Source organism: Scyliorhinus canicula, chromosome 13 (assembly GCF_902713615.1).
Source record: "Scyliorhinus canicula chromosome 13, sScyCan1.1, whole genome shotgun sequence".
NCBI classification, from domain to species: Eukaryota; Metazoa; Chordata; class Chondrichthyes; order Carcharhiniformes; family Scyliorhinidae; genus Scyliorhinus; species Scyliorhinus canicula.
The window spans coordinates 101,027,385-101,297,636 of record NC_052158.1 but is presented as its reverse complement, the minus strand read 5'-3'; the positions used below and the strand labels follow the sequence as shown (position 1 = coordinate 101,297,636).

At 45.1% G+C, this 270,252-nt stretch overlaps 2 protein-coding genes across 16 annotated transcripts in view; one reads left to right on the top strand and one right to left on the bottom strand.

The window, feature by feature from the left end:
- Positions 1-28,202: 28,202 nt before the first annotated feature.
- On the top strand, positions 28,203-205,385 carry LOC119976272 (transient receptor potential cation channel subfamily V member 6-like). 14 transcript variants are annotated; one of them, XM_038816683.1, is made up of 16 exons: positions 28,203-28,362; positions 41,153-41,269; positions 100,428-100,522; positions 123,291-123,413; positions 129,391-129,546; positions 132,957-133,055; positions 141,299-141,471; positions 151,383-151,529; positions 153,995-154,198; positions 160,192-160,278; positions 164,051-164,127; positions 182,513-182,678; positions 183,617-183,683; positions 184,808-185,076; positions 191,052-191,161; positions 204,421-205,385. In XM_038816683.1, the coding sequence occupies exons 4-16, from the start codon at positions 123,404-123,406 to the stop codon at positions 204,593-204,595; spliced, it is 1,740 nt and encodes a 579-aa protein (XP_038672611.1). In that variant the 5' UTR covers positions 28,203-28,362; positions 41,153-41,269; positions 100,428-100,522; positions 123,291-123,403; the 3' UTR covers positions 204,596-205,385. The 14 variants fall into 14 exon arrangements, 10 of the variants coding, with proteins under 10 accessions (XP_038672611.1, XP_038672604.1, XP_038672602.1 ...); XM_038816676.1 differs by lacking the exon at positions 28,203-28,362 and adding an exon at positions 40,987-41,029; XM_038816674.1 differs by lacking the exon at positions 28,203-28,362 and having other exon boundaries at positions 41,018-41,269.
- Positions 205,386-232,350: 26,965 nt separating this feature from the next.
- serpini1 (serpin peptidase inhibitor, clade I (neuroserpin), member 1) overlaps positions 232,351-270,252 on the bottom strand; it is a 63,049-nt gene continuing 25,147 nt past the window's right edge. For both annotated transcript variants that reach the window (XM_038815233.1, XM_038815234.1), the window contains exons 2-9: positions 268,262-268,534; positions 266,269-266,499; positions 262,631-262,825; positions 261,714-261,918; positions 250,275-250,372; positions 237,033-237,119; positions 233,674-233,763; positions 232,351-232,667 (exon numbers count right to left, since the gene is read on the bottom strand). In XM_038815233.1, coding sequence (XP_038671161.1) covers positions 232,591-232,667; positions 233,674-233,763; positions 237,033-237,119; positions 250,275-250,372; positions 261,714-261,918; positions 262,631-262,825; positions 266,269-266,499; positions 268,262-268,514 — 1,236 coding nt within the window. In that variant the 5' untranslated portion in view covers positions 268,515-268,534 and the 3' untranslated portion in view covers positions 232,351-232,590. The remainder of the gene's footprint in view (positions 232,668-233,673; positions 233,764-237,032; positions 237,120-250,274; positions 250,373-261,713; positions 261,919-262,630; positions 262,826-266,268; positions 266,500-268,261; positions 268,535-270,252) is intronic.

Sequence of the window (270,252 nt, the reverse complement as noted above, 5' to 3'; positions counted from 1 at the left end):
CAAAGGATAGGGTAAGTTTGGAATCACATTGCGGGAGGACAGTGGAAAGATGCTCTTAAGGCCAGAGGTATCATTTTGCCAGTCAGTTGTTGGCCAAATCGTCAACATCAGAAATAGACCAAAAATAGAGGTAGAAGCACAATGACTGCTGCAGATAGAAGTTCAACTCACTGCGAATTCTAGGTGAGTTCATATCGTCAGTGGAAAATATCCCCCTCCCCCCTCTGATTCTAGCTTGTGAAGGGTTATTAAGATCTGTTTGTTGCATTACTGGTTGCAGCATTGCCTGAGGCTGCTTCAGCCATTATTTGTCTTATTTAAAGTTGCAGTAAAAATGAGAGAGAGAAAGATGCATCCTCACGGACATTTGGGCCTGTTCAGGACATTTTGCAGCTCCACAAACCAGATCCAAGGTAATGCATTCCAAAAGGTTGGATTTTCGTTCTAAGATAGCAGGGTTCTTGGAGTTGGGCTGGATAACTCCTTAACAAATGTGGAGTGTTCTGGGTGTGGCAGCGGGCTGGATGGTAGGCCTACCTCAGTGCACCAACACTGTATCAAAGTGATTTTTTTGAAAAGAATAGGATAAACAGCCCTCACCTCTTACAGCCCTTCACCACACACACCCTCCCCATGTCCCATCCATTCGTCCTCCTCGGTCCTCATACCCTCCATGCACACTTATGGCCTTACCCATCCATTGATGATCCCATATACCCTCCCTGAAAGCCTATTTGCTTTTGTCCAACCCCCATGGCCTCTCATAGCCTGAATGCCAACCTATGCCCCTACCCATAGTCCTTTATAACCCTGTGTCAACTTAGTGCCAATTCATGCCAATCCATGGCCTCCACCTTTTGTCCTTTCATCTACCATACCAACTCACCGCGTAACCACCATGGGCAGACTTCAGGACACATGCTGAGATTAAATAAAATCAAGCTCCAAGTAACCATTGGGAACAGGGGTTATGCGGAGAGGTCAGGAGAATGGGGATGGGAAACATATCAGCCATGATTGAATGGCAGAGCAGACTCGATGGGATGAATGGACAAATTCTGCTCCTCTGCTTTACGGTCTTACTGCAGACTTTATTTTTTTGAAACACTGTCGTTCTTAAAACACATTTACTACATTTCCATTCCTTTAACTGCATAACCCCTTACAAGAACAAACATTTAATTCAATTGCACAATCCCTTATAAAAGCAAACATTGGGATTCATATTCCCACTCAAAAGAGTCCAGAATCACTTGGTGCTGTAAATCATACAGTGAAATGGCAGTCACCCTGCTTTGATAATGGGTGGTTGTGAAATCAATCAAGCGGTGTTAATCTATTAATTATTACCCTGAAGCTTATGTTCACAATTTGAAATAGCAATAAATCTTTGTTTAACGCTCCAGATATTCTTTTTTCAAAAGAGTTAAAAGGAAGTGACTTTAAATGCCTTGTCAGCACGACAGTACCCTTGAACAGACACTTTTGAATTGATTTTGACAGCATATTTTGACATTTCAAACTGACATCCCTGACAGTTATTTTTGGCAGCTTCTCAGGACACTTCATCTTGACACTTTTGACAGTTGTTTTGATAATTCCAATGAACTTCACAGTTCTAATGAGTTTATGCACTTTTTACACACATTCATGCCTAGTTTTAGTATTCCCAAAGGGCACCTGACCTCACCGAACTTTCCTTGGGATCATCTTCAAATGATACCCTAGCTATCTAAATGAATCTAAAATGTTCAGACCTGCTCCTACCAGGACGAGCTTGTCAGATATTTATCACACCAAATCACACATGAGTGGAGACAGCTGCTGATTTAATAGATGGCTGTTTCCATGAAAATGCACATGTCCAAATTCTGACACGGGCCCATTCCTGCACCAGCAAAAAAGGTCAGTGCGATTTGCAGAGTGGGACATCCAGATTTGGGCTTCTTCTACTGTTTTTGCCATGAAAGAGAGGCTCTGCATCATTGTGAAAATCCCAACCTTAAGTTTGTATTTGTTCTTCCTGCAGATGGTTAGTCATTGATAGTCTAAGAGCTGAAGATCAAATTGCCTCTAATTTCTCATTAACAAATTTAAAATAAAAAATAGCTGCCCTCTTTAACCTGAGACAAACTCACTGAGGCTATTTTTGGCTTTCTATGACAGTATAAGGTAGCAATTGACAGCCATTTTATCCAGAGAGATGTAAAAGGGCTGAGAATATAATTTATTACCTTTTCTGATTGAGGGAAGGTTGACAGGGTGGTATTATAGCCCAGGTTAGATCTAGGCTGCACGTTTCAGTCAGGCATACTCGGGCAAAATTCATCATTGTCAGATAAATGTCAGTGCCATAGCTGTGTGGGTTGTTTCATTCAAAGCAGTGAATTCACCTCCTTGGCTCCCCACAGAAGCCCTTCAGGCAGGTTCACATTTTTCAAAAGGAGTAATAATAATAACCTTTATTAGTTTCACAAGTAGGCTTACATTATCACTGCAATGAAGTTACTGTGAAAATCCCCTAGTCGCCACACCCCGGCACCTGTTCGGGTACACTGAGGGAGAATTCAGAATGTCCAACTCACCTAATTTCAGGACTTGTGGGAGGAAACCGGAGCACCTGGAAGAACCCCACGCAGACACGGGGACAACGTACAAACTCCGCACAGACATTGACTCAAGCTGGGAATCGAACCGGGGTCCCTGATGCTGTGAAGTTGCACAGTGTTGCACAGTGCTAACCACGGTGCTACCGTGCCGCTGTAATTACTATTTTGTTTTAATTGCATTTTCTTCCAAAATAAAATGTTGTGTAATCTTCTTTTACTGTTAAGAGCAAACCATTGGTTGATGCTATATTGTATAAATGTTGGTAGTGCTTTACAGTTAGAGATGTTTGTTTTGTCAAATAAGTGAAGTTAAATTTGGCCTGCTTGGAATGTGGGAATCGGTGTATTTATGTCCTGGAATAAAGCTTTAACGTTGTAAGATTATCTGATTTCATCCGTTTTTATTTTCAATTCATTAGCACTAACTTTCTTTTAAATGGATACACTTCGGTAGAATATTACTCCTTTAAACATACTTTCTAGAAATTTTAAATGTTGAGTTTATTTAATGGAACCTAGCGTGTCGACAAAAAGATTCACAGTCAGGCACAGCACAGCTTGGTGCAAATTCGGATTTCTTTCATTTTGCCTCATCAGATAATCTAAGAAGAAAATACCTTGGCCGGAATTCTCCCTCCATTCATGCTAGCGGGATTCTCCAGTCGTGTTACAGTGAAAGGAGTTTTGGCTGAGCCAAATTCTCCATTCACGCTGGCAGCGGTGCTGGGGGGCGAACACAATCAGAGAAACCAGGCCCTTGTAACCATTTTTACTTTTTCACTGTAACTGTATGATGTGAGATTTAGAGCCAACCAATGTCAAATCAGGCAGTGATCCATATCCATTAGAAATAAGATTGAGGCTACCCAAATACATTTGATGTGAATCCACAAAGTTAGCAGGTGGTCTTCCATTTCATCATTCTAGATGAAGTCAGAAGCCAGAGAGGAACAACCAAAGTACCCACCCAGTTTAATACACTGGGCAGATGCTCTGATTCCATCCGGGGGTGGGGGTTAGAGTTGGTGGCAGGTGGGTGTTGGGAATCTAGTGGGTTGCACTGTCCTTAGATTTCCAGAAGGGTAGTATGCCACATCAAAGATTATTATGGAGAATAAAAGTTTATCGTATCGGGGGTAACATACTTTCAGGATTGAAGCTTAGCTAGCCAACATGATTGGCACAAATGAGTCTTTTTCAGGTTGGCAGGGCCTAACGAGTGGTGTGTCACAAGGATCAATGCTGGGGCCTCAACTGTTTACAATATAGATAAATGATTTGCATGAAGGAACTGAATGTATGCAAAATTTGCTGACGACACAAAGATATGTAGGGAAGTAAACTGTGAAAAGAATGTAAGGAGGCTACAAAGGGACATAGACTGGTTAAGGGAGTTGGCAAAAATCTGGAAAATGGAGCATAATATGGGTAAATGTGAAATTGTCTATTTTGGCAGGAAAGAATGAAAACGAAGCTTATAATCTAAATGGTGAGAGGTTGCTGGGCTCTGAGGTACAGAGGGATCTGGGCCCGAGTACATGAATCACAGAAGGCTAGTATAAAGGTATATTAAGTAATTAGGAAAGCTAATAAAATGTTATTATTTATTGTGAAGGGGATTGATTCCCAAGTAGGGAGGTTATGCATCAGTTGTACAGCTGCTTTTGCAATGCTCCGCCCCCTCAAAAAGGGCATACTCAAAGAGTGCGGGGTGGCTGCAGACTGAGTCCACCACCACCACAGTCGGGGGGAGCCGTTCCGCGGGCAGGGGGGGCTTTGACAGGGGCTGGGGGCACTGGTGGGGGGTTTTCTGGGGTTGGCGAGGCTGATTACAGGGGTGAAATTTTTGGCAAGCCAGGTCCACATGCGGCAGGCACCATGTTCCACAGCGCAGCCGCTGCAGGCCGCCGTGTTTGCATGCGCGGCCATGGACCCAGCATTTCTCCGGCCGTATCCGCAGCCAAAGCCCGGGGCTTTATGCTGCTTGCCTGCTAGCCCCCCGCCAGATGGAGAATCGGTCTAGCTTTTGTGCCGCTTTTCTCGGGCGTACAGCGCCATTGTTCCCACGCCGGCGTCAGCACTTAGTCTTCAAATTGGAGAATCCAGATCAGGATCTTTGAATAATTTTTTAAGAGGGAGCTAGATAGATTACTGATTAACATGGGGTTGAAAGATTATTTTTCAAGGGGTGGACAGGAATGTGGAGTTGAGGTTACAATCAGATCAGCCATGACCTTATTGAATTACGGAGCAGGCACAAGGAACCGAATGTGCTACTCCTGCTGCTAACTTATATGTTTGTATAACTTTCAAGATGGGTTTCAAGGCGACGTTCAATGGCTCGGGGGGAAAGGGTGAAAGACTGTTCGGGGGAAATGTTTAAGAGACAGTCCAGGGAAGGGTGGAAGACTGTCCGGGTGCCATTTAAATATGGAGCCGACGCTTGAACCCATGAGGTAATGGTGGGCTGGGCGACTTCCTGCCTACCCTATCACAAGATTTTCCAAGCTCCTCACAGATGCATAATTAATGAGGTGAACAGCAGATGACCGGGCGTGTTCTGCCGTCCCACCTCCCAATGGGAATCATTCCGATTTTACCGCCTGTCGAGGGAGCTAGTCTCTGGGAAGGAAAATTCTGCCTACGGTTACAAAATTGCTTTATTTTCTGTTCTGAAGAGACATTCCCTTCTACCCTGGGTCACTCTTCACTGTGCCTATGTTTGGTACGGGATTGTGTCCATCCGAAGATCACTTAAAGAAAAGAAGTAACACTGATTGGCTGGGGAGCTCAGAATCTGCCACTTCAAATTGCCAACCAATCATGTGAAACCTGACCATTTCAAATTGACAACCAATGGTGCATGACCTATGTCACAAGCATCTAATAAACCCAATCCAAAGGCAGAATGAAGAAAACCATGAAGGAAACTTTCAGCCGATGGTGTTCCCATGTTTTTTCTGCCCTTGTCCTTCATGGTGGCTGAGGTGTGTCTCGAAGGCCTAAAATTCTGACCAATGTAAAGTAAGGGTAAAAAATCCTTCATAAATATGTATAACTATGCTATTAATATACCTTCTTATAAAAGCTGTGTTGAAAAAACCCCACAAATATATTAAATATGCATGATTGTTCTCTTTAACAAATTATAAAAAGAACATTTTACCAGATTTAATGGTGAACTGGAATTGTAAAGTTATCATACTCTCAGATAGAAGTGCTGGTCATGAAATTAACTGCCATAGATAAATTATCCTTGAGACCCCATCAGACCCCACACCAAGAGAGCCCCATCAGACCCCCATCAGAGACCCCAATTAGACCCTCCATCAGAAACCCCTTTCAGGTTTTCCTGTAGGTTTAAAAGTTCTTACAATTTCTGTAAATACAGAACGATGGGCAGGATTCTCCCAGCCCCACGCCAGGTTGCAGAATCCCCGCAACTGCGCCACGCTGCCCCGATGCCGGCATGTGATTCTCTGCGGACCATTGGCACCGGCGCGTTTGGCACGCAGGGTCGGGGGGGGGGGCGGCCTGCGTCGGGGGGGGGGCTTCCGACCCTGGGGGGAGTGCCTCTGATGGGATCAGGCCCACCGATTAGCGGGCCGGCCTCTTGCTCTCCGCGCCTATTTGCGTACACGCCGGCCCCTGAACCCCTGCGGCATGTTGCATCGGGGCATGCGCGGGTTGACGCGGCGCACAGTTCGCGCCGGAATGGGAGGCTGAAGCGGCATGAACCGCTCCAGCACCGTGCTGGCCCCTCAGTACTCCCAGCGGCACGTTCACGCCGTCGTGAAACGTGACGACTTTTCCGACGACGTGGACACTGCCGCCAAATGGGAGAATCCCACCCAATGTACCTATAAAAATAGGCTTTAAATCTACAAGGAATGTAAAAATATCACAATACATATGGAGCCAAGCCATTTAAACGCGCAAATAAATCAATAGCACTGATATATTTGCAGAGTTCACCTTTGTTTATATTGTAAAAAATTATCATAGAATTTACAGTGCAGAAGGAGGCCATTCGGCCCATCGAGTCTGCACTGGCTCTTGGAAAGTGCACCCTACCCGAGGTCAAGACCTCCACCCTATCCCCATTACCCAGTAACCCCACCCAACACTAGGGGCAATTTTCGACACTATGGGCAATTTATCATGGCCAATCCACCTAACCTGCACATCTTTGGACTGTGGGAGGAAACCGGAGCACCCGGAGGAAACCCACGCACACACGGGGAGGATGTGCAGACTCCACACAGACAGTGACCCATGCCGGAACGAACCTGGGTCCCTGGAGCTGTGAAGCAATTGTGCTATCCATAATACTACCGTGCTGCCCCTAATCTGACACTAATGCATCTAAAACTATATGTCCATAAATCTAACTTCTTGAGCTACATACCCATATCTTATGTGTTCTTTCCAACAGCAAACGTTTCTGCTAGAAACAGGTGGAGGCAGCGAATAATGCAAATTGGGTCAGATGTCCGTCTGGGATCATTATGTTCTCTCGCCAGAGGTGAATTGCACCTGGTTTGCACTGACGCTAGGAGCAGTGCCCAGGGGCAATTTATTCTTCCCAGTCATGCTAATTTATGCATGGCAGGGAGCTGGAGGAATTCTGTCCCACATTCCAATATTGGGCTGCCATTTTTAGACGGCGGCCTGATACCAAGGTCCAGCAGCTGCCCCCCTCACCCACACAATGCAAATCCTCACCGCATCACTCCCTGACAAGTAGGGGCATCCTCCCCGCCCCCACCACGGGCATTTCTGGATCATCCCCCTAAAAGCAGACGTATAAGGGTGATCCGAACCCCTCCATACAACCCCGACCAGACCACCATCAGAGATCCCCCAATCAGACCCTTCATAAGAGACCCCATCAGACTCCCCTGCATCAGACTTCCCAACCAGACCTCCCACAAGGGATCTCCACCAGAACACCTCCTCCTGAGACCCTTACTAGAGACCACCATCAGGCTCCATTATCAGAGACCCCCCATTTCAGAGACCCCTCATTTCAGAGACCCCCCATCAGAGACCCCCAATGTCAGAGATCCAGTTAACCCTGCCTGAAAGCTAAAGAGCAGTCCAGGCAGAAACAATAAACATTGTGGTTAGGTTCAAAGCAGGCTACTTGAGATGCTTTCAAGTGTGAACAAAAATGAAAATAAACAATCCAGGGAATGGACTGTCTGAAAACTATTACCCTGCCAATTACAGCCTCCTAAAAGCTATTCCTCTTTGAAAGTGAATAGTCGCATTGAAGATCAAAGGATCTGAGGGAGTTTAAAGCCTTGTGATGGGTTTTGACTTTCTAACAGCTGCTGCTTTCTAGACATATGTCTGAGGCAGCAGATGTAAAGAATAGGTAAGTGGAAAGCTGTGATTTTTTTTCATTGTTTCTGCCTGGATTGTTCTTTAGCTTCCTGGCAGGAGTGACTGATTGGCAGGATGACTGATCAGAGTGACTCTGATATGGGGGTGTCTCTGATGGTGTCTGATGGGGAGTCTCTGATATGGGGGAATCGCTGATATATGGGGTCTCTGCTTTAGTGGGGCACTGATTGGGGGATATGTGATATGGGGTGTCTCTGGTGGGGGGGCTAATGGAGGAGGTCTGATGAGGGTCTCTAATGGGGTGTCTGATGGGGGTCTCTGATGTGGGGTTTCTGACATGAGGTCTGATTGGGTCTCTGATGGGGTCTAATGGGGGGTCTAATGGGGATTTCTGAGGGGGATCTTGGATGGGGGTCCTGGTGGGGGGGCTGATGGAGGTCTCTGATGGCAGGGTTTAGGGAGGGTCTCTGATGGGGGCTCAGATGGGGAACTGATGGGGGTCTCTGATAGAGGTCTTTGATAGGGGTCTCTGAAAGGGGTTTCTGATGGGGGGTCTAATTGGGGTCTCTGGTGTGGGGTCTGATGGGGTATCTGATGGGGTCTCTGATGGAGGGGGTGGCTGATAGAGGTCTCTGGTGGGGATGTGATGGGGTCTCTGATGGGAGTTACTGATGGCGGTTTCTGATGGGTGGTCTGATGGAGATCTCTGATGGGGGTTTGATGAATGTCTTTGATGGTGGTCTAATAGGGGTCTCTGATGGTGGCCTCTGGTGTGGGGTCTGATGGGAAGTCTGAGGGGGAGGCTGGGTGGGGAGGATTTGCATTGTGGGGGAAGGGGGGGCCCTCCGATGGCCTTTGGGGGCACCTAACTTAAACATTTAGCCCCTTTGCCCATCCTGAGGTCCACCACATCAGGGTCATGCTGGCAAATACTTGCACCAATCCACGCCCTTGTAAATCCCCGCCAAGAGGGAGGTGTTTAGAATCCGGTATCCAGCCTAGTAATAGGATGTAAATGGGATATCTGAATCCTCCTGCTGGTGCAGGGCACAAACCGCAATTCCACCACCAGTGTGGGACTGGACAGGATTGGCACCAGGCGCCGATCCTGTTTTATTACCTAACGCAAGATTCTCCACCGCATCGGGAACTCCACTACCGGCGGAGAATCCTGCCCATCATTTGCATTTTCCTAAACCTAGGGATCTTTTAGGTTTTGACCCTGCTCATGAACTATTGGTAGTTAGTACCTTTTGGGAACTAGCTATTGGCAATGATCTTATGGGATCCTTCACCTGCTCTCAGGTAAAATGCTGGGCCATTATTAAAGATACTTTGCTTGTGTTATCTTGAAACTTTCGGCTATTTAGACAATAACAGGTATTTCTAGTGACTGTTGAATGCTGGAAAAGGGTCTGCAAATGACTTTTTATCCACCTGACTCCCTTCTAGCAATTCCATGCTGATGGGAGGGTGGGCCTAGATTAGATGCTCTTGGTAGTGATTGATGCAGATACAATGGGCTGAATGGCCCTCTTCTGCGCTATAGGCATTCTATGAAATAGGAGGAGGAAGAAAGCAACAGTTTCAAGGAGAGCAAATAGAATATGTGCTGACTTAGATCCTTTACTCCTCACATAGGCCCAGAATAAAATATGTGAAGTTTCCTGGGCAGCAGCATCATAAGGCTACACCTCTCCAGTGAGATTGTTGCCTTCTGCAACAAGACCAGTCACTAACTGCCACGGCCTTTACAGCTTATTTGTCTGTTAGAGTCAAGGTTGTCGCAGCCCTCAACGTCTTTGACTCCAGCTTCTTCCAGGCTGCCTCAGAGGACATCAGTTGTATTAGGCAGTCTGCAGATAATGGCTGTATTAATCAGGTGACTGATGTCATGTTTCCTACTGCAAGCACATTTATCATTTTTCCCATGCATTCAGGGACACTGCAGAATCAAGGTTTGAGATTTGTACAGATTGATATCTTCCCATAAGTCCAACTGTCATTGACCGTCCTCATCATCCTATAAAATAAGACATCATAGTCCCAGATGACCATAGGTTGCTTTTCCCTTTGAGGGGAAGAGTTGACTGGTGGTGATTCGACCTGAGGATCACCACACCCCAGACAAAGCTGAGAAGGCGGGACCTTATGAATAACCTCAGCTGGTACGGGAATTGAACTCATGACTTGGCCTCACTCTGCATCACGTACCAGCCAACTAAACCGACCGCTTCATCATCATCCTGTAGACTCTTCCACATGATCCCATTCTTTGCCCTAGCACAGAAAGTTGCGAGGTTGGCTGTTTTGGGGAATGGGCTGCATTCCCTGCACCCATGGCTCTTGATTTCTCTCAGAAATGCATGTTTAAAGCGCACTGTAATCAGATCCGTATTTTAACTGGAGCCCTATCAGAGCAGACCACTGGAGACTTCGAGCAATGACTCTGATTCCTGCAGTTCAGCCCACAAAGGCTGTCCTATATGAATGATGAAATGAAATGAAAATGAAAATCGCTTATTGTCACAAGTAGGCTTCAAATGAAGTTACTGTGAAAAGCTCCTATTCGCCACATTCCAGCGCCTGTTTGGGGAGGCTGGTACGGGAATTGAACCGTGCTGCTGGCCTGCCTTGGTCTGCTTTCAAAGCCAGCGATTTAGCCCTGTGCTAAACTGCCTGCTGGACTGCTTTACTCTGTATTGGACAATACAGTAGACAGACACCTTCCCTATGATGAGAGAAAGCCTACTTGAGGCAAAGAAGACTAAAATACAGTGGGCGGACTCCAGTATTTGCCTGCATCCAGAAGTCTTCATCAACAGCTTATCGATGAGCTGAAGAATCCCTGCACCTCCCTTAACAGTCACAATCTCCCCATTCTTCCAACCAGCAATTCGTTCCTACTGCTGACCTGATCATTGATCACTTCCACCACCATATCTGAGAATCTGAGAGCCTTGGTTAAAGTCACCCTGTCTGCTGCTCCAGAATCTGGTTGTCTGCAGTCCACCAGTGAAAAATGTACTTCCCCTTTAAGATGTTACAGGATGTCCTGTAACTACAGGATTTCCAGTCTTTCAATCAGGAAGAAGCCTATAGAAATGAAAGTTTACCAGCAGTTAACCAATCCCATTTGAATGCATCCAGCCCCAAAATAGCATGGTCCCGTGCCAATTACATCGAGACAAGCGGAATACATACCCCACTCAGCAACTGCCCAAGTAACACTACACCCACCCCTACTCCACACCCCACCCACAGTATGTATGTGGGTCAGGCATTCAACTGAACAGGTTGTATCACTTGTCAACCTTTCGTTTGGAATAGTTGACAATAGCAGCCTTTCTCCTATCACAGTTAAACTTCCATTAGTCTGGACCCACCGCACAAAAAAGACAGTTTAGTTTTTATTACAAATGTGCCAGGTAAAGAAATTAATCCGGGACCTTTTGTTTGGAATCGTGCATTAAGGAATTCTTTGTAAATTCCTTTACTTCATTTGTTTAATTTATGCATTGATTTAATTCAGCACAGTCACTTTGAATAGAAATCAATGCTTCAACAGCTCGGTTATGATAAATACTGCACAACCTTTTGTGTTTGTGTCATAATAGAAAGTCAGGAGAATAAAACACTACAGTATTTACAGAAGTTCTGTTGATAGTAAAAATGAGGCCAGACAGATATTTGTGCAGGTGCAATGGTTTGAGTTCCTCCCTTCCAGTAACTGCCATCTATTGCTTTCTGTGTGGAATAAACTGTCCCACTTACAGTAAATATTATCTTCATGCCTTCAAAGTTAGTTCAAATATTCTGTGGCGTTTAGATTTCTGTAGAGTCACGGATGAGATAATGTTTAATTCCAAATTTATTTTCAAAATGTTTCCAAATATTACTAATAGCTTTGAAACTTATTTTTTAAGCGATTTCCTACTTTTCCATTGAGTTGAGCTGTGTTTAAGTTTTCTTAAATCTAATTACCCTAAGGTGACAGTACGTTTTGGGGACAACTTTCCTCAGGGTACTGCACATTGGATGCCTATTGTCCGTGTGTAAATTCAGGAAAAAGGGAGCAGAAATTCATGATGATGCAAGTCTGCTCCCTTCAAATTGCTCCAGAATTTCCAGGGTTTCCCAAAGGACAGACCTGAGCCTCTTCATACAATTCACACGATAGTGAATAAGAACTGTTTCAGAAATTTCTGCCTCATTTGAATGTTGTAGTCTTGAATGGATATCCAGTGCAAAGACACCCAAAGAAGTCCTTGGACCCAGATGGATCAGACAAGAAGGGTCTAAATGCAAAGGGCAAATAGTATCTCAAGGTCACCTTGTTGTTTGTGGTTGCTATGTGGGAGACCAGTTCAGACCAGCTTCCTCTCCCTCTTGCCTTGCCACCGAGCCCTATTTTGTTGATTAAGAACCTTCCAAGTCTTTTTGACTGATCTAAGTTAAGTCCCATTCACTATGCTAGGTGGCAGTCTACTCCATAAGAAGAGTGCATTAGTTACAATTTATGTTACATTAACACTAGGTTTCTTTAGTTTTTAATTATGTTCCTTCCTCAAGGGAAATTAATATAAAATGAAATTGATTCATTGTAGTTTTAAAAAACCTGAATGTGGTTGACCTTTTGGGTAGCTTGACAAGAGAAGTTGTGGAGGAAAATCGTTCAAATCTCTGGTCAACTTTGACAAACATCTCGCAGAGGAACTAAGGCTTAAGCACAGAACACATGTGCTAATCTGGGTAACTGAATCCCATGTCATCTGGTGTCTCAGTGCAATATTCTAGTCTGTCTGAACATAGAACACAGAACTTAGAAAATACAGTGCAGAAGGAGACCATTAGGCCCAATCGAGTCTGCACCGACCCATTTAAGCCCTCACTTCCACACTATCCCTGTAACCCAATAACCCCTCCTAACCTTTTTGGTCACTGAGAGCAATTTATCATGGCCACTCCACCTAACGTGCATGTCTTTGGACTGTGGGAGGAAATCGGAGCACCCGGAGGAAATCCACGCAGACACGAGGGGAACATGCAGACTCTGCACAGACAGTGACCTAGCGGGGAATCGAACCTGGGACCATTGTGCTGTGAAGCCACAATGCTATCCACTTGTGCTACCGTGCTGCCCCTGAAGAGGAGGAGAGTAAACATGTCATGCATGCTAACAAGATGAGTAACCCTGAGTGATGCTATTACAGGCTCTATCATAGTGTCATGATCAGGCTCCAACTTTCTGTTTGATTAGATTCAAAATGGTCAAGCATCAGCATCAGACCCCTCCCTCCCCAGCTTTTGCCATAAGAAATAAAGTTATCCTCACTGTTCCATCCAAAAGGTGATGAACCTGCCTTTTACACAAGTAAACACTTTTAGTAGACACTGGGCAGCACGGTAGCACAGTGGGTAGCACTGTTGCTTCACAGCTCCAGGATCCCAGGTTCGATTCCTGGCTTGGGTCACTGTCTGTGCGGAGTCTGCATGTTCACTCAGTGTCTGCTTAGGTTTCCTCCGGGCGCTCAGGTTTCCTCCCACAAGTCCCGAAAGACGTGTTGTTAGGTGAATTGAACATTCTGAATTCTCCCTGCGTACCCGAACAGGCAGAATGTGACGACTAGGGGCTTTTCACAGTAACATCAGTACATTGTTAAAGTAAGCCTTCTTGTGACAATAAAGATTACTTTACCTTTAAAATGTAACCAATACGGTGGCCCTGAATTTTCTTGGTCCACTACATGACCACCAGATGTGGTGGGTAGATTCCCCTTACTAGTTTTTCAATGGTGTAGCAGCAGAACGTTCAAGGTAGTTCAGGCATTCTATATTTCACTTTAAGTGACTAGAATATCAAGGTACTGGAGATCTTTGAGACCAGCAGCAGTAGTGATTTCCTGCTCCTAACCGCACAGCTGTCAATCCGAGACATGATCCACGATATATAAATTAGGATAAACTTATTAACTTAGTGGTTCCGTGTTCATGGTGTCAAACAAGCACCCACCTCCTATCGGTATTGAGACAATAGTGAAGTCTCTATGCATGTGTACTCATGTGTGGTGGTATAATTAGGAGGTTTACGGTAATAATCTGCCATTGGTGCAGAGCACTCGCTGCCCATTGGCTCAGGTCGGTCATGTGCCTCTCTGCTGATTGGTTGAGGCTAGTCATGTGACTGCTCACCCATTGGCCGAGAGGCAAGTAGTCCCGCCTACGAAGCGGGGTATAAGAACCCATAGGAACCGGCAGTCGGCCTTTCTCTGTAAGTCGACTGCTGGGCACACAACTAGTTGATTAAAGCCTGATATATGGAACTTCTTCAAGACTCGAGTCCAATTGATGGTACATCAATTTAATCAACTAGAATTTTGGAAATGGAGCTTCGGATCAAACCAGACTGCCTCCACATCAGCCTGCATGCTACAAATGCGTCAGCAACTTTTAAACATTGGCTGGCATGCTTCAACAGCTACCTATCCACCACAGGCAGCCAACCCACCAAGGAGCAGAAACTCCACATCCTCCATTCGTGCGTGGGCACCGCCGTCTACTCGATGATTGAGGATGTACAAGACTATGGCGCGGCCATGGACCTTCTGAAAGGACATTTTCTCAGGCCTATTCACCAAGTCTACGCACGGCACCTCCTAGCTACAAGGCAGCAGTTCCCCGGTGAGTCCCTTGATGAATTTTATCGGGGCCTCGTTGTCTTGGGGAGAAACTGCGCCTGCCCGCAAATTACTGTGGCAGAACATACGGAACTGTTAATTCAGGATGCCTTCATTGCAGGCATGCAACCTTCTGCAATATGCCAGCTACTATTAGAAAAGGACACTTTACGCCTCGCTGAGGCATGGACCCTCACATCCTCTTTAGAGGTTGCCGACCGAAACACCCGCGCATATGCTCACGGCCGCGCGGCAGCCCCTTGGGCTACGTGGCACGCAACCCCGTTGTCCCCCGCCGACTCCGACCCCCCCCCCCCCCCAGGCCTGCGCTTCCGGGCGCCCCGATAAGCTCACGGGGCCCTGCTACTACTTCTGTGGCCAGGCCAAGCACCGCCGCGCGCGCTGTCCGACCTGCGCCGCAGTCTGTAAGAGCTGCGGTAAGAACAGTCACTATTCAGTGGCCTGTCAATCAAAGTCGGTTGCTGCTGTTCCACGCAGCGACCGCGGATCGCCCCCCCGCGCTCCTCCAGGGCCCCGCGCGGCACACAGGCCTCTCTGCCACCTCTCCCGGCTCCCACAGGCAACCCACGGACCTCCTTGCCCCTGCCCCTAGCCACCACGAGTGACCCACGGGCGCCGCCATTTTGGGTCCCGGGCGCCACGTGTGGGTCCTGGGCGTCGCCATCTTGGGGCCCCGACCCCACGTGCAGGCCATGGGCGCCGCCACCTTGGGGCCCCGACTCCACGTGTGGGTCCTGGGCGCTGCCATCTTGGGGCCCCGACTCCACGTGCGGCCAACGGGCGTCGCCATTTTGGATCAATACAGAGGACCCCACCAGTGACTCCTCCGCAAGCAAAGACGACCCAGACCTCCTGCCACGACTCGCTGCAGTGACTCTCGACCAGCCGCGGCAACGCACGCTCTCCACGGCGGTGACACAGATCCTTCTCAATGGACACGAAACGAGCTGCCTACTAGACTCTGGGAGCACAGAGAGTTTTGTCCACCCCGATACGGAAGTCATCCTCCAGATCCCCACTCCCAACTTGGCTCCCACACCCAGGCCCATCTTGCTCCGGAAGCACAAGTCCGACCCGTTGGTGGAACGAATCCAGTTACTCCACGCTAACCCGCAGTATGCGTACGTGGAGTATCCGGTGGTCGGCAGGACACGGCCTCCCTTCGAGACCTGGCACCTGCCGGCGTGCGGCCCCAACCCCCCACATCAATACACTCTGAACAGTCCCACCCCCCCCCCCCCCGGCGCCACGCAACCCAGCGCACAGGAACCCCCACACCCGGCCAGAGCTTCGCTGGCATCGACCAGTGGTACGGACACAGGATCACGACCACCGCTCCCGGAGTCAAGGACGGCCACCGGCCCAACGTCACCGGCACCGCTGCGACGGTCTAGCAGAACATCGAGGGCGCCCGACAGGCTGATCGCGTCAATCTGATGTTCCACTGGATTTTTATCGGACTCCTTGTGTCATTCAGAGTTCCAATGTACAAGTTGCACATGTTTTTCGTTTTCTTTCTAATTATCTACTGTTCATTGCCGTTCTTGTATCCGCACAGTCGTCGCAAGCCAGTGGGCAGCCGCCATTTACCTCGGTACACCTCGTTCTCTCTAGTCATACCACTAGTCCAACAGCCCCCACCCTCGCCCTTCTTACTCCTGCCCCCACCCCCCCCGGCTTCTTTCTCCACAAGGGGTGAATGTGGTGGTATAACTAGGAGGTTTACGGTACCTATCTGTCATTGGTGCAGAGCACTCGCTGCCTATTGGCTCAGGTCGGTCATGTGCCTCTCTGCTGATTGATTGAGGCTAGTCATGTGACTGCTCACCCATTGGCTGAGAGGCAAGTAGTCCTGCCTACGAGGCGGGGTATAAGAACCCGTAGGACCCGGCAGTCGGCCTTTCTCTGTAAGTCGACTGCCGGGCACACAACTAGTTGATTAAAGCCTGATATATGGAACTTCTTCACGACTCGAGTCCAATTGATGGTACATCACCATGCATGCATAGAATTCCAAAAATGATGATTGAGTTACAGTCAGTTGGGAGCCAAGTAATGCAATTGGAACTCTAATGAGTCTGAGACTCAGACCATCAGTCTATCCATATTAACATAATCCTGCTTTTGGAAAGCTTGAAAAGGAGCTTCATCATAGGAAATAAATACACAAGTGATAAAGGAATAGAAGGATAGACTGATAAAGCCTTCAATTAAGTTCTGGAATTCTTTTCCTAAGCTGCTCTGCCTCTTCATCTCTCTCTCTCTCCTAAACTTACCTCTGCCAGTCCTAATGTCTCCTTATGTGACTCAATACCCGTACCAGCCTCCCCGGACAGGCGCCGGAATGTGGCGACTAGGGGCTTTTCACAGTAACTTCATTGAAGCCTACTCATGACAATAAGCGATTTTCATTTCATAATTGAGTATCCTCCTACGAAGCACCTTGGGATGTTTCACTACATTAAAATTGCTATATAAATGCAAGTTGTTGCGATCGGTATATAAAGTAGGGTGGGAGGAGATTCGTAAACATCAGCAGAGATCAGTTGGCTTGATGTGCCTGTCGCTGTGAGTTCCATGTAATTCTCTGTGATACGCCCTTCACTCTTCTCCTTTTCCCAGGTCTGTGAGTCTATCCTCTTGTATTTTATTCTCTGTGAACAAATCTGCTAATTTACTTCAAGTTTTCAGCTGAAACAACTAACTTACTGGCCGAACGGATCTTCCCATGTTCTTGCCGCTGTTGCTTTGTTTCTGGAATGACCTATTGCCACACTGTGGATGGGAATTCCCGATGTTGTGATAGCTTTATCCCATTGGGGAATGGTTTATTCTGGGTGATGAGGCACAACCTCTGCTGCAACAGATAATGACCCCAATAAGAATTAAACAGCAGCGAAGGGATGCAGTGGACCAGATTAATCTTTGAGAGGATCATCACAGTCTTAAAAAGGTGTTTTCTCTGCTGTGTAAGGTCAGAAGGCAGTCCACAGTTATGCTTCAACCTTAGTTAATCACATCAGGTCAAATGATACATCCAACCTCTGTCAAGATGGAAGCACAGGAACTAGCAGTGTAGTACTCCCCATTCCTGGCCCGAACCCGCTTCCAGAAATCACATAGGAAAATGCAGACAGAGGATCTCTTCTTTACAAGGTTACGTGAAATAAGACTACGATAACTCTACACTGATTCTGAAACAGATATATGGCCTTCCATCACATTCCCACATTCCTGAGAGCAGGAACTCCCGAGATTAGTCAGATGTTTGGCCCCAAGGTGTTTAATCGAGTGGTAAAAATGACAAAGTTGCGTGTATCTTAAGTATGCTTTGTAAAACAAGGATTAAATAGAATTACAAATATTACAACTCTGAGACCTGCATTATTTATGATCAATAATGTGTAATGTTTTTACTTTGAATCTGTCATCTTGTATTTCTGTGGCAAATTTTCTGTACGACAAACTGCGGTGGCATTGGAGTGCAACAGAATCATAATCAACATCAGAAACTACATTCCTGACCCTGGCCTACCCATAAACAATGACAAAGAAGATCTAATTGTACACTTCACAAAGTTTAAACAACACTGAAAATCTATGCCCGGTTTCTAAGCTAAAATGATTTTTAGTGAACTAATCTGTTCTATTCGACAAGGGTACCTAACTCCAATACTAAAACAACGCTACTATTGTAATATATGGAAAATATTACTGTCCAAATGACTTTTTCCATTGAAGACGCACAGTCTTTATTTTGGAAACAGACTATCTGCTGAAGTTTAAAATCTGCTTTCAGAAACAAAGTTGTATTTGGTGATGATACATACATATAAAACCAGCAACATGAGAAGAGAAATAAGTAAATAAGGTCACAGTGAATACGCCTTTAAAACTATTACAGCAGAATTTGATTAATTAGGAAAAATGACCCCGAGCGTCGTTAAATGGCCTTCCTCCACATTGACTCCAGGTCAGCGATAGATGCGATAGTCAGTTGATCATGCCCATCAATGCACCACTGAATCCAGGGTCAGAGTGCTTATAGATAGGATAGTGCAGACACAATCCACTCACCACATCCAAAATGGCAGCTCCATCAAAGTAGTATATGTATTACTCTGCTTGTAACGAACACCCTGATTTTTTTTAATGGCAAATTGTAGGGATGATAATCAATTCATAATACAAAATGCTGAATCCTGAATACCGGGCAATGGTAGTATAATGGTGATGTTACTGTTCTTGTACTCCAGAGGCCTGGATTGATCGTAGAATTATAGAACCGTACAATACAGAAGGAGGCCATTTTGACTCATTGTGCCTGTGCCACCTTTTTGAAGGAGCTATCCAATTAGCCCTCCTCCCTTGCTATTTCCCCAAAACAAGGCACTTTGTTCCCCTTCAAGTGTTTATCCAATTAACATTTGAAGTTATTATTGAATCTACTATCCACTACCCTTTCTGGTGTGTCTTCCAGATCACTAATATGCATGATAAACTCACTGTCACATCTGTTATTCCAGACCATCCTAATGTAGAGGAAAACACTATGTTAAAAAAATCCCTTTCTTTTGCCACTACCTTAAATCTACATCCTTCAGTTATTGATGCTTCTACCACTGAAAACTGAAATAAGTTTATCCTTACTTATTGATCAAAGCCCTAGAGATAGCTCTATAAAGTATCTTCTTAAATTTCTCTAATCTCTTCTCATTCCTGGTCCCTCATTCCTTGTACCATTTTGGTAAATCTCCGCTGCACCCTCTCCAATCCATGAACATTTCTCCTAAAGTGGTGCCCAGAATTGGATACAATATGGCAGCTAAGACCTAAGCAGTGTTTTAAAACAGTTTAGATTCACATCTTGGCATTTCTAATTTTGTTTTCATAATGCTAAGGAACCTGCATGTTCTTTCAACATCCAAATGAACTGTCCTCCTTCAGCGGCACAGTGATTAGCACTGCTGCTTCACAGTACCAGGGACCCGGGTTCAATTCTGGCCTTGGGTGACTGTATGTGTGGATTTAGTATCCTCTGCTCGTGTCTTCATGAGTTTCCTCTGGGTTCTCTAGTTTCCTCCCACAGTCCAAACATGTGCAGGTCGGACGGATTGGCTTTGCTGAATTTTCACTTCCTGTCCAAGGATGTGCAGCTTAGGTTACGGGGATAGGGCAGGGTGGGCTGGGGAGTTGGGGAATGTTGTTTTGGAGGATCGGTGTAGACCTGATGGGCCGAATGGTCTCCTTCTGCACTTTTGTAATTCTATGATTCAAAGATTTGTGTATATTAATTCCCAAATTTCTGTTCCTGTGACAGTTATGGCTGTGTTGGTAGCACTCTTACCTTTCATCAGAAGGTTGTGAGTCCAAGTCCAACTCTAGGACTTGAACACAAAAAACAAGCACTGAAGGTGGTGCTATGTTTTGGGTGAGATGTTAAACCCAAGCCTTGTCTTCCCTCTCAGGTGGGTGTAAAGATCCCAGAGCATTATTGTGAACGCCTGATGTCCAGGCCAATATTTACCCTATATACCCTATATATAAAATCAGATCATCTCGCCATTATCACATTGTTATTTGAGGGAATTGCCGTCCATAGTTGGCTGTCATGATTCCGTCATTAGAACCATGACAACACTTCAAAAATACTTGATCGACTGGAAAATGCTTTAGAACACCTGGCGCTTGTCACAATGTAAACAAAAGTATTTTTTCTTGGGCATCCTTTAAAATTGTATCATTTGATCTATATTGCCTTCTGTATTCTTTGTTCCAAAATGCATCAGTTTACATTTCTCTGCATTAAATTTAATCAACCATGCATCTGCCCTTTTCACCAGTCTGTCTCTGTCCAACGATATTATATTATTGTTATAACTTTATAATATGGTTACAATATTACTCAATATAACTGTCATAACCACCACGAGGACCACGGGGAAACCATTATCGATCTCCCCATGGGACTTGTGGAGTACCAGCTTCCCAGGTAGGGGGTGGAGACCAACCAGCTGGAACTCTTTAGACCTATATATAAAGCAAGCCCAAACAGGGCCCAGAGTAGTTTGTTTTCCCAAGAGGGACTGGATTGGGAGAGAGTTACTGCCGTGGGCAGAGCATTGTACACAGCTCAATAAAGCCTTGTTCCACTGACGCTGGCGTCCTTGGTTACTAATATAACCACATTAATATGCATTTAAAAGATCAGGGGTCTTAATATCAACACCCAGGGAATGTCACAGTATACTTACCTCCAGTCTGAACAGACATTACTCTCTGCTTTCTGCATTTTAGCAGATTTTGTATCTGCATTATCATTGCCTTAAAGGGGATTAAAGGTCCCATTGTTTTTCCTTTTTACTGACAAGTCCATCATGTGGTACTGTTTCAATCTCAGTAGAGGTCAGTTAACTTCAAAAAAATCAATCTGAAATCTTAGAAAGAATGAAGCCGCGAGAGCCTGGTACTCCAGTTTCCTCCCACAGTCCAAAGATGTGCGGGTTAGGTGGATTGACCATGCTAAATTGCCCTTAGTGTCCTAAATAATAAGATTAATGGGGGGGGAGGGGGGTTTACTGGTATAGGGTGGATACGTTGGCTTGAGTAGGGTGATCATTGCTCGGCACAACATCGAGGGCCAAAGGGCCTGTTCTGTGCTGTACTGTTCTATGTTCTATGTTCTATTCCATGGTTTAAAACAGAAAGGGTTTTACTGCACAAGAGAAAAAACAAAGCAAACATTAAACACTATCTTCTGTAATTTATACTCTAAAACACAGAATCAACATAAATTAATCATGAGTTCACAAGCACATTGTGGTTGATTATAAACTATAAATGACATATTAATTGTCAGAGACAACTAATACAAATATTACAAATTGGCCGAGGAGGCGACTCAGCATACTCAATCTCCATCAAAATGTTTTAAAGATCTTTTTTCCTCACAAACAATTTCACCTCCTCTTCTTCCAGGGTGTAGCCTCATTCCCTTGGGACAGATATACACAACCAATCAGAGTTCTATAGGCATTATGTCTTCACCAAAAATGGCAGAAATCTGCAGAGCCTCCTCAACTCTGCCAATGACGGTTTGGATAGTGCAGATCTATTAATGTTCTCATCAAGTAACAGAAGCAGCTGAAACAACAACAGTAGCTCGGTTTATTCTCAGCTCCCTAGTTCTGGCCTGTGTACTCTTCAGCCTATCTGCACTGCACCACTGGCATCATCATCATTTGCCGAGTTTGGATGACTCTGTGCCTCTTTGTACGTTTCAAACATCTTAATTTCCCTTTATGGTTTCCTTTCTCAGTTTTCCTAATCATTTACGCATCTCAAAGAATCGGTAAAAAGCAAGGTAACGTCGCCATAGACCCAGATGACTAGAACTGCTTTCGCTTTAAGGGGGAGAGCTGACCGGTGGTGATTTAACCTGAGGATCACCACATCTCAGGCGAGGGGCAAGGTTGAGAAGAATAACATCAGCTGTTTTGGGAATTCAACCCGCGTTGATGGCCTGGCTCTGCATCGCGAACCACCTGTCAACAAATACAGGCTTTGAAACCACAGATTCCATCACAGCACTTTATCAGTTGCCCTTTCAAGTCCATGTACACAATATTCCCTCTCCCTCGCTGAATGTATCATCCTTGTTTTCCTCTCCCTTTCTTCATGTACCATCCTTGTTATCCAAGGGTTGCTAATCCTGTCTCTGTGATGCTATAATATCACAATGCAGCAAATCGAAAATGCAGGCCCCAAGAACTACCTCAGTCAGTACACGCACTGAACCCGCACCATTGACATCACTAAGCAAACACTCTAACCAACTGATCTAACTGCACTCCACCCACCCACCCACCTCCACACCTACAATATTATGAATTCAAATCTCACGATGGCAATTTGACAATTAATACTCAGTTAGAAAAATCTGAAAATATAAAGCTAGTATCAACGGTCAGGAAGCTGCCAGTTTGTTATAAAATCCTAAAGTTCATTTGAGAAGTTAAACTACGGCCCTTACCCAGTTTGGACTATATGTGACTGCATTCCCACATCAACGAAGCTGACTTTTAACTGCTCTCTGAGGTAACCTAGCAAGCCATTTAGTTATATTACGCAGTTCAATTCAAGAAGATCCACTGCCACTTTCTCAGGTCAATTAGGTTGAAGCAACCTTGCCAGCAATGCCAACATCCTTAGAATGAATTTTTAAAAATATACAATATACACCACATTTACAAATGTGCCTGGAAATTGTGACAAAATGGATGCCAATGTAAACCAGCATGCAAACCCATTCCATGCAGTACCTATGTGCTTTATTTCAGCCAAAAGTGGCAGACAATAAATGAAACACACAGAAAAAGTAGAAATGAGAACTGAGATGACAAAGGAAGGCATTAGTAATTTAACAGAAAAGTGCATTACAGGAGACTAGGAAAGGGCTACAAAATTCTGATTCATAGCGCTGCTGAATGGGCACCTATGAAATTCAGAGGCCTTTCAAGTGGAGTATGCTGTGCTGCCGGACATTTTTGGTGTGGCCCAGCATGACTCTTCCTGTTCAGCCGACTATGACTATGATCTATTTGTGACATAGGACCATAGAGGTTCTTTCAAAATATTTGCATATCATCCAACAAAGGACAAAGGCTGCAACAGGTTAACAGGTTTGGGGGCTATAATTGCAGTGTCTCTGGATTAGCAACATGACAGGTGTGGTATTAATATACATGAAGGTAATGGTTAATGAAATGGATACAGACAGCCTCTAGAGGGAGATAATCCTAGAAGTATATAAGGGATGACACTGAGCCTTGTGACATAGAAGGTTGGAGTAGGTGGTAGGAGCAGAATCAGGTTAGAAGGACTGAAGATAGTGAGAGAGCAAGAGAGGTTTATTAAGTTAGAGAATTAGATGTTAGATGAATATAGTGAGGGTAGTTTATGAGTGATTAATGAACTGTTTAGTTTATTAGGGATAAGTGTCGAATCCAGTTAATTGTGTTCAATAAAATAGTTTTGTTGGTTTACAAGACTGGTTGTTCTCTGATCAACACAACACATCAAAGCCATTTGGATAGAGCAAGGCAGAGAACAATACAGCAGAAAATCAGATCAGAGGCTATGGCGAGGGCAAGCCCAGTGCTGTGCACTCTGCCATGTTGGAGACAGACTTCTCTGTGCTCCCTGACAGTGACAGAAGGCTATTTGACATGTCACCCAGTGAACCCATCGTCACAGTGTGCATGCCTATCAGCATTCTCCAGTAAAATTCTCCATCAAGGTCTTCACCTGAGTTTCAGGTAGCAGACCTTGTTTGCCACTTCATCTGCCATGTGGTGAACCATTTGCCACTGAGCTGGCAAATGGTTCACCGCATGCAGATCCTAGCTCCATACTAGCTTCCACATACAGTGCCAGTATCTGAGCTGGTGGCTCAAGTGCTCTGCCGTTGTTCGCTCCCCTCCTCCTGAGTGTGCTGTGGTAGGAAGGTAGCCATTCTTGAGTTTGAAAGGATGAAATCACAGGGGGATAGATTGGGGTAAGAGAAGGCAGTAAGAGGCCCATGGTCATACCATCACGGCTTCTTCATCGCACCAGGTAACAGTCTGTTGATGATCTTGGAGTTGAGAAGAGGAATGTGGTATGAACATGCTATCATCCATAAGATAAGATATCAGAGAATCATAAATCCCTACAGTGTAAAAGGAGGAAATTTGGCCTATCAGGCCTGCGCTGACCCTTCGAAAGGGCATCCAACCTCATCCAATCTTCCATCCTATCCCCATAACCATGCCTTACCTTTTTGGACACGACGGGACGATTTAGCATAGCCAGTCTACCTAACCGGCACATATTTGGACTATGGGAGGAAACTCCAGCACCCAGAGGAAACCCACGCAGATGTGGGGAGAATGTGTAAACTCCATACAGTCACCTGAGGTCAGAATCGAACCCTGGTTCTGCCACTGTGAGGCAACAATGCTAACCACTGTGCCATTGTGCCGCCCAAGTGGACGCCAAGGACTCTGTCATAGTGGCCCCATAATGTGGTGAACAAAGACCTCTATAGGGCCTTGGCGATGCATGCACCACTGTTCGACCCGGTCTCCAATTCTGCTCTGCTCCCTTTTGCCACCTTGTCCTATTAGGGAGAGAGAAGAATGTCAGCAATCGTGTTGAAATGTGTATGGGGGATGCAGAGGTATATGGAAACAGTGAGAGCTGGATGTATGGCTGGTATCAGCGGGATGTATGTGAAGGTGATGTGGAGTATTAGGATGGTAGGCATGAGTCCTGAGTGTCAGGGAACATTGATGAGTGAGCGGGGGTGTGTGCATTGAGCAACATGAGAGATAGGTGATGTGGTGGGTAGGAATCATGTGAAACCCACTCACTGAATTTGACCATCCATATTAGAGTTTTTGTGGCACTGTTCCAGGTCCTTGAGTCTATGTCCTCTCGGGGATTTGACCTCCCTCACCATATGCTCCCAATCCCTTCTGATGCTTGTCCTCCTGAGCCCCTTGCACACCCAGGGAACCCTGGTATCTTTCCTTCTATAAACTTCCATGCCTAGGGCCTCCACCAGTATCTGGGAACCTGAGAGCCCTCTCTTTCTGCATTGGTATTTTATTTCTGTGTGGAATTTTCACATTCTCCCCGTGTGTGCATGTTTCCTCGAGTGCACTGGTTTCCACCCACAGTCCAAAGACGTGTAGTTTAAGTGGATTGGCCATGATCAATGTTTGGTGTTACATGATAGAGCGGGGGAATGGGCCAACGTTGAGTGCTCTTTCAGAGGGTCAGTGCAGACACTGAGCTGAATGGGGGGTGCACGGTAGCACAGTGGTTAGCACAGTTGTTTCACAGCGCCAGGGTCCCAGTTTCGATTCCCCACTGGGTCACTGTCTATGTGGAGTCTGCACGTTCTCCCCGTGTCTGCATGAGTTTCCTCCGGGTGCTCCGCTTTCCTCCCACAGTCCAAAGATGGACAGGTTAGGTGAATTGGCCATGCTAAATTGCCCTTCATGTCCAAAAAGGCTGGGTGGGGTTACTGGGTTATGAGGGTAGGTTGGGGGTGTGGGCTTAGGTAGGGTGCTCTTTCCAAGGACTGGTGCAGGCTCGATGGGCCGAATGACCTCCTTCTGCACTATAAATGCTATGATTCTATGAATGGCCTCCTTCTGTACTGTAGGGATTCTATGGACTTTCCTTCTACAGAATTGCAGCAATCGTATTTCGCAAGAGTTTCCAGTGATTCCGTGCAGCATTCCTTTAGAACATAGAACATAGAACAGTACAGCACAGAACAGGCCCTTCGGCCCTCGATGTTGTGCCGAGCAATGATCACCCTACTTAAACCCACGTAACCCGTATACCCGTAACCCAACAATCCCCCCCATTAACCTTACACTACGGGCAATTTAGCATGGCCAATCCACCTAACCTGCACATCTTTGGACTGTGGGAGGAAACCGGAGCACCCGGAGGAAACCCACGCACACACGGGGAGGACGTGCAGACTCCACACAGACAGTGACCCAGCCGGGAATCGAACCTGGGACCCTGGAGCTGTGAAGCATTGATGCTAACCACCATGCTACCGTGAGGCCTTTAAGAGGGACAGACTGCCTTTAAGGTAAGTAGAGTGACAGTACTACTTTTAACTGCACACAATGTTTGACCCCGATAATGGTACAATTAACTATCAACGAGGTAGCACCAAATTTGTCTGCTGCCTACCTCCCTGGAAACATGCTTAAGTAAGTCGTAAATCAATACATGCCAAACAAACTGTGTGAACCAATTTCTGACCCCAATATTTGTAAGATAAACACTATATAAAGTAAGGTTAGAAAGTAGTGTTATTTCCATGGTCGACTCATTTACTGAATGTACCTCATCTTTCACACACAGCCTCCAATTGCTTAGTGAGTGAAGGCAGTGCTCAGTGTAAATCATCCCAGATTACAAAGTCACAAATTTGTAACTTGGTCTGTGGTCCATTATCTGATTTCAACTGAAGCAGTATTTGGGGGTATTATAATTGGCTTCAGTGTGTCCTCTCTGGGGAAAAAAAGTATTAGCCAGCACTCCTGTTTCTGATCACCCAGTGATTCTTGTTAGTGGGCGTGATTTAAGTAAATGGGAACAAAGTCCCATAGCGAAAACGTTTAGCTGTGTGTTTCCCGGCACTCGCAACACCGAGAAACACAAGGCTGTAAAAAAGGACTTGCATTTGATAAGGGGCCTCCTGTGTGTTACCCAGCCCTGGGAATTTAACCTGGACAAATGAGAGGTGATGCATTTTGGTAGGTCCAATTCAGGTGGGAGCTACAAAATAAATGGCAGGACCATCAGGAGCATAGAGACACAGAGTGATCTGGGTGCGCATGTCCACAGATCCTTAAAAATGGCAGCACAGGTAGAAATGGTGGTAAAGAAAGCATATGGCATGCTTGCCTTCTTAGGACGGGGTATCGAGTATAAAAGCTCAAAAATTATGTTACAATTTTATAGAAAGTTGGTTAGGCCACATTTGGAATACTGTGTCCAATTCTGGTCACTGCACTACCAGAAGGACGTGAAGGCTTTGGAGAGGGTACAGAAATGGGGTCGGTTTTGTGCGCCCTGACGTGCTTCCTTAGGAGAACTGGGCCTGGCGTCCTCAGCCACGCCGGAACTGTAATGTTCTATAATAGTGTAGGTCAGATAGGCTTCAGATGGTTTCACAGGTCGGCGCAACATCGAGGGCCGAAGGGCCCGTACTGCGCTGTAATGTTCTATGTAATGTTCGATGTTCTAAAAGGTTTACCAGGATGTTGCCTGGTACGGAGAGTGTTAGCTATGAGGAAAGATTGAATAGCTGGGATTGTTCTCCTTAGAGAGACAGAGGCTGAGGGGCGACCTGATAGAAGTTTATAAAATTATTAGGAGTATAGATAGAGTGAACATTTGGAGGCTTTTTCCCAGGGCGGAAATTATAATTACAAGGGGGCACAAGTTCAAGGTGAGGGGGGGAAAGGTTTAGTGGAGATGTACAGGGGAAGGTTTTTACACAGAGGCTGGTGGTGGCCTGGAATGCACTGCCAAGTGAGGTGGTTGAGGCAGATATGTTAGCGACCTTAAGACTTATCTGGATAGGCACATGAGCAGACAGGGTGTAGAAGGATACAGGCAGTTTGTTTCGATAGGACATGTGGTCAGCGCAGGCTTGGAGGGCCAAAGGGCCTGTTCCTGGGCTGTATTGTTCTTTGTTCTCTTTGTTCTTTGTACAACCAGTGGGCACAGCCAGCTGGAGTGATGCCAGAGCACTAGACCCTTACCCCTTTTGAGGTGTGAGTCCTTAAGCTTGTCGGCGAGGAACAGGACCACACCTCTGCTGAGGGCAAAGTGGATTGGTTGGGCAAGAGAAAAAGTGAGAACCCTCAACATATCCAGCCATGGCGCAAGCCTCACATGAGACATTCTTCTATCAGTGTTACCCTGTCCCGCACTAATGCCATCTCGCTTCCCTGCAGGTCAATCAGCAGACCAAGCCAAAAAACCTCGTGGCCCCTGGACACCACAGACCTGAGCAGCTCCAAGGGAGACATCTCTGAGACAAGCATATGTTGTGTTGTGTACTCTGGGATAACACAGGCTGCAACTCAATGCAGCTTTGACCAAAAGATACTCCAGACCTTGAAGTAAGTTCAATGTGATGTATTGAACCATTAGCACAGTTCTCTATGAGTTCGACTCTCCTGCTAATCTTTCTATAATAACTCAGTCTAACTAACCAGTCTTCTCTAAGCCACGTGGTGGGTGTGATGCTTCTGATCTGCCCCTGTCCTACTCTCTCTAAGTGGAAAGAGACAGAGCATGTGTGCCCTATCCTTGCATATGGCTTGTGGTAGTGTCACCTCTGGGTGTCTTGACTGCCCATTGGTCATGTCTTATTCTATGTGTTCATTAGCTGTGTGTCTGCATGTCATGACATCTCTGGTGATCCCTCTAGTGTTTACTTAGTCATAGTGTATTTACATTTACCCCTTGTGTATTTACAGTGATGCATTTCACCACAGCATAGAAGAGGATTCATACCTGTCATATACGCCTTCCACCAGCGTAAATACTCACACCTTGGTGGGATTAATCAGTAGGCAGGCCTCTGGGCACGCGCTGGTGAGCACCTCACAGCTGATGACCCACAGCGGGTTGAGGCAGGAATGTCACAGGGCTCTGGCACTTGGTGGGATGCCGGAGACAAGGACTCTGCTGAGCCCCGGGGTACCCTCATCCCAGAGCTGCTGGAGCTGCAAAGGCAGAGTTGCATCAGGAACGGATGTCAGCATCCCTACTCGGACGGCAAGGTCGACTTGAGGTGTCCCATCGTCTTCTATCTGAATGATAATGCCATCACACCAACAAGGTGAACACTGTAAGGGTGCTGTCTGCAGTGGAGACCTTTGTGCAGGACATGCTCTCCATGGTGGGTGATATCCACTCCACGGTTCAGTTCAAGACCTCAATAGCGGAGAGCATGAGTTCCATGGTGCAGGCCTTCAACCGCATGGTGCAGACAATTGTGAGAATCCATGAGTGTCAGCGCCAGAGGACTGCTGCTACTGTGCGTCGGTCAAGCGGGCTGCTTTTTCCTGGATGGTGTTGAGCTTCTTGAGTGTTGTTGGATCTGCACTCATCCAGGCAAGTGGAGAGTATTCCATTACACTCCTGACCTATGCCTTTTAGGTGGTGGACATACTTTTGGGAGTCAGGAAGTAAGTTACTTACCATAGGATTCCTAGCCTCTGACCTGCTCTTGTAACCATAGTATTTATATTTATATAGGTTTGTGGTCAATGGTAACCCCCAGGATGTTGATAGTGGGGGATTCAGTGATGGTAATGCCACTGAATGTCAAGGGGGTGATTGTTTGATTCTTTCTTATTGGAGATAGTCATTGCCTCGCACTTGTGTGGTACAAATGCTACTTGCCACTTGACAGCCCAAGCCTGAATATTGTACAGGTCTTGCTGCACTTGCACGTGGACTGCTTCAGTGTCTAAGGAGCCGCGAATGGTGCTGGGCTCTTTTCTCTCCCTACAGACACTGCCAGACCTGCTCAGATTTTCCAGCATTTTCTCTTTTGGCAAACTAAAATTTGGCTTTCTGTCATTTCACCCTAATCTTTTTACTCATGCCTGTTACTACTTCTGGGTTCAGTTGCTTTTTTGCCATTGAAAAAGTAGTTTCTATTTGGTGTGACATTAGTCTTTGGACAGAACTACTTTCCATGCCTTCAGTCAAGTGTGTCTCCACTCGAGAATGACCTTGTACATGTCTTTGTTAGATTTGCTTGATTTATGAAAGATTCCTTTGGTTGTTTCCATTTGACTGGAGATGTACGGAGATGGTATATGGCGCTGAATTTCCCAATTGTTTGTGAATTGGCTAAATTCTTCACTCGTGAACAATACCCCTGTACCCCCTTGCCACTTATCACAATGTTTGGAATGTCATATTGACTGAAGTGTGCTTTCAGGCATTCAACTATTTCTCCTATCATCATTGAAGTCAGCTGATCTAACTTTCAGTAATCAGGAAAGTAGTCGATAGTGACAAGGTAATCCATCCCAGCTTCACCCATCATCTGTCTGGGATGTCATGCGCCATCAATAACTTCCGAGCTTGTTTTACCTTGTACTTGACACAGGCATCATGTTGCCTGATGTTGTCTTTAATTTAATTGCTCATATTTGGCCAGTAGAGCATTTCTCCTGTCTTTCAGAGTCGATTCAGCTCTTCAGTTTGAATGAATGCACTTCTGCATCCCTCCATTCATCTCCTTAAGGATGATGACTCTATTCTCTTTGGACAAGGTGCCATCTTGGGCTGTCCCGTCTAGTTTTCTGGGGTGGTGCGTCCCCGTCGGCGGTGGGACTTTCTGTTTCGCCAGCCGGCCAATGGGGTTTACCGTTGTGGGCAACCCCACGCCGTTGAGAATCCTGTTCGGGTACACTGAGGGAGAATTCATAATGTCCAAATTACCTAACAGCACGTCTTTTGGGACTTGTGGGAAGAAACAGGAGCACCCGGAGGAAACCCAAGCAGACACGGGGAGAATGTGCGGACTCCACACAGACAGTGACCCAAGCTAGGAATCGAACCTGGGACCCTGGAGTTGGGAAGCAACAGTGCTACCTACTGTGCTGGTCACTGCATTGTTGAAACAGCTCTCACCTTGTTAGCATCTGGGAAAAGACCTTTTGCTGTCAATATATGACTTACATACTTGACTGCAAATGAGCAATTTTCTTTTGTTCAGCTTCAAGTTCATCTGGTGAGCTCTCTCTAACAGTCCTATTAAATTCTGATGGTCAGCTGTGGCTTCTTCCATTGTGTATCCACATCCAAAGACTAGTAGATCATCCACTGTGGCTTCCATCCCAGAAAGATCACTGACTACCTCATTAATGCACAAGATAAAGGAAACAGATGTAGGCCATTTGGCCCATTGAGTCTGCTCCGCCATTGATCATGGCTGATCTCATCCTGGCCTTAACTCCACCATCCTGCCCATTCTCCAAAACCCTTCAACCCACTGTCAGATAAAAATCTGTCCAACTCCTCCTCAAATTTACTCACTGTCCCAGCATCCACCACACTCTGGGGTAGCAAATTCCACTGATTCACAACCCTTTTCCTCAACTCAGTTTTAAATTTGCTACCTCTTATCCTAAGACCATGACCTCTCATTCTAGAATGCCCCACAAGAGGAAGCATCCACTCCATGTCTTGGTTATCCATACCTTTTATCATCTTGCTGTTGTCTGTGTTGATTCTCTTTGAGCTGTGGAAATGCCAAACAGCTTGTGCATTGATTTGCAGCTTCCAATCGGTATCCAGAATGTCATTAGGAAGTTTTTGCTTCCTTCCAGCTTCTCTCACCATCGTTCACCTCTAGGCTCGTGAATATCTTTACATTGGCAAGTGGCAGAAAAATTCCTTTAGTTGGCATGGGGTAATGAGATCGCTTCAGTGCTTTACTTAGATCCTTTGGGTCCAAGCATACCCACAGCTCTCCAGGTTCTTTTACAGCTATCCTGCTGCTAATCCAGTCTGTAGTCTGTACTTCCCTCTTTTCCAGCTCTTCTAACTTGTCTTCTAAAGCTTTGCTTGAGGGCAGCTGGAAGTCTACTCGGTAGATGCTGAATTGGTCTAACACTCGAATCTACTTTGAGATGATATTCTCCTGGTAGGTGTTCTGACCTGTAAATACATCTTTGTACTTCTCTCTGATCTGTTCTGCCATTGCTGGGTTTGGGTGTGCTGTGACACATTGTAAACCTCCATTGGCACGTTCAGGGTCACCAGCCAAATTTTAAACTGGCTTCAGCTGAAATGAGTGTCAATTGCGTCCCATCTATGATCTGGAACTCGGGATCTTCATTCTTGCCATTGCGTTGGGCTCACAGACTAATTTGTACTCACGATATAAGTATCATGCCATCATATAGTCTCAATATTAATTTTGAGGGCTACATTTCTGGATCATCACATTGAGGCACTTTGCACAGTTCTGTGAAGGTCATTTTGTTGCATGATGCACCTGAGTCTATCGCTTGATACTCTCCTTCTGTGATCATCATTGTAACGGTTACAAACTATTTTTCCCCTATCGACGTGACTGAACCAACCTGTTAGATTATGTGTAGATTTTAGTGTGTAGGTAGGTCAGAGATGTTTAGGCCGACACTCATTGGTGAGACGAGATCTAATTGAGGTACATAAGATGCTAAAGGGGATTGACAGGTAGAATGGATGCTTCCCCTTGTTGGACATTTTAGAACAAGTGGCAATAGTTTTAGGTTAAGGGTTGGCAGATTTGAAACAGAAATGAGGAGGAATTACTTCACTCAAAGGATTATGAATCTGTAGAATACTCTGCTTCAGAGTTCAGTGGAATGTATGTTTCCACATTCCCCATCTTCCCCTGGTAAGCTTTGATTCCCTTTCCGAACAAAAAATCTATCTACAGACATCTATCACTTTCCTCACCATGTTTCTCCTCTTTTAGTCGATTTTCTCTCAACGTGGGGTCTCGTATAACTACGACTACTCCATCTTTAATCAGGTCATCTTTTAGCTGTCTGACTTCACAAGATTTGGCAAGCTGTGTCACAGCAGTTACATATTGTTCAATGGACTTGTTTTACCTTGAGCTCTAGTGTTGAGTACAAAGCATTCATAAGTAATGTTCTCTTGGGGTTCAAAGCATATGTTCAAGGCTTTCAAAATCTCCGTTCTCTGTTTCCTCTGTTCATCAGCTAGATTTAGAGTGGTATACACTTTGTAGCAGTGAAGGTCATTTTGATCCAGCAGTGTAAGAAGTGTGGCTATTTCATTGGGTCTGCCTTATTAATTGACTCTGTTGCTAGCATGTAGTTTTACCATTGCAAGTAGAAAATCTGCCAATTTTTCCACGTATCACCTTTCACTTCTAATGGAACTGGATTTGGAAAGTTAAAAAGTTTGCCACGTTCACTTACCCAGTATTTACTTGCAACCTTTGGTATGTGTTTGCCTTTTCTCGTCCTTTGTCAGCAGCCTTTTCACAGATTGAAACATTTGTGTGTGCTTTCAGAGCCGTGCCTTCTCTGCAACTTTCCAGGGTTCAAAATTACATTATATCTCCACTTTCTGACACCACATATTGACTTTATCATTGTGAGTCTTTATTGCACTGATCTTAAGATGGCAGCTTACAGAAATTGACCTTGTGACTGAGGTCACCTCACTTTGGAAAATCAAACAGAACATGCAGAACTGATTGCATTTCAAACAGTCATCTCTATTCTGATGAACCAACCTTCCATACCTGTGCTTGCCATAGGTTTTCCTTTTTCCCAGCTGAGCATTCCCCTCTGCCATAGTCAACAGGGTCATGTGTGCCTATCCCACTTCTGCACTCACTCCTTCTTCGTCCCAGAGTCACAATCGGATTTCACCTGTCATCATCATTAACATCACCTGCCTCCATGTTGAATGGATTATCCTCTGCCATTTCCTGCATCTTCAACAGGATGCCACCACCAAGCACATCTTCCATTCCCCTCCATTTTTGAAGTAACTGTGTCTCTGTGGTACTCTGGTCCAGTCTTCAGTCACTGCTGGGGGCAGGGACTGTTCCACCTTCCCACGGTACCAGAGGACCCACCCCAGAAACCAGGACCACCTAGTAAAAAAGCCAGCGCCACCATAAAATTAAAGCCCAAGGTGGGCCTATTCCTACTCAGCCAGAACACCAAAACCCAACCATCTATCACGTACTTCAAGGCAAACTTCACCTGAAGTAATTCAGGAGTGCAAACTGAGAGACACAAAGGAAGAATAACCACTGGAGTCTCTCAGAAAAGAGAGAAAAAGAAGAAAGAACTAAAACAATCAAGACGAATTGCACAGATAATAGGAAATCAGCAATCAAACCAGACCTCCAACTTCTTGAGCAACCACCCGAAATATGGTCACTGAAGAGAAAAGCGATTCAACTAAATGGGAACAAAGTCCCATAGCGAGCTTGTTTAGCTGGTATTTCCTGGCACTCACAGCACAAAGAAGCATGGTTATACAATGCCACTCCCATTAAATAAAGGGCCTCAGCGGGAACACCTGGCCGAGGCCGCACATAGCCCCGTTTTCTACACTGAGATACTCCACTCGTCTGAACTCCTTAGTGTAGTGAGAGATCGGGACGCTAACACGCCCACAAGACCCACGCAGGGCACCCCCAGCCTTTTCACCAGCACATAAAAAATGCCAGCCTGACACCTTGGCAATACCACCTTGACACCTTGGCAGTGCTAGGCTGGCACCTACTCCACCCCCCAAAACGCCTGAGCCTCTGAAATAGCCATTGTCGACAACACACTCCCTATTTAAACTTGAATACAACGCCTGAAAAGCAAACACAAATATGCTCGCCCCTCACTGTCTTTAAGTTCACTAAGCCAACCCAATAACAAAAGATAGATTTTTATCCTGGACAAGCCCCCAATTTTGTTATGGGCCGGGGTTTAAAAACTCGAAAATGTATTATGGAGTCCACCTGACCAACAATCTTTATGTAGAATTTGGCTAGGATGAGCACAAGAGCCTTCCCTTCAGGTGTGATTCTCCAGTTTTCCCAGACACTTTAATCAAAAACGCTTTATTCTAAGAACTTAGTTAACATTTATATAAGCATGCAGCAAGAATTTTTATCAATTACAAACATAACGATACCACACAGCTACTGTAATCTATGCATAGCACTTAATGAATTCTCCCTTAACTATTCAATTTAAAAACAAAATCCCATAAACCAAAACCCTTTTTCAAGGGTGTGGCCCAGCACTCTGCATTCTCACTTGAATAAGACTGGCTTTCCCTGAGATTCTGACCTGCCTCACCAGCAGGTTTAAACTCTTCTGGAAAGCAGAGTATATCTTAAAAGCCACCACCAAGGTGATTTTTACTGGGACAGATATTTAAAATGAAACTCGCGAGACAGGAACAAAATACTTATGTTCTCTGTCTAAGTCCACAGCAGCCAAATGTGAAAGCGAAACCAAAAACAGCTCAAAGAGCCACAGCCCAGCTCCACCCACACAGTGACATTGTGAAGCAATGTGATAAGACAAAAACCTTTCTTTTTTTTAAAATTTAGAGTAGCCAATTATTTTTTCCAATTAAGGGGCAATTTAGCGTGGCCAATCCACCTAACCTGCACATCTCTGGATTGTGGGGGTGAAACCCACACAGGCACAGGGAGAACGTGCAAAACTCCACACGTTCGGTGACCCAGGACTGGGATTTAAACCCGGGTCCTCAGCGCCATAGGCAGCAATGCTAACCACTGTGCCACTGTGCTGCCCTGACAAAAACCTTTCTTAAAGGGGCACTCCCATGACAATCTTGCAAGATTTTGTGAGCCGGACAGATCCCAGGAGAGGGGTCTGTCGGCTTTTACAGCCAAGCTGTGCCATGGCAAGCTGCTTTTTGTGTGCAGCATGGGCGTAGCACTCAGCCATAGCACTCAGCCCATCCCAAAATCTCCAGCTACCCAAATGCCAAACACAGCTCGTCTGAGCTTCCCCCTCAGGGGAGGGCGCCATTGAAAAAGGCCAACTACCTCGACTGAGCTGCAAGGTTAAATTACCACCTCTCTCATAGCATCAGTTCCGCCTGCCCCCCTTCAAATTTCCAAACCCCCTCACAAATCACTGGCTGCCACCTCACTCCCTTCCTACACCCCTTCGTGCTTGCTGCTTAGCACCCCGGCACCCACCAGCAAACCCCTTCATGTACAGTTGCTGTGCCCACACATGCCACAGAGCCCCCGATCCATCAAGCATGTGGCTCATAAAGCCCTCTCTTTGTTCCTGCAGGATAGGTTGGCTCATAACCGGTGTGACCAGGGCCAAGGTGGGCGGCAGAGATAAGAATCCTCACCCCCATGGGGAACTGGCCCTGGAAATCCCAGCGTTGACTGGGCATGGATAAGTCACTGACAGTGAGTTTGGCCTGCACTGCAGAGGTGAGGAACTACTGCCCCTTCAACCAGCTGATCTGTTTCAAGTGAGTTGTTCATGTCAGACAGATCGATCCCCTCTCACTGATCTAATTTCATCAGCCAGGATCACAGCGGATACCCCTTACCCACCAAGAGTCAGCCCATCATTCTGGGGGTTCTTGAAGATAATAATAATAATAATTGCTTATTGTCACATAGCGGGGATCTCGGAGTGTCCCAGGATGTAGCTGTCATGCACACACCCTGCGAAGCATGCACACATGCATGATCCGGAGGTGATAGTCACAGATAAGTTGAGCATTCAGGGAGTGCTGTTAATGAAGGGCATTCCTTATGCCCCAGTGTGCGCAAGGCACCATGCGTGCCGTCAATTACCCCTTAGACCTAGAGCAGCAAGAATCTTGCTGCCCGGGCATCTTGATGGGTTTGATCCAGCTGAAAGTTTATATAGTCAGCTGCCTGAGCATACTGGGCATCTGTGACCTCACAAATGCTCCTGTGGGCTGTAGCCTGTGAAATGCTGCTCAAGCCCTGGAAAGATCAGAGGCATAAAAATTCAGGAGTGGAACCGGTTTATGGTAATTAAGGGCACCGGGAGTGGGTGTCCTCCTCCTCCATGTCAAGTCCGTGAGGACATGGCACACGTGCTGCACTCTCTTTATTGAGACGGAGTCTCCTGTGCCACATGCTGTCCGTCATCTCCTCAAAAGATCAACGATGCTTCTACACTTTGGGCCGTCGCCAGAATCTCGCTCTGGGTTCTCCCTTAGCCTGCTAGGTGGCCGGGTTTTCAGGATGTGCGACGGGCCCCTGCACATGGGGTTTCACCTCCCACCTACGATGACGCTGCTGCCTTCTCCAGTGTCTGGCCGCCTGGGCTTCCCCAAGTATCACAAGGGCATCCTCTGCAAGATCGACAACAGGAATCATTCTGGTCTCTTTAAGGAATTGAAGAAGGAGCGAGACCGACAATCAGTTCAGGCTTCGACCCCGGGATCCTTAATTCCCCCAAGCTTCCACCGCCCTTACATGTCCCGTCCTCTCTCAGGGTGCCATCCATCGATAATTGTGCTGGAGAACCTTGCTCTGCACACTCAGCCCCAGCCACAGCAGGAGCCTCTAGACCCCAGACCCTTGCCAGGACCGTGAGTGAGACCATGCTCAGGTGCCCTCCCCTGATCCGCACTCTTACCTTATGGTCGCAAGGATATCCCCAGTGCTGAAGCCCAGCTCTTGAGTGTTTGATTGTTGGCTGCTGCCTCTGTGGTGCTGACACCTCTAGATTCAGGTGAAATGTTCAGCCTTCAAGATTTGATTGAAATGCAATGTAATAATCATCGTCTGAGACATGTCATGTGTACCCATGTGTACCCATGGGAATGCACTTGAACAATTTTGTTTTGGCAAAAATAGTCAACATTAGCAAAGATTTGAAAATCAACTTTGTAACATTCTACAAAGCACACTAAACATTAATCACAAAAGAAACCACCATTTCATATTGGTGTCAATACAAAGCTATATCAGCTCATTTCCACACAAAAGAACAAACACACAGTATCACCTCTCACAGATTCCTAAACAGAAATGTTTTAACATGTCCAGAACTTTGTCTTTGAAATGATCAGTTCATCATTGCGTTATTTGTTGGTTGTTCCATGTATCAGTTCCATTCCTTGTCCTGGAGCCGCAGCTGTGCAGGCCCTCCCACACAACCTAATCTCATTGGAACCAAATCCTGGCATCCACATATTCCACTGGCACTCAAGGTGCAGTTGTACATCATTGACTTGCAGTGTTTAACACATGCGAGTGACATGTAGCACTCACCACACAAGCAACAAACACATTGGCAATCTGCGAAAGCATTTCTTCAACATCTTCATTAGGTTGCCATCTGGAAATGTTACGCACGAGGTCCCGCAGCATCTTCTTGCGTCAAACCTGATTGCCTTCTGAACTCATATGTTGCCCTGAGTCTGGTGTTCCGGTATCTTAGAAAAAAAAATGTCCTTTTTTCAAGCTACAGGAAGAGAAGAAAACAGCAACAGCAGCCTCCAGGCATTTGCAGCTACAAGTAGCAGCAAGTAGCAAACACAACCACTTGAGTGATATTTTGGCAAAAAACGGTCAACATTAACAAAGATTTGAAACTCAACTATGTATCATTTCACATATCACACTAACCATTAATCAACAAGAAAATCAACTGTTCCATATTCGTGTCAATACAAAGCTATATCAGCTCATTTTCACAAAAAATCGAAACATGTCATATAGACAGTCAGCAGTTGTCACTGCATCCACAATATTATGGGCATCCACAATATTTAAAGATGGCTTGATGGCCTTATGGGTGAAACCCCCCCCCCCCCCGCCTCCCCCTAGCCCAACAGTGACCCCGTCTTGGAATGCTTCAGCCCCCTGTTCCATCCACTGCCCCCTCCCCCCCCCTCCCCCCCCCCCGTCTCCCGAGCACAGGGGCAGTATCTCCAGTGCCCTTGAACTGCATGCCTGAAAATGGAAATAACTACTCACCACCTCAGTTCCCCGAAGTAGTCATTGCGCCAGATTCACGTTTGTAAAAAGGAGTACTAAATGGCAACTGCGTGATTTCTCGCTGGGGAGCCAGTTAATTTCCAGGAGACAGTTACATTCAACTTGAAGATGAAAGCAAATTACTGCGGATGCTGGAATCTGAGACAAAAACAGAAATACTGGACAATCTCAACAGGTCTGACAGCATCTGTGGAGAGAGAAGGGAGCAAACGTTTTGAGTCTGGATGACTGTCAAAGCTGAAGAGAACTGGAAATGGGGTCAGATTTATGCAGTTGTGGGGAGGGAGTGCAATGATGAGGGAAAAAACAGATCTAAGGACGAAATGAAAATAAATGGATAGATATAAAAATGGGGTGAGCATGGAGGAGAGAGTTCACAGTCTGAAGCTGTTGAATTCAATATTAAGTCCGGAAAGCTGTAACGTGCCTAACCGGTAGACGAGGTGCTGTTCCTCCAGTTTGCGCTGGGCTTCACTGGAACATTGCAGCAGGCTAATGACGGACATGTGGACGTGAAATCAGGATGGTGAGTTGAAATGGCGAGCGACAGGAAGGTCTGGGTACTGCCTGCAGATGGACTGAAGGTGTTCTGCAAAGCGGTCACACAGTCTGTGTTTAGTCTCTCCAATGCAGAACTGACTACATTGGGAGTAGCAAATGCACCAGATTGAATAGACCAGATTGAAGGAGGTGCACGTGAAGTGCTGCCTCACTTGAAAAGAATGTTTAGGCCCTTGGATGGTAAGCAGTGAAGAGGTAAAGGAGAAGGTATTACACCTTCTGCGATTGCATCATAAGGTACCGTGGAAAGAGGATGAGGTGTTGGGAGTGATGGAGGTGTGAACTAGAGTATCCTGGAGGGAAAGGGACCTACAAAATGCTCACAGTGGTAGTGAAGGGAAGGTGAGCTTGATGGTGGCATCATGCTGGAGTTGGCAGAACTGGTAGAGGATGGTTCTTCAAATTATCCGAATTCAATCTCTATTTTACAAAAGTTTTAAATTAAGGGGCAATTTCAAATGGTCAATTAATCCACCCTGCATATAGAACATAGATCATAGAACAGTACAGCACAGAACAGGCCCTTCGGCCCTCGATGTTGTGCCGAGCAATGATCACCCTACTCAAACCCACATATCCACCCTATACCCGTAACCCAACAACACCCCCCCTTAACCTTACTTTTTAGGACACTACGGGCAATTTAGCATGGCCAATCCACCTAACCCGCACATCTTTGGACTGTGGGAGGAAACTGGAGCACCCGGAGGAAACCCACGCACACACGGGGAGGACGTGCAGACTCCGCACAGACAGTTACCCAGCCGGGAACCGAACCTGGGACCCTGGAGCTGTGAAGCATTTATGCTAACCACCATGCTACCGTGCTGCCCCTAATCTTTGGGTTGTGGAGGTGAGATCCATGCAGACATGGGGAGAATATGCAAATTCCACATGAACAGTGTTCGGGCCCAAGGCTGGGATATAATCCGGGTCCTTGGCGCCATGAGGCAGCAGTGCTAATCACTGCGCCACCATGCCGCCCTCATTCGACGTCAATCTTACTAATTAGATGGAAATTTGTGCTAATTGTGGTTAACAATATGCTCGCCATATTTAGGTGCGATCCGTAATTCACCATTGGAATCAGGCCGGTTAAATGGCAAACTGATTCCCTCTGGGCGGAGGTCTCGATTTAGGCTTTTCCCGCGATTTAACCAGTGTGCCCAGACCCACGCTGGGCGCATTGCGGTAGCTAAATTGTACCCATTCTCTTTCAGCTTGTTGGCTATCTCATATTTATGTCAATTTTGAAAGTGCAGTTAATAAAGTGTAAAGCGCCTTTGTTAGTATTTCTGTCGGGTTTCAGGATAACTTCATTCATCCCATAGAACGGTCACGAGGTTCAGAAGTGTTATATTACTTTTAATCCTGCCTTTTTGTTAGCTCCATCCAGCAGACCAGTAAAAGGGAGGTAACTGAAATTCTCCTCCTTGCGTTAAAAATGAAAGCATTTTTAGTCGTGCTTTTTGTGCAGCGTCAATGCGGAGAGGTTGAGTGAGTTAAGTGAAAGTAAAAGTCCTGCTGTGTTGTCACTCATCGCTGTCTGGTGCCGGCAGGCAGCAGCTTGACGTCAGCCGCCAGGTGTATAATACAGCCTCTGAGAGCCAGTGACCAGAGAGGCGCTGTGATGGAGGAGAGACCTGAGTGATTATGGCAATGGGACTCTGGATGTTTAGGTATTTCCAGATTTCACCGAGGAACATTTGGGATGGCGTTACAGAGAATACGCGATAATGAATATTAAAAAAAACGATTAAGATGGCTGCATTCAGAAAAGCAATTGACTGTTTCCTCAACAGATTGAAAAACCCAACTTCACCCACCCAGTCAGCATCCAAGGACAGTGCTTCTGACAAAGTTGGACTGGGAGGCCGGCAGAAGAACTTTAATAACGTGTTTGAAGTGAAAAATAGAGGGTAAGTGTCAGGTGAAATAAAATACTTGGAGAAAGGAGCTTGTTTTCAAATGCACTTAAACCCGGGTGAGAATATCTTGGACAGCCGTTAAGTGTATGGTTTCAACAATAGTTAGACATACTTTCAGAAATGTAATGTTATGCATTTGTATATTGTTTGGGATTGTTTTTCTATCTTATTTATTTTTCCTGCCATTAATAATAAACCTAGGACCCTGAAAACACTGCTGCATAAGTAATAACTGAGAATAGATATTTATGTTATGCCGTGTGTTTGGATAATTTAATTGAAATGCAAATAATTCAATGTTGTGCATAAGGATTGACAACCGTTGTCTAGGCTTGCATCTGTGAGGGTTTGTTTACTTTGCCATTAACTCTACCTTTGATAAAATTGGGAGGCAGTGCATAGTGGTATTGCCACTGGACCAGCTAACCAGTAATGCTCTGGGAACCCAGGTTCAAATCCCACCACAGCAGATGGTGAAATTTGAATTCAATTTAAAAAAAATCTGGAATTAAAAGTTTGATGATGTCCATGAAACCATTGTTGATTGTTGTACAAATCTGGTTCACTAATGTCCTTTAGGGAAGGAAATCTGCGTTCTTACCTGGTCTGGCCTACATGTGACTCCAGATCCACAGCAATGTGGTTAACTCTTAACTGCCCCCTCAAGGGCACTTAGCGATGGGCAATAAATGCTAGCAGAGCCTCTGGTGCCCATATCCCATGAACAAATAAAAAAAAGTGGAATATTAGGTTTAGAAATTTGATAAACTACTGACAAAGAAAACAATATTTTTCTCATGGTGGGGAGGGGTTGTTGGTAAAAGGTCTTTTATCCTTTTATGATGCATACAAAAACAGAAACTTTGAACAATTTTATGTGTGTCCCACCTTGCTTTCTAAGGAACAATTTTGTGTCTTTATTACTTTTAGTTCGACCACAAAATAGTGGACCAGCTTGTCCACCTACAATTCAGAATTTGACAGCAATGTAACAAGTAATTATATATTCAAAAACATTTACTGTAATCAACATGTTGACCATTTAAAATTACAATTTGAAATGATATATTATAATGATATATACAAAGCAAACCATCCTTTCTTTCTGTGGGACTTCCTCCATTCACAAAATCAAATGCTAGGCAGATGACTTGTTGCAAGCCCCCTAAGTATATTCAATAATTAGCTGCAAAACTATTCCCTAATTTTTCCTCTCCATGGTCCTCAGGTTCCATGTTTTTAGTCTGTACTCTGCATTGTTCTTCTTCTAATTGACTTAGCTGAGATTGGAATGAAGAATTGTAAAAACATTTATTGTTCCAGTTTCTATAGTGCAAAACCTAACATCTTATTGCAATTTATATCCACTTGCATGTCTTAGGATTTTTCACTTAATAAAAATGAATGCAAAGTTATTTGGTCCGTTGGAAATCCGCTTGGATCAAAGGTGTTCGGATTCACCTTCAGCATAAAAAGTCTTGGTAGTGTTGTCATCCACTTGATGACTCTGCTTACATTGTGTGACATAAGTTAAATGTTCCTCAGTCAGGTGAATTTTAAAAAATCTTTCCTTCTTCCAGAAGGAAACTGCAAATATAAAATACAGATTGCTGTGCAAGTTAAGTATAATGTACAAGCTGAGTGGGTGGTTACATTTACCCAATTATATTTGCTACCTGCTTAAATCACGACACATTTGAATTGTCGGTCCTGTAGTAATGAATTTGCACTGTGGTACAGGAGGTACAAGGAACTTAAAATGAAAAATTGCCAAAGTATGCATCAGGGGATAAAGATGTTTGCACATTATACTCTACATTTATTTTGGCTACATGGAATGCTGGTTTTGAGATAATATCACCATGTGACCACAACAGAGAGGTGTATGAAATCCATCAGGGAGCCCACAAAACACAAGTCAATGCCAAACTCTCGTTGTGGATTCTTTGGTTAAATTGTATCAATCCCGGTTAAAGATAAAGATTTCTATTACATGCCTGAGTGTATTTTAGTTTGACGAATGCAACCTCCTACAATAGATGGTTTCACACTTCTTCCTGTTCTCAGCTGTGTAATAGAGGCAGCAAGTTGAGGAACTGAGTCATATTCTGTGAAGCCAAATGAGAAAATTGCATTGTGGAAGAGGTGTTTTCTCCCATAAGGTGCCGAAAACTCTTTTTAGTCACCCAACTTTGGATAAATGTGTTGTGGGTATTAATGTCAATGGGGATGTGCACCACCATGCCAACCATCCAGAATACAGGGCGGGATTCTCCGACCCGGCGGCGTGAATCCCGCTCTGATGGCGGCTGCCGTATTCTCTGGCACCAGTTTACGGGTGGGGGCGGGGATCATGCCGCGCCGATCGGGGGCCATTGGCAGCGACCCCCCCGGCAATTCTCCGGGCCCCGATGGGCCGAGCGGCTGTTCGTTTTCAGCCAGTCCCGCTGGCATGAAATGGACCTGGCTGGTAGGCCAGCTGGTGCGGTCCTCGGGAGCGGAGGGGGGGAGGGCGCGGGGGGATCCCGCATGTGCCTGAACATGCCGGCCCTTCAGCGTCAGTTGGCGCAGCGCCAAACCCTCCGGCGCCGGCCTAGCCCCCGGAAGTGCGGAGGATTCCTCAACTTCTGGGTGGCCCACGCCAGAGTGGTTCACGCCATTCTTGGCGCCGGCGTCGGGCCATCCCGCCGATTGCAGGAGAATCCCGACCACAGTGGCTGAGTTTTGAACATGGCAAATTTAGTTGAATGGCAAAGCAGTGCAACTCTGGTCTGAGTAAGTAATTGGGGGCACCTTGTTCCTCAGGCATGATTTTGAAATGGCAAGCACCTATATCATTACTTTTCAGAGGAAAAGTTTAAATTTGATGTGCCTGACCTTCATTCAGCTGAATATGTAATTTAACTTTTTGACAGGATTTTAAAACCTTGATCTTGGATTCTTGCTTTTCAGCAAAGATGTTGTTCCACAAACATTTCTTTGAAGTGGCATCTTTCTCAGGAAGGAGTGATGTTAGAGCTGATGTTGCTGCTGGGAAAACCTTGGCATCCTCACTAGCCTCACTGTGTGTTTATCAACCTTGCACATAACTGGCGAAAGAATCATAGAAACCCTGGAGAGACTGCAGAGATCGCATTTAGCCAGTTTTCTTGGGGTTGTGCATTATTTTTGCAAAAAATAAGGTGCACAGTTAGGAGACCCTCACCATGTAAATTCCCCCCCAGATTTCTTGCTATATATGGTTGCCCAAGGTCTCAAGGTATCAAAGTATTTCTTGTTTTTGAGCATTGCTGCAGTTATAACATTCATTAAATCAGGGTTGCAAAATAATGCCAATGCTATGGGGCATGAGCTTTGTACTGGATGCAATGAGGTAAATTATTGTGTGACTGCTTCCATTGCTTGGCAGTCAGGTTGGGGTGAGCCTCACGCCCATCTGATGGAAATAATCCAAAGCTTGACCAACTTTCATGTTATGGCTTCACATTGATCAAATTGCTTATCAAAAGGTGTGAAATCTGATGGCTCCACTGAATAGCCCAGCCAGCCCAGTAAAGCTGGGGAGGAATCGAGGGCCATACATGGGAGGTTGGGGAGGTAGGGCATAATTTTTCATATCCCTGGTCCCATGAAATTATTTGCAAACTGTTTTCTCTGTTTTAAGTAGGGCCTGTAGTGGCCCTTTAAGGATTTCTCAGAATCTAAGGGATTGGCCATTTAAGACTGAGATAAGGAAGAATTTCTTCACTCATAGAAGATGATAAATATTTGGAATTCTTCATCCCATAGGGCTGTGGAAGCCCAGTCATTCAGCATGCTCAAGACAGAAATATTTAGATTTCACACTTACAATCAATGTTTGGATTTTGCACTTACAATCTAAGCTTGATCAGGTACCACTAGAAAGGCAACGTCATAAGATAAGAGCGCATGATGTTGGGGATATTATATTTGCATGGGTAGAGGATTGGCTAACTAATACATGGATGGGAAAGACATTAGCGGTGCAAATTTGAAGGTAACGAGACAAATTCTAGGAAAGATTAAATGAAAAACTGAATTAAAAGTGAAACTTCCAAACAGCAATGAAATTCCTTTCAGGGTAAGAAAAGGTATATCATTGAGTGAAAATGGAGAAGTATCAAGACTTAGACCGTAGCAGTTGAACAAGGAGGTCAGGATATCTTGTATGTTGAGAAAGATTAATTTGAAAGATAGTAAAAGTAAATATAGCATAGTGATTCTTGGATTGATTAAAATGTTGATTCAGAATGGCCAGTATGAGTTTTGGAAGAAATAAGAGAACAATAGACAAGCTGGTGTGGGAACACCTAGCCAGCTCTGGGAACAATAGAATTGGGTTCAAACTAATTGGCTGAGCTGAGGCTGCTGCCAATCTCATGTTGGTCCCTGATTTCAAGATGGCTAACTTAACAAAAATGGATGAGGATTTGGCAAATTTGTCTATTGGGTAGGCAACCCAGGAATGTGGATTAAGGGTTTATGTATTTTTAAATCAAACAGAATGATGTCAGTATGTTCCAATGGTTAAAAGAAGGGCATGTGTAAAGCCAAGCTGTTACAGTTGAGGCAAATCAGATTGGAACAGACATTCTGCACACTTCAGGAATTTAACTCACAGGAATCCAGGGATTAGTATATTATACACAACTGAGTGAGATTAAAACAAAAGGTGGTCAAGAAATGTATAGAATAGAAAATTGTATGCAATTATGATAGTAAAAGAATCATTTTTTCAACTCTGTTAGAAGCCAGACAACTATTCCGAATCATGTAAGGCCAATAAAGAATACTGTTGACCGTATTCAGACTGATCATAAATTACTATTTTGCATCAGTCACTTCTATCAATGAAGCAAATTTTCAAAGTGTTTGACCCTCCGAATGGAATCAATTTATTATTAAAATGGCAATGTTAATAGATTATAAAAGCTCAAAACTTATGGGGCTTCAGGGTATGAATAATATCCATCCAAGGATGATTGTGGAGATGGGGCAGGTGCTCTCTGACCCCCCCCCCCCCCCCCCCTTGCCCCATGGCTGTATCTTCAAAGGTTCAGTAGAATCGAGGATAATTCCTGTGAGTGGAAGCTAGTTCATGCAATCTCTACTTTGAAAAAGGGGATAAATCAGAGCCAAGGAGCCTCATGCCTCTCACCCTGGCAACATTCTAGGGAAGGTACAAGGAAGGTTTGAAAGAGATACCCTTTATGATCACATGGAAAGGGACAGAGCCGTTATGATCACACAGCACGACCTCTGCACAAAGAAGGTGCATAGAAGTATAAGAGGGATAATTGAGGATGTCAGTGGGGTCATGATTCATGGAAATTGTTGACCTGGAACTGATGGGAAACTTACACTTGGTTATGTCAACAGAGAATCCTGGGGTGTCAGTGGCAATTTGATTCACTGCATTCGGAATTGGTACAATTGAATAGCCAAGAAGTGTAGTTAACAAATATGGTTGCTGATGGTATGAGACTGCTGGTGCCCCCCAGGCATCAGTCCTAGGCCTGCTATTATTTGTTTTCTTTGTTAATGACATGGGCAGGGGTTGTTAGAGGTGTGGTCAGTAAATTTTCAGATAGCACCACAATTTGTACAATGATAAGACAGTACAATCAAATGCTAAAATATTTTGATTTTTGTTTTTAAAGTGGAAAATTATGTATGAATGACTGACCTTTAAAAACTTTCTTGATGCATCCTATTGACGCTCTATATAGTGGGTGAATGGGCATGGAAGTTCTATAGCTTGCCATGGGAGGCATAGATGGGATGTATTTAAATGATGAGGAGGTGTAAGTGGTGAGTGAGACCTTACTGTTTTTATTATAATTCAGAGGGTGTCTCACAACACTGAAGTGAGCATTTTAAACAGCCCGCCTAGGCACCCAGCAGCTCTCAGAGCTGCTTCTGAACTCATTCTGGGGTCAGCTGGTTCGACTGCAGCCCAAAATTCCATCTTTTCAAGCACTTTCTTCCGAAGTGGATGCACTGAGCTGGCAAACCTCCCAACTCCTGCTACCCACCTAAAAGACGAAAATCCAATCTAAAGTATCCAGTCATGATGCTCTTGTCATTCGGCATTTCAGCTTTGATTTGCCAACTACTTTTTTTCCTGCCCATCAATTTTGTAGATGTGTATAACTTATACTCTGAAGATCCCCAAATTTGTATGGTTAAATTAATTCATTTGAAATATAGAAAGTCTAGGCAAACACAGCAGCACAATTTTATACACCACAAGCTGGTTAGTTACTGCCTGAAAAATTCCAGAAGATGTTTGAAGTCCCGAGCAGTTATTGACGAACAAATGGTAACTGATCGGCATGAGTAATATCCCCGAAAATACACATCACACCAATAGTTGCCCACCTGACCTGTACTTCCCAATTTGCCTTTTTTTCAGTATTGGGAAAGCATTCTCTTTCCCATTGGAGCTATAAATATGGACCAGTCTTTTATCTCTCCTTGCTCATTTTGGGTATCTGTAGGTGTTAGTTTTGTTCAATGTTTTCATAATAGTTGCTTTCTGGATCACAATATATGCTGTTGATTCCTAAGACAAAGAGAATACACCTGCAAATTCTGACCACATGCACACATTTTACTTATAAAGGGTCCTTCTAAGCCACCCATGTGGAAGGCAGAAAGTGCAGATCGATTACAAGCTCACAGTATGCCACCTGCCATGTTGATGAAGGTTGTAAAATTGGCATGTATTTCCCACACCTGAAACAGGTGCTAGACTCTTGTAGATGTAAATAGGTGACCTAACCATTTTATTACTGCTCTCACTGCAAGATTAGTTTCTCCTGTGTTTGGTGGATCCGACCAGAGATCAGGCTATTTTGGATCTGGTAATGTGTAAGACGGTGGTTTTAATGAGCAATCTCAGAGTAAAAGATTCCTGAGGAAACAATGATGATAACATGGTAGAATTTAGCATTCAGTTTGAGAGTGAGAAACTTGGGTCAGAAATAACTGTGCTAAACTTAAATAATTGTAATCATAAAGGAATGAGGGCAGACTTGGCTGAAGTGGCATGGGACAGGAGTTCAGCAGGAAAGATGGTTGATCAGAAATGGCAGTCGTTTATGGAGTTCATGATTCACAACAAAGATATACCCCATTGGGAAAGAAAGGAAGGGGATAAATCAACCATGGTTAATCAAGGAAGTTAAGGATGGTTTTAAACTGAAAGAAAAAAAACATATGGCAAAGATTAGTAATAAGCCAGAGGATTGGGAAAGTTTTAAAAAGCAACAAAATATGAACACAAAATAATGGAATTGGAGAAGATAGACTATGAGGGTAAACTAACAAGTAGTATAAAAACAAACAGCTAGAGCTTCTTTAAATATATGAAAAGAAAGAGAGAGGCCAAAGTGAACATAGGCCCCTTAGCAAATGAGACAGGGAAAATAATAATGGGAGACCAGAAAAATGAGTTAAACAAGTACTTTGCATTAGTTTTCACAGTGGAAGAAGATAATACCATTCCAAAAATACTAAATAATCAAGGGGCAAAAGGGGGGAGGAAATGTGTACAATAATTATCACTAGAGGAAAAAGTACTAGGGAAACAAATGGGGCTAGAGGCTGATAAGCCCCTGGACCTGATGGGTTGCATCCCAGGATATTAAAGGAAGTAACTACAGAGATAGTAGATGCATCTTCCAAGAATCCTTGAATTCTGGAAAAGTCCTAGTGCATTGGAAAACTGTGAACCCAATAGCCTTATTCAAAAAGGGAGGCAACAATCCGGTAACTATAGGCCAGTTAGCTTAACATCTGTCATTGGGAAAATGGTAAGAGTCCAATAGAAGAACATTTAGACTCTGCTTACTCCGAGTAAGCAGACTCAGCATGGCTTCATGAAGGGGAAATCATGCCTGCCAAATCTTCTAGAATTTTTGAGTGGCAATGAGCAGGATAGATAAATGGGAACCAGTAGATGTAATTTACTTTGTTTTCCAAAAAGCATTCGATAAGGTATTGCACAAAAGGCTACTTAATAAGATAAGAGGGCATAGTGTTGGGGATAGGATACTAACATGGACAGAAGATTGACGAACTGATGGAAGATAGAGAGTTGGGATAAGAGGTGCATTTTCAGGATGGCAACCTGTAACTAGTGGAGTGTCACGGGGATCAGTGCTGGGACCATAATTATTCATAGTATATATTGATGATTTGGACAAGGGACGTGAATACATTATTGCCAAGTTTGCGGATGACACAAAAATAGGTTGGGAGGCAAAGGATGAGGATGACACAAAGAGTCTACAGAGGGATATAGACAGGTTGTGAGTGGGCAAAAACATGGCAGACGGAATATAATGTAGGAAAATGTGAAGTTATGCACTTTGGTTGGAAGAATAGAGGAGCTGAATATTATTTCAATGGAGAAAGACTGCAGAAAACTGTAGCACAGAGGGATTTGGTGGGCCTCCTGAATAAATCATAAAAAGCTAGCCCGCAAGTTCAGCATGTAATAGGGAAATGGAATGTTGGCCTTCATTCCAAAGGAAATGGAATATAATAATAATAATAGCTTATTGTCACAAGCAGGCTTCAATGAAGTTACTGTGAAAAGCCCCTAGTCGCCACATTCCGGCGTCTGTTTGGGGAGACCGGTATGGGAATTGAACCTGCGCTGCTGGCATTGTTCTGCATTACAAGCCAGCTGTTTAGCCCTCTGTGCTAAACCAGTCCCTGGCTGTGGAAGTCTTGCCAGAACCATGCAAAAAACAGTAAGAACATAGAACATAGAAAAATACAGCACAGAACAAGCCCTTCGGCCCACGGTGTTGTGCCGAACTTTTGTCCTAGATTAAGAACAAATTAATCTACACCCCATCATTCCACCATAATCCATGTACCTATCCAATTGCCACTTGAAGGTCCCTAATGTTTCCGACTCAACTACTTCCACAGGCAGTGCATTCTATGGCCCCACTACTCTCTGGGTAAAGAACCTACCTCTGACATCCCCCCTATATCTTCCACAATTCACCTTAAATTTATGTCCCCTTGTAATGGTTTGTTCCACCTGAGGAAAAAGTCTCTGACTGTCTACTCTATCTATTCCCCTTATCATCTTATAAACCTCTATCAAGTCGCCCCTCATCCTTCTCCGTTCTAATGAGAAAAGGCCTAACACCCTCAACCTTTCCTCGTAAGACCTACTCTCCATTCCAGGCAACATCCTGGTAAATCTCCTTTACACTTTTTCCAAAGCTTCCACATCCTTCCTAAAATGAGGCGACCAGAACTGCACACAGTACTCCAAATGTGGCCTGACCAAGGTTTTGTAGAACTGCATCACCTCATGGCTCTTAAATTCAATCCCTCTGCTAATGAATGCTAGCACACCACCAGCCTTCTTCACAGCTCTATCCACTTGAGTGGCAACTTTCAAAGATCTATGAACATAGACCCCAAGATCTCTCTGCTCCTCCACATTGCCAAGAACCCTACCGTTATCCCTGTATTCCGCATTTATATTTGTCCTTCCAAAATGGACAACCTCACACTTTTCAGGGTTAAACTCCATCTGCCAATTCTCAGCCCAGCTCTGCATCCTATCTATGTCTCTTTGCAGCCGACAACAGCCCTCCTCACTATCCACAACTCCACCAAGCTTCGTATCATCTGCAAATTTACTGACCCACCCTTCAACTCCCTCATCCAAGTCATTAATGAAAATCACAAACAGCAGAGGACCCAGAACTGATCCCTGTGGTACACCACTGGTAACTGGGCTCCAGGCTGAATATTTGCCATCCACCATCGCTCTCTGACTTCTATTGTTTACCAGTTCGTTATCCAACTGGCCAAATATCCCACTATCCCATGCCTCCTTACTTTCTGCATAAGCCTACCATGGGGAACATTATCAAATGCCTTACTAAAATACATGTACACCACATCCACTGCTTTACCTTCATCCACATGCTTGGTCACCTCCTCAAATAATTCAATAAGACTTATGAGGCAAGATCTACCCCTCACAAATCTGTGCTGACTATCCCTAATCAAGCAGTGTCTTTCCAGATGCTCAGAAATCCTATCCCTCTGTACCCTTTAGTTAGAACATATGGAATACTGTGAACAGTTTTGGTCCGTTTATCTAAAAAAACATATACTGGCATTGGAGTCAGTCCAGAGAAGGTTCAATAGGTTGATCTTGGGTATTGAGCGATTTTCCTCCTGAGGAGAGGTTGAGTAGGGCCTGTATTTGTGGATGTTGAGACAAATGCGTGGCTACCTTATTGAGACATATAGGATTCTCAGGGGGCTTGACAGGGTAGATGCTGAGAGATTGTTCCCTTTGTGTGAGAGTCTAGGACCAGAGGACATAATCACAGAGCAAAGGGTCGCCCATATAAGACAGAGATGCTGAGGAATACCTTCTCTTTAAGGCAGTGAACCTGCGGAATTCTTTATTGTAGAGGCTGGGTTGTTGAATGTGTTCAAGCTGAGATAGGCAGATTTTTAATCAGTCAGGGAATCGAGGGTTATGGGATAAGGTGGGAAGGTGGTGTTGAGGATTAACATATTGGATGAGAGATGATCTGATTGAATGGTGGAGCAGGCATGATGGACCCAATAGCCAACTTCTGCTCCGATGTCTCATGGTCTTATGGTGTTGAGTGTACCGAGGAACCAGAGAAATATGGTGCTCTACAGTTCATCCTAACAGTTAGTCCTTAAATTAACTGCCAGGTTGGTATCTACCAGCAAGATACAATTTTAAAATATACTTACCTGAATGGGAAGCCAGCAGAAGCAAATGCGCTAAAGGGTGAAACCTTTCTTATTGCACTGACAAGTTGGATACCACAGTGGTCTGTTCTGGGTTCCTTATGGTTCCCACTATTCATAAATTGTTTGCAGGAAGATACTTGATATTGGCCAGGTGCTTTTGCATGGTTCAATTCCTATCTGTCTAGTCATAACCAGATAATCACCTGCAGTAGCTGCTTTTCCCCAAGGCTCTATTCTTGGCTCTCCAATTCCTCAAATACATGTTGCCCCTTGTCCAAAAGTCCAATGTTGGATTTCACATGTACTCAAATAACACTCAGCTCTACCTCACCACCACTCTTAACCCCTTCCCTGCCTCTGATATGTCACACTACGTGTCCGACATCCAATCTTGGATAAGCAGAGTATTTGTCAGACAAGTTTTCCCTGCCCGGTGGAGGTGGATACGAGGCAGCAAGTCCCAGAAACTGCCGTTGAGTCAGGATCCCAATGTCTTCATGGTCTCTCTACCTTTCCCAGGACAGATTGGTTTCGTAAGTAATTAGAAAGTGGTTAAGATAGTTAAGAAGTTAAGCAATTAAGGTTTGTTTTAATCCTGAATTCTGGAATTTTGTGCCAGTGACTTATTTCCTGAAATTAAACAAAATCCTGCAGATGTTGGAAATCTGATGGAATAACCAAAAATGCTGGAAAATCTCAGCAGGTATGGCAACATCTGTAGAGAGGGTTAACATTCAGAGTTGAATATGACTCTGAGATTCATATGGAAGAGACAAGCAAGGTGTCTTCTGTAGGCACAAGATCACTTCTTTATTATGTGACTGAGCATCTCGGGACAATCAGGCTGCCTCAGCGGATTATTTCTAACTCTGCATCCTTGCCCTTCCCAATGGAGCAGGTTAGCATGCATTATCAGTAGCTGATAAGGTGCCCTCCCCTCCCCTATCCAGCCCCCATGCACCTACCACCCAGGTCCCTGCTTTTTGTCAAGTTGAGTGCCTTCTTGTCCTGCAAGGACACCTGAAGAAGGAGCCGTGCTCCGAAAGCTCGTGTTTGAAACAAACCTGTTGGACTTTAACCTGGTGTTGTAAGACTTCTTACTGTGCAAGGATGAAAGCAGTGGTGTGAATGTTCAGAATGGCTTGTGTAAAGATGAGGGAAGGTCATGATTTGTGCTGGGTAACTACGAGGCATGGATGTGAGAAGGCAATAGGGTGAATGTTGGTCATTCAGAGATGGGGATGTGGGGTGTCTGGGGAGAGGAGAATGAGTGGCTCTGCAAGGTGTCTTCATCTCCGGTGTGCTGTGCTTTGATTGGGAAGAGAGTGTGGGCTTAGCTCCTGAAAGTTTTACTTGCCTATTATACACCAGGGGGTCCTAGATCCTCTTGGCATATTGTCTCCAGGATGGAGGGACCACACGTCTGGTGCTGATTTTTATTGTTGCCTGTTTCCATCCACACATGCTTGTTTGGAAAGACTATCCTCTTCCTCCTGTCCTTAGGGGAGCTCACCTCATTGCAGCCTCCCCGTACCCTCAGGAAAGAGAGAGGGGTCTGGGAGGCAGCCTTCGGTCTGCTGCACCTTTCCAGCAGGAAGTGTAGGTGAGAATATTTGCCCATGTCTTTGGCCTCTGCCACAAACTCCATTCCTAGGTCCCTGTTACCATCCTTCTCCAGTTTGTAATGTCCTGTTTCAGCAGTTCTTAAACTGTTTTGGTTGAAGACTATACCTTTGCAAATGGATTAGCGACCACAGACTGACTCGTCTCCCATCTAAATTTTACTTGGTATATAAATATGCTGCATGTAAAGAGTGATTTAGTGGGCATGAATCTACCACCGCCCGTGTAGCGCCTGCCGGGAGAATAGAGAGAGAGCCCCTAAGTGGGGTTCGTGCCAGGTGCCAAATGATGCGCTATGCTCTTGGCCTGCAAAATGTGACGCAATCTGGTCCACACCCTTATTCGGTATGAACCAGACTGGCATACTTAAATGAGCCTTTAAACGCCAGAAACGGCATGAACTTGATTACCATGAATTACATATCACTGAACAGCTAAATGCCAATGCTTCCGCGAATGTTAGATATTAACCCCCGCCGGTATTGTGTAACGCAGGCAGGAACTACTATTGGTTCCTGAGAACCAATCATGATGACTGTTCGGGGCGCAGAGGTGAGTATAATCCCTGCGTGGTATGAACATGGCTGACACCCTGGCACTGTGCCTGGGTCAGGTTGGCACTGCTGGAGCAGGGCCTTTATGGAATTTCATGGGCGGAGGGTTCCCATTATGTGAAGGGGGGGGAGTTTAATAGTGGAGGTGGGGTTGTTGTGCCTGAATGGCAGTGGGAGGGGAGGGGGTGGGGGGACGGGAGGTATGTGGACACTCAGAATGGGGGGAATGACCGGAGGTCGAGGAAGATGGTGGGGAGGCCAGGTCAGCCTGGTGCCCGTTTAATGTCGGGGTGGGTAACCAGACCATCAAGTGATGCAGGGGAAGTTGGCCCCCTGTGTTCGAAGGTTGTGGGTGTTCCTCCTGTTCTACCGAGGTTCATGGTGTCTGGGGGGGGGGGGGGGGGGGGGAGAAGTGGGTGGTTAGTGTGGGCCCTTAACTTTGAGAGCAAGGTGCCATTTAAAAATGGCGCCTCCATCAGTGTGGAGGTGGCTCCATCAGGCCCAGCCCTGACAGACTGATGTGTTTTTTGCTTTGACAAACACATGGATTTTCCACCACTAGAAGCGAAGTTCCCGACGCAACAGAGAATTGTGTGTCAGGCAGAAAATGGGATGGTCACCAATCCGGTTCCAATTCTCTGGTCCCCTGCTGGCAATAGCAGCTAGTTACATGCCCTATAAATGGGTCATTTGAACCAGAATGTTTATAAACATCTGGGAGTTAAGTGCTTTCACTTCCTCTTTTTCTTAGCAGAATGCCCTTAACTGCTTTTGATATGGTGACGACCTGTCAATCATAGCTAGATGTTTATAAACATTATGGTTAGGTTCATATTAGAGTACTTCAGTATTCAAGTGTGAAGGGAGATGAAAATGAACAATCCAGGCACCTACCTGTCTGGAAGCTATTATCATGTCAATTACAGCGTATAAAAGCTATTTCTTTTTGAAAGTGAGTAGAAGCCTCACAGATCAAAGGATCTGAGGAAATTTAAAGCCTTGTGACTGCTATGAAGTAACTGCTGCTTTCTACAATTATGTCTGAGGCAGCAGGTGTAAGGGACAGGTAAGTGAAAAAGCAGTGGTTTTCACTGTAGCTGTCTGGACTCCTATTTAGATTTTGAGGGGTGGGTGGTCCCTGATAGGGGGGTCTCTGATATAGGGAGGTTTGATATAGGGGGTCTCCGATGGTGGTTTGGAGATCATGGCGGGGTGTTGTGTCACCCTCATCCATGCAAGCTGTGGTGCGAGTGACACAACAGTTTCCTTGGCATGAGCTTATATTAAGGTGGAATAGGGTTATAAGAGATGATGGGGTGGATTGTGGGTATGGGTTAGCATGAGTTGCCATTAAGGTGGTATATGGGGGTATAAAGGGCCATGGACGTTGGTGGGGACATTAGTTGGCATGGGGGTATGACGGATCTTTTGGGGTGGAGGAGGGGCAATGAGTCGGCATGAATTTGGCATGAATAGGGAATGGGTGAGGAGGTGTAAGGGTTGAGGCTAGAGGGTCTAATGATTAACAAAACAACTGGAAATAGTCCCAGAGACCAAGGCAGGCCTTTTGAACAGTCCCATTTAGCTGCCACTCGGCTACCGCTCTGACCCCCTCTGATCAGGGGCGTTGAGCCAATTTCCAACCCGTTCCCACCCCAGGACTTGATGGCCAAGGAAGGTGCATTCATACCTCAGTCAACAGATTGAGTATCAACTTGCAAAATCCTTCCAACACACCAGTTGGTCAGCCATACTTGATGTGGAGTGGGGCTCCTCAAGGTGTAAGCCTCTGGCAACAGGCAAATTATCTATTCGAGGTTTTTAAAGAAAACATTCCATGGGGGACAGCTAGAAGTCTGTGTTGTGCACCACTAGGTGCAGGAAGAAGAACAACCTATTTAATTATCTTATGAAAACCACGATTTGAAACTACCACCCTTTCAGGTAGTGCATTTGGATCATCACCACTTGTAGCACATAAATCTTTTCCTCATACTACCTTTGATTTTTTTGCTAGTCACCTTAAATCTGTGGTCTTTTTATTCTAGACCCCATCCACCAATGGAACATTTATGTCTGCTTTGTCTCGGTACCTCCCAATTTTGAAAAACTCTATCCAATCCCTTTTGAACCCCCCCTTTCTCTACGGAGAAAATCTCCAGCTTCTTCAATCTATCTATGTAACTGAAGTCCCTCATTTCTACAACGATTATAGTAAACCTTTAAAAAAAAAATTTAGATTACCCAATTATTTTTTCCAATTAAGGGGCAATTTAGCGTGGCCAATCCACCTACTCTGTATATTTTTGGGTTGTGGGGGCGAAACCCACACAAACACGGGGAGAATGTGCAAACTCCACACGGACAGTGACCCAGAGCCGGGATCGAACCTGGGACCTCAGTGCCGTGAGGCGGTTGTGCTAACCACTAGGCCACTGTGCTGCCGTAAACCTTTTTTAACACCCTCTATATGGCTTCATATTGTTCCTAATGTGTGGAATTGGATACCCAATTGCAGTTGTGGCCAGCCCTATGTTCTTGCTTTAGTACTCTATACCTCTATTTATAAAGCCCAGGATCCCGTGTGCCTTTTAGTCTGCCTTGAAATCTTCTGTAATTTGTGCCCATAAAATCCCAGATCTCACTGCTCCTGCACCCCCCTTAAAATCTAACCGATTTGTGCAGTTTATCTCTTACACTTTTGCACGTCTGTGTTAAATGTCACCTACCACGTATTTGCCCCTCCTGCTAACCTGCCTATATCCTCTGCAAGTCTCTCATCATCCTTCCCATCCTTCACTGCACTTCCAGGTTTGTGTTGTTTAAATATTTTGAAATGTTGCCAGGTATCCCCAAGTCCAAGTTATAAATAGATATCATGAAGGAGTGTGGTTCTAGTGCAGTCCCCTGGGAACTGTATTGTATACCTTCCTCCAATCCAAGAAACAACCATTCACCCCTACTCTCTGTTTCCTGTTATTTTATCAAATGAATGTAAAGTCCTTAAGCCAAGCAGTTTCTTCTGGTCCTGCTGTGTTGAGTGTGGATAGGCCGCCACTGTGTCTGTGGATTGGACATTCTTTTATGATGCGGTGCAGAGTTTGCTGTCTCCCTGTGGAGGTTGGCCAGTACTGTGGCTGGCACTGAACCTCTTCAGGGTGGTCTACACTTTCCTAGGAATGTTAAAGTTAGGCAGTTGTTGGGCTGGGTCTGAGACCAGGTACTTGTTTGTCATGTCCAATGATCCCCATTCATTTGTCCAGGAGGAATTTGCAAAGTCCGGTGTGGGAGGGTTTTTCCAGATTGGCCTTCTTGATTGGAGTCGAGCCTTGGGTGGGTGAATAGATCAGCATGGATTAGCATTGTTTCCTGTCACTTAACCAACATTGTATCCATGCTGATATAGTCCCTTTTATTCATTGGGTTTCAAATTAGCAGGCAATCCTATTATATGGCACTGTACACTTTTTAAATAAGGGAGCACTATGGTGGTGAATGAAATTGGGACTTGATGCTTATTAAAATACAAATAGTGCTACTTTGGATGAGCTCAAATTTACAGATGGGGAAAGGCTGACTCGGAGAACAATGGAGGGTGGCATGGTGGCACAGTTCCAGGGACTCGGGTCAAATTTTGTTCTGAATGATTGCCCATGTGGAGCTTGCTTTTTCTCCCTGTGTCTGCGTGGACTTCCTCCGGGTGCTCCAGTTTCCTTCCACAGTCCAAAGGTGTGCAAGGTAGATGGATTGGCTATGCTAAATTGCCCCTTGGTTTCCAAAGGGTAGATGGGGTTATTGGGATAGGGCGGGGCAGTGGTCCTCGGTCGGTGCTCTTTTGGAGGGACAGTGCAGACTCGATGGGCTGAATGGCTTCCTTCTGCACTGTAGTGATTCTATTCTATGAGCAGGTTCGGTAAGGTTATGGGGACCAGGCAGGGGAGTGGGCTTGGGTAAGGTGTTTTTTCGGAGGGTCCTTGCCGACTTGATGGGTCAAATGGACTCCTTCTGCACTATAGGGATTCTATGACTTCAGTAGAGTAGTCAGATCTAGATATAACAAAGGCACTGATGTATATTTGGCTAATAGATGAACTAAGGCAGGGATGATACATAAAGTTGGATACAGAGTTGGATGATGGCGTGTGGCAAGGGAATTTTAATTTATTCAAGGAATGTGGCTGGGCCAGAATTTATTTTCTATCCCAAATTGTCATTGAGAGGGTGGTGGTGAACTACCTTCTTAAACTGCTGTAGTCCGTGTGGTGTCAATACACCACAGTGCTGCTCGGGAGGGAGTTCCTGGATTTTGTCCCAGCAGTAGTAAAGGAACGGTGATAAATTTCTAAGTCAGGATGGCTTGGCGCGAAAATTGCAGGCAATGGTGTTCCCTCGCGCCTGCTGCCCTTGCCCTTCTAGATGATGGCCGTGGGTTTGGAAGGTGCTGTCGAAGGAGCCTTGATGAGTTTCCACAGTGCATCTTATGGTTGATGTTCACTGCTGCCACTATACCTCGGTGGTGGAGGGAGTGAACATTAGTGAATGCGGTACCAATCAAGTCGGCTGATTTGTCCTGGATGGTGTTGAACTCCTTGAGTGTTGTCGGAGCTGCAATCATCCAGGCAAGTGAAGAGGATTCCATCACACTCCTGACTTGTGCCTTGTAGATTGTGGACAAACTTTTGGGAGTCGGGAGGTGAGTTACTCACCATAGGATTCCTAGCCTCTGACCTGCTCTGTAGGAACAGCATTCATCTGGCTAGTCCAGCTCAGTTTCTGGTCAATGGTAACCTGTAAGAAATTGATTGTGGGAAATTCAATGATGGCAGTGCCATTGAATGTCAAAAGGCAATGGTTAGAGTCTCTCTTGTTGGAGATGATCATTGCTTGGCATTTGTGTGGTGCAAATAGTACTTGATACCTGTCAGCCTAAGGATTTGGACAGGGACTGATTCAGTAACTGAGGATTCACAAATGGATCATGAAAGAGTTGCTGAACATTGTACAATCATCAATGAACATCTCCACTTCTGACATTATGGTGGAAGGGAAGTCATTGAAGCAGCTGAAGATAGTTGGACAGAGAACACTACCTTGATGAACTCCTGCAGTGAAGACCTGGAGCTGAGATGACTGACCTCCAAACAACAACCATCCTCCTTTGTGCTAGGTATGACTCCAACCACTGGAGTGTTTACCCCCCCCCCCCCCCCCCCCCCCCCCAATCCCATTGACTGCAGTTTGCTCGGGATCCTTGATGACACACTTTGTCAGGTGCGGCCTTGATGTCAAAGGCAGTCACTCTCGCCTCACCCTGGAGTTAAGGTCTGCTCTCCGTGTTTTAATCAAGGTCAGGAGCTGGCAGAACCTAAACTGAGCATCAGTGAACAGATTATTGCTAAGCAAGTGCTGCTTGATAGAACTATTGGATTTGGATTTGTTTATTGTCATGTGTATCGAGGTACAGTAAAAAGTGTTTTTCTGCGAGCAGCTCAAACAGATCACTGAGTACATGAAAATCAAATAATTTTTTTAAAGTACATAATAGGGCAACACAAGATACACAATGTAAATACATATTTGGTGAAGTATACAGGAATGTCGTATTAATATTACTTTACTGATTAAGAGTAGACCGATAGGGTGTAATTGATAGGGCTTTGTCCTGCTTTTTGTGTACAGGACATAGTGGGCAATTTTCCTTATTGTCCGGTAGATGCCAGTGTTGTAGTTGTAGTACCGGAAAGGCTTGGCTAGGGGTGCTGCAATTCTGGGGCACAAGTGCAATGAATCAGATTGGCTAAAGACTGGCATCTGTGGGGCATCTCCAGAGGAGACTGAGATGGAACATCCACTTGGCACTTTTGGCTGAAGTTTGTAGTAAATGCCTTGGCTATGTCTTTTGTACTGAGGTCCTGGACTCCCCCATGATCGAGAATGGGGATATTTGTGGAGCCTCCTCCTCCAGTGAGCTATTTAGAGTAGACCTCCATCCATGCTGGATGCAGCAATTGGGCCTGATCTGTTTGTTGGGATATGTGGTTTTTTCAGGGTCAAGTAGGGCACCAAGGTTGTAAACTGTCTGGTCCAGGCTCAGCCATTGGCCATGAAGGAGAATAGATTCGGTGCGTGGTGAATGGAATTTGTGGTAGGAAGCCAAGACAATAGCTTCAATCTTACCACTACAGTAAGTATTTGCTTTAAGCCGCCCTGCTAATTGTTGTTTAATTTTAATGTTATTTGTTCTTTAGCACCTGCTTTTCTGATTTGCATCATCATTTTTGCTTTTACATCATTTGCACTCACTGCACTCAGGCCCAGCCATTGCCATGTTTTGATTTTGGAGCTGCCAACGTCACCAGGGGCTGAAGCTGCGGAGAGAGAGGGAATGAGGCCTCAGATCTGGGAGCTGGAATGCAGGCAAGGCTTTGGCCTGTACAGTCACTGCCACTTGCAGAGGTGCCATCGCGGCTCAAAATGAGAAGCTGCTAATGGGCTGGTGAAATGTGAGTAACCGGCCTTGCCAGGCTCAATCTGCAGCACCCAACCCCCCCATCCCCAGCTTTTTCTGCGCGCCCACCATGCCCCACTGCTGCCTCAAAGCACAGACTTCCCAGATCAGTCTGTAGTCCACCACGCACCTCAATCTGTGCCACAAACCTCCCCCCCCCACCCCCCCCACCACCAGCTAAATCTATGCACCCCACCCCCCACAGCTCAATCCATATGTGCCCACCCCCTACAACTCAGTCCGCTGAACTCAATTTGTGGCCTCGGACTAGGCTTCACCCCGCATACTATCCAGAAAGTATCTAGACTCCTGAGAGAGAAAGAGAGACAGAATGGGAAAGGAGCGAGAGGGATAATGGCCGCGATATTGCATCCGTGTTCACTGTGAGCGCAAACGGCGGATGCAAAGTATCCTGAGACTCGGAAACGACAATCTCGCCGGCAAGGGGCGCGATTCTCCGATTGTGGGGTAGAGTGTCCGCGAGTGTTTCACGACAGCGGGAAACGGACACGGGCAGTAGCGATTCAGTCCCCCACAGGGGGGCAGCATGGCGCTGGAGCGGTTCACGCCGCTCCGGCCTTACTTCCTGGCGCGCACTGGGGGCAGCGCCAACCCGCGCATGCGCCATGGCCTTGCTGAACGCTCTGGCTCCGATGCAACATGGTGCAGGGGTTCTGGGGCCGGACGTGCAACAAAGTAGGCCCGCGGGGGAGATGCTGGGCCGCCGATCGGTGGGCCCGATCATGGGCCAGACCCCATCGGAGGCCCCCCACAGGCCGCCCCCCCCGACCATTCACGCAGAGTTCCCACCGACAGCGACCAGCTGTCGACGGCGTCGGCGGGACTCTGCTTCCCCCCCCCCCCACTCACCGAAGACTTTCCCACCAAGAATATCAAGAACCTTATTTAAATAAATTTTAATACAATTAGCAGGTTTCTTTGCCATATCGTCCTCCAACATTTGGAATTCCCCCCTCGCCGATGTGATGTTCTATCGGTGAGGTATACAACTGCTTTTTTTAAAAATGGGAATCAGGCTAAGGGAATCAACTGGGGGTGTACAGGCAAATTTGCATTATCTGGAGAGAAACGCTGGTTGTGTCTTCTGGATGTTTCCCCTCTGCCCCACTCTGTGAAGAGAATGGTAAATTCCACCCACAGACTCGGAAAGGTGAGAGAGAGAGAGAGTCAGGGGGGAAAGGAGAGGGAGTCAGATTGGGGAAGGCGATCGAGAGAGGGAGTGTGACACTGAGTGGGACAAGAAAACAGGCAGCAAGTTGAGCTGAGTTTCAGGCGTGCTGTAGGTGAGACACAGAAGTTGTGCTTCCCATGGTTTGGTTAGGTGCTTTAGTGCTATCAATTTGAACTTGTACAATATTTCTGTTATATTCAGTGATCTATTTCAGTTTGCACATTATTATTGCAGGAATGCAGTGTTGCACTTGTATAGTAGAGCAAGTGCCCCCCCCAAGGCCATCCCCCGCAAGATGAACGGCAAAATCCCGCCGGGCAGTACCACATCTGAACGGCGCCGGCGGGAGTTGGCCTATCTCGGCCCAATGCGTGCAGAGAATTGGCGTGGGGGCCGCTGGTCACCAGAGAATCGGCAGAGCGGCGTCGGAGAGGCGTTGCATGAATCGTCCCCCCACCCCCCCCCGCCGATTCTCCGACCTGGCCCGGGGTCGGAGAATCCTGGGCGGGATCTCATGGAAAGTTACAAAATTCTAACAGGATCAGACAGCGTAGATTCAGAATGTCCCGATGGTGGGGAGTCCAGGACTAGGGATCATAGTTTTGTGTATTCATGGGGTAAACCTTTCAGGACTGAGGTGAGGAGGAATTTCTCCATCAAGTGAGTGGTGAATCTGTGGAATTCACTACCGCAGAAAGCAGTTGAGGCCACAACGTTGTGAAATTTCAAGAAGGAATTGGACATAGCTTTTGGGGCTTAAGGGATCAAGGGATATGTGGGGAAGGCGGGAGCAGGGTATTGAACCTGATGATCAGCCATGATTATAATGAATGACAGAGCAGGCATGAAGGGCCGAATGGCCCCCACCTAAGTTTCTATGATAGAATTGCAACCAGAAGAGGGCTGGTTCAATTTATAGATTGAAATCCAAAAAGTTCAGCAGAGCAGAGGTTTAGGAGACGCAAAGAATGATGTAGTCATTTATGAAGCAAATGTTTTGTTCTACTATCCGATATCTTGAATGCTTAGGGAGAAAGTTACATTAGTAGCCAATCCTTCAGTGTACAAGATATTTTTGTTGTGCTACTTGACAATAAAATCCATGTCACAGCTTCACATACTAAAGATATTCCAGACAGCATGTCTGGAATTGAGAAAACAGCATCAACAAGACCGATTTATGAAAATCATTGAAGCCATTTAATTTCAGAATGAGCAAAATGCTCGATCAATCATTCATTGTTGAGAGTTATTCTTAGTCAACTCCATATCTGAATGGTCATAGTGACATTTCAACAATAAAGTATAAATGAGCAAGTTGATCTTCCTTGTGTTTCTGATGGATAATCTAGAGCACAGTGGTAAAGGTTAGCATGGTCTCCTTGTGAACAAAATACTTTCTAAAATGATTAGTAATGCTGACAATTGACAGAGCAGACTATGATTTTGTGTTTAAATGATCTGCCTTCTTATACGATGATAGATGCGAACTATAACCCATGAATTCTCATTTATCAGAGTAGCATTTACAGTGATGGGAATGAATCCCCATAGTAGTAGAGAGAGCCACAGGGTCCATGATTCCTGGCCTTTCCACCAAGTTGTAATGACTGACCATCAAAGGTCCATTCTGTCAGTTCTGTAAATCCCAAGCTGGCTTTCAGCAGTAAGTGTCACTCTGGTGATTCCTTCTCCCGTTCTCACCAGGGCAAATTTTTCAGTGTCCTTAAATTGCAGTGGGTTCCGTCTCTTCAATCAGGAACAGGCTTTTCCCTGCATTCTTCCTGGAAGTTCACAGAAAAACAACCTTTTCCATCTGCACACTGCAGCAACTGCTGTATCTTCCTTGCTCTGTCTCTCGCGTGCGCATTCTCTCTCTCTCTCATGTGTGCGTGCTCTCTCACACAAGCTCTCTCTAACATTTTCCCAATCACAGATGTCAAACTAACTGGTACCTTTTTTGAATAAGGGTGTTATATTGGCAGATTTCCAATCCTCTGGGACTTTTCCAGAATTTAAGGTGTTTTAAAATGACTTGTGCATCTCAGTAACATCTGACCTGGGCCCAAGTCCCCATGGTAATCAGCCCCACAGGCTTGATATTGGGTAGAATTCATACAGTACCTCTTGACTATCTTCATTGCCCATTTTTACGTTAAGTTAATGAGACAGTTTAAAACATAACCATCTAATAACCATTCATAGCAAATACAATTTTCGTGGTTAGTTTTCTGATGGTCCTTTATTCTTGATTGGTAATTTTCTTAGCTTCCCAAATTTGAATTGGTCGTTATGGTTAATTGTAGTTATTGATTATGGGCATGATCTAACAAAAAAAAAGTCCCAATCTGGGTGGGATTAGCGGGGGCATTCCCGGTGCTTGTAGAGGTGTTATGTTGGCAGATTCCGCTATCAAACAGCACTCTGTTAACCTTTCAGGCCTCCACAGGGAGCACCCTGCCGAGGCTGCACTCGGTCGCGTTTCCTGCACTGAGGAGCTCTGCTCGCCAGTGCAGGAAGAGCAGGAAGAGATCGGAGTGCCATTTTCAAATGGCACCCGATTCTTTTGACCCCTGGACCCATGCAATGCCCCAACTCTCTGTTGGTGGGACCTTAAGCTCCCCACGCACCCCACATTATATGGACAGGGTGGGTCCAATCCCTGGCACTGGCAAAATACCACATGGGCACCCTGGCACAGCCAGCCTGACCAATGGGCACCCCGGAACTGCTATGGTGCCCAGGTGGCATTAGCAATGCTAAGGTGCCACATTGACCACATTTCATCCACCTGGGTGCCTCATCGCCTGGAAGAACCTTCCCGCAAGTACTGTTCCACCTGGTCCCCATTTGAGGCGGCCAGTGCTAAATAGATCCCGGGTGGAGTCTCCTTGCTGAGGCTGATTGATCCTGGGAGCTGGTTAGTCCTGGCATAGGTATGGTTATGTGAGCAGTTAAGCTCACTTAACTATGCAAGTCTGAATTGTGCCCATTGTGGGCGGGATCCAGATTGCAAGATCTCATTGGAGACCAGTCCTGTCCCGGTTCCAGTGGTTCGCGGCTGGTAAATCATGCTGCATATCAGAAAATCATTGTGGATTGCTTTGTATTCCATACATATTTAAAGTCTGGACTATGCAGATTGTTTTTATTATAAATATGGGACATATGGTTGATATGTAGAACATTAGCATTTTTTATGTAAATTAAAATTAAATTATGGATATTATTATTTTATCCTGTATAACTTCATTAAATAACTTGCTGTTTTTAATTGCATCCCCTGTAATATTTGTAGTGCAAGTGTATCGCATGATGAGAGTTGTGTCCAGTTGCGACTGTGCAATTGTGGTGCAGGAACGGCAGATGAATCAATGTGTGAGATGTTCCTCAAACTGTTGATATGGAGGGTTCAATGTCATTGACTGTGAAAGCAAAACATAAGAAAAAGTTACAGATGGCTCCGTGGGGGAGGGGGTTGGAATTTCTTTCTTTTTAAATGATCGTAATGGAGGAGGGTGTCCTTGGTCTGAAGTTATTGAACTCAATTTTAAGTCATGAAGGCTGTGAAGAGCCTAATCCAGTTTGGAGTCGGCTTCATTTGAACATTGTAGCAGGCCAAGGACAGAAATGTGGACATGAGAGCAAAGTTGTCGGGTTTAAATGGCAAGCAACAGGAAGATCAGAATCGTGCTTGTGGACTGAGAGATGTTCCACAAAATTTTTTCCACCACGAGAGAGAACAAAAAATTATTGCCTGAGTTTCTGTAACATCTATCAAATTTTCCCTCTGGTTGAAATATAATTTTCGCCGAAACTGTTCAATCTTGACACCTGTTTCAGTCACCAAGATGCCGTCACGCAGGCTTCCTAAGACCCTCTGGCCTCAAATGTCAAATGCAGAGACTGCTTGAACAGATGAAAGACATGAGGCTGGATTCTCCGACCCCCCCCCGCCGGGTCGGAGAATCACCGGGGGGGGGGGGGAGGGGGGGGGGGGTGTGAATCGCTCCCCCGAAGTCTCCGGCACCGGAGATTCGGCGGGGGCAGTAATCGCGCCCCCCCCCCCCCCCCGGTGATACTCCGGCCCGCGATAGGCCGAAGTCCAGCTGCTGTAATGTCGGTCCCACCGGTGTGAATCAAACCACCTCCCTTACCGGTGGGACTGGCGGCGCGGGCGGGCTCCGGGGTCCTGGGGAAGGGTGCGGGACGATCTGGCCCCCGGGGGGTGGGGGGGTGCCCCCATGGTGGCCGTGCCAGCCCGCGATCGGGCCTGTGCCGTGGGGGCACCCTTTTCCTTCCGCGTCGGCCATAGACTACGCGATGGCCGACGCGGAAGTGACCCCCTCCAGTGCGCATGAGTGGGGATGACGTCAGCAGCCGCTGACGCTCCCATGCATGCGCAGACTGCCGCCGGCCGGCGAAGTCTTTTCGGCCCTGGCTGGCATGGCGCCGAAGGCCTTCCACGCCAGCCGGCGGGACAGGAACCATTCCGGCGTGGGCCAAGCCTCTCAAAGTAAGGGATTAGCCCTTTGCACCTTTGGGGCGGCCCGAGGCCGGAGTGGTTCACGCCACTCCATCCCGCTGGGACCCCCTGCCCTGCTGGGTAGGGGAGAATCCAGCACATGAAGTGGGATTTACCCACCACCCTGCCACTTGTTTTCACCGGTGGAGGTGGTCCGCCAACAGGATCTACCGACCCTGCCGTTGTCAACAGGATCTCCTGGTGACAGCATCCCTCATCACCGGGAAACCAGTGATCTGGCGTGGGACTGGAATTTCCCACTACTGTGAACAGCCAATAAATTCTGCTCATGGGGCGAAATTCTCCGATCCCCAGCAGGGTCGGAGAATCGCCTGGGGCCGCCGAAAATCCCGCCCCCGCCATGGCAGAGATTCTCCACCACCCGGGAAGTGGTGGCGGCGGGAATCACGCCACTCCGATCGGCAAGGCCCCTGCGGCGATTCTCCGGCCCGCGATGGGGCGAAGTCCCGCCGCTGGGAGGCCTCTCCCGTTGCCGAGGTTTGAACCACCTCTGGTGGCGCCAGGATCGGCGGCGCGACCGGGCACGCGGTGTACTGGGGGGGGGGGGGGCGCGGGGCGATCGGACCCCGGGGGGTGCCCCCACGGTGGCCAGGCCCGCGATCAGGGCCCCCCGCTCAGACTCCGGGCCAGTGCCCTGGGTGCACTCTTTCTCCTCCGCCGCCGCCACAGCCTCCGCCATGGCGGAAGCGGAAGAGAAACCCACATCGCACATGCGCCGGTCTTGGCGGCAGCTGGCCGCTGACGTCACCACCCGTCGCATGCGCCGACTGGCGAAAGCCTATCGGCCAGCCCCGCTGCCGGGCGGCGCCGGTTTTTTGCGCCGGTCTTCTGGTGCCAACCGCTCCGGCGCGGGCCTAGCCCCCAAACGTGCGGAGAATTCCCCACCTTTGGGGAGGCCCGACCCCGGAGTGGTTGGCGCCACTCCCCTACGCCGGGACCCCCCTCACGCCGGGTAGGGGAGAATCCCGCCCCGGTAACAGTCATATCTTTGTGGGTTTATATCACATATTCATAACAGTGGTCTCAGCTATGTAAATGTCTCTGGGAAGGAAGCATAGATTTGTAAGAAATAGCACTTTGTGTTTAATAAAGGGTAACCCATGCTACTTAGCTGTACTAATATGAGCCTCATTTTTTTTTTAATAAACAATTTTATTGAGGTAGTTTTTGGCTTTATAGACAGTTACATACATCATCAGAAAGAAAGCAAAAAAGGCAAAAATGTGCAAACATCCACGTACTTTCAATACTTCAATCGTAACATACTGCACAAGCCCGCTCCTCTCCCACCGGTACTACCCGCCATATTTTCCCTCCTACTCTACTCTACCCCCCACCCCCTGCTGACGCTCACTCTACCGCAAAGAAGTCAATAAATGGTTGCCACCTCCGGGCGAACCCCTGCACAGATCCCCTCAAGGCGAACTTAATTTTCTCCATACCCAGGAAACACGACATGTCCGCAAGCCACCACTCAGTCTTTGGGGGCTTTGAGTCCCTCCACGCCAATAATATTCGTCGCCGGGCTATCAGGGAAGCAAAGGCCAAAACGTCGGCCTCTTTCTCCCCCTGGACCCCCGGGTCCTCCGAAACCCCAAACATTGCCACCCCTGGACTCATTATCACCCTTGTTTTTAGCACCCGGGACATGACCCCCGCAAATCCCTCCCAGTACCCCCTCAGTTTAGGGCATGCCCAAAACATGTGCACGTGGTTCGCTGGTCCTCCCGCGCACCTAGCGCATTTGTCCTCTATCCCAAAGAATTTGCTCATCCGAGCCACCGTCATATGGGCCCGGTGAACGACCTTAAATTGAATCAGCCCGAGCCTAGCACATGTCGCGGTCGAATGTACCCTACTCAGGGCCTCTGCCCACAGCCCCTCCTCCATTTCCCCGCCTAGATCCTCCTCCCATTTAAGTTTCAGTTCCTCTGTCTGGGACCCTTCCTCCCTCATCAGCACCTTATATATACCCGAGACTCTACCCTCCCCTTCTTCCCTCCTAGAGACTATTCTGTCGAGGATCCCCATTGGCGGGAGGTGTGGGAAAGATGGGACCTGTCTACGAACAAAGTCCCGCAACTGTAGGTATCTAAAATCATTTCCCCTTACCAACCCAAATTTCTCCTCCAAGCTCCTCAAACTCGCAAAGCTCCCTTCCAGGAACATATCACCCACCCTTCCCGCCCCCGCCCGCCGCCATACTCGGAACCCCCCATCCATACTCCCGGGGGTGAACCGATGGTTGTCGCAGATTGGCGCCCAGACAGACGCCCCCATCTCCCCCACATGCCTCCTCCACTGGCCCCATATCCGCAGGGTCGCCACCACTACCGGGCTGGTGGTGTACATGGCCGGCGGCAGCGGCAGAGGAGCCGTGACCAGGGCTGCCAAGCTGGAGCCCCTGCACGAAGCCGCCTCCACACGCTCCCAAATAGACCCCGTACCCACCATCCACTTCCTTATCATAGTGATGTTGGCCGCCCAGTAATAATTGATCAGACTCGGCAAAGCCAGCCCTCCCTCGCTGCGGTTCCTCTCCAACAGCATCTTCTTCACCCGCGGAGACTTTCCCGCCCAGACAAAGCTCATGATCAGCCCGTTAACTCTTTTGAAGAAGGACTGTGGGATAAAGATCGGGAGGCACTGAAAAATAACCAAAAATCGAGGGAGGATTGTCATCTTTACAGTCTGCCCCCTCCCTGCCAGCGATAGCGGGAGTGCATCCCATCTCCAAAACTCTCCCTTCATTTGCTCCACCACCCTGGCCAAATTTAACTTATGCAGCCTGCCCCAGTCTCGCGCCACCTGGATTCCCAAATACCGGAAATTTTCCTCAACCAGCCTAAATGGTAGCCCTCTCAATCTGTTCTCCTGGCCCCTTGCCTGGACCACAAACATTTCACTCTTGACCATATTTAATTTGTATCCTGAGAACTGGCCGAACTTCCTCAGCATTCCCAGTATAGTTCCCATCCCGGCCACTGGGTCCGACAAATACAGGAGCAGGTCGTCTGCATAAAGAGAAACCCTATGTTCAACCCTGCCCCTCACCATCCCCTTCCAACCCTCTGCGGCTCTCAGCGCAATTGCCAGCGGCTCTATGGCCAGCGCAAACAGCAGCGGGGAGAGCGGGCAGCCCTGTCTGGTCCCTCGGTACAACCTAAAATACTCCGACACTTCTCTGTTGGTCCTGACGCTGGCCCTCGGGGCCTGATATAATAGTTTGATCCAATCCACCAATCCCTCCCTGAACCCAAACCGTCCGAGCACCTCCCATAGATAGTCCCACTCCACCCGGTCAAAGGCCTTCTCGGCGTCCATTGCCACCACTACCTCCACCTCCCTACTCACTGGGGGCATCATTATCACATTAAGTAATCTTCTCAGGTTGGCCGCCAGCTGCCTACCTTTCACAAACCCCGTTTGATCCTCCCCAATCACCTCCGGTACACAGTCCTCCATTCTATCCGCCAGTACCTTTGCCAGGAGCTTGGCGTCTACATTAATCAGGGAGATTGGCCTGTAGGACCCGCACGCCTCCGGGTCTTTACCCTGCTTCAATATCAGTGATATGGTGGCTTGTGACATTGTCGGCGGCAGGGTCCCGCTGTCCCTTGCCTCATTAAAAACCCTCGCCAAGACCGGGCCCACCAGCTCAGAAAACTTCCTATAAAACTCTACTGGGTATCCATCCGGCCCCGGGGACTTCCCCGACTGCATGGCCTTAAGGCCTGAGTAAAACCTCCCCCGGGGACTCCGCGTGCTCTTCATCTATCCGACCCATTTCCCTGACCAATCTATCCATCTCTGCCCGGTCTGCCTTGGCTCTGTGGGCCCCAATTGAAATCAGCTCCCCCCGCACTACTGCCTTTAGCGCCTCCCACAGGGTCGCCGCTGAGACCTCCCCCGTGTCATTCACCTGCAGGTAATTTTGCATACACCTCTGAAGCCTCTCACAGATCCCCTCCTCCGACAGCAGTCCCACGTCTAGCCTCCATTGCGTGCATTGGTAGCTCGCTCCCCCAATCTGCAGGTCCAACCAATGCGGGGCATGGTCTGAAATGGTAATTGCTGAGTATTCCGTGTTCTTTACCTCCCCCATACAGTCCCTGCTTAGTACAAAGAAATCTATCCTGGAATATACTTTATGGGCGTGCGAGTAAGACGAGTAGCCCCTTCCTGTTGGCTGTCTATCTCTCCAGGGGTCCACTGCCCCCATTTGCTCCATAAACCCTTTCAGCTCCCTTGCCATTGCTGAGAGTCTACCCGTTCTGGGACATGACCGATCCAAAGTCGGGTCAAGGACCATGTTAAAGTCCCCTCCCATTATTAGCCTGCGAGAATCCAGGTCCGGGATCTTCCCCAGCACTCTCTTAATGAAGTCCACGTCATCCCAGTTCGGGGCATATATATTCACCAGCACCACTCTTCTCCCCTCCAGTCTGCCCCGTACCATCAGATATCTGCCCCCCCTGTCTGCGGATATGCCCTCTGCCTCAAATTGCAAGCGCTTGTTGATCATGATTGCCACCCCTCTGGACTTCGAGTCCAATTCCGAGTGGAAGACCTGGCTAATCCGGCCCTTCCTTAGCCTGGTCTGGTCCGACACTTTCAGATGTGTCTCCTGCAACATAATTACGTCCGCCCTCAGGGCCCGCAAGTGCGCGAAAACCCGCGCCCTCTTAACCGGCCCATTCAGTCCCTTGACGTTCCAGGTGTAATATGAGCCTCATTAACATAAAGGTCAGTATTCTGGTATTAATCCAGCATGTCTGTTGGCTTTCATGCCAGCCTGCTCCTCCAGTGTCACCTCAATCATGTGATGTTTTGGCTTCAAACAGGCCTGTTGGAGTTTAGTTTGTGTTTTCTACCAAATAAAGAGTATGGGTGCCTATTTTCTCTGTGGATGCGTGTGAGAGCAGTGATTTTTGTTTGTGCGGCTAATGCTGCTATATTTTGGCCCTCTGAATGTGTCTACAGAAGAAATATTTGATTTGTCCTAAACCAGAATACCTGGTAGACTATTTTAGGAATTACTTACATGTGTATCTCTTGAGAATAGTGCAAACTTGTGAAACCTAGTGTCACTGAAAGGCTTTTTTCTTTGCAGTTTAGTTGTGCACCTAATTTGTTGCACATTCCATTTTGCAGTGTACTGTTTGGCGCTGCATAATGGCCACGCTACCAATATGTGGAGTCTCATTTCAGCATTTAAATTCACAATTAACTCTGTGATGTGGGCAGCATGGCGGGACAGTGGTTAGCACTGCTGCCTCACAGCTGCGAGGTCTCAGGTTCGATCTCATCTCTGGGTCATTATCCATGTGGAGTTTGCACATTTATCCCGTGTTTACGTGGGTTCCGCCCCCACAACCCAAAGATGTGCAGGGTAGATGGATTGGCCACGCTAAATTGCCCCTTAATTGGAAAAAATGATTTGGGTACACCAAATTTATTTTAAAAACTTTTGAGTGACACATTATACAAGTTCAGATAAATCTCTGTTCACAGCGAGACGCAATGTGAAACCCCAAATCTTATTGCTGTAGCCGAAGAACCCTCCAGGAGAGAAAGTAGTTTTTGCAGAGATTATGATATTACTTATTTATCATTTCCTGTTTATGCTGCTGAATTTTGCGTTGTGCATTATTAGTTAGGTGTTAATATGTTGGGTATTACTGCTGGATACATCTCAAGTTTTGCACTTGAGTATCTTTCCTTGCCAGTGCTTTTCAGAATCACAGAATTGTTACCAGTCAGAAGAAGGCCATTTAGCCAATCGTGTCTGCAGTGTTTCTCCAAATTAGAATTATGACTTTGTGCCATCTCCCTGCCTTTTTCCTGTATCACTGCACATTGTTTCTATTCAAGTAATAATTTAATGCCCTCTTGAATGCCTCAATTGAATTTGCCTCCACCACACTTAAGGCAGTGCATTCCAGACCTGAACAACCCATGTGTGAAGAAGTTTTTTTTTTTGCAAATCACCTTAAATCTGTGCATCTTACTCTTGATCCTTATATGAGGGAACAGTTTCTCCCTATCTACTCTGTCCAGTCCTCATGATTTTGAACATCTCTATCAAGTCTCCACTCAGCCTTCTTCTTTCCAAGGGAAAAAGTCCTAACCTCTTCAATCTCTTCTCGTCTCTGAAATTATTCTTGTGAACCTCTTCTGATCTCTCTCTCCAATGCACTCACATTCTTCCTATAGTGTGGCACCCAGAACTGTACACATTTCAGCTGAGGTTTAACTAGTGTCTTGTATAAGTTCAGCATAACCTCCTTGCTCTTGTACTCAGTGCCTTGTATACAATATGCATTTTTAGCCGCTCTTTCCATCTGTCCTGCCAACTTCAATAGAACATAGAACATACCGTGCAGAAGGAGGCCATTCGGCCTATCGAGTCTGCACCGACCCACTTAACCCCTCACTACACTCTATCCCTGTAACCCAAAAACCCTTCCTGACCCTTTTGGTCACTAAGGGCAATTTATCATGGCCAAAACACCTTACCCGTACGTCTTTGGACCGTCGGAAGAAATAGGAGCACCCAGAGGAAACCAACACAGACACGGGGAGAACGTGCAGACTCCGCACAGACAGTGACCCAGCGGGGATTCAAACCTGGGACCCTGGCGCTGTGAAGCCACAGTGCTGTCTGCTTGTGCTACTAGACGGAGGCTGCAGAGTATCGCTGGTCGGTACGGGTGGCGGGCTGGAGCAGGATCTCATAGACCTACGTGCACAGGTGTATCCACGCCGTAATGGATGCCTTATATGTCTGGGCGGCACAGAATATCACCTTCAACGTGGACCCAGGTTGCCTGGGCAGTGCGATTCACCATTATTGCAGGCATGCCCAATTCCACAGGGTGATCGATGGGACCCAGGTCCCCTACAAGCAACAGTGCATGAGAGGGTGCCATCAACCGTCAACCGGAAGGGATTCCACTCCCTGAATGTGCTGCACATCGTGCGAGTCTGCGCCCAATACCCAGGCAGATTGCACAATGCCTTGCCCTGGCACACTCAACGGTTCCGGACACCATCGAAGCACTCCCCTAGGTGAGGAGTTGGCTCTTGGACGACAGGGGTTGTCCACTGTGGTCGTGGCTGATGACGCCTATCCGGAGGCCTCAGATCGACGCAGAGAACCACTATAATGATGCCGATGCAGCGACAAGAGGCGTCATTGAGCAGTGCATGGGCGTGCTGTAGGTGCGATTCCGGTGCCTGGACTCCTCTGGAGGGGCCCTCCAATATAGCCCCAGGAGGGTCTCCCACATTCTGGTGGTCTGCTGCGTCCTCCACAATATTGTGTAGCAGACATGCTGGAGGAGGAGGTGGAGAAATGCCATACTTTGCCCGACAAGGAGGATGCAGAGAAGTGCCAGGGTGGACAACGTCTGACTTCCGCCCTTGTGTTGCATACCACTGTCCGCCCGGGTGAGCCCTGCATGCATGCTGGCCATTCCATCATAGGGGCCTACAGGCATTCTGGGTGGAGTTGGGGTTTGGGGCGGACGTGGTAAGTGGTGTGGGTCACTCACCGGTAGGTCCTACCACACGCATCTCTGGCCCAGGTCCTTGCTGTCGCCGAGGGCATCCGCTGGGTGGACCCCTGACTGCTCTGGGGGCCCTGGCCCGTGCTGTCCTCCAACACCCGTATCGACTGGCTTCCCCAGCCCCAAACCAGCACACCCTCTGCACCTAGCCCATCCTTCATACCCTTCACTTAGAAGGCAGAGATATTTCGGAACAGGTGTTTTTTATGTGACAGTACTATGTACAATAACTGTGACCTAGCCCCTAACACTATCCTATGTGCTGCACCCGTGCCAATTTAACTGATGTCAACCTTTCTGCGTGTCCTACTACTCCTTCTAGGTGGTCCCTCAGCCATGGCGGCAGCCTGCTGCGTTTCTCACCGTATGATCTGGGTCCCCTTTTGCAGGGGGGTCCTCTGGAGCGACTGGGCCTGTATGGGTGTCACAGGTGGCGTGTGCCACCCTGTTCTGCCACTGTCCATTGGCTGCACCAGGGTCAGGTGGGGAGATTCAAAGGCACGGCGATGCTCTGGCACCTCCCCTGGGGGTGTCACCAGAACAGGCCCCATCACCACCTCCTCCCTCATGGTGCCCCATGGTCCCAGCGCCTACTCCTTGGGACAGGGGCACAGCAGAAGAGAGCTCTGCTGTCGCCTGGCATTGCCAGTCCTGGAGATCTGCTCTCGTCTCGACCAGCGTCTCCATGCTCGTAGCCACGTCTTTCTAGGACATTGATTGGTCCACCCAATCAGTGTCTCTGGGATGCTGGAGGCTGTTAGTGGCAGCAGTGATGACAGGTTGGTGTCAGCCCTCGACATGTGGTCCGGTGTGTTGCAGGGTTGTGGCTGGGGGTGAGAGACCCAATGGACCAGCTACATCGCCTGGTGAATTGGGGGGGTTGGGGCAGGGGGGAAGGGGGGTGGGGTGCTAGAGACACCAGCCGGTGAGATCACGGGTAGGCATGGTGAGAGGGCATGGGGGACTGGGTGACTCATGTGCCACGGGGACATTGCAACCCATTGGGGGTTCACTTGGTTGTCCCATGCTGACCTCTGCCTCGGCGACTGCTTGCTCTCCCACTGCATCGATCACATCCATTGTCCTCTGCTCCATGGCAGTGAGGACCTGCAGGTCCAGCGGGCCCCTTCCGGTCTTCTCCCACTCCCAGCTGCTGTGAGACACCTTTGCCTGGGTAGACAGATAGTGCACAGAGTGAGGCACTCAGATGGGGGCACCACAGATAGTCCGCTGCTACTGCCCTGTGTGTGTGCCGGGCTATTCGGGCAGTATGGGTGTGGGCGTGTGTTGCGGCGCATTGCAGGCAGGTGGGGTTCGATCACCCAAGTTGGGGGGGGGGAGTGGTGAGCGGGGTGTGAGGCAGGGGTGGTGCCAGGGCACGGAGATAGTGACTCACCCTGGCCTGGGGATTTGCCCATCCTCACGAGGCACTGACTACCCATCCGCCTAATGGAGGCTGGTGGGTTGAGGTGTGAGGGATATGGGATAGAGGTTGTGCCTGGCACACACACACAGGTGGAGACTCACCCTGGCTGTCCTGGGGGTTGCCCATCCTCAAGCAGCACTGCCTGGTGGGAGTAGCATGGGCGTGAGGGGGGGGGGGGGGTGGCATGAGGGGTTTGGGTGGGGCAGCATTGTAATGATAGAGACCACAACATGGTACAATTTAAGCTTGTTATGGACAAAGAAATGAACAAGTTGTTTAAAAAAAAATTTGGATTGGAGGGAGAATGGAATTTAATAAAATAAGGCAAGATTTGGTCAAGGTAGACTGGGAATACTTACTTGTGGGGAAATTACAGAAGAGAAGTGGGGGGCATTCAAAAAGGAAACTGGGTGGGTACAGGCCCAACATGTTCCCTCTGGGATGATGGGAAGGAGTAACAAGCCCAAAGCACCGTGAATGTCCAGAGACCTTTGCAAGGACAAGGGGGGCAAATCGGCGGAGACATTAGTGGAGTTAGATAGTGCAGGGTGAAGCTTAAGAAAGCTTCACAGCTCCAGGGTCCCAGGTTCAATTCCCGGCTTGGGTCACTGTCTGTGCTGAGTTTGCACTTTATCCCAGGGTCTGCGTGGGTTTCCTCTCTGTGCTCCGGTTTCCTCCCACAGTCCAGAGATGTGCAGGTTGTGGTGATAAGCATCACTGTAAATACACAAGGGGTTAATGTAAATACACGTAGACTAGATAGACACTAGAGGGAGCACCAGAGACATGACACACAGACATTGAACCAATAGGTCAGTACGATAGGACACGACCAATGGCCATTCACGATACACACAGAGGTGACACTACCACAGGAGGGCATTGCACCAACCCATATAAAAGGAGACAGCACACATGATCTTCCTCTTTCCAGTGGAGACACTCCATGTGTACACAGGGTTGATTTGAAACACATCACACCCACCACGTGGATTGTAGCAGACTGGTTAGTTAGCCTGAGTAGTTATAGCAGGATTAACAGGAGAGTCGAATCCAAGTAGGAGAATCGTTAACAGTTTAATGAATGTGTTAAAGCTATCTCTAAGTCTGAACCTTCCTTTGTCAGAGTGCACATCAAGGAAGCAGCTTATGCAACGTCAAAAGCATAACAAAACACAGGTTAGGAGGATTGGCCATGCTAAATTGCCCTGAGTGTCAAAAAAGGTTGGGAGGGATTACTGGGTTACAGGAATAGGGTGGAGGTTTGGGCTTAGGTAGGGTGCTCTTTCCAAAAGCCGGTGGAGACGATGGCCTCCTTCTACACTGTAAATTCTATGATCTATGATGATACTATTAGGAGAGCAAAGAACGGATATGAGAAAGCTCTGTCTGGTAAAAGTGGGGGAAATCCCAAGATATTTGAAAGGTATATCAAAGGGATAACCAAGGAAAGAGTAGGGCCCATTGGGGACCAAGGGGGCAATCTATGGGTGCAGCCAGAGGACATTTGTAGAGTGTTGAATGAATACTTCACATCCATCTTCATCCAAGAGAACAAGGATGTAGGTATGGAAGTCGAGGAGAGAGACTGTGAGGTTCTTGTGCAAATTGGCTTCAGGAATGACAAGGCATTGGAGGTGTTGGCAGGCTTAAAAGTGGATAGTCAGAAGCTTTTTCCCAGGGTGAGTTGTGTCCCAGGCTTTTGTGGGAGCAAGGGTCGGGACTGCAGGGGCTCTAACCCAAATTTTTAATTCCTGTTTGGCCACGGGGGAGGTGCCAGAAGACTGGAGAACAGCTAATATGGTCCCACTATTTAAGAACGGTTGTAGAGATAAGCCAGTGAACTAAAGACCAGTGAGTCTTGTGTCAATGGTAGGGAAAATATTGGAGAAAATTCTGAAGACGAAAATCTTTCTCCACTTGAATTTTTTGAGGCGTGACCCGGTATGTAGATGAGGGAAGTGCAGTTGATGTAGCTTTTATGCATTTCAGCAAAGCCATTGACAAGGTCCCACATGGGAGACTTATAAAGAAGGAACATTGGGTGGCACAGTAGGACGGTGGATAGCACTGTTGCTTCACAGCTCCAGGATACCAGACTCGATTCCCGGCTTGGATCACTGTTTGTGTGAAATATGCTCGTTCTCCCCGTGTCTGCGTGGGTTTCCTCTGGGTGCTCCGGTTCCCTCCCACAGTTCAAAGATGTGCAGGTCAGGTGGATTGACCATGCTAAGTTGCCCTTGGTGTCCAAAAAAAGATTAGGTGGGGTTGCGGGGATAGGGTGGAGGTGTGGGCTTAGGTTGCAAGCTGCTTCCAAGGGCCGGTGCAGACTCGATGGACAGAATGGCCTCCTTCTGCACTGTAAATTCTATGATTGATGGTCTATGATCAAATGCATATGGAATACAGGATAATTTGATAAGTTGGATTCAAAATTGGCTTAGTTGGAGGAGACCGAGGGGATGTCAGAAAGTTGCTTTAGTGACTGGAAGCCAGTGTCCAGTGGCGTACCATCGGGATCTGTGCTGGGTCCCCGATTATTTATCATTTATATGCGGCACAATGGTTAGCACTGCCTCTTCACAGCGCCAGGGTCCCAGGTTCAATTTTGGCCTTGAGTCACTGTCATATGGGGCTCTTGCCTTTATCAATCGAGGCATAGATTACAAAAGCAGGGATATCATGTTGGAGTTGTGTAGAACTTTGGTGAGGCCACAGCTGGACTACTGTGTGAAATTCTGGTCAACTCATTATAGGAAGGATGTGATTGCACTGGAGGGGGCGCAGAGGAGATTCACCAGGATGTTGCCTGGGATGGAACATTTAAGTTAGGAAGAGTGGTTGCATAGGCTTAGGTTTTTTATTTGGAGCAGAGAAGACTGAGGGGCAACCTGATCGAGGAGTGCTGGATTCTGAGGGGCATGGACAGTGTGATTGGGAGCAGCTAGCCCCTGAGATGAAGGGTCAATCATGAGAGGACACAGGTTCAAGGTGTGGGGCAGGGGATTTTGGGGGGATGTGAGGAAAAACTTTTTTACCCAGGGGGTGGTGACGGTCTGGAATGCAGTGCCTGGGAGGGTGGTAGGCGCGCGTTGCCTCGCATCCTTTTAAAAAATTACCTGGATGAGCACTCGGCAGGTCATAACATTCAAAGCAATGGGCCAAGTGCTGGCAAATGGGATTAGGTAGGCAGGTCAGATGTTTTGGTGCAGACTCAATGGGCCGAAGGGCCTCTTCTGCACAATCTCACCATAGGCCTCTTGCGAGATTTACGATGTCATTGTGCCTCGCAAGTCTAACAAGGTCTCGCAAGGTGTCGCAATCTGGATCCTGTCTATTTACATATTTAAGTGTGCTGTTAAGCTCACTTAAACATGTTCTCGCTGGAGTTACCCAAGACACGGGACCTAACTGCCTCGCCTCAGAGACTCCAAGCCGGCACTATTTATCAATGGATTCCACCAACGTAAAACAGGCGTACCGGCACTTTGAGGCTGCATTCCAGGCAATTGAGGGCCCCGGGTGGTCGGGCTTTGGGCAGGGTGGTACCCTGGCAGTCCCAGTGCCACCCAGACACCATGGCACTGCCAGCCTGGCAGGGACACTGCCAGAGTGCCAGTCTGAAAGTGCCAAGGTGTCCAGGTGTCATCCTGCCCATGCCAAGGATCAGGCCTGGGGGTGCCCTGCCCTAATGAGTTGGGGTGTGGATGGTTGAGGAGCCCCAAATTGGTAAGTTGGGCTTTGCCCACGAGGGGGGGGGGGCTTCAGGCCGCAGTGTAGGGTTAATTTTAAATGGCGCCCTGATCTCTTCCTGTACTCATGCGCTGAGCTTGTTAATACAGGAAATGAGTCTAAGTGCGGCCTCCGCGGTACGTTCCTCGCCACAACCTAAAAATGAAACAGAGTCCCGTTTGATAGCGGGCTAATTCTTGGTGCCCCAGACGCCGGGCAACACCTGGCTAAATGCATCTAAAAGGAACTCTTTCATTTCCATTACATCGCGCCCATAGCTTCCCACAAAGTTGTTCCATCAGCTACATGACTGTAAACAAATGCATCTAGCTATTACATTCTTCCCAGCCTCTCCAGAAGACATCTGCTACATCCATCACACTTCTGTATAAGGAAGGTGACAAATGCTGTGTTTGAAAGGGCAACTTCTTTATTACTCCTTTGGGCGAAGCAGGTATCAGTTGCAAAAGACATACAGCTTTCACTGGATGGACCGGGCTCTCTTCAGTATGATGAATTGCACATGGTACTAATGTTGCTCCAAGGATTATTCATAACCTCATGATTTTCATGAAGAGAAAGGATTTATATAATCAATGTTCAGGAGGTATCTGAGAATATAAATATGGATAGACTTTCTGCAGCCTATTCTGGTGGGAAGTATAACAGCCAGGCCCATTGAATCGTGGGGGATGCCCTACAGCCGTGTTTTTCAAACTTCAGCTGCTGATTTAAGTTCTCGCTGCATCCTTTGAAAAAAATCAAGAGGTTTGTCCTGTCACTCGTCATGCTTGGCCTCCAAATGTATTTGAAATTTTGAGGATTTTAAACTTCCATTTGCCAGTACTTTCCTGCATATAACATCCACAGATTTTGCATCCTGATTTGCATTGACACAATTAACAAAGCCATGCCTCAATAAATTATCCTTCTGCTGCTTTGTTCCTGATTTCAGTTTATTCTTCATCGGATGTTCACCAGAGGCCCTGGAGCTCTATCTCGCTCACACCAGCACTGCTTTGTCCTGCCGAGGAATCTCCTGAGCGGCTCACTCCAGCAGATTCAGTTGTGAGACCCTGGCCTATTTGTGTCTCTGGCCCTCTCTTCCTGATTAAAAAACGATCCATCTTCAGTTCTTCATAATAGTCCTATTGCTTGCTTGCTGGCAGCTACAAACACGAGGAATCTCGCCTCTGTGATTTCGAGCCAAAGCATGTACTTACAAGGTGCGTATTGTCAGTGTATGTGCTGGCCGCATAACAGGCTCTCTGCCACTGCTTCTGGCGGGAAGACTCCATCGTTCGTATTTAAAGGCCAGACGTGGCCACCAGCAGTGGGATAAGAACATAAGAAATAGGACAGGAGTGGACCACATGGCCTATTGAGCCTACTCTGCCATTCAATACGGTCATGGGTGATCTTGGGCTTCAACTCCATTTTCCTGTTCATTCCCAATATCCCTTAATTCCCTGCGAGACCAAAAACTCATCCCCGCCTTAAATCTATCCACTTATGGAGCATCCACAGCCCTCTGAGGTAGAGAATTCCAAAGATTCACAACCCTTTGAGTGAAGAATTCCTCCTCATCATCTCAATCCTAAATGATCAGTCCCTTATCCTGAGTTTCTGCCCCCATGTTTTAGATACTATGACCAATTGAAACGATCTCTCAGCATCCACCTCCTCAAATCCCTGCGGAATTTTGTAGGTTTCTGTGAGATCTCTTCTCATTTTTCTAAACTCCAAAGAATATAAGCCCAATCTACTCAGCCCTCAGCATAGGACAATCCCCTCATCTCAAGCAGCAACTGAATAAACCTTGGCTGTAATAATTTCTCAAATGTGGAGACCTAAACTGCACACAGTACTCTGAAGGAGTCTCCCGAAAACCTAGTACAACTGTAACAAGACCTTTTTTATTCATGTACTCCAATCCCCTTGCAATGCTGGCCATTAATGAGCCATTGACACCCATAAATGCTGAGCCCATTGCAATTTATGGTCTCTCGGGGATTACATTGAGGTATCATGGATCTACCATACGCTCGAAACACCACCCAGCAAAACCTGTCAGATTTTCCAGCGGCCTCCTTGCGATGGGAGGAGGGGTTCCCTCGCTATCAGGCACTCTGTGCTCTATTGAGGGACCTGGCATCGAACTGGGGTGGCTGGGGGGGGGGGGGGGGTGGCTTCTGAAATCCACCCTGCTACCATCGCCTTAGAAACCTCTCTTGTGACCCTATCATGTGATCCCCATCACACCTTCATAGGGGAAGACAGTGGCGTAGTGGTAATGTCACCGGGTTGGTAACCCAGAGGCCCAGGCCTGGTGGCATGGTTCCAAATCCTACCACTGCAGCTGGTGGAATTTAAATTAAAATAACAAAATGTGGAATTGAAAAATAGTCTCATTAATGATAGCCATAAAACTATCAGCAATTGTCATGAAAATCCATCTTTTAGGGAATGAAATCCTTACCTTATCTGGCCTACAGGTAACTTCAGATCCCAATGCTCTCTGAAACAGCCCAACAAGCCACTTGGTTCAAGGTTCAAGAGTGATGGGTAATAAATACTGACCTTGCCAGTGAAGTCCACAACCCAAGAAAGAAAGAATAAATAAAGAAATGAATAAATAACTCACCTGTGGCCTGTGTTTCCCCCATGATTCTGGACCTTGGGTGGGTGCAATACTGTCAGCAGTCACCCCTCATTAGGGTGGCAATGACCAGCTGATTGACTTTGATTGGCCAACAGGCCTTAGTGGCTGGGCTCTGCAATGCTCAGAATCTCAATCGTGGAGGTGGCCTAATGAGGGCCAATTAAGTGCCTGTGATTGTGTTGGCCCTGCTCCACGGACTTGATGGGTATTCCCTGCCAGTTCTCTGACTAGTGGGCAAGACCCCCGTCGGCCTGACAAAATATATCGGGAGCTGCTATGATGCACATAATGTTACATTTGTTACTGCTCACATTATTTGAAAGAGAAGAAAAAGTTAGCAGATATTCAAAGAATGGATGTTGCATCCATGAGTGCAGATGTCACCAAGGTGTAACTAACTGCAGAAGGAACTTTGGCCCAGATACCTCAGTACCTCAGTACCTGTTTGCTGTTCCTCAGTTGCCATCTTCCTTCATCACAAGTATACCTTATGGACACTTAAATAATATATTTTTTTAAAATCAAGTAAATGTTACCTACCAATCTGGGTGTGAGAAACAAAATTGGTCAAAGGCATACCAGGTCTGCAGCGGAAGCTCCAATATCAGTCTCTTTAACCAGCTTCCACTTTCAAGTTAAATAGGCCAGTAACCATTTTTCCTCTTGTATTGGCATCTTTAATTGTTGGTTTCCTGCTGTAGGTGCTATCCTTGTGTGTTAATTGAATATAATCCTTTCCACTCAAGTTTGTATTTATTATTGTTTCTGCTATGTATCTAATGGCGTTGCAGTAATTTGAGGAAATTGCAATGAGCCACCTTACTGTCTCCTCCAAAGCATTCTTCCTCCTTCAGGAGTTTGTCTTTGGCTTTGAAATACATTTGAAAATCACAATACAGCCTCTGCTGGTTCTGACAAGTGTAGCATGATTGTAACACCTCTATTTGCCCGCTTCAGTATCACTAATCTATTTTTTTTATGACAGTTGGAACTAACAATTATTTTTTTAAAGTACCTCTAAAAGTAAGAATCTCTTAAGTCCTTCATTCAGTTTCGTGTTGCTCTTTCATTCAAATAAAATATGTAAGACTTAAAAAAACACATCAATGAGAAGGAGGTGACATTAGTATAATGGTCTTAAGGAGTATGCTAATAGATACAGTATAGAAACTAATTCTTGCAGTGGTGGACCTGTACCCCAGCTAAAGAGCCAATTAAACCCCACCACGGCTTGTCCATACCCCTCGACCTGATTTAGTGTCACTCGGGCATTCACCCCGAGTCGTCCTCAGGAATTTCCTGCCTCTGAGAGCTGCCAGCCAATCTGAGGCCTGCAGCTCTTCAGTATCGGCAAAGCCAAGGGAATAAAAGGAAATGACTGCGGATGCAGGAATCTGAAAAAAAAACAAAAATGCTGAACAATCCCAGCAGGTCTGACAGCATCTGTGGAGAGAGAGAAGGGAGCTAATGTTTTGAGCCTGGATGTCGCTGTCAAAGCTAATGAGAACTGGAAATGGGGGGGTGGCGAGGAGCAGTGGGGCTGGATAGGGGGCCAGTGATATGTGGAGATTGACAACGATGTCCAGGAGAGAAGACCAAAGGAATATAAATGGGGGTGATTAAGGCTAAGACGGGTGCTGATAGTGGTAAATGAAGAGACTAAAATGTGTGAATGGCAGGCCAAAGGTGAGTGGTGTGCAAGAGGTGAACTTGGAACAGTTGGCCCAAGTAGAGTGGGGGAACAATGGTGAGGGAAAAACAGATCAGTGGAAGAAATGAAAATAAATTGATAGAAATAAAATAGGGTGATGGTGGGGGAGAGAGTTCATAGTCTGAGGTTGTTGAACTCAAATGTTAAGTCCAGAAGACTGTGATGTGCCTAATTGGAAGATGATGTGCTGTTCCTCCAGTTTGCAGAATGAGGCCATTCAGCCTATCAAGTCTGCACCAGCCCTTGGAAATAGCACCTTATTTAAGCCCACACATCCATCCTATCCCCGTAAACCCAGTAAACCCACCTAACCTTTTGGACACGAAGGGGAATTTTACCATGGCCAATCCACCTAACCTGCACATCTCTGGACTGTGGGAGGAAACCAGAGCAACCTAAGGAAACCCACGCAGACGTGGGTATACTTGTGATGAAGGAAGATGGCAACTGAGGAACAGCAAACAGGTACTGAGGTATCTGGGCCAAAGTTCCTTCTGCAGTTAGAAACCCAACCGGACGACACGGGGAGAACTTGCAGACTCCACACAGTCACCCGAGGCCGGAATTGAACCCGGGTCCCTGGAGCTGTGAGGCTGCAGTGCTAATCACTGTGCCACCATGCCACATGTTGGTCACTGCCAGTGCACCAGAAAGTCCGGGCTGCGGGATTGTTTAGCCCAGATGTGAGGTGAATGCGATGGGTCACTGAGAACAACCAGAAAGGCCATGCAATGGGGAGACAGGGGGTTAAAAGTTTAGGCAGATGGGGGACTTCATCCATGGGTGACATATGCCTCCAGTGGGTATCTCCACTGAACATGAACTGTCCAATTATTCTTCTTGTTTAATGGTGATTCTCAAAGTTTGAAGGCAGAAACAGCATGATCAACATTGGCTAAAGTTTATGCAGAAATACAATGATGTTTGATGTACTTTGCATCAATCCAAACAATGAACATGTATTTATTAAAAATATTACACTAAACTTGTCACCTTGGAGGCATGATTAATAACATTTCAAATAGTTGCCAAACCTCATATAATTTAAATTTGTTTGCTTGCCATCATATATATATATATTTATTGTAAAGACTAATAGAATGGTACTATTTAGACAAACATGCTACATTGGTAAGTTATTTTCATTTGTATCTGATTTATGCTAACGTTTAAATCAGATGTACACCTTTAGAAATGTACAAGCACACAACAAAATTTGATTTTATTTTTTGCAGCAGATGTTAGTTTTTGCAGATCTGAACTCTGTTGCTGAGCTCCAGATTTTATAGACAGATATTTTGTGACATATGAGGAAGGTCTTCTGCTCATCGGTATTTTAGACCTTGAGGCTGATACTGCCTGCAATGCAGTGAGAAAATGTCTTTGTTGAAGAAAATATTTCAGATTTTGAAAGGCTCAATGTCAGTGCGATACACTCCTTGCGAATATAAATTACAGAGTAGGTGTGGCTTAATACACTCATTGCCCTTTCAGCTACTGATATGGCATGACCTTTAATTTTCCCATAGAAGTTATCTTCCTTGAGTTACTGCCAATTTGATGCCAAATTGCTGATAGGTTTTTTTTTCTGCAATTAACTGTGAAGGAGCAAAAAGTGATTAGAGTTGGAGAGGCTTAGGAAGGAAATTCCAAAGCTTGGGACAGGGGGAGCAATTAAACTTGGAATGAAGGGACCAGAATTGGAGGAGTACAGAGATCTTGAGGGGAGGGTTTATATGACTGGAGGAGGTTACAGTGATGGGGAGTGGGGAGTTCTTGGCGGGATTTGAAAACAGTTATGAGAATTTTATAACTAAGGTGTTGATTAACCGTACGTCAATAGAGGTCACCCAGCATGGAAGATGGTGAATGAGACCTTATGCAGGTTAGAACATGGCGCAGCAGAGGTTTAGATAACGTCAGTGTTATGGAGAGTAGAAAGTGGGTAAAGGCCAGTCAGCAGTCTGTTGGAATAGCCAACTCTAGAGGTAACTGAGGTGTGGATGAGATTTTTAGCAGATGTGCTGAGGCAGATGAATTTGAGGGTAAGACAGTGGTTAGCACGGTTGCTTCACAGCTCCAGGGTCCCGGGTTCAATTCCCGGCTTGGGTCACTGTCTGTGTGGAGTCTGCACGTTCTCCCCATGTGTGCGTGGGTTTCCTCCGGGTGCTCAGATTTCCTCCCACAGACCAAAAATGTGCAGGTTAGGTGGATTGGCCATAATAAATTGCCCTTAGTGTCCAAAATGGTTGGGTTGAGTGGGGTTGGGTTGGGTGGGGTGATGGGGTTGCGGAGAGGCGTGGGCTTATGTGGAGTGCTCTTTCTAAGAGTTGGTGCAGATCCGATGGGCCGAATGGCCTCCTTCTGCACTGTAAATTCTATGATTCTATGAGTATCAGTCTAATTCACTGCATCACTGGAACCTGCAGGCATTTGCTGAAACATATTGCATTTTATTGAAATCCCAGAACAATATTGTTTTTAATGTCTAATCTGTTTCTCATTTCATTGTTCTGCACAACGTGGACTGGATTTTCCTCTTCCAAATTTAATGTGAAGGAGGCTCAGGGCAGGCCTTCAGCCTGACCCTGGCTTTGTTGTGACACTGACCCTATTTCCTGGGTTGTGAATGTTATAGCCTGCAGGATTCCTGTAAGCAAGAAGGGGTCTTGCACTGCCAAAGGAAGCACAGTGTGCTGCAACAGGGCAGCATTAGAAGGTCAATCAGTGGTACTTAAATGTTCAGAATTACCCAACAATTCATATTTATTTTAAGAACTTCAACTCAGCCCATGTTTAACCAAGGTAAGATTTTGAGGTCACAAGGGCAGAATTTGTGCCCATCTTCTTGCTCCATTCTTTCAAAAAGAGCAGTTGGTTTTCTGACTCCTTCTACTGCCACTGGTTACATGGTGACCCTGAAGGATTGATGATATTGGTAGTGGAAGGGAGATGTATTGGGCCCCAAGTATCTGCAAATTAATATCAAATTATCTTTACAGTTTAACAGAAATAAATTGTTTTCAACTTCTCCTACCTACAAGGAAAGGTTTTGAACAATTCATTCCGGATTCATCTTACTTAATTTCTGAATCTACTTTCTGCACTTTTGCTTTGAACCGCCATTTTGGGGTTTTTTTTCAACTTTTCTGTATCATGTATTCAATTAGAAGGAATTATCAAGAGCTGTAATTTGTATTGAATTCAACTCAGTACTCTGTATTTGCTTGGACAAAACAAACTTTGAAAAACTCTGTATTTGCAAGCAAACCGACCTGATCAAGAGACGCCTGAAACTAACTGAATAAAAGACAATAGTTTACTTCACGCATGAAGCTCAGTTTCAAGATCTGTCGAGTAAAATACAAGTGCGGTGACACATAAGATATATTAACCAAAGTACAGAGCTATCAATGGGACATGACTAAGAAAAAGCAACTCCAATGATCTCTGGTCGGTCCACGTGAAGCCAGCTCTCATTGTGTTAAGTGTAGAACAGAATTCTGTCTTATCCTAGATACTGACCATAGATAGCACTTGATTGATTTCTCAACATGCCGATCTCTGTTTAACGAATCTGTACAAGCTGAAATCAAGATGTCACGTCCTCAGTTGAGTAGATTGGTGTCCATGCTGCTGTGAAGTAGTTTAAGATGGGATGCTTTTTTTTATTGTGAATGATTGCTTTCTTGAATTATTAGCTGCTTGCATTATATTGTTTGCATTTTATTGTCATGGAAATGATTCTTATACATGCATACATAAATATCTGTAGTATTCTCTTTTGGCACTAACTTGAGTAAATAAAAGGTCCCCATAGATTAGGTTAAAGCATGTTTACGTTTTTGGATCTAACCGGGGTCAACATAGATGAATGGTCCAAAGGAAAGATAATTCTGTGTGGTTTGTGTCTTGATATAGGGCAGTGCTATGGTGGCCAAGTGCACTGTGATATGAATGGTAGGCTAAAGACAGCATTCAATTCTTTTTATGGTGAGTTCATGGCCTTAAAAGTGATAATGGGTGGAAAAAATTCAAACTAGAATGGGAATTACAGCCTGATCACGCTGGCAGGGATCCCATGCCAGCACACGGGTTTCCCGGCAGTGAGAGGTGCTATCAATGAGAAATCTGATTGACAGCGGTGGGGCCGGTAGATCCCGCTGGCAGGCTGCTTCTCCCGCTGAAAAACACTCGACCGGTGGCCAGTAATTCCCGCCCTCTATTTCCCTGCACGAGAGGGAGGGAAGGCAGGTAGATAAATTCTCCTCAGACACTTTACTCTTGCGGGTAGGCCAAGGTAATGTTGGTAAGGACAAGGGAGCAAACTCAATTTGTAATTTCCACATTAGAGGATGGTCAGTGAAATAAGCGAACAAAATGCATTGGAGAAAAATACGTTTACAATTGGGTTGAGTGGGAATTCAAAATGCTTACATATATTTGCTATTGTGTGTTTTAAAAAGTATCAAACTTTGAATGTATTATTTATTCATGTTTTGAAACTTCCACAATTGCAGAGTAATAATTTTATTATATTTTGAGTATCTGGGCAAAATCTTAGCCCTAAAAGTAATACTAACCTGTACAACATTTAATTCTTCCCTAACTGTGTATAGTTTTTCAATCTCTGCTCTCATTTTGCTTCAACCTTTTCAGAATCTTCCCTTCGGTTGGCACGACTCATAGAAAGTTTGATGCCATCAATTAAATCTACTTTTTAAAAAAAAATCATCTCCCTCATCTTATTCTGGTTCTTAATGTTGGAGGTGCTTCTTTCATTAACTTAGTTTTTTTAACTACTTACGATATCCCCTTCATCTGATTCTACAAAATCTCATAGTTCATTGTTATCTTTCGATGCAGACTGTGCTGACAAATGGCTTGTCCTTTGCATTAATCTAGATATGGTAAACGTCTACAGAACTTTAGGGTAATTGTTTTTGCCAAAATAAAAGGCTATCAACCTTTTTTTTTACTGACTTATTTGTTTTGGACAGAGCTTTGGTTGGTGAATGATGTTTCCCCATGTAAACAAGACCATCAGACATAGGATCAGAATTAGGCCACTCTCTGTCTTAAAGATGCACAATGATTTGTACTCCATAGCCTTCTGCAACAAAGAGTTCCACAGATTCACTACCCTCTGGCTGAAGAAATTCCTCCTCCTCTCTGTTTTGAAGGATCATTCCTTTAGTCTGAGGTTGTGTCCTCTGGTTCGAGATTTTCTTACTAGTGGAAACATGCTCTCCACGTCCACTCTATCCAGGCCTTGCAGTATCCTGTTAGTTTCAATAAGATCCCCCCGCATCCTTCTAAACTCCAATGAGTACAGACCCAGAGTCCTCAACCACTCCTCATATGACAAGCTCTTTTTTCCGGGGATCATTCTTGTGAACCTCCTCTGGACCCTTTCCAAGGCCAGCACATCCTTCCTTCGATTATGGGGTCCAAAACTGCTCATAATACTCCAAATGGGGTCTGACCAGAACCTTATACAGCCTTAGACGTACGTCCCTGCTCTTGTATTCTCGCCTTCTCGACATGAATGCTTACATTGCATTTACCTTCCTAACTGCCGACTGAACCTGCACGATAACCTTAAGAGAATCATGAACAAGGATTCCCAGAGCCTTTTTGCTTCTGATTTCCTAAGAATTTCCCCATTTAGAAAATAGTCTATGCCTCCATTCCTCCTTCCAAAGTGCATAACTTCACACTTTTCCACATTGTCTTCCATCTTTGCCCACTCTCCTAGCCTGTCCAAGTCCTTCTTCAGCCCCCCTGCTTCCTCAATACTATCTGTCCCTCTGCATATCTTTGTATCATCTGCAAACTTAGCAACAGTGCCTTCAGTTCCTTCTTCCAGATCATTAATGTATATTGTGAAAAGTTGTGGTCCCAGCACTGACCCCTGAGGGACATCAATAGTCAGCGGCTGCCACCCTGAAAAAGACCCCTTTATCCCTACTTCTGCCAGTACTCCAGTCCTCTATCCATGCCAGGATCTTACCCTTAACACCAAGGGCTCTTAACCTATTTAACAGTGTCCTATGCGGCACTTGTCAAAGACCTTCTGGAAATTTTAATAAATCACGTCCACTTTGTCTAACTTCCTTGTTACCTCCTCAAAGAACTCTAACAGATTTATCAGACATGATCTCCCCTTGCCGAAGCCATGCTGACTCAGTCTTATTTTAGCATGCATTTCTAAGTACTCTGCAATCTAATCTTTAATAATGGACTCTAAAGTTTTACCAACGACTGACGTCAAGCTAACCAACCTATAATTTCCCGTCGTCTGCATCACTCTCTTCTTAAACACGGGTGTTCCATTAGCCATTTTCCAGTCCTCTGGGACCCTACCTGCCTCCAGCGATTCCTGAAAGATTATCACCAATGCCTCCAAACTCTCCTCAGCTATCTCCTTTAGAACACTGGGGTGTAATCCATCCAGTCCAGTTGGTTTATTCGCCTTCAGACCTTTCAGTTTCCCAAGAACCTTCTCCTTCATGATGACCATATGCCCCCTGATTCTCCTGGAGCTCTGGTATCCCACTGGTGTCATCCATCCTGATGACTGATGCAAAGTAACTTTTCAGTTCCTCTGCCATTTCTTTGTTTCCTTTTACTGCTTCTCCAGCCTGATTTTGCAGTGGTGCAGTGTTTATTCTTGCCTCTCTCTTACCATTATATATTGAAAATACTTTTCTTTTAAATTACTAGCTAGCTTACACTTATATTTCATCTTCACCCCCTTATTTCTTTTTTAGTTGTCCTCTGCTCACTTTTAAAGGTTTCCCAATCATCTGGATTCCCACTAATCAAAGAACAAAGAACAAAGAAAATTACAGCACAGGAACAGGCCCTTCGGCCCTCCCAGTCTGCGCTGATTCAGATCCTTTATCTAAACCTGTCCCCTATTTTCCAAGGTCTACTTCCCTCTGTTGCCGCCCGCTCATATACCTGTCTAGATGCCTCTTAAATGATGCTATCATGCCCGCCTCTACCACCTCCGCTGGTAAAGCGTTCCAGGCACCCACCACCCTCTGGTTAAAAACTTTCCACGCACATCTCCCTTAAACTTTCCCCCTCTCACCTTGAAATCGTGACCCCTTGTAACTGTCACCCCCACTCTTGGAAAAAGCTTGTTGCTATCCACCCTGTCCATACCTCTCATAATTTTGTATACCTCAATCAGGTCCCTTCTCAACCTCCGTCTTTCCAACAAAAACAATCCTAATCTGCTCAACCTTTCTTCATAGCTAGCACCCTCCATACCAGGCAACATCCTGGTGAACCTCCTCTGCACCCTCTCCAAAGCATCCACATCCTTCTGGTAATGTGGCGGCCAGAACTGCACGCAGTATTCCAAATGTGGCCTAACCAAAGTCCTATACAACTGTAACATGACCTGCCTACTCTTGTACTCAATACCCCGTCCGATGAAGGCAAGCATGCTGTATGCCTTCCTGACCACTCTATCAACCTGCGTTGCCACCTTCAGGGTACAATGGACCTGAACTCCCAGATCTCTCTGTACATCAATTTTCCCCAGAACCCTTCCATTGACCATATAGTCCGCTCTTGAATTTGATCTTCCAAAATGCATCACCTCGCATTTGCCTGGATTGAACTCCATCTGCCATTTCTCTGCCCAACTCTCCAATCTATCTATATTTTGTTGTATTCTCTGACAGTCCTCCTCGCTATCTGCAACTCCACCAATCTTAGTATCATCTGCAAACTTGCTAATCAGACCACCTATACCTTCCTCCAGGTCATTTATGTAGATCACAAACAACAGTGGTCCGAGCACGGATCCCTGTGGAACACCACTAGTCACCATTCTCCATTTTGAGACACTCCCTTCCACCACTACTCTCTGTCTCCTGTTGCCCAGCCAGTTCTTTATCCATCTAGCTAGTACACCCTGAACCCCATACAACTTCACTTTTGCCATCAACCTGCCATGGGAAACCTTATCAAACGCCTTACTAAAGTCCATGTATATGACATCTACAGCCCTTCCTTCATCAATTAACTTTGTCACGTCCTCAAAGAATTCTATTAGGTTTGTAAGACATGACCTTCCTTGCACAAAACCATGCTGCCTATCACTCATAAGTCTATTTTCTTCCAGATGTGAATAGATCCTATCCCTCGGTATCTTCTCCAACAGTTTGCCTACCACTGACGTCAAGCTCACAGGTCTGTAATTCCCTGGATTTTCCCTGCTACCCTTCTTAAACAAAGGGACAACATTAGCAATTCTCCAGTCCTCCGGGACCTCACCCGTGCTCAAGGATGCTGCAAAGATATCTGTTAAGGCCCCAGCTATTTCGACCCTTGCTTCCCTCATCAATCTGTGATAGATCCCATCCGGTCCTGGGGACTTGTCCACCTTAATGTCTTTTAGAATACCCAAAACTTCCCCTTTCCGTATGATAACTTGACCTAGAGTATTTAAACATCCATCCCTAGCCTCAACATCCGTCTTGTCCCTCTCCTTTGTGAATACCGATGCAAAGTACTCATTAAGAATCTCACCCATTTCCTCCGAGTCCACACATAAATTCCCTCTCTTGTCTTTGAGTGGGCCAATCCTTTCTCTAGTTACCCTCTTGCTCCTTACATACGAATAAAAGGCTTTGGGATTTTCCTTAACCCTGTTAGCCAAAGATATTTCATGACCCCTTTTAGCCCTTTTTATTGCGCGTTTGAGATTCGTCCTACTTTCCCGATATTCCGCCAAAGCTTCATCAGTTTTGAATCGCCTCGATCTTACATATGCTACTTTTTTCATCTTAGCTAGTCTCACAATTTCACCCGTCATCCATGGTTCCCTAATCTTGCCATTTCTATCTCCCATTTTCACAGGAACATGTCTGTCCTGCACTCTAATCAACCTTTCCTTAAAAGACTCCCACATTTCAAATGTGGATTTACCCTTAAACAGCTGCTCCCAATCCACATTCCCTAGCTCCTGCCGAATTTTGTTATACTCTGCCTTTCCCCAATTTAGCACTCTTCCTTTCGGACCACTCTTGTCCTTGTCCATGAGTATTCTAAAACTTACGGAATTATGATCGCTATTCCCAAAGTAATCACCGACTGAAACATCAACCACCTGGCCAGGATCATTCCCCAATACCAGGTCCAGTATGGCCCCTTCCCGAGTTGGACTATTTACATACTGCTCTAAAAAACTCTCCTGGATGCTCCTTACAAACTCTGCTCCATCTACGCCTCCAACACTACACAAATCCCATTCGATGTTGGGGAAGTTAAAATCTCCCATCACAACCACCCTATTGCTCCTACATTTTTCTATAATCTGTCTGCATATTTGTACCTCTACTTCATGCTCACTTTTGGGAGGCCTGTAGTAAAGTCCCAACAATGTTACTGCACCCTTCCTATTTCTTAGCTCCACCCATATTGCCTCAGTGCTCGAATCCTCTATCGTGCCCTCCTTAATCACAGCTGTGATATCATCTCTGACGAGTAATGCAACTCCTCCACCCCTTCTACCTCCCTCTCTATCCCTCCTGAAGCATCTATACCCTGGGATATTCAGTTGCCAGTCCTGCCCTTCCTTCAACCAAGTCTCAGTAATACCAATAACATCATATTCCCAGATACTGATCCAAGCCCTAAGTTCATCTGCCTTACCTGCTACACTTCTCGCATTAAAACAAATGCACGACAGGCCACCTGTCCCTTTGCGTTATCATCTCTTCCCTGTCGACTCTGCCCCTTAGTCACATGGAGTTTATTATCTCGTACTTTACCGGCTTTAGTTGCTGCTTCTTTACTGACCTCTAACTTCCTAATCTGGTTCCCATCCCCCTGCCACATTAGTTTAAAACCTCCCCAACAGTGTTAGCAAAAGCACCCCCTAGGACATTGGTTCCAGTCCTGCCCAGGTGTAGACCATCCGGTTTGTAATGGTCCCACCACCCCCAGAACCGGTTCCAATGTCCCAAAAATCAGAATCCCTCCGTCCTGCACCATCTCTCAAGCCACGTTTTCATACAGACTATTCTTGAATTTCTACTCTGACTGTCCCGTGGCACTGGTAGCAATCCTGAGATTACTACCTTTGAGGTCCTACTTTTTAACTTATCTCCTAACTCCCTAAATTCTGATTGTAGGACCTCATCCTTTTTTTTACCTATATCGTTGGTGCTTATATGCACCACGACAACTGGCTGTTCACCCTCCCCCTTTAGTATGTCCTGCAGCCGATCGGAGACATCCCTGACCCGAGCACCCGGGAGGCAACATACCATTCGGGAGTCTCGTTTTCGACCACAGAAACGCCTGTCTACTCCCTTTACAATTGAATCCCCTATGACTATAGCCCTGCCAGTCATTTTTCCCGCCCTTTTGTGCAGCAGAGCCAGCCACGGTGCCATGAGCCTGGCTACTACTGACTCCCGCTGGTGAGTCATCTTCCCCAACAGTATCCAAAATGGTATACCTGTTTTGGAGGGAGATTACCGCAGGGGACACCTGCACTGCCTTCCTGCTCTTTCTCTGCCTTTTGGTCACCCATTCCCTGTCTCCCTCACCAATCCTAATCTGCGGTGTGACCAACTCACTGAATGTGCTATCCACGACCTCCTCAGCATCGCGGATGCTCCAAAGTGAGTCCACCCGCAGCTCCAGAGCCGTCATGCGATCTAACAGGCGTTGCAGCTGGACACACTTCGCGCACATGAAGGAGTCAGGGGCATCGGCCGCGTCCCTAAACTCCCACATTGAGCACGAGGAGCATAACACGGGTCTGGGAATCCTCGTCACTTTGTATGCTTTTCCATTTGCTTTCATGCTGTCCTTGACTTCCCTCATCAGCCATGGCTGCCTTGTTCTCCCCTTTACATATTTCCTCCTCCTTGTGATGAATTTCTGTTATGCCTCCTGAATAACCCCTAAAAACCCCTACCACTGCTGTTCCACTGTCTTTCCTGCTAGGCTCCCCTTCCAATCAACTCTGGCCAGCTCTTCCCTCACGTCTTTGTAGTTACAATTAAATAAGGATAATACAGTTACATCGGGATTCCAGCTTCTCCCTTTCAAACTGCAGGGAATATTTTGTTATATTGTGGTCACTGCTCCCTAAGGGTTCCTTCACTTTAAGTTCCCAAATCAAGTCTGCCTCATTACACATCACCAAATCCAGAATTGCTTATTCCTTAGTAGGCTCTATCACAAGCTGCTCCAAAAAAATATCTTTTAGGCATTCCACAAATTCCTTTTCTTGGGATCCACTACACCTGGGAAGGGATTTCCGACCCCCCGCAGGGTCGGAGAATCGCTGGCGGGCCGCGCGAATTGCACCACGCCGCCCGACGTGATTCTCCGCAGAGCAGAGAATCAGCGCCATTGGGGCTAGCGAGGTCGGTGCGGTGCCGGTCGGGGTATGCGACGACTCTCCGGACCAGGCCGGCATGGGCCGTCGCGCCGATTCTCTAGCCCGGATGGGTCGAGCGGCCGTCATCAAAAAGCTGAGTCCCACTAGCGCCGTTCTAACATCCTCTGAGCCGGTGGGATCTCGGCCTTGAAGGGTCCGGGGGCAGCCTGTGGGGAGTGGAGGGGGTTTCCGCCATGGGGGGGTCTCCGTTGTGGCCTGGCCCGCGATCGGGACCCACCGATCGGCGGGCTGGCCTCTCTGTTCCCCGGCCTCCTTTCTTCTGCGCCGGCTCATGTTGCCCTGCACCATTTGGCGTCGAGGCCGGCACGGGGAAGAAGGCCACTGCGCATGTACTGGTTGGCGCCGGCCCAACTGCGCATGTGCGGACCCCGCGACGCCAGGTTCAGGCCGGGATCGGCAGCTGGAGTGGCATGCGCCACTCCAGCGCCATGCTAGCCCCCTGTGGGCTGAATGGGGTTGCTGAACGGGCGCTGACGCCTGAGTAAAACACTCCCATTTTTACGCCAGCGTCGGCACTTAGCCGCCTGATGGGAGAATCCTGCCCCGATTATCCCAGTCCACCCCCATATTGAATTCCACCATGATTATTGTAATATTGCAGTTTCTATCACCTGATTTATTTTCTGCCCCACAACCTGACTGCTCGGGGGCCTGGACATAACTCCCATCAGGGTCTTTTTATCTTTGCGATTCCACAACTCTACCCATACAGATTCTATGCCTTCTGATTCTATATCGCATCTTGCTGTCGAATTAACTTAATTCCTTACTAACAGTGCAACCCCGCCCATTTGCCTGTCCTTTCTCTAGGACACATACCCATGGATATTTAGATCCCAGCCCTGATCCCCTTGCAGTCACGTCTCTGTGGTGCCCACAACATTGTACCGGCCAATTTCAATGTGTGCAGCATGCTCATTTACCTTGTCCCATATTCTGCGTGCATTTGGGTACAACACCCTCCGCCCTGCATTGACCACCTCCTTACTCATATTTGTCATCTTTTGTGCTCTGCCTGATAGATTTCTGCCATCTTCTAAACTCTCTGTTCTATTACGTTGTCTGGAAACTTTACTAACCTCTCCTGAGCCCTCGGCTCCTTTAACTAGTTTAAAGTCCTCGCCATTAACCTGCGCTTCTACCATCTCCTTTAACTTTGATTTTCTAATTCTCCATATAACTGAACCCACCCACAACTATTTAGTTTAAAGCCCTATCTACAGCTCTAGTTATAAGATTCGGCAGGACTCTGGTCCCAGCAGATTCCGATTAAGACTGCCCCATCAGAACAGGTCCCCTCTTCCCCAATACTGGAGCCAATGTCCCATGAATTCAAACCCATTCCTTCCACACCAATCTTTCAACCACGCATTTATTCCTTAATCATTTTGACTCTGTACCCATTAGCTCATGGCTCAGGTAGTAATGCAGAGATTATTACCTTTTTGGTTCTGCTTTTTAAATTAGCTCCTAACTGTTCATATTCCATTAATAGTACCTATGTCCTTATTCTACCTCTGTCGTTGGTACCAATGTGAATCACGACAATTGGATCATTACCCTCCCACTCCAAGTTCCTCTGCATCCCAAATGAGATATCCTGAACCCGAGCACCAGGCAGGCAACACAGCCTTCGTGATTCTCAATCCTGGTCACAGAGAAGTGTCAATGCCCCTAACTATACTATCCACAATTGCAACTACATTTCTTTTCTCTCCCCCCACTTGAATGGCTCCCTGTACCACAGCGCTGAGGTCAGTTTACTCATCCTTGCTGCAGTCCCCGTTCCCGTCCTCACAGGGAGCAAGAATCTCAAACCTGTTGGACAAGATTTGGGGCTGAGACTCCTGCAAACCTACCTCCTGGATCCCTCTACCTGCCTCACTCGCAGCCACACCCTCCTGTCCCTGAGCACTGGCTGAATTCATGGTATTTAATCTAACGGGGTGTGACTGCCTCCTGGAACACAATGTCCAGGTACCTCTCCCCCTTCCTGATGTGTTGCAGTGTCTGAAGCTCATAATCCAGCTCATCAACTCTGAGCTGGAGTTCCTCGAGCAATCAATACTTACAGGCATGGTCACTGGGAACCACAATGCGGTCTACCAGCTCCCACATCATGCAGGAACAATACATCACGTGGCCCTTCATCCTTATTTTATTTAATTAGTTTTTAATTTGTTTTTTTAATATTTTTAAATTTAAACTTAAAATATTTCTTCTTATTACCTCTTCTGAAAGCAATTTATAACCTGTGATTTAAAATGGATTTTCAAATTTAGCACAGCTTCCCTATTAGTCAATAAAATAAAAGCCCTCCTGTAATGTCACTTTTTAGTTTTGTTTCCCAGTTGGAACTCAATGTCAGTTTCAGTGAATCAAGAGTAGCACTTGCCTTCCCAGACTGCACCCTGATTTCTCCCACTCACAGCTCCCGAAGTAAAGGCCTCAGAATCCCGGAGGTAAGTGTTTTTAGCACTTACCGTTCCACACTGCCCCCTGATTTCTCCCGCTCACAGCTCCCGAAGTGAAGGCCTCAGAATCCCGGAGGTAAGTGTTTTTTTTATAGCTCTCGTCTTCCCCCACACTATACTTTGATTTTTCCCTCTCACAGCTCCCGAAGTAAAGGCCTCAGAATCCCGGAGGTAAGTGTTTTTAGCACTTACCTTTCCACACTGCCCCCTGATTTCTCCCGCTCACAGCTCCCGGAGTGAAGGCCACAGAATCCCGGAGATAAGTGTTCTATAGCACTTACCGTTCCACACTGCCCCCTGATTTCTCCCGCACACAGCTCCCGAAGTGAAGGCCTCAGAATCCCGGAGGTAAGTGTTTTTTTATAGCTCTCGTCTTCCCCCACACTATACTTTGATTTTTCCCTCTCATAGTTCCTGGAGTAAAGGCCTCGGAATTCCGGAGGTAAGTTTTTTTTTATAGCACTTGCCTTCCCCCACGCTGCACCCTGATTTCTCCCGTTCACAGCTACCAAAGTGCAGCTGTTCAACATTCAACATTATCCTAGTACTGCAATTGAATTTTCAACTATTTCGGGGTGTATATAAACCGTTTAATAATGTTTTAATTGGATTCCGTGCAAAACTGTTTGCATGAATTTACAAGCAACAATTGCTAAATCTTACAGGAATTATTCAGGAAGATGAATGGGTTACTAAGGAAGATTTACTTTGACTTTGAGAAGTAATTTGGTAAATTTCTGCATGTGCTAATAAAGAATTAATGGCAGATTCATGAACTTGATGGCAAACAGACTTAGCAACAGAAAGTGGATGATAAAGATATGTGGAGGAAAAGTGACTAGTGGATTTCCCAGAGTTGGTTTTGGGTCACCTATAGATTCAACTGGTATCACATCTGGAATATTTACAAGGGGCTACTCCAAATATGCAGAACCTCTGGTGAAACAGCAAAAATAGCTAACAACACAAGTTTACATCACTATCCAAGAGTTCTGCTAAATTTACTGTTGGTCATTGGAAGAAATTAGCAGAAATTTTCTGCTTATGATTTTTAATGGTGTAAAATTTACTGTTGATATCATGCTGTTTGGAGATGGAAAGAAGAAAAGGATCTAAACAAATTAAATGGATGGCTTAAGATTTGGAATAAGGATTTTCATATGAATCAATATAAGGTTATGTATACAGGGGTGGTACAGTGGTTAGCACTTCTACCTCACAGCTCCAGAGACCCGGGTTCAATTCTGGGTGACTGTGTGGAGTTTGCACTTTCTCCCTGTGTCTGCGTGGGTTTCCTCCAGTTGCTCCAGTTTCCTCCCACAGTTCAAAGAAGTACAGGTTAGTGGATTGGCTATGCTAAAATGCCCCTTAGTGTTAGTGTCCAAACGGTTAGGTGGGGTTATGGAGGTCAGGTGAAGTCACGGGCTTAAGTAAGGTGCTCTTTCCAAGGGCCAGTGCAGACTCGATGGGCTGAATGGCCTCCTTCTGAATTGTAGGGATTCTATTCTATGATTCCATATTGGAAAAGAAACATGCAACATACATCTATGAAAAATAGGGAAGGAAAAGATTTGGGATAGTTATTCACCATGTAATGGGAATATTCAGTCAGTTCAAACCTTTTCAAAGCAAAACCTGAATATATCTCTGGTATGGCACAGTGGTTAGCACTGCTGCCTCAGAGCACCGGGGACCTGGTTTGGATTCTGGCTTTGGGTGACTGTCAGTGTGGAGTTTGCACATTCTCCCCATGTCTACATGGGTTTCTTCTCACAGTCCAAAGACGTGCAAGTTCGGTGAATTAGCCATGCTAAATTGCCCCTTAGGTTGGGGATGCAGGAATAGGAAGTGGTATTAGGCCTATGTAGTTTGGCCGTTCAAAGGGTCGGTGCAAACTTGATGGGCCAAATAGCGTCCTCCTGCACTGTAGGGATTCTATGAGCAGAAGTAGAACAGCGTCATGTGAATAATTGTAAGGCGATGTTTGGAACAATGTGCCACGTTTTGGACACCCTGGCAGGATTTGCCACCATTTTACATTAATGGTTATAAAATCATGGGCGAGGAGCTGTGGTACGTAATGGTAATGTACTGAAATGAAAGATCGAGGAGCCCACTTTAGGAAGAATTTGGCATACACACAGTTGGAGAACAGCGGTAAGAATTATCCTAGAACTCGGGACTTCATTTTATGAAGTGTAACTTCCAAGCTAAACATGTTTCTATTGTAGGAGAAAGGAATTGGGAAAGAGCATGATTGGTCGTCAAGTGCTGATAAGTGACAGTGTAACTTATTTGACTCCGTTTTTGAATGTAAAACTAAAGGGCATGAATAACAAATTGTTTACCTCAAGATCAGAAGGAATTCCAATGAGTACTGATTTCCTTCATTAAACTCCAGAAAAAGTAATTAACCTGTGTCTGTTAATGGCATTAAAAACTAATCGGGTAAAATTCTCCTTTTATGTTGTGTGGAACTGGATGGTTCCTGTGGCAGTTCATAGGATCAGATGACGGATAATAATGGATCAAGCAAATGAATAAAGTGTGATGTAAATTTAGGTATTATTGAATTCTGCTCAGTCTGATTCCTGAGGCAGAAGTGGGTGAATCTCATTGAATTGTTTTTCAGGCGAGGAAATGGTAAAATCCATGTCGGAACGGATATTTCTGCTTTGTAGAAGTAAAGAGTTTGATGGGCCGAAGGACAATTTCTAATTCCATTTTTTTTTTCTTATGTTCCTAGCAACGGTGAAACCAATTTCACCTTTCCATGTGGAATTTGCTACCAGTAGAATGACAACTTGTAACTATTTAGCCATGTGTTGCATTTATACTTTTAATTAACATTTAAAATCAACTTAAACTTTTAACTGTTGGATTACAAAAAGAAATGATTTCACTTTGCAGAACAGAAAGTCCCTTATTCAAAGCTGCAAGAGAAAATGATGTTGAAACCTTGAAGAATTTAATACAGGAAAAAAATGTAGACCCTTATGAGAGAGGTGAGTAAAATGTAGCTGCAGGTAGCAATATATTGCATAAAATACCACATGCCTCAAACCTGGCAAAGCTTTTGCACTGTAGCAAACTAGAAAATCTTTCAAGGGGCCTGAATTACAGCATTATTACACTGTAGCTCATTCAGTAATGCTGTGTATAAGTTTTGATATCTACCCTGAACAAAGATTGTGAATGAAAGGAGCCAGATTTCCACCATTGATCCAGAATACACTACCAAAGAAAACTGCAGACTTTGATCTGTCTCAATGCCCCTGCAAAGTTGGGGGCGAGACTGAATGATGGAATCACTGCAAAAACATGAATAACCATCGGACACTTGTGCAGTGTCAGTATTCCTGTATCTATAAAGACCCAGGGGAGAATATGTGTACTGTATTTCTGTGCCTAAACGCGATTGTGCACGTGTGGAGATAGAGATAGGCCCCTAGAATATCATTAATAGCTGCTGATAAGTTACAAAATTTTAAAACTGTACACCACAGGCAAAATATTAGCCACCCCACAGTGATGGTAACTTGATGGCATCTGGTTGCATGTTTAATATGTTGGGCCCATTGCAGAAGTTGGTATGCTAACTTCAACCATATGTAACAACAGTAACCCGTTACTCTATAAAATTAGAAATTTTCCATATTTTATTCACGTAACTCTGAATTTTGTGGAATAATGGAGAAGTATATGGAAAGTCAAGAGGACATTTTGTAGTCTGTAGCAAAGGTCTGGTCATGGCCTGGGGCATCACAAACCTATAGTCACTAAGTACAGCCTTTTCCATCGAGAAAGCATTCACAACGTTTTGTCCAGGATCCTGGGAAAGGTCGTTGAGTTAATGCACTTTTTTTACTCTTATACTTTGGAAGTACATAGAACATAGAACAGTACAGCACAGAACAGGCCCTTCGGCCCTCGATGTTGTGCCGAGCCATGATCACCCTACTCAAACCCACGTATCCACCCTATACCCGTAACCCAACAACACCCCCCCCCCCCCCCCCCCCCCCCCCCCCCCCCGTGAAGCATTTATGCTAACCACCATGCTACCGTGCTGCCCGTAGATGCAGAAACCTGCATATTGACCACTGGAATTGGAACTGATCACTCCAGAATGTGGGATAAATTGGCTGATACAAAAATAGAGTGAGACAGTGATAAAGAAAATGATGAGTATAATCAAGCTACACTAGAGCTGGCAACAATTATAATGACCGTATCAATCTTATCAAGCCAAGATTGCCTGGTGTGGAATCATTGACTGGACAGGGATATAAGCCCCCTTCTGAGTCAGTTTATTCCCTTAGCCACTCTGCTCCATTGCAATACTTGTTGAAGCCACCTTGATCTATTTGTTATGGTTTTGAGTTGCTCGTCTCCCTTGATTTTTACCTGATTTGATTTCTCTTCTACTAGTGGTATTTATCCCATATTATTTGCACTGACATAAAGAAAGGGGATAGGTAGATCATTTCATAGAATTTACAGTGCAGAAGGAGGCCATTCAGCCCATCGAGTCTGCACCGGCTCTTTGAAAGAGCACCCTACCCCAGCCCACACCTCCACCCTATCCCCATAACCCAGTAACCCCACCCAACACTAAGGGCAATTTTGAACACTAAGGGCAATTTAGCATGGCCAATCCACCTAACCTGCACATCTTTGGACTGTGGGAGGAAACCGGAGCACCCGAAGGAAACCCACGCACACATTGGGAGAATGTGCAGTCTCCACACAGTGACCCAAGCCAGGAATCGAACCTGGGACCCTGGAGCTGTGAAGCAATTGTGCTAACCACTATGTTACTGTGATTCCCATAGGGCACACATAATACCAACTGTTTATATCTGGATGCATTAGTCAGAAAAATCTCATCAGAATGAGATTAGGGAAAAAATGTGCAAGTAAGTCTATGTTTGCTGAAATTGTATCCTTGGACCAAAGTGAGAGCTTCTTTGTGAGATTGTAAACTGCAGCCACGTTAAGCAGCTTTTCAGCCATTTTACTGTCGAGATTGCATAAGTCAGTCACAGCAACAGAAAGAGTGCAGGAAATGGCAGCATTTGGATTAAGTCCTCTAGAAAAAGTTACTTGCAAAAGGTTAAGGGATGCATTAGGTTCATTCAAAGAACTGAAAGATAGGAAACAGCTTCCAGAAAAAGAATGAAGAAAATCAAATTTGCCTTTGCGGTGTGGAAATAAGGAAAATATATTCTCTTCTCAATGTCACTGGCAAAGTGAAACGGATAAACCACAGGATTATCATGAGAAGAGGTGAAAGGCATTCCATGATGTATTAAAATGTAAACTTCAAGAGCACAACATTTAACTGAAGAAAGCAAAAATGTGAAACCTGTCGGAAGTTTCAACACAACCCTTGTTGTGACAGCACTGTGAATATACTATTTCACAGGGTGAAAAAAATAACTGCCTTGCGGTTGAACTGTGAAATGGAAAACTTACTGCAAAATCTAAACTCAACCCTAACTTTGCATTTCAGAAAGTAATGCAGCATGCAAGGTAAGAGCAACTGTAAAAAAGCAACACATGATAATTAGAAATCATTCAGATAGAACAACAGATACAGAGTAAACCTCAGCAACCACAAAGCACGTCAGTTGAAATACACACTGAAGTAAATTCATGAAAGGAAGAAGAAACTTTCTGATAAACTGAAACCTTGCAAGAGATGCAGATCTTTTATGGACTTCCGAAGGACCTCGTATGTCCAAGGAAGAGGTCTTTCCACCCAGTGCACTCGAAAACACAAACCATTCATGCAAGCCAACATGATTATGTATCACAGAGTAAAAACCAGAGAAGTCCCTGGACAATGAGGTTCCCCTGTAAAAATTGATTTCAAAAATTAGTCCTTCTTAAAAAAGAAAGCTGGTAGTTGCCTTGCAGGGAGGTTGACCAAAATCTTGAATGTGTTTAATAATTACCTGAAATGTTGTGGGAAATATACTTTAGTAAAAAAGTTAGTAGACCAAGAAATTTATCATATGCAACATTGCTAAAAATTCAAGTCTTAAGATTAGAGTCTCGTGTAATATAAATTGTTTAGAAATGAGGAAAAGAGATACAAAGAAAAACTCCATCAGCATGTGAGCAACCTCCTGAGCGTACCGGGTCAAAGAGAAGATTAATGCAAATCATTTTTTCCATCTCTGCTCTCCTATCTGCATTTGAATTCTATTGAGCATGAAAGAAGAAATTACCAAGATGGAAATAGTAAGGTGTGGAATCGTCCCTGGACTTGCAAAGTTATTTTTGTTATTTGACCTTATTAACCTGAAACAAAGTGACATAGTATAAATTTGTAATACTTGAACAAGCTAAGTGCAATGAGGAATATCTCTAAACATCAGCAGGCCAGATTCCATCCCTGTTGGGAGACGTAGTAATAGTCTCCAAATAGGATGCTAAATCAGAAATATGACTGATACCAATTTCAAGATTGACTGCTCTATTAACTATGCTTATCACATTGGGTGGTTCTACTTAAAGGCCCTACAATTCATGATTTCTTCAGCATTTTGTTTCCAGCTGCAATTGCCAGAAGGGTTGGAAGGCTTTCTATTCAAATGAAATCTTAGTATATGAGGAGATGAAACCTTGATCAACTTATGATAGCCCTTGGGTTGTTCCACACAAGAGTGCATTGAATGACAAAAGTGACTTCTGAAAGACAAGAATGAATTCTTTGGACATATGCCAAGAATTCAAAAAGATTTTGAGAATATCTGCCCCCACATAATTATTTCATCAGTGATTTATAGGTATGATGGTTCGTTAGGAAACTTCACATCATTATCAAAGAAAGCAAACAAAAACACTCAGTGGTCAAGTGTGTTAAAATCTGGGGTTGAATTCGTACTCAACAGCAAGTATTTTGCAAAATTTCAAAAATTAAATGAGTGGCCACTGTGTTTGCATACGTTTCACCGCAGGGTTTTAATGGCGTAGTGCTGCAAGAGAGAACACTGGGGCTCGTAGATTCAGATCGATTATGACAATATGCTCCACGTGCATCAGAAAGGTTTAACAAATGTATAAGTAGACATTTCTTCAGATTCATATTCTAAAATGAATTGCTGGCATGAATTGAGATTTTGATTATGTTTTCTGAAGTTATGACATCTAACTTGTACTACTGTATAACTAGTTTTATTATTGGAAATGGCCAGGATATTTCAGAGGTTTTAGGAAGATTCATAGTCATTTACAGATAAAAAGGAGGCTATTTGGTTCACCATGTCCGTCTGGTCAACAAAGATGTGACTGCACTAATCGCAGTGCTTGGCCCATAGCCCTGGAGGTTATGGCAACCCAAATGAATATCTCAATCCTTCTTAAATGCTACAAGAACTTTTGACTCAACCACTCTTTCAGGCAGTGAGTTCCAGTCTCCCATTACCCTCTGGGTGAAAAGGTTTCTCCTCCAATGTCCCTCTTAAGCTCCTACCTCTTGCCTTAAATCTACACCCCCTAGTTATTGACCCCTGTACTAATGGAAAAAGTGCATTCCTATCAACCTCCTCTATGCTCCCATAATCTTACACACCTTTATCAGGTCCCCTCTCAACCTTTGCTGCTCCAAGGAAAACAGCCCCAGCCTATCCAATCTTTCACCATAGCTCAGACCCTCTAGTCTAGCAGCATCCTGGCAAATCTCCTCTGCTGTACCTTCCCTGTGCAATCACATACTTCCTGTAAAGTGGTGACCAGGACTGCACGCAGTTCTCCAGTTGTGACCTAACCAGCATTTTATACAGTCCTCCCTGATCTTGTCTTTATTGGCCGAGGCATAGGGCACGATTCAATTGAAAAAAAGTCTATGTCCGAATTTGGGCGTGTATAGCGGGATATTTCTCGACAGCTGCGGCTCCAAGAAACACTGCTCCATTCAATGGCATTTTGCCAGTCTTTTGGCCTCTGGGAATTTCCACCAAGGCCGCACTTGAATCAAAGGCTCCTCGCAGATCGGGGCACCATTTTAAATCTCCAATCTTAACCCCGCCCCCCCCACCGCCCTGCCCAATTTAAGAGTCAACCCCCCCCCCCACTGAACTCGGGGAGGACCCTCGGAACACCTCACCCCACCCTCCCAACCTGATAAGGCCCTCCTGGACCCAATCCATGGTGGTGGCAACCTACCATCTGATAACCCTGGCACTGCCAGTCTCGCACCCTGGCAGTGCTTCTGGGTGGCTCTCCCAGGGTGCCTGCGTAGCACTGCCAGGCTAGAAGCACCAGGGTGCCTAGGTGACAGGGTGTGCCAGAATGCCACCCTGCCATGTCCTCGACCACCTGTGGGTCTCTAATGGCCTGGGAAGCTCCTGGATGCCATTACAACCATCATCTGTGCGGGAGGTGCCTCAGGCTGGAGCAATGAGCTCTGGGTTTGAGCTTGAGCGGCAGCTGAGGGCACTACAGTGCATTCACAAGTCTGAGAGGTCGGTGGATTGCAAATGAAATGAAAATGAAATGAAATAAATCGTTTATTGTCACAAGTAGGCTTCAAATGGAGTTACTGTGGAAAGCCCCTAGTCTGTGGAAGCCAGTAATAAACAATGCCCTGGTGAGGTCACCCAGGCGTGGTTAATGTCTCATTTAAATATGCAGATCTGGATCACGCCCAGTGAGGGTGAGATCCAGATCGCGATGACTCATGAGATTTTGTTAAATCGCGCAAGGTGTTTCGAGCATCTCACGAGATTCAACAGCCTTGTCCCGACATTAGGTCAGGCACAACGAGGCTGCTAAATGGTGCCTGTAGAATTCAAGTATGCCAAATGTCTTTTTTAACCACCTTGTCTACCTGCCCTGCCACTTAGTGCTCTATGTATATGCACTCCAAGATCCCTCTGATCTTCAGTACTTTTCAGGGTCTTACCATTCATAGTGAAATCCTTTGCCTTCTTAGTCCTCCATAAATGCATTACCTCAGACCTTTCTAGGTTGAGTTCCATTTGCCACTGCTTTGCCCATCTGAACTTCCTTAAGCTGCATGTTGACCACATCCTGAAACGTGCAGCCCGTACCAGCCTCCCCGAACAGGCGCCGGAATGCGGCAACTAGGGGCTTTTCACAGTAACTTCATTTGAAGCCGACTTGTGACAATAAGCAATTTTCATTTCATTTCATTTTCATTTCATTTGCAATTCACCGACCTCTCAGACTCGTGAATGCACTGTAGTGCCCTCAGCTGCCACTCAAGCTCAAACCCAGAGCTCGTTGATCCAGCCTGAGGCATCTCCCGGACATGATGATCATCCAGACCACTAGGAATGCCCAGGATTTCCCACATAGTGCAGGCCATGCATAGTGAGTGCCCCAGACATAACTAAATGTAGACAAGAAAAGTCTTGTTTATGTCAGACAAACAACTCGAACCTATTAACTTTATCATGTGAGGACATTTAGTTTTGAAGTTTGTAAATATTAATTATCTAAAGGTTTTAAGCTGCACTTATGCTTCAGGAGAGATAGAGGGGATGTAAAAGGGGTGGTGAGTAGCATTACTGGTTAAGGAGAATATTATAGCCATATTGTGGGAGGACACCTTGGAGGACTCATACAATGAGACAATCTGGGTAGAGCTTAGGAACAGGAAGGGGGCAATCACAATGTTGGGCATTTATTACAGGCCCCCCAACTGCCAGCAAGAGATAAGAGGAGCAGATAGGGAGACAGATTTTGGATAGGTGCAAAAGTAACAGGGTTATTGTGGTAGGAGTTTTAATTTCCCCTCTATTGACTGGGTCACTTAGTGCTAGGGGTTTGGATGAGGCAGAGTTTGTAAGGTGTATCTAGGAAGGCGTCTTGATGCAATATGTAGATAGTCCAACTAGGGAAGGGGCAGTACTGGATCTGGTATTGGGGAATGAGCCTGGACAGGTGGTTGAGGTTTCAGTAGGGGAACATTTTGGGATTAGTGGCCACAATTCCATAAATTATGGGGTACTTTTGGACAGGGATGAGGGTAACCCTCGCGTTAAGGTGCTGAACTGGGGAAAGGCAAATTACGATAACGTTAGACAGGAATTGAAGAATTTGGACTGGGTGCGGCTGTTGGATAATAAATCAACATTGGACATGTGGGAGTCTTTCAAGCGACAGTTGATTAGATTCAGGAAAGTCGTGTTCCTGAGAGAATGATGGATAAATATGGGAAGTTTAGGGAGCCTTGGATAGATACCGAGGGGTATTGTGAACCTTGTCAAAAAGAAAAATGAGACTTTTGTACGGTCTAGAAGGGTGGGAACAGTTGAAACCCTTGAGGAGAATAAAGGAAGTAGGAAGGTACTGAAGTGGGAAACTGAGGAGGGCTAAGAGGAGTCATGAAAAGTCCTTGGCAAGTAGAATTAAGGTGAATCCCAAAGCTTTTTATTCATTTTTAAAAAGCAAGAGGGTGGCCAGGGAAAGGATTGGACAACTTAACGACAATGGGGGGAATCTGTGTTGAGCCAGAGGAAATGGGCGAGGTACTAAATGAAGATTTTGACTGGTGGTGTTCCACAGAGATCGGTATTTGGGCCTCCGTTGTTTATTGTGTACATAAACAATTTGGAGGAAAATGTAGACGGTCTGATTAGTAAGTTTGTGGATGACACCAAGTTTGGTGGAGTGGCAGATAGTGTTGAGGATTGTCAGAGAATACAGCAGGATATAGATAGGTTGGAGACTTGGCAGAGAAATAGCCAATGGAGTTTAATCCGGAAAAATGTGAGGTAATGCATTTTGGCAGATCAAACATAGAGGGGAAATATACCGTAAATGGTAAAACCCTCAGGAGTATAGAAAGTCAGAGCGATCTGGGCGTGCAAGTCCACAGATCTTTTAGGATGGCAACACAAGTTGACAAGGTAGTCATGAAAGCATACGGAATGCTTGCATTCATTGGACGGGGCATAGAATATAAAAACTGGCAAGTCATGCTACTGTTGTATAGAACCTTGGTAAGGCCGCACTTGGAATATTGCACACAATTCAGGTCGCCACACTACCAGAAGGATGTGGAGGCTTTGGAGAGGTGCAGAGCAGGTTTACTAGGATGTTGCAGGATCTGGAGGGTGATAGCTATGTGGAGAGGTTAACTAAACTCAGACTGTTTTCATTAGAAAGATGAATATTGAGGGATGACCTGAAAGAGGTCTATAAAATAATGAGGGACATGGATAGAGTGGATGTGCAGGCACTCTTTCCCACGGTGGCGGGGTCAGCCACCAGGGGGCATAGGTTTAAGGTCCGTGGCGCAAAGGAGATGTGCGAGGCAAGTTTTTTACGCAGAGGGTGGTGAGTGTCTGCAACGCGTTGCCAGGGGAGGTTGTGGAAGCAGATACATTAACGGTGTTCAAAAGGCATCTTGACAAATACATAGATAGGATGGGTATAGAGGGATATGGCACAAGGAAGTGCTGAGGGTTTTGGGAAAGGTTGGTATCATGACTGGTACAGGCTTGGAGGGCCGAAGGGCCTGTTCCTGTGGGTATTGTTCTTTGTTCTTTGTTCTTATGGTCTAAGCTAAAGGTCAGTTTTGTACCTATTGCTTGTGTTTCTTTCTTAAATGATGTCACCCCCCCTTTTTAAAAAAAAAAATTCTAATTCTCAGCTACTTGATTACGCACCCTAACAGCAGTTTCTCACCAATGAATGAACTTGTGTTTCTCCTGTGATAAGACTAGGTGATGCTGGCTACCTGTCCCAGTTCACTCCTCTCGCACTCTCCTTCAGTTATCTTGTTTGTCCTAAATCACACTGTGAAAATTACCTATCTATAATAACATTTGATGCAAGCATATAAAGTATATAGTCAGATTCTAGCATACATTAGGCAAGGCAAGCCAAAAAAGTCAAAATTGCACAGCAGACTGAATACACAATGGTCAGTGGAAAGCCAATAATCAGTGCAAGTGAGTTACTCTTGATACATGCCTGACAATAAGGCCCTGATAGCAATAATGAGCATGCTTGACAGGTCATATGATAGCCCTGCATAAGAAAACAACCTCAAATCTATTCGGAACTGTGTCTTCAAATACTCAAAGGGGCAAAACAAGAGCGACTTCCAGGCAGTCCTGGACAAATTCCAAGAATTCTGTGAGGAACATACAGAGGAAAACAGTAAAAGAGGCGCCAAAACTCACCACGAGGCGAAGGTAGGCTTTCCATTGAAGAAATCTGCAGTTTTGAATTGCAGCCATCTTGGTAAAGATGCTGCACATGCGCAGTTGAGAAAAAGGCCCCAGCTAAAGGAACAGCAATCTGCGCATGCCCAATCGCTTCCTACGACCTATGTCACACGCTTCATGACGTCAGAGGCCCCAGACCTCACTCACTTAAAGGGGAAATGTCCCAAAACACGAAAAAATTTTTTAGAGCCGTAAAACCTGATTCTTTCACCTGGAGCGACAGCACAATGCCTGAAATTCGACTAGTAGCTGAACGTAACCTCCGCAGAACCCTGCAATAAGCATTTAGCACCGCCCAAAGAGATGATACAGTCCTTGAAGACTATGACTCAGATCTTGAATTCTTCTTTGGACATCGCGAGCCCAATGCCAGCTTCGACACAAAACATGATGATATGGTCTTGGAAGACGACTCACACGAAGATATCATCTTGCGAGGTGGCTACCCCCGTATCAAATCCGAATTAGCAGTACAACTAGCAGTGTTGTACATTGCAGACCCCAACGATGCGTTCTTCGGATTGGGGAATCTTCAGCCCAGCATATATGACATCCCGACTTGAGTGCAGGATTATGCTGCGGCCTGACACCAAGAGACAGAGAGCGGTACAAGCGCACAAGGAACGGACTGCTGCCACACAGTGAGTAGTCCACGCATCACAAAGAGTCCCTGACTCAACACAGAGAGTGGTCCACACACCACAAAGGGTCCCAGCCTCCACACAGAAAGTGACTCGAGTGACACAAGCCTCCACAGCGAGTTCGTGGACAGCCTCCATGATAGAAGCAACGCAAGACTCCAAAGCGCAGTCCTTGCATGAACAAGACCATGAGGGTGTGACAACCTCCTCTGAGCAACCAGCAGCAGACAATGTAAGTCTGCCATGCTCAAGTGAACAACAGAAAGGCTATGACAGTCTGCCATGCTCAAGTGAACAACAGAAAGACTATGACAGTCTGCCATGCTCAAGTGCACAGCAAGAAGACTATGACAGTCTACCACACTCCAGTGAACAAGAAGAAGACTCTGACAGTCTACCCAGCTCAAGTGAACAGCAAGAAGACACTGAGGCTCTACCCACTGTATGTGAAACAAGTGACAACTGCACATTTCACATGGGAAGTGGGATGCTATGTGACAGACCTCAGCTAGTGTGTACAGAGGCACTCGACGATCACAGTGAGACTACTGGTGACTCCGGTGACACCACGTTACTTCAAACCTCATTTGCTCGAGCCTCTCCACAAGCAAATGCATTCCTGAATGTTTTGACTCTGGACGTGGAGCATCAAGAAACCTTGGCTGACTCAAGTGAACCTGAAATGACTCTGGACGGGGAGCATCAGGAAACCTCAGCTGACACAGGTGAACCAGAAAGGGCTCCAGACGGGAAGCGGCAAGAAGCCAAAACTGACTCAGGTGACACAGACCAGACTCCAGACGGGGAGAATCGACAAGCCAAAGCTGATTCGCATAAGCCGGACATGACTCCAGACGGGGAGCGCCGCAAACTCAGTGATGGCACACTCAAGGAAACAGCAGATGCCACAAAGCACGATGACACGAGTAACTGTGTGAAGGACTCGTATTATCCACAGAGTGTGGTCCTTGAGCGCAGCAAACACGGCAACAAAACCAACCGACACAACAACACAACCTATGAAAACCATATCAAAGACAATGACACGACGCATACCAAAGGCAAAATCGGCGACAGCAAGCACGACAAAGGCTACACCAATGGAACAATGACTGGTACGACATGGTACAACTCTGCCCATGAGGGACACTGTTACTGCTCAGTTCAGTACAATGACATACCATGTCAGGACGACGTCGCTACCACAAGCATTGGTAGAAAAAAAGACTCCAAATCAGACAATGAAGTGATTTGACCATTATTTGGTTCCTTACACACAGGGACACTGATGGCGTTTACACAGCAATGCCACCATCAACATCACCACCTCACCAACCAAACAAGAAAGACATTCGACCATAATAATTAATTAATTTTGGACTCATGCATATGATTTGGACTTGTTGTTTAATGATCACTGTTATCATAACTTGTACATAGCATCACTTATCTACCTGTTTTTGTTCAATTTTCTTTAATGCTGTACAGAAAATATGTAACATGAAAAAAGGGGATGTGGCGATATGCATCACTGTAAATACACAAGGGGTTAATGTAAATACATTTAGACTAGATAAACACTAGAGGGGGCACCAGAGACACAGACATTCAACCAATAGGCCAATAAGATAGGACACGACCAATGGGCATTCACGATACACACAGAGGTGACACTACCACAGGAGGGCATTACACCAACCCATATAAAAGGACACAGCACACATGATCTTCCTCTTTCCAGTGGAGACACTCAGTGAGTACACAGGGTTGATTTGAAACACATCACACCCACCACCTGGATTGTAGCAGACTGGTTCGTCAGTCTGAGTAGCTACAGCAGGATTAACAGGAGAGTGGAATCCCAGTAGGAGAATTGTTCACAGTTTAAATAAATGTGTTAAAGCTATCTCCAAGTCTGAACCTTCCTTTGTCAGAGTGCACATCAAGGAAGCAGCTGATGCTACGTCAAGAGCATAACAAAACAAGAAGAGGGAATTTCAGATAAAGGAACTTAATTTTGAGTTCTGGACTTGGATACATACAAAGCACTTATCCACGTCGAAGCAACGCCAGCCGAAAGATAATGGGTCAGGTGGAGATAATAGTGCCGACACATCATCGTTCCTTACTGGAAATTTGGAGGAGCCCCGCTAATCTGCTAAAGGACAGGCAGTTCAGAACAATGCTTTCAGAAAACATCTGCCATGATTGGTCATACCTGTCCAGCTTCAGAAAGTGAGGAAAGCCTGAAGCACAAATCAAGTGGAAGATTTCAGTCTGCAACAGAGAATGAGACCATACCGAGAATGAATACTGAATGTGAATGATGCATAAAAAGTGCAAGAAAAAGAACAATAATGTTTGAGGCAACCACACCGTGATCATTTATTGTTGAGAAACCAAAGGTTTCAGCGCCGTTGAACAGACATCAACCTGTGCCAGAACTATTAGCTATTGATATGGCTGGAGAGGTCTACACAACTATTGCAGTATCTAAAACCTGGGGACATCGAGGTCCATTTAGGTTGATAGGATACAGCCAAAGTGACTGGTGAAGATATCCACAGAATTCTCTTAGAATCTGTTAGGAACTGGAATTATTAAATGAATAATTTCCAAACATAAATGTAAATAACGATCAGGTTTTGTATCAGCGGCAAGTGTTAAATATGAGCTGTCTTAGAAATAAGTTTGAAAATGTGCTGAATGTTGAATATTGCAAAGACGTTTCTGGACATCCCACACCTTAAATTCGGGGAAAGATCGTTAGATACTTTTTCAGATAATGAAATTGAACATTAGATTAGCAATGTGACATGGTTATAATAGTACATTATGCTCGTTGAAGGTTAGTCATTATAGTGCTGTTTGTCGTGTTAGGTACACTGGTCTAACTCTGGCTGCAACTGGATGCAGCTTAGATCAGAATGGTGCTCCAGCCCTTGAAGATAGTTCAATCAGGCTTATTGAACTAATAGCACAGTTAGCACAGTTCTCTGTGAGTTCGACTCTCTGCTAACTTAAGTGTGGTTACCCTGTCTGACGGAACCAGACTAGCTTTTAGCCACGTGCTGGAGGTGTGAGATTGAAACAACGCGCTTGACTGACTCTCTAGATGTTCATCATTGGAAAACGGCGGAGTGTGAGTGCGTCGTCTCTTTTATAGTCAGATCCCATCTCTGAGTGTCCTGCCTGCTTATTTGTGTGTGTGTGTGTGTGTGTGTGTGTGTGTGTGTGTGTGATCGATCTTCAAATGTGTCCCTTCCCACTCTGTCGACCACCATTAATATACCATCATGACAACAAGCAACTCAATCATTTCTCCTCATCTTCCACTGTCACTTGAAGCAGACAGTTATGGGGTCTCATGTAGCTGTACTGTTGCTACTTTATAATTCACTCGTTTGTTATGTCCTATTAAAAGAACCGGTAATCTTTTGGGGGCCTGGAAGTGATTTCTCGAGCAGGAAAGACTATGCCAAAGAGACAGCCGTTACCGGAACTTTAACAGCATCAATGTTCTTGGAAATAGAGCAGTAGGGGGAATTTGAAGCATTTTGTATGGGGGTATGGGAGAAGTCTAAAATCTTCTTCTAAGTTTGGGAAAACTCGATGTACATAATTCCATGGCTGCCAAACAGCATACGTGACCACAGTGGTTAGCACTGTTGCTTCACAGCGCCAGAGACCCAGGTTCGATTCCCGGCTTGGTTCACCATCTGTGCGGAATCTGCATGTTCTCCCCATGTCTGCGTGGGTTTCCTCCGGATGTCCCGGTTTCCTCCCATACGTCCCGAAAGATGTGCTTGTTAGGTGAATTGGATATCTGAATTCCCCCTCAGTGTACCCGAACAGACGCCGGAATGTGGCGACGTGGGGATTTTTACAGCAACTTCATTGCAGTGTTAATGTAAGTCTACTTGTGACACTAATAAAGATTATTATTATTATTTATTATTATTGTAGCAACAAGCCAGAACCGCATCAAAGGAACAATCTTATTACATGTTATTGAAACTGCTATTCATTCTCAGATGAATGGCACACTTACTGTTTTGAACCCCATTCGTACTTGAAACTCAGCCAAATATTGATAATTATCACTGCTGTCCAAACAATAAATCACTGTCTGTACTGAGAAGAACATAAGGGGCTCATTTCAATTTCAAAGCAGAGTGCATGTCAATCAGTAAGAAGTCTTACAACACCAGGTTAAAGTCCAACAGGTTTTTTTCGTATCACTAGCTTTCGGAGCACATTTCCTTCCTCAGGTGAATTAAGAGGTGGGTTCCAGAAACACATACATAGACAAAGTCAGTGATGCAAGACGATACTTTGAATGCGAGTCTTTGCAGGTAATTAAGTCTTTACACGTCCAGGCGGAATGACTGGATAGAGGGATAATCACAGGTGTCTCAAGGACAGTTGGTAGGATTTCGCAAGCCCAGGCCAGATGGTGGGGGATGAATGTAATGCGACATGAATCCCAGGTCCCGGTTGAGGCCGTACTCATGTGTGCGGAACTTGGCTATAAATTTCTGCTCGGTGATTCTGTGTCGTCGCGCATCCTGAAGGTCCTGAAGGCCGCCTTGGAGAACACTTACCCGAAGATCAGAGGCTGGATGCCCTTGACTGTTGAAGTGCTAATTGTTCCCCTAATTGCTTGACTGCTCCCCTTTCCACAAACTTTCAAACCCTCCACCACCGACGAACAGTGGCAGTTGTGTGTACCATATACAAGATGCACTGCAGTAACTCGCCAAGCTTCCTTCGACAGCGTCTTTCAAACCCACCATCACTACCATCCAGAAGGACAAGAGCAGCAGATACAAAGAACAAAAAGAACAAAGAAAAGTACAGCACAGGAACAGGCCCTTTGGCCCTCCAAGCCTGCGCCAACCATGATGCCTGCCTAAACTAAAATCTTCTACACTTCCGGGATCCATATCCCTCTATTCCCATCCTGTTCATGAATTTGTCGAGATGCCCCTTAAACGTCACTATCGTCCCTGCTTCCACCACCTCCTCCGGTAGCGAGTTCCAGGCACCCACTACCCTCTTGTGTAAAAAAAACTTGCCACGTACATCTCCTCCTCTAAACCTTGCCCCTCACACCTCAAACCTATGCCCGCAAGTAATTGACCCCTCCACCCTGGGAAAAAGTCTCTGACCATCCACTCTGTCTATGCCCCTCATATTTTTGTAGGTCGCCCCTCAACCTTTGTTGTTCCAGTGAGAACAAGCCGAGTTTATTCAACCTCTCCTCATAGCTTATGCCCTCCATACCATACAATATCCTGGTAAATCTCTTCTGCACCTTCTCTAAAGCCTCCACATCCTTCTGATAGTGTGGTGACCAGAATTGAACACTATACTCCAAGTCTGGCCTAACTAAGGCTCTGTACAGCTGCAACATGACTTGCCAATTTTTATACTCAATGCTCCGGCCAATGAAGGCAAGCATGCCATATGCCTTCTTGACTACATTCTCCACCTGTGTTGCCCCTGGGAACCCCACCTCCCTGGAGCTTCTCCTCCCAAGTCACTTACCACCCTAACTTGGAAATATATCGCTGCTCCTTCACTTTTGTTGGGGCAAAATCCTGGAGCTCCCTCCCTAACAGCACGAAGGGTGTACCTACTCCTCAGGGACTGCAGCGGTTCAAGAAGGCAACTCACCACCACCTTCAGAATGGTAACTGGAGATGGACAATAAACGCTGGCCTAGCCAGCGACGCCCACATCCCATAAATGAATATAAATAAATAAATAATGGTGACATTTGAAGGTATGAAAAACAATTTATACCTCCCTTTCAGAATGTTCCAGACTCCTCAGCTGGCCTCCGCATTTTCTTCACAATCTCCCAAACCTGATTTGCTTTTAAGGGCCTTCCAAATGCCATGTTTCCAGAAGAAAATGTGTCTGGAAGGAAATCCAGTTTTTGTCCACCATCTAAAATGTGAATCCAACCTCAGTGGAGACGCGTATATATTTTGTACAATAGGCTTACTCGACCTGTAAAATGGCATGGGGTCAGGAATGTGGAGGAAAATCTCATCCCCTCCAAGTAAAAATTAAATATAGCTGCCAAAGGGTGCATCCACACGCAAACATTTGGCAGCAGAGAGGGAAAGTAGGATTAATGATGTTTTTGGGTTGGAAAGTGTAGGCTTAGTTGAAATATATAGTGAGACAATACTATCAGAGCAGAAGGGAAAGGAAATGAGAAAAACCTTCTTCTAGAAGGAGCATAGAATGTCAAAAAAATTAAACTAATATGGGTCAATATATAGGTCAGCATTGAGTGGCTATGTGGCAGAATTGAGTGGTATTCATGTGAATGCATAAAAGATACAAAACAAATTTGGAGAATTAGAATGGTAATGAGGAGGAATAATATCTAGGTGCTGTAGTACTCATATTTTCAGGAGAGTTAGGCAGGGTAGAGGTGGATGGGATAACTTTAACAAACCATTGCTATGGATAATGTTGAAAAATATAAAGGGAAATGGTACCATGCTAAGAATTACTGGTCTCGAAATAGTGGAAATCAAACAGCAGGGGAAATCTGAAGCCAGTTCACAGATATGTTAAAAATGGACAATAATGAGACCTTGGTGGCGGCTATGGAGTGAGCGCTTTGGCAGCTACATTTACTTTTTACTTGGAGGGGATGAGATTTTCCTCCACATTCCTGACCTCACGCCATTTTACAGGTCGAGTAAGCCTATTTGGTAGCTCCTGCTTGAGGAGGAGTTGTTTGGTCCTTGTTATCCGTTCACGACGTGATTGCTGGTACAAAGTACAACAACAGATAGAGCTAAGGAGAGGGGTGGCAGGGATGGGTGGCTGACATGGATCGAGTTGGTGTGGCGTAGTTGCTTAAGGGGTGATAATGACGGACATATTGGGGTGGACCTTGGGGCGCGTGGGGTGGGGACCTGGGGAGCTGGTTAGGCAGAGGTATGGCTGACCAGAGGGGGAGGGGGGGGGGGGGCACAAAAGACCTGGCTGATTTCATGGAATGTTCGGGGATTAAATGGACTGGTTAAGTGGTTGTACGTATTTGCACATTTGAGAAGTGTGAAGGCGAAAGTTGTGTTTTTGCAAGAGACTCATTGAAGGTGGTGGATCAGATGAGGCTGAGGAAGGGATGGATGGGACAGGTGTTCCATTCGGGGCTGGATACGTAGATGAGGAGGGTGTCAGTGTTGGTTAATAAGAGGTTGTCCTTTGCAGTGGGGAGCATCGTAGTCCACCCTGGTGTAGATTTGTTGAGCAGGAGGTTGGAGGGGCACCGAGGGTGTTGATGAACATTTATGCCCCAAATTGGGACTGGACCTGTCGTGTCCCAGGCCTGTGTCGGCAATGGCAAAGGGTAGCTGGGATTTGTGGAACGAATGGGGGTGCCGGACCTGTGGTGGTTTGAGAAGCCGAGGGCAAAGGAATTCTCTTTCCTAACGCATGTCCAGAGGGTACTCCTGATTGGTTTTTTTTTACCAGATCAAGGCACTGTTGACAGGGGTGGATGAGACTGAGTATTCAGTGATTGAGGTGCCTGACCATGCGCCACACTGGATGGATAGAGGGGGCGGGCTCCCAGAAGCCACGTGGAGGTTGGATGTGGGGTTATTGGCTGATAAGAAGGTCAGTGAGAAGATAGGGGTGGCTATCCGGAATTATGTGGAGCATAATAAGATGGGGGAGGTCTCGGTGGATCCATTGTGGGAGGCGTTAAAGACAGTGGTTTGGGGGAGTTTATTTCAATTCGGGCACATAAGGTGAGGGTGGAGCAAGCGGAGAGGCTGATGGAGGTCATTCTGGCAGTGGACTGGAGATACTCAGTGGTGCCTGAGGAGGCACTGCTGAAGGAGAAGCAGAAGCTCCAAATGGAGTTTGGGCTAGTTTCGACCCTGGAGACGTTTGGGCTAGTGTCGACCCTGGAGACGTTTGGGCTAGTGTCGACGGGGGAGGCGGTGGGCCAGCTGTGCAGGGTCAGAGGGGCAGTGTATGAGTATGGGGGAAAAGGCAAGCAGGATCCTTGTGCATCAGTTGAGGAGGCAGGCAACAGCGAGGGAGATTAAGTGGAATGGGGGGGGGGGGGGGGGGGGGCGAGGCCGTAAGCTGACCAGAGGAGGTAAATGGTGTGTTTGAGGCATCTTATCGGAGGTTGTACAGTTCGGAGCACCTGGCGGGGGATGAGGGCAGCTGGAGGTTTTTGGATTGGCTGGAGTTCTCAACGATGGATGAGGTAAAGGTATAGGGGCTGGGGCCCCCAATTGGAGATGCTGGAGTGTGTGTGGCGATGCAGTTGGGGAAGGCCCTGGGAACCAGACGGGTTTCCTGCAGAGGATTATATGAAGTCTGGATCAGAGGCGGAGCTCCTGTTAGTGGAGAGATGCACAATAAGTCGGAGGGGAGGGGAAAGCTTCCTCCCACATTGTATCAGATGTCTATCTCGTTCATTTTAAAGAAAGATAAAGAACTGAAGCACTGTGAGTTGTACTGCCGATATCGTTGTTAAATGAAGATGCAAAGCTTTTTTAAAAATAATTTTTATTGGAATTTTTTGAAAAATATATATCAACAAAACAATAATAACAATAATAGTAATAAACACCCCCCGGCACCCGTAACAGTGCATATAAAAAACCCCCCCACCTCCCCAACCCCCAATAAACAACAAAATAAATTAACGATAACACTATCCCCCTAAAACCCCCCCTCCCCTCCCCCCTCCCCACCCTCCTCCTCCATCTGCTCCACCAACCTAGTAAAATTGAGCTAGTGCAGAGTCCCCCAGCTCCTAACCACCTGAACCCCCAGGTACCTAAAACTCCTCACTGCCCTCTTTAGCGGGAGCCTACCAATCCCCTCCTCCTGATCTCCCGGGTGTACGACAAACAGCTCACTCTTGCCCAGGTTCAATTTATATCCCGAGAAACTCCTGAACTCAGCAAGAATCTCCATCACCTCCGGCATTCCCCCCACTGGGTCTGCTACATACAACAGCAAGTCGTCCGCATACAGCGACACTCGGTGCTCCTCCCCACCTCGCACCAAACCCCTCCACCTCCTCGACTCCCTGAGAGCCATGGCAAGAGGCCAGCGCAAAAAGCAAGGGGGGCACCCCTGCCTTGTCCCACGGTGGAGCCTGAAGTACTCGGACCTCCTCCCATTTGTCGCTACACTCGCCATCGGGGCCTCGTACAGCAACCTCACCCATTTAATAAACCCCACCCCAAACCCGAACCTCTCCAACACCTCCCACAAGTACCCCCACTCAACCCTGTTAAAGGCCTTCTCCGCATCCAATGCCACCACAATCTCCACCTCTGCTTCAGCTGCCGGCATCATTATGACATTTAGCAGCCTTCGCACGTTAGTGTTCAGCTGCCTCCCCTTCACAAAACCCGTCTGATCTGAATGTACCACCCCCGGCACCCAGTCCTCTATTCTAGTGGCCAAGATCTTCGCCAGCAACTTGGCGTCTACATTCAGCAGTGAAATCGGCCTGTATGATCCGCACTGCAAGGGGTCCTTATCACGCTTCAGGATCAGGGGGATTAGCGCCCGAGACATCGTCGGGGGCAGAACACCCCCCTCCCTTGCCTCGTTGAAGGTCCTAACCAACAGGGGGCATGAAGATGCAAAGCTATTGGTGAAGGTTCTGGCAGTGCGGATAGAGAATTGTGTTTGGGGAGGACCAGATGGGGTTTGTGAAGAGGCAGCAGCAATCGGCCAATGTTCGTAGATTATTGAATGTGATAATGATTACCTCGATGGGTCGGGAGGTGGAGGTGGTTGTGTCTCTGGACGCGGAGAAGGCATTTGACTGTGTAGAGTGACCGTACTTATTTGAGGTGCTGGGGCGGTTTGGGTTTGGTCAGGGTTTTTCGACTGTCTGAGATTGTTGTAAGGGGTCCTAAGGTGTCAGTTTGAAATATTTTTTGTTGCATTGAGGGACAAGGCAATGGTGTCTACTCTCCCCTTTGCCCTCGTGATTGAACTGTTGGCAAAGGCACTTAGGGCTTTGAAGTGGTGCAAAGTATTGAGGAAGGAATAGAGCATCGAGTCTCTTTATACGCCGATGACATCTTGTTATATGTTGCAAACACGGTTGAAAGTTTTGGCAGGATTATGGTGTTCTTGGAGGAGTTCCGACTTTTGTCGGGGTATAATCTCAATATGGGGAGAAGTGAGGTGTTCCCAATTGACGCTCGTGGGAGGGGTGGGTGGGGGGGGGGGGATGCTGGCGCTACCGAATCTGCAGAATTGTTATTGGGCGGCCAACACAGCTAAGGTTTGGAAGTAGGCGGTGAAGGAGAGGTCAGTATGGGGACGGATGGAGGAGATTTCCTGTAAGGATCCATTCTGAGGGCACTATTGTTGGCACTTCTTCCACTCTTGCCAGCCATGTACTCCACAAGCCGGTGGTGGTATCAGCGTTGAGGGTACGGAATTAATGTCGGCAGCACTGTAGGATGGAAGGCATGTCCCTGTAGATCCCAGTTTGCAGCACCATAGCTTTTTTCTGGCAGGGTTGGATGTGAGGTTTCTAGAGTGGGGGCGGTTGGGGATAGAGTATTTTTGGGACCTATTTGTGGGGGGGGTAACTTTGCGGAATTGGAGGAGCTTGAGGAGGTGTACTTGCTGCCAAATGGGAATGGCTTCAGGTACATGGCTTGAGGAAGGAGTTGAGTTCGTTCCCACAGCTGCTGCCTCAAGCACTCAAGGATAAGCTTTTGTCTAAGGATGAGATAGATGAGAGCAAGGAGTCAGATATATATATGGGGAGGGAGGGTGCTCCAGCGGAGGAGGTCTGGCGCAAGTGGGAGGAGGAGTTGGGAGGAGTAATGCTGGCCAGGGTGTGGAGTGAGGCGCTGCAGAGGATAAACCCGTCTTCATCATGTGCGAGAGCAAGTCTCATACAGTTTGAGGTGGTGCATAGGGCACATATGATGGGGTCTCGAATGAGGCTTTTTTTTCCAGGGGTGGAGGATAGGTATGGACACACCGCGAGAGTCCGGCGAACCATGTCAATGTATCTTAGGCGTCTTCGAAGTTGGAGAGGGCTGAAAAGTGTTTGCAAATGTAATGTGGAAGATTTTGGGAGTGGAGGTCCTGCCGATCCCGTGGGTAATGATATTTGGGAGTGTCGGAGGAGCTGGGAGTGCAGGTGGGGGGAGAAGCTGAAGTGGTAGCCTTTGCCCCCCTGATAGCTTGGAGGTGGATCTTGTTGTGCTGGCGGACCCGGAGCCGCTAAAAGCGGGCGGTACGGGTGAGTTCCTCCACGTAGAAAAAAATCAAGTTCGCCGTAAGAAGGGCGGAGGAGGAGGTGGAGGCTGTTCATTTGACTTCTTTAAGGGACAGTAACACGTCAGTGGCGGCGGTGGGGGGGGGGGGGGGTTGTTTTGTTTGGGTTTATTGTAAGATAACGATTGATAAGTAGCAACCACAACATAGGATTGATACAGGAATAGAAAAGGATAATGAAGAGTCAAAGAAAACCGTATTGATTAGGGAAAAATGCAAGGCTCTGAGATAAAAACTGTCCCTAATTAACTTGAGAGAAATTGAGCAAACAGGTCAACAGATTAACAGCAGGAAGTATTCAAATACGAGATATAGAAAAGTATAATATAAAATCAAGATTTAGAAACATATGGCTAAATAGATTAAAACTATACACAACATAAAATTAGTGAACAAAAATGAAAGATATTCATGAGGAATGTGGTAGAGAGGTGAGATGTAAAAAGAAATATGAAAAAGACAAACTGATAATGCAGGTAATATAAAGAGAAATAGAACTTGTACACGCATATAAAATGTTAAAAGTTAAAAGGAGGGTAGCTCTGAAGGCCGAAGTCTTATTGCGGAGGTTAGAATAATGCCGGAGATGTTAACTAAATACCTTGCACTGATTGTTTTTATTTGAGGAAGCAACATATTGGTCAGATAAGGAAATGCGGTAGATTTAGTCTGAATGGATTTTCAGAATAGGTTCAATAAGGTGGCTCGTGAGAGGCATTTCAGACAAATGTAGGTGTTTGTTATCAGATGAAATCCTATAGATCAAACAGAAAGTAGGTTGACATACAAATAACGATTTATGGTTCAGTGTTTTTTTTTTCATAATTGAAGAATGGTTGAAAGCGATGCACTACAGGGTTCATGTTTGTTCTCCATGTACATATATTCAACTTGGGTAAAGGGAATGTAATCTCAATAATTGTTGACTACACAAATGTGAACGTTTGACAAAGAGTCAGATGGACTAGAGGAATGGAAGGATGGATAAAATTTAACATTCGTAAGTGTAGTCATATATTTTGGGGGAAGTTGAGAATAGACTAAATGGAAAGAAATTATGTGGATGGTCAGAGAGCCTCAGAGGTTCCGCTATATCATTCCCTGAAATTATGAATACAGGTAAATAAAGCCGTAAAAAGGCCAATATAATTTTGAGTGATTAAGGCAGCGCCTATTGCATCTTTTAAGACAAAATCAGATAAATATTTGAAACAGAGGAAGATAGCAGGCTATGGAAAGAGATCAATAAATTGGAACAAATACGATGGACTGAGTGCCCTCCTTCTGTGCTGTAAACATTAAATCAAACACCTGTCCATGTTAGACCTGTTGGTACAGACCTATAAAGGAACAGGCACAAATGACTATTTTTTGTCAATGTTTTTTGTTCATACGTAGTAGAAGAAACTTGCATTTCTCTTCTTCACACTATTTACAGAAAAGTGGCATAACGCAGAACAAACAGTTAAAGCAATGTAATTATCCATGCAACAGAAAGCTGAAATTGGGCTTTTCCAGAGAATGTAATAACTATCTTTTCTGTTTTACACGATGAATGGATATGTATCTATGCTCTTAAATCTTACCTTGTTATGTTATAGGTTCTGTTGGAGAAACTGTGTTGCATGTTGCAGCATTATATAACAGTAAGGAAGCTGCAATTATATTGCTCAATGCCTTTCCATTCTTAATTGATGAACCCATTGACTGTGAGATGTACAAGGGTAAGTGGCTGCAGTCTTTCATTAAAATATCAAAATAATATATATTCATCTTTCAGAAATCACTTTTAAAAAATACATTGTGGTTTTACTTAATTTCCAATATTTTTCTTTGTTACAAGTTCAGCTTTGTCACAGTATGCCCAACTAGTATCAAGTACAGAAATGGAAATAACTGGGATCATATCATGTTTTAGTTGTCAGGGGTATTGATCCAGATCAGCACAATATCATATTATGGATGAAATTTTAAGTGATGATGACCCTGAGAGGAATGCTCTTCAACATGTTGTAAATACAAAGAAAGGTCACTTCCTTTCTTCTTCTTTTGTCCTCATCAATCTCTCAGACTTATTTTCTTCTGCAAGGTTCTGAAACAGGTTAACATTATCCCACTTTGCCCCCCCCCCCCTTCATCTGGGACTGAATTTTATGGCACACTGGGAATGGTGGTGGTGGGTCGATGTCAGGTGGGTAGACCATAATATTGGGTGCATGTCAGGGGCATTGGTCCAACACCTAACCAGACCCCCCCCCCCCACACACACACACACACACTGCAATTTTACCAGTGGTGAGGGAAGCTCCCCTGTCCATGGATCAATTGATGTCCTTAAGTGGGCAATCAATGGTACTGCCACCACTGGGAATTTACTCTATCTAGAAAGGCTGGTGCCAACTATCCAACACACTACCTTTCACTGGCCAGGTTGGTGACTGGGCAAGGAGGGAGGGGTGGTGCCTCCCTTATGGCCCTGTGTACTGGTTGTCCATCCAGGCATTATGCTCCTTCTATATTTCTCCTCCCCTTTGCTCTGTCCCCTCCTGCCCATCCCCCTCCTCCTCATCCCTCTAAGGCCTTGAATCATGGCTCAATCACAGTAGGCCTACATCGGGGATTTCTGCAGTGGCTACCACTCTTGGTGGTGCTGCTGGAACCACTGTGAAGTTGCCGGCAGCTCTGAGGTGGAGCTTCCTCCCTCATTGGGCTAGAAAGCTGCCTCAAGCTAATTAACAACCCTTGCTTAATAGCTGCAGCGTGAACAAGCTAAGCAGGAACGTGCTCACCCATGACAGCTTACACAAAAGAGTGCAAAATTCAGCCCTTGGTTTCCATTTGGTCACAACATAAGGCCAACCTAGTTCTTGTTACAAATTATGTTTAGTCTGATTGTGACCATGGTTCATTTTCTTGATCTCTCTGTGCATCTGATATTATTGACAATACCATCATGTCACCTATGTCAATCCACCCTATTTCTCCCTTTGCATCAGTCACCATAGCATTTGATGTCTTTCTTCTTCCTAGATGAGCACTGAAGCTTTAATTACTGTGAAACTTGGTGTCCTGTTTGACCTCACATTATCTTCGGGAGGGTTTAAACTACTGTGGCCGAGGGGTGGGAACCGGAACAGCAGGCCAGGAAGTGTAGAGACGGGGGAAAAGTGAGACTGAGATAAACATAGAACAGTGTAAGAGCAGGTAGAGGGAAATCGCAGGGCTCAGAGGTACTGCATTTACAGAGGCATGGCAGCTTAACATTTTGGGACATTGTTGTTTTAGACAGAACAGAAGGGGAAACAAAATAGGTAGGGGGAGTTGCATTGCTGATTAGGGAGCAGATCACAGCTGTGTTGAGCAAGGGCGCATTGGAGGGATCTTGTAGTGAGGCACTATGGGTGGAGCTCAGGAATAAGAAGGGTGAAATCAGAGTGTGGGACTGTACTTTAGACCTCCCAACAGCCCGCAGGGGACAGAGGAGCAGTTGTGCAATGAGATACTGATGAGGTGTGAAAAAAGCAGGGTAGTTGTGATGGATGGCTTTAACTTCCCCATATTGACTGGGAATCCCTTACAGCCAGGCGCTTGGATGGAGAGCAATTTGTTAGATGTGTCCAGGAGGGATTGATATAGTATGTTGACAATCCAACCAGGGAGGGGCCATACTAGACTTGGGATTGAGGAATGAGGCAGGCCAGGTGATTGATGTTTCAGTTGGGAGCATTTTGTGCTTGGCGACCAAAATTCCATAAAATTTCAAGTAGTCATGGATACAGGAACTGGGGAATGTGGATTGGGAGCAGCTATTCGAGGGCAAATCCATGTCTGACATGCGGGAGGCTTTTAAAGGGCAGTTGATTGAAGTGCAGGATAGGCATGTCCCCGCAAAAATGAAGGATAGAAATGGCAGGATTCGGGAACCATGGATGATAAAGGGAATTGTAAGCTTAATCAAAAGGAAAAAGGAAGCATACAATAGGTCTCGGCATCTGAAAATGGACAAATCGTTTGAGGAGTACACTGACAGGAGGAAGGAACTTAAACGTGGAATTAGGAGGTCTAAAAACATCTTTAGCAAACATGGTCAAGGAGAATCCCAAGGCTTTTATGCATAAATTGGGAGCAAGAGGGTAGCAAGAGAAAGAGTAGGCCCACTCAAGGACAATGGAGGGAAGTTATGCATAGAACCACAGGATGAGTACTTTGTATCGGTATTCACCAGGGAGAAGGATATGACGGATGTTGAGGTCAGGGTTAGGTGTGTGAACGCTCTGGAGAACGTCAATATATCAAAGGAGGAAGTGCTGAGTATCATAAATGACATTTAGGTAGACAAGTCCCCCGGACCAGGTGGGATCTATCCCAGGTGTGAAAAAAGCAGTTGTGATGGATGGCTTTAACTTCCCCCATATGGCACCCACCACTCTACATGAAAAAGGTTACCCTGCATATCTCCCTTAAACTTTCCCCCTCTCATCTTGTAATTGACACTTGCTGCCTTGGAAAAAGCCTCTGGCTATCCACCTTGTCGGAATGGAGATCTGTAGCCAGTAGTGTTCCGCAGGGATCAATGCTGAGACCTCTGTTGTTTGTAGTGGATATATAAATGATCTGGAAGAAATTGTGGGTGATCTGATTAGTAAGTCTGCGGATGATACGAAGATTGGCGGAGTTGCTGAGAATGTCGAGGATTGTCAGAGGATACAACAGGATATAGATAGATTGGAGACTTGGGCACAGAAATGTCAGGTGGAATTTAATCCGAGCAAATGAGAGGTGATGTATTTTGGAGGATCAAATCTAGGTATGAATTATACTGTAAATGGCAGAACCCTGAGGAACATTAACATACAGAGGGATCTGTGCGTGCAGATCCACAGTTCCCTAAAAGTGACAACACAGGTAGCCAAGATGATTAAGAAGGCATATGGCATACTTGCCTTCATCAACCGGAGCATTGAGTACAAGAGTTGGGAAATCATGTTGCAGCTCTATAAAACCTTGGTTAGGCCGTATTTGGAGTATTGCGGCAATTCTGGTCACCACATTATCAGAAAGACGTGGTAGCTTTGGAGAGAGTGCAAAGACGGTTCACCAGGATGTTGCCTGTCCTCAAGGATGTTGGCTGAGGAGAGGTTGAATAAACTTGGATTGTTTTCACTGGAAAGATGGAGGCTGAGGGGAGACCTAATAGAGGTCTACAAAATTGAGAGGCATAGAAAGGGTGGATAGCCAGAGGCTTTTTCCAAGACAGCAAGTGTCAATTACAAGATGAGAGGGGGAAAGTTTAAGGGAGATGTGCAGGGTAACCTTTTCACGCAGAGAGTGGTGGGTGCCTGGAATGCGCTGCCAGAGTATATGGTGGAAGCAGGCACATTAGCAACATTTACGAGGCATCTGGATGGGTACATGAATAGGGAGGAAATAGAGGAATGGGGACCAGTCAGGGCAGAAGGTTTTTTTTAGATGGGCATCATGATCAGCACAGGCTTGGAGGGCCGAAGGGCCTGTTCATGTGTTGTACTTTTCTTTGTTTTTTTGTTCAAGTCTTATATCTAGTCGATTGGCAAGATCTTCTGGCTAAGATTTGTCTTTTCCCCTCCTGGCCTCGCAAACCTTCTCCTACGTAATAACCAACATATCCAGAATATTACCGTCCTCGTCCTATCCAACACAATATCTTGTCTATCTATCATTTCTACCCTGATTTTCATTGGCTTCTTAACTCATTACGCATTTCAAAATCCTTATCCTCATCCACAAATCCCTCCATCACCTTCCTGCATATGTAAAACCTGTCCTATAACCTTCCATATATTCACTACTCAATCTACTGTGTGTTTTCCCTTTTGCTCTACCATCTCTGGCATTACCTTCCCCAATCTCTTCTCCCCCTCCACTCTCAAACTCTTTTTGAAATCCCTTTGGCTGACTTAATCCATCCTCACCTTCAAAAGTTCCTTACAAGCTACTTCTTTAACTCTACCTTTGGTCATCTCTTATAGTTTCCTCCCTTTCCTCCTGGGTCACAAACTATGAAACATCTTGGGACATTTTACTATACTAAAGTTGCTTCATAACTAACTTTTTGTTAGTATCAGGAAAGAATGTTATACTCAAGAATAAAATGCTTTCTTGCCCAGGTCTGGTGTAGCACAGCCATCTGCACAATGAAGTATCCTAAACTTTATGTCTGAGTTCTAAAGTTAAAAGAGGAGAGTACCAAGGTGATGTTTTGGATTTCCGTAGCAACTATCTTTGTGCCATTTCTGATTGAGTTATTAGCCTATCGGAAGTTTAAACGTCCAACACCATTTCAGTGTGTATTCTAGGACTTCCGCAGGATCTCCCGCATCTCTCAACCTGCAACGGACGATTTGGGTCCTTTAATATTCTGACTAAAAATCAATTGCTTCCCTTTCCAGATGTTTGCATTTTAGTAAGTTTCCATCAGTGGATTGCATACCTCCTACTTCTGGTGACTATTTTAAAACTCTTGCGACAATGAACACATAGAATTACTTTTTGAAAGAGGACAGGATTCTCATTCCTGTTTCCCAAACTCTCCATGCCGATGAAACGCAGGTTGGAAAACTCACAAATGCCAGCAACAGAGGACAATTTTGGACGAGGCAGCCAATTAATTGCCTGCCTTTGTCAGTCCTGTCCAATTATGGACGGAGGGTGGGCTCCAGTCTGCAGGGCCAGCAGGAGGGAATCCAGTAGTTAAAGATAAGCAGCATATCCCTCAGATGGTGATGGCATCTGTTTTTCTTGGGAGACGATGGACTGTGCCTGGAACCTATATCACTTTTAGTTGAACAGCATCTTTTGTGGCTGTAAAGGCTGATTCATGAGGGACAGTCCCTTCTGCAGTGCCACAGGTGAATGGGATAAGCCTGTTTTTTCCTTCCAAACGGTCATTTCTTTTATCCTCTGCCTTTTTCTCACCCTCCCTGACTGTGTGTCCCCAGGAAGTCCGCTCAGCAGCATCAGAGGTAGGTACCAAGGTGAAATGTGTAAGAAGACATAAAGGCACCCCATTCCCAGTCAAAAAAATGGAAATAAGGCGGCCAGAAATGTGAAGGCCATCGGGGAAAAGATCCATCACAAGAACGGGCACAGTCACAGTCGTGGCCGTGTCTTATAGCGACACTTTCCACAATGAACAGAGCCTCCGGCTCCAAAGGCTACCAAGTCTGCCACTGGGAGGCCACCAACATTTCCTGATGAAACAGGTACCCCCGTGGAAAATGCAGTCGACATCGGGAGATTGTTCTTGACTAAACCCTGAAGGGATGCAATTGGTTACCGGGCTAGTTGGGTAACCTTCCCAGCCACCACACCAACTCCTGCAGAATCTGCTGGAAGCAGAAACGTGTCTTGGGACCGGCCTGACAGGATTTCTCTCCTATTTTCAAGCCCCCGCATCTCTAAACCCATGTCCATTGGCCACTGGACCTTCAGCCCATGATATTAGATTAAAATATCTACTGGAGTTGGGACAATCATATAATTTACAAATCGATGAAAATGTCTCAGTTGTTTATTCAAGGGCCACCCCCAGCCCGAACATATTTAATTGTGTATTTACAAATTATTAATTCTTGCAGTAAATATGCCACATCAAGTTGAAGAATGTACTTTATATACACGTTATTACTTGACGAGATTTAATTTACAATAATACTAGAATAGATGATCTGTCTTCAGGTGAAACTGCACTGCACATTGCAGTGGTGAATCAGAATGTGGATCTTATTAAGGAGCTGCTGGCACTAAATGCAGACATAAAACATTCTCGTGCTGTAGGGACGTTTTTCACTCCAGGAAAAGATTGTCGATGTTATTATGGTACGGTAAGATTTCTTAACTGCATTTACAATAAAACCGTAGTTGTGCAGTTTTAAGACATGATGCAATGGTGGTACAGGTTTGATTCCAATCCAGGTGGTAGTAATATGTGCTACAATTGATCTCAGTATCACCAGTTTAAGGGAGGCAATAGATCAAGAGGATCCTAAATGTCATACAGTGAATCCTGCTAGATTTCTGCCTGAGGCATAGTGGTTAGCACTGCTGCCTCACAGCACCAGGGACTTGGGTACAATTCTGGCCTCATTGTGGAGTTGGTGCGTTCTCCCTGTGACTGTGTGGGTTTCCTCCGGGTGTTCCAGTTTCCTCCCACTGTCCAAAGATGTGCATGTTAGGTGGATTGGCCATGCTAAATTGCCCCTTAGTATTCATAGATGTGCAGGTTAGGTGGGGTTATGGGGATGGCGTGGCTGGGTGGGCCTAAATTGGATCAGTGCAAACTTGATGGGTCAAATGGCCTCTTTCTGCACTGTAGAATTCCATGATTCCAGAAAGGGAAAGAGAATATGTTCAGACGGCTGTATTGTTGACAGTAACCGGTCAAATTCATATCCGAAGAATTGCCACATCAGAGGGAGATTGGAGGAACGCTAGTATTTATAAAAATGCATATCCATATATACTGCTTTCGGGACAGGAGGAAATGAAATTGAGACTGAGGGGGAAGAAAAGTTTTTATGTTGTGTCATTCCGTCATGTTCATGTGTTTGTGATAATCCTCCTTCACAGAAGCTATTCTGTCTCCGGAGTTGATATGGTGAAAGTAACCCATTTTACACCTCTACCCGTTGTTTTTATTTCCATTGACTTGAATGAAAATGAAAGAAAAGAGTGAGATGTAAAACAGGCTGCCACTTCGTGGCCACCCATTTAAAAAAAAAATTGCTCATAGGTTTTCTCAGCCTTAATTGTCCTCGAGCGGGTGGTGGTAACTAGCCTTTTTGCACTGCCGCAGTCCATGAGGTGTAGGTGCTCCCACAATGCTGTTACAGGGGAATGGGCTGGGAGTTTCAGGATTTTGCCCAAGTGATAGTGGGATGTCGATTTAGTTCCAAATCACGATGGTGAGGGCACAGTCAAAATCTGCCTCAATGTTGTTGACACCGAAATACTTCCACTAACCTTATTTTAGAGACTTTATATTGATAAAAATATAAAATCAAGGATGGAGAACGACTGTTGAAATGCATCTTTATGGTATTTGAACTTTCTCAATTGAACATCAAATTGGATTTGAATAAGCCAGACGTTTTTATTTCTATAAATGTTTCCTACTGTTCTATGTTAACCTAGGAATCAAAATATCTTTCAGTATCTGTTATAAATCTACTCTTAAATAAGTTACGTTCACGTCCTTATATTGACTGGTTTAGCTTGATATTCTGGATTTACCTTATCTGTACCCTTTAATCCGTAAGCCTCAATGTGTTCTTGCTTTAACCATTTCCTTCATTTTTTTAAATGTTTGTAATGGGGATTTTCTTCCAGGCCTACTGCAAGTCTTAGTGACTTGCTGTGTTTTCATATTCCCAATAACCTCCTCAAATCATGTTTGGATGCTGTTAGATTTTTATGCAAACAGAAGCAGGTTATTAAATTTAATTCACAAAATAATTTCCAAATGCCTCGCACCCATACTTTAAAAAGCAGAAGTCTTTAATTTGTATCTTAGAATGGCACAGAGGACACCATTTGACCCATTATGCCTATCTCTGATCTTTGAAACAGCTGTCCAATCAGTTCCAATCCATAGTCTTTCCTCAAAGGCCAGCAATTGTTTTCTTTTCAAATATTTATCCAGTTCTCGTTTGAAATTTATGATTGAATCTGCTCCTTCTCAGGCAATGCATTCCAGATCATCATAACTTGTTCCATAAAATAATTTCTCCTCATCTCCCCTCTGGTTCATTTGCTAATTAATTTAGATTTACCAACAGTTTCTTCTGATTTACTCTATCAATGCACTTTAGAGTTTGACTGTCTCTGTCCAATCTCCCTGTAACCTCTCTGTTGTAGGGACAACGCAAAGTTTCTCTAGCCTTTTCCTGCAATTGAAGCCTTTCATCCCTGATACAATTCTAGTAAATTACCCCTGTGCTCTTTCAAAGGAATTACATCCTTCCGAAGGTGACCTTTCTACTATAAGTGCTGTCAACCTTTTAAGTACCTCCTCTACACCCTTTTGTATCTATTAACTCCTCCTTCTTTCCTGTGGCATTGACAGCATCCTCTTTATTGTTGACAGAAGCATTGATTTAGTACCTGAGCCATCACAGGATGGTCTCCTTTTTGGTTCTAATCAGCCCGCACTTCCTTTTGATTGCCTTTTTACTATTTATATGTCCCTCCTGCCTTAGAAGTGGTCCCATGGTCCCAGGAATCTGAAATCTTGTCTCTTGCATCTTTTCTTCACTCATACTTATCTTTGGCCCGATGTTCTCTAGCAAGTAGAGATTACTGCATTTCAGATCCATTCTTTAACTTCACGCCTCGCTCCTGAAACACAGCAGGATCTCAACCTGGTTCCTCATTGGTCCGTATATAGACCAATCCTAATGAACTGTCCCCTTTCCTTTGTAAAATGTTTCACCAATTCAGATGGCAGAATACAATGAGAGCTAGAATTAGTTCTTCAAAGGTCATTCAATATCTATTTTAAAAATGTTTTACTGTAACAAGAATCATGTATATTGTGCAAATTTTCTGCCCTATCCAGCATGTCAGCTCTTCAGAAAATTAATATAAAATAACTGTTACTACATATTTTACATAATTTCTCCAAATTAACCATTTTTTCACTCAAATTTTGTTTCGGAATTCGAATGTTACATTTTCGTAACAAGAACCTCGACTAAGTGGAAGCGCCTTCTGATCGGCAGAGCAGGTTTTTTTTGCATATTGTTTTTGTAACCAACTCCTTCCTCAATTCCGCCAAGTTTGGATGGAGTACAGAACATAATTTTGGTACAAACAAAAGCAGTTTATATGAACACAGAAAACAGGTTATCCACCTGCTTTCCGAACAGGTCACATCGTGCTCCAGGGCAGTTACAAGGTGGATTCTACAACACTGGTGGAAACAGATAGACAGCTTCAGATGTGTATACATTCCTTCTTTGAATTTGTTTTAATTATTATTAATTGTTAGAATCTCACTTTGTGCCACATTTAATAGGTTCCTGTGGAAAAATTGCAAAATCCATTCACGTTTATGACTTATGTCGATTTATTTGATGTATTCTCATTCTGCAATGAGCAGTGCTAAAGAAAAATGCTACATGGTGATAATAGTCGGAGACGTTTTTCTGCAAAAACATGAATCTTTGAAGATCGCTTCCATGCTTTCTTAAAATAGTGGTAATTAATTTTTCTTTCTTTTTATATGTCAGGGGAATATGCTTTATCCTTTGCAGCCTGCATAGGAAATGAACAAATAGTTAAAATGATTGTGGCACATGGAGCACCTTTAAATGCACAAGATAAACAAGGTATGAGTATTATTTATGTGTCATTTGATATAATTCTTGTTGAAGCTATTTCCAGATTTTATGCCATTCATTGTTTCTGGATATTACAACAAAACATCTTGGCTCAAATGCAATCACCAGATTTTCAGATATAGCAGTTCAAAGCAACTCTCATCCTTTCTCTCTGAACAAAGAAAATGAGTGTTTATTTGCTAAATTAAACCCAAAACCCATTTATTTAATTCCTACTTTCCAACCTACCTTGAACCTTCTCTTCCCAGATCTGCCGAGTCCAGGTTCATTGATTGTGATTGTTCCACAGCTTTTGCGAATATCTGTTTTGCACTTTGCCATATCCCAGGTCCATTGTTTCAATGCATATTCTCCAGCCCTACATTACTCTTGATTCCTCATCTGGATAGAGCTTGAGAACAAAGGGTTAAGGAGACTAGGGATTCTCCAGCCGTTAGTTGGCGGCAGGATTCCCAGATCCTGCTGGAAGCGCACAACTGCCTGCGGGTTCCCCGGAGGTGTGGGGTATTTTCAATGGGACTTCCAATTGACAAGTGGGTGGGAGGAGAGAATCCTGCCACCAGCGAACAGTGCACAAAATTCTCTGACCTCGCTAGCTGCGGTAGCGGCACAGTGGCACAGTGGTTAGTACTGCTACCTCACCGCACCAAGGACCCGTGTTCAATTCTGGCCTTGGGTGACTGTGTGGAGTTTGCATGTTCTGCTCGTGTCAACGGTGTTTCCTCCGGATGCTCCGGCTTCCTCCCACAATCTAAAGATGTGCAGGTGAAGTGGAGTTATAGGGATAGGGAGAGTGGGCTTGGGTAGGGTGTCCGTTCTGAGGGTTGGTACAGACTCAATGGCCTTAATTCCAGCCCCACTTGATCCGGAGTCACAGGTGAAATTAGATTTTACTTGAAATACCCAAAGACCTTAGTTGAACCCAATAAACTACAGTCATCAGGGGCGAGATTCTCCCCTACCCAGCGGGGCGGGGGTCCCGGCATGATGGAGTGGCGTGAACCACTCCGGCGTCGGGCCGCCCCAAAGGTGCGGAGGTCGTCACACCTTTAGGGGCCAAGCCCTAACATTGAGGGGCTAGACCCGCGTCGGAGTGGTTGGCGCTCCGCCGGCCGGCGGGAACGGCCTTTGGCACCACGCCAGCCGGGGCCGAGGGGACTTCGCCGGCCAGCGGAAGTCCGCACATGCGCCGGAGCGTCAGCGGCTGCTGACGTCATCCCCACGCATGCGCAGGGGAGGGGGTCACTTCTGCCTCCCCCATGGTGAAGACTATGGCGAAGGCGGAAGGAAAAGAGTGCCCCCACGGCACAGGCCCTCCCGCCGATCGGTAGGCCCCGATCGTGCCACCTGGTCCCGCCGGTAAGGTAGGTGGTTTGGTCCACACCGGCGGGAGAGGCATGACAGCGGCGGGACTTCGGCCCATCGCGGGCTGGAGAATCGCCGAAGGGGGCCTGCCGACCGACGTGGTGCGATTCCCACCCCTGCTGAATCTGTGATGCCGGAGACTTCGGGACACGGCGGGGGCGGGATTGACGCCGGCCCCCGGCGATTCTCCGACCCGGCAGGGGGTCGGAGAATCCCACCCCAGGTTTGTAACTTTAAAACACAAGTAACCTTTTGTTATGTACAGTATTATAATTAAACGGTCAGAACATATAATTGGCTATCTACTACCCCTTTCCCAACTCCCCCTTTCTAACTCTGTGGTGCAGGAAAGAAACTACAAATAAAAATAAAAGGATAAGGATCTCTGATGCACTGGGATGACTTCCAGTCAATGTCGTTCTGAAGTTCAGGCTTTATTTTGGTACTTCTGGCAATGCTGTCTACCTACACAGCAGACTGCATAATCTCAGGTTCACAGCACAGCACTCACTGCTTTCAGAACAATATAGAAGTTCTTTCGCTTTGGCAGGTAGGAGAGAGAAAGAGAACATTACTTTCACATCAAAAGTCCAAACACTTCTGCTAAGTTCTCTCAGAAAGCATCATGCAGGAACAAATCACTGTCCCTGGCAAGCCCATCGTTTGCCAGTTAGCCAATCAAACTGATTACCTCCAAAGCTGGTTCCTCAGATCCAGTCGATGCCGAGGAGTCTGACTTAACTCCAAAATACAAAACTTGCGGGTCCTGGCAAGCAGGCTGTTTCAACTTGAGTCTTCTGCTTAAAGTCACATCCTGATTTTGGGTCCACAGACCAAAATAAGAAAATAAATGAGAACAAATGAAATAAATAGGAATGAGTCTTACAACTCCAGGAGGACAAGGGCAGGCCAATGAGGTGAACATAGACGTAGCAAATGAAAGTTAATTCCAAGAAGTGTGCAGAGAAGTGTGAAATTATACATTCTGGTAAGGGAGAGGCAATATAAATTATTCTAAAGGTGGTGCAGGAACAGCGAGACCTGGGGATCTATATTTAAGGTGGCAGGGCGGCAGGTTGAGAATGTGATTCAAAGATAAGTGGGATCCTGTATTTTATAAGTAGATGTATGGGATCCTAGGCTTTATAAATAAGGGAATAGAGTATAAATGTAAGGAAGTTATGGTGAATCTTTATAAAACACTTGGTTTGTCCCGAGCTGGGACATTGGGTCCAACTCTTGGCATCACACTTTCGAAAAAATGTGGAGACTTTAGAGGGGGGGGCGAAGAAATGATTTATGAGAACGGTTCCAGGGATGTGGCACTTCACATGCACGGATAGGTTGAAGAAGTTGGGATTGTTCTCCTTGGAAAAGGTCAGGTTGATAGGAGATTTGATAGAAGTGCTCAATATCATGAGGGGTCCAGACAAATAGATGGTAAGAAACTGTAGAAGGTCTGAGAACCAAAGGAAAATGATTTAAGATGATTAGCAAAGAAAGTGGCATGAAGAAAAACATTTTCACACAGTGAGTGGTTAGGATGTGAAATGCACTGCATGGGGATATGGTGGAGGTGAAAGGTGATTCAATCATGGCTTTCAGAAGGGAATTGTATAAACAACCAAAGAGAAAAACATTTGCTGGGCTATGAAGCAAAGATGAGGAGTGGGACTAGCTGATTTTGTCTTGTAGGTAACTGAGATGGACATGACAAACCAAATGGCCTCTTTTTGGTTTTGTGAAGGATAGGTCATGCCTCACGAACTTGGGCGAGATTTTTCGAGGAGGTGACAAAGATGATTGATAAGGGGAGGGCGGTGGATGTTATTTACATGGACTTCAGTAAAGCCTTTGACAAGGTGCCTCATGGCAGACTGGTACAAAAGATTAAGTCACACGGGATCAGCGTTGAGGTGGCAAGATGGATACGGAACTGGCTCAGTCACAGAAGGCAAAGGGTAGTTGTAGAAGTGTGTTTTTCTGAATGGAAAGTTGTGACTAGTGGTGTTCCACAGTGATCTGTGCTAGGGTCTCTGTTGTTTGTAGTATACTTAAATGATTTGGAGGAAAATGTAGCTGGTCTGATCAGTAAGTTTGAAGGTGACACCAAGGTTGGTGGAGTGGCAGATAATGTTGATACATAGATGCATAGATACATAGAAGAAAAGAGCAGGAGGAGGCCTTTTGGCCTTTCGAGCCTGCTCCGCCATTTATCCCGATCATGGCTGATCATCCAACTCAATAACCTAATCCTGCTTTCTCCGCATAGCCTTTGATCCCATTCTCCCCAAGTCTTGAATTTATTCAATGTTTTAGCATCAACTATTTCCTGTGGATAAAGTAGATGGGCAGGCACTCTTTCCGAGGTGCAGGGTCAGTCACCTGGGGGCATAGGTTTAAGGTCCATGGGGCAAAGTATAGAGGAGATGTGTGAGGCAGATGTTTTATGCAGACAGTGGTGAGTGCCTGGAACGTGTTGCCAGGAGAGGTTGTGGAAACAGATACATAAACAGCGTTCAAAAGGCATCTCAACAAATACATGGATAGGGCGGTTATGGAGGGATATGGCACCAAGAAGTGATGAGGGTTTTGGCCAAGGTTGGTATCATGACTGGTACAGGCTTGGAGGGCCGAAGGGCCTGGTCCTGTGCTGTCTTGTTCTTTATTCTTTGTTTTTGTGCTATAACCATTTCTAGGATTATTTTATGATCGCCATACAGCAATAATTTTGATTAGAATCTTCTCGGCTGTGACATGATACTCTAGTGCCACTGATATTTTTAATCATTGCATCTACTATACAACAGATAATTGCACACCAAATGCCAGAGAGGTTGTGTAATGTGAACTTCTAAGCAGAGCCGATTTTCATGTTTCTACCTGTACTACATTCATTCATTCATTTATTTAACACCCAATACTTTCTCAGGGTATTTGTGAGCCCCAAACTGGAGTACTATCTACAGTCTTGCTCTCCTTACCCAAGGAAGGATGGAATTGGACAGAATGCAACAAAGGTTCACTAGACTAGTTCCTGGCATCTGGAGATTGTCCAATGAGGAATGATTTTTTGTTATTCGTTTATGGGATGTGAGTGTCACTGGCTTGGCGGACATTTATTGTCCATCCTTATTTGCCCTTAGAAGGTGCTGGTGAGCTGCGTTCTTAAAGTCGTCTTAGAGAGGGAGTTCCACGATTTTGACCCTGCAACAGTGAAGGAACGGCAAAATGTTTCCAATTCAGGACGATAAGTGGCTTGGAGGGGAATTTCCAAGTGGTGTCCCATGTGTATTTTGCTCTTGTCCTGCTCGAAGATTGCGGTTGTGGGTTTGGAAGATGCTCTCAAAGAAGCCTTAGTGAGTTCTTCCAGTGTATCTTGTAGATGGTACACACTGTGCCATTGTGCGTTTGTGGTGGAGGGAGTCAATATTTGTAGATTGGGTGCCAATCACGGGGGCTGCTTTATCCTGAATGGTATTAAGCTTCTTGTGTTGTTGGAGCTTCATTCATCCAAGCAAACAGTGTATTTCATCACATTCCCGCCTGTGCCTTATAGACGGATGGATATCTTTTGACGTCTCTCGATCTGATTATTTTCAACTTGCTGTGACCTTACTTAACCTTACGTTAACTCCAGACTTCTTGGAAACTTCGCTTCATTTTTCTAGTTTGCTTAACTAGCTAGACTTTAGGGTCCGGCATGTGTTTTCTTAACCATTCGTCCCGAGTACGGCATTTCTTATAGCAAGGCTGAGAAAGATTTTCCCTCTTTAGCCTTCTAAAACCAACTGCTTCCAGCAGAGCTGCGAGAACTGCCTTTTCTCACTACCTATCTCTAACTGCTATAAAGTTAGCTGAACCATAACTTGATACCATAGATAATTCAGTTTTGGATGAGTTGCTGGCTCAGGGTTTCCTCTCCGTTGGCGGGATTCTCTGGCCGTGCTCGCCCAGCAAACGGAAATTGCTGCTCAAGGTCAATGAACCTTTACATGACCCGCGTCTCGCCCGTGGCGATCTTACGGCGCGGCCGAAGAATCCAGTGTTTTCTCCCTGCCTCTGAGATGTGCTAGTTTTCGATGGATACTGCACCCTCTTTTATTTGATTACAGCAATCCAGGGGATGCTTCTCCCATACTTGAAGTAAATCCTGAAAATCCTAAAGAAAGCCTCCCAAGTGTTTTCCAAGTGCAGGCTTGACCAATCGTTACAAGTGAGGGAGCACGTTTCAATTTTTTTTGTCACTCAGTGAACCAAAAAGCAAATTTCAGAAAGACAAGGCACTTGAAATTAATCCCATTGTTAATCAAAACAACAAAAAAGTGTGTTTTTATGAATCAGCTTCAAATGAGAATAATCTATTCATTAATCTTCTGGTCACTATGTCGAACGCTGATTTTGTGAGCTACCTGGCATTATTTTTGTTTGCACAATTGATCAATAGCTGCCTGCACACTCGATGCAGCCATACAGAGTATTTCAGATAGATGTCCATTTGTCAGGAGTGATCTTAATTTTGTTTTGACATTTTTCTTTCTCGAAAAAAGCCATTCATAGTAATGTGTGCTGCCAAACCAGTGCAATGAATCAAAGGGAATGTTTTGAAAGATTTGGAATTCCCACAACTAAAAGTGCTGAAGGAAAGTTCCACAATTTGCCTATTCTGGGATAGTGTAAGGTTCTGCCTCTGGATGGGAAACAAAATTCTAAGATTCTAGATTTAGATACAGATTGCACAGCGTGAAGCCCAGTTCCAAAGTGGGACTTGTCATCCAAATTAACACTGAGGTCCGTGCCCCCCTCCCACCTCAGTCTGTAGCGAGGGGAACAATTTGTGCCTGTTGTCTTGTTTCTAAAAAAGGGGCTGACTACATCTCGCTTGTGATACTTTTTTTGTAACTTAATGACTTGCTTGTCCATCCCACAGCTGCACACCCAGAAGCCTTTAAATTTCAGGGACCATGCATCTTCTCACTGGTGACATTTGTCTACTGACTCTCCTCAACCCAACGCTTGAAAGATAAACGCCTTCCTCCTTGTCATATTCCAGGATTCTGCTGCCACATGTGCCCTGCCTCACCAGTGCTGTGTAAGGTCCAAAACGGTAGCAGAATGGAATGCAGACTGATGCCTGAGTGAAAATATGGCGGTTGTAGCTCCCGAATCTCACAGAAATGCGCTGGATATTGCTCATATTATTGCCAGCAACACAAAGGTGGAAAAGTAACCGAGTATTGGAACAAGTCCCAGCTACATTACAAGTTGTGCTACCTCTGATCCGCATCCTTCACCCTTGTCTCTGAAAGGTTGGCAGATTGGATAGAAATCTTTGGCGGGACTGCCTCTGGTCCACGGGCCGTATGTTAGACAACCCTGTTGCAGCACCTCTTTTGACCTCCATGTGAGCGCATCCCAGACTCAAGCAGGCCATAGAAGATTTGCATTGGTAAGTGAGTGTCAGGCATTTTGGCTACATGACCAGCCCACCTCAATATGGTGTGGATGATTGGCATACCAACTTGGGGGAGCACGTCTGTCATGCCATCTGATCATCGGGAGCTTCCAAAGGCAGCTTATTTGAAAATGGTCGAGCTTCTTGGTACGATGTGGGTACACAGAGTTTAGTACAATATTACTGAAACGCACCTTTTGCAATAATTGAAATGTAGTTCTAAGAAGGTTTATAATCTGAGCCAGAATATGTTTTACGTTTGATTTGAAGCTCGTCTCTTAAGTTGCTAAATAGATGGTGAACTTCAAAAAAAGGCAGGTATCATATCGTTTACAGAAAATTGCTGCATTTAACATGCTTGTGTGTTGTTTGACACCTTGGTTAGCACCTGAAAATGTCCAATGCGGCATGATGCCATGCTACAGTCAGGTATGCACGATATTACAGAATTGCACGGTCTCATATAGAAAAACGCAAGGAGAACACAGGAAACAGAATAAAGTGGACAGGAACACGCAATTGAACAGGGACTTCCTCAAATCAAGAGTGACAGATTCAGAATTTACCGACTACAGAACCAACAAAGCGCACACTGAGCTATGGTGTTCTTTTAACTTGAGTGTATCTGCCAGAATTTTAAATTTGGACAGCTGGAGAGAACCATTATCTTCGAGGCAGGATGCCCAGTGATGACAGACTGAGATATCAACTGCGTTCAAGCTAGTAAAATACTCAGCCTCACCAAACCATACAAATGACTGGGCACAGAAATCTCAACCACGGTGACCCAACTTCCCCTGTGTTCTGTAAACTTGCCTTCCAAGCTCCAGCCAGGTGAACTACACATTCCTCCTCGCTGAAGTAATAAGGGTGCCCAAATTTGTCGATGAACGAACAAAATAATTTGAAAGCTTATTTGAAATATTATAATTTTTTAAAATAAATTTAGTGTACCCAATCATTTTTCCAATTAAGGGGCAATTTAGCGTGGCCAATCCACCTAGCTTGCACGTTTTTGGGTTGTGGGGGCGAAACCCATGCAGACACGGGGAGAATGTGCAAACTCCACACGGACAGTGACCCAGAGCCGGGATCGAACCTGGGACCTCAGCGCCGTGAGGCGGTTGTGCTAACCACTAGGCCACCGTGCTGCCCTTGAAATATTATAATTGACTAAATCAACACCATACTAAAGGAAGACCAATGTCGAGGAGAAAATGAACCATTGCTCTATTGTGGCAAACATAAATTTGCCTAGTAAGGTTGACTAGAAGGATCAAGTTCTGTATAGTATGGGTCCTTAATGTATACCATCTATTCCTGCAAAAATGGCCTTGATGATATACATTGGCATTCTCAATAAATATTTTATAGCCATATATCTAAGCATCTTTACTACTCTGTTTTGCAGGTAACACTGTTTTCCACATGCTTGTGCTGCACCCGAACAAGAGCATGGCCTGCAGAATGTACAATTTTATTTCATCACTTATATCCAAGGAAAAGATTGAGTACCTAGAAAATATCACCAACAAAGATGGACTCACTCCCATGAAGCTGTCAGCATTTGAAGGGGATGTAGCAGTAAGTTAATACAACTCGACTTCTTTCAATTCCAGACAATGATAGTTTTTGACCAACTGCTGCTATTTAGTGTAATTATAGGTGCTATAAAGTCTTTTGCCATGAATTTCAAACAGGGAAAAATAATGACATTTAGCATGGGAGCTAGTCCTCATAAAAGCTTACTGTAGATGATCACCGTCTTGTAAATGGTACTGATGAGGTAACATGGAAAAGTCCAATAACACTAACACATTAATTGTGGTTTGTACAATATTACCCACATTTGTGTGACCAGCTTGAGAAAGTTCCTCTGTGTGTAGAGTTAAAGAAAACTCATTACCAATCTCTCTCGCTTAGTAAATTTATTTTTCTTCAACTTTACACATGGAGAACCGCATTGTCCAGCCAGTGTCCAAATTGTGACATGCCCTGTATTCTGCAAGTTGCTGTTTGGTTTTATTTGGTGAGTTGCATATTCCATATATTATTTGTTAGCTCTATATCATAGGGATGCTTTTAAAACTGTGTATTTGATAGTGAACAACCTCCCTCGGCTTCCTACAAATACATCAGATATTATACTTGAGAAAGACAGGAACAATATCCCATGTAATGGACCATATATTACTTTATTGCTAAAGTGCATCTGTGTCTTTGTGACTTAGAAAGGTCCAGTTTATCTTAAGCAAAAAGAATGCAAGAACGTAGAAACAGTAGAAGGCCATTCAGCCTCTCAAGCCTGTTCTACCACTCAATCAGATCATGTTTGATCTTTACCTCAAATCCATTTAATCACCTTTGTTCCATATCCCTCGATACTCTGAGCTGACAAAAAAATTTATCAATCTAAATCTTGAAAAATTCAATTGACCCAGAATCCACAGCCTTTTGGCAGAGCAAGTTCCAGATTTCCATTAGTCTTTGTGTGAAAACGGGCTCCCTCATTTCACTTCTGAACAGACTAGCTCTATGTTTAAGATTGAGACCCCTTGTTCTGGATTTCGAAGCAGCCCATCTGAGTGATGTCTGAAAATTGAGTCCGAGTTGCTGTCAGCAAAATAGATCGCAGGTTGGATAGCATTGCGATTGCGGATGGAGGGGTTCCAGCGTGGTAGTGGGCCAGATATTGTTTGCAGGCCCCAGAGGGCACTCCTGTTCCACTAGGGCTGACCAAAATATTTCAATACTTAACTTTAGCTGGCTCCTCCTCTTCCATCACCCATGGTGCCATGCAGGCTTCATTCAATCTGTCCCCTGAGAGCAAAATCCTGAATCAGATATGTTGACATTTGTGTATTGCAATTGGTGAGACAGTCCCTCCAAAAACCGCTGTGGATCAGACGGTCTGCAACATTCAGCAAGGAAGGAATGTAGACACAAAATAGGTTATTCACTTCCTTGTTAAATTCTGCTGGACTTGATTTCTTGCTGATACCTTTTAATTCCAAATCAAGTCCATGCTCATCTGTGTGCATGTGATGTTACAAAGCAGCTGTTTGTTACTTTATAGTGCCATAAGTAAATAAGGCTGATCACATCATTTGTTCTGGTCTCAGTGAGTGCCAGAGTTGGCTCTCATACCCATCCTAACCCTGCGGCCAACTACTCACTGCCACCACACCAGTTGTCAGGAGTTTCTGAATCTAAGTTGGCTGCCGCATCTCAACCATGCCGCATTGCACTAAGAAACCCCACTTCAGTCACTGCATGTAATACTTAAATGTATTATTCACACATCACAGCTGTAAACAGATTGTAAACGATTTACAGTGGAAGTTTCTGGGAGTTCAGAACACTGAGATTGTGAGATCAATATCAAATTTGTTCAATACATGGAAAATCTAAGAGAGTTGGGCAGCTTGGTAGCACTCTACTTAAGCCGACACATCCACCCTGTCCATGTAACCCAGTCTAACCTTTTTTTTTGGACACTAAGGGCAATTTATCATGGCCAATCCACAAGAAGGGGAAGAAACTACCACTCCGTCACAAGGCTTGGCATGTGGTGACATCACATCCCAATCAAATTCAAACCTTAAAACCAAGAGAGAAGTCAGGAGGACTCTGATTAGTTGGGATTTTAGCGCCATGCAATGGGACTGATGGTTTTGAATTTCATTGGAAGGTTAGGTGAGAACAGCGAGCTTTAGTCTGAGTGCGGTGGGTGTGAATGGACATTCAGAGAACATCATTTCACTAAGAACACAGACGGAAAGAAAAAGAGAAAAAATATTCTCTCTTGAATTGCAGCAACTTTTAATATCCCTATTTGAAACTATAGCGTTGATTCTTGCATCAAATCCCTCAAAAGCGAGCAGAGCTCCTTTCCCCTCTAAATCGTAAGCATTATTCACTTTCATCCTCGCAACAAATTCTTTCCATTTGCCTAATTAAAGTTGGTTTGTTTTCCTTTCTCATGCTCCCTTCAAATCCGCATGTGTCACACTGCTGACTTTCCACAACATCGCTTCTGCCCATGATTCTCGGAGTGTTCAGCCAGAGTTGGCAACCCTACCTTGCTCCTGATTTCTTAACCCATCACTTTCTGGTCGGTAGGTTTGTGAGTATGAGTGAGGAGAACTTAACCTCCCTCGTATTTCCTGTTGTTTGCTGTAATTGAATGTTAAACCTGAGAGCTAACTGTTTGATGCTAATGTTCTGAGGACACTGAAGAGTACCAGGAACATAGGGACAGGTGTAAGGCATTCAGCTTACAGTGCAATTCATTGGAAGAGGCTCTGCGCAAGGCTGTTCAGAGTATGCAATGTAACCCTCAGCAGCATTCAGAAAGATTTGGAGCAGAAAACATAATGTTAGTTTTCAGGTAGCTCAGTTGTTGTCTTGCGCCTCCTGCAGCGAGAGGCCTACCACTGTTTGTCTCTAGTCTAGTGTCACTCTCCAGTGGAAACTGGTTAGCTCGTCTAGTGTTCACAAATTATCCTGCAAGCAGCATCCTGTATAGCGTTTCTCGGAGTTGGTCCAGATTTTCTGTTTTGTGCGGTGTAACGAATTCACTGATTTATGGGGCGGGATTCTCCCAGCCCTGAGGCGGGCCAGAGAACCCCCGCGACCGGGCGACGACGCCCCGACGCCGGTCGGCCCGCTGATTCTCCGGCCCGGATGGGCCAAGCGGCCATAAGACGAAAAACGAGTCCCGCTGGCGCCGTTCTGACCTGCTCTGAGCCAGTGGGACCTCGGCATTGAAGGGTCGGGTAGCGGCCTGTCGGAGGGTGTCCGACCCCAGGGGGGACCCCGATGTGGCCTGGCCTGCGATCGGGGCCCACTGATTGGCGGGCTGGCTTTTCTGTCTGGGGGCCTCCTTTCCTACACACCGGCCCCTGTAGCCCTGTGCAATATTGCATCAGGGCTGGCTCTTTGAAAGAGGTCACAGTGCATGCGCGCATTGCCGCCGGTGCCACTGCGCATGCGTGGACCCCGCAGCGCACCGTTCGTGCCAGGATCGGCAGCTGAAGTGGCGGTAACCACTCCAGTGCCATGCTGGCCCCCTGTGGGTGTTTCCTCCGGGAGCTCTGGTTTCCTCCCACAAGTCCTGAAAGATATGCTGTTAGGTGAATTGGACATTGTGAATTCTCGCTCGGTGTACCCGAACAGGCGCCGAAGTGTGGCGACTGGGGGCTTTTCACAGTAACTTCTTTGCAGTGTTAATGTAAGCCTACTTGTGACAATAAAGATTATTGGACGTGATTCTCTGATCCTGAGGCTAAGTATTGACACCGTCATCAACATGGCCTCAGGATCAGCAATTCTGGCCCCTTCAGGAGCCGTGCATGCGCAGTGACACCGGCGCCAACACACATATGCGCAGTGGCTCCTTTCTCCGTGCTGGCCCCGACGCAACATGGTGTAGGGCTACAGGGGCCAGCGCCGAAGAAAGGAGGCCCACAGCCAGAAAGGCTAGCCCGCAGATTGGTGGGCCCCGATCGCGGGTCAGGCCACAACGGAGGCCACCCCTGGGGTCGGACCCCCCCTACCCCCCTAAGTGAGGGCCTAAGTGGGTCGGTGCAGACTCGATGGGTCAAATGGCCTCCTTCTGCACTGTATGTTATATGTTCTATGTACCCCCCCCAACAGGCCCCCCACAGGCCGCCCCCAGACCCTTCCGCGCTGAGGTCCCGCTGGCTAAGAGCAGATTAGAACGCCCGCCGGCGGGACTCTAGATTTTTGTTATGGCCGCTCGGCTCATCCCTGACTGAGAATCACCTGGGGGGGGGGGGGGGGGGGGGGGGGGGGGGGGGACGGTAGAGCGGTCCCTGGCCCACGCTGCGCTGACCGCAGATTATTTTTATAGTTACTTTGCTGCTTATGTTTCGTAAAAGCCCAGGATACAAAGCAACGAAGCCCAGGATGCAAAGGAATGTTGTTGGAGGGAGATTAGAGGAATGATGAGTAAGAAGTGTGCAAAGTAGAAAAAGAGAAAACATGTAACTTGCTGAGATGAGCAAGGTAGTCTTGGGGATTGGGACTTCTGGGAGGCTGTAGCAGCCTTGAAGAACGAGAGGGTTATTGTGTGTGTGGGTAAACATGCAGGTGCAGCAGGCGGTAGGTAAGCAAATGGTATGTTGGCCTTCATAACGAGAGGATTCGAGTTCAGGAGCAGGGATGTCTTACTGCAATTATACTGGGTCTTGGTGAAGCCACACCTGGAATATTGTTTGCAGTTTTGGTCTCCTTATCTGAGGAAGGATGTTATTCCTATAGAGGGAGTGCAGAGATTTACCAGACGGATACGTGAGATGGCAGGACTGAGATATGAGGAGAGACTGAATCGGTTAGAATTGTATTCGCTGGAGTTCAGAAAAATGTTGGGGGAATCTCATAGAAACTTATAAATTCTAACAGGAGTAGACAGGATAGATGTAGGAAGAATGTTCCTGATGGTGGGGGTGTCCAGAAGCAGGGGTTACAGTCTGAGGATATGGGGTAGACCATTTAGGATAGAGATGAGGCAAAATTTATTTCCTGAGAGTGGTCGGCCTCTGGAGTGCGCTGCCACAGAAAGCAGTTGAAGCCAGAACACTGGCCGGGATTATCTGGTTTCTCAGTGTTGCCCTGTTCACTGGCAGGGGTATTCTACACACTCCCCTGCTTGAAAATGGAATTTTCCATTGTAGCCATCCAACATCACCAAATAACCCGTTGGCAGGGGTGCACTACTGGCGGGGAAAGTGAATTCTAACGATCGGAGAATTCCAGCCTATGTTTTCAAGAAATAGTTAGGTATAGCACTTGGGGTAAAGGGGATCAGAGGATATGGGGGAGAATGTGCAATTAGGTTATGGAGTTGGATGATCAGCAATGATCGTAGTGAATAGAGGAGCAGGCTTGGAGGGCGTGATAACCTCCTCATGCTCTTATTTTCTATGTTTCTATGCTTCTATGAACTGTGGTATTCATTACCATTGAGAAAGGAGCTAGATTTTGTAGGAACAACCGTAAGAGATTTTGAGATATAGTAACACTGGAAGGAGCTTGGCAGAGGGCTGGGAGGGTATGGGTAAGGATCAAGTTATTAATATTTAGGGTGGGGAAGGAGGTGGTAGGAGTGCGGTGAGAAGAGGTACAAAGGTGGGGGTGGTCAAAAGCAGAATTAATTCTCTTCAAAGCTCAGAATTATAGAAAGGCTGTTCCTCAGCAGTGATCCAGAGAAATATATGCAATCTAAAATAGGTGAGAATTTTTTCTAATGGCCACTGGGGGAGTCTTTTGACTCCTGTTAAACATAAACTTTAATCAACTAATTGAAATAAATAGACCTTCCTCCAAGACATAAATGTGTTTCAAAGATGCCAAAAATAATCTTAAATTTAAGTTTACTTAGGATACTGCGAAAATGTCATTTTTCATGTATTTATTCTCTTAGAAACTTGTTTTCAACAAAATATATATTAGTGTCAAAGAAAATAAAGATTGTAGACAAGAGAATTTTGGAGAAATATTTGAAAAAATATCCTTTATTTTGTTTCCAACAGGGGCTGGTTGATTTATTACATGTATATCTTCTCAATTGTAGCTCATTGATATTTTCCAGCTACATTGCATAGGTTTAATACATATGTTCAATACTTCATTAGTTCCTACCTGTTGCTCCTTAATATGAAATCTGAGCCACTCAAATGCAAGAAATTTGCATATACTCAGGAATGATGCCGAATTGTGACAATAGGAACTGTAATCTGGTGGACAAAAAGATTTTGGATGCATTGTATACTGCAGGGTCTCTTGTGGAATCGCTCAATGAGTTAGATTCATATTCTCTTTTGTGAAGCCAGCAATGTGTCAACAGGTTGTGCACAATGGTACCAAAGATCATTGGGATTATTCCACATTTGCCCTCACCAAATTTCTCAAGGCCCTAGCAACCTGCTAGGAGGGAGTTACCTCTTTATTAAAAAAAAGAGAGAAATCATGAGCATGTTTTGGGCAATGACTGCCACTCTCTAATAGTTATCACCTCCCCATGTCTAAAATTCAATTGGCCCTCATTGCACCCCACCCCCCACCCCCAGTACACCTGCTGGAGCTTGGGTGTAAATTAGTCTCAGCAGGCTGGGGAGGAGATGGATCCTATTCTAAATAATCCCTCCCTGGCTCACCTGGGCCATGTTTGTGATTGACAATGATTTGGTCTCAAAATGACGGCATCAGAAATTGCTATGTGCAGGTCTAGGTTGATCTTCAGTCCTTCTGCTACGTTCTCAGCAGACCAGCCACAAGGGATGCATATTTTCAAAATAAATGTATTATTCTGATGCTGGGAAATAATGGTTTGATGATGGTACTGTACAGAATAATATTAGTTTAAATACTTTTCATCCTATGTGTCACAACCCAAGATGATATATCTGGGTTTCTTTGTGTGATTGCTGAAGTTGTTTCTTGATTGCTAGGCTACAAACATTATTAGTCTTCCATTTAATACGGTATTTTATATTTACCAAGAATTGTCCAGTGTGTTGTGGATTACTGGATTTCTCTCGTTTTTTTTAAAGATTATTAGAACAAACTTGTATGTGAGCCAATTTGTCGAATACAATTGAACAGCCATGCTGTGTTCGAAAAGCAGTTTGCTGTGCCGCAACATGGCTGACAGAAGCTAGGAGACCTTGCTCCCGCGATCTAATGCGATCTCGTAAGAGGTTGCGATGTAAATCCCACCCATTATGCATGGGATCACGATTTGCAAATCTGCACATTAGAGAGAGACGGTCTCACTCTAATATGCAGTTTCCCAAGGCACCCGAGGCATTGTGATCATTCCCCTTTGCCTCGGAGACCTCAGGTGAGCACCGTTCAGTACTGGTCTCCACAAACTGGGACCAGATGGAAAAGGACTCGGGAGGAGGGGTCTCCTTGGGGATCAAAGGCCCCCATGAGGGCTCTCCCAGGCGTTTGGACGTCCCCATGTGCATGCCCTTTGGGCAGGCTGGTACCCTGGCACTGGTGCCACCCTGGCAATGGCACCCTGACACTGCCAAGGTGCTGAGGTAGCACTGCAAGCTGGAAGGGGGACTGCCAAGGTGGCAAGCTGGCATTTTCCACACAGCGATTGGGTTGGGGGTGCCCTGCACGGGTATTGGGGAGGGTTGCGGGGGATGGGGTTGGGGAGGGTTGCGGGGAAGGGGTGGGGGAAGGCCCTGGGGCCCACTCATAGTGAGTTGGGGCTTGGAGGGGGTTGGAGGTCACGTTGGAGGCTCCAGAGATTGGGATGCCATTTTTAAATGGAACCCGATCTCTCACTACACTGAGGAGTCCCGGCGAGCAGAGCACCTCAGTGCAGATGCACTATGTGCGGCCTCGGCCACGCATTCCCTGCTAAGCCTCATACCTAACCTGAGTGCCGTTTGATAGCATTGTGTTTCTCGGCGCTGTAAGCTAAATGCGTTCACTATGAGACTTTGGCCGTGATTTAACTAAATGTAACAATGTATTTGCCATTAAGTTGGCTAAGGTGGATGTTTGTACAGGAATTAATAGGAAGTGCATGTACATGTATTGATTTGTAGATTACAAGGTTTTGATTTCTTGATGAGGAACAAATCATATTGAGGCATAATTGAACAATATTGCATTGGTTTGCTTTTGGCATTGAATCACCAATGTTGTAGGGGTGGGGTAATAATTTTGAGTCACAATCCCCTGCACCTGACCTTCCCTGGAACTACACTGTCTGCTAAGTTGATAACTTTGAGTAATGCAGATCCCCCAATAAAATGGCCATTCGATACCCTTATATGCAAAGCAATGTTCCAACACCAGTTGTAGAAAACTAGGCAGAACCTGTGCGACACACATTCCATGCAGCTATTCTAAATCTGCCTCTTGGTTACATAGAAACATCATGGGCAGTTGTCAGCTTGTGTCCACAAGCTCCAGAATCTGTCTATGGCCATCTCAGCATCTGAATCAACAAAAAATCTCCTATGGTCCCAGCCGCCTGACCATGTTCAATTTGAGGCTAGATCACACAACCCATTTTGTAGTTGAATCCAAAAAGATAAAATTTCTCCCTCTCCGGTTCTAAACCTGTTTTCGACTGTTTAGTTATGTCTGTGGAATTTGGAAAGTGTAACTTCTAGTCAGAACTATATTTGTTTCAATGTTGCAGATTGCTTTCAGAAAATCACACAACATTGTGGAGGAAGAGTTAACATTTCAAGTCGATGACTTTCCATCAGAAGTTTTGATGAAAGGTCATTAACCTGGAACCTTAACTCTGTTTCTCTCTCCACAGTTGCTGCCTGACCTGAACATTTCCTGCAACATCTGTTTTTATTTCAGATTTCCAGCATCAGCAGTATTTTGGTTTTATTTGAGATGAATCTTTAAATATTAAGTATTTAGCAACAAATGTTCATCCTCTTCATTGCATTGTACTGTTCCTCATTTGTACTTGTATGTAATAGCGATCCATATGCTACAGCTAAGAAGTTTATATATTGAATGGTTGATTGAGTTTCAAAGATGTTGCTTAATCAGATTTATGTATCTTGACATTTTTGTTTATAAATTCTATCTGAATCGTAAAATTAGGTTGCAGATCCCTAGAGGGCTGATTTAACTCCCTAAGAAGATCAGGAATGGGCTGGTCATGCATTTAAAATTGCCTCCAAACACTGCTGCTTTTGCTGAGCACTTTGTTTAGAAGGCCAAGGAGCCCAGCTGGTTCGCCTAGTAGGCACACTAAAAATATAAACCAGGCGCACATGTTGTCATACCCTGTAGACATATTGATGGCCAGCTGTACAGGACACACACCAGCAAAAGCTAGCCCACTCAAAACATCTGCCAGAATAGAACCAGTGTCCCGAAAGGCCTCCTCCCTCTACAAATACGAGACCCTGCCAAATGTTCAAATAGTTCAGCATCAAATTGATGCCATCAGCAGAGTTTGACGCTTTCACAACTCCTCTACCTCCCCAAATCCAACTCCTGATTAAAATTGACATCCTTTTTGGGCAAGTCCAAATATGTGCATGTTCGATGGATTGGCCATGCTAAATTGCCTTATTGCCTTATTGTCCAAAGTGTTAGGTAGGATTACAGGGCTACAGGGATAGGGCGGGATGAGTGGGCCTAGGTTGGGTGCTCGTACAGAAGGTTGGTGGAGACTCGATAAGCCAAATAGCCTCCTTCTGCATTGTCGGGATTCTCTGATTCTATAATTAGACAAAACCCAATTTTTCATTCTATTCATGTTCACAGGTTTCCATTTCAAGAACTATAAATCATAGGACATAAAATAACACTGATGATGTCTGTTAAGGTCAATTTGAGTTGGTAATTTCCAGTTGAAGAATTCTTTTGTTTTTATAAAAGGGTTTTGTTCTTATAAAAGGATTTTGTGTATTAGAATTGTAAAATATTAGCATCATTTGACATTTACCTGACTCTAGATATATTTGTTGCAGATGTTCAGTCATTTCATGAAGAAGAGGAAGCAGATTTATTGGGCTTTTGGACCAGTATCATCCACCTTGTATGATCTCACAGGAATTGATACCTGGGGTGATGAACTCTCCGTGCTTGACATCTTATGCTCTAGCAAGAAGAAGGAGGTCAGTTACGCTGAAATGTTAACTCTATTAGAAATGGCAACATACACAATGAAGCTAAAAAAAACAGATGAGCTTTGCCTGAATCGGACTTATATCATGTGCTAGAGAGCAAATAAACCAAGAGGGAGTGTTAAATGCATTACAGAGGAGGAGGAAATATCTGAGCAGGCCCAGAAAGAGGGGTGGATGTTATTGTATAAGAGTGGTAGTTGATAGTTTGAAAGCAAACACTGATACAACAAGTACCAACTATGCGTATTATAAGGATATGACCATGCAGAGAAATAATGAAGTAAACAAACCTATCACTCGAGGGAATGAGAGATGCAGATCTCTCAAGCCTCTCTGTATATTAGGAATCTTGGAATAAAATATAAGATCTGCTGATCCATGCTAGAGAGGGAGGCTCTGAGAACTGATAATCTACTACTTCAGGCCTGGGAATACTTATTCCCTGAGCAGGATGTAGAGGAAGAGGGGTCAAAACCCACCATTGTGGAATAGTTACCCTAACAATTACCCTGAACTCCAGATCTTCACCTGAGAATGTACCATGTTCCTTGGTGAGAAAAGTTGTAAGGCAGGGGCGATGTCACCAGGCTCTCAAAACAAGGGATATCTGCAAGCAATGTTCCTTCTAAGCTGCACAGCACTTTTAAGTCTGCGCAGTACATATAGATATCTGGAGAAAACATTGCCTACTAGTAGTGGCCCTTCCTAATTATACCCAGCTCAGATGATCAGGATACCGCCTGAGAATTAGAAAGCATTGCCAACCTTTAAAAAGAGGCACAGGGGCCCACTGTCAACTCCCCACCGAGGAGTTGTACCAATTATGAACCAGTAAATACAAAGAGATATGGATATTTTGCGAAGGTGAATTGACAAGTAGCAAAAAGATTCCATGTGGGCAAATACAAGGCAAAGATGTTAAGGAAGGATAATAAATAGGAGCTAAAAATTCAATTGTGTCACATTAACTGGTTTTGAAGTTGTGCAAGAGTAATGTGACACTTGCCATGTTGGGTTGACATGTTTATTTGGTATCCAAGAAGCATGAAATAGTGATGAAAGTATGAAATAGCCTCATTGTGCTAAAATAAGGATCCTGTGTTTGCGCAATACCCTTTTGTGAAATTAGTCTGACTCACAGCATGACAAACTTGTCCTGCAAGTCATAAAACCCAGGCAGCAATGGCCCTGCTGCAGAAACAAACGTTAAAGGGCTGAGCTGCTCCATATATATATAGCTGGTTTGAACTTTTGGACTTTTCTCCATCTCTGTTATCTGCTTTCCATAAGAGAATTCCAAATTTTGGGAACAACTTTGTGCAGATGCTGAATTGCTTTTGGCTCCTTTGGAAAATAATTTGCTTTGAGTCATGTCTGGTCAGGTAGGGCTGCCTTTGGTGATTGGAGGGTGAGGGGAAGCAGTGGAAAGGACTAGAAAGAGTTGAAAAAGTTGGCAGACGGATGGCTCTGTGGGAAAGATGATACCTAAAATAGGTCTTAAAATCCTATCTATCCTATCTATCCGACTTGCCCCTCAGTTCAATCTCTGCTGACCAGCAGTTATGTATCAGTTTCAATATTGTCTTTATCTACAAATCCTCCACTACTTCATCCCACATGGAACTTTTTGACCTCCACATTCTATCCCACTCCGAACTCCACTACTTGCATTTGTTTATTATTTTTCTGTTCTGTGAATCACATTGGAATGTTTTGCTACATTCTCAGTCCTATATAAATGCAAGATTGCTGCTGTATATTTTGATATTTAAGGGGCTGAATTCTCCTCAGCCTGATGCCAAAATCGGGATCGGTGATCAGGCGGAGAATGACTTCTGATGCCGGATTTGGGACAGGTGCTAGTTTGACATCGGTTCGTGATGCTTCGCCCCTTCCAAATTGGCATCACCGGGACTGTGCGCAGTCGCAACACCGATGGCATGTCACCGGGAATCCACCCGCGATTTTCCACCCCCAATGGGCCGAGGTCTCGACGGCGTGGGCCAGTGTGGTCCCAGAGGTCAGAATCTGACGTGCCAGCTGCGCACAGTGTCCAGCTCTGACACACTCATCTAGGATCCATTGGGGGAGTGGTGCGGGGTGGCCAGGGGATGGACTGTCGGGTCGGGGTGGGTGGATTAGGGTTCCAGCATGGCCGCTGCCATGTTTTCCGACACGACCGGTGCAGGCCATCAGCCCTGTACATGTGCGACCTGGGACCCAGTGATCCTCCAGCCGTTCTCTGCTCGATCCGCGGTGTTCCACTCGGTGCCAGTGCTAGCACCGATATTCACGTCGTGAATCACCCACGGATTGTCCATTGGTGCAGGCACTTAGCCGCTGGAATGGAGAATTCCGCCCAAGGTGTCTCATATGAAACTAATCAAGTCATAGCTTCATGAGCTTTGTAAAACTGCATGTCCTAACAGCACTTTTGTTTGCTCCTGTCATAGGCTCGGAAATTATTAAAGATTACTCCAGTGAAAGAAGTGCTTCATCAAAAGTGGACTAATTATGGCTTCAAGTATTTCTTGCTGTGGACTGCACTTTACTTTTTGTATACAATCATATTCACCGTTTGCTGTGTGTACCGTCCTCTTACACCAGCTGGTCCTAATGGGGACAACATCACCATTATGGTTCCAAAACCACTGAACGTAAGGGCAAATATTACAATGTATTATGTTCACACCTCTGTGTAAATGATCAGTTCTCAACCTTCATTATCAATAAGCGTAAAGAGCCCACTGTTGACATGGATGACACGGTTGAGATACCACTTGTAATAGACTACATTATCCAAGCTGAATTAAATACCATGCATTTCAGAGACAGGTGATATCAAAACAGATGAACATGTTAGTAGCCATTGCAGGTCTTGTAAAATTTATATGACTAGGTGATTCATTTCCAAAATTGTGCTTCTGACTTCCTTCTGGGGACACCGTTCGTAAGATTTTTTTATTTTGTAATTAAAATTTCGTAAGATTGCTAAGATTTTTTACCAGTAGAATAGAAAATTTAGAGTCGTCATTTATGTTTAAAGACAGAAAACTGCAGATTCCCAACTTATGTTTCCAAAGTCTATGCTTTATTTTGTAATTGCCCTTTGAATTCCTCCAATGCTGATGCTGTGGAACTTCTGACCCCCCGCAGGGTCGGGGAATCGCCCGGGGCCGGTGTAAATCCCACCCCCGCCGTGGCTGGAATTCTCCGCCACCCGGGAATCGGCGGGAGCGGGAATCACGCTGCGCCGATCGGTGGGCCCCCTGCAGTGATTCTCCGGCCCGCGATGGGCCGAAGTCCCGCCGCTGACAGGCCTCTCCCGCCGGCGGGAATTGGAGCACCTCTGATGCCGGCGGGATTGGCGGTGCGAGCGGGCCCCCAGGGTCCTGCGGGGTGATCGGACCTCGGGGGGTGCCCCCACGGTGGTCTGACCCGCGATCGGGGCCCACCGATCGGTGGGCGGGCCAGTGAGGGCACTCTTTTTCTGCCGTCGCCGCCACGGCCTCCACCATGACGGAGGCGGAAGAGACCCCCCCACCGCGCATGCGCGGTGGTGACGTCAGCGGCCGCTGACGCACAGGCACATGCGCAAACCGGCGAAGGCCTTTCGGCCAGCCCCGACGCCGGGCGGCAAGCGTCAAAGGCCATTGGCGCCGGTTTTGGTGCCAGTCGGCATGGCGGAAACCACTCCGGTGCGGGCCTAGCCCCGGTGCGGAGAATTCCGCTCCTTTTGGAGGCCTGACGCCAGAGTGGTTGGCACCACTCCGCTACGCCGGGACCCCCCGCCCCGCTGGGTAGGGGAGAATCCCATCCAATGTCAACCAGGTGCCCTTCCTCACTCTGTCGTGCAGGTTATTTTTTCCTTTTTCAATTTTAGGTTCAACTGTCTCTCTGGAGATCAATTTGTACTGTGCCATCATGTAAAACAGTTGATATGAGCGACAAGTAGCACAGTGGTTAGCACTGCAGCACCAGGGACCCAGGTTTGATTCCTGCCTTGGGTGACTCTGTGGAGTTTGCACTTTCTCCCCGTGTCTGCATGGGTTTCCTCCGAGTGCTCCGGTTTCCTCCCACGGTCCTAAGATGTGCAGGTTAAGTGGATTGGCCATGGTAAATTGCCTCTTACTGTTCAAGGATGTGTTGGTTAGGTGGTGTTATGGGAAGAGTGGGCCTAGCTAGGACACTCTTTCAGAGGGTCGGTGTAGACTCGTTGGGCCTCCTTCTACACTGTAGGAATTTGCGAGTGAATTGTCAGCCTGTTTTATAACTCTTCTGAGATAGGGATCAGAAATGATTTGCTGTTGCCCATTTTATTCACTATCATCCATCTATCCCTTTATTTCTTGGTGTTCCTTTGCTTTTCTCATTTGCTAATTTTAACTTTGGTTCTTTTCTTACCATTACTTCTGACTTTCTTTACCTCACAGTTAGTTCTTTGCTCCATAATTTTGTTGCTGCTGGAACTTGCTTTCCTCTCCTGTTTATTGCATTTCATCCCTGCATGTTGTGTATCCCTCCATCTAAAATATCTCTAGTATTCTTCGCTGCACTCAACTAGAGTAAAGCTTTGTTTTAAGTTCTGGCGTTCCTGGAATCACAACTTTAAGTGAAAATACTTTTAAGTGTGTTTCACCGCAGAGAAAAGCCAAGTTTTCTCTCCAGATCGTTCAACACCTGACGATAAAAAGCACGGGACATGTTTTGCTGAGGGGCAGGGCCTAAAGATGCCAACTAGCCCGGCTCCACAGAGATCGGGACGTCAAATTTAACCCCGATCTCAAAGTTAAGAGACAGCTGCCCCCATGGATATCGGGAGCACACATGCCCATCCATCATCACTGGCAATTCCTCCCCCCCCCCTCGCCATTAATCATCGCCGGAAATTCAGTACCCCACCTCTCATCATGGCCCTCCTACACTAGCCTCCACACTCCCAGCGTGGTCATCTCGACGGGGGTGGATCATACTGTGCTTCTGGAAGGTAAGGCATTATGCCATGTAGGCATATTTAACTTGATGGTAATCAGGATATGCCCTCGCTGGGCGTGAACCTGATTATGCCGCCGGGAAAGATGTCACTCCATGGCGCAAATCACGTTGTGGTCTTTGCGCGAGAGCTAATAACCATAACGGGATTAACGTCTGCAGCGAACGGGGCCAGAAAATCGCCCCCTTTATATGAATCACTGTTAAAGCTGTAGTTTGGTTCCGCCACACATTTCTCACTTGGGGGGTGGGGGGGGAGAACAATTTTTTATTTGTAATACTGTAACATGCATGTGCAGCTAGTCCTAGCTGCAATAACTTGCAAAATAAAAATAAAATCACTAAACGGCAGCATGGTGGAACAATGATTAGCACTGTTGCTTCACAGCACCAGGGTCCCAGGTTCGATTCCCAGCTTGTGTCACTGTCTGTGCAGAGTCTGCAGATTCCCCCCGTGTGTGTGAGTTTCCTCCGGGTGCTCCAGTTTCCTTCCACAAGTCCCGAAAGAGGTGCTGTTAGGTGAACTATACATTCCGAATTCTCCCTCAAGTGCACCCGAACAGGTGCTGGAATGTGGCAACTAAAGGATTTTCACAGTAATTTAATTGTAGTGTTAATGTAAGTCTACTTGTGACAATAATAAAGATTATTATTAAATATAAAAGCAATCCTGTATAAATTGAAATTAGGTAACACTCACTAACCTCAGGAAGCTTCAAATTTCATTGCGAGGCTGATGGCTTTTCTTGCTGACTACCAACACTCACTGAGCATCTGTGGCTCATGATTAAAAGTAATTTAAAAGCATCACCCACAGCCGGCACTCTAATTTTTTTTTAATAAACTTTGAGTACCCAATTCATTATTTCCAATTAAGGGGCAATTTACCGTGGCCAATCCACCTAGCCTGCACACCTTTGGGTTGTGTGGGGTGAAACCCATCCAAACACGGAGAGAATGTGCAAACTCCACATGGGCAGTGACCCAGAGCCAGGATCGAACCTGGGACCTCTGTGCCGTGAGGCAGCAGTGCTAACCACTGTGCCACCGTGCTGCCCTCACTGGCACTCTAATTTAAATCCAATTGTTGCTTGAAAAAATCAAGTCTGACTTTGGATGCCTCTGGATTTAATTTTAATTGATGTTGCGTCGTATCCAATACAAACATCCTCAACAATGGTGTGATTGGGCAGCAGGACCTGATGTTGCATAAACGGAGCTGATGTGCGATGGCACATGTTGCACAATGACAAGGGGCGGCGTTGACACAAGACTACTCTAATCAGAAACCGCAATTTAAATTAAGGAAACTTGGCCCAAAACAAAAATGACTTCAAAATGAAACAATTTGAAGTAGGACAACTTAAAACTAGGACTTACTGTATTTAATTCTGCATCTCCTGCTTCAGAATATTTGCTGGGATTCTCTTGCAGTTAGTTATATATTATTCTGACATCATTCCATCCACAAGAGATGGTTTCCAGGCATCAAATAATCCATTTCAGGTCATGTTTGCAAGCAAGCTTGTGTCAGGCACATCAGCTTTGAGTTTCCTACTAGTCATCTAGCTCCAGCTATCTCATCATACAGGAAGTCCCAGGTGATGCCAACTTCTTCCATCTTGCTGATGTGCCTGACCCAACAACGCCCACCTCTGTTTGGTTGGCTGCTAACCATCTGGAGCTTTGCCTTTGAGAGGATTGTTGCAGTCGTAATTTTGTCCTGCCAGGGTATACCCATAATGCACCACAGACAGTAAAGATGGCAATTGCTGAGCTTCTTTTCCTGAAAGCTGTAAGTCATCCATGTTTCACAGCCATACAACAAGGTTCGGAGAACACAGACCTCATAAACCATCAGCTTGGTCACAAGGGTCAGGATGTTATTCAATGCACATTTCATTAGTCGGCCAAAGGTGATAGTTGCTTTTCCTGTGCATGTATGAAGTTCTGCATCAAGGGACAACTTCTTTTCTTTCAACATCTTTTCCCAAAGGTGGAGGAGTCTAGAACTAGACGACATAGGTTTAAGGTGAAAGGGGAGAGCTACAAAAGAGACCAGAGGGGAAATTATTTCACACAGAGGTTGATGAGCATCTAGGACGAGCTGCCAGAGGCAGTGGTAGAGGTGGACACAATGTTTCCCTTTATAAAACAGTTAGACAGTTACATGGGCAAGGTGAGTATAAAGGGATATGGGTCAAATGCAGGCAAGTGGGACAAGCTCAGTGATAGAAACTGGGTGGGATGGACAAGCTGGGCCGAAGGGCTTGTTTTCATGCTGTGAACATCTATGATGTGGAGATGCCGGCGTTGGACTGGGGTGAGCACAGTAAGAAGTCTTACAACACCAGGTTAAAGTCCAACAGGTTTGTTTCAAACACGAGCTTTCGGAGCACGGCTGAAGAAGGAGCCGTGCTCCGAAAGCTCGTGTTTGAAACAAACCTGTTGGACTTTAACCTGGTGTTGTAAGACTTCTTACTGTGAACATCTATGACATCTGTGACCATGGACCCGAGTTGCAGAATTTTCTGACCATGGCCAGCTGGGTGTTAGTTATAATGATCGGGGGATAGAGATGAAACATGAATTACTGTATACATATAATGGTGGCAACATGGCATTTTTTGAAAATCTCAGTGATTTCCTTCATAACCTGCCCTGAATTTATAATTCCAATGTAAAACCCCAGCTGTCATTTTTTTTTATTCGTGGGATGTGAGTGGCAGCAGTAGGGCCAGCACAATCTGTCCAACCCTAATTGCCCCATGAGAAGGTGGTGCGTGATCTGCTTTCCTGAATATAACTGAATGGATCGCTAAACCATTTTGGGGGACAATTAGGACTCAATCACAATTGAAAGTAAAATAGTGCAGATGCTGGAAATTTTCCCTGCTACTTTAGAACCATCCTGTACTGTTTCAGAACAAGAAGCCCAGCAATGATCACTCATACCCAGCTGTCAGGCATAAAATTACACTGTACTGCCTATTGGTCATTATTGTGACTAATCTTTCCCTTAAAAACTCACTAACCTTCATCCGGCCTCCATTGTCTACTTACTTTTCTAACAAAATACTGCAAACTCCTTCTTAATGATCGTGACAGACAAAAATGATCTCTTTCCTCTCGTGCTGATTTCAAATTGGGGGGGGGAGGGGGGGGGGGGGGATGGGTGCAGGGTGAGTGGAATTATAGGAATCCAGAAATTATTTTCAGCTATACATGACCAGCCTTTTACTCATTTATTTTTTTATAAGTTCAAGAGCTTCACCCTCTTGCCCCCCCCCCCCCCCCCCCCCCCCCAAAATTCTTTGGTGTTTGACTTGAGTATAGCAATCAGTTCATGAAGCATTAAATTAGCGGACATTATGGGAGAAACGTATGGGTTTTATCACTTTTGATCTCAAATATAGAATTCTAAAATGTTAATTTTAATTACCATTGATTTTCTTCCAGTTTTTGGTTAATTCGTTAATCTTTTAATTAATTGTTTCAAATTTCCTGTAAGGAAACTTTTAATCATGGGCTAGGAAAAGTAATAATGGAATAAATACAACTTATCCTTTGAATATTGCTAGGTTAAATAACCCATAAAAAAGTGGCATTTGGCCAAAATACAGGTTACGATTCTGATTGTGAACTCTTATTATTCCAGGAAGCCTATGCTACTGCTGAAGATTTTGCTCGATTGGCAGGAGAAATTTTGACAGTTGTGGGAGCAATTCTGATCCTAGTTACTGAGGTAAGTAATGCATAATAGAATCACTATGCAGGCACACAGACAAATGTTGATCATTATTCCCACCATTTTATTTCTTTATGGTATATGGACATAGATATACCATGGACCCAAGTTCATTTCTGACCTCGGGTGACTGTGTGGAGTGGGTTCCTCCGGGTGCTCTGGTTTCCTCCCATAGTCCAAAGATGCGCAGGCTAGGTGGACTGGCCACGCTAAATCACCCCTTTGTGTCCAAAGGCTTGGCGGGGTTACTGGAATAGGGCAGGAGATTGGGCCTAGGTGGGGTGCTCGTACGGAGGGTCAGTGTAGACTCGATGGACCAAATGGTCTCCTTCTGCACTGTAGGGAGGTTTCAGTGATTCTATGTGAGGGAAAAAACAGAAAACGGTAGTGTTTAATGTGGAATTGTCAGTACTTTTTGCTTGGACGGGGAGCCTGGTGGCCTGAATTTGATAACGTCTTGACAGCATTAGTACTGAAGTTTTCAGTTTGGAAAACCTACTTTAATAGGAGAACCACATGAAGGTTACTCTTTCCCTCCCAATTGGTATATATCTTTCTTTGTGAAGTCAAGAGGATTACTTCTGGAATGTTGAGATGAACACAATTCTGCTGGCATCCTGCATGAGCACACATTCAATCTCCTGATGTCGAGAGTGAAAAGATCCTCCTCAAAGAACACCATTGGCTGGCTGATAACTCACATAACACTCCCATTGGCACAAGACCTCAAAAAAACCTCAAATACCTCTAACCCAACCGAAAATCGCTCCACTCAGTACAAATTGATGATGGCCCCACCTCTCGATTGTCCACCTCCTGGTTGACTGCAATCATCACCAACCGCAACCTGGTAACTGGCCCATGAGTAGTAAGTCTTGGGTTTCAACTTTCCATGGAAAATCTGGACAATCCTCAACCGCTTGAGGATATGCCAGGGAAGATATGGCTGCTTGCTTCACAATTGGAATATATAGAACAGCTCAAATTGTGACCATTACTCACAAAATAAACATGTGTCCTCAGAGATCCGTTTCTGGTGGCAACATAACCATTCATGGTGGCACAGAGTAGCACTTCTGCTTCACAGCGCCAAGGACCCGGGTTTGATTCCGGTCTTGGGTGGCTGCTTGTGTGGAGTTTGCGCTCCCCCCCCACCCCCGTGTCTGCGCGGGTTTGCATCGGGTGCTCCATTTCCTCTCTCAGTCCAAAGATGTGCAGGTGTAATTGTTGAATGGATAATTAACCTTGACATCAAACTATAACTAATTTCCAGCCATACAAATAAAAAAGTGCTCTTTGCAGAAATGACACTAATCTATCTGTCACTAACTTCACATTATCTGAAGTCTACACTTGATCTTTACTTTTCTGCAACACTTAGTGAAACATCTAGGGCGCGATTTAATGGAAAAAACTATAACTGTCATTTTGGGTGTGATTGGCAGGGTGTTTCTCAATGACTGTGTTGGTGATGTCGTGGCCCATATGTAATGGCACACTGCAGAAATGAGCCTCTGCGACATTCTCGCCATTACTGGCTGTCTTGCTGTCTGATTCGCCGGACCCTCGCCTCAGCAGCTCGCCCCTAACAAGGGGGAACTGCTTTTAAGCGCTCCCTCGCCACTCACTCCCGGTCAACACAGAAGCATGGCAGCGCGCAGACTTGCTCCTTCCTTTGGCGATGCTAACCTGGCCAGGCTTCTAGATGCTGTGGAGGTGAGATTGGATATCCTGTTACCCCCAAGGGGGTCAGAGGAACAACAGCAGGCTCACCAATACTGCCTGGGAAGCAGTGGCAGTGGATGTCAGTATGGGCAGCATGACCAGGAAGAAGACCAACAACCTCACGTCATAGTTGCTTCTTTTACAAATCACCTCCTCATTCTTGATCCTTTTGCGAGGAGGGATAGTTCCTCCCTATCTGCTTTGTTCAACACCCTCATGATTTTGATAATCTCTACCTTCTCTCCAATCTGTCCTCCTAATTGAAGTTTCTTATCCCTGAAGTCATTATTGTAAACCTCTTCTGCACTCTCTCCAATGCGTTCACATCCTTCCTATGAGTGGCTCCCAGAACTGTACACAATATTCCAGCTGTGGTCAACTAGTGTCTTGTCTCAGGACAGATAATCTCCTTGCTCTTGTACTCTCTGCCCCTCTTAGTAATATTAATAAAGCCTAGCATACTGTATGCTTTTCTTAACTGCTCCCTCCTTCCGTCCTGCACCTTCAATGATCTATGCACACGTACACCCAGGTCTCTCTTCTCCTGCACCCCTTTTAGAATTTTACCCCTTATTTTATATTTGTGGCGTTCTAGCGACCCCGTGAGCTGTGGGCGGCAATCTCGTAAAGGCTGCTAAATCTCGCCAAGCGGCCAAAAATGGGTTTGTGCTGACGAGATCTCAGTTTGTGATAACATATCCCTGAACAGGCAATGATGATATCAGCTTAGATCTCATCCACGAGACTACAATATCTGTAAAGATCAACACCAGTTCATGTCCTTTTGTTTTCATATCCTTTTGAAAATACAAACTGGAGGACAGTTCTACACTAAGACACTTTGTCTGAGATTTTTCAGCTCTGCCCCAGCGGGTCCCCCCATGCCAGATGCAGCGAGCCAATCAAATCTCTGTAGACTTCAGCAGGAGCGGAAGATCCTGCGGTGGGGGATGGGGGTGCAATCCCGTCCTTTGTTTTTTAAAAGAATTTTAAAAGAACTACACCAGTCCTGTTGGAGCATGAAGAGAAAAATGTTTCCAGCTGTAATAGCATAATGCTGCTGATGCAACCAGGAATATTGTGATCACTGAATGTGCTTAGACTATTGGATATATCTTTAGCGAACAGAGTCACAGCTCCAAGGAAAGATATCAAGGCCAAGTCCAGGATTTTGTGAAAAAAATGAGGGTTTTAACCAAAAACAATACACATGGGTAAACGTAATCACATTGTTGTGAAATATATATATATCTCCTTTAATTTTGAACTTTACTTTGGATATTACAAAATAAAATGTGGATAGTCCTTTTGTCCATTTTAACTTCGATATTCTCATTTAACTACTGCTGAGTGGCCTTTCTGAGATGACGCTAATCCCAAGGAAATGCTTCCCATGAAATTTAGCCGCTTCCCTTGATTTTGATGTTTACATTACCTATCCGTTCTGTACTGCTTTGCTGCCATTTTGGTGTGAGATGATCAGTTAAGTGTGACAACAAAAAAGGCAACAGAGGTCTGTGCGGAGTCTGCACATCCTCCCCGTGTGTGCGTGGGTTTCCTCCGGGTGCTCCGGTTTCCTCCCACAGTCCAAAGATGTGCGGGTTAGGTGGATTGGCCAGGCTAAATTGCCCTTAGTGTCCTAAAAAAAAATAAGGTTAATGGGGGTTGTTGGGTTACTGGGATAGGTACACGTGGGCTTGAGTCGGGTGATCATTGCTCGGCACAACATCGAGGGCCGAAGGGCCTGTTCTGTGCTGTACCGTTCTAATTCTAATTCTAAATCATGTACGAGATGTTGGGCTTCAATATATTTTGGATAGATACCGGTGTAGGCCTGTTGTTAAATACTTACCTAAAATTGATTAATGCTCATGTTTGTGATTGAAAGTTTTCTCCACACAGGAAGATCTCATTTCATTTATTTTGCCTGAAATGCCTAGAACGCAATAACATACATAAAACAAGTTCTGAAATTTAATCTGAGCTGATGCATCATCTTCTCTACAGCAAATTAACCTGTTAATTCATTCTCTTGTCTTTTCAGATTCCACGACTAATTCACATAGGACCGGCAAAATATTTTGGAAACACAGTAACTGGAGGTCCTTTTCACATTACAATGTGAGACATGTTCAAATTGAATTTTGTTAACACCCTCTGTGATTTATTTCACTATTTATTAAAGTTTATTATGATATTTTATTGAATTATGATTATTTTCATATTGTAGCAATTTATACCATGTTGCAACAGGATCATTAAGTATTTCATATAAGTTAAAAATCTGTACCAAATATCAGAATACTTGGTTTGAACTAATCCAAAGAGTGAAGCAGCTCGAGTGATCCAGGAGGTAGGAATACAGGAGCCTCAGACCTTGTGCTTGTCCGACAGATTCTAGATTCTTGCTCTCTGTGTGGACAAGAGAAGGTACTGTAGGGAAGATGCACAAACTGACCATAGCACCGTGGTACAGGGAGCCATTCAAGTCGGGGGAGAAAAGAGAAATGTAGTAAACAGGGATAGTATATTTAGGGGCATAGACACTGTTCACTGTGGCCAGGATCGAGTGACCCGAAGGTTGTGTTGCCTACCTGGTGCTTGGGTTCAGGATATCTAATCTAGGCTGCAGAGGAACTTGGGAGTGAGAGGGGAAAGGTCCAGTTGTCATGGTCCACGTAGATACCAACCATAAAAGTAGAACAAGGACAGAGATTCTGCTGAGGGAATATGAGCACCGAGGGACTAAATTAAAAAGCGGAACTAAAAAGGTAATAACCTCCATATTACTACCAGAGCCATGAGCTGATTGGCACAGGCACAGTAGCACAGTGTTTAGCACGATTGCTTCACAGCTCCAGGGTTCCAGGTTTGATTCCCGGCTTGGGTCACTGTCTCTGCGGAGTCTGCACATTCTCTCCGTCTCTGCTTGGGTTTCCTCCGGGTGCTCCGGTTTCCTCTGCGTCCAGAGGTGTGCAGGTTAGGGGGATTGGCCATGTTAAGTTGCCCTTATTGTCCAAAATGTTTAGGTGGGTTACGGGGATAGGGTGGAGATGTGGGCTTAACTCGGGTGCTCTTTCCAAGGGCCGGTGCAGGCTCGATGGGCCACATGGCCGCCTTCTGCACTATGTATAATAAGATTAAAGAGGTAAATGCATAATTCAAAGATTGGTGTGGGAGAAATGGCTTCAAATTCTTTGGTCATTGCTACAGGTACTGGGGAAGGATAGAGCTGTTCCTATCGGATGGGCTCTACCTGAATCATGCTGGGGCCAGAGTTCTGGCGAATTGCATAACTAGGGCTGTGGATAGGGCTTTAAACTAAATAGTCGGGGGGGGGGAAGGTTCAGGCTGTATGGAAAATTCGAAAATCAAAACGAAAGGAGATGGTCGGAGTGCAGGTTCGTGATGAGGCTGATTGTTGCCAGAAACTAAAAGGAAGGGACAGAATGTGTGAATGTCATGTTACACCAAAGAATCACACAAGAGTAGGGAAATTTGATAATAGAACAAACCTAAAAGCATTGAGTCTGAATGCACAAAGCATTTGGAATAAAATTGATGAATTAATAGTATAAATCAGGAAATACTGGGGGCTTGTAAGAAAGGTACGGCAATAATCATGGGTGATTTTAATATGCATATAGACTGGATTAATCAAATTGGCAAGTGTACCCTGGAGGGAGAGTTCACTGAATGTATTAGAGATTGTGGCCGGGATTCTCCCTTCCGGGGACTAAGTCCCCATGCCGGCGGGAAAAGCGGCGTCAACGGGACCCAAGGTGAGGAATTCTCAGGGGCCAGGTGGACACTGGAGTGGTTGGCGCCACTCCAGCCGACGCATGCGTAGACCAGCCGGCATATTTTGCCACATGCGCAGGGGGTTCTATTCTCCGCGCCAGCCATGGCAGAGCCCTACAGGGGCCGTCATGGAAGGAAGGAGTTCCCCCACGGCACAGGCCCACCCGAAGATCGGTGGGCCCCGATCGTGGGCTAGACCACCGTGGGCCCCCCGCCCCCAGGGTCGGATCCCCTGCGCCGCCCCCCCCCCCCCCCCCCCCCCCCCCCCCCGAGGATCGCCCCAGCAGACTTACCTGCCAGGTTACGCCAGTACGTTAGCTGAGTGATTCACGACGGCGGGACTGGCCAAAAATGGTTGGCCGCTCGGCCCATCAAGGCCCAGAGAGTTGCCGTGGGTCGGGGGGGGGGGGGCGCTGCGAATGGCTCTTGGCCGGCATGGCGTGAACCCCGCCCCCGCCATAAAAATGACGGTGGAAAATACTGCAGCCGGCGGCGGGGCGGGATTTGCGCCGCGCCCCGGGGATTCTCCGATCTGGCGGGGTTCAGAGAATACCGCCCTGTTTCTTGGATCAATATATTGTGGAACAAACCAGGAAGCAGGCTGTTCTGGATCTGGTATTGTACAATGAGGAGGAATTAATTCATGATCTCATAGTTAAGGATCATCTAAGGACGAGTGATCATAGTATGCTGGTATTTCAAATTCAGTTTGAGGGCAAGAAACTGAAATCTCACACTAGTGTTCTGGAGTTAAACAAAGGTAATTACGTAGGTATGAGGACAGATTTGGCCGTAGTAAACTGATCAGGAAGACTGAAAGGTAGGTTAGTAGATGTGTAATGGCAGATGTTTACAGTGATATCCAATTCCTCCCAACTAAAATAATTTTCAGAGTAGAAGAAAGAGGGGGGAAAGTACATCCATGGCCAAGCAAGGAAAGAGGTGTTGTTAAAGGTAACATCAAGATATAAACTAAGGCATATCACATTGCAAAGTCCAGTGGCAGGCTGGAAGATTGGAAAGCTTTTAAATATCAATAAAGGGTTACTAAAAAGATAATAAAAAGCGCACAGGTAAATTATGAAAGAAAACTGGCACAAAATAAAAAAGGATAGCAAAAGCTTCTATTACTATATGAAAGAAAAGAGAGTAGCTAAAGTGAATAATGGTCCCTTGGAGGATGAGCCAGGGGAGTTAATAGTGTGGGAACAGAAATGGCAGAGACATGAACTCAGTATTTTGCCTCAGTTTTCAGGGTGGAGTAACACTCGTGCCATCCCAAAAGTAACAGGTAATGTAGAGATAATAGAAGGAAGGGACTTTGGATAATCCTAATCAACAGGGAAAATTTACTGAGTGAACTATTGGGTTAAAGGCAGACAAGTCGCCAGGGTCTAGGATCATCCAGGAGTGGCAGTGGCGATAGTGGTTATAATATTCCAAAATTCCCTGGATGCGGGAAGGCTTCCAGTGAATTGGAAAAATGCTGATATCTCCGTAGTAATAATGCCCTTACTCATAAAGGGAGGGAGGAAGAAAGTAGGAAACTATAGACCAGTTTGTTTAACATCTGTCATTGGGAAATTGTTAGAAACCATTATTAAAGAAGTACATTTGGAAAGCCAAAACACAGTCCATTAGAACCAGCGTGGTTATATGAAGGGTAAATTGTGTAGAGTTCTTTTGAAGATATAAGAAGCAAAGTGTTTAACAGGGATTTGTAGACGTAGTATATCTGGGCTTCCAGAAGGCATTTGATAAGGTGCCACACAAAAGGTTAATACAGAAGTTAAGATCACATGGGTTAGGGATAATTTATTAGCTTGGATCAATGAGTGGCTGACCAACAGAAAGCAGAGTCGAGATAAATGGTTCTTTTACTAGTTGGTAAGATGTAACTAGCGGGGTGCCACCGAGTTTGGTCCTCAGGCCCCAACAATTTACAATCTATATTAATGAGTTGGATGTAGAGACAAAAGGTACTATAGTCAAATTTGCAAATTAAACCAAAATAGGTGGGATAATAAATTGCGATGAGGTAATAAGCAATTTACAAAGTGATATGGATAGGTTAGGTGAGTGGGCCAAAATCTGGCAAATGGAGTTTAACATAGATAGAATGGAGAGAAACTTCGCAGTGCTTTGATGCAGAGGGATCTGGCTATCTTTGTGCATGAATCGCAGAAAGTTACTATGCAGCTGCAGCAGGTAATAAGGAAGGCAAATAAAAGTAGGAAAGTGTTGCTGCAACTGTACAAGGCTTTGGTGAGACCAGACCTGGAGTATTTGGTCCCCTTGCCTGAGGAGGCATTTACGGCGGTTCGGTGGAGGTTCACTTGATTGATTTCAGAAATGAGGTGGTCTGTCTTATGAAGAGAGATTGAGAAGTTTTGGCCTATTACTCACTGGAGTTTAGAAGAATAGGAGGAGATTTAATTGAGGTTTATAGGATAATAAAAGGTATTGACAAAGTAGGTGGAGAGCAGATATTTCCTCTTGTGGGGAAATCTAGAACGTGAGGTCATAGTTTTAGGATAAGGGATAGCAGATTTAAAACAGATGAGGAGAAATTACTTCTCTTAAAGGGTCGTGAATCTTTGGAATTCACTACCCCAGAGTGCGGTGGGTGCCGGGACATTGAGTAAATATAAGGAGGCGATAGACAGATTTTTAATTAGTAATAGGTTGAAGGGTTATGAAGAATGGGCTGGAGAGTGGAGTTGAAGCTAAGACAAGATCAGCCATGAATGTATTGAATAGCAGAACAAGCTTGATGGGCTGAATTGCCTACTCCTGCTCCTAGTTCTTATGTTCTGATTTGATTAAGATTTTCATATTGGTGGTATTCTTCCTCGGGTAACAAATGTGGTTGTAAAGCTTTGTATCCATCATGCTATTTTAAAGAATACAGGCTGCACTGTGTAGATGAAAGTAAAGATAGATCTAAGTTTAATCGTTACTAAATTGGACAACGAAGCAGGTGGAAAATATTAATTTATTTAAATAAAAAAATCTACATGTTCTAAAAAAGTTAAACTTCATATATATTATTAACTGACCACATTCTGTGGTTGTGCAATGCATCTGAACTACATAGTGGGGATGGAATTTTAATTCATTTTCAGTTTCTTAAATTCAGTTAAGAATGATTGTAGCATGTGTGGATGAGTAGTTTACCTTTTCAACAGGGAAATCAAAGGGCTGGATTTACCCCTTCGAGGTGGGAAACAGAATTCAGGAGATTATCAACATCGCTATCTCCCCTCCTCCCCAGCATTGCCTCCGAAAGTTTTTTTCATGGTGGGGTGGTTGGGGCGAGGTGGAGTCAGGGTTGCCATTTCTGGAACTAAGCCCGAGGTAGGCGGATGATGAGGTAGGCAGTATAGAAGGCCTGCTTCTGTTCCCTGAAACATGAGCCCAGTTTGTAGATTAATGTGAAACCTCCTAACCTTCGCTCCTCACTTCCCTCACCAAATCATCCATATTCCTTGCCTCTATGGCTCCCATGAGCCCCACATCCCCAGTATCAACCTCCCCCACACTAAATATTTCTTCCATTGCCCTCAACCCACATATTCCCCCCTCAATCTACATGTCCACTCTCCGTGTATCTACTATGTAAAGAACTCATGAACTCTACAATAACATTGGGAAGATTTTGAGATGCTCATAAAACTACCAAACACACAGTCATTCATAAACTATTGTCCTATTAGATCATAAGACTGTCAAAATAAATGAAGAATAATTTTAAAAATTTAAACATTATCCTATTAGAGGGCCATAAAACTGTAAAAAATAACAAAATAATTCAAAAAACATTTTTTAAAAATCCTTGGAAGCTCATAAAACTGTCAACATAAATAAACTAACAGTTTCCTTGACAGCTGTGTCAACAATTCCAATTGAACTGAATCCATTAATGGGGACCAAGAAGTATATGTCAGAGTAAGGTGACGTCCGCTTAAGACAAAGATGAGGAGGAATTTCTTCTCTCGGAGGGTAGTGAATCTGTAGAATTCTTTACCGCAGAGAGATGAGTGGTTAAGTATGTTCAAGACTGAGATAGACAGATTTTTAATCAGTAAGGCAATCAAGGGTTACGGGGATAAGGCGGAAAAGTGGAATTGAAGACTATATCAGATCAGCCATGATCTTGTTGAATGGTGGAGAAGGCTCGATGGGCCAAGTGGCCTACTTCTGCTACTGTATTTTATGGTCTTATGGGTTTTGGGCTCAGCCGACTATTCATAATGTGTCCTATTTGCATAATTGTGTCAACAATACCTCAATAACTGAATCCATTAAAGCCTTCGTAGACATTTAAGAGCTCGTCCATCAGTTCAAGCTTTGATTGACAGTTCGCTAGAGTTCAGCCATCTGTTCAAGTTTTAAAACGGGGAAACAGAATGACGGTTGCAATAATATGATCAGAATTAAGCCAATGTGTTTCACACTAAAATGTGATAGAGATGAACTTTATTTTAAAACATTTTCACTGCCTGTTCCAGAAATGAGGCCACCTGAAAACTTTCAACCTGGCAACAGTCACCAGCTCTTTGATGTATAACATCATGTCAAAATAAATATAAGGGGGGGATTTTCTACTCTGATGTGTCCAACTACACAGGTGTGCACAAGCATTAGAGGTTTTGAGGTAGAGTGGGAACACTGTGTCAGGAGTGCAATGCCTAATATTTGCTGACAGGGCAGTGCTGGGCTGCAGAGGCCTCATTAATGCTCTGAAAGTGTACATGATAAGGTGAGCCTGGTCTCCATTGCATTTTCTAATGACTGCACCCACACCCACTGTCATTGTTGTGTGACTGTATAAGACTGATGTACTTCCATCCAAATTCATCAATTTTCAAATCTCAGATTCTTAAGCATTTTGCAATAAACAAATATATATATATATATATAATATATATATATATTTTGCTCTGTTTTCCAAACCCCAGACCTTTTTAGGTACACTGTTCTTTTTTGTCCTTTTGCACGTTACTACGATTTTTCTTGGTTTTTTTTTCACTATCCTGCCATTTCAGGGATCCTGATCTCTGACTGGTAAAATTCAGTGCCGGATAGGATTGGAAATCCTATGGTAATTCTTGTTCAGGATAAAGAGAAAATGCACAGAAATGATCAAGGGCGAGTCTGTATTCATCTGAGGTAGCTTGCACAGACCCATTGGGTGGAATTTAGTGGAGCTCACTGGACGAGACATGGTGGCAGGCAGGCTGGGGGAAACATGCATGAAACTGAGCATCTGACTCTGGGTAGCAGGAAAATTGTCCCATATAGTGGTGGAAAGGAGCCAACACAGGGAACATGTCTGCTGGCAGAGGCAAGACAATTAGGCTTATCAGTGAGCTAACCAAGACCCATTTTCCATATCTGCACTAGGATTTAATGGTGACCCATAGATTAGACAAGACTCGTGCATCTCGCATCCCTCCAGAAAGTTGACCAATAATCCCTGTTGAGTTTGGCAGTGGCCTACCCGTAGGTGCACCTCATTCACATTCACTCCGTTTCTGATTGGGGGACCTGGCATCATGGCGTCAGGAAAGGGGATGGGGGGGGAGGGGGGGGGAGTGGGATTTGTGATGGCCTTCTGAAACCCAACTCCTTTCCAGCCACAATTAACTTTCTCTAGTGATCCAGCAACAATCCCTGGTGAAGGCTTATGCTCCTGGTGACGCTTCCAATATTAGTGTCAGAGGTGTGCAGTGTAGAAAATGCCCCCCCCCCCATAAATCTGCACCAACAAGAACTACCCCTAATCTCATACTAATCCCATTTACCAGCACTTTTCCCATATCCTTGAATGCGATGGTACTTCAAGTGCTTTATAAAGATGTGAGGTTTCCAGCCTCCACTATCTACCCAGGCAGTGCATTCCACATTCTCACCACCCTGTGAGTAATTATTTTTCCGTAAATCACCTCTGAATCTCCTACCCTCGCCCTAAACTATGCCCCCTTGTGGTTGACACCCTCAACCAGAGGGAACAGCTGCTTCCTATTTATCCTGTCCAAACCTTTCATAATCTTTTACACCTATCATATCACACCCCCCCCCCCCCCCCCACACTCAGCCTTCTCTGCCCTAAAGAAAACAATCCAATCCAGTCTCTCCTCGCTCAGATGCTCCACCTAGGAAACATCCTGGTGAATTTCCTCTGTCCCCCTCCAGTGCAATCACCTCCTTCCTATAGTGAGTTGACCAGAACTGCACACAGCACTCCAGCTGTGACCTAACCATCTTCTGTACAGCTCCGACATAATTATATTCTATGCCAGAACTGATGAAGGCAAGTGTCCCAGATGCCTTCTTAACTACCCTATTCATCTGCTCTGCCGCCTTCAGCGATCTGTGAACAAGTACCTCCAGATCTGTTCCTCTGAACTGAAGCTCAGCCATTCATTCCATCCCTTGTCCCGTTCCTTCCAAAGTGCATCATCTCGCTCTTATCACGGTTAAATACCATCTGCCGCTTCTCTAGCCATCTGACCAACCCATCTATATTTTCCTGTAACCTATGACCCTCTTCTTCACTGTTAACCACCCGACCTGTCTTAGTGTCATCTGCATACTTACTTATCATTTCTCCCCATGTACTCATCTATATCATTTTTATAATACAAACAATAAGGGACCCAGCACTGATCCCTGTGTACGTGCAGTCATGCCGGTGGACATCCAGTTACTCAGACAGCCTTCTACCATCACCTTCTGTGTCCTATTATTAATTAAGCGAGTTTCAGATCTATCTTGACCAGTTTCCTTGAATTCCGTATCTTCAACCTTCTCAATTAATCTCCCATGTGGAACCTTGTCAAAGGCTTTGCTAAAATCCATGTAAACTGGGCGGACACGGTAGCATAGTGGTTAGCACAGTTGCTTCACAGCTCCAGGGTCCCAGGTTTGATTCCAGGCTTGGGTCTCTGTCTGTGCGGAGTCTGCACATTCTCCTTGTGTGTGTGTGGGTTTCCCCCGGGTGCTCCGGTTTCCACCCACAGTCCAAAGATGTGCAGGTTAGATGGATTGGCCATTCTAAATTGCCCTTAGTGTCCACAAAAGATTAAGTTGAGTTATGGGGATAAAGGGGATAGGTGGAGGTGTGGAGCTTGGCTGTGGTATGACCACCTCTCTAAACATGCTTTCCACGTAACACTCAGCCTCATGGATATGCCACAGTGTCTCCAGCCACTGCTCAAGCTCCAAAACCCGGAGCTCCAGTTTCTGCAGCTGTGAGCACTTCCCACACGTGATCACCTAGGACACTGGTCGGGTCCAAGACTCTCCATGTGTCCCAGGTCATGCATTCCACTTGGCCGTGATCACCTGACATGTATTAAATGTAAAATTTATGCCTTAGACTAGAAAACAATCTGGAAGTAATACTTTTCCCAACAAATAATACATTTATTTAGCTTTAAGATTGGAGAACTCCTGGGCAGCATTCCTGCCCCACTTGACAGTACCTGTTAACCTTGCACTTGCCACGAGCATCCCGGAGAAAGTGATGCAGGATTCCAATTTGTTCTCCAACAAGTGTGCAAGTGGCCGTCAACATGAAATTCCAGCATTATCCAGGAATTCATTGTAATAAATCCCACCTGAGCTACATAACCACAAAAGTGAAGTAGTGCTTTCACCAGGGACACCTTTCTGCAGTTTAGGATTGATATTGCTGTCATACTGTGCAGGCAAGAAAATACTAATGAGATGCTGAAATCTGGCGGAACACCTGTACAGTGAGAAATGTATCCCAACCTGGATGTTAGTAAGTCACGATGTAGCCAAGTTATTTTACATTAAAGAGATGTGATGCCCTTGGAAGTCACAACAATGGCAAGGCTTTGCTTTGCATGTTGTGAGGTGAAAGCATACAATACCAAAGTTAGAATTGCAGGAGATACAGTTAGAAACCCTTACATTTATGGTGGAAAGTAATAAATGTACTTTCTGACAAATCTTTGTGGCATACCGTTTCAGCAATATATGTTACCAATGTGTAGTTTGTAATATAACCCGTAATATAAGTGTCTCTGGCATAGCATGGTTTAAAGTGGGACTGGGAAACAGTACTGCCCACAGCGTAATGCAAAAAGGCACATGATTCGAGATGATAATCAGTCGTGGACTGGATAGAGACCCATGTAGAATCACGCATGGTGTTAGCTCGTAGCTTGTGCTTTACACTGTATATATGTGCATAGTTGTGCGTTATCAATAAACAGTAAATGTTCAACCACAGAAGACTCAACCTCTTTGTGAGACCTATTGAACACGCAACATGGTGGCAGCTAATGGAAAAACTTCAGAGAAGCTGGAGCAGGTAGAAATTCGAAAGCTGGAAAATGAAAGGGGCAGCATTCTGACCCAACTGAAAGCACCTGAAGTGAAGACAGAGGGAGATGATCTGAAAAAAGCTCCTTTGCAGAATTGGAAACAGAAAGGCAAAAGAGAAAGCTGCACTGTACAGCTAAGAACAACACAAGATATCGTGGAGGTCCATTGTGAATGGCCACAGAGTGCAGAGTCAAAGGACCTAGCAGGGGTGAGCAAGAACATCAGTTCTAAGCCAGGACTAGTTAGAAAAGCTTCAGTGCTGTAAAAACATCAGAGCAGCCCATTTCTGAAAGCTAGCCACGTTCAGAATCGGTGCCATACCACGTGGTGGCTGAGCTTGCTAGATGAAAAAAAAGACTTAAACCTAAGCCACAGCTGGGAATCGATTGTAGAACACCCCAAAATCCTCTGACATTGGAGGCATAGAATGGTTGATTGAGTAAATCATTGCACAAAGACAAAGCGGTCAGGACCACCATCATGGCGGGTGCCCGCCAAAAGACAACAGCGTGGGAAGGCTCGTAGAAAAGTGGTTACTGCTGTTCCATCTGTAAAACCTGCACAGCATTTAAAGTTGTATTCATCTGAACTTTAAATCCACCATGGACTACAAATCAACATTACTAGACCAATTGGGACTTATCCACATGCCATTCCAAATGGGAACTTTGGCAGAAAAGATTTTTTTTTAAAATAAATTTAGATTACCCAATTATTTTTTCCAATTAAGGGGCAATTTAGTGTGGCCAATCCACCTACTGTGCACATTTTTGGGTTGTGGGGGCGAAACCCACGCAGACACCGGGAGAATGTGCAAACTCCACACGGACAGTGACCCAGAGCCGGGATCGAACCTGGGACCTCAGCGCCGTGAGGCAGCTGTGCTAGGCAGAAAAATTTTGACGATAGCTTCAGGATTCGATAAACAGACAGAGCAGATAGGGGCTGGTTTAGCACAGGGCTAAATCGCTGCCTTTGAAAGCAGACCAAGGCAGGCCAGAAGCACGGTTCAATTCCCGTACCAGCCTCCCCAAACAGGTGCCGGAATGTCATGACTAGGGACTTTTCACAGTAACTTCATTTGAAGCCTACTTGTGACAATAAGCGATTTTCATTTCATTTTCATTTCAGAAGCCTGACAATGACTTCACTACTTGGGTCCAATATTATTGTGATACAAGGAATTAACAAATCCTCAGATAAATTTGATGAAGCTCTCAAATAGTTTGATTCATGTTTTAATCTAAGAAGCAACAATATGTTAAAACAAAGTTCAACAAACTTGTCCTACAGCCTGCAGAATCAGTTGACTCTGTTATAAACAAATTATACAGTTTAGCTGAGACTATGGTGACCGTAAGTCAGAACTCCTAAGGGGTAGGTTTATTGTCAGAGTGGCTGTCGAACTGTCTTTCTTCTTTTGGACATACGACAGGCCAAGGAAGATCTGACTCTAGAATAGTCCAACTAGACAAATGGTCTGAAATCCGCAAACAGCACCAAGCCATTTTGCATGGCAAAAGCAAGTCATGGTACAGAACAACCCCAACTGTGCAGCGAATAAAGCAGAGGCAGAGAGACTCTCGGCTAAGGAAAGCCATACCCAAAAACACCACAAGAGAGAAGGCGTCAATGTCAGCACTGCGGAACAAAACTACCTCACAGGCAAGAAGATTGTCCAGCAATCTCAGTGCTATGTTCCAACTGCACTTGCTTGAGGCACTTTGGAAAACTATGCAGAGCTAAGACACCCAAGTCAGTCACCAAGAAGAGACCCAACCATGCTGCTTGGGAAGAGGTCAGGGATCTTGGATTTACTTTTTGGAATGTGGAAATCTCAGTAAATAGCCACCTCAGCAACCTCGAATGGGACACCGGAGCCAGCGTTACAGTCCTCTCCGACAAGGAGCCACAATGCCTGATGCAGCCCACAAGAGAGATGTATGGAGGAGGTTGCAACAAGCTCCCAGAAAAGGTACACTGCAGTTGACAGTCCAATACAAAGATAAGAAAATACAGGAGACATTGTCTGTACATAACAACATAAGAAATAGGAGTAGGCCATTTAGCCCTTTGAACCAGTTCCGTCATTCAATGGGATCATGGCTGCTCTTCTACTTCAATATCATTTTGTCTCACTATCCCTGTATCCCATGATGTTTTTAATATGTAGAAATCTATTCACCTCAGACCTTAACAGACTCAATAACTGAGCCTTCACAGCTCTCCGGAGTAGAGAATTCCAAAGATTCACCAGCCTCTTGAGTGAAGAAATTCCTCCTCATCTCAATCCTAAATGGTCTGCCCCTTATTCTGAGACTGTTTTACCTAATTCTAGAACATCCCCCAGCCAGGGGAAAGATCCATCTTGAATCTACCCTGTCGAGTCCTCGAAGAATTTTGTATGCTTCAATGAGATTGCCTTTCATTATTCTAAACTCCAGAATATAAAAGCCTAGTGTATTAAATACTTCCTCATAGGACAGTCCCTTCATCCCAACAATTAGTTTGGTGAACACTTGTTGAGCTCCCTCTATGGCAAGTATATCTTTTCTTTGGATAAGGAGACCAACATTAAACACAATACTCCGGTTGTGCTCTCACGAAGGTTCTAAATAACTGAAGTAAGATATCTTTACTCCAATGCTCAAATTCTCTTGTCATAAAGGCCAACATACCATTTTCCTTCTTAATTACTTGCTGTACCTGCATGCTGTCTCTTATTAATTGATGAACTAGGACATCCAAGTCCCTTTGAAGTTCAGTGCTTCCCAGCCCCTCTCCATTTAAGAAGTACTCTATTTCTTACCAAAGGTAATCTCCCATTTCTCCACATTGTGTTCCATCTGCAAAATGTTGTCTATTCACGTGGCCTCTTCAAATTCCCTTGAAGCATCTTTGCATCCCCCTCGCAACTTCGGCTTCCAGCTACTTTTTGTTTAATCTGAAAATTTGGAAATATTACATTTAATCCCCACATTCAAATCATTGATATAGCTTGAGAATAGCTGGGGCCCAAGCACTGATCCTTACCGCACCCCACTACTCACAGCCTGCCAAGCTGTAAATGACCTAATTCTCACCATTCACCAGTTCTCAATCCACTAATTTTGTTCACTAACTCTTCTTCGAAACCTTATCCACTGGTTCCCCCTTTATCTCTTCTGCTAGGTACATCCTTAAAAAAACTCTAACATGTTTGTTAAACATGATTTCCCTTTTATAAATCCATGTTGACGCTACCATTTTCTGAGTTTCCTGTTACAGATTCTAGCATTTTCCCGACTAGTGATGTTAGGTTAACAGGTCTTCAATTCCCTGTCTTCTCTCTCCCTCCTTTCTTACATTGGGGTGGGGTGGGGCCGCGGGGGGGGGGGGGGGGGGGGGGGGGGGGGGGGGGAGTGGGGTTGCATTTTCTACCTACCAATCTGCAGGACCCATTTCGAAGTCTATGGGTGGGATTCTCTGGCCTAGCCACGTGATTCTCAGCAGCGGGAGATGGTGCGGCATTTGCTGGCAGTGGGATTGTCTGTTCCCGCTGCTATAAATGGGAATTCCTATTGAAGCTACCCCACACCACCAGGAAACTCTGGGGAATGGGGTGCACTGCCGGCAGGACCAGAGAATCCTGCCACCAGCAAAAGGCCCAGGAATTCCAGCCTATAGAATTCTGAAAGGAGCCACTTCTTTCAATGCTCTGGGATGCAGATAGTCAGGTCCAGGGGATTTATCAACTTTTAAGTCCCCTTAATTCCTCTAGTACTATTCTTCTACTTATAATAATTTCCAGTTCGTCCTTTACACCAGTCCCTTGATTCACCATTATTTCTGGGAGGTTTTTTGTATTTTCCTCTGTGTGGACAGAAAATGCATTTGTTTATTTTCCCTGCCATTTACCTATTCACCATTATAAATTCTCCTGACTCTGCTTGGAGTGGACCCACATTTCTCTCTGCTAATCTTTTCCTTTTTTACATACCTGTAGAAGCTTTTAGAAGATTTGTAGTCCACAGTCAAGGATGTTACATTTTAAGCTGAGAGGCTCCTAGAAAAAATTGACACGGTCAACCAGCAAGGGTCTGGTTTCCAATTTTAAAAATAATTTTCCAAACTCTTCCAATGAAGATGGGGGTGACTGAAATCCACGTACAGCATGACATTAGGGGAGGATGCCAAGCTTGTGTGCCTGTTCACCCCACAGAAAATACTGCACCACTTATGAAGCAAGTCCAGCAACACTGGATGATCCAAAATGGTCATCTGACTGAATTGTGTTCCAGAATGGTCCCAGATCCGAGGTTAAATTGGCCTGTCCGTATATGTGTCAACTCAATGAGGCAGTGGTGAGAGATAGCCACCCAATGTCCTTGGTAAATGACAGCCTGACCAAGCTCTCCAAAAGAACAATTTTTTTCAAAGCTCAATAATAGCAGTGGCCACTTTCACTCAATGAGGAATCCAGGCTGCTAACTCTATTTATCACCCCTTTTGGCAGAATCTGTTTCATCCGCTTGCCGTTTGGCATTACCTTGGCACCCGAGAGTTTTCTGTGCACAAAGTCCGCTATATTGCAAGGCCTGGAGGGTATCATCTGCCATATGCATAATGTTTTGGTCCATGGTAGGACCATGGAGGAACATGACAGGAGGCTCGCAGCTGTCCTAGAATGCTTTCAGGAACTAGGGTGACACTAAACAAGAAATGATGGTTCTCCATGACCTGTATTTGCTTCTCAGGACACATTGTCAGTAGCAAAAGCAACATGGCAGACCCAGAAAGAAACTAAAGCTTCTAGCAGGTTCCCAATCCCGTCATCTATTCTGGATCTCCAGAGATTCCTGGGCATGATGGACCAGTTAGCAAAATTTCTTCCCAAACTGGCACCGGTCACAAAATCCCCATGACACCTCAAAAAGGACTGGTATGGTGCTGGTATGTGCACAGGTGCAAGTATTTGAGCACATCAAAGCAATTCTGCTCTCATTAGATATCTTGGATCATTATGACCCATCCCCCCCACCAGTACAGCAGCGAATGCCTTGCTATTCACAGGCCTTCGGGCAGTGACGACTGGTTGGATGTCACTGACCAGTATGTTAGGCATCCACAGATATGTAATATTGGCCGTGCGACGCAGCATTGGGCAGAGCTGTGAAGGGGTGGTACTTCCCTGCATGGATGTTTAATTTTCTCCTCGGCCAGAACTACACAGCAGGTCACAACGCAGTATGTTTCCCAGATGGCACCACACGAACAGGAACAGGGCTGGTCAGCAGGGGCGGGCATAAAAGATGGGGACTTGATCTAAAAGATGGGGAAATCATCTGCGGAAGGCCTGTAGAGGCCTATTGGAGAGTCTACAGAGGCCTGTCTGAATGTGTGCAGAGGTAAATGGATATGAGCGTGGCTGGTGGGAAACCTGAGAGAAAATTTGTTGGATTACCTGGCCTTGAATTTTGTTTGGCATGAAATCACGAATTGGAAAACAAACTGGGACTGGCTGAGTCTGAGCCTGATGGAACTTTCTGGACTCTGACTAAGAGACTCCCTTTCTGTTTTTGTTGGATTTCACTGGTAAATAGCTTAGCTTAGTTATTTAGTTAAATATATAGGAGGATAATCAACATAAAATAGAACCCAACAAAGAGCTGTATTTTTTTTGTGGTTTTGTTTTATTTCCTTGTTATTTGAAGCATTTTGAACACTTGAAGCAGACTGAGAGAATAACTATACAGTTGTTGTGCTGTTTATCTGAAATCCCATGTTAAAGTTTGCTTAAATTCCCTGCCTGCAAGATCCCAACACAAGACAACGCCATTGGCCAAGTTGCAGTCATTAACAAAAAAGGAACTCTTGCAGTCATGTGGGTTTGCAGGAAGTTATTCTACTACATTATCAGCCTGAAAGCCACCATCAAAAGACATCATAAACCACTGGTTCCGTTTTTAGATGACGAGGAACTTGCAACAGTGCCCCTTTGAATTCAGAGATTCTGTTTGTGTCTCATGGGATTTGCATATGAGATAGTGCATGTTCAAGGGAATATCAAACGACTATAGACACACCAACCAGGTCACGCTGAAATTCTTGTGACATATGACATCAACCTGGTTGAAGAGCTCAGTTTTACTCCCATTAGTGGGGAGACAACTGCTGGCTACCTCCAGGAAACTTCAGCAAGTCCGTCAGGAGCAGAAGTGAGATGAGGGGTGAATCCCCATCCTGTGTTACTGTCAATAAGGGTGGCCACAGCAGAGGCCAGACAGCAACCTCATTAAAATTTGGTTTGAACAGCAGGAACATTTTCTGTAATAGATAATCTGCTCGCATACAATGAACAACTTGATCATTCTCGTCACCCTTCAGGCAGCGATTCTCAAAAAAATTCACCAAGGCCACCTGGGCTTTTCAAAGTGCAGAGCATGTACCCAATTTTCAGTATGGTGGCCCGACATAATGAGGGCCATTGAAGAAATGATCACAAACTATAAGGTTTGTGCACTGTACAAGCCAGACCAAACATAGCCCCTCATCCCCACGAAGTTCCCTACCGGGCCATGGGACCAGTTGGGAATTGATCTCCTCGTCACAATTGACTGCTTCCCCTGAAGGATTAAGCTGGTGCATTTACACACGACGGCTACTGAGGCGGTTGTGAGATCCTTGAAGGAAATGTTTGTAAGCTATGACGTCCCAAACCAGTTGGTGTCTGATAACAGCCCACAATTCGCAACTGAATACTTCACCCAATTTGCCACCAGTTACAGCTTTTAACACCATACCCTCTTCCCGAGGTATCTATAGTCGAATGGTGAGGCAAAAGGGGCACCTGCACCATTTAAACCCCAATGCGAAAGAACGGTGACTTCCCTGTGGCGTTTTAAATTATAGATCCACCCTGCTGCAATGTGGATAGCCCATGGGTAGAAAACCCAGCATCTAACTCTCAATGCTGCCAAATAAATTAATTCTGGGGTTGGCAATCAAAGACTACAGAAACATTCAAGACCAAGAGTGGTCTGCCTGCAATAGAAGGTGCCACACCAGAACTTGCCACAGTTACACAAAGGGGACAAGGTTTAGATCAGGGACCTTAAAAGAGAGGTTGTCATTGTCTGGATAGATTATGACCACCCAAAGTCGTGTCTCATTCATACATTGCAAGTTATGATCGGGATGAACAGAAGCAGCTTCCTCCCCATCCCTCGTTAAACTTCCTATGACACATTTGAGTGAATTAGAAGACCACCAAATTGCCAGAAACACAGACTACAACTCTGAATCAATAATGATTTCCCAAATCAGCAGAACCTATTGCTGCTTCAAACAAGATCTGGAGGAATTGGCCACCCTCTAGACTTGATAGAGGAGAGGAAGTAGCACAATTATAATGTGTATATATATATTGGGTAAAGATGTGGGGTAGATGCAGTATTGAGGTATCTGGCATAGCCAAGGGTTAATGTTGGACTGGAAAATAGTACAACCCATAGTTTGATGTAAAAAGACACATGACCTGACAGTAGAGTCAGTTGTGGACTGGACAGAGACAAGCGTGAAAAGAAGCATGGATACTTACATAGTAATGCATTATCAATAAACAATATTCAACTGTACAAGACTCTGAATTCTTCATGAACATGTAACATTAACTTATGAAATTCCTTTATGTTCTGTATGTCTGTTTTCATAGCCTGCATGTAGCGTACACAGTACTGAGGTTGATCACCAGCTATGTCAAGAATGATGCAATGCTGTCTTCTGGGGAGGGTTGCTCTAAAGAAATGCAGTGCAACCCACTTCATAATGCTCCATATTCATTTTTTGAACAAAAACAGTGTTGGATGTCATATTGATGCATCACTCGTTTATATATATTTTATGCTTAAGAGTTGGCATTGATTTCAATTACTGTATGTCTATCATCTCTCCCCTCCCCTAGCCTTAGAAATTCTGACAAATATGTAAAAAATCATTTCATAAAGGTTGGGTCAGTGTATATTTCCATATGTATGTAGCCTTGCCTTTAAATTTGAATGTACCTTTAATTTAGAACTGTTGGCCAAATTAACTTGTTGCTCCTCATTCAGCTTTCCCCCTGTCAAAACCCAAAGCCCAAAACAGGCAGAAATAAATAGTTAATTAAATGAACTAACATTGGAAATTTGGGGAAAGGCAGTCAATCCACTACATGACAGCCTCGCTTCATTTAGTAACTGGGCAAAAAATGTCTTAAATCCACCATAGCAAAGAATCTCCCATCAAGTGCCAGCAACTTTATAACATAAGACTTTTTCTCTTTCTCCCACAACTTAGGAAATTGTTTTCTAATTTTGATTTCCAGGATTGTTTATGCTTGCTTTGTTCTAATCACCATGATACTAAGAGTTTTGAACCATGAATGGGAAACAGTTATAATGGCGTATGCTCTGATAAGTGCCTGGTGTAATGTCCTTTACTTTGCACGCGGATTCAAGTTGCTTGGTCCCCTGTGCATCATGATACAAAAGGTTGGTAGTTTATTTTCTTAATATGTCATTCAGCCAAAACTCAACTTGAACATTCTAATTATAAGCATGGTGTCCCTTTTTAAGGGTCCTGTGTTTCTTTTTATTTGAAGATTGCATGAATATTCGTGTGGTTGATCATCTGTCACTCCAGAAGGAAACACTGACTTACTCATTTACAAGTTAGTTTTTTGGCTTTGACATTTGTTCTCTGTGCCCAATACTCTTCTTTTTTTTTCAGCAACTTAGTGATTTACATACCTGTTTTTGTAAATTCAAAATGGACACCAATATTGTTTGGGCGGGCGGTGGGGGTGGGGGAGGGGGGGGGGGGTGAAGTGTAGTCTGGGTAAGAAAGGCCAAACAAAATGTAATGTTTTTCTGAACATTTTTATACCACAACATTCCTACTTTCATCATTGTTCTTATGCTTCCTTAAAACATTGGTGCAAGAAGGAAAAACTGGATTTTAAAGCAAAAGATCATGGCTCTAAGGAGCTAGGCTCAAAAAAGAGACTTGCCTGATGGAATTAATGACTCTTTCTATTGGGTCTAAGGTTCCTGCATGAAATTAATTTGACGAGTCTTAACCTACCATTTAGTTTTTGGGCCCAAACTCGAGTTGTTGAGTCTGTAGTTAATAGCCCTGTAGAACGTGAGTGGCAATCCAGTAGGTTTAACAATGCATGATATTTTAAATGCACATGACAATTAGCCGAAATGAGGAAAATAAGTGGAGTCAAAACCTCTAAAATAGTAAAATCTATAGTAAGATCAGTCTTTCCTTAAAAAAAATGGAGTTGATGTTATCCGAGCTTCTTTGTAATATAATTGATTTTAGTTTTGGACTTCTTTCAAATTTACTGTCAGCAGCTCACTGTTATCAGAATGTATCTGTCCACAATGAAACTTATAAACTATTGTCCCTTTTCTTTTATTAGATGATCTTTGGTGATCTCATGAGGTTTTGTTACGTACTGATAATTGTCATTATAGGATTTGGTGCAGGTGGGTAAAATATACAATGTATTGATATGAATAAAACACTGCAGGTCAGAATTAAAAGAAAATGCTGGGAATACACATCAAGCCCATCAAAATTAGTAAAGAGAAAATAAAAATAAAATTTTGACAACCAGTCCTTCATTAAGATCGTAAACTAGCAAATAACATAAATCTAAACAAAGTAGAGAGTAGGAGACGGGGGGAGGAGCGAATATTGATTTGAGTAGATTTTATTGTAATGCTGAAAACTATTGCGGGAAGTATGAATATTTTAACTAGGAAATGAAAAGACAGCGTAAGAACAAGAAGTGAAGAAGTAATTATTTAGATAATTGTAAATGCTGGTTATCTAAAGTAAAAATCAGAAACTAAAGCTGAAGCATTATTTGGAACCTTTAGCCTGCTCGTAAATCTCGCGATCCATGCTGCTGCACTTGACTGCTTCCAGCTTGACCAGGTTACCGATTCAATTCATTGCCTCTCTTAAGCTCCTTCATTTTTAAAATTTTTGATGCAAGTGCCTGGCAAGCTGATCGAAAAATTGTAATTGCATTTTTCTAAGAAAATGGGAATGTTTACAGGACAACTAAGTCTGACTTGGGTCAGACAAAATGCATGTTAACAAGGCAGAAACAGTGAAACCTGTGAGGAACACTGAGGTAATCTCAATAAGTGTGGATCCAAGACAAGAACTATGGCAGTACAGAGGATAGTAAATGCGTGGCCAGCATACGCTGCCTGTTATTTCCAGTAGATGGTAAAGCCATCTCAAAGAAGCTGACTGAAGTCTCAATCAACTGTCCCATTTTTCTTGGCCTCCTTGCATAGGTGGCTGAGGAAGTCCTGGATAGAGAGTTGAGGAAGAGATGTGCTGGCAGCTTCCAACGATCAGGGGTTTTCTGGCCCAATGGGTCAAGTTTGCACCTGCTACAAGAATACAAATGAGGAAAACTCTCCCTTGCCCTGAAAAAGTCCTGCAGCAAAGGTTCCATGGGGGCGTAGTGACAAATTCATAGGTTTTTCAGCCCCACTGTGTATTTCTAGCATTTTCTCTATTTATTTCATTAATTCTATTGGTTTAATTTTTTTTATCTTTTAATGATTTGTTTCTTTTTGAAACATCATAGGTTTCGATGTACACTTTCAAGCCTTGGATCCAAATACTTATTTGTACTTCAGGGATTTTACCATCACTATTTTCACATTGTTTCAGCTGATGATGGGCCTCACTGAACTTCCAGGTCCACCTGACATCAAGATCCCTGACATTATCATTGTCCTCTATATGGTGTACATGTGTTTTGGCTTTGTTCTTCTCCTGAATCTTTTCATTGCTTTAATGGGTGACACTCATTATCGAGTCGTCAGTGAACGAAAGTCACTGTGGAAAGCTCAGGTAGCGAATGCTTTAATCTTCTTTGTAAATTATTTTATTTTTGGTAAGTTTTTTGGTCTGAGTTAAGAAAATATATGTGGTCCCTTTAATCACGTGCATTGGAAATAAGATTAATGGTGGCAGGTAAATTTTGGACTATTGTCAGAAAATTGTTTTTCACACAAAGAATTGACTTGCTGCAAAGGTCAAAAGGGCAAAAAAAAACTGTTGTTTTTCAAGAAACAAGTAAATACTCTAATGGGAGAACTTTTAGATGAATGCACTGAATGTGTGCTCATCATAATTGTGATGTAAGCTTGTCATTCTAACTATCAAAATTTGACAAATGCATTCAAAATAAATATTGATGGTTTCATATAAATTCTGATCAGGGATGGGACAACCTTCCCTATTAAGACCGCATTGCATTGAGATTCATGATATAGGCTCTCCGGGCAGGACTGTTCTTGCCCCACCATCTGGAGAGTCAACGGGGAACACATCCCTGCCAATCACAGCAACCAAACATACATTAAACATTCTGAGAAGCTTTAATTGGCTGCAGATGAGACTTCCACCACTTAATCAGGCAGAAGGAATGTTTCACCGAGCTGATAACCAATCAAATGACAACAGTGGTCAAGACTGGGACTTCAAGCAGTCCCCAGATTCTCGGTCTCAGAAACCAGAACCAGATATGTAGGGGTCTCACTAACAGGAGGGGCAGCCTTGGAGGGCTGGGTTGGGGGGATTTATGGAGTGGTCAAGGTAGTGAGAGCACTGTGGTGGCCAGACCTTGAGGAGGGGTTCCCGATATGGAATTGGGGGGCATTGAAGGAGGCGGCCGACCCTTCCTCCTAAGGCCTGAACAGGACATCCTGCCAGGCTTCCTACTGCCCTGAACTACTGCCAGCCTCAGAATTGAGGCCGAGTAGAAAGTGTCCCTTAAGTGGCCAATTATTGACCACTTAAAGGGTCTCCGTTGGGGTGAGGGTGGGCAGGCTGTCCGAAGCTTTGTCTGCTCCACTTAAAATTGTGGACAGGGGCAGCACGGTGGCCTAGTGGTTAGGTCCCAGGTTCGATCCCGGCTCTGGGTCACTGTCCGTGTGGAGTTTGCACATTCTCCCCGTGTCTGCGTGGGTTTCGCCCCCACAACCCAAAAAAAAAAATGTGCAGAGTAGGTGGATTGGCCACGCTAAATTGCCCCTTAATTGGAAAAAATAATCGGGTAATCTAAATTTTAAAAAAAATAAATTGTGGACAGGCCAGGAGGAGTGCAGCAGAGGGCATGGAGGCCACCCAGGGAATTTGAAGGGACCTGTCTGTAAATACACCAGGGGGGGTCCATAAAATGTTGCCTTCATTAATATATTCCGTCTCTTTTACTAAAATTATAGCTGGAGACAATGCATTAGGAAATTATTTTTTATTTAACAATTCCTAGCCATAGTACATCAATCCAAATAATGAGATTCTGTTCCCATTGACATTGTCACTTCAGTTTCTAGTTCCTCTGACAACCCAAGGCAAACCATCAACTATTTAAGCTGTTGCCTCTCAACTGAAAGATTTGTTGTTTGTACCACCTTTCATGAATAGATTTGAAATAGCTGCCTGCAGCATTGCTATGGCACACTGTGGACCTGAGATCTGATGAGATGCACAGGGAAATAATTAACTATACATGTCATGACTAAGCAATAGCTCTGCTGCCCTTGCTGCTCACAGTGATTTGTGTGTGCAGCATGGCTCAAAGGCTATCAGGAGTCCTCTGAAATGGGAAAGAGCAGTCTGGCTGCAGTGATGCAAAAATAATTTACTGAGCAAATGTTTGGGGGAGGGAAGAGAGTGAACACCAGCAGTTTTCTGGTGCTGCAATGGAGATATTGGCATGAGCAGTGTGGAGGAAGACAGTTTTGCCCCTGAAGCACCACCATGTGATAGGAAGTTCTCCAGGCTTCTCCTTAGAAGGAAGTGCATAGAAATTGTGGAGTACCTCAATGTCATAAGCATTGCCCCACACGACAAAGCTGCAATGAAGAAAGAAAATAAATCATTTAACCGGAATGCGGAAAGTAATATCTGGTAAAAGTACTTTTGGATCAGATCAGCAGCGACACACCACTTTATTAATTACAAAGCACACGGCACTGCCCTCCCCAGCACTTTCCTGCAATCACTGCACCATACCTCACTAAACATCCTTCTCCTTGAGCTGAATGTTTAAGGTCCTGATGGGGGCACGTAAATTGCCAACCAGCGTGCCAGTTTACTGGCACCATCTCAGGGGCTCATTTTCATGGAAGCAGGTGGAGGGATGGAAAGTAGCGAATTCAGTTTGTTGATGGCCTACAAAGACCTGTTGTCTGGAATTTTCCTGCCGGCCTCCAGGTGCCAGAGCCAGGAGGTGGCCTCCCCTGAGGCTGCGACTGCGGCCCCCTCCCCCCCCGGCTGCGACTGCAGGCTGGCTTGCAGTGGGGTTCCGGTAGCCAAGCTGTGATGGGGATCAAGGCAAAAAGACCTTCCATCTTGGAGAACCATCCATCCAAGCTTTGAGAACCCACCAGCCATCCTTAATTAGACGATAAGCCCATCTCTGGCTAATAATTGGCCAATACAGGGATAATCATAGTTGAATGAACTTTTCCCACAATGTGCCAGTCTCTGATCTCCATTTGACCATGATGGTGGAGCCCCGAAGCTTGTGGGGAAAGTCCTGTCCCTAAGTTCACACACATCACCAGAACAAATCTCACTTACCCTATGCACACAACACACCGGTGCATGCACATACACATAAACTGCCCCCTCTACAGCCCTTTTCCCTCTGGAAGAGAGCGTCCTGATAGTCATGGAGGAAGAAGACAGGAAGCCATGGCAACAGGTCACACTGGAGGTGTCCTTTATACCTAATTCTGTTTGTCTCTTCACATCACACATTGCATGATGGCTGCAGGTCATTTCAGCAACCACTTCTTTCCCTAATCTCTCCCTCATGCTGCAAGCAACATTTTCTTTCATTTCAGCTACTGCGATGGTCAACATCCCTCAGCCAGTAGTGAAAGAGGAACAATGTGTTACCATGAAGATGCATCATTATTTGATCTGACTCTCGCAAGCACCCATTCTGATACTGACATCACACAGATCTGGAGGCTACATTGGAGGAGAGATCTGCAGGTGGTGACTTTCTGGGCATAGACTGCCAGTGATGCCAGCTCACTGAACGCATGGTCATATACCAGTTCTTATGCAGAGGACTCAGCTGCTGTCTTTGGCTCAAGCTACCAAAGAAGATTCATAGACACACACCAGGAAATTCTTGCTGCAAGCGAGCTTGTACATAAGGCATTGCATGCCGCTGTCATTCATAATCCAATTGGGCACCTGTGCCAGAAACAGGTATTGGGTTACAATTTGTAGATAGTTTGGAGCTGATGATCCTGAACATTGACTGAACTACCCAAACCAATGTACCAAGCAGGTCCTTATGGTATAGAAAGACATACCGCCTACCATATTGGATCCTTGTATCTTTTCCCCCCAAGTTCTCAACTTGGGTAAGTGGGATGCATGCCTTTGAGGAACAGATATGCAGGCAACCATTCCTACAGCACCTTGTAAACTGCTGGTGACCTACTCACAGGTAGGATTATCTTTTCAGGGCATATATAAAAACAATCCCTTTGGATGTTTCTAGGTAATCTGATTGAGGAGAAAATGCTAATGTTGAGCATATAATCTTTAGAATGAGAAAACTTGATGGAGAAATAATCAAACTTCCGAAGATTAGGAAGGACACATTAACAAAGTTGACCTGGACAATTTCTTTCAGCATGGCAAAGGATTCACATGCAAAGGACACCATTTTGAAATGTGAATGTTAGCAATAAAAGAGGATATCTGACAATTCTTCTTCATAAGTTACCAAAAATTACCATTAATGCAGGTAGAATAAACAGCGGGGGGGAATTTTCCCAAAATTGCACCGAGTGCTGGATCAGGCGAGAAAGTCAGGTGCAAATCCACTGCTTTGCACGCCCTGCGAGGGCCACACAGCCAGATGAGGGAGCAGAGTCTAAACACGCCGGCAAAGCTGGGATCCTGAGATCGGGGTGCCTCAATCCCAAAACGACATAAATAAGACCGGACCCCTCCCAGAGAGATCTGGAACCCTTTCAGTATCAGGACACACGTCTCAAGCATCGGGGAATTCCTGCCACCCTACCCCCTGCACTGTCATTGGAGTTCTCTCTTTTCACCCACCCCCCCCACCCCTCCCCTCCCCCCGCCCCCTCCACCACACATAAGTGATCCCTCCTGCCAACTGGAGGAGTGTTACCAATTCCCCCTGCCAGAGCCCCTTTGACACTATGTGTCCACTTGGCACTGTCCCTTGGCAGTTGGATACATTGTGAGCGGACAGTGCAGCAAAAAGTCATTTACTTACATTAAAATGGATTCAAATTCATGAAAATCAGGTTCAGGCCCTCACTGGGTTCAGATCATGTCACCGGCTGGGCGGGGGTCGGGAGGAACTTCGCCCAGTCTCATCAGGCAACTAGTGTGCTTGTGGCGAGGGAAGGGATTACCAGAAATGGTAAGAAGGTGAGTGTGTGAAGTTGAAACCAATCAAAAGTGAACTAGCTTGTTGAACAAATGGGTCTCGTGCACCTAAAACAAAAACGTTTTCTTGTTTATGCCTTGGCCTGCGGCCTTCTTCACCGTGAATCTTGCACCAACATCAGATTTAACAGAACAAAGAAAGTGCTTATATTCCAAGCAATTCAGAAGTGGGCATCGACTATCCTGCTCGTTCTTCACATTGTGCTACGCCTCAATGACTAGATGTGTCTTTCTTTTACCAATTTCAGAGCTTTCCTGGTGCAATCTTGGGGCCAGGGGTTGCAAGAGGTGGTTGGCTAATTGTGTGGTACAACAGACCTATTGGACCTTGGTAGCCTTCTTCTCTTTGGTGTTTTGCCCTGTGAGTATGTTGCTGCTGGTTTCATCTCTGAAGCCTGGGGTGATGGTCTCTGGTGTCACCCCCTGCCTTGTTTGGGGTAGAGGTAGAAGGCCAGGTTTCTGACCTGTGTTGCTGTTCTGAGAAATGGTGGCCTCATGGAGATCATCTTCAGCCATCGATATTATACTGGGTCCACTCAATGGTGAGATGGCTCATTTAATGGCTATTATCACCTCCTGTACAGCTTAAAAGACAGTTGGCCTCAAGTAAGGAGCATATGCAATATGCTGTTTAATTTGGCCCCAGCTGTCACCAGATCATCAGTCTGTGTTTAATTTACGGGATTTAGGCATTTCTGGTTAGGCCAGCATTTCCACAAAGAAACGGACTGGTCATGGACACAGTGGAAGAATTCAGCTGAAGATGCCATATGTTCCATTCATGCCTACAGCAAAGAAAAATTCCCATGTTTTTCCTACAAATGAGAGCAATATACATGAACCACAGTTGTGAATGCCCTTGGATACTGATCACAGAGTCTGCATGAAGATATGCTGTTCATTGAACATGGGTGAATACCCATGAAGTCTGCATTTCAAGCCTCTGACCGGGCAACATACACTGCTGCTTATGCCAGGAACCCATCACATCTTCATTCGCTACTTAATTCAAGAAGTTGTCAACCATTTCTTACAATTTAAGGGCTGCACCAATACTTAGACTCATCCTCCCACACTTTATTTGTGTATTACACGAGCTGTGTTACTGAAACATGAGAATATTTTAGTTAGCTGACAAATGTTTCAAGGCAGAGTCAGTGTTGTGTGTAATTGGGGGATACAGTAGGCCCAACTCTGGGGGTAAGTGTAAATTTTCCCATGCATTTTCAAGACCTAAATAGTATCCTGAGTAGTAAATCGGAATGTAACTCAACATCAGAAACTTAAATTTATTCGGATGCTGTTTCTCCTTTATAATCAGAATTTACACTTAAATTAATTAATTACTGAAAAGATTAATGCTGTTTCAGATTGCTGCAACCACTCTTCTACTTGAGAGGAGACTGCCAGCCTGGCTGTGGCCTAGAGCAGGAATACCAGGGGATCTGTTGGGTCTCAACGTGGAAAAGTGGTACTTAAGGTAAAAATGTACAGCTGTGCGAAGAAATGTTTTCTAGAATATTTGCTGCTCGGAAAGAATTATTCACCAAAAGTTATTTAGTATTTGAAATAAGTGTGTCAGCCCTCACATGTGAAAAGAAAGTGAATGGAAGTTGCCATAGTCCCAGAGGACCATAGGCTGCTCTCCCCTTTGAGAAAGGGCTGACTGGTGGTGGTATAATCTGAGGGTCACCACACCTCAGGTGAGAGACAAGGTTGAGAAGTCATGGTAATCTCAGCCATACGGAAATTGACCCCGTGCTGTTGGCGTCGCTCTGCATCACTATCCAGCCGTCCAGCCAACTGAGCACACATATATGCATTTGTTGTTGCAGGTTCTTTGCTTGTTTCTCTTCCCTTCTGTCTACTATTTAATATGTTACCATATTAAACTATCAGTTATTAATCATGAATATATCTGTTATAGTCAGTACTTTTGGTGCCATTGAACAATATTAATATGCAGTGAAATTAGCATCATGTGTGTGATACACTGAGGTACCAATAAGAGGGGTTGTAAAGTAGCACAGATTTCTTTTTTGCAAAAATATTTCAAAATTGATAATATGTCCTTTAGGCCCAAATTATTTTGCAAAATGCTAAGGGAATACAAATTATTATTTCATCATTTACTCCATTACAAAACTCAATCATTTAAAAAATGCTTTTAGAATTTACAGATTACCTACAAAGAATAAACTTGCAGTAACAATAATCAATACCCAAACAGTTTCTAGTTTCTAGTTCCTGGTAATGATTAATCATCTTGTACAGATGTGGAGAGCAGATTTGTCATGCCCACTGAAGCCAGCAGTGGTGTTGCTGCTGATGGCAATCAAGCATTTATGGCTGCTGATATTCAGTTGGTTGCAATTGGATTTGGTTACAACTTTCTGAGATGCCCTCATTTACGTTTTCTTTGTCTTATCTTTCAATTTCAAACTACTTCATGAACTCATGATTTGATATATCTATTCACTCCTTCTACATTCCAACATCTGCTCAGCGAGTCATCTCCTGTTTTATCAGTAGAATATACTCTAGCATTTTAATTTTCCAAGTAGTTCTGTAAAGCAGTGGAGTCCTATGACTAGTCTTGCATATAACATGATAAATTCTGACGGCTAATTTAGTAATACATGGGGCAGCACGGTGGTGCATTGGTTAGCACTGCTGCCTCACGGCACCGAGGTCCCAGGTTTGATCCCGCCTCTGGGCCACTGTGCGTGTGGTGTTTGCACATTTTCCCCATGTCTGTGTGGGTTTCACCCCCGCAACCTAAAGATGTGGATTGGCCGCGCTAAATTGCCCCTTCATTGGAAAAAATGAATTGGCTACTCTAAATGTTTTTTTTTTAAACACTGCATAACCAAACAAGCAAATAACATCTCAATGATGGAAGTAGAGCTTAATCGTGCATCGAATGGGGACATTTGCTCTAATCTATTTTATGGCTTTAGATACAGTCATGCAAATCAAAATTGCCTTTGGATTAGCTTTTATCTTTTGAATTTGTAACTAAGGCTCAGTGGAAAGGAGAATTGGGTGGGAAGTATTAATGCAGCTGATCCAATAATGCCAGTTCCTCTCTCCTGCCAGATCTGCTAGTTTAACTCCTGAGGTCTCTATTTGAAAGCAAGTCGATTGTTTGAGATTACAAGTCAGCCAGGATACAATAGTTTGATTCAAAGAAGAAAAATTGACACTTTGGGTGTGGTTCAACTAAAAGGGAAAGCGTTTAGCCGTGTGTTTCCCAGCACTCTCGGTGCCGAGAAACACACGACTATAAAACACCACCCGGGTTAGGTCAGAGTGGCGAATGGCCTAAGTGGCGGACACGCGGCCGAGGCTACATAGAGCCTCGTTTTGCGCACTAAGGAGTTCCCCTCGCCAGAATACTTCAATGCCACGAGAAACTTTTAAAGTTTTAAAATGGCATCCCGATCACCGAGGCCCCAGGTGCGACCCCCAACACCTCCAAAACCCAGGTAGGGCACCTCCAGTCTGATCACCAGTGCACAATAAATGCCATCTGGGCACCTTGGCAGTGCCAGGCTGGCACCCTGGTGGCATTAGCAGTGCCAGGTCCCACCTACCCCAAGGGCATGCCCCGGGAGACCCACAGGAGCGTCAATTTGTCTGGACCCCCATTTGTGGAGACCAGTGCTGAACTGCACTGGTCTGAGGTCTCCGAGTTGAGGGAGATTGATCCCATGCCTTTGGTAACTCAGGATTCTGTACATTAAAGTGAGACTACCTGTCTCGCTTTAATATGCAGCTTTGCAAAAAAGCGATCCTACCCACAATGGGCAGGATTCACATCGCAATGGCTTTTGAGATCGCATTAGATCTCCCGAGATGTTGCAAGCCAGGAAGATACCGGGAGTCTCTCAGCTTCTATCGGCCAGGCTGTCCATGGTGAGCTTTTCAGGCGCAATTTGGCCGTTGGATCGCACTCTTTATTTGAAAATCAAACATTAATTATGGTGTCTGTCACAGCCAGGAATAAAAAATCTATGACCAAATAGATGTTCACACCTTAGCTACTTACATTTTAAAATAACTAATATATAATCAATTTCTTGAACTTGAAAAGAATGAGTTTGATTTTGAAGTAAGACTACTTTAACTACAGTTTGTGTATGTATTAGCTTGTTATGTAATGTACCGCCAGTTTGTTTTTCAGTATTTATGTTTCTACTAGATTATCTTTCTTGTAAGTGAACTTTGTTATTAGCTTTAGACTAAGTGTAATGACATGAAAATGCAAGTCCAAGGAAGCTCAGGGAAAGGTTATTAGTCTGCTCCTGAATCTGAAGAGAGTGGCTCAACAAATACGAGTCAGGATCCAGCTGATTCAGCCCATAACTGTTCAGAATACATATCGAACCTTCAGTAAAACCAGCAAGTATTAGAGAACACTCCGCAAGTTAAAGAGAGAAAGAGTTAATTTTTTAGGCCAATGATCTTTTCTCAAATCTTGAGCTCAATCCGCTTTTTAAGGAACAGAGCAACATATGATTTATTGAAAATACCTGAATTCTTATCAAGCCATCACAAATTTGTTCGAGCGCAGGAAGAGGCCATATGGCCCATCGTGCCTGCAACTGCTGTCCAAATGAGCAATTCACTCAGTGCCAATCTCCTGCCCTTACCCCGTAATCCTTTTCAGATAACAGTCTAATTCCCCATTGAGTGCTTCAATTGAACCTGCCTCCACCACACGGCCAGGCAGTGCATGTCGAACCTACCCACTCACTGAGTGAAAAAAAAATCTCAATGTTGTTTTTGCTAATTATCTTACACCGGTAGGATTAGATAATGTTTGGCGTAAAAACAGATAGCAACAGCAAAATGATTATTGTATTTTTGATCAATGTAAAATGCAGCTTATAATCTTGTCAAGAATGATACCTGTCATTTGGGTTTGATGCCAGAAGTTTCTCGACATTTACAGAAGGCTGAGAGCTATCCTTAAAACTTGCAAGGCCTTATGATGAAATATGCAAATTAATTTTTAATTATTTTCTGGAAATGGCACTGGATTACTTGGGGGGGAGGTTGTTTGATCAATAGCATGGAACCTCAGGGTAGATGGATGAGTTGGCCATTAATTTTGCACCTTAATGAATGACAGAGGGTGATGAAGAGGTGGGAGAAGAGATGTCAGACAAGCTGAATAGAAGACAACTCGCCGATTCAGATTATCGATCAGCATTACACATGTCTGCTTTGCACAGACCAGCAGATCACAGAGGAATGAAATGTTATAGATGCCATCAATGATAGTTAAAAGGGGAATTCAGGGCATATAGTGCTGCTAAAAGATGAGATTATCAGAGGTTAAGGTGGTAGAAAATCAATTGACTTTGGTGCAGTGCATTTACCCGACCATGATGAAAATGTTGTCATGAGAAGATTATGCAATATATCTGATACAATTTATGGATAGTGATTAAATTCCAGATGGTAGGGATCCATAAAAATTGAATATCATTATACTGGAATGATTTAATATCATTATACTGGAATGATTTAAACTTTAATATAGTCGTAGCTAACCTGATTAACACTACACGCCTGTATGCTTCACCTGATGCCGGTGTTTATGTAGTTACATTTTATACCTTGTGTTGCCCTATTATGTATTTTCTTTTATTTTCTTTTTATGTACTTAATGATCTGTTGAGCTGTTCACAGAAAAATACTTTTCATTGTACCTCGGTACATGTGACAATAAATAAATCCAGTTATCCAATCCCTTACAGATAATAGACATAATATAGAAAAGAGACCCAACACTGGCAACGTCATGAGAAGGGAAGGTTTCACCAATCTTAACGAGTTTGGGGTCAAACTTTCTGGAGGCAGTGAGCTTGTTGCATTAACCCATAGGACAAGGGAGGTAATTGGAGCAGTAGCAAATCACCCAAGGAATATCACTTTGTCCAGAACAGTTGTAGCAGCCAAATAGTAATATTTTTTTTAATTTAATGTATCCCATTATTTATTTATTTTTCCAATTAAGGGGTAATTTAGCATGGCCAATCCACCTAACCTGCACATCTTTGGGTTGTGGGGTCGAAACCCACGCAGACACGGGGAGAATGTGCAAACTCCACACGGACAGTGACCCAGGGCTGGGATTTGAACCCGGGTCCTCAGCACCATAGGCAACAATGCTAACCATTGAGCAACCATGCTGCCCTGCCAAATTGTAATAATGATAGCCCATGGCTATCAACAACTATTGCAATGGTGATACTAGCTTTCTCTTCCACTCCCGCTGATACAGACAGGCAGTTTATTCACATTTTTAAAGGGTTGGAGATTTAAATAACTTGACAGGTTGACATTTCCAACTTTCATGAGCATTTACGTCTATTCCATAAATCTGTGACTCTCACGCTGCGGGTTAAGGCCTATGCTACAGTGAAAGTGGAGAACTATTTAAACTCTGCCATTACTTCAAATTGTACAGCTGAGTTCAGGTTTTCCTCATGTGAGAGTCACACTCCATCCCCTATCCCTGACCGCAAAAATGAGGAGTGGGATTCTCCAACCCCCTCGCTGGGTCAGAGAATCATGGGGCATGAATCCCGCCCCCGCAATCCGTCAAATTCTCCGGCGCCAGAGATTCCGGGGGGGGGGGGGGGGGGGGGAAATCGCACCGCCCGTTAAGGGGCTAGGCCAGCGCCGGAGTGGTTTGCACCCCGCTGGCTGGCATGGAAGGTCTTTGGCGCCAAGCCAGCCAGGACCGAAGGAACTACGCCGGCCAGTGAGAGATCCGCACATGTGCGGTTCGTCAGCGGTTGCTGTCGTCATCCCCGCGTGTGCGCAGGGGGGGTTTACCTACGCATCGGCCATCGCGGAGGCTGACACGGCCGACACGTAGGAAAAGAGTGCCCCCATGGCACAGGACTGCCCGCGGATCGGTGGGCCCCGATCGCAGGCCAGGCCATCGTGGGGGCACCCCCCAGGGCCAGATCGCCCTGCGCACCCCCCCCCCCCAAGGACCCTGGAGCCCGCCCATGCCGCCAGGTCCTGCCGGTAAGGGACCTAGTCTGATCTACGCTGGCGGGACTGGCAAGGAACCAGCGGGACTTCGACCCATCGTGGGTCGGAGAATCGCAGGCCAGGGGGATCGTTGCGAGCGGCCGCCGACAGCGCGGTGCGATTCCCGCCCCCGCTTAATCTCCGGTGCAGGAGAATTCAGTGGACGGAGGGGGCGGGATTCATGCTTCCCCCTGGCAATTCTCCGACCCGGCGATTCCGCACCTTTGGGGCGGGCTGACGCCGGCATGGTTCACGCCACTCTGTCCCGCCGGGACCCCCCGCCCCGCAGGGTACGGAAGAATCCCGCCCCAGATCTATTGGAAATGATGGGCAGGACTTCCAAATTTGGAACAGCCCACAATTTCTAAAGTCTGCAAAGTCTTCCTGACTCTGAGAAAACTCTGCTCTTGGTAACTGAACTGGTAGAAATGAAAATATTAGTAATTCATAAAAATTGAAACACTTGGATATTTCACTCCTCATGTTTTGATGATGGTTGATAGAAAATACTTTCTTTTTTGCAGAGCATCATTCAGAGTGAAATTCCAACAGTTGAGAATACAATCTTTTTTATTTTTCTGTAATCACGGGGAATTTGAAAATGAGCAGCACAGATCAAGATTTTGATTTTTAACTGTTGATGATACTAGAATGTCCTTAGAACATAGAACATAGAACATAGAACAGTACAGCACAGAACAGGCCCTTCGGCCCTCGATGTTGTGCCGAGCAATGATCACCCTACTCAAACCCACGTATCCACCCTATACCCGTAACCCAACAACCCCCCTTAACCTTACTTTTTAGGACACTACGGGCAATTTAGCATGGCCAATCCACCTAACCCGCACATCTTTGGACTGTGGGAGGAAACCGGAGCACCCGGAGGAAACCCACGCACACACGGGGAGGACGTGCAGACTCCGCACAGACAGTGACCCAGCCGGGAATCGAACCTGGGACCCTGGAGCTGTGAAACATTTATGCTAACCACCATGCTACCGTGCTGCCCTTGGGGGATGATTTTCAGCCTGCGTTAGCCATCAACGAGAACAGTGACGTGGGCGGATAATCTCGAGACAATTAGAAAATGTGACTTTGTTGGCAAGATTGCATTTTCCTATTATCTGCGCCCCTTGTCAGTGAAGTAACAATGTTAACATCCAGAAAGGGCGGAGCCTCGTTTAAAAACATTTTAATATACTGAGCCCCCAGGCCACATTTCCTTCCTCACAGAATATTAATACACGTAGGTGAGGTTTTCAACAAGATCTAAAAAATGTCAATCTGTCGAGGGGGTCCTTTGCATGGGCGCAAAGGTAAGTATAGCCCCGGGGGGAGATGTACAAGCTCAGGCAGTGCCATTGCACTGCCCCATGGCACAGGCCGGCCAATGTGTGCCAGGGTGGAGCCTCTGGAGGAGTCCCATTGGGGGCGGGGTCACATTAGGTTTGTTTGGGGGGAAGGGACCCCTGATGCTGATGGTGGTGGCAGGGGGTGGAGGAGTGAGAGCCTTGATGGTGGTGGTAGCACTCAATGCTGATGCTTGTGGGGAATATGGGATGAGAGCCCCAATGTTGATGCTTGTGGTGGGGATGGCATGATCACCTGATGCTTATGGGAGGTCCACAATGTCCCGGCGCTGGGGGGGGTTGGGCTGGGAGGGAGCGGGGATCTGGGGCGGTGGGGACTTTTGTTTGGGGCACCGTTTATAAAGGGCGCCCCTGTCTTTTGGAGCTGGTCTTGCCGGCTCTCTCAGGCCCTGCCCCACCACAGTGTTGGTGTAACCCACAGTGATTTTTTTCCAGAGAGGCTTAAAATATGGGCTTAAAAGCTCAGGAGGATTTCATCGCCATGAAGTGAGCAACTGCTACCTGCGCTTCTACCAGTAGATGGTGCTCCAAAAGCTCCAATTGCCTACGTATCTGCTTAATGATAAAAATTCCTCCTGCTATCCAAATATCTCAAACTACCCCTCGCCCCCTACCCCACCGTCTGCAAAGGTGTCCCACCCTGCAATCTACCCCGCCCCCACCGTCTGCAAAGGTTTCCCACCCTGCAATCTACCCCTCCCCCACCGTCTGCAAAGGTTTCCCACCCTGCACTGCTGGATGTACAAATCTACGTCCATCGATCTCAGTGTTGTTGGCTTCAACTAGAGTACTGGTCCATATCTTTAGCCATTTGACACTCCTTCCCCCATCCTCTGAATGTGGTCTGTAGTCGGGTGACTATTTTTCCTCTGACCCATGTCCAGTATCCCACTGCCTCTATACGTGAATCACTGATACTCCAGAAGAATTTGCACCTCTAAGCAGAAGGAGGTCTAAATTGTTTTGTTTAGGGCGGAATTTTCCACTCGTGCTCCGAGCAGCGTGTTTTGCGGAGGCTGACCGCCATTGGTCAGTGGCAGGATCTTCCAGTCCCATTGCTTTCAGAGGTGTTTCTTGTTCCCACTGGGGAACTGGTGGCATGGGGGTTGCTGGCAGCAGGACCAGACAATCGTGCTGGCAGAAACGGCCGGAAAATCCTGCTCATAGTATTTGATCAAACTTTGAGCACTAATTATAAAAAGCAATGCAGTACCCATTATAGCTATCTGTGCTTTAGTAGAAAATCTTGGGCCTCGACATTCTGCTGTCCGCTTTAAAGGTAGAGGAAGTTCAGCAAAGCTAGATTTTTGTTTGCTGCTTTGTCAGGCATCATCTGGAGCAGGCTTCCCATTCCTGTGGGTATCCAGGGGTAACTCAATGATGCTACTGGGGCAGAAAAAAGAGCCACATCCTCACATTCCAAAGAGGACCTAAGACCCAAACTGCATTTTGGGAAAGCATTCAGGGCGAAATCTTGCCACATTTTATCAAAGTGCCAGGCTGAGACAGAAAACTGGCCTGTAACTCTTTAGTTACATGGACCAGTTTTCCCTCCTCATCTTGAACGTTTGAGGAAATAAAAGAGTGGGCGTGATTTACACTGTCACTCTGATGAGGAGGGCCCTGATAGAGCCGGCACCTGACTCCACAGAGGTCAGGTCGCCATCTTTGCCCGATCAGCACTGAAGTTTAATTATTCTCCCCCCCCCCACCAACCACCGTTGAAGAATGCCCCTCTCCCCATCCGTTAGTGCTTGTTTCCCTCGTGCCTGCAAGTCTCCCCCCCCCCCCCCACCACTGCCCGCTATTACCTTCCCCCAAACACGCATAAATGGAGCATCCTCCCGCCCCCATGGGGCTCCCATGAATGCGCCCCCCACCCCGCCTGCTCCCCTGGCACCAGTTAGCATTGCACGTTTGCCCCCATGCCGACCTGGAAGTGCTGGGCGCAGTTCTAGGTCACGTTGCTCCCCTCCTCCCGCCACCCATCTCTGATGGTAAGCAATCCTTTTATTCTGCAGCATTTATGTTTCTTTCAGGAGAACCAGAACGGAATCCAGAAGTCCAGTGGGTTTAACTGCAGCAAGCTGATTGGAATTCTGGAGGTTGCATCAGGAAACATCAGGCACCTGCTCAAATGACAACCAGGTTGTAAGGGGAACAAGTGGAAGACACCCCAGGCCTCCTCAGATTGAGATTTCTTTGTTGGCAAATAGAAACGTGTCTTCAAGTACCACCCCAGACAGCAACCCATCCTCCGCGTACCCCCCACAATGTCCGGCCATTTACAATTGTCGCAGGGTGAAAATAGGCCACACTCCCTTCACCTGCAAGCTAAAATTGACCTTGACCCCCTTATCTAAGTTGCCAAGGAGATGGACGAGTAAAGTATGATACCTTGTATATTCAGCAGAGAACTGAGCGGGAAACCGGGCCACGAGAATTAAAATGCTCTAGGCTTGTACTCTGGTGCAGCAGTTGTGTTTCAGACCCAGAGTTTGTATTAGTTGTGGTAGCCATGTCCGTTAGTTCTGGCCTCCGTGTCAGAAAGAATTGTATTCAAGTCCTATTCCAAAGACTTGAGCACAAAAGTCAGGTGCAAACTCCAGTGAATTACTGAGGGAGTGCTGCTTTGTCAGAGGTGCTGACTTTCAGGTTGAGTTGTTAGGCTGAGGCCCTATCTGCTACCTCAAGTGGATATAAAAGATCTCCTTGCGTTAATTCAAAGAAGAGCAAGGGGCTTATCCCTGGTGTCCTGGCTAAAATCGATCCTTCAGTTAACATCAGTAAAAAAACAGTTATTTAGTCATTATCATATTGCTGTTTGTGGGAGCTTGCAATGTTCAAATTAGCTTGTGTGTTCCCAGCATTACAATAGTGAGTGCAGAATGATTCGGAACCACTTGGGATGTCCTAAATTCATGAAATGTGCGATATAAAAGCAAATTTTTTCTTCAGAATACAGCTCTGAGTTAAGAGCAGCTTTTCAGTCTGCTTAGAAGTATGTAGTAACATGTCTCACAGTGCCAGAGTTCTGGGTTATTTCCATTCACGTGTATATCAGTGACTTGGAAGAGACCTAGAGGGAACAGTGTTGTAGTTTGCAGGTGATACCAAAATGGAGATTGAAATATATTTTTCGAACACGAAGGGAAACTGCAGATGGAGTCTGATAAAATGGAAGGATTGTGCTTAAAATGTGAAAGATGGAATATAAATGCGTATAAATGTGAAGTGATGCATTTCGATAAACATGACGGCAGTAATTATACTCCGAGTGGCAGTAGGTACAATGGTTTAGAGGAGCAGAGCAACTTGCAATAAAGGATCACAGAATATTAAAGGCTGCACCTCAGGTTGATAAGGCTGCACAAAATTTATCGAAAGGGATACAGAATATAAAAATACAGAATAAACAATAAGCCTTTATGAAACTCGTATAGCTAGAGTGGTGTGTGCTGCATTGCACTTCAGATAACAGAAGGAAGCAGATTCACTGGAATGCTGCCTGGCATGAGGAAATATAAAGGCAAAAAGTCTTTGTGCAATCTGGGGGGTCAGAAGAGAGGAGAAACTCTTGAGTTGTGAGCCTGCGTAAGTTACTTTTGGATCAGCGACTTAGACAGGAATTTTGTTAAACGTTTAAGAATAAGCAAGAAAGGTGTGTGAAGGGGAAGGGATTGTTACACTATACAAATAGGGTGGATAATAGTTACTCGAGCTACTTGCTTATGTGAAGGATAAGCGCCAACATGACCTCATTGGGTCAAATGGCTGTTTTGTTTTGTTGCAACTTTTAATGTAGCATGTTTGTGGCATCATTACCAATTGATCTAAATTTAGCCCTCGTACCTAACAATGTTCAGCATTGGACCTAATGTACAAACTTGGCTTTTAAATAGCTGACCAGTCTAGAAGGTGGCAAAGGAGAAAATGAGCAAGATTCTTTCTTCAGAATACAGTTCAGAGTTGAGAGCAGCTTTTCAATCTTCTTGGACTCTTCCAAGTCATTGATATGCACAGTGAACACCCTAAACACAAGCACAAACTTTCAGAACATTACTAGTTCCTGCAGCTGAAAACAATCCAGGTGAAGTGTACGCTTTGGGTATATGATAAATGAAGCACGAGTGCTGCTAACTGTATGAGACAGTGATTGAGGGAAGCAATCAGAAAGGGAATGGGATAAAGTAAAAGAGATCAGAAAAAGAAAGGGAACGAGATGGCAACGAGAAAAAAATAGGGAAAGAGAAAATGAATTAGAAAGGGGAAAGATAAAGAAATGAGAGAAACAGCATGAGTGAAAAAGGGAATGGCATAAGAGGACAGATGACGAGAGAATGAAAAGGGAATGTGAGGGAAATAGACTGAGGCAATTTTGAGGACGATTCTGAGAAACTAACAGAGAGGAAAGGGGATGAAACCGGAGCACCCGGAGGAAACCCACGCAGACATGGGGAGAACGTGCAGACTCCGCACAGACAGTGACCCAGCGGGGAATTAAACCTAGGACCCTGGCACTGTGAAACCACTGTGCTAGCCATGTGTGCTACCGTGCTGCCCATAAGTAGCGAGATGTTTGTGGTTAGGTTCACAGCAGGGTACTTGAGATGCATTCAGGTGTGAAGGGAAATGAAAATAAACAATCCAGATCGCTAGGTATCTGGAAGATATTACCCTGTCACTTACAGCCTACTAAAAGCTATTTCTCTTTGAAAGTGAACAGAAACCTTGCAGATCAAAAAAATCTGAGGGGTTTAAAGCCCTATGATATGTTTTTACTTTCTAACAGCTGCTGATGATTTCTAGACATCTGTCGGAGGAAACAGGTGTATGGGGCAGGAAGGGAAAAAAGTGATTTTTAATTTTTTCTGGATGGACTGCTCTTTAGTTTCCAGCCAAGGGCAACTGGTGTGTGTGTTTGTGTGTGTGAGAGGGAGAGGGGGGTTCTCATTGGTGGGGGGGGGGGCTTTCTCATAGAAAGGTTCCCATATAGGTGGGGGGATTCTCAGATATATGGGGAGAGGTTCTCTGGTATGGGGGTCACTGATATTGGGGTCTTGTTGGGGGGGGGGCTGGGGGTTGGGATGGGCAGGATTTGCATTATGTGGGGAGGGGGCCTCCAATGGACCTTGGGGGCACCTACCTTAAATACTTACCCTCTTGGTCCACCGTGAGGTTTACCGCATCAAGGCCACGCTGGCAAATACTTGTACCAATCCAGGCCTTGAATCCTCGTCAAGAAGTCCGGGGCATCACTGAGATGTGGCGAATCCGAGATGCAGCCCGTTAATAGAATAAAAATGGGTTCAAACGACACATCTGCATCCACCTGCTGGCATGGGGCATGAGCCTCAATGCGGCCACCGGGGAAGGGGTATGTGGAACATGAACGCCGATCCCTAATAACCCCCCCTCCCCCAAACACGAGATTCTCTGCCGCATCGGGAACTTCGCTACTGACAGCGGGCAGCGGAGAATTCCAACTCTTCCCCCCCTGTTTCCAGAGTGTAACCAGCAGGATAGAAGTGCAATTGTTAGTCTTGTGCTAAGCTGACTCATTAATGACATATATAAAGTTCTAAATTTCAGTTTCCGGCCTGTTGATAGAATCTGTGAAATTGCAATAATTCGTCTGGCATTTTTTAAAAAACTGGTAAACTTTCTAAATGCTGATAGAAGGCCAGAGAGAGGCCTAAGGGGCCAGCCATTTAGGGCAAAGATGAGGAAAGAATTCTTAATTCAAAGGGTTGTGAATCTAAGGTAGACAGATCTTTCTCCCCTCAGGAACTGAGGGAAATGGGCTGCGGGTGGGATGGTGGAATTGAAGCCGTCGATTAACCATGAGATTGAATGGTGGAGGAGGCTCAGTTGGGCCATATAGTATACTCCTGCTCCTATCTCTCGTGTCTAACTTGTGCTACATCCAAACAAGTGTCATGTGTTTATATGTATAGAGAAGGTGGACGTTTAACAAAAATGTGTGAAAGGGTTTTGCCTTTATTGGAGGTAAAGCTAATGGAACTATCACCTCTTCTTCAGGTGTAACGCCATGTCTGAAAAAGCACAATTTCCCTTGACGGGGTCAGAAATAATCAATATTTATTATGAATGGAAAATGTCACATGGGACGTAAGCATTCTAATAAAAATTCTTAATGGCATCTCACAAATTCTGGAGTCCTGAACTCCAACTGGCAGATAGAAAGGATCTGAAAAATGTTGGGTGTTTTCATAACAGTAAAGTTACAGTATACATTCCTCGTTTGTAATCTGTAACTAAATGTAGATTGGTTACTTTTTTGTTAAAGGGTCGAAGAAAGAAGTGACTACCAAAAGGCAAGAAAGAAGTCTGAAAATGAGGAGAAGGAAAATGTAACCCACCCAAGGAAAAATCGGAGCGCCTATCGTTGGAAACTCATCCATAAAAATATTTCAAAAAGTCTTAAAAAGAATGAAGATGCATGTGATATGACTACTTTGTAAATTTTGAGCACTGCATCACGACATGTATTGGTTTTCAGGATCACATAATTACTTTTCTGAACATTACGAAGCCAGGCTTACAAGACCCATATCCCATTAGACAGCGGACAGCTCTTCCTCAGGTGTACACACTCGCATTGAAAGAAGCATTTAAAATTTCAGTGAAGCTGAATTTCAACAGATCAATTAAAATTCTAAATGTTCTTGGAATGTAATATAACCTGTGCTACAACTTAGACAACTCAATATGGATGTTGTTTGATATTATATTGTTTGTACTTTAAGATTGGATAGCCGCTTTATTAGATACAGAATCAATATTAACAAATGTAACTAGAAAATCTATTGTCATTTGCAAAGTGGGACTTAATATTAATTGACTGCAGTAGAAATATTTCAAAGAAATAAGACTACAATAATACAAAGAGTCAAATTTAAGACAAGACTAAGTGGGCCTTTAATGTGCATTTATAAATTATAGCAGTTTTGTTGTCACAGTTTTTAGATAGAATCTTTAAACTGTGATGACAAAACAGCTTTCAGTATGAAGTTACTATGACACAGTTTTTAAATGATCTGTGAAATGTGATACAGGATGTTACTGAACACAGAGCAAGGATGAAAGTTTTTTTTATACATAAAATGTAAGTAAATGAAAAATTATAATCTTATACAGTATTTTAATATAAGGTACAAAATGCTACTGTATTCGAAGGGGTGACACTGCTGCTGACTATTGTAACATTATGTACCAAAATAAACCTCAAACAAGATTTTACTGAAAAACAAATCAAGAAACATACAGTGGCTCTGTATTAATAGCATGTTGCAGAAAGTCCAAACGGAAAATGTGCACAGTTTGAAAGCTGCGTATGATGTTCAACGACTGAAGATGTTTGAATATAGTGAGCATAGACATCATTCGAGAATAAGACAATAATTATTTTACATTGTTGAATTCTAAGTGCTAAAATGTTCTTCAATCTGATTAAACCTACAGTATGACTTGCACAACTGAGCAATGGGAGTAATTCAGGTAGGCTATGACAATTCTAAATATATTGAAATCCTATGGTGGCTTTTCTTGCCAAGGTTGGTAATATGAAGCATTGCAAATTTTGATGTCTTGCAGGAAATGCAAACTCACAATTAAACAAACTTAAGTTGAATTAGTTTGCTTATCTCATCCAGTGACTTGTTTGTTACTTTGGTTTTTAAAGAATGGATATTAAAATATATAGCTCATGAAAATAAATGCCAGGTGGAACTGATCAGTCGAGTTGGGAACTAGTTTGTATCGTTAAGATACTTCTATAACCTCAGTTCTCTTCTTTGTAGTGCCAAAGTTTTTTATTTACATTCAGAAGCAGAAGCTACAAAATCTAACATAAACTAAAACATAAACTAAAATGTTTGCTCAAACTTTATTCCACCAATGCTTTGTCTAATTTCCTTTAAGATATCAGGGGTGTGTTTCTCCGTCCTGCTGCGCCAAATTTCTGGTTCAGCATGCCTTTGGGATCCTCCGTTTTGCCGGCTGGTCAATGGTGTTTCCCATTGTGGGGCAGCCCCATGCCATCGGGAAACCCCTGGGCTGCTGGCAAAATGAGTATCCTGAAAGCGGAGAATTCAGCCCCATGTATCAGTCCCTGGCTAAGTAGACTAGCAGACAGTCCTGAGGACAAGTGTTCTATGATTCAGAGCTTGTGTTATAGAGGTCTAGCAGCGTGGAGACAAAATACATTGGTGTAATAACCTGCCACATCACAAGGTTTCAATCACTAAAATATACGTTGTTGTTTTCTATACAAAATTTTATTTATTTCTCCCAGTTAAAGGTATTGGATAGAGCAGTGTGCAAATACTTCTGAAAAATTAACAACAGTTTTCTCGGTATCACAAGTGATGATTCTAACTGTGATGTTTAACTAATAACCTTGACGTGGGTGTGCAGGGCACAATTTCAAAATTTGCGAATGGTACAACTTTTAAGGAGGATGGTGAAAGGGCAGAATTTTACCAAAATGAGGCAAAGTTTCAAGTTTTGACTGAAAACGGGTATATTACTCCCCAGAAAAACAGGCAGGTTTTAACTCGTTATCTTCTGACGCTGTGTTAAAAAAAGCAAGGTGTGTGTTTTGCTGTGACAGGGTGGGGCCTGATAGAGCCAACAAACCTGGCTCCACATAGGTTGGCGAGCCAATTTTAAAAGGTGCCCTGATTGAAAACTGCTGTTCAGAACCGGCACTCAAAAATCTCACTGGCACAAATCCTGTTATAGCTGCCAAAATGGAATTTGGGCCTGTGACGAACAGGCCCTGAGAATCTCACCCATAGACCTCAACAATACATGGGCAGGCTGGTGGAATGGGTAAACATGTGACCTCAAATTTACTGCCAAGAAATATGAAGTGATACACGTTGGTAAAAAGAATGAGGAGACACAATATAAATTAAAAATAAATAGTACAATTTTAAAGGGAGTGCAACAACAGTAAGGCAAAGGGTTTAATGTTCACACATTTTTGAATGCGACAGGACAGGTTGAGAAAGAAGTTAATAAGGCTTTATAAAGGCTGGATTTTCATCCTTGAGGTGACTAACGGGAGTCAGGAACCCACAAGCCTCAGCAGAAGTGCCCATAAAGATGGGATTCTCATTGGGGGGTGCGAATGCAGGTGGCACCCAGGCCAGCTGACACATGAAAATGTTTGGAGGCAGCCATCGTGCTGCCAGGTGCAGAGGGAATTTGTTTAAAAGGCTTGCCTCGGCTCTGCAGGACTTAATCCTAATTAAATTATTAATAGAAAGACCTGCGTGCCCTCAACCATCACGCCCCCCCACAAACCACCAATGCCCATCTATGCCACCTCATGCCCTCATATCCCCATGCCAAGCTATATCCCTCAAACATCCCTTATGTCTCCTCATGTGCTGAATGCCAAGCCAAGGCACTTCCATGCCCATTTATCCATTGTACACTCAAAAGAAGCAAAGAACCCAATAGTGACATTAGGATATGTAAAGAAAATCTTTTTTTAAATCATTCATCGATAACTTTCCACTTTTGAAAGAATATCTTTTTACTATAGCCCAAAAAAAGTGTCAATTACCCAGAGACCCTTAATATCAATAACAGATGCATCGGGGGCATGAGGACCACCTTATGAATTTACTTTTCAAAAGGTTCCCCTCATCTAGTCTATGGTTGACAACACCTCCTGAGTTACTATGAGCCACAACTCTTTGAAAATCTGGCCCAACTGCATGAACATTGAGGAGGACTAGGTCATGCCTATACCTGCGATGGAGCTGCCCAGGTTGGTTTGACCCAAACCAGCCACTCTTAAGTGTAATTCCTGAAAATCGGAAACTCTGGGATTGGGCTCGGGAATCTCAGAATCAGGTCCTGGCTGCCATTCAAAAGGACTCTTGAGTCATCCTGACTTGGTGAAAATCCAGTCCATAAGAATGCAAAAGCAAGGAAGTTATTGTGAACCTTTAGAAATCACTAGTTCGGGTTCAACTGGAATATTTTGCTGGATTGGAGCAACGTACTTTCGGACGGATGTGAAGGCATTAGAACGACTACAGAAATTATTCGCAAAGATAGTTCCAAGGATGAGGGACTTCAGTTACATTGAATTATTGGAGATGCTGAAGCTGTTCTATGATAGTGATGCTCAAAATCATGAGGGGTCTGGGCAGAGTAAATGGGGAGAAACTGTTCTCCTTGGCAGAAGAACCAGAGGGCACCAATTTAAAATGATTGGAAAATGAACCATTGGTGACATAAGAAATAACATTTTTTGACACTGATAATAGTTAGGATCTGGAATGCACTGCCTGAGATTGTAGTGGAGGTAGATTCAATTGTGGATTTCCAAAGCGAGTTGGCTAATTGTCTGAATAGAAAACAAAATGCTAGACTACGCGGTTGGACAGAGGTGTGGAACTGCTCATAGATACGCTGGGCCAAATGGCCTCCACCTGTTCTGTAATCATTCTACGATTTTATGTAATATGATCACAGTATAATTAACATTTATACATAACCTTTGCACCAGAGATATAAGTATTCCCTGGGACTATTGTTTTAGCAGCCAAGGAATCCTATATGTTTTCGGATCATTTCATCATCTCTCTATATATTTGTTTAGATCTTGGATTTATTATTTTCTGGATTGTCACTCGGTCTTTCATTACACCCGTTCCAGCTGAGGTTATTCATGAAGGCCCTGTGTTCTCAACCTTGCCGCTCGCCTGAGGTGTTGTGATCTTCAGATTGAATCACCACCAGTCAGCTCTCCCCCTCAAAGGGGAAATCAACCCAAGGTCATCTGGGACTATGGCGACTTTACCTGCCTTTACCTAGACATGTTAACAAACAGAATTAATCATCAACTCCTTTCACTTGGAGCCTGTTCCACATTCTTCTGTTTCTCTACATTCCAATTTGATTACTTGAATGTGAAAGAATTCATGCAACAGCATATTCAAGATGAATAAATAATAACAACTTTTAACAACTTAATTTGATTGTCGGATTGGGCAAGTAGTCAACTAAGAAATTACTTTGTACAATGTAATTGTATAATAATATATGTTTTCAAATAATATGCTTTGTCAATGTCTACTCCATAAACCACCAACTCTTGAATAAAAATCAAATAATCATCCATTTCCTTCACTATTAGCAACATTAGCTGCATAGAAACCCTACAGTGCAGAAGGAGGCCATTTAGCCATTCAAGTCTGCACCGACCCTCAGAAAGAACTCCCTACTCCGGTCCACTCCCCCCCCCCCCTCCCCCCCAACCCCCTATCATTCCTGCAACCCCAAAACCTAACCTGCACATCACTGGACAGAAACGATCAATTTAGCAAGGCCAATCCACCTAACCTGCACATCTTTGTACTATGGGAGGAAACAGGAGCCCCCGGAGGAAACCCACGGAGACACGAGGCTGGCGTGCAGAGTCCACACAGACAGTGACCCAAGGCCGGAATTGAACCTTGTCGCGCTGAGTCAGCAGTGCTAACCACTGTGCCACCATTCCGCCCCACATAGAGAAATTCAATTTGCATAATTGTCCCTAAGCATTGGGATAGATGTTTAAAGCTGGCTATGGTGAATTAACTCCATGATTACAGATGCTGCTTCCAATAGTGACTATCATAACACTCTGGAGACAAAAGCATAACAGAACATTGGCAGGTGTTAAACAAGGTACAACTGCCATCAACTGAATGTTAACATCTCAACCCTCATCAAGGTCAAATCCGAATACAAACCATGCATATATAGACTTCAATGCATCCTATTGAACGATCAGCCACTTGCTGACATTATCACAACATTTGTAACAAGCGGTCCCAAACCTTTGAGTGCACGATGTCACTGCCGCAAATTGCAACAAAATAACACAAGAACCTGCACTGATGTCACACCTTTAAGATTGGATAGCATTCAAAGGTGTTTTATTAGACAGCATTATCAAATAGAATTTCACGCTGGACCACATAATGAAATAGAAGGACGAGTGACCAAAACCTGTGGCAAAGACAGAATTCACTTATTGAAAACAAACTTACATAGAAAGTTCAGACCTGCTACACAGTATGGTTCTGAATATTATTCCTGGAAAACGACATTCAACAAGTTGCTGTGCTGTATACTTAAATCGGCAGATTAAATATTTTTCAGTTCAAGTTGTAGTTTTAAAGTAAGGCAGGCGGCAGTCAACCATTTTTAAAAAATGATTGGACAAATTAAGATTTTCGACACCATGAATAAGAGTTTTATTCTGCGTGGGTTCATTCAGATCCAAAATCGGTACACCATTTGCACAAATGGAGAGGTTCCATAGCATCGAGGCACTGACGTGATCTCCGACTCTACTAAATTTCTCGCTCTGTTTGGTTGACATTATGTAAGTTCACACATTTGTCTGCAGAGGATAGACAAACACCCAAAAACCATCTTCAAAACACTCTCATGGTCAAAGGGTTGTCACTAGGCTGTAAAAACAGCATAAAACACACTAACTCAGTACATATACTGGTTTTAGCTTACATTTTAATATTATGATTATATATGCAGTTCCATAGTTAAAAGCTGTGATTTTTCAGGCCCACTCATCACAGGCGCAAATCCTGTAAAGGCAGGTTACTGAGGCCAAAAACTGGATTTGTGCCAGTGAGAACTCTGAATGCAATGTACCTGGGTCCTCCCTGCTGACGTACATGGCTTCATACCCAGCGGGAATCTGATTACCATCAATTTAAACTGATTTAAATATGCTTAAACGACTGAATGCCATTACTTCTGGGGTTGTCAGATGTTCCCCTGCCAGTGTGACGTCACCCTAGCGGGAATCATTACTGGTTTCAAAAAATGGATACCAGTCATGATGACCATGCCAGGGGCTCACAGGTGAGTAGAGACTCTTAGTGGTGAGGGACATGATGAAGCAGTACCATGAGCAGTGCATGTTGCCATTGCCAGAGGGCAGGGTCTCCAGGGAACTCCATTGGTGAAGGAGGGGATGTTCCCACTATGTGAGGATGCTGGCGATGGTGTTTCGGGGTGGGGGGAGGGGAGCCGGCACTGAAACCTCAATTCTGGTGATTGTGGTAGGTGGGTGGACACTGAAGCTCCGATACTGTTGATGGTGGGTAGGTGGGTGGACAGTGAAGCCCCGTGATGGTGGGTAGGTGGGTGGACAGTGAAGGCCCGTGATGGTGGGTAGGTGGGTGGACAGTGAAGGCCCGTGATGGTGGGTGGACAGTGAAGCCCCGTGATGGTGGGTAGGTGGGTTGGCACTGAAGCCCCGTGATGGTGGGTAGGTGGGTAGGCACTGAAGCCCCGTGATGGTGGGTAGGTGGGTGGGCACTGAAGCCCCGTGATGGTGGGTAGGTGGGTGGACAGTGAAGCCCCGTGATGGTGGGTAGGTGGGTGGGCACTGAAGCCCCGTGATGGTGGGTAGGTGGGTGGACAGTGAAGCCCGTGATGGTGGGTAGGTGGGTGGGCACTGAAGCCCCGTGATGGTGGGTAGGTGGGTGGACAGTGAAGCCCCGTGATGGTGGGTAGGTGCGTGGGCACTGAAGCCCCGTGATGGTGGGTAGGTAGGTGGACAGTGAAGCCCCGTGATGGTGGGTAGGTGGGTGGACAGTGAAGCCCCGTGATGGTGGGTAGGTGGGTTGGCACTGAAGCCCCGTGATGGTGGGTAGGTGCGTGGGCACTGAAGCCCAGTGATGGTGGGTAGGTGGGTGGACAGTGAAGCCCCGTGATGGTGGGTAGGTGGGTGGACAGTGAAGCCCCGTGATGGTGGGTAGGTGGGTGGACACTGAAGCCCCGTGATGGTGGGTAGGTAGGTGGACAGTGAAGCCCCGTGCCGCCAATGGTGGGTAGATTTGTGGGACCTGAATCTCCAATGCCGACGATGGTGTGTCGGCACTTAAGCCCCAATGCCAGTTTTCGGGGGGGGGGGGAGGGGTCACTGAAGCCCCAATTCTGGCAATGGTGGGTTGGGGGGGGGGGGGGGGGGGATGCACAGAATGCCCATGCTGGCAAAGCTGGGTGTGGGGACTTTTCTTTGACCTTGAGGTGGAGGCACCCTTTAAAAAAGGTGCCCTGATCTCTAGAAAGCCGGGCTTGCTGGTTCTATTAAGCTCTGCCCCACCAGAGCAAAAGACTTGCCCCTGCTTTTTTGTGACAGTTTCAGAAGATCTGGGGCAGGATTCTCCGCCCCGCCACACCCGCTTTCTGGTGCGGTGCACCCCCACCGGCAGCAGGATTCTCCATCCCGGACGCTGGCCAATGGGGTTTCCCATTGTGGGCACCCCCATGCCGTCGGGAAATCCACGGGCATGAGTGCTCTGCCGGCGAATCGGAGGATCCCACTGACGGAGAATAAAGCCCCTGAAGTGAAAACCTGGCTCTGTTTCCAAGGAGAAGACACCGGTTTTCAGTCAGAACATCACACCTTGCCATTTTGTTCGGACAATTCCGTCCAACGTTCACTGGATGGGTACAATTTAGACACAATAGAATAGAATAAGACATTTCAGTATATTGTACTACCTTGTTTAAATACAAAATCTGCTTTGCAATGGGTAACTGTAGAATTAAAAGTTAAATCTCATGGACATTACAAACCCCAGCGCTATAAAAATAATTGAACATTTTCAAGGGATTAGCACAGCTGGAATGTGCTGTGCTCATTTGTTGCCAGCTTATTCAGCAAAGAGAAGGAACGAGCTATTTGTTGATGATCTGTCCTGTGGCCGGCTGAAATACAACGATTTTTTCCCCAATTACCCAACATAACACACGTAACATTTTTAGCAGTTTTTTTTCTTCCCACATGAACACTGTTTATCATCTGGGAACCAATAAATGCTATTTGTGCCCTCAGTGCAACCTCGCTTCAATTTTCACAGCAACCGTCCAACAGCTACAGAATGGTTCACTTTTAGCCCTGGCTGCTGGAGGCATTTCAGTTAGGAGTGCCAACTGCTCCCTGATTGACCGGGCATTTCCTGGGCACTGCTGTTAGCAGCCTCAGCTGGGAAGTACTCTGTATTACCGGTTTGTATCTGCATGCCTCCATCATCCATATTTACAATTCCTGCCTCCACCCGCCTACCTGCCCATCATTTTAAAAATCAGTCCAAAATGTCTTCAGTGGATCGCACCCAGTCACCTGAAATGCAGTTTGCCGCATGTTTGGTGTGAAGCAGGACCAGCTGCAGTGAAAACTCCCACTGCTCTGCTGAAAATGTCAAAACTCTGTCTTTTTGCCAGCAGCAGGTGACTTGCAATACACAGTGAGGTGATAGAAGCCTAAGGAATCCCCTTGGCATGTGTTGATTGCTAACAATTGCATTTATGTCATTTAACATAGAAAAGTGCCCCGACTTTTAAATCAAGTTGTTGTCAGTTAGGGGAGGCAATGCAGGTCAGCGAACACAGAGGTGATGGATGGAGGAATGGGAATATTGGAATGGCCTTCAATAATGCAACCTTCTGGGCAGCATGGTGGTGCAGTGGTTAGCACTGCTGCCTCACGCGCCGAGATCCGTGGTTTGATCCCGGCTCTGGGTCACTGTCCGTGTGTCCCTCTGTTTGTGTGGGTTTCGCCCCCACAACCCAAAAGATGTGCAGGCTAGGTGGCTTGGCCATGCTAAATTGCCCCTTAATTGGAAAAAAATGAATTGGATACTCTAAATTTAAAAAGAAAATAATGCAACATTCTGCAAGTTATTTTAAATATTAGTGAAGTAATATGAAAAACAATAGCCAGCATTGTAGGAGGAATGAAGCTACTTTCACATTCTCTTTAAACCATAATTCATGACATTTCAAGTTGACAACCTAATTTACTCTCACCTGCTTTCCACACCATCACAGATTTTCCCTTTTTGTTCTTTCCCCACCTCATTTCCCTGCTTCTGTACTTACTTAAAACCTATCATCTCTCTAAGGTTTTCCATTTCTGATTAAAGTTCCCCCACCTGAAACCTGACCTGTTTCTCTCTCCACAGGTGTAGTCTGGCCTGCTAAACATTTCCAGAATTCATTGCTTTTGTTTCAGAGTTACAGCATGCTCACTATTTTGCTTGTTTTGGAGATTACTTTTGGAGGGAAGATCACTGGAGGTGGAAACTATAGATATGTTAGCAGTGGTGATTTTCCACAATAACTCCAGTCCACAACCAGATTATCCAGGAATCTGCAGGAATTCAGGATTGACCTCTATACTATTAGCCAGCCACCAGAAATGCATCCATGGTTCGCACATGTGTTCTTTCACCTCCTGCCCCCAGTCTTCTGCCTCCCTGTCACTTCAGGCTCTACAGTTATAGTTGCCTTGTTCTGGTAACAGGATCCCAGACATTCCTTGCCTCCCATTTCAAGAAATGGCCTGGAATTTCCCCTGAAATTTCCTTGTCGTTGATCCAGAACCAACAATGAGAAAACCCTTTTATTTTGAATAAGGATTCCAACTTTCCATGGAATCCCTACTGTGCAAAGTAGGCCATTCGGCACATAACTCTGCACTGACGCTTCGAAAGATCATCCTACTGAGGCCCAATTCCTCTCCTTATACCCATAACCGCACCTAAAATTTGGGCACTAAGGGGCAATTAAACATGGCCAATCCACCTAACCTGTACATCTTTGGACTCTGGGAGGAAACCGAAGCACCCAGAGGAAACCCACGCAGACACGGGGAGAACGTACAAACTCCACACAGATAGTCACGCGCGGTTGGAATCGAACCCTGGTCCCTGGCGCTGTGAGACAGCAGTGATTATCACTATGCCATCGTACCACCCACAAAAACTCTTTCCAACCAACCCGTGACTGGTAATTGAAAATAATTAAAACAAAATGCTGGAAACACTTGGTAAGTCAGGTGTCACAAAGACAAGGAGGTGTCACAGTCACGGGCCTCACCAAATGAGGCATTCGCAAAAACATACCAGATGGAGTCGCGGCCCGATGGGTCAGGTTTCTTTGTATTTATAATCACGGGGTGCACAGGCTGCCACATCATCTAGAAGAAAGGAAAACAATGTCACAATGAAAACCATTAGAATGAAGCAGTTGCATAAGGGTCGGCCTACTAGTAAAGCAGTCATGAAAACTGTACTAAATTACTCTTTTTTTCAACTTCTTCACTCCTCCTGAGATTCCAGAGCATGGAATGCTAGATGGAAGCTCTGCAGCAAGACTTGCTGCTGATTTGAAAATAGGTCAAATCCTGCATGAACACATAATTCCACGAGCAGTGTTATACTTCACGGAAGACGATAATGGTGGGTACGATGTTATTGACTCCGATGATGAGGACTACAAAGATATTTACAAGGACCATGAATACGATAAAGAAAGTGAAGGCTCGGAAGGTGAGCCAGATGAGGACGACGATGAACGCTAGTAAGATTGTTTTGCGGGAGTGATGAGGTGATCACAAATGGACGCCCAGTCTGCCAAGGACACCGAGAAATGTAAAAGCTCTAAGATGGTGTACACAGAGACTGAAAGTAAAATTGCAGTAGCAGAGACTTCGGATGAAAACGACTCAGCTGTGAACAAACAAATAACAAAGACACAAAACCCATTCTGGAGAAACTGGCTCCAGAAGCATACGGTGAATCGTCTCAGGCCTATGAAACGGTTCCGGTAGTGGACTCAAGGCCTCTAGTTAGAGGAGGAGATCGCTGTTTCAATATGCAGTTCTATGATGATGAATGATACGAATATCGTATTACAGAATGAGGATGAACCATTATGTATCATTTTACAAGACGATAATAAATCACCACTTGGTTCTTTAGGAACAGGTGACTTATGCATTGTAATTTCAAGTGACAAGGCGCTATCACTTGGGGCTCAAACACAGGATGCAGAGACAGCACCCCCAATGTTGGGGATGTGGATCCAACCCAGATACCAGAGGGCGAGGCTCTGCAGCCACCCATTGAAGGTGCAGACTTGACCACGACCGCACAATCCCAAACTGCTGCTCCCATGGCTCAGGCCAGTGGCAAGATGGGTGCTACCAAACCCAAGCGAGAAAAAGAGGAGCAGTCACAAAGTCAGTCACAAAATCGATCTCAAAACAAAAAAGAAGAGCAGGCAAGTGGTGGACACCGTGAGTCTCACTGATGACACCAAGCAAGAAGACGACGTTGACAATGTGGCCGACAGGCCAGAGAATACACAATGATGCTGCAGCAAAAAGCATTGCATAACGACGTTAAAGAGGCTGGTGATGCCAGAGAGCACTCAACGACGCACTAGCAAAAACATCGCGTAAAGACATGAAAGAAACTACTGACACAGGTATGGCCAACAAGGATACCGGTCTGCAAGATGCATCACATCAAAAGACTAAGGCACAAGAGACTGGCATGAAAACCAGCCTTCCAGAAAGATGACAAGAGCCCAGACAATAAGTGGGGTGATCCTGTTGGAGATGCACAATGAGCGGTTCTCAAGGGACACACTTAGCAGGCACATCATGTGAACTGAAGCACAGTTAAATCTGCATGTACATATGTGTGGTGAACGTTTTGTATTACCATTCACCATGTATCTCACTGTATTACGGTGTTGCCCATGTTGGCTCCACCTATGGACAATTGTACAATATTACATAGAATGTATCATGTTGGTGCCCTTGTGGGCTCCGCCCCTGGCTCCGCCCCCTTGAGGGGAGGTATAAAGAGCAGCAGCCCTGTAGGCGGCTCTCACTAGCAGAGCAGTCGCAGGCAGATACTGCTCTAGTCAAGCCACAGTTTACATCTACTCTCTGTTTGGCGTGAATTGATGTTCGCATCAATATGCCACATGTGTCAAACAACAATGCCAATCAGTTTTTGTATCTAAATGTTAACATCTCCAAAGGAAGGGGAATTGTGGTGATATGCCTGTGAATAATATTGTACGTAGTTTGGAATACAACTTCCAGCCAGCTAGCGGCATCATACATCGATCATGTGACATTTGACTCTAGCCAGTTGGTAATAAGCGTACAACAGGACAGTCGTACATCAGATAGTTCCAGGAGAGTTCAGGAAACTCAAATAGTAACCTAGTCTGTATAGCATTCTGCTTGTTATCTTTTATGAGGGCCACGAAGAATCCAGCACGAGTGTAGGATAGAAAGAAACAACATTTATTTACAATAGCATATATATATGTACAACAGCAGCAGTAACGCCCTTGCTGCTCACTGCTCTCTAGCTGGTTCCAAACCGGCCAGCTCTGTTTATGCAGGGACTCTACTAATGATTTTTCCGCCCCCCTCATTGGGGAAGCTCATACTCCCTAAGGATTGTGGGATTGCCATTAGTCCCCAGCCAATGGTAAGCAGGCAGGTTATTATCTTTCCATATTAATCAATAAATCATCATTCTGGTTAAGTCACCAGCAGTTCTGTGTGCATCATTGCAATGGCAAGGGCACAGAATACAAGATGAGGAGAAATATTTTACACCAACAGTTCTTAAGAGCTACAATAGAGAGAGGAGTGGAATCCACCCCCACCCCTGCAGCCAGCCTATTTGCAGGCACGTGAGCACATAAATTTGGATGGGGAGGGGGTGGGGGGGGGGGGGGGGGAGAGGGGTTCTAGTCCACTGCCTTTCTACCCACCCCCAGGCTGTCCCCTTAATATGGTTGGTGGGAGACACATCCACCCCACCTTACCTTAGAGCTATTGAGATTCTTAACTGGCCAATTAATTAATTCCACTCCCCAGTGCAATAATACATGCTGGGGAAGGTGGAAGATCTCCGGTGCAAAGGCAGAAAAAATAGGTGGGGGTACATTCTATAGTGGGATGCCCTGTGACCTTAGAGGGCACCCTCTCCAAGATGTTACTTGGATGTTACCCCACTTTGTTTCTCCTGGTGGTCACCAAAATGATACATCTCACCCCCCGGTATAGGGCGCTGGAGATCGTGGGGTTGCCTGAGGAGAGAGTAGTGACCGACTGTGAATTTGGCCTGCACCAGAGATATGAGGATCCACTGTCCCTTCATCCTGATGATCTGCCTCAAATGAGTTGTTAATGTCCCACAAAATTATTCTTCCCTTTCATTGACCACACATCTATTGTCATGCAGAAAGACCATCTGCTGAGGCCACACCATCTGTAGTCGTAACCAGCCCAGCCACCCTTTGCAACACCTCTGGGGAGAGCTCTGAGGAGAACACTGGCGATGAGTCACGGTTACTACCCGCACCTTCCACCAAGACAGAGAGACACAGCTCAGTGGGCGACATCAGTGTCAGGCTTCTGGAGCATTATCTGGTGAGCAACCTGGCACTGTGCATGTTAACTGCAGTGCCACCTGGGCACATTGGCAGCGCCAGGCTTGCACACAGGTTGCACTGCCAGGGTGCCAAGCTGGCACCAACAGTGCCAAGTCGCCACCCTGCCCTGCAGCAGGGGGCCTCCAATCTCCTGGGAGACCTCCATGAGTGCAGTTCCGTCTGGTCCCTGTTTCTCACAGCTGTCTGTTTCCATGATGATCAGGGGCTGGATTCTCCAAAAATAGGACTATGTCCCCTCGCCGGCGTAAAAACGCTGCCGTTTCACTCCAGACTTTCCTGAAAAAAATATAGAGCAAGTCACTCGCCAGCAGTGGGCTGGCAGGGACCCAGAGTGATGGTCGCAGCTTTAGCTGCGGATACGGGCCACCGCACTTCAAGTTCCGATTCCGCGCATGCTCATGGTGGCGGACTCCAGCGGCCATGCCAAGCGCCATGGCGGACTCGGACCGCTGAGCAGGACCAAGAAACAAGGTCCCACTGATCTGCCATGCGCCGTTTCATCTGACCTTGCCCGATCGCTGCCCTGGCCACCAATAGGCCCCCCCCCCACCCCACCCCATGGTGCTGGATCCCCCCCCATCCCCATCAGAGCGGCCATGGACTGAGTCCTGACCCATCAGACCTGGTTAGAACCATGCCGTCGGGAACTCGGCTGGTCGGGACCGGAGTATCGCTGGGAGGGCCTCTGGGAATGGTCCCCCCAGCCGCACGTCATGATTCGCAGGTGAGCAATTCTCCGGGTAAAAGTCGATTCACTGCCCCCGCGCCAAACGTGATTTTGGTGCAGGGCTGCAGATAATCTAGCCCCAGGGATTTAGGCGTGACCAAGTGTCACAGCTGAAATTGGTTGCAATGAGACTGCTGACTTTCATCTAAGTGTAACATCCAGAACAATCGATGATCGTAAAATGTCAAACGGTTTGCAAAAATGAACCAGTCTGACACCGTGGCATTGGACATCATATCGTCAGTTTACAACACATCTCCTGAGCTGCACCACTCCCACTAAACTATTTCATTTACCCCTCTCACGGGGGAAGCATTTAGCACAGGATTCAAATACAGAGCAAAGGATAAGCTATCCCCAGGGAAAGTACCAGAGTGAAAACACTAGCAACATTTACGAATAACTTCTAAGGAATTTATTATTCATTACGTCTGCTAAGCACAGCACAGTTTATTCTGCTGATGCAGCATTCATTTGAAAGGATTGGCATTGAAGGAGGCAAATTTAGTTTTGAGGGAATGTTGTTCAAAGTATATTGAGCTATTGTATCAGACAGAAATAAAAAGGACTACTAATGCATTGAATAGATTAGCGGCCTCATCAATAAAACCTTGATGTTGGACACTGGCTGCTTACAATGATATTTCAGCCCAGATATCCTCTGGCTGATTTCTACAACTTGTGCTGCTTTTGCCTGTGATATGAACCTCTTTGAATGGTCAGTTATTTTAACCATGAGCAGATTATGAATTAACATGCCAATACCTTGACTGGTTTCATGAACTGTTGCTTCAAGATGTCCACATATTTTGTGTTTAGTAATTATCTTGTTGCATTGCTATGCTATGGCAGTTCTCAATATTATAAGCCTAAAGAAGATAAGCTTTGTTTCTGAGAAGCCTTGTTGCTGTCTGCTTTTGCTTCAAATCTCCTCAATACAGAAGATTTAAAAGTAGCCTAACTGTTAATTGGGAATCAATATAGTTTGTTGCCATTCATGAAGGCTAGCAACAGGGGAGTTAATGGCACAGTGGTATTGTGACTGGATTAGTAATGCAGAGACCCAGAGTACTGCTCTGGGGGCCTGAGTTCAAACCCACCATGGCAGTTGGTGAAGTTCAGTACAAATCTGGAATTCAAAGTCCAATGATGACCATGAAACCTACCTGGTTCACTAATGTCCTTTAAGAAGGGAATCAGCCACCCTTATCTGGCCAGGCATCCATGTGACTCCAGACCTACAGAAAATGCCCTCTGAAGTGGCCTAGTTCAAGGGCAATTAGTTCCCATGAACCAATTTAAAAAAAATGTACGGGTGCAGTTACATGCTTGATTTCAGGGATTCCTTTGATTGAAAAAAAATCTTGGCCTTCTTATTTAACTGTAGGATTTTCAGGAATTGGTGATATTTTACATCTGATGCACATGTGGATTACAGATTGACTGACCGAGGTTACTCATGGTAGCTTGGAATAAACTGAAGCTACAAGTGTTCAAGGGGATGGTGACTGCAATTGCCACTGGGTATTTCATTGTGGGGTGGAAGTGCCAAATATTTATCAGTTGCTCCTCACTACGTCAAAGCTCACAAAAGCTGTTTAGACATTTCCAGGTGTGTGTGTGCTTTGATCTACAGACAAATATATGGAGGTGTAAATGTAGGTGTGTAATCTGCTTTTGGTGTATACAAACCTGTCACACATTTGTTCAGTGTTGTTAGTAATATATAATGCTGCAGCATTTCAATGAACATAAGACCAAAAGACATGGGAGCTGAACTAAACCTATCGAGTCTGCTCCTCCATTCAATCACGGCTGATATGTTTCTCATCCTTATTTTCCCCCATCATCCCCGATCCTCTTATTAATCTACCTCTGCCTTTAAAACACAATGATTTCACCTCCACAGCCTTCTACATAGATACATAGAAGATAGGAACAGGAGGAGGCCTTTTGCCCCTTCGAGCCTGCTCCGCCGTTTATCACGATCATGGCTGATCATCCAACTCAATAGCCTAACCCTGCGTTCTCCCTGCTTTGATCCCATTCACCCCAAGTGCTATATCTTGCCTCCTCTTGAATATATTCAATGTTTTAGCATCAACTACTTCCTGTGGTAATGAATTCCACAGGCTCACCACTCTTTGTGTGAAGTAATGTCTCCTCATCTCTATCCAAAATGGTTTAACTGAATCTTCAGACTGAGAGCCCTGGTTCTGGACACACCCACGATTGTGAACATCTTCTTTGCATCTACCCTGTCTAGTCCTGTCAGAATTTTATAAGTCCCTATGAGATCCCCCCTCATTCTTCTGAACTCCAGCGAGAACAATCCTAACCTCATCAATCTCTCCTCATATGACAGTCCCTGTAATTAGTCTAGTAAACTGTCGCTGCACTCCCTCGAGAGCAAGAACATCCATCCTCAAAAAAGGAGATCAAAACTGCACACAATCTCACCAAGGGCCCATATAATTGCAATAACACATCCCTGCTCCTGTATTCAAAACTTCTCACAATGGAGGCCAACATACCATTTGCCTTCTTTACCGCCTGCTGCACCTGCATGCTTACCTTCAGCAACTGGTGCACAAGGACACACAGGTCCCGCTGCTCACTCCCCTCTCCCAATTTACAACCATTCAAGTAGAAATCTGCCTTAACCCAAGAGAAAATGCTGTAAAATCTCAGCAGGTCTGGAAGCATTGTAGGGGAGAATAGAGCTAACGTTTCGAGTCCAGATGATCCTTTGTCAAAGCTCTGCCTTCCAGTAATCTGCCTTCCTGTTTTTGCTTCCAAAGTGAATAACCTCACACTTATCCAAATGATACTGCATCTGCCATTGATTTGCCCATTCGTCCAGCTTGTCGAGATCATGCTGTAGAATCTCTGCATCCTCGTGACAGTTCACCCTCCCACCCAACTTGATATCATCTGCAAACTTTGAGATGTTACATCCAAATCAGTAATACATAGTATGAATTGTTGGGTCCCATCACTGATCCTGGTGGCACCCCATTTGTTACTGCCTGCCAATTCGAACAGGACCCGTTAATTCCTACTCTTTGTTTTCTCTCTGCCAACCAGTTTTTTATCCACCTCAATACATATTCCCCAATCCCATGATTTTGCACAATAATCTCTTCTACGGGACTTTGTCAAACGCCTTCTGAAAGTCCAAATATACCACATCAACTAGCTGCCCCTCGTCAACTACACTAATTATATCTTCAAAGAATTCCAACAGATTTGTCAAGCATGATTTCCCCTTCATAAATCCATGCTGACTCTGACTGATCCTGCCACTGCTTTCTAAATGTTCCGTTATAAAGTCCTTGATAAGGGATTCAAGAATTTTTCCCACTACCGTTGTTAGGCTTACTGGTCAAAAATGCCCTGTTTTCTCTTTACCTCCCTTTTTGAATATTGGAGTGACATTAGCTACCCTCCAATCTGCAGGGACTGTTCCAGAGTCTAGAGAATCCCGGAAGATGACCTCCGATGCAGCCAGTATTTCCAGAGCCACCTCCTTAGGCACTCTGGGATGCAGATTATCAGGCCCTGGGGATTTATCCACCTTCAATCCCATCATTTTTCCCGGCACATTTCTTTACTAATTTAGATCTCCCACAGTTCTTCCCTCTCACGAAACCTTTCATTCTCCAACATTTCTGGTATCATATTGCATGATTCCACCCCTTTTCTGCGGTAATAAATTCCACAGATTCACCACCCTTGGCTGAAGAAATTCCTCCTCATCTCTATTTTAAAGGAGTGTCCCTTCAGCCTGAGGCCGTACCTTTGGGTTCTTCAAACAGCATTTCACCTTCTGATAAGGCACTTCACAGCATTCTGGACACAACATTGAGTTCAATGGTTTCAGACTATGAATTCTGTCCTCCATTTTGATACTTTTTTTCCCCATGTGCTGGTCTGAATTTAGTTTTCTCCTTTTTTTTTGCTTTTGGACAGAGTTGTCCATTATTCTAGCATTCACAATCACTTTGGCAAATGTTTTGTTTCTTGTCTGCAACCATTACCACGCCCTTTGCCTTATGATCCATGATACCTTTGTCATTTAATCTCTCTGACCCAATCTGCTAAGAGCTCAAAGAGTACAGTCTTTCTGGTGCAATAAGTTGTTGAGTGGGGATGTTCAGTGGTTGGGTCACAGTCCAAACAAAGATTGGAATACGAGTTGGACAGTTGTCATTGGAGTTGATTAGAGATCTTTTTTTCAACAGGATAACTTAGGTCAAGATTGAATCTAACAGAATAGAAATCAGAAGGTTCCGAAGAAAACAGATTATGAATAAAGGGAAGTCGCTGAGAGGATTAGTATCACTTCAGTTGATCTCAATGAAAATCAAAAGGCATTAGATCTGCAGAATATGTAGGAAAATATACTTCTTGATATCCATTCCAATAATGCTGAAATTTTAGATCATCTTTGTCTCCTATGAGAACAATTGAATACTTTGGAGCAACAATCCACTTACGTGATCGCACATAAATACTAATTTCTATAAAATTATTTTGTGTTTCAGTTTAATGAGAATATTCCATCCCTTTGCTGGATACATCACACACCAAAACACCCGGCATAACTATAATCGACTACCTTAATACTATCCGTGTATTTATGAATGGGTTATGCTCCGTTCTTTTGGTTGCAATAAAGTGTGGGATCTGTAAAGCTTTATGTATAATGTATAGCCAGGGGCGGGAACTCTGGACTCCAGCTACGTGTTTCTCAGTGGCAGGAGGCAGCATGTTGTTGGCTGGCAGCAGCATTCTCTTTTCCCGCTGCTGTCGACGGGAATTCCCATTGAAGCCACCCCGTGCTGGTGGGAAACCCATGGGCGGGAGTGCGAGGCCAGAAAGACCAGAAAATCCTGTCGCCAGTGAACAGAGAGAGAATTCTGACCTATGTTTCTGGTACTTGGGGCTGTCTGCTCTTGAAAATATGTTTATTGTTTATGGTCTTGAAATTATGCTTTGCAAAGATTAGCCACAAATATTAAATGCAATCTCAGTTTGATAGTTAATCAGAGAACTGAACATGTATTATAAATTGGTTCATACCTATGTAAAAATGACAGACCAAGGGATTAGGAACATAGGAATTAGGAGCAGAAGTAGGCAATTCAGCCGTTCGAGCCTGCTCCGCCATTCAATCAGATCATAGGTGTTCTCTTCCTGGTCTCAAATCCACCTCCCCACCTGTTGCCTACATCCTTTAACCCATTTTTTAAAATCATAAATATATTTATGTCCTTCTTGAAACCATTTAATGACTCTGATTCCACCGCACTATGGGGCAGGGAGTTTCACAAATTCACCAACCTCTGTGAGAAGTAGTTCCTCCTCATCTCAGTCCTAAATCTACCGCCTCTCAACCTATATCATAGAATCCCTACAGTGCAGAAGGAGACCATTTGGCCTATCGAGTCTGCACCGACCCTATGAAAGACTACCTTACCCCGCCCTAACACCTTAAGCCCACCTAACTTGCACATCCCTGGACTAAGAGGCAATTTTAATATGTCCAATCTGTCATAATATCCACTCATGTATATCATGAGTTGCAGACAGGAAATGATTGACGTACAGGATAACCAATGAACACACACGACACAGAACAACCAATCACCAGACAGGACACCACCACTATAAAGCCCACAGGGCATTAAGGCTCTCCCTCTCTCACGGTTAGGGAGATAGTTGCAGTTCACAAGCCAATGAACATCACCACCATGTGATAGAGAGCTAGTCTGGTCAAGCCAGTAGGAGGTTATCAGTTAGGTTAATAGAGTGACAACCCACAGCAGATTATGTACAGAAATCAACAGGTTCAATAAAACAGTGTTGGACCATCTCCTGTGTCGGAAGCTTGTTTCACATTTCACTGCATCCAGTTGCAGTCAATGTTAGACCAACACAGATAACACATCACAATCCACCTAACCTGCACTTCCTTGGACTGTGGGAGGAAACCGGAGCACCCTGAGGAACCACACACAGACATGGGGGAGGGGGACATACAAACTCCAGTTACCTGAGCTCAGAATTGAATCTGGGTCACCGGCGCTCTGAGACAACATTGTGGTGCCCTCTCATCATCCACTTCTCTAAGGAGAACAATCTCACTTCTCCTCTCTAATGATGTCCCTCATCCCCAGAACATTTTTTGTAATCTTTTCTGCACTGTCTCTAAATCCTTCATATTCTTCCTAAAGTGTGGTGTCCAGAATTGGACACATACTCCAGCTGAGGCCAACCCATTGTTTTATGAAAAATAATCATAACTTCCTTGCATTTATATTCCATGCCTCTATTTATAAATCCCATATGCCTTTTTTAAATACACTTTTTCAACCAACCTTCAATGATTTGTGCATGTATATCTTCTGCCCCTCCACCTCCTCTGGAACTGTCCCCTTTAGTCCTCTGGCTCTCTTCATCTTCCAACCAGATGGATACCTTTTCTCTTCTCTGCATTTAAATGCATCTGCCATCTGTCTGCCCATTCCACAAGTCTATTTTGTTTTGAAGCTTATCACTGTCCTTCTCACAGTTCACTATACCTCCAAGTTTCATGTCATCTGAACATTTCAGAATTATGCTCTGTGCCCCCAAGTCTAATTCATCAGCACAAATCAAGGAAAGCAATGCACCAAGTACCGAGCCCTGGGATACTTCACTGTCTGGCCAAATATCAACCACTCATCAGAACACTGTTTCCCGACACTCAGCCAACTTTGTATCCATGCTGCCACTGTCCCTTTTTCTGACATGTGCTTCAATTTTGCTGACGAGCTTGACAGCTTGAGAAGCTGGTTATAGAGAACTTTGTCAAAGTTTTTGGGAGTCCATGTGCGTAACATCAAATATCTTTTCCACATCAAACCTCCCTGTCACCTCACTAAAAATCGCAACCAAAAGTTAAACATGGTCTGTTTTTTAAAAAAAATCCATGCTGGCTTCCCTGGATTCATCTACATTTATCCAAGTGATTGTTAATTTTGTACTTGGCTATCGTTTCAATAAGCATTCCTGGTGATGCATCAATTCTAATTATAGTCAAGCTTTCTGGTATCTGTGCTTTACCAATTTTTAGATCATTTAGTGTCTCAACTACCTTATCTTCCACTATGACTTTGATCAGCATCCTCTTCCTTGGCAAACACGGTGCAAAATGTTCATTTGGCACCGTAGGCACCGTTCTCTGCCTCCATGTGTCAATCTCCTTTGTTGGCCCCTTATAGGCCCCACACCTCACCTTGCTAATCTTTTACTATTTCTGATGCTGGCAGAAATCTTTTTGATTCCCCTCTATGTTATCAGCTTATCTCCTCTCACTTAGCCACCCACACCGTCCCATACCCACACTCCATTTCCCTTTTCACTCCTGGCATTTTCTCCAACTTGCCAGAGCTGAAACCATTGGAGATCCTGGGCGGAATTATCCCTTCTGGGGACTAAATCCCCACGCCTGCCGGAAAGCGGGCACGAATCACTCCGGACTTTTTCCTCGAACGTCCGGGTGATTCTCCGTTTTCCAGGGGGCTAGCAGAGCCCCAGCCTGCATCCCGCAGCTCTGGCTGTCGGCGGGGCCCTGCGAGCCAGACCGCGTGGCCGTGCATGCATGCAGCGGCCCACCTCGGCGCAGCCCCCGCCGACATGGCAGAGCCACACAGCGGGCCCTCGCAGAGGAAGGTAGGTCCCTCCCAGATCGCGATGACCTGCCGATCGGTGGCCCCTGATCGCAGGCCTGCCCACCGCTGAAGCCCTCCTCGGAGTCAGATACCCCCTTCCCCCACCAGGACCGCTACCGCGGCAATGGCTCCCAGCCCCCACCGGATAGTACCACATGTAAACCACGCCGGCGGGTGTTCGGCCGGTTGACTGTGGAGAATCGCCGCGGGGGTCCTGTTCCAATGGCCCCCAACCGGCACAGCGTCGACCGTGCGCATGGGACTGGCGGGTCTGCGGAGAATCGCAGAAGCGCCGTTGCGCCGGATTTCCGGCATGAAAAGCTATTCTCCGCCCCTGCGCCGGGCGCGATTCTGTCACGGACGGTAGGAGAATCCCACCACTGATACACATGTGTATATATCGAAAGTTGCGATTCTCTCTGTTTTGATTGTGTTTTGGAAATCTCTTAAGAAGCTCTATCCCACCAGAGTGATGGCGTAAACCATGCCCACTCACTTTGTTTTGGCAAAGAGGCTCAAAGTTCCATGAGTATTGTCAGCGGGATTCACACCGTTTTTCTCACTGTAACTGACACTGCCATTTTTTTGGAAAGTTTCCACAATACTTTTGTAATCACGTTCTTGCTATCAGAACATCCTGTTTCCCCAAGTAACTTGATGTATCAACAAACATAAATATTTCATTCAAAAGTTTATCAAGGCTATTGATAAATAATTCTACCAGCTGGGTTCCATGAATTGTAATCGTTTCCAGTAATCCTTTGACAATTTATATTTAAACTGTTGCATATTTTTACTATTACAAAAAACTGGCTCCACTTTTAACCTAACTTAGCCTAAAGGATAGGTTACGGCAGGACACCAGCACATCCTGTCTGATTTTACTCTCCATTGAAGTCAACAGAGGGTGAAACTGGGTCAATCTAAAATGGGTGCCTGCCCAGAACACCACCCCTCCATCATACTCAGTGAGTGAGTTAGGTAGAAATGTGTCAAATGTACACATTCCCACATTATACGCTCTTAAAACAGGCTTATATCAAGAAGACTAACATTACTAGCACCTGAATCTAGATTACAATCAGACTTCAGTAAATTTTCAGTTGAAGCTGAACATAAAAATAAATTCCCCAAAAAGTTGATAAATGCTTGATCCAGTATATGAAACCTTCAGGTTTAAATGGACAAATAGGCTGTACAGTAATTCCAACCTCTCAACTAAGGAATGATAAAATAAAACATAAAAGTGCCACCGATAGAAAGCTTAAGAAACAGTAAGATGAACGTCATAGGGACCTGTCGATTTAGAATGCAAGGGAATAGTTTTAAGAATCAGTTCGGTCTAAATATACTCCTCTCAAGCTTCTACACTTTTTTTGCAAAGTGAAGCAGGAAAGTTTGAGGTGGATATTTGTGAATGTGACAATCAAATCTACATTACAACTTTTGCAGGGCACCTGTTACTTGGGCATCTACACTAAGTATTAACCTGTCCTTGAGCCACCCCACCCTGGCCTGATTTTGAAAGGTCTGTATGATCCTTGGTGCTTCTCCTCCACCTTCTCTGTGGCTTTAGTCAACCAACAGTTGTTAGATTCTGGAAATGGAGAACAATTCATATATTGTTCTGGTTTCAACAGTTGTTTAATTTTGTGTCTAATTCCAACTTGTCTCACCAAAATGGATTCACTGTTCCTGAGATCTCCAGCAAAGGGATCATTGTAAGACAAGTATGTCTGCCCATTAAATGAGCCATTGAAGTGCATCTTAGTGTCTTCACTAACGGGAGAAAAAGTACGAATCCATTTCAGGGTGCAATTCTTTGGAAAGTAGAAAGCTGACAACAAAAGCTCAGTAAGATATACATTTGACCCCAAATACTTTCTTCATAAGGCTAAACTCATGTGGAAATTACCTATCACCTTGTTCCCAATAACCCAATTGAATTACAGGACCAGTTTTAGGATTTCCTCCGCTTGTGTGGAAAGACATTGGCGGGGGCAGGTGGGGCGGACGTTTTTCCCCATCACCCACGGTGTGTTTCTCAGCAGCAGGAGGCAGTCGACTGTTAGTCGGCAGCAGGATCATCTGGTCCCGTGCTGCCAATCGGTTTCTCATAGAATCCACCCCCAACCTCTGGCTGCCAGGAAACCTGTGGCGGGGGTTCGCAGTCGCTGGGCCCTGAAGATCCCACTGGTGGGAAAGACCGGAAATTCCCCCCCACTCAACACTCAAGAAGCTTGACACCATCCAGGACAAAGCAGCCCGCTTGAATGCTCCCCCTTCCACAAACACTTAAACCCTCCACCATCGACCAACAGTGGCAGCTTTGTGTACCATCTACAAGAGGCACTGCAGTAACTCACCAAGGCTCCTCAGACAACACCTTCCAAATCCACAACCACGACCATCTAGAAGGACAAAAGCAGCAGAATCCTGGGAACCCCACCACCTGGAGGTCCCCCACTAAGTCACCCATCATCCTGACTTGGAAATATATCGCCGTTCCTTCGCTGTCGCTGGGACAAAATCCTGGGACTCCCTCCCTAAGAGCACAGTGGGTGTACCTACACCTGAAGGTCTGCAGCGGTTCAAGAAGGCAACTCACCACCACCTAGGTCAACTAGGGATGGGCAATAAACGCTGGCCTAACCAGCAATGCCAACATCCTGTAAATTATTTTTTTTTATAAATTGTAAATTGTGGCACCCCTACTGTTCCATAAAACATGTAAGTAGTGGTATTATGTATTCTTCACCTTATACCATCCCCTTTACCACAGACAGCTGCCTATACAAGGCAAATGGCAACTATTTACCATCGCCAGAAGAATCAATTGTAATACTTCCTCATATTAAATGTACCAGCTACTTGGGGTAATTCAAAAGCACTTATTAATTTAATGACCGAGCTGCTTTCAGGGAAAATTTAGTCTTGAAGCTGTATCAATCAACTGTTTAGTGTGTGAAATTGTAACATTCTGGATGCAACTGCTGACAATTAGAAAACATAATTGCTAAATTAGTTGTCCTTCTGTTTCAAAAATATCTTTGTTACCCTTTTGTTTTTATTGTACAGTGGACTCATCAGCATTGCTTTAAGTGTTGGGAACTGTACTACACATTTGATGCCAGCACAATAAAAATCTTGATGGAAGTACAACATAATATCACATTCAAGCCTGCAGACCTTTTAAAGAATGGCCTCAGATTTTATTGCAGGAGAATGTGAAAGAGTATAAGATGATGGTTGGGATTTTCTGGTGCCGGGAATGGAAAATCTGGAGTGCCGAACAAAAATCCATTGACCTTCGGTGGGACCAGAAAATCCCACCTGATATCTTTGTTGTGGGGTTCAAGTTTTGAGGAATGAATGAATCTGAGGGCTGCAATCAGTGGAGGCTGTTTGCAGCTTGAATTAACTCAAGGAAGGATTTCAATGTCTTTCATGCATTTACTCAATCTTGTTTTTGTTTTTAAACAAGATGTGCATTGAATAGCAGAAACATGTAGTTAATAAATTACTGCCACCATACTTTGTTGAATAATTCAAAGTTTCAGATTTCATTTGAAAATCTAATAAAGAGGTTTAATGTAACAGAGAATCTGATTACATAATTTTACACATTGTTGTAAAATCAAACCAGAAAATGACAGAAATGCACTTCAGGTCAGCAGACAGCAGTGAAGAGAAACACCTAGTTAATGCTCTGACATAGGGTCTACACCCGAAATGTTAAACTTCCCTTTTTTGCAGATGCTGATAGACTTGCAACATAGTTCACTTGGTTTTTATTTCAAACATACAATATGTATAGTTTGATCTCTTGTTTCCAGAGTAGTAAAAGCAGTGTTGATGCTTTCTCCACATGATGAGAGGGATCAGCACTGGGATGTAAAACATTTTCTTGGCACAATGTATGCATGCAGCATCAGTACCAAGTATTCTGGGGTGAGAACAAAACACATCCTATATCAATTTCAGAGACAGGGCGGAATGTGGTGCAGTGGTTAACACTGGGACTGCGGTGCTGAGGACCCGGGTTCGAATCCCGGGCCTGGGTCATTGTCCGTGTGGAGTTTGCACATTGTGCCCCCTGTCTGCGTGGGTTAGGTGGATTGGCCATGCTAAATTGCATCTAAAATTGGAAAAAAACAAATAGGGTGCTCTAAAAAAAAATTTTTTTTAAATCAATTTCAGAGACAATCTCTGGCAGTTAATGCAGTTGTCGCTGTCCTTTTTGACAGCAGTCATATTTAGTTTCTCTAATTCAGCTATGAATGGAATGCAAACAAAATAATGGTTCCTTTTGATCACTTTGTTGAAATCAAACACTGGCAGATGTATTTTATTTAGAACACCTAAAATAACTACTGTCAGTAGAATAGTCATGTATGCCCTATACGTTGAATCATACTAAATTCTGTATCCACCCATTTACCCACGACTGAGCCACTAGTGCTCTGGGATTCTCTCAAGCCTATCAAGCAAATACTATTAATCACCTTTTTGACACAATTTGTTTTATTGTAAAGTAAACTAGAAAATTCAGAATGTGGAGCTCCCTTGCTCACAAATCTGCTAATTCAATCACTGACATCTGTCCAAAAGTTATGGAAAATCTCAGTTCCCCTGCATTCAGTCAGAACAAAACTACAGGTTAACATGTTGACTGTCCAGAACCAGCACCATGGCATTGTCCATTGAATCCCTACAGTGAAGAAGGAGGATATTCAGCCCATCGATTCTGCACGACCCTCTGAAAGAGCACCCTACCTCAGCCCACTCCCCCATCCCTGTAACCCCACCTAACCTTTATACACTAATGGGTAATTTAGCATAGCCAATCCATCTTATCTGCACAACTTTGGACTGTGGGATGAAACCAGAGTACCTGGAGGGAACCCATGCAGACACGGGAGAATATGCAAACTCCACAGTCACCCAAGGACGGAATTGAACCCAAGTCCCTGGCACTGTGAAGCAGCCGTGCTAACCACTTGAGATGTACAACCACATCTCAAATCTATCAAGGATTGGATTTAATAAGGGCACCAAAATAAAAAGACTGCTTTTATTCAGCATTATACCCCCACTTTAGTATTGAAAAATTCAGCACTTAACTGTCACTACAACAAAACAACATGGCAATTAGAAATTTATATTTTACAGACCAATTTGCATTGCAACTAATGACAGGTGACAGCACAAAAGTCATTGCACAACTTGCAAATACTTATTGTTCCTATATAACCAAATTCTTATGACTTTTGACTGATATTATTACAGAGTAGAACAATTTAAGACTTACGGGCCAGACTGTCACATGAAGACATTGAAGTGAAGTGTGGACGTGAGCAAAGACTTGGCTCATAATTTTCACTTCATTTTTCAACTACCATTACAGCGATATTACCTCAGTAGCTTACTATTAAATATTTTAGTACATTATAAATGTGGAACAATGTTCATTTATTTAAAGAATGAAGGTGAAAGTACAGTAATAGTCATACAAAAATGTAATTGCTTAATACATAGACCTTTTCTACAAATGTTCTCTATTATATTATCTTTTTACTTCAGCTAGTGATGACAAATATTAGCAGACTGTAAAAATGCAAAAACTGCAAAACACACCACTTATGAAATGAAAGGCTGTTAAATGAGGCATATCATCATTGTAGAATGGATGCATCTATAATGCTTCAAAATCATGTCCATTTGGATTAACATCTTCAGGATGCATGACTCTGCCCATAAAGAGGATGGTACCTAGATTGCAAGGGAAAAAAGGTCAGTCTTGGGTCATCTAGTAGATATAGTTATCCAGTTAACTTTTACTGTATATCTTTTTAATAATGCCGTTTTGTATTAATTCTGTGGTAACAGTTTAATCCTTGGACTTTAAAACAATATGGAAAGAGTCACAATTTGCTTATTTTCACAGTAATTTTCAGCATTTGCTAGTTTAGATCTGTGCGTCGTGTTATGAACCCAGCTGATGTTCAATGCCAGAGCATCCAAAAGTCCCAGAAGGGAATCATGGAATTTTGATTCTTAACAATTTATTTCAGTGATTTAGAAAGAATGTGAGAAAAGAGACGAAATCCGATGAGGAAAGGGGTCAGTCTTGTTGTAAATTATTCAAATAACAAAATGTTTATTAGACATAAAAAGAACAAGAAAGGCAACATGCAAACAATATTTACAATCAACAATAATAGTTGTCCATACAGTATACTTGAATTACCCCCAATCTAAATCTATCTACTTTCCTAAACCTTGAGAATGCACCTTCCCCAAAACAACATACCATAAGTTTCAACACTATGAGCCAATTCCAGCAAATAATTATCACACAGAACCTGTAGCTTTATTTTGAGAACCTTTTCTTCTAGTTTAGAGTAGAATTTATGAGGCCTCACATGGACAGCCTTCTGCCTTATTTTCTGCACAACAGTTTGATTCTTCAGAAAGAGCTCTGCTTTGCAACTAGTCGTGGCCATGATCTAGCTCCCTAGGCTGGTAGTCTGCACTTGGCTTCACAAAATATCTGTTTCAGCCTGATACTAGGCTAATGTGCATCTTAAGTCCTCAGTGCAGCTAACTCCCTGTGGGTTTCTTTTTTATCGAATTCTTTACTTTTCATTTCATTCCAACTTCCTAACAATAGTTGATAATGAATATTTTTCTCTAATCTGTAATTCCTGAAAGTGCAAAATGTGTCATTAAAATTTGCTGTTAGGTCTGTTTCGTTGACATTCAGAATTTCTCTTACCTGTCCTTCGGTTTCTGATCAGAAAGAAAAATGGATGATCTGCAATGATCTGGGGATTAAGGACCATCATTCTGCTAACAGCAATCATTTCTGCAACACAACACGTACAATTTAATCAGTCTATTGGTTTTGCATTACTGTTTTGAACCTGCCGGTCTGAAAAGGTGACCTGATAAGAACTGTGTACGATAGTAAAAGAGGTGGAAAAGGTTAATCCAAACATTATGAACACTGCCCATAGAAACATAACTGAGTGCAACTGCACAAATAACCATCAGTATATTCTTGTCAGCTGCACATTTTTCAGAAGTATTCTAGGATACTATTGTTGAAAGCATAGTCAGCTGTACAAACCCATGGACCAGAATTTTACCTTGCTTGGGCAAATGTGTGCCTGACAGGGGCAGCAGGGTAGCATGGTGGTTAGCATAAATGCTTCACAGCTCCAGGGTCCCAGGTTCGATTCCCGGCTGGGTCACTGTCTGTGTGGAGTCTTCACGTCCTCCCCCTGTGTGCGTGGGTTTCCTCCGGGTGCTCCGGTTTCCTCCCACAGTCCAAAGATGTGCAGGTTAGGTGGATTGGCCATGCTAAATTGCCCGTAGTGTCCTAATAAAAGTAAGGTTGGGGGGGTTGTTGGGTTACGGGTATAGGGTGGATACGTGGGTTTGAGTGGGGTGATCATGGCTCGGCACAACATTGAGGGCCGAAGGGCCTGTTCTGTGCTGTACTGTTCTATGTTCTATGTTCTATGACTCTGAAGCAGGTAAATTCCGCGAAAAGACGTGCGCGCGCCCTAACGTCATCATGCTCTCAAACGATATTTCAGTCGACGGGCACGGTGAAAGTCAGAAGCGTGCCCACCAACATTCAAGCAGATAATTCAGCCCACTAAGGAGCCAGTGGATCTCAAATTTACATGGCATGTCTACTTTTACAGTTGGAGGACTGGTTGGTTGGCCAGGCGACATTATGGTTTAGCTTCAACCTCGATCCAGGGAGAGATGAAATGTCCAGGGAGAGAGGGCTGTCTAGGAACTGAGGTTTATATTTGCTTTTGTTGCCCAGGCACTCATTACATAATTTTTTGGTGGCAATTTTTTTTTTTTTTTTTTGTTTTACAGGTCAGTAGCTCCCCGAGGCAGCTCCATAACGGTTGCTCCTTTGAGAGCACATTAGAGGCACCAGCCCATTCCCTTCCTTTTCTCTGCACCCGACCTCTTCAGCAGCACCCAGCCTTTCACAGAGCGTGTTTCACGCTGGCTGCCCATTAATTGTCCAGCCTGTGTGAAACTGCATTTCGGAGCCTCTCACGGCAAGAACACATTTCACGCCCAATTCCAAGCCCACCAAGTGTGCGTGCCCAACAGGCGAAAACCGTAGGCCACGATTGCAATCGATTTAGATGCTGCTGTAATCTGCCTGTTACACCCTGCTTTCATTTTTGCCAAGGTACAGAGTAGATTCCAAAACAGAACACCTTAATCCACCAAAGATAGCAAAACCACCTCAATATTGCATAAAAATTCACATAGCATATTAATCCCATTTAAAGTTTTCAAAATTAATAAAATAATCAGTAACTTGATCAACCTGTTTTTGAAAGTGCTTTCAAGGTGCTTGAAGAGGAATGGTGTGTAACAAGTAATAGTTGTACAACAGTTAGGGGATGGCCAAATAACCGGGCTTTAGGCCTGAAGTATTTAGAGACAGAGTTCAGTATATTTGACTGAGACAGCAGTAGTTTTTCTTGTCATATGGGGGAGGGAGGGAGACAATGTTTGAGAAGGTAAGCGATAAATGTTGCATACTGCAGTGAAGTTTTGGATGAGTTGTCATTTATGCAGTCTAAGACAAATTTTTGCCATTCTTACATAATTGTTCAGTGTTGCTATAACAGACTCTAGTTCAGGCATTTTGTTACAAATATGTATGGCATGTAACTCAGCCAGATTTATGTCCTTGGTCCATACTTGTTGCTAAAAAGCTGGTGCCAGTGTTTCTCAAAAAGCAAACATAAGGGTTGGGAATCCCTGTTCCCGGCAGCAACGCACCCCCCATCTGCAGGTTTCCCGGCAGCATGGGGTGTCTTCAATGAGGAATCCTATTGACAAGCAGTGGGAACAGAGAATCCCACCAGCAGTAAGCAGCGCGATACCGGGAAACACGTGGCTGGGGACCAGAGAATCCAACCCCAGATGTTGGAAATCTGAAGTAAAAATAGAAAGTGTTGAAAACACTCAAATTCTGATGTTGAGTTACACCTGAAAGGTTAGTTAACTCTTTCTCCTTCCTCTGCAGATATTACTTTTCTGAGTATTTCACCGAGTTAATGAATTCCTACTATTCTCCTGACCGTGAACAATCTCCAGATCAGTCGTGTGTGGGGGACAGTCACCTCCCTGCTCTTATCCCCATTTTGTTTAAATGGTTTACACATGTTTCCTTGCTGATCTCATGGCTCCAGTTCATGCTCCAATTCCTTAGTAAACTCACATCATTTCCAAATCTTACAGGGGAGCTTTGCTTGTGCCGGCACCAGTGCATGGTGGATTGCCTGGGCACAGCAGGTATGAGAGAATAAGACAGAATAATGCATACTATCCAAGTCTGTAAATTAATCCATCCAATTTCCCTTTCATTTCAAAATTACAAGCTGTGTGTTATTGGGGATATTATTTTATAAATATATAAATAAAAATTAAAAATGTTATATTTAAATTAATAACAATTGGTTATCACAGGATTACTGATTTCTAGACAACCTAGAATGGTGAGTCTACTTCACCTTAAAAATATAACGTTAAAAATATATATTGTTATAGCTTCCTTCCTTTGTCCACTAGCCGTCACTGCACATTTCAAACCTGGTTGCATATATGAATGATTGAGTGTTAACAATGATAGTATTGCCACTCATTAGAAAACCAATAATAGGTGCATTGCAAGTGGGGGTAGGGTTCAGGCAGTGTCAAAATGCAGGAAACTGCTTATTAGAAGAGTTCCATTTAAATCTGAATTAGGATTTAAATATGGTTCGGAAACTGCTATTATTAGTAAGACTTGGGGGTAGAAACTTTCTCGGACTGTGGCATAAAACAGGTGGCATCAGGCCCAATATTCAGCTCCATTGACTGCAATAGAACAGAGCACAAGGTGCTGCATATAATTGTCAGCTAATCCAATAAGCCTACTGTGTGCTACTGCCAGAGAAACTTTCTATCCCTTAATGTCAATAAACATTTCACACTGTATTGGGGCATAGAACTAACTAAAATGTGGTAAGAAATCAAAGCTATTAACATTCTTTGAACCAATGTGCGAGGTTGAAAATATTGATCAAGCTTTACCAAGCACTATACCTGAGGCTGCAGCTGCTTCAGAACCTTCTTCATTCACCTCAATAAACGATGAGTGAATAGCCTTGGAGATACACAGGTCCTTCTTTTCTGTTTGGAAGAGAGAGTTCAAAATTTCACAAGCAAAGTAAAGCACACAAAATGGAGTGCATATGACATACTAGAGCACAACAACACGATAGTAGATGCTGTGGATGCTGCAGATCTGAAATAAAAACAAAAGTACTGGAAATGCTTAGCAGGTCATTTGTGGAGCATTTGTGGCGAGAAACGGAGTTAATGGGCTTAATTGTACATTTCCCCAATTTTTCCCGCAAGGGGGTGGCACGCAAAATAGGGTGAATTCTCATCCCACCACCTTCCTGTCCACCCGAGCTTTTCCCCATAATAGAGGGCAGGCAGGTGCTGAAATTGGCAGCCTGTCTGTCATACTTAAATTAATAATCAAGGGTCAATTAGGCTTTTCATCAAGCCAATTGACCATGAAAATGCACTGCCCAAGCCATAAAATGGTCGGCGCGGGCAGGAGCAGGAAGTCCGATTTAAAAAAAAATCAAATGCTTAAAGGGCAGGAAGGAAGGTTGGATCGGGGGTACTTTTCAGGCTGATTGCCTTTTACTGATTGTGGCGTGCTCTGCTTAAGTCAATTTCCCCCTCGCCCCTCTTTCCTCCTCACTTCCTCACTTAAATCCACGTGCTTCCCCTCCAACCCTCTCAAGCTATATATAATGATATAGCTTCCTTCCTTTGTCCACTTGCCCTCACTGCACATTTCAAACCTGGTTGAATATTTGAATGATTGAATATTAAGGGAGGGATCCACTGCCATTCATTCAGCCCAATGTCTCAGGTCAAGAAGACCATTCATCAGAGATGAAGAAGGATGGAAATGTAATAGATTTTGAGCCAGTGGGAAGGACACCTATTGCTCTCACTCCATATTGTGCTCCCTTATTCCTACTGTGAATTTGGGTATCAGAGAAGAAAAGGCTCACACTTTCTGACACCTTCTGCAGTCAAATAACCTACTCAAATGGTCAGTTCTCACATTCTAATTATGGTCACTTGGGCAAATTACTGGAGGGTATCTAGCATCTTTGGAACCATAATCCAGCAAAGAGCCAACATTTTAGAAAACTGGAGAGGTGAGGGAAAAAAAAACATTGGTAAAAAAGTGCTTTTCTTCAACTTTAAAGATCTCAGGAAGAACTAAGGAAACTGATATATTTATGGATCAAGACCGTACACTCCGGCAGCTGCTTTCCAATCTGTTACCAGTAACCACAATATGCTGGCAAACTTTCAGTATGGAACTGGCTGAGACCCGGAGACAACTTATTTTCCTCCTTGTCGTTCAAAATTGAAGAGTGGGAACCTGACGAAATTGAGGAAGCAGGTAAATAAATAATGAAACATAGGAAACAGAAAAGTGTTTGGATAGGATTATGCACATTTAATGTCAAGTTTAATAAAAGGTAATGGGAAATGTCAAAGACAATGTTGCAAAGTTTTACCGAATAACTTTACTTAGCAGACATGAATGTTAACTGGAGGTTAAACATTTTGGGTTTTTTAGAATTATTATTGACTTGTGTAATCAAAGATGCTTTATGACACATGGTTTAAAAGTCATAATTGGGAAGTATTTTTCCCTCTAACTAAACCATTATCCCTACATCGCATAATGCATTTTTATAGTATTGACATATATATGTATGCTTACAACAATTTATATAGTGCCTATAACACAATAAAACATCCCAAGACAGTTCATAGAAATATTATATGAAACAATAAGGAGATAGTAGGTAAATTATCCAAATGCTTTGCCAATGAGATAGGTTTTGAGGCATGTCTTAAAAGATGAAAGTGAGGTAGAAGCAACGAGGTTCAGGGAGTGTATTCCAGAGCTTAGGGCTAATGAGGTGGAGCCACCTGGGTTGGCCACTTCCCAACTTTAAAATGGAGATTCGCTAAGAATGCAGGGAAATTCAGCCAAGGACAGAAAAACAAGCAGGTGCAAAATCTCCTGTATATATTAGAACTTGCAGAACCCAGACAGCACTGAAACTGACGGCCATCTACATTTTGATGAGCGATCCCCGGGAACAATTGAAACAGTTAAGATAATCGAGACAAAGCCAGATTTCTCGGCGCCAGCAGGAGCCAAGACAAAGGAAGGCCAATGGACACTTAGGAACCGCCCAGCGATCAGGGAACAGCTCCAGTATTGGAGAAATCGATCCAAGTGATCAAAACGCAGTCTAATCACTTGGAACCAGGTACGGGGTCCGCCCAAAAGGGCGCGGAGCCCCTGGGGACTATAAAGTAGAGTTCCCAAGTTCAATTCATTCTTCTTGGCAGCTCTCAAAGAACTCTTGACCGTGACTCTCAACTCGAAGAGACTTGCCTAGCAGCTGCACCAAACAAGTAAGTGTCCAGTCAACGCACGCTACGAGATAGGCGCTCCTAACCATTAGTCCATACCAGCCGGAAGCCTGCAGACTCAGGATCGAACGAGAAGCCAATTGTTCCCCTGACCTAGTGGTTCCCTTTTCCAAAGCTAAGTATTGGCCTGTTAGTGATAGAAATAGCCTAGTGAATAGTATTTTATGCATGAGTAGCGATTGACTGTGTATATAATAAATGTGTTTTGATTTGAACCTTACTAACTGGTGTATTGAGTTATTGATCAGCACTTGAACTTGAACCTTGTGGTGGTATCATAAAGATACCTGGCGACTCCAGAGCAAGGTTATAAAACAGAGCAATTAAGTGTAAAACACACTTAGCAACATTTAGCAACAGAGGTTGAATGCTCAGGCACCAATGGTGATGTAATTAAAATCAGGGATGTTCAATAATAATATTATGATAATCTTTATTAGTGTCACAAGTAGGCTTACATTAACATTGCAATGAAGTTACTGTGAAAATCCTCGAGCCGCCACATTCTGGCGCCTGTTCGGGTACACTGAGGGAGAATTCAGAATGTCCAATTCACCTAACAAGCCCGTCTTTTGGGACTTGTGGGAGGAAATCCATGCAGACACAATAAGAATGTGCAGACTCCGCACAGATAATTGACCCAAGCCGTGAATCAAACCCAGGTCCCTGGTGCTGTGAAGCAACAAGAGGCTGTTTTAAATGAGTGCAGATATCCCAGGGTTGTAGGACTGCAGGAGATGCAAAGATGGGGAGAGGCAGGCCACGGAGGGTTTGAAAACACGTACTCAAATTTTAAAATCGAGGCACTGCTTAACAGGGAGTCAATGTAGGTCGGTGAGCACAGGGGTGATGGGCAAATGGTTCTTGGCAATTTAAGACATGGGCAGCAGAGTTTGAGATAACTTCATGCCTGGAGGTAGTAAAGGCCTTGATTTGGGTTTCAGCAGCAGGTGAGCTGAGGCAGGGGTAGAGTCAGACGATGTTACAGGAGTGGAAAAGGTGAATTTTGTGATATTTAACTGGAGGAAATCTCTGCTCACCCAGGCCTTGATATCAGACGAGCTGTCTGATGATTTAGAGACCGTGAAGAGGTGAGAGAGGAGGTGATGAGGTAAAGCTGGATGCCATCAAAATACAAATGAAAATTGTCTTGTTTTTGGAACATATCACCAAGGGCCAGCTTGTAGTTGGGAATTTCACCATCGGTATTCTCCCATCTATGTATGATGACATGGAGTGAATCAAATCTGTTGGGAGTGCAGTGGCTTCATATGGCACAATTCTGTGCTGGCTGAAGAGACCAATCCATGACATGCAGGTTCTGCTACAAGTACCGCATACCAAATGTGTAGCAGGTGTTATTATAGGTTGTCTGTGTTGTTGGCCCTTTAAACATTTTCTTCTATCGTCAGCTTGTGTCTCCTGGGTGCGAGAATCAATGTTTAAGGCATCCAAGTCACAATTGCCGGCATCATTGAAGCAGAGCTTTGCGCGTCTGACTGGTGGTCTGGCACCAGCTGCCTCAACATACAGAAAATCCTTCCATATTATGACTGTGTTCCATCCTGTGAACGTCTCTGAGCCAACAAAGTCACCTCTGTTTGACGAATGCAAACAGACCCGAGAGATTTGGCTTTGAGAGGACTGCTGCATTTGTGATTTTATCTTCAGATGGGAAAAAGGAGAGGGCCAAGGAAAATCCTTGTGGGACACTAGAGGTAACTGTGTGGTAACTGGGGCTGGTTTAGCACAGGGCTAAATCGCTGGCTTTGAAAGCAGACCAAGGCAGGCCAGCAGCACGGTTCAATTCCTGTACCAGCCTCCTGAACAGGCGCTGGAATGTGGGGACAGGGGCTTTTCACAGTAACCTCATTTGAAGCCTACTTGTGACAATAAGAGATTTTAATTTCTTTTCATTTCATTTCATTTTCATGAGAAGAGAAATCATTGAAGGGGATTCTCTGGCCACAATCAGCTGGAGGAGAATAGATGAGGCAAGTGTAGTCTACGCAGGTGGACGATGGTAGAGAGGCAATGCGAGCTGGACAGTGTGAACAACTGTATCAAAGACTTACAGGTTGAGATTACCTCTTTTGTCACAGTCACAATGGGTTTCCAAATTATATTTTAAATGGCTGAAGAATTGTTCAAGATACTTGGATGGGGAAAGATGCACAAAACCAAGGATTGAAGCACGATGGGTGGTTAAAAAGCACAAAATGCTTTAAGTCTTCATTTTGGTTCTATTTACTACTCCTTTGTGTGTGCTTGCATGATAAAATGCAAGAGCCCAGATCAAGGCAGTCAAATATATTTATATGTAAATATGCATGACATTAATTTAAGCTCATGTTTTGCTAGCTAAATTCATTTAGCTGGAATTTTCTGAAAACTAATAGTGCATCCAAAGTGTATGTCAATCTCACAGCGCAGCAGTTCCAGAAAATTATGCTGCGACTTAAATCACTTACATATGTTTTTTTTATAAATTTAGAGTACCCAATTCATTTTTTCCAATTAAGGAGCAATTTAGCGTGACCAATCCACCTAGCCTGCACATCTTTTGGGTTGTGGGGGCGAAACCCACACAAACACGGAGAGAATGTGCAAACTCCACATGGACAGTGACCCAGAGCCGGGATCGAACCTGGGACCTCAGCGCCGTGAGGCAACAGGGCTAACCCACTGCACCACCGTGCTGCCCCGGCATGTTTTAACCATAGGTTTCTGGGACTCTAGCACAGCAAACCCAGCCCTGCTGAACTGCAGAGTCCTCCTTACTAACATCTGGGGGCTTGTGCCAAAGTTAGGAGAGCTGTCTCAGACTAGTTAAGCAACAGCCTGATATCAGAATCATATCTTCCAACAATGTCCCAGACACCACTATCATCATTCCTGGGTATGTCCTGTCTCACCAGCAGGTCAGGCCCAGCAGAGGTGGCAGCACAGTAGTATATAGTCGGGAGGCAGTTGCCCTGGGAGTCCTCAACATCGACTCTGGACCTCATGAAGTCTCATGGCTTCAGGTTAAATATGGGCAAGGAAACCTCCTGCTGATTATTATGTACCACACCACTCCTCCATGTTAACCACCACTTGGAGGAAGCACGGAGCGTGGGAAGGGCACAGAATATGCTCTGGGTGGGAGACTTCACTGTCCATCACCAATAGTGGCTCGGTAGTACCACCACAGACCAAGCTGGCCGAGTCCTAAAGGACATAACTGCTATACTGGGGCTGCAGAAGGTGGTGAGGGAACCAACAAGAGGGAAAAACATACTTGACCTCATCCTCACCAATCTGCCTGCTGCAGGTGCATCTGTCCATGACAGTATTGTTAGAAGTGACCACCGCACAGTCCTTGTGGAGACAATGGCCCGTCTTCACATTGAGGATACCCTTCATTGTGTTGTGTGGTACTACTACCATGCTAGATAGACTTTGAACAGATCTAGCAACTCAAGAGGTGCTGTGGGCCATCAGCAGCAGCAGCAGAATTGAACTCAACCACAATCATTGCCCGGCATATCCGCCACTCTACCATTACCACCAAGCCGAAGATCGACCCTGGTTCAAAGAAGAGTGCAGGAGAGCATGCCATGAGCAACACCAGGCATACCTAAAAATGAAGTGTCAACCTGGTGAAGCTACAACACAGGACTATTTGTGTCCCAAACAGCATAAGCAGCAAGTGATAGTCAGAGCTAAGCGATTCCACAACAAACACATCGGGGGGGGTGGGGGTGGGTGAGACTAGGTAGGGTGCTCTTTCAGAGGGTCGGTGCAGACTCAGTGGGCTGAATGGCCTTCTGCACTGTAGGAATTCTATGGTTCTACAGTCCTTCTCCAAGGCGACACCTGATGAACTGTTATAATTGCTTTGCCATCAATCAAAATGAATACCGAGTGCATATTTGGCAAATTGACGCCATTTTGATCGCGGTTGTCACTTGGACCATTACAGATCAATGCTGGTGATTTATAGAATGATGTTAGCAAGCTTAGAATCATTACAATATTTAGTTGCTCAGAGAGTTGACTACACAAAGATAACTATTTAATACACCTTGGTCCCATGCATAAGTGCCAATCTGTATTTCATTATCTGTAATGTTATTAAGTGAAAGACTGCCGGTACATTTTACTTCCTGGTTCACTGTCTGCTTGGCTGCTTAGTTTGTTTGTTGACATCACTGTTGCTGGACACCAGCGATCCCCTCTCGCAGCACTCAAATGAAATTAACATTGGCAAAGGTGAAACCCCCATGTCAGTGGTGGCTGTGTCTTTGTGGACAGATTCTTTTGAGGTCAATGGCAAGAGCCATCACTTCACCACTGAGCGTATTATTGGAAAGATGCTATTTGTCAACTGTCAAAAACACTTATTTTACTAAATAACCATCTCAAGAAAATTGTAAATAAATATCTGGAGCAAAAGACTGAAATAGAACTATTGCAACTTTAATGGAAACATTAAATACTTTTGCTGCATTTTTCATCCAGACCCAGCAGCTTTGATCTACATAGTGCACTCGCGCAGTGTATTTAATCAGTTGTGGTGCAGATTCACCACAACAAGATCAGGGAGCACAACAGTCCTATGGTGTTCAATCCAATATCATTGCTGCTTCCTAAAACAGCCAACCTGATCGCTGACTTATTTGCACCTTTGGAAAACAAAATTCCAATTATCAAACTCCCATTTGGGTGCTTTGCTTCCTGAGATTTACTCAAGTAGAAGGCTTGGCCCTAGCGTATTGCTGTGCAACTCCAGTACAAGTTAAGCCAAAACTACCCAAGAAACAAGGGTCCTCTCCCTTTTCAGGTTAATAGACATAAAATAAGTAAATTCGATGCATGCATCTAAGTGAACCAAGCCTTGATCACTGGGTGCTCTGATTTCCTCTTAAACTTGGGAAGTGACTTTGGTGTGCGCATGAGTGAAGCGTGACAGTGCATATTTGCTAGAGTGCGGCAGTCAAGTGTACAACTGGTTGAACAGAGCAGCAGAGTTTAATATTGACCTGTCACTCATACAAGAGTAATGTGCACATTAGTTGATACTAAAGTTAACCTGCAGTGATCTGTAACTTGAATGTGTGTGTAAGTACCAGTCTCTGAAGTAATAATGTTTCTGAGTTCTTTCTTATCCAGGAGATGCAACAAGTTATGATTAAAAGTGTTTTTTGAATGACTCTAGTGATCGGTTTGGCTCTGCTTAAATTTACAACCTCTACCTGACCAGGCTGTTGTTCTACCATATTCCACTATACCCACCAGATTATATCAGCTGTTTCGATCTGTGTTTTTGAGCCATGTTCAACCTTACTTCCAACAGTCACAGTGCATTGTGCCAGCATCTGCAACATAAATCCTGCACACTGGAGTATAAAGATTTGAATCTAAGCAAAACCATGAGACAAATATGGTTAAATCAAGAGATTCTCTCTTGCTAACTATAAGCAGGAACATGTTCTCGCCAAAAGGGGTGCACATTTTAGAACACTTGAAAATTAACATTATAATATTTTTCTAGTTTTAACTTTTTGCTTCTAAGATGAAAGGTGAAGCTTCTCAAAGTTACCAGTCTTTGTTCACAATGGCTGAACCAAAGAGGACTTCTCACCACCACTTTTTTTTCCAGATTCTGGGAATGCTTTGAAATCACCAGATGAGGTGAAAAGGAAACTCCGACTAAACTTTGGAGCAAACAGATTTCTGTGCAGACTTAAAGATTGCAGTCTTCTATGCTAATTTATGTCATCACATTATAAACAGCTTACAGAATAATTACACACATTGGGCAATGGATGCAATAAAGTTATTTTACAAAAGCAGATAGGACTGTGACTTTATGATGACTCAATGGTTTGTTATAGGAACTTTACCCAGAATTATTATGCTGATTTCAGGTCAAATGGAGAAATATCTGACACAGTGATTCATGTTTTTCCTTTAAAATATGCTGCAGATTTGGTTGATCAACTGCACCTTGTAAAAACTACAAACATGAGTCCACTAGCACTACTATGTTCGATCATCCAGATCCACTGCATTAACATGTGCTACGGCCAGACGAAAGATGGTAGAATTGTTTCCGCTTTTCCCCCTGCTGCCTCTCTATCTGACCACAAGAAGATGTGTTTTAAATAAGTGTGTTAACCCCTTGAATGTCGTGACTCTCAGCGACTGACACAAAACAGGTTTTCTTGAAAAGACAAAAAATCATAAAACCTGAAATGTAATCGCAAAAGCACCCACTGCCTCTCTAACACACACAAAGAGACACCACATAAGAAACGATGATTACAGAAGAGACGGCATGCATTTAGGTTTTTAAAGAGTTAAAGAGTACAAAAAGTCACTATTACTCGTCTTTTGAGATGGAAGTTCAACATGGTGCAGCCCTTATGATTTACCTTTGGTTCACTGATGAATATGGAGGTTGGATGTTTCTGCTGATGAATTCACAGTGGCTTCCTACTTGCAGTGGTAGGTTTTCAGCTACTCTTCGCTTGGAGGTGTAATCCAGCTTCAATAATGAAGATCTAGCTTGGTTCTACAAATTGGTAAGTAAACGGCTAACCCCACTTCTCGACTTGCCGAGACAATATTCTTCCTTTGTTGAGTGAGATCTCTTCCCTCTGCATTCTCTTTGCCTCCCAGAATGACTGACAAAAGTCTGTTATAAAAGTTTTGGATTTCTGTCAGTTGACCAGAGTATCTGTTTCCCCATTCTCCCACCAAATGGTCCCTGACAAACATTACAAATGAAACACAATGGCGTTTGAAACTCAGCCATTTGCATCTCCTTGTCAGAGAGCATTTTTGCGTACACCCATTGTGTGGAATTTCATTCTACAGCCTCTAAGTCTGTGTTGTCAATATGCATCAGTTTCTGTAGGCATAGTAACTGTTAAATCCACAGGACAGATCAGTTGCATATGTAATGACCTCTCAAAAAAAATGTTCCAATAGGTCATTGACCATTTAATGCCGTGACCAGATGTGGTAGTCACCACTGTTGTATTATATACTGCATACGAGGGTATTACAGTAAGGCCCCTGTACTACAGGTACGGGGGTAGATCCCTGCCTGCTGGCTCCGCCCAGTAGGCGGAGTATAAATGTGTGGGCTCTCCGAGCTGCAGCCATTTCAGCAGCAGCTGCAGGAGGCAACACATCTCTGCGTAATAAAGCCTCGATTACTCTCTACTCTCGTCTCGTCGTAATTGATAGTGCATCACCAGACAAGCAGGTTAACGACCAGCCTTTGGCAGTTTCATGTACATTTGCAGACAAAGAGGGAGATCACCTGACCTTTTTGGCTCCATTTTGTTCCAATGCAGATTGTCTGTCCTCCATTTGGTTTTAATAAAAGTAAAGTTCCCTTTTCATGCAACTACATGTGCATGACATGCATCTTAAGGTTTAAGTTTGTACTATCTTGAAAAGGTATTTTTTAAACAAGCAGACTGGTTGATTTGCATATTCCTCATAACAGTTACAGTTAGTATTCTTCATAACTCTCCTCGCTTACAGTTAGTTTTTCCTTGCGCCAAGAATTGTCTCAAGCATTAAGACCTGTGCCACTGTGAGCTTCCTGAAAGTAATTTTGGGATCAAAAAATAATGGAACATCAGAGAGAACACCTGATGCTGAATCTAGTCTGTCTCATCTTCAGTACTAGACAACTGCTATATTTCTGATAATGTTAATATATTGACCTTCCTGTGGTCTGTCTTGTAGCACATGGCATAAGAGGATTTCTATCTGCATTCGGAGATTATTACTAACCACAAACAAGCAGTGGTTAGTGTGGTAAATCACTGTATTGTATTGTAACATGCCTGGGCTTGTCCCTGCTGGCTCCGCCTGTGGCTCCTCCCCTCAGGCTCACGTATAAAGGTGGCTGGTCTCCGCCTCTGATCCAGTTCAGGATCAGAGGCCAGGAGGCTTTCTGTTTAGTGTATTAAAGCCTCAGTTACGTTCACCACTCGTCGTGTGTTCATTGATGGCATATCAATTTAATACACTAAACATCTAATATGAATTGATCACTCAAGCCTGATTGCCTGGAGCTGAACCCACAGGCAGCCGATGCCACTGCAACTTTCGAGCACTGGCTAAGCTGCTCCGAAGTGTACCTCAGATCCTTCACCGAAGACTTTACTGACCTCCAAAAGAAGCAGGTCTTCCATGCACGGGTGAGCCCGCAAGTCTTTCTTCTCCCGTACCCTCCATGCCTCCGAAATTTGAAACTCCTCCATCAAAAAGGAAGCCCAAGCCATTGTAGAAGCTGTGCGACAGTGGAGGCATTACCTGGCCGGCAGGCAATTCACTCTCCTCACTGACCGACGGTCGGTTGCCTTTATGTTCAATAACACACAGCGGGGAAATATCAAGAATGACAAGAATGAGGTGGAGGATCGAGCTCTCCACCTGCAAGTACAATAACCTGTATCGACCTTGGAAGCTCAATGAGCCCCCAGATGCCCTATCCCGCGGTACATGCCAGCCCACAAGTTGACTGACTCCGGGGCCTCAACAATGACCTCTGTCACCCTGGGGTCACCCGTTTTTTTCACTTTGTCAAAGCTCGCAACCTGCCTTACTCCATCGAGGAGGTCAGGACCATGACCAGGAACTGCCAGGTCTGCGCGGAGTGCAAACCACACTTCTATCGGCCAGACAGAGCGCACCTGGTGAAGGCCTCTCACCCCTTTGACCGCCTCAGCGTCGATTTCAAAGAGCCCCTCCCCTCCACTGATCGTAACGTGTACTTCCTCAACATTGTTGACGAGTACTCAAGATTCCCCTTTGCCATCCCATGCCCTGACATGACCTCTGCCATTGTCATCAAGGCCTGCACAGTCTTTTCACCTTGTTCGAGTTCCCCACCTACGTCCACAGCGATCGGGGTTCCTCCTTCATGAGCGACGAGTTGCGTCAGTTCCTGCTCAGCAAGCGCATCGCCTCCAGCAGGACGACCAGCTACAACTCCCGGGGCAACGGACAGGTGGAGAGGGAGAATGCGACAGTCTGGAAGACCGTCCTCTTCCATCGAAAAGTCTCCCAGTCTCCCGCTGGCAAGAGGTCCTCTCTAATGCGCTCCACTCCATCCGGTCGCTCTTGTGTACTGCCACCAATGAGACTCCTCATGAGTATATGTTTGCCTTCCCCAGGAAATCCACCTCCGGCGTCTCGCTCCCGTCCTGGCTGAGTCTCAGGGCCTGTCCTCCTCCAGAAGCATGCGAGGAGACATGAATCAGATACCCTCGTTGAGGAGCTCCTGCTCCTCTATGCCAATCCACATTATGCCTACGTGGCACATCAGGACAGGCGACAAGACACAGTCTCCCTTCGGGATTTGGCACCTGCAGATTCCCCAGCGACCATCACCACCACTCCCGATCCTACACCGAATCAACAACTGGGTGAAGAAGAGGACAACACGCTCCCGGACGCGCAGGTCTCGACACTGGTGCAAACACCACAGCTGGGACTGAGGCGATCACGGCGGAATGTCAAGGCCCCCGACAGACTTTTTTTTTATAAATTTAGATTAGCCAATAATTTTTTCCAATTAAGAGGCAATTTAGCATGGCCAATCCACCTACTTTTTGGGTTGTGGGGGCGAAACCCACACAGACACGGGGAGAACGTGCAAACTCCACACGGACAGTGACCCAGAGCCGGGATCGAACCTGGGACCTCAGCGCCGTGAGGCGGTTGTGCTAACCACTAGGCCACCGTGCTGCCCTTGGCCCCCGACAGACTTGATCTTTAAGCCCACCTTACCCCCGCTGGAGTCTTTTTTTTAAAACAGGGGGTGAATGCGGTAAACCACTGCATTGTATTGTTACATGCCTGGGCTCCTCCCTTCGGGCTCACGTATAAAAGGTGGCTGGTCTCTGCCTCTGATCCAGTTCGGGATCAGAGGCCGGGAGGCTTTCTGTTTCGTGTATTGAAGCCTCAGTTACGTTAACCACTCGTCATGTGTTCATTGATTCCATATCAATTAGTGCCATGTTGACCTGCAGCAAATAACAGTGAAGATTTGCTCAGCACTGTAGGAAGATGCCGTGTAGGGGCTGGTTTAGCACAGGGCTAAAGAGCTGGCTTTTAAAGCAGACCAAGACAGGCCAGCAGCTCTGGTTCAATTCCCGTACCAGCCTCCCCGAACAGGCGCTGGAATGTGGCGACTAGGGGCTTTTCACAGTAACTTCATTTGAAGCTACTTGTGACAATAAGCGATTTTCATTTCATTTCATTTGTTGGCTCCTAGCAAACACAACTAATCCAAAGGCTGTGTTACAAGCCTATATCTTCGTATTATAGAGCTGGTTTAGCTCAGTGGGCTAGACAGCTGGTTTGTGATGCAGAGCAAAGCCAGCAGCGCGGGTTCAATTCCCGTATCATCTTACCCGAACAGGTGCTGGAATGTGGCAACTAGGGGCTTTTCACAGTAACTTCATACTTCTGACAATAAAAGGTTATTATTATTACATGATGTGGATTACTGTATTGAATAATGTCAAGTGATTTAATTGTGGATCCGGAAAACACTTTTTTTTTTGCATTTAAGCCTGATAGCAATAGGCCTGGTCGAAAACAATATTCTCATTGCTCCACTATAATCAACTACTTACTCATCCTAATAAACACTGTTGAAGAAAAGAATTGCTCTTGTATCACAATAGGAGTAGCTTTCAAAAGATTGATCACCTCCGCTTAAACTGAATCTTACATACCAGCTAATAAGACAATCTTTAAATAATGAGACTCTTTACTTACCAGTCATTGCTGAGAGGTCAGCATCGACACCAAACACCTCCGAGATCCCCAGGCCGGCCAGAACCTCCTTCAAATCAATATTCTGCATCACTTTGAACCTAGAAACATGATTTTAGACACATGCAGAAGATTGAAACAAGAATGAAATTCTTTGTCAGCATTTCTTTTGCTTTAAATTTAAATGATAAACAGATTGATTCTGTAGAGCTTTAGAAGGATTACTAATGTATCTTTTGTCCAGCAAAAATAATTTGTTATTACAAGCTAAATGTGCTTCTTTTATTCTACAATTCCAAAGCAATAATGGAAAAATCTTGTGCACACAGAGATAGCACAAATTGTATTCCCAACTTTGTGAACTCTGCTTAGTAACCTTCACAGATTTCCGTCTATACTAATCTATGGTATGGAAGCACAGCTAGAGTGAAAAAGCTGGTCAGATATACTATGGATGGTTTTTCATTGACAGAAACAGCATGACTGACTTCCACAAGGAATGATTTTAATACCACAGTTGCAAGGATAACGTGAATTGAGAAATAAGCAATAGCTGAACATTTAAATCAGTTCAAAATCTCGGAGTTCTATATGGAATGATTGTGACTGCCATTATTAAGTATCTTCGATAATATATGCTACATTATTTTCAAATTTAATGTGTATTTTAAGAATCTGTGGTTCTTTCAGAGCTTCATACAAGCTTCTTGTTTCCAATAATATTTCTGCTGACTTTGCCATTATAACGAGACATGTCTGTATGTATTAAAATATGCATGATGTGGGGATGCCGGCGTTGGACTGGGGTGAGCACAGTAAGAAGTCTCACAACACAAGGTTAAAGTCCAACCTCTTTAACCTGGGGTTACCCCATCTCTGGATCTGTAAAGACTTAATTACCTGCAAATGCTCACATTCAAAGCATCGTCTTGCATCTTTGACTTTGTCTATATATATGTTTCTGGAATGTACCTCTTCATTCACCTGAGGAAGGAGCAGTGCTCCGAAAGCTAGTCTTTGAAACAAACCTGTTGGATTTTAACCTGGTGTTGTTAAAATATGGAGTTTAAATAATATTAGTTATGATGTGTGCATCATTATCATTCTTGAAATGCAGATTCTGTGGAGTCATAAAGTGAAGCATGCACTAAAATCAACTGCAAACAAAATCAACATTCATTCTTGATTCAGCATGATGTTTTCAATCGATAGATACTAATTGGCACCGTGAAACGAGGTGCTTAGACAGCCCTACATTATAAAGTAATTACACAATGGGCTAGATTCGCAGTTTGGGAGACCTTGGTTGGATTCTCCGTTGCCTGATGCCGATATCGTTATCAGCGATGGGGCGGAGAATGGGTTCTGACACCAAAATCGGGGCTGGCACCGGTTTGACGCTGGTCAGCCATGCTCCGCCCCCCAGAATATATAGGAGGGGGTGTCAGCAACTTTCCAGAACCTGCATGTCCAGCTGGAGGAGTCCCATTGCCTTCAGTTGCAGGAGATGGTGCTGTTCATGTGGGGCAGCACGGTAGCACAAGTGATTAGCACTGTGGCTTCACAGAGCCAGGGTCCCAGGTTCGATTACATGCTGGGTCACTGTCTGTGCAGAGTCTGCATGTTCTCCCCGTGTCTGCGTGGGTTCCCTCCGGCTGCTCCGGTTTCCTCCCACAGTCCAAAGACGTGCAGGTTAGGTAGATTGGCCACGCTAAATTGCCCTCAGTGACCAAAAAAGGTGAGGAGGGGTTATTGGGTTACAGGGATAGGATGGAAATGAGGGTTTAAGTGGGTCGGTGCAGACTCGATGGGCCGAATGGCCTCCTTCTGAACTGTATGTTCTCTGTTCTATTTATGTTCTCTGAAATGGCATCATCGTGTCACACACCATTGCAATGGCACGCGACATCGGAAGGCCCTCCCGCGATGCTTTGCCCCCGATGGGCCGTGTTCCTGATCGCGTGGGACACGTGTGGTCTCAGTGGTTGGGCACCCCGGTGTGGCGGATGCAGACGGTGTCCAGCGCCGGGATCCGTGCCCCGGGGGGACTTCCACGAGAGCTGGGGTGACGGTCAGTGGGTGGGCTGTGGGGTCACAGATGGTGGGTCGGGTGCGCGCAGGGCCACGCCATGTTGTGCGGCGTGACCGCTGTAGGTCATCGCCGTGCACATTCCCTGCCATGGGCCTCGCCATTCTCTGGCTGTTTTAGGCATGGGAGACGAAGTTTCACCCGGCGCTGCTGCTAGCCCCTCACCGGTCTCAGAATCGGTGAGGGTTCGGCATTGATCTTGGCATCATAAAACATCCACGGATTCTCCATTCAAGCCGCTGAAATGGAGAATCTAGCCCCATATGTTCTCCCACCGGAAATGAATCACCATAAGATCATAAGATATAGGAGCAGAATTAGGTCATTTGGCCCATCGAGTCTGCTCCGCTATTCGATCATGGCTGATACATTCCTCATCCCTATTCTTCTGCCTTCCCCCTGGTCTTACCAAGAAATTACATGGAGTTTGGGATCCCACTGCGAGCGCCATGCAGTCAAAATTCAGGTCATGCAAATGGGCCAGCATGCTGTCCACATGCAGCCCAATTCCCAGCCCCGCTGCCGTCTGATTCGCTGGGGTCGGGATTCTGCTTACAAGCGCTCCATTCATCACAGACTGTTATTCCAGCCAATAAGATAGCTGCACGCTGACCAGTGCCCTGAATCCAGGAGTCCGAGACTGACCTATGCTGGATGCCATTGAGGGGAGGAGGGACACCCTCTTCCCCAGGGTGGGAGGAAGACTCAAGCCTGCCCTACTCGAGGGCACCTGGGATGATGTGACAGAGGCTGCTACTACTGGCAGAATCACCAGGAGGACTGGCACACAACGCAGGAAGCTGAACAACCTCCTTCGGACAGCTCAGGTGAGTCACCACCTGTGCTCCTGGCATCACTCCCGTCCCTCACTCCTTACTTTGCACCCAATCCCCTCGAGGCCAACAACACCCCCACTTGCCTGCATTTTCCTTACAACCCACTCTCCACCAAACCCCATCACATGTATTGTTCTCTATGGCCAGGAGCCTTGCACACATACAGCAACCGCCGCCCACCCCGCTCCAGTACAACTCGCATCCCAGTGTCACATTACGAAATTCCTTTGTCCCAACGGTAAGGCGGCCTAAAATAGGCGTGAGAGCCAAAAGACAGGAGGGGGAAAATCGCAGAAATTCAAGTCCACACTCCCTCTGAGGAGAGGGCCCTGCAATTCACGTGGGAGGCCAATGAGAGGGCAGTGGCTGCGATGGAGGTCGGCATGCGCCAAATAAGTAAAACCTCAACGCAGATATCCCTATAGCCAGTGAGTCACCCATCTCCCACAGACCAATCCTTCCCAAGATCTTGCTCCATATCTTTTGTCTTGCAGGTTCACCATTAGGCAAGGCAGGGCCATCGAGGGTCACTGCCCCCAGGCAGATCTCCAGTTCCCGCAAGAGCACCACTCCAGGGATGACACCGACCGGCATCTGCACGCTCCACCATCGTGGAGACTATCTCCTCAGTGGGTAATATTAGCGATCAGGCTCCCTTTGGTGAGCACCACGCACATGCTGCAGCACATCAGGTGAAGGCAGGGACTCCTGAGTGAGCGGATGGTTGGAGGGCTGCCCGATCCCAGGGAACAGCTGACGGTTGGACAGGTATCGTGTTTCTGTAAAACATCACTGGGGCAGATGCAGACGCAGAGCCAGAATCTATAGGAGGGGGTGTCAGCAACTTTCCAGCACCTGCAAGTCCAGCTGGAGGAGTCCCATTGCCTTCAGTTGCAGGAGATGGTGCTGTTCATGTGTGGCACCCAGCCCAATATTGAAAGGGTGGCATCCGCGGTGGAAGGCCTGGGGCAAGACGTCAGAGCCATGTTTCAGGATTTCCATGGCTTGGGCTACACTGTGCTGTCCATGGCTAAGGTGCAGGCTAGTAGAGCCCAGTCACAGGTGGACATGTCCCAGGTGCAGATGGACATTGCTGCGGCAATCCAGAGCTTGGTCCATTCACAAAGGGTCATGGCTGATGGCATCAAGAGCATTGGCAGTGCACTGACTGACTTTGGCCAGTCACAAAAGAACAAGTCATAGGCACAGAGGGACATGACAGAGGTAGAAAGGGACATGTCTCACTCGCTGAAGGACATGTCCCAGTCTCAATGCGCCATGGCTGATGGCATCAAGCCCATGGCTCAGACAAGGGCGGGCCACTCGGACTGGCAGCGGAAGGTGATATTTCGGAGCTCACTCCAACCTCGCTTCCTTCCCATGAAGTAATCCAGGAGACATCGAGCATCCCGAGGGAGAAGGAAGTGAAGCGACCCATGCCAGCACCTCCTACAGCGGGGGTGCTGGAACACCTCAGTCCTTCAGAAACCCCCCATCTGACACTGCCACATCTCATGAACAGCAGACAGAACAGGCTGACACGTTGTCATCTTTAACACACCAAGATGAGCTGGGCCCATCCAGGCAGAAGACCCTCCAGAGGATGGCCACCAAGGGAATCACACTGCAGAGGGCGGGAGACTCAGCAGGCCACCGCCACTTCTGATGTGCTGTCTGGAATACCATCAAGAAGGAATGGTAAGCCACGTAAGATAAGGAAGCTAGATGACACTTACGTTGGCACAGATATAGTCGATAGAAGAAAGGGCACACTATTGTACAGAGTCACCAGTAAACATTTTGCACCACCAGTCCGACCTGCTTCTAACCTCTGACGGGTGTGAAGGATGGGTTATGGCTGGGTGTTGTGCGTCTGTTGGATGGGAAAGGGGGGTGAAGGTTTGGGTGGGGCCATGAACTTCCCACATGGTGACATCCTCACTGAGAAGTGGCAGTCCATGGGGGCAGCAATGTGAGCCCGCCTTGATTGACAGCATTCCCAGTGAGTGAGCCCTAACTTTACACCATCACTGCACCCCCCCCCCCCCCCCTCCCATTTGCCCCCAAGATATATGGGCCCAAGAGAAAGACTTTCCAGAACACATGCAGGGATAAACAGCACGGACAGTGGCATGTTATCCTAAAGACAAGAGACAGACTGTGTCAAATAATGTGGAGCACCAGACCTCATCCAGAAGCTGGCTGTCATCATTCTACATCACATTGTCATGATCCACTGATACTGCCTGTAGAGATTCTGGTAGCACCCTCGGTGGGGTGAGAGGGGGAGCTGTGGTAGTAGGAAGGATTAGCGAAGGACTGAGTGAGAGGAAAGGGTTGAAGGTTCTCGGGAAGGGGGATTCTGTATAGTGTGGGGTTGCAGGGGAAATTGAAGTTGCGGGGGTGGGGGGAGCAGAAGAGGTGAGACAGGGCGTCAGAGCTGCTGGTGGACAAGCATCCTGGTTGGTAAATCGGGAGGTGATAAGGTTTTTCCCGTGTGCTGCGGCCCTGGATCACACATTAGGGGTTCTGTCCTGCCAGCTCAGGCTCCACGCACAAATCCTCCTGGACACCATTCTCCTCCTCATTGCCAGATGAGGATCTTCCTCCTCCTCCAGCATCTCTCCCCTCTGTTGCGTGATGTTATGAAGGATGCAGTAGGCCACCACAATGCTTGAGACCCTCTCAGGCCTATAGTCAAGCACCCCACCAGAGCGGTCCAGGCACCGGAAGCGCACCTGATGCAATGCTTGATAACGCTCCTGGTTGCTGCATGAGCGTTGTTATAACGATTCTCTGCCTTGGTCTGGGGCCTTCGCACAGGCGTCATCAGCCACGATCTCAGCTGGTAAACCTCGTCGCCCAATAGCCAACCTCTCACCCAAGGGAGCACCTCGAAGGTGCTGGGTACCGAACAATGCGGCAGGATGTATCCTTGCTGCACGCTAGCTGGCTATCGGCAGTAGGCGTACATGATGCGCAGCTGACGGTCACACACCAACTGCACATTCATGGGGTGGAAGCCGTCCTATTGATGAAGGGTACCCCATGTTTATCAGTGCACTGAGGGGGACATACATGCCTTGGGGCATGCCAGCGATGGCAGCAAATCCTACTGCTAGGTCCAGGTTGGAGGTGACGTAGTCCAATGCATGGCACATAGGCCGTCCATAACAGCATGGATGTGCCAGTGTTCGGACATTTCAGAGATCCCACCCAGGTTTCCACTCGAGCCCTGGAAGAGGCATAAAAGTTCAGGGCAAATGCCACCTTGATGACCACTGAGTGCCCTCCTCAATACCCCTGCAGTGCCAGGCATGATACCGTCTGGCACAGGCGGCACACTGACTCCTTGGTGAACTGAAGTCGGCTTAGGCACATATGGCCCGGCAGCTCTTGAAGGTATACATATGGCTTGATGCGGTGCCTCTTTTACAGCTCCTCCTCAGTCTGTTAGACGGTTGGCATTTGGCTCACCAGCTTGTTCCTGCTCCACTTATGCAGGGTCCTCCCTGGGCTGGCCCTAGCGCTCTAGCCTTTGTATATCCATAATGGCAACAGCGGCCAGGTAGAGAGTGAGCATAGCTGGCTACAGCCTGATATCCATGTATCTGTGGGTGGAGAGGGTGGAAAGAGAAAATGTTAGCAAAATGATGATTTCCTTGCCCATCCAATGTCACCTGGTTACATGGTCACCCTGAGCTGTACTGCTGCGCCACCCTCAACATGTTCTCACCTTCCTCCCCCAGCCCCTTCGATATGACGTCCTCCACACGGCACCCTTGTCCCCATCAGTTAGAGGCACCTGGCCTGTAATGTGAGAAGCCTCTATCCTCACCACCCTTCCCTATCAACTGGGACAACCCATGTTAATGTTAGGCTAGTGGCCCCTGTCTTGTTTCTCGCTGTGGGGTCTACTGTGGGTCTCCTCACTGGGTGGGCTGTGTGTCATCCCACCAGCAAGGTGACAACTGGTTGTGTGGCGGAGATGGTCAACTTGTGCTGCCAGTCGCCTCCATGCTAACTGGCTGGTGTGCAGGCAGCTCCAACAGATGTGGGTGGGTAAGGGATATGTGCGTTTGCTGGCACCTCTGCTGCAGTACTATATGGAGCCTGGAATTTATGCACAACCTAACAGTGAGCTGGTCACATTTCCTGACCTGGGGCAGGATGGATCAAGGATGCAGCAGGACTTGGAACAGCTAGGTGATCCTCAGAAGTGAGCGAGCTGACAGTGTCACTGGTGAGGGGCATTCTGAGAGGGGCAGAGTGCCAGTGAGGGTTCCAGCAGCCACGGTGTATCCTTTGTTTGGGGTGGGCTCTGCTAATCCTCTGCAATGGGACAGCCTTTCTAAGGAGTCCACTGAGGAGTGCCAACACCTGGTACACCAGAAATTGAGCACGGCCATGCCCACCCCTGATGATACTGCTGGGGCTTGAGGGTTTCCAGAGGGGAGGGCTGGTTGGGTTCCGACATGAGCATTTACAGGATACAGTCAGCAGGTCTGTACATTGCAGCTAACGGGTGGGTTTAAATAAATTAATGCAGCAATAGGGGTCTGAGCCAGGCCACCCCGATCTTGAGGAAGACATCCTGTGTCCATGCACTTGCCGCCAAGGGGTTCCCTGCTGGTCCCCGAGGTCCAGCCAGACACCCTCGTCCAGCAAGGCCAATAGGTTTTGAGAGTTTTCTTACCGTCTTGCTCCCCAACAACAGCCATGGTGCCCAGGCCCCGCTTGTAAATACATACATCGATTTGTGCCCGCTTGACTGCGACCTGACAGGGTGGAGTATCGCGGAGGGGAGCAGCATCCAGTCCATTAATCATAGTTGAATTGATGCAAATCAGGGATTTGCATGGAGCCGCCGACGCTGGGCGCGAACCTCGATGTAGCTGCCAGCGGGAGACCGGGGCATCGCAAAGGAATTGGTGTCCGGCGCCAATCCCATTTTGAGCTCGACACAACATTATCCGTCCGACCGCGAATCTCGTTGCTGGCATTGGTCAGTGGAGAATCCCCCCGAATATCTTGGGCAAATTCTTCGTATGTCACTATATTTAGCTTTAATGAGTAGAGCTTGACAGTAATATACATTTAACATCAATACTGAAAATACAATGGGCTGGATTCTCTGATTTTGAGGCTATGCCCGGAGGAAGCGTCTGGTTTTATGACAAAAATGTAGGTGCAGGCCCCGGACCGTTGCTCCGACCAGTGAGGGGCTAGCAGTCGCGCCACATAAAACGCACGGTCTTCGCTATATAAACGCCTGGAGAATTGCCGGGTCCACGGCCGCGCCTGCACACAGCGACAACCTGCAGCGGTCGCGCCGTACAACATGGCGCTGGCTGCGCGTGGACCCAACCTGCCAGATAGTGCCTCCCTGGCCATCCCCGGGCCACACCCCCCCCCCCCCCCCCCCAACAGTCCCCATCCCTTGCCACCTCCCAACAGTCCCCATCCCTTGCCACCTCCCAACAGTCCCCATCCCTTGCCACCTCCCAACAGTCCCCATCCCTTGCCACCTCCCAACAGTCCCCATCCCTTGCCAAAGCTCCCCTGCCCCCACTCTGACTGACGCGGTGCTGGACACAGTCCGCAGCTGCCACACCGGGTTCATGAAAACTGAGAGCACATGTCCCCCGCATCGTCGGGAAGTTGGGTTGGAGCATCTGGGGAGGGCCTTTAGGCAACGTCCTGAAGCGTCCCAACGGTGTGAGGCATACTCCTCAATGACACCGTTTTAGGAAATGCTACCAGAGGTTTAATATTTTACACATATATATCCCACAAATCAATTGAAAATTAAATCCAGATAACTTTTTCAATGAGGAGGCAATCACGTTGACTGAAAAGATTTTAATAGTCAATGACTATGACAGGAAACTGAAGTGCAATGTTATTTTGTTTTTGGCCTTTCAAGTGACTAATGGAAACAGGCTATGTCATTTCTAAATGTCAGAAGTCTCACATTTCTGTCAGCATTATTTAAAGGGCAAATGGGCAGATAAGAGAAGTAAAAGAACAACAACACTGTATCATTTACAGTTTGCCTTCCAGGTTTATGATGGCATCAGAATACCTTGGTGTTCTGTATTCTGTCTAATCTTCTGACCTGTCACTCAACTTTGCTCAATTATATGCTTTTTAAAAAATGTTGATACTATCCTTGGCCTTTCCAGTTAACCATGGATGGTGTGCCTGTCCTTTAAGCTTTTTCTTACTTGTTAAAATGAATCTAGGGGAGAGTTGGCACAGTGGTAATGTCACTGGTCTCGTAATCCAGAGGAGCTGGCTAATACTCTGGTGGATAGGGGGTTCAAACACCACCAGGGCAGCCCAACATATTGGTCAGCACGGTAGGACAATGGTTAGCACTGTTGCTTTGCAGCTCCAGGGTCCCAGCTTGGATCACTGTCTGTCCGGAGTCTGCACATTCTCCCCGTGTCTGCGTGGGTTTCATAGAAGAATTTCCCACAGTCCAAAGATGTGCAGGTTAGGTGGATTGGCCATGCTAAATTGCCCTTAGTGTCCAAAAAGGTTAGGTGGGGTTACTGGGTTACGGGGATAGGGTGGAGGTGTGGGCTTAATAGGGTGCTCTTTCCAAGGGCCGGTGCAGATTTGATGGGCCAAATGGCCTCCATCTGCACTGCTAATTCTGTAAATGTAAATTCTATGAATTCTATGAATCCATTCTGTGCATTCTGAAATGTCCTCTTAAAATGCTTACCACTGCATGTCCATTGGTCTATACCTTACCCTAATTTGGCCATTCACTTTAGCCAGCTCTGTTTTCATGCCCTCATAATTGCCCTTATTTAAGGTTTAAAACATAGGAAAGATATTCCACTCCTGTTTTCAGGGGTGAGGGGGGTGAAATGGTAGCAGGTGTGGAAAATCCCAGAATGGCCTTTACACCAGCCGAATGTACTCATCGATTCGCCCCGCTTTCCAAGATGTAATGGGAATCCTGACTTTGAAAGTCAGGATACTCATTTGCATAGATTTAAATGTAATTATAAAGCCTTTACGCTTGATTGTCCTCTCACATTGAATTGTGAGGGCTCGCCGGTGGCGCACTGGTGTGTACAGCCCCACGGATAGGGGGGTGGGTCATTTTTGTAAACCAAAAATGTGTCTCAACTGGGTTAATAAAATAAAACTTGTTTTATTGCAATGCACTAGTATTTACAGTATATGGCAGTTCCCAGTCTGTCCTGTTGGTACCATACCTGGCCAACTTTATACAGAACGGGCAGCACGGTAGCATTGTGGATAGCACAATCGCTTCACAGCTCCAGGGTCCCAGGTTCGATTCCAGCTTGGGTCACTGTCTGTGCGGAGTCTGCACATCCTCCCCATGTGTGCGTGGGTTTCCTCCGGGTGCTCCGGTTTCCTCCCACAGTCCAAAGATGAGCAGGTTAGGTGGATTGGCCATGATAATTATCCCTTCGTGTCCAAAATTGCCCTTAGTGTTGGGTGGGGTTACTGGGTTATGGGGATAGGGTGGAGTTGTTGACCTTGGGTAGGGTGCTCTTTCCAAGAGCCAGTGCAGACTCGATGGGCTGAATGGCCTCCTTCTGCACTGTAAATTCTATGATCTATGAACGTAACCGTGGATGACTTGGGGCTCCCCGCCCCCTTAGCAGGGGAGCTCGTATTCGGCAAGACTCCCAGGAAGACTGATTGCTCCATCCCGTAGGTCTTGTGCGCGTTACAAGTCAAGCCCGGACAGTAACCTGGCACAACCCTCTGCAACTTGGCCATGGAGCAGTGCCATGAGACAATATTCCATGGGTGGAATGTGTGGTGTGGGTGGGTTTCCAAGGGGGAAGTTCTGTTTTTTTGAAATCAGGGTGCCCTTTAAAACCTAAATGATTGGGCCCGCCCCGCCAGTATGATGTGGTGGAACTTGCCCCTTGTCACAATACAGCAAGGAAAGCTGCCATTGAGGCTGGCATCTTACTCACCACTTTTCCCGCCCACACTGCCTTTTGTTCCAGAAAATTGTCTCAGCCCCACTCCTCTCTCCCTCAAACCGAATGTAAAATTCAATCATATTACGGCCGCTACTACCTAGGGGTGCCTTCACTACAAGATCATTAATTACTCCGATCTTCAGAAACGGTTAGCATTGTAAATATTTAGTCATAAGAAATAAAAGCAGAAGCAGGCCATTTGGCCCATCAAGCCTATTCTGGCATTCAATAAGATCATGGCTATCCTACCTCAATTACACTTTCCTGCACCAGCCTCATATCTATCGATTTCCATTGCATCCAAAATACTAGTTGGAAAGCATGTGATTATCAAAGTGAGGTCCAAAACATGGTATTAATGCAATACAACCTGAATAGACATTTTCACTATTCAATGTTGTTTTTCTAATTATCACTAAATTGCCCCGCAAATGTGTATGTGACTTTCTGATACAAAACTACTAGTCAAACATATTTCAGATATGCAAACCGATTTTATTAGACATCATTCCCCAAACAAGAAACACCCCCTCACCTTGGCAGATATACTTCGACCTTCTGCTTCTTTACCGAGCTCGCCCATTCATTAATTAGTTGGGTTTTGATAAGTGGCTCTAAGGTAGCCAGTTGTACTTCCTGCCTTGGGAGAACTATCATCATACTCATCTTGTCACCAATGTACGGCATCTCTAAAACTTGGTATACTCCTCCTGCTTCATTTGAGCCATCACTGAACTCACCTAAAAAAAAAACAAGTTGCATCTGTAAAGAACTTATAACTTATATTGTCACAAAGTGCTTCACAACTAATGAAATACTTTTACCGTCTGGCCCCTGTTGTAATACAGGATATATGGCAGTCAATTTACACATAGCCATTTTCTTCCACACACAGCACTAAGATAATGACCAGCTTAGTGGTTTTAATCGTGTTAGTTGAAGAATAAATATTGGCCAGCACTCTGGGGAGGACTCGCCTGTTCTTTGAAACAGTGCCGTGGGAACTGACATTCAACTGTTATAATGTTTCATCTGACTGACAACTCCTCTGACAGTGCAGTATTCCCTCAACACTCGAGTATCAGTCTCGATTTTACACTCCAGTCCCTGGAGTTCGTCTTGAACTCATGAACTTTTGACTCAGAAGCAAGCATGCGACTAGTTGCGTCACAGTTGACACGGCATCACAGTAAATCTATAAACCATGAATTATCAAGTTATTAAGAGTAACTACTTGCTTTCAATATCTCCACATTTGTGTCTCTGCCCACTGCTAAGTGCTAAGGCTAAAATATCTCTGCTCTTTTGCAGTCATAACAGAGAACCTAAAGGCTAAGGAAACAAAGGAATACTGTTCTCTATCAAATTTGAATCTTCATTCCAAATGCCAGATCAAGTGAATGGAAAGGTCAATTTTAATTAACGGAGTAAAAAAGCTAAACATTTGCAAACCGTAATAGAAGTCTCCTTGTTGGTACATCATGGGTATTTGGATTTCACTTTCATCATCTTTGGTAAATGGAAATGTGCGCGTATTTTCTCCTCTGAATTGAGACTTCCAATTTCCTTTAAAGTAAATTGCATTAACGAGGACGAGGCGAGTTAAAGCATTGAAGTCCTTTGGTGATAAAAGGTTTGGTATCTTATCTGCGCCGAGGAAAGAAAATGTCAAAGTATATCATTCCACAGAGATACAAATCACAAAGGCTTATATATTACCAGCAAAACTGACTGCACATTAAGTTAAATTATCGTGAATTCAGCTACCATTAGCACTCACCAGCAAAGATACAGCTATAAACCATATTAACAACTGCCAATTTCTAAATGTTCTGAAGGGTCCTCACTTGAAATGTTGGTCTGAATGCTTTGTCCACAGACGCAGACAGGAGTTAATAGTTACTCATGTTTTCAAACTGGAGAGATACAAACAGCAGCATTCCTCTGGGCTATGCCGAGATTGAACATTTAAGAATCTATAAAAAGGGCTGCAAGCAATTTCAGGATAGCATGGTTATTGGATTGGACAAAAGGATGTCGGCTGCACTGTGAGTGTGACACATTTTAGGGAGGAGGAAGGAAACAAATCACTGAATTGTAAAACTAGAGCAGAGTGTATATAGGATTCAGACACACAAATCCTGAAATGTGGAAGAAGATAAAATTGCAAAACAACATGTGATCTCTCACACCATTTATAATATTAGGGGTAAAGGACATAAAAGCCCAGAGGCAGTACCAAACAGGGTTGAAATATTTCACAGGGTTTGGGTGCAGATCCAAAGAGATTTATTAGGGTTGTACCAAGGATGTAATTTTAAAATAGACTGAAGAAACTGCACCTCTTTTCATTAGAAGAAACAATGGTCGGAATTTTCCGGCCATTGGGATTCTCTTTTCCCGCTGGCAGCGCCCTGCGGGTTTCCTGGCGGCGTGGAGTGGCTTCAATGGGAAATCCCATTAACAAGTGGTGGGTGTAGAGAATCCCACCGCCAGCGAATGGCGCACCGCCAAGAAACACATGGCTGAGGGACCAGCGAATCCCAATGTTTGAGGAAAAATCCAATATAGCTGCTCAAAATGAGGTAGCATGTTTACAAGGTGAAGAGAAACAACTATTTCCACTGGTCAGTGCAGCAGAAGGCATGCATTTATAATCACCATTAAACGAACAAAGGAAGATGTTAGGGGATTTATTTTATTGCAGAGGGCTGTTAGGATATGAAATATTTTCACAGAAAGCAGTGCTGGCAGCAGCATCCATATATGTTTGAAAAGGAAAAATGAATATTCAAAAGAAAAAAAATTAAGTTAAAAATTGAATATTTCAAAAGGAAAGACAGCAATAACAAGTTGTATTTATGCAACACCTGTGTAACACTATAAAAAGCCCCCAGAGGCATTTCACAAAATTGAATGAAACAAAATTTGACACTGAACCACACAAGGAAATATGAGGAAAACTCATCAAAAAAAGTAAGCTTTAAGGAGCATCTTAAAAGAGAGAGAGGCATAGGGTTGAAGGGAAGATATTCCAGAGCTTATGGCCTTGGTAGCTGATGGTGCAACTACCTATTAAAATCAGGGTTGCTCAAGAGGCCAGAATTAGACAACACTGATATCTCAGCGTTTTCATGGGGCTTGAGGAGATTATAGAGATTATAGAAAAGGGATGTTATGGAGAAAAGTGAAAATAAGGTTGGAAATTTTAAAACCAATGCATTGCTTAACCAGGAGCCAGGGTAGGTCTACGAGTGCAGGAATGATGGGTGAACGAGACTTGATGTGAGTAGGAACACAGGCACCGGTGTTTTGGATGGTCTCAAGTTTCAGGAGGGTAGAATGTGGGAGGCCGGCAAGGGGTGCATTGCCATAATCAAATCTAGAGGTAACAAAGGGGTGAGGGTTTCAGCTGAGCCAGGTTTGGGGTCAGTCGGTGTCATGGAGATGGAAGTAGGCAGTCTTAGTGATGGCACAGACATGTGATCACAAACTCAAAGGTCTGATACAATACCGAGGTAGATAAAGATGGAACCAGGTGAGTGCAGTCTGACCTAGCTGGATGATAGTGGAGAGCTGTGAAGAGGACGATGGAGTGGTCAACCATGCAAAGGCTCCAGCTGCCAGAAGGATAATTCACCATTGTCACAGTCACACAGGATGCCATTTGTGACTTTGAAAAGAGGTAGTACTGTGGCAGGGCTGGATACCTGATTCGAGGAAATCAATATATTAAGCCCTGGGAAAGGTGGTCATAGATTTGGGGGGCAATAACATGTTCAAAGACTTGCGACTTAGAATGATGGGGAGTATTAGCAGACGAGAGCAGGTTCCAATAATGTTTCATGTAATCCAACTAGTTCTGGTGGTAGCTAGCTAGAGATGGATCAGTATCAAGGGGAACGGCAGGGTGAGAGAGAGAAATGGTTTTAGTGGGGACAAGGACAAGGACAACAAAGGTGTAGGATGTGGTTGAGCAATTCAGTAATTTCAGAAGATGTTGTGGTGACTGTAGGGCCAAATGCCAGATATTTGGGATGCTGAAATTTGTGAATTAGGGGCAGAAGGGTAATATTTTCCTGTAAACCCAAATGAAGTAGAGTTTACACTGGTGGAGAGTGATGCAAGGAAATGATCAGAGATGGTCTTATCTGGTGATTGATACAATGAGACTAGCATGTCCCTAAAAGCTGGCAAGTTCAAGGGGATGACCATGAATATGGGTTGGGGAATTTACATGGAGGGAGAGGTCAACGGAGAATAAGAGGACAGTGAACTCAGAAGAGAGAGCATGATAAGGTGAAATGGAAGTTAAAATCTTTGAAGGTGAGAAGTCACACTGTGCAGAGGCTTAGGGAGGAAAGCAGTCAAGATATCTCAGTGAAAACCCTTTATGCTATTTGAATGTGTGATAAAGAATGAGAATTATAACTGAGAAAAATAAGGGGTAGAGCAAAGCAAGGCATTCAAAGCAGGAGTATGGGGCCAAACCAAGGTGTGATTTGTTAAGAGCCACACCATCACCACAACGTTCTTGGCAGGGCAAGTGGTGGAAGACATAGCCAGGTGGAAAGGGTTCAATTAGCAGACAAGTGTCCTCAAGACCATGATGTCAATCTAGTCATCTACAATAAGTTAGTGGATCGGCAAGAGCCTTGTTCACAAATGAATGGACATTCTGGATCGAGAAGAGGGGAAGGTGGTGCAAACTGATTAACTCGAAGTCCACAGGGTTAGCAGTAAGAAGGGGTGAGTAGAAAGTAAGATTAGTCCCCAGGGGGCAAGCTAGGCAGGATGTTCAGTGAGAGAGCAGAATGGGGCAGTTGTGGTTGTCGCTCTTAACAAGGCTGCACTGAGTCTTTTTGGAGAATACCGAGAGGCACAAAGGAAAGCTGCAGACTTAACTAAGAGGGAGTCAAGCCTAGGATGGCAGCAGACAGAATTAAGTATAATTCGTTGAGAGAACCATTGCAACTCTGACGGGTTTCATAGGCTCCTTCTGTATTGTATCATTCCAATTCTGTACAGTGGTACATTTCAAACAGACAGATGTCACTATTAACAGCATTTCACAAGTTGGCAATACTTACGATTAGTTTGATTCTGCACCCACTCATTGATGTGATCAGCCACAGAGGAAGGTTGGCTGAAGTCAATATTTTCAACACTGGCACTGAAATATTTCTTCAGCATTTGAAGGAATTTGTCACTCAGTTGAAATCCTTTTTCCACAAACAATGAATTGGCAAGCTTCATTACATACTTCTGGCTGTCTGCTTTCATTGACTGAGAGAGGTCCCGCAACAAGTCAAATTGCTCACCTGAACGGGACAGAATTCAACACTATTAAAAAATACATACTCCTTAATACTGTTATCATATTGGCACACTGTTCATTACAGTTATCAGACAGCCAGATGTCTGCATTGTTTAATTTAATTTCCCTTCACACTTGAATGGGGTATCAGTGCCCTGCTGTGAAACTAACCAATGTTTATAAACATCTAGCTATGATGGACAGCTCATGACCACATCAAAAGCAGTTAGATGCTTTCTGCTAAGAAAAGAGGAAGTCAAAGCACTTAACTCCCAGATTATAAATATTGTAATAGCTGCACCAGCAGCAACTAGGGATGGAATTCTCTATCCCGGGTTTGGTGTCTGGTGGGAAAGGAGAATTTAGCAGGACCCAAAAAGGTCAGAAACCCGCCAGCGTAAAAACAGTTTGCAATTCTTCCAATGGCGGATCGGTACCTGGTAGCATGAATGTTATTTGCATTTCAGGAATGCTCATTAAAACACCTAATCGTCAAATCTCATCAGGCCTTCCAAGCTTGCATCGTGCCAGCAGGAAATCACCTTGGCATCAAACCCGTTTGACAAAAAGAGTGGCATGCACAAGGCTGGCCTCAGTTCCCTTGAGACCTGAAGTGAGCGCAACATGCACAGCCTACCTACCGTAGTGCCTCTCTTGTTGCAGTGAATGCCACTCTGCTGGGGCAGACCAGCTTTTGCCCTCCAGTTCCATGCGGAGCTGATCTCATGGACTCTCCACTCCACTGGTCTGAAGGTCGACCAGGGCTGGGGTGCAAGGTGAATGGGGGTTTGACAAAGACAAGGGGGCAACGTGGAAGGAGGACTGTGCAAGGGTGGGGAGGGGGGGTGGAAGGGCAAGAGGGCATGATGACAGGCAGAGGTGCAAGGAAGTGGGCGAGGATGATGAACAATAGAATGCAAAGGGAAGACCGAAGGGAGGGAAGCTGGATCCCGACAAGGCTCACAAAATGCTCACAAACAAGGTCGTCAAAGGAATATTACATTGTTTACTGGAAGGTGATACACCCAGACTCCAGGTTCAGTTGGTAGGGGTCCATGTGGGGCATTGGCACCTCGCAGGTGATGGACTTTGGGATGCGGGGGGCATGGGAGGGTGGTTGAATCCAGGAACAAACTTCTTGAGGCTGCTAGTTTTTCCCCTTGGTGTTCCAGACATTCTGCATGGTCTGGTGAGGACAGGAGGGCTGGAGGGAATTATGTGTTTGATGGACTGGCATTTACATATGGATGGCTTCCAGACCTTCAAACCCGCTAGCTGACAGCGGCCAGACAAATCAGCTGCCAGCTCGCCAGGTGATTCAGAGGGAAATACGCCTATGCATAATTAAAGAGATTCCAAGTGCAGAATCTGACATGGGATCCTGCTATTCTGACCAGTGGGAAAGGTGTCACCATTCACCACTGCATTTAGTTACAAAACTGAAGAATTCCATCCAAAGACGTTTCTAAGTTTACTGTGGTTTACTGTATCTGGAGTGGAAGGTTCAAGATCTACTATTTGGAGAAACTTTGGCTAAAAACATAGTCATCCAAATGAAGATCAAGATCCAATGGTTACAGACGAGGGGATACTTTCCAAAATCAGGCATTGGGTGGCCTTAAGACTACAAAGTCAACGTGATTGATGGACGTTTTTAAGTTATGAACTTAAACAACTGGAACCATAATTTACATTAAAAAATTTTAAGTATATATTGCAGACTCACTAAAGAAAATCAATTCGACCTAAAAAAGCAGAGTGTTTACCTTTTTTCATGTAGTTGTAGCCCATAACGTGTTGAATTTGTTCAAGAGTTGTACCACCAGCACCAAGCTCAATCATTCCTAAAGCGTTAGCAATACTAAAAGGAGAATAAAAAATATTGCCATCCTTCTCCATCGACCGCAAATGGTGGTAAATCTTCACAGAAAAGTCAGCAGTGATGCCATCCAGAATGCCTGTGTGGACTGCTGCACATTTCACAATCAACAGAGTCAGGAATCCCAGCAAAGGTGTCATTTTTCAGCTAATTTTCAAGCCTATGGAAGGAGGAATTGTAAAGTAGTACTGCAAAGTACTCAGGGAAATCTTGGTAATATTCATCTATTTTGTTTTATTATTAAGAGTAACAACATTTTAAAAACAATATTTCTCATGGGCAAGGAAATGTCAGAATAGTGTATTCTATATAGTTGAGATAGCAACCAAAAAGGTACAGTAGGAGAGGGGGAATACCACCCATACTTGACCTCAGGTTAATAAAGGAAACCAAGAAGGCTGTAGTATTTTTGAACTATCATCAGGACCCCTGTAATTATTTTCTGTTCCCATCTTTAAAAGGGGACACGGAATGGCAGAGAGAAAAGAAAACCATACATTTGAATCGTGCCTGATGTCTCAGAAATATCCCAAAATGCTTCATGTAAAATAAATTTGTTTGAAGTATTGCAGTGTCAGAATTTGACTGGATATTTGCAGATCATAATAAATGATAATCTTTATTGTCACAAGTAGGCTTACATTAACACTGCAATGAAGTTACTGTGAAAAGCCCTTAGTTGCCACATTCTGGCGCCTGTTCGGGTACATGGAGGGAGAATTCTGAATGTCCAAATTATCTAACTTGTGTAACCATATTGGAAACCCTTGGCCTGACTTAAAACTTTAACATTCTCTTTGTATTGTTCACTTCTAGCCGCAAATGGCTACTGTAATATCCTGTACAGGACCTACAGGTTGGGAATGCTGGTCTTCCCTATGCTCCTTGCAGAGTATGAACTCTCCCGCTAGGGGCGGGGGATCTCAATTAACTACTGTATACAAGGTTGGCCAGTAAGGCATCACCCAGAAAGGAATCTGGCAGGGATTTACCAGGTCGTGTAAAATAAAATGTTGTTCTTATTTTACTCGGTGTGGACTTCCCATGTCCTTATTAAAGCTACCATCTTGAAAGTCTGTTTGGAGGTCTTGGATTTTGGATGAAGTATAATTTATAGGACTGTTTGTGTTCACCAGCATAATCACTGCCGATCATCATGGTTCTGGCCCTGGACTCACTTGGTTTCTCTTTCAGCACTGCTCCTTTCCCCCACCCCTACCACACTTAAGTGCTAAATCTTACAGTGACATACCTTGTTTTTATCAATACTTGGTGTCAAACAAATTTGTTGCCTCTGCATCCTCATAGCACCAATATACAATATTGCAATACTACTCTTCCCTCTAGACACAAAATTCAACACCTTTGACCTGGTTTACGAAATACATTCCCATTTTCATCTTACTCTACCTGCACAACCTCCTCCAGTTTTACCTTACAGTCTGTTCTCTTTGATCTCCAGACCTGCTGTCCATCCCATCATCAGTGCAGAACATTCAGCCCCGCTGCCTCCATTTTCTGGAATTTCTGCTAAAATCTCCCATCATTCCCATCTTTAAAAGCTTCCTAATAGGCAAGATTTTCTAACAACAACCCCCCCCCCCCCCTTGCAGTGGCAGAGCGACTCGCCAATGACTTGTGGCAGGAGGTCGCCGTGACTGGATGATCCCATCAGCGGGAATAGCCAGAAATCCCACCCATAGGCCACCTTTCCAGTTTCTTACTACCTGCTTCTCCTCGCTCAGGAGTAGGCTGCTTTATAATTGCAAGTTGTTGTTTTAGCACACATCAATACATGGCGAAATAAAATAAAAATTCATGTTGTATCGATGCATGAAATTTTCATGCATTATTTATCACTACACGGCACGGTAGCAC

Bases quoted from the DNA above. Each gene is read 5' to 3' on its own strand.
- LOC119976272 (XM_038816674.1), top strand. From the start codon at position 41,112: ATGGCTGCATTCAGAAAAGCAATTGACTGTTTCCTCAACAGATTGAAA. The intron at 129,547-132,956 runs GTACGGTAAGAT...TTTATATGTCAG, and splicing joins AGATTGTCGATGTTATTATG to GGGAATATGCTTTATCCTTT. The intron at 164,128-182,512 runs GTGAGACATGTT...TTTGATTTCCAG, and splicing joins GGTCCTTTTCACATTACAAT to GATTGTTTATGCTTGCTTTG.